At 57.9% G+C, this 242,694-nt stretch overlaps 13 protein-coding genes across 45 annotated transcripts; 6 read left to right on the forward strand and 7 right to left on the reverse strand.

The window, feature by feature from the left end:
• Positions 1 to 4,790: 4,790 nt before the first annotated feature.
• PGP (phosphoglycolate phosphatase) lies at positions 4,791 to 5,845 on the forward strand (the record flags this gene model as incomplete). The annotated part of the gene is made up of 2 exons (XM_080704644.1): positions 4,791 to 5,430; positions 5,520 to 5,845. 2 exons carry the CDS (start codon positions 4,791 to 4,793, stop codon positions 5,843 to 5,845), a joined length of 966 nt encoding a protein of 321 aa, XP_080560770.1.
• Positions 5,846 to 9,582: 3,737 nt separating this feature from the next.
• On the forward strand, positions 9,583 to 10,968 carry BRICD5 (BRICHOS domain containing 5; the record flags this gene model as incomplete). The annotated part of the gene is made up of 6 exons (XM_080704000.1): positions 9,583 to 9,633; positions 9,758 to 9,877; positions 10,087 to 10,242; positions 10,312 to 10,413; positions 10,619 to 10,772; positions 10,874 to 10,968. 6 exons carry the CDS (start codon positions 9,583 to 9,585, stop codon positions 10,966 to 10,968), a joined length of 678 nt encoding a protein of 225 aa, XP_080560126.1.
• A 360-nt stretch (positions 10,969 to 11,328) lies between these two features.
• MLST8 (MTOR associated protein, LST8 homolog) lies at positions 11,329 to 14,248 on the reverse strand (the record flags this gene model as incomplete). Of its 3 annotated transcripts, none has more annotated exons than XM_080702429.1 (8): positions 11,329 to 11,447; positions 11,531 to 11,694; positions 11,797 to 11,921; positions 12,846 to 12,998; positions 13,080 to 13,155; positions 13,702 to 13,864; positions 13,949 to 13,997; positions 14,120 to 14,248. In XM_080702429.1, the coding sequence occupies 8 exons, from the start codon at positions 14,246 to 14,248 to the stop codon at positions 11,329 to 11,331; spliced, it is 978 nt and encodes a 325-aa protein (XP_080558555.1). The 3 variants fall into 3 exon arrangements, with proteins under 3 accessions (XP_080558555.1, XP_080558554.1, XP_080558553.1); XM_080702428.1 differs by having other exon boundaries at positions 13,949 to 14,000; XM_080702427.1 differs by having other exon boundaries at positions 13,702 to 13,909; positions 13,949 to 14,000.
• A 12,920-nt stretch (positions 14,249 to 27,168) lies between these two features.
• On the forward strand, positions 27,169 to 40,799 carry CASKIN1 (CASK interacting protein 1; the record flags this gene model as incomplete). Of its 2 annotated transcripts, XM_080704100.1 has the most annotated exons (20): positions 27,169 to 27,262; positions 31,695 to 31,746; positions 31,825 to 31,922; positions 32,066 to 32,211; positions 32,298 to 32,393; positions 32,503 to 32,633; positions 33,120 to 33,228; positions 33,306 to 33,414; positions 33,496 to 33,590; positions 33,769 to 33,886; positions 34,605 to 34,706; positions 34,787 to 34,875; positions 34,958 to 35,042; positions 35,122 to 35,213; positions 35,999 to 36,109; positions 36,191 to 36,292; positions 37,548 to 37,686; positions 37,764 to 39,764; positions 40,217 to 40,622; positions 40,700 to 40,799. In XM_080704100.1, 20 exons carry the CDS (start codon positions 27,169 to 27,171, stop codon positions 40,797 to 40,799), a joined length of 4,275 nt encoding a protein of 1,424 aa, XP_080560226.1. The 2 variants fall into 2 exon arrangements, with proteins under 2 accessions (XP_080560226.1, XP_080560227.1); XM_080704101.1 differs by lacking the exons at positions 35,999 to 36,109; positions 36,191 to 36,292.
• A 32-nt stretch (positions 40,800 to 40,831) lies between these two features.
• TRAF7 (TNF receptor associated factor 7) lies at positions 40,832 to 52,113 on the reverse strand (the record flags this gene model as incomplete). Its single annotated transcript, XM_080704001.1, is given in 22 exon segments — positions 40,832 to 40,901; positions 40,954 to 41,099; positions 42,805 to 42,924; positions 43,004 to 43,135; positions 43,230 to 43,349; positions 43,490 to 43,612; positions 43,683 to 43,799; positions 43,880 to 43,919; positions 44,901 to 44,983; positions 45,104 to 45,231; positions 45,311 to 45,359; positions 45,511 to 45,584; positions 45,659 to 45,876; positions 46,407 to 46,541; positions 46,634 to 46,817; positions 47,311 to 47,344; positions 47,512 to 47,604; positions 48,016 to 48,132; positions 50,170 to 50,261; positions 51,704 to 51,761; positions 52,034 to 52,035; positions 52,038 to 52,113. Coding segments are annotated over 22 exon segments (2,211 nt in total).
• Positions 52,114 to 64,576: 12,463 nt separating this feature from the next.
• Positions 64,577 to 70,602, reverse strand: RAB26 (RAB26, member RAS oncogene family; the record flags this gene model as incomplete). The annotated part of the gene is made up of 9 exons (XM_080704002.1): positions 64,577 to 64,682; positions 64,780 to 64,856; positions 64,953 to 65,009; positions 65,098 to 65,163; positions 65,443 to 65,495; positions 65,605 to 65,671; positions 65,746 to 65,787; positions 69,325 to 69,435; positions 70,408 to 70,602. The coding sequence occupies 9 exons, from the start codon at positions 70,600 to 70,602 to the stop codon at positions 64,577 to 64,579; spliced, it is 774 nt and encodes a 257-aa protein (XP_080560128.1).
• Positions 70,603 to 83,867: 13,265 nt separating this feature from the next.
• On the forward strand, positions 83,868 to 130,822 carry PKD1 (polycystin 1, transient receptor potential channel interacting; the record flags this gene model as incomplete). Its single annotated transcript, XM_080702430.1, has 45 exons — positions 83,868 to 84,082; positions 101,609 to 101,680; positions 102,001 to 102,072; positions 102,195 to 102,364; positions 102,547 to 103,218; positions 103,310 to 103,493; positions 104,386 to 104,606; positions 104,796 to 104,911; positions 106,117 to 106,243; positions 106,559 to 106,791; positions 107,235 to 107,990; positions 110,023 to 110,154; positions 110,308 to 110,483; positions 110,792 to 110,925; positions 111,369 to 114,991; positions 115,188 to 115,337; positions 117,044 to 117,187; positions 117,266 to 117,545; positions 117,621 to 117,834; positions 117,900 to 118,059; positions 118,437 to 118,589; positions 119,143 to 119,287; positions 119,356 to 119,976; positions 120,142 to 120,298; positions 120,506 to 120,758; positions 120,874 to 121,069; positions 123,759 to 123,936; positions 124,004 to 124,140; positions 124,217 to 124,427; positions 124,512 to 124,638; positions 125,861 to 125,977; positions 126,057 to 126,106; positions 126,338 to 126,513; positions 126,590 to 126,683; positions 127,010 to 127,358; positions 127,424 to 127,618; positions 127,909 to 128,048; positions 128,361 to 128,473; positions 128,713 to 128,806; positions 128,923 to 129,048; positions 129,154 to 129,328; positions 129,399 to 129,689; positions 129,768 to 129,902; positions 129,973 to 130,278; positions 130,373 to 130,822. 45 exons carry the CDS (start codon positions 83,868 to 83,870, stop codon positions 130,820 to 130,822), a joined length of 12,840 nt encoding a protein of 4,279 aa, XP_080558556.1.
• An 897-nt stretch (positions 130,823 to 131,719) lies between these two features.
• Positions 131,720 to 173,978, reverse strand: TSC2 (TSC complex subunit 2; the record flags this gene model as incomplete). 23 transcript variants are annotated; one of them, XM_080704349.1, is made up of 41 exons in its annotated part: positions 131,720 to 131,890; positions 131,975 to 132,073; positions 132,145 to 132,236; positions 132,304 to 132,382; positions 133,249 to 133,388; positions 133,514 to 133,700; positions 134,710 to 134,796; positions 134,973 to 135,048; positions 135,147 to 135,634; positions 135,935 to 136,065; positions 137,008 to 137,076; positions 137,612 to 137,815; positions 138,528 to 138,740; positions 139,166 to 139,278; positions 139,365 to 139,517; positions 139,718 to 139,879; positions 141,165 to 141,293; positions 142,449 to 142,543; positions 142,765 to 142,867; positions 142,982 to 143,075; positions 143,794 to 143,983; positions 145,526 to 145,660; positions 146,080 to 146,202; positions 147,114 to 147,264; positions 147,441 to 147,547; positions 148,046 to 148,168; positions 155,127 to 155,243; positions 155,697 to 155,852; positions 158,384 to 158,465; positions 158,800 to 158,903; positions 159,293 to 159,430; positions 159,946 to 160,089; positions 161,118 to 161,244; positions 163,233 to 163,306; positions 163,559 to 163,684; positions 163,948 to 163,996; positions 164,931 to 165,048; positions 165,702 to 165,846; positions 166,447 to 166,557; positions 169,135 to 169,221; positions 173,841 to 173,978. In XM_080704349.1, 41 exons carry the CDS (start codon positions 173,976 to 173,978, stop codon positions 131,720 to 131,722), a joined length of 5,430 nt encoding a protein of 1,809 aa, XP_080560475.1. The 23 variants fall into 23 exon arrangements, with proteins under 23 accessions (XP_080560475.1, XP_080560468.1, XP_080560473.1 ...); XM_080704342.1 differs by having other exon boundaries at positions 134,710 to 134,817; XM_080704347.1 differs by having other exon boundaries at positions 139,718 to 139,882.
• Positions 173,979 to 174,661: 683 nt separating this feature from the next.
• On the forward strand, positions 174,662 to 182,551 carry NTHL1 (nth like DNA glycosylase 1; the record flags this gene model as incomplete). Its single annotated transcript, XM_080704645.1, is given in 7 exon segments — positions 174,662 to 174,671; positions 174,674 to 174,796; positions 176,604 to 176,842; positions 177,799 to 177,969; positions 178,767 to 178,926; positions 182,251 to 182,356; positions 182,428 to 182,551. Coding segments are annotated over 7 exon segments (933 nt in total).
• Positions 182,552 to 184,219: 1,668 nt separating this feature from the next.
• Positions 184,220 to 193,613, reverse strand: NHERF2 (NHERF family PDZ scaffold protein 2; the record flags this gene model as incomplete). 6 transcript variants are annotated; one of them, XM_080702144.1, is made up of 7 exons in its annotated part: positions 184,220 to 184,345; positions 184,545 to 184,607; positions 185,113 to 185,156; positions 185,226 to 185,379; positions 185,670 to 185,849; positions 190,542 to 190,742; positions 193,401 to 193,613. In XM_080702144.1, 7 exons carry the CDS (start codon positions 193,611 to 193,613, stop codon positions 184,220 to 184,222), a joined length of 981 nt encoding a protein of 326 aa, XP_080558270.1. The 6 variants fall into 6 exon arrangements, with proteins under 6 accessions (XP_080558270.1, XP_080558269.1, XP_080558271.1 ...); XM_080702143.1 differs by having other exon boundaries at positions 184,220 to 184,378; XM_080702145.1 differs by lacking the exon at positions 184,545 to 184,607 and having other exon boundaries at positions 184,220 to 184,378.
• Positions 193,614 to 207,245: 13,632 nt separating this feature from the next.
• ZNF598 (zinc finger protein 598, E3 ubiquitin ligase) lies at positions 207,246 to 220,992 on the forward strand (the record flags this gene model as incomplete). 3 transcript variants are annotated; one of them, XM_080703367.1, is made up of 12 exons in its annotated part: positions 207,246 to 207,595; positions 216,412 to 216,524; positions 217,173 to 217,302; positions 217,421 to 217,632; positions 217,711 to 217,928; positions 218,390 to 218,507; positions 218,751 to 218,899; positions 219,040 to 219,136; positions 219,219 to 219,964; positions 220,151 to 220,304; positions 220,404 to 220,554; positions 220,639 to 220,992. In XM_080703367.1, the coding sequence occupies 12 exons, from the start codon at positions 207,371 to 207,373 to the stop codon at positions 220,990 to 220,992; spliced, it is 2,667 nt and encodes an 888-aa protein (XP_080559493.1). The 3 variants fall into 3 exon arrangements, with proteins under 3 accessions (XP_080559493.1, XP_080559491.1, XP_080559492.1); XM_080703365.1 differs by having other exon boundaries at positions 207,371 to 207,595; positions 219,040 to 219,124; XM_080703366.1 differs by having other exon boundaries at positions 207,371 to 207,595; positions 219,040 to 219,118.
• Positions 220,993 to 224,119: 3,127 nt separating this feature from the next.
• Positions 224,120 to 226,549, reverse strand: SYNGR3 (synaptogyrin 3; the record flags this gene model as incomplete). Its single annotated transcript, XM_080703271.1, has 4 exons — positions 224,120 to 224,329; positions 224,416 to 224,558; positions 224,762 to 224,999; positions 226,451 to 226,549. The coding sequence occupies 4 exons, from the start codon at positions 226,547 to 226,549 to the stop codon at positions 224,120 to 224,122; spliced, it is 690 nt and encodes a 229-aa protein (XP_080559397.1).
• A 6,145-nt stretch (positions 226,550 to 232,694) lies between these two features.
• GFER (growth factor, augmenter of liver regeneration) lies at positions 232,695 to 234,683 on the reverse strand (the record flags this gene model as incomplete). Its single annotated transcript, XM_080703450.1, has 3 exons — positions 232,695 to 232,857; positions 233,910 to 234,106; positions 234,435 to 234,683. The coding sequence occupies 3 exons, from the start codon at positions 234,681 to 234,683 to the stop codon at positions 232,695 to 232,697; spliced, it is 609 nt and encodes a 202-aa protein (XP_080559576.1).
• Between the last annotated feature and the right edge of the window lie 8,011 nt (positions 234,684 to 242,694).

Genomic DNA, 242,694 nt, shown 5'->3' on the forward strand with positions numbered 1-242,694 from the left:
TTTACTTTGAAACAGGGACTTGCTAGATTGCTGAAAGTCTTACTGTATTTCTGGGGCTGTCCTTGAACTTCTGGTCCTCAGCTACCCAAGTACTGAGATTACAGGTGTGTACCACCACACCCAGCTTCTTTCAACTTTTTGAAGATAATACTTAATTAGCTCTTTGAAACTAAGAATTTTGTTGGATTAACTCATTTAAGATACAATCACCCCCAGTTTGAAGATGAAAAAACTGAGGCCCAGAACTGGCAAGATACTTGCCCAGGAAGTAGACCCAAGGCTCCATCCAGGCTGGGACCCTCCAGGCTTGCTCCCTCAGCTAGGAACCTGGGGGGAATCAGACCCAATCCCTTCTAATAAAAGAAAGATGGAGCACAGACCCCGTGCCCAGCATGGCCCTCAGCAGGGACTAGGCAGCTCCATCTGGGAAGGGCACTGGGCAGAGGCCGTCTCTGTGCTGGGGCTGTCGGCACAAGAGTAGGGGACGGCAGAGTGGCCAGAAGCAGGGGCCAGAGCCCGGTGCCCTCACATGGCTTCCTGCCCCACCCTGCTCAGACTTAGACAGAAACTCCAGAATCCTTCATTGGTTGCGTGTGTGTGTGTGTGTGTGTGTGTGTGTGTGTGTGTTACTGGGATTGAACTCAGGGGCATTCTACCTCTGAGCCACACCTCCAGGCCTTTTTTATTTTTTGTTTCCAAATAAGATCTTGCTAGATTGCTGAGTCTCACCAAGTTGCTGAGGCTGGCCTCAAACCCACAACATTCCTGTTTAAACTTCCCAAGTACCTGGCTGGATGTAATGTGGTTGTGTGTGTGTGTGTGTGTGTGTGTGTGTGTGTGTGTGTTGCTAAAGATTGAGCCCAGGCATCTGGACGTGGTGGTGCACGCTTGTAATCCCAGCATTTGGGAGGTTGAGACCTGAGGATCGCAGTTCGCCGACAACCTCAGCTACTTAGTGAGGCCCTCTGCAACTCAGTGAGACCCGGTTTCAAAATAAAGAATAAAAAATAGGGCAGGGGGTGTAGCTTGGAGGTCGAATGCCCCTGGGTTCCATCTCCAGACCCACAAATTAAAAAAAGATTGAGCCCAGGGGCATTCTATCTCCAAGTTACACCCCCAGCCCTAATTTTATTCTTTATTTTGAAACAGGGCCTCACTAAATTGCAGAGGCACCTCGCTAAGTAGCTGAGGCTGGCCACAAACCTGCAATCCTCCTGTCAGAACCCCCCAAATACTGGATTACTAGTGTGTGCTGCCAGGCCCAGCCTGGCTTTATTTTCATTTATTTATTTTTCTTTGTGACGGTACTGGGAATGGAAACCAGGGGCATTCTAGCTCCGAGCTACATCCCCAGCCCTATTTTTTAATTCTTTTTATTTGTGTGTGTGGTACTGGAGGTGAAATCCAGGGGCTTTTCTACCTCTGGGCTACACTCCCAGACCTATTTTATACTTTATTTGGAAGCAGGGTCTCTCTAAGTTGCTGAGAGCCTCACGAAGTAGCTGAGGCTGGCTTTGAACCTGTGCGATCCTCCTGTCTCAGCCTCCCAAGCGCGGGGATTACAAGCGTGCGCCACCACGCCCACTTCCAGCTTCTTATTCTTTATTTTGAAATAGGGTCTCACTAAGTAGTGGAGGGCACCAGTGCTTCCCACTCTGGCCAGTGTGCCAAGTCCACTGGCCATTGCTGAATGGTAAAAGCAGTCTTTGTGACCCTTTGTCAAATGGAAGTCTTCACAGGGACAGCTTGGCCATCAAAATCTGATGTGAAGACCAAGAGATCAAGGTGCCCTCTGGGCAGTGGGTGCTCCAGGCAGGGGCTTTGCAGGCTCTACCGCTGGGCTGCATGGCCCTGCTCTCCAGGATGCCCAAGCCTGTACAGGCCAACACAATGTGCTGTTGTGTAAACAAATGGCACCGCCTCAGTTCCCGGGTGCGGCGGCTAGCTTTGTGTGATGGCGTGGAGTGGGGGTGAGGGCCTATCCAGAGCTGGGGCCAGGAGAGGAACAAGGGTTGGCGCTCTGGGAGTGGGAGGTCTGGATAGCACAGGGTCAGCCGTAGGGAGCTGGGAACCACTTTTGCTGAGAGCTCTGGTAACAGTGATGCTGGTCAACATACACCTACCTGCAATCCAGCGTTTCCTAAGTGTGTGCCCCAGAAACGCGTACAAACCTCTGCATCTGCATGCACAGGAACGAGAATGTTCCTAGGGATGTTGTTGACAGTAGTCCCAACTAGAAACCCGCAGTCCTAGACAATGGGGAGGGGATATATATTCACAATGGCCCACAGAGCAATTAAAAAAATTTTTTTTGCAGGTCTGGGGATGGAACCCAGAGGCATTTGACCTCCGAGCTACACCCCCTGCCCTATTTTTTATTCTTTATTTTGAAATCGGGTCTCACTGAGTTGCGGAGGGCCTCACTAAGTAGCTGAGGCTGTCTGCGAACCGCGATCCTCAGCCTCCCCAATGCTGGGATTACAAGCGTGCGCCACCACGCCCTCTGCAACTCAGTGAAACCCTATTTCAAAATTAAAAATGAAGAATAGGGTAAGGATGTAGATTGGAAGTAGAATGCCACTGGGTTCCATCCCTAATACTGTAAAAAAAAAAAAAAATAGGCCTGGGCATAGTGGTGCACGCTTGTAATCCCCGCGCTTGGGAGGCTGAGACAGGAGGATCGCACAGGTTTAAGCCAGCCTCAGCTACTTAGTGAGGCTTTCAGCAACATAGTGAGACCCTGTTTCCAAATAAAATATTAAAAAAAAGGTCTGGGAGTATAGCCCAGAGGTAGAAAGCCTCTGGGTTCCACCTCCAGTACCACCCAAAAAAAAAAAAAAATAGGGCTGGGGGTGTAGCTCAGAGGTAGAATGCCTGTGTTTCTAATCCCCAGCATCCCCTCAGTAATAAAATAATCTCCTATAAGCAAACTAGGCTAAGGCTCTATGTAACCAAGTCAGAAGCTTGGTTGGAGCCAGGGTGGTGGCATATCCCAGTACTTGGGAGACTGAGGCAGGATGATCACATGTTCAAGGACAATCTTAGCAAATAGAGACTCTCCCTCCCCCCTTCTTTCCTATTTTATGGTACTGGAGATTGAGCCCAGGAGCATTCTACCCTCCAGCTAAACCCTATCCCTATTTTATTTTGAAACAGGGTTGTGCTAGTCTGATGAAGGTCTCCCTATTTGCTGAGGCTGTCCTCGAACCTGCGATTCTCCTGTCTCAGCCTCCCAAATACTAAGATTACAGGCATAAGCCACCACGCTGGGTTCAAGAGTCCCTGTTTCAAAATAAAAGTGAGATAAGAGCCAGGTGTGGTGCAGCATGATTGTGGTTCCAGCCCTTGGGAGGCTGGAATGCCCCTGGTGTCCATCGCCAGACCCTGGAAAGAGAGAGGGGGGGGCGGGAGGGAGGAGAGAGAGAGAGAGAGAGAGAGAGAGAGAGAGAGAAGAGAAGAGAAGAGAAGAGAAGAGAAGAGAAGAGAAGACAAAACCAGGAGTAGTGGCGCATATCTTGTAATCCTAGCATTCGGGAGGCTGAGACCGGAGGATTGCGGTTAGTGGATAGCCTCAGCTACTTAAATGAGGCTTTTTGCAACTCAGTAAGACTCTGTTTCAAATAAAGAATGAGAAATAGGGCTGGGGGTGTAGCTCGGAGCTAGAATGCCCCTGAGTTCCATCCCCAGTACCGCAAACATATAAATAAATAAATAAATAAATAAATAAATAAATAAATAATAGGGATGGGGATATAGCTCGGAGATAAAATGTCCCTGCATGCAATCCCCGGTACCAAAACCAAAACAAGCAAAAAAAGAAGAGTGACTGGGGAGGAGTGTCCGCTATTGAGTGGATCGCGACATGAAAGGACTTTTGGGGTATTGGAAATATATTTGATCTGGGTTGCGTTTACACGAGCATATTTGTGTGTCAAAATTCCATCAAGCTGCACACTTAGGATTCACATCCTTTATCTTATCCCTTAGTAAAAGGCAGTAGCTAATAACCGAGGACGATGGTGATAAGTGCGCCAGTCGCTGGGCGCTGGCTGCGTGGTAGTTTCCTCTCGGAGACTCCACTTCCACCCCTGGGAACCACCGGTTCCCGAGACCGCGGCGGCCCGGGGAGCGCGTCTGTGCAAAGGCCTGGAGGTGCGAACGCAAGGGTTTCTGGGAAAGAGGCCCGGCTGACTCCCGGGCTGGAAAGCACCCTGCTCACGCGCTGACACGGTGTCCGGAGCGTGCCGAGGGCTCGGGAGGCGCGGACGTGACTCCCGCCCGCGAGAACTGTGGGCCCCTCCCGCAGCGCTCCTACTGACAGCCCCGCCAGCGAGACCGCGAGCGGAGCCAGCCAATCAGCAGCCGGGCAGACTAGGGATCACTTAACCGAGGGCCTCCGTCACCTAGGCTGACCACCCGCCTCCAATGGGCGAGCTGCCCCGCGGCCGCCAATGAGCAGAGGCCTTACGAGGTGCGCCGCTCTCGCCCCGCGGCGTCTCCTCCCCGAGCGCTCTCCTCCAAAAGCCGGTTGGCGCCCTGCCAACCAATCGCTGGTGCGCCTCGGGCTCAGCAGCCAATAGTCGCTCTCTTCCTCGGCAGGATCACGGCGGTTGGCGCCGAGCTCCCGCAGCCCGCGCGAGGTGGGGCCCGATTGGCGCAGGTAGTGGCCAATGGGCGGTGCGCCACCGGCGCGGGGCCAATAGGCGCTCCGGAGGCGGGGCGGGCGCCGCGGCGGGCGGCTGCGAGGAGCGGTCGGTGGCGGCGGCGGCGGCCGGTGGCGGCGGGCGGCCATGGCGGAGGCGGAGGCCGGGGGCGACGAGGCCCGCTGCGTGCGGCTGAGCGCCGAGCGGGCCCAGGCGCTGCTGGCCGACGTGGACACGCTGTTATTTGACTGCGACGGCGTGCTGTGGCGCGGCGAGACGGCCGTACCCGGTGCGCCCGAGGCCCTGCGGGCACTGCGGGCCCGGGGCAAGCGCCTGGGCTTCATCACCAACAACAGCAGCAAGACTCGCGCGGCCTACGCCGAGAAGCTGCGGCGCCTGGGCTTCGGCGGCCCGGCGGGGCCCGGCGCGGGCCTCGAGGTCTTCGGCACGGCCTACTGCACCGCGCTCTACCTGCGCCAGCGGCTGACCGGCCCGCCGGCCCCGAAGGCCTATGTGCTGGGTAGCCCGGCCCTGGCCGCCGAGCTGGAGGCCGTGGGCGTCGCCAGCGTGGGCGTGGGGCCCGAGCCGCTCAAGGGCGACAGCCCCAGCGACTGGCTGGCCGCGCCGCTCGAGCCCGACGTGCGCGCGGTGGTGGTGGGCTTCGACCCCCACTTCAGCTACATGAAGCTCACCAAGGCCGTGCGCTACCTGCAGCAGCCCGGCTGCCTGCTCGTGGGCACCAACTTGGACAACAGGCTCCCGCTGGAGAACGGCCGCTTCATCGCGGGTCGGTGCGCCCCAGGGTGGGAGGCCGGAGGGCGGCCGCGGCCCCCCAGCCCCCTGACCCCGCGTCCCCTTCCCTCCCTCTGCCCCCAGGTACCGGCTGTCTGGTACGAGCAGTGGAGGTGGCCGCGCAGCGCCAGGCCGACATCATTGGGAAGCCCAGCCGGTTTATCTTCGACTGCGTGTCCCAGGAGTACGGCATCAACCCGGAGCGCACCGTCATGGTCGGGGACCGCCTGGACACAGACATCCTCCTGGGGGCTACCTGTGGCCTGAAGACCATCCTGACTCTCACTGGAGTCTCCACGCTAGGGGATGTGAAGAGTAATCAGGAAAGTGACTGCATGTCCAAGAAGAAAATGGTCCCCGACTTCTATGTTGACAGCATAGCCGACCTCTTGCCCGCTCTTCAAGGTTAAAGACTTAGTGTCTTTAATCTCCAGAATAAAAAAATTTGAAAATCAGTTAACCAAATTAATAGGTGGGGCTTAGGCATCCACTCAGCTTGGCCGCAGAGTGTAATTGGAGTTCAGCAAGGGTAGTAGTTGGTAGCTTTGTAAGTGAATGTTTTTTTGGGGGGAGTGATGATGTTTACAGATGCTTATATTTTAAGATGCACTTTTAAGCTTGGAGGGCATTGTGGGGTGGGTCCTGGGCCTTGGACGTATTGGCAAGGGCAGGCATAGCATCCGCCCAGGACTCAGGTATCTAACCTCAGTTCCTGCTGAGGAGACTGAGGCGGGTCTGGTGGTGTATCATATATTGGACTGAAAAATTTATTCAGGGATCAAGCCCCCTTGAAGGGCAGAGTGCAGGGGGGCTGATTGTGGTGAGGCATGTGTACAGACCTGTTAAGGTCCCCGAGCCCTGTGGACAGGCTGCGGCCAAGCTGCAGCTGCGTCCCAGCCCTCACCTGCAGGGCAGGAGTGGAGGAGGGGCTGTTCTTAAGTAGTGTCCACTGTCCTTGGGTGTGTGGTGCTGCCCTTGCCACCCTCCACCCACCCCCGCTTCCTTAAAAAACACTTTGATGTCACAATTGTCTGTTCCGTTTCAGACCCAGGGCTATGGCTCCTCGGGCACAGGCTGCCCGGTTCTGTAAACTCAGCCCAGCTAAACCTCAACTGTCTCAAGTGTGCATTAAACCTAGATTACTGTTGGTTGAGTGGCCAAGCCGGCATGGATGCCGATTGCTGAACTCTGGGCTGATGTGCAGGGAACTCAGAGCAGTGTTGGTACCAAAAACTATTTTTTTAAATCTGTGAACAATTTTGTCAAGTGGTGGAATTGAATCTTAAATGTAGAATAATAGCTGTGCTCTGTCTCGTAGGGAAAACCCCACTGAAGAGGTCTCCATGCCCCACAACCAGCAGTGCTGAAGGCAGGTGCTGGCCAAGGACTGCCTATTGCCTAGGTGCCCTCCTGGGGGGAGAGAAAAGAGGTGTCCCCAGAGCATGAATTCCTTTTACAGCGAATCCAGTTTCTTCCTGTTTCCCATACCCTGGGTCTGGGTGGTGGCTAGGTGTCAGTGGCCCACAAGTCCCCCTATTATGGCCCTGGATTCCTTTGTGGGTGGCCCGGGGGAGGCCCGCTGGCCAGCCGGAGGCTCTTGGCAGGGACTCTGGCCTTCTCCGCCTGTTCCCTGGGCCTGCTGACCTTGAGCGGGCCTGCTGAGCAGACTCAGCAGCACTGCAGGGCAGAGCCTGGGGAGCTGTTCCTTTTGGCTGACTCTTCCCAGCGCCTGTCCTGTGCCCAGTGGCTTCTCCTCCAGCTCTACGGTCACAGCATCCCTTCACCTGTTCATCGAGTTCTCAAAGCAGTAAAAGGTAGCTCCGGGCTGGCGAGCTTAGGACTGGGCCACAAAGCAACAGGAGAGCGGACACGCCTGTGAGCTTGGTGGTGCCGACGCTGGCCCTGTGAGGTCGGCTCAAGGTGGGTCTGGATCCTGAGCAGGCCTGTCAGGGCATTGTCACCCACACCAGGAGCACGCGGCAGGTGCCGCAGACGCCAACGCCTCCCTCTTCTGCTGGCCCGGAGCCTGTGTGCACCGCCTCTCTGGCCCCTCGCTCTGTGTGAACTCAAATGCACATTAAACTCTGCAACTTGCACTGGCTGAGCCTGCCTTCCTCTCACCTTTGCAGCAGCCCCAGCCTACCTGTGTGTGCATGAGGGTTAGGCTTCCGGTTCTAGAGCTGCAACACTGACCACTGTAGCTCCACCCCATTTCCGTCTAGTACAGAGGAACAGGTTCTGATAATCTGAAAACGCAGGACACAACCTTTGGAGTACTCTGGAGGCTGAGACAGGAGTGCAGGTTCAAAGACAGCCTCAGCAAGCCAGGTGTGGTGGCGCATGCTTGCAATCCCAGCATTTGGGAAGCTGGGACGAGTGGTTCGCGGACAGCCTCAGCTACTTAGGCCCTTTGCAACTCAGTGAGACCGTTTCAAAATAATAAAACAGGACAGGGGGTGTAGCTCGAAGGTCAAATGCCCCTTCCCCTGGATTCCATGCTCAGACCCACATACACATACAAGACAGCCTCAGCAACTTAGGCTCTCAGCAATTTAGTGAGACTGTTTCCAAATAAAAAATAAAATAGGAAGCCAAGTGTGGCAGTACACGCTTGTAATCCCAACATTTGGGAGGCTGAGACAGGAGGATCATGGTTTGTGGACAGCCTCAGCTACTTGGGCCCTCTTCAATTCAGTGAGACCCTGTTTCAGAATAAAGAATTTAGCTGGGCGTGGTGGTGCACGCTTGTAATCCCCGCGCTTGGGGGGCTGAGACAGGAGGATCGCACAGGTTCAAAGCCAGCCTCAGCTACTTAGGCTCTCAGGAACTTAGTGAGACCCTGTTTCCAAGCAAAATATAAAAATAGGTCTGGGAGTGTAGCCTAGAGGTAGGAAGTCCCAGGGTTCCACTCACTCCCAGTACCACAAAAAAAAAAAAAAAAAAAAGTGTAAAAATAGGGCTGGGAGTGTAGCTCACAGGTAGAATGCCCCTGGGTTCCATCCCCAGGGCTGGAAAAAAAAAAAAAAATAGGTCTGGGGGTGTGGCTTGGAGATAGAAGGCCTCTGGGTTTCATTCCCAGTACCAAAAAAGGAAAAATGCACAAGCCAGGCGTGGTGGCGCACGCTTGTAATCCCAGCATTCAAGAGGCTGAGACGAGGATCACAGTTTGCGGCCAACCTCAACTACTTAGGCCCTTTGCAATCAGACCCTGTTTCAACATAAAGAATAAGAAATACGAGCCAGGTGTAGTGGTGCACGCTTGTAATCCCAGCATTTGGGAGCCTGAGACAGGAGGATCGCGGTTCGCAGACAGCCTCAGCTACTACTTAGGCCCTTTGCAACTCAGACCCTGTTTCAAAAACAAGAATAAAAAATAGGGCTGGAAGTGTAGTTTGGAGGTAGAATGCCCCTGGGTTCCATCCGCAGTACTGCAAAATAAAAGTCGGGACACAGAACCAGAACAGTCTGGGACCACTGGGGGGAAGATGAACACAGCTGAGCGGCTATGTCTCACATAGCTGGAGTGAGACCCAGGCTGGGGCAGTAAGCAGGACTGAACTAGAAGCCAGCCACCCTTGGGGGCACAGAGACTGACCTGACCGTTCTTGGCATGCAGGAGGCCTCTGCAGGCTGTCAATCTATGGTCCAGCCTGGAACCTCCTCATCCTGGGCAGGTACCCCATCTGGTGTTGGAAGGAGCTGGCCAGTTGCACTGAACAGGCAACATGCCTGTTCATTGAACACGCATTTATTGATGGCTCCCTGTCCCAGGTACTGTGCCCAGTTTGGGAGTCCAGATACTGAGAGACCAGAAACATTCAATCTGCCCCAGCCAAACACCATCACCTTGGCCTGGCCTGGGCTGTCCCTCAAGCAGTCTGCTGCCTGGATTCTCCCAGACTCCCCGTGCCTACCACACACCTCGCTCTGCCGCACAGGCAGGTGTCTAGGGCCAGCCTCGGAGACGACACCCCAGAGGGGAGGGGCTGTGCTGGCGCTGACCAAGACATCAGATAGGGGCTGGGGGAGACATGGGGCCAGGAGGGAGGGGCATGGTGTTTGGCTCAGCAGAAGCGTCCTGAGGTTTCCCTGGCCGACTCCTCCGAGGGTCTGGAGACAATCGGGGCATTGTGAGCAGGGGATGAGCATGGCGCGAGGGAGCAGCCGCACAGCGGAGTGCAGGTCCAGGCCGGCCGAGGTGAGTGCCTCTGCCACTCCTGGGCAAGGACCCCGGAAGCCCTGGGCGGGAACAGGAGTGCCCGTCCCCAGCCTGCTCCATGGTCTCCAACCCAGTGGCCCCACCAATCACAATGTACCCCCAGGTGAAGACCGAGGCCTGCCTGGGGGGCTGGAGAGCCGCTGGCCTGCTGCTGCTGCTGGCACTAGCTGTTGCGGGGGCTGTGGCTGGAGGGCTTCTTGGCTTTGCCCACGGCCCTTCCAAGGTGAGCTCCTCCTCAGCCCAGGGGCACGAACAGGAAGGAGGTAGGGAGGCTAGGCCTCCGGTAGAGCCAGGGCCCGAAGCTGGTCATACACTGGCCTTGCCGCTGGTTAGAAGGACCTGCTCAGGTGATGTGCAGTTGCTACAGCCTAGGGCTGGAGGCCCGTGGGGCTGCCCAGCCCGCCCAGCCTAACAGTGGCCTCCCCTTCTCAGCCATTGCTGCAGCTGCTCCGACTCACCCTCCCGAGCCCCTGGGTGCCTCAGTCCAACCAAACCACCCTAGTGGATGTGGCCCGGAACATGGCAACCATCACAGTGACCCCGCCTCACAGCAACCGCAGCTGGGCAGTGCTGTTCGACGGGCAGAGCGTGAGTGGCACGGGAGGGGTCAGGCCACAGGTGCCGGGGTGGCCATGACTCACCCACCAACCTCCCCAGGGCTGCATCTGTTACCGGCCCGCGGAGCACCGGGCCTGCTTCCTCCGCCTAATGGAGGCCCAAGATCGGGAGACCCTGCAGCTGCTGGTGAACACCTCCAGGGTGAGCCGTGCGACTTGGCCCCCAGGCCAGGGGCCGGACAAAGGGTCCTGTGTGCAGCCCGGCCAGGCCAGCCAGGGCTCTGGTTTCAGGGGAACAGAAGGGTCTATCTTCTCTTAGCTGAAGCCGCTGACAAGAGCAGGGGGCGGGGCTCCACACAGGAGCGGGGTGTGGGCCCCACATGGCGCTCACCAGAGCCTCTCCACAGGCCCCTGGGCCCCTCAGCCCCCGCCGGGATGCCCACCATGCCCAGGAGCTGTTGGCCGTGCTTGGGAGCCACGCTGTGGACCCGGCCCAGGTGGGGGCTTCGGTGCGGCACCTTTGTGGGAAGACCCCCATCTACTGGGCCCGTCAAGCAGAGGGTGAGTCGGGGCTGGCATGTGCAGAAGACTATGGCTTCCATGGGACAATCTAAGGAGTGGGGTGGGAGTCCTGTGGGAACTCAAAAGTCTCATCCCCGCAGGGCCCCAGAGGCAGCGGCTCATCTATCTCTGCATTGACATCTGCTTCCCAAGCAACATCTGCGTGTCCGTTTGCTTTTATTATCTCCCAGACTAGATCCACTGCCTGGCCCAGCCTGGCCCTTGTCCCCACAGGCCAGCCCTGTCCCCATTGGCCAGCAAGCTGGCAGGGTCCCCAGTACCCTGGAGGGGGGCTGCCGGCGAGAACTAATAAACTCTTTCACCTGGCCACGGTAGTGTTGTCTGGGTCGTCAGGACCTGAACAGCGGCAGGGAGGGAGGGAAACGAGGAACGTCGTAGGAGGTGGGCACCAGCTCTGGCTCCAGGCCCCGTGGGTCCAGCTTCTCTGGAGAGTGCGCGGGCTCTCCCAGGCCAGGCGTGTCCAGCTTCGCTCAGCGGCCTCCTCAGAAGCAACAGCCCACCTGCTCACTGGCTGCCCGTGATCCCGGGGGCATGGCTAGCCCAGCACACTGTCATTAAAGGCTAGGCAGACAACAGCCTTTTGGTGGCCGCCATACTCTCTCTTGATCTCCCCAGTCTCCACACACCACAGCCGGGCCAGGTTGTCGGAGGAAGCTGTGGGAGGGGCGGAGGCGTCAGGGCTGGGAGGCGGAGGCGGAGGCGGAGGCGGAGGCGGGCGGCCGCGGCGCAGGGCTCACCTGTGACGATGTACTGGGAGTCCCCCGAGAAGGCGCAGCCCCACATCCAGCCGCGGGACGACTCCCCGGGGTTGCTGCTCTTGATGCTGAGCTCCGTCATCAGGGAGAAGTTGGATGTCCTCCAGATCTTGCACGTCTGGTCAGCTGAGCAGGTGGCGAGGAGCCTGGGGGGATGCCGGGTGGGGGCGTCACCCACAGCACCTCCCGGCCTGTGCTCCCTTCCCGACCTGTCTGGCTCCCAGCCCCAGGCCCATCCCCACACGCACGTGGAGTCGGGGCTGAAGCGGCACTGCAGGGCGTAGCGAGTGTGGGCCGGGATCTTAGTCTTAGGGATGAGCTGGGTCACCTCGTCACCAATGCCTCCCGTCAGATTCCAGACATAGCAGTTGCCCTAAAGGGTAGAAAAACAGTCACTTGAAACCTGAGCCTCAGCCATGGGGGCATGGGGGCGCACGCTTGTCATCCCCGCGCTTGGGAGGCGGAGACAGGAGGATCGCACAGCTCCGAAGCCAGCCTCAGCTACTGAGTGAGGCTCTCAGCAACTTAGTGAGACCCTGTTTCCAAATAAAATATAAAGTAGGTCTGGGAGTATAGCCCGGAGGTAGGAAGCCTCTGGGTTCCACCCCCAGTACCACAAAAAAAAAAAAAAAAAAAAAGAAAAAAGAAACCTGAGCCTCAGACAAGGATGCCCTGGGGACCGCACCTGGACCCAAGGTCCCGCAGCACAGGGCCCTGGGCCGGGCTGTGCAGGTAGCATCCTGAGTCTTCCTGCAGGTGGTCCCGGGAGGCTGCACCCAGCCAGCCAAGGACGCACACACACCTTTCTGGAGGGGCCTCTGGGTAGTAGAGAAGGGCAGGAGAGGGGAGGAGGGCACAGAGATAGAGGGTGCGGCAGGACAGGGTGAGGAGGAGGGCAGACTGTGGAGCGGGGACAAGGAGCACGGGGATTTAAGTGCAGTTAGAGGAGAAAATGGAGCAGGAGAGGAGGGCAGGGCCCACACCACGAGCACAAGAACAGTACAGTCAGGGGACGCAGGAGGTCAGGAGGAGGAAGGGAAACCACAGACACCGTGAGCATCGGGGAGACAGGCGGGAGCCGAGCCAGGAGGTGACGGGAGCGAGAGGGAAGTGGCCAGCCTGGAGCGGTTCCGGGGGCTGAGGTGCCGCCCTGTGGGGCCAGGCAGGAAGGCGGACTCAGGAACGGTGCCCAGGTTTCTGGCTTTGGGGGCTGGGAGGGTAGAGGCCTGAGGAACACGTGGGAACCCGGCATCTGCAAGGGATAAGGGGCTGGGTGGCGAACTGCCCCGTCACTCACAGCGCTATTGACTGCCGCCATGTAGCTCGCGTCAGGGTCGATGTGTGCAGACGCGATGGAAAACTCGGGTTCGGGGATCAGCTGCTCATTGTGGTCCGTTTTCAGGTCCCAAATGTGGATGGCACCGCTCTGGTCACCCACGATGAGCTCTGCCTGGGGTGCAAGGGAGGTGAGGTGCGGCAGGACTCCTGCCCTCCAAGGCCCTGGATGCCTAGCCCCAGGAGTACCCCTCACCTGGTTGGGGTGCAGGCACACGCAGTTAATGGGCGCGTTCACCTGGAAGATCCGCTGACACTGCAAGTTCCGGGACCTGTGGGGATGAGGTCACGCCATCTCTAGTGGATGTTGGTGGTCCTCCATCACATTCTCTCCCCTGGCCAATTTTTTCATGTCCCCCAGCTGATGGGAGCTGCCCAAGAAAGTACTTAGGAGGTTTGGCCCTGCCTTTCAAGAAGTATCCTAAAACCAGTGACTGAAAGGCTGGCCCCTTGCTTCGAGGTGGGGCTAACTTTTTTTTTTTTTTCGGTACTGGGGAATGGAACCCAGGAGCATTCTACCTCCGAGCTGCAACCCCAACCCTATTTTTTATTTTGAAACTGGGTCTCACTGAGTTGCAAAGGACCTAAGTAGCTGAGGCTGTCCGCAAACCGCGACCCTCCATCTCAGTCTCCCAAATGCTGGATTACAAGCGTGCGCCACCACGCCAGGCTGCTAGCTAGCTCTCTGATGCAATGTCTTCCATCCTGCTTTTCTCCTTCCCTCAATAAATCACCCACACAAAGCCCTCTGGTTTAGCCTCTGCTTGGAAAGAACCTACCCAAAAAGAGCGCCCAGACAGCGGACCCCTCCTGCGCACCTGAGGTCCCAGATGCGGGCTGTGCAGTCCTCTCCACCTGTGTACATCCAGCGGCCATCCTCATGGAAGCCCACAGACGCGACGTTCTTATTGACTCCGTCGTAGCTGATGATGGGATTGGGGTTATTGGAGTTGAGATCGTACATGCGGATGTGCTGATAACCTAAGGACACAGGCTGAATTGAAGCCCAGCTATGCCCAGGTCCACCTGCCAGTGGTCAGGGATCAGAGATGGAGTCTCAGGTACCTGCAGCAGCAATCATGCTGCGGTCTGGGGTGATCTCCAGCGCATTCACCTGCTGGGTGTGTTAAGGGGGATGACAGAAGGCAGCTCCCGGGCAGGGCCCTCCAGGCCTCCACCACGCCCACCTGGCATCCTGCCCAGCACCACCCTGCCCACCTCCCAGGTGAAGGATACGGAGTCCTGGTGCTGTACGGTGCGTGTGCAGATCCCACTGTGGGCTTGCCAGAACCTCACGGTGTGGTCATAGCCCGCGGTGGCCAAGATGACTGGGTCACTGCCCACTGTGCCTGGGGAGGTGTTCATGGTGCAGGCCTGGACAGTGAGACCTGCACAGGGCCCCCGGAACTGACCGACAAGGGGCAAAGGTCAAAGCATCTGGAGAGGAAAGAGGTGTGAAGTATTTCGGGGATACCCTCTGCCCACTAAGTAGAGAACAGGTGCTCAAAGACAGGTATTATTCCCATTTTGGAGGTGGTGAAACTCGGGCTCAGGGATGCGTGAGGCCGACGGTGACGCCACGCCGCCTGCGGCCGGCAGGGGGCAATCACTCAAGACGCCGTCTGTCGCAGAGGCGGGCCGCGCACGCGCACATTCGGGCAGGCCGGGGCCGGCCGAACGCTGCGTTTGCGCATGCGTGGCGGCGGCAGCTGGCTCTGATGGGAGGGGGTGCTGTCCGGCTGGACCCCCAGGCTCCCCAGGGCTCTGCAGACTGCCCCGGCTTTCTCCCGCTGGCCAGCTTTCCCCGGCCGCGCCCTGCTAGCCACCCAGTAGTCGACTCCCGACTTTTATCCCGCGGCCTCCGTACCTTACACGCCCTCCGCACTCTGCCGAGGTCCAGGACGACGGGGGGAGACGGAGCGCGTCGATAGAGGCCGGGCGGAGCGCCGAGATATCGATGAGTCTTCAGGGCGAGACCAAGGGCGCGGCGTGTGGGGGGGACGAGACCAAAGTTCTGGCGCGGGGGACTCCACGAGAGGCTTGGTGCAGCGCGGAGGTGTGTGATGGCCCCAGCCCCTTCTCCTAGGCACCCCGCCCCTCCGGCGCGGCTGTACGTTTTCCAAGTTTGAGCACTGTGCACGATCGCGCCATCCCCGACCCCTCCTCTGCCACCTGGGATTGCTGGGCAAATTACTGGACTTGAGTTTTATTTATTTATTTATTTATTTGTACTGGGGATGGAATACAGGGCAGTTTACATTTGAGCTACTCAGCCCGATTTTTTATTTTTTAAATTTATTTACCCGGGCATGGTGGCGCACGTTTATAATCCTAGCATTTGGGAGGGAGGCTGAGACGGGAGGATTGCGGTTCGAAGACAGCCTCAGCTACTACTTAGTGAGGCCCTTTGCAACTCAGTGAGACCCTGTTTCAAAATAATAAATAAAAAATAGGGCTGGGGGTGTAGCTCATAGGTAGAATGCCCCTGGGTTCCGTTCCCAATACCGAAAATAAGTAAGTAAATAAATAAATAAATAAATAAATAAATAGATTTATATTTTTTGTGGCAGTACGTATTGAACCCAGGGGCATTCTACCTCCGAGCTATGCACTCAACCCTATTTCTTTCTTTCTTTTTTTTTTTTTTTTTTTTTGCGGGTCTGGGGGTAGAACCCAGGGGTATTTGACCTCCGAGCTACACCCCATGCCCTATTTTTTATTCTTTATTTTGAAACCGGGTCTCACTGAGTTGCAGAGGGCCTCACTAAGTAGCTGAGACTGTCGGCGAACCACGATCCTCCAGGTCTCAGCCTCTGGAATGCTGGGATTACAAGCGTGCGCCACCATGCCCGGCTTCTTATTCTTATTTATTTTTATTTATTTATTTACTTATTTTATTTTGCGGCACCAGGGGATAGTCTTGAAACAGAGTCTCACTGAGTTCCAAAGGGCCTCACCAAGTAGCTGAGGCTGTCCACAAACCATGATATTCCTGTTTTAGCCTCTCAAATGCTGGGATCACAAGTCTGACCACCACACCCAGCTTTCGCCCTTTTTGTTTTCATGAAACAGGGTCTAGCTTAGTTGATGAGGGAGCAGATAGTGTGTGTGTGTGTGTGTGTGTGTGTGTGTGTGTCACTGGGGGTGGAACCCAGAGGCTTTCTACCTCCCGGCTATACTCCCAGACCTATTTTATACTTTATTTGGAAACAGGGTCTCACTAAGTTGCTGAGAGCTTCACTGAGTAGCTGAGGCTGGCTTCGAACCTGCGTGATCCTCCTGTCTCAGCCTCCCAAGCGCTGGGATTACGAGCATGCACCTGGCTTACAAATAACTTTTTTTTTTTTTGGTGGTAATGGGGTTCCTGGAAACCCTTCGGGCTACACTCCCAGACCTATTTTGTATTTTTATTTAAAAACAGGGTCTCTTAAGCCAGCACAGCTGGCTTCGAACCTGTGCGATCCTCCTGTCTCCGCCTCCCAAGCGCGGGGATTACAAGCGTGCGCCACCACGCCCGGCCACAAATGACTTTTTAATTATAAGTATATCCCAAAACTTGGGTGAGATATACTAAAATATTACTTATTTTCTCGCAATTGAAATGCAGCTAAGTATTCTGTAATTTTATTTGCTTTATCTGGCAAAGCTAGTTGAGGACTTTCAGGCCAGCCCCAGCCTGAGCTGCTCAGGGCCCCTTTAAAGCTGCAGACCGCCCTGCTTCCTGTTCACCCTTCAGACTTCCAGCAGGTGGCCTCAGCCCTGACAGGCTCTCCCTGTTACAGACATCACCCGAACTCTTCTGCCACAGGCATGGAGATAGTGGATCCAGCCTCTTGATCAATGCCAAGACCCTGGCCCTCTACCCAGGCCCTGGGTCCAAGAATCTCCTTTTTTTTTTTTTTTTTTCAATACTGGGGATGGAACCCAGAGGCATTTTGCCTCTGAGCGATACCCCTGCCCTATATTTTATGTATTTATTTACTTAATTACTTTTTTTTTTTTTTCAGGTCTGGGGATGGAACCCCGGGGTATTTGACCTCTAGGCTACACCCCCTACACTATTTTTTATTCTTTATTTTTAAACAGGGTCTCACTAAGTTGCAGAGGGCCTCACTAAGTAGCTGAGGCTGTTCGCGAATCGTGATCCTCCAGTCTCAGCCTCCTGAATGCTGGGATGACAAGTGTTAGCTACCACACCTGGCTCAGAACCTCTACTCCCTACCCCTTAGCCTATTAACAGTCGTCAAACTCCTTACAGCTCTCTTTCTCTCTCCTTCAAAGAGATGTCCTCAGCAAGACCTGGTAGCACATGCTTGTTATCCCAGAGCTGGGCTGAGACCAGAGGATCACAAGTTCAAGGCCAGCCTCAGCAGTTTAGCAAGGCCCTGTTTCAAAATAAAAAGTAGGGCTGGAGATATAGCACCCTTGGGTTCAATCCCCATCAGCGCATGTGCACACACAGCCACACACACACACACACACACACACACACACACACACACACACACAAGAGCTGTTCTCCCCACCTTGCTACCAGCTCCACGTTCTGGCCTCTTCCTCACTCCTGGACCTCACCCCGGCTCCGCAGTGAGGATTACTGAAGGTCAGGGTAGGCTCACTGTGCCAAGTCCAGTAGATACTTTTGTGTCTAACTCTTGACAAGTCTGCACCTTTTTGACCAACAGTCTAAAAACCTCCCATCTCTTTGCTCCTGCCAGGCACAAGATCTCTCTCTCTGCCTTCCCACAGAGAACGGTGTTCTCAGAGGTCCCTCTGCGCCCCACACAGTCCCTGGGGCTCTCAGCCACAAGCCCCTAGCTCCCAGTGCCATCCCTTCTGTGGGGCTTCCCATCCTGTCTGGCTCCGACAGCCTCCAGATCGTCAACCCCACAGCACATCTCGCTCGCTCTCAAGCGTCCTAGGCCCCACAGAGGACACCACACCACCTTCCGTAGCCACAGCAGCTCCCAGCTGGCCCTGGCCCCTCTGTGAACAGTGCTGGCCCCTCTGTGGCCGGGTTGCATCGCCCTCCCTCTACTTCTTCAGCCCCCCCCCCCAACACTGCAGACGAAACCAGGGCTAGACAGGCCCTCTACCACTGAGCTGCACCCCAGCCCTATTTTTATTCTTTGTGTGTGTGTGTGTGTGGTGCTAGGGATTGAATCCAGGGGCATTCTACCTCTGAGGTACACCACCTGCCTTATTATTATTATTATTATTATTTTTTTTTGGTGAGTCTGGGGATGGAACCCAGGGGCATTCTACCTCTGAGCTACACCCCCCTGCCCAATTTTTTATTCTTTATTTTGAAACAGGGTCTCACTGAGTTGCAGAGGTCACTTAGTAGCTGAGACTGTCTGCAAACCGCAATCCTCCGGTCTCAGCCTCCCGAATGCTGGGGTGACAAGCGTGAGCCACCACGCCCGCCTTATTCTTTACTTTGAAGCAGGGTCTCGCTGAGTTGCAGAGGGCCTCGCTAAGTAGCTGAGGCTGTTTGTGAATCAGGATCCTCTTGTCTCAGCCTCCCAAATGCTGGGATTACAAACATGTGCCACCACTCCCTGCCCCAGCCCTATTTTTATTCTTTATTTTGAAACAAGGTCTCACTAAGTTGCATTACTAAATAGCTGAGGCTGGCCGAGAACCTGCGATCCTCCTGCCTTAGCCTCCCAAGTACTGGGATTACAAGCGTACACCAGCTTTTTTTTTTTTTAACTGAGAATTAAATCCAGAGGCATTCTACCTCCGAGCTATACTCCTAGCCCCTATTTTTATTTATTTTTTATTTATTTATTTTGGTACTGAGGATTAGAGTAATTCTACCTCTAAGTTATACCCCTAGCCCAATTTTATTTCTTAGTTGGAAATGGTCTCACTAAGTTGCGGAGGTCCTGGATAAATTGCTGAGGCTGGCTTCAAATCTCTGATCCTCCTGTCAGCCTCCTCAGCCGGGATTATAAGTATGTGCCAAACAGGCATGGTGGATCACGGTTCACAGACACCTCAGCTATTTGGTGAGGCCCTTTGCAACTCAGTGAGACCCTGTTTCAAAATAAGGAATAAGCCGGGTGTAGTGGCGCACGCTTGTAATCCCAGCATTCGGGAGGCTGAGACTGGAGGATCGTGGTTCACGGACAGCCTCAGCTACTTAGGCCCTCTGCAACTCAGTGAGACCCAGTTTCAAAATAAAGAATAAAATATAGGGCAGGGGCTGTAGCTCAGAGGTTGAATGCCCCTGGGTTCCATCCCCAGGCCCGCAAAAAAAAATAAGTAAATAAATAAATAAATAAAATAAAAAATCAGAGCTTGGCGTGGTGGTGCACACTTGTAATCCCAGCATTCGGGAGGCTGAGACAGGAGGATTGGGGTTCACAGACAGCCCCACTACCTAGTGAGGCCCTTTGCAACTCAGTGAGACCCTATTTCAAAATGAAAAATAAAAAATAATGCTGGAGGTGTACATTAGAGGTAGAATGCTCTGGGTTCCATCTTCAGTACAGCAAAACAACAACAACAAAACAAAACAAAAAACTCCCACTTAGCCATTTATCACAAAGTCATACACAGAACATGCCCTTAAAGTCAAAGGTGGGCATGGGCATGGTGGTGCACGTGTGTAAGGAGGCTGAGGCAGGTGGATCACAGATTCGAGGACAGACTCAGCAATTTAGCCAGAGCTTGTCTCAAAATTTAAAAAATTAGCCAAGCATGGTGGCGCAGGCCTGTAATTCCAGTACTTCAGAAGCTGAGACAGGAGGATCACAGGTTCAAAGCCAACCTCTGCAATTTAATGAGGCTCTCAATAATTTAGCGAGACCCTGTTTCCAAATGAGAACTAAAAAGGGTTGGAGGTCTAGCTCAGAGGTAGAATACCCCTGGTCCAATCCGTATCACCACGGAAAAATAAAAAATAAAAGGGAACCAGATGTAGGGGCGCATGCCTATAATCCCACTACTTGGAAGGCTGAGACAGGAGGATGACAGGTTCCAAGTCATCCTCAGCAACTTAGTGAGACAATAATAAATGCAATGGGTCTGAAGGTGTAACTTGGAGGTAGAATGCTGTTGGGTTCAACCAGTATATAAAAAAGGGCTGTGGTGTAGCTTGAGGTAAATTGCCTCTGGGGTTCAATTCCCTGTATCAAAAGAGAGAGAGAATTGTGCAACCACTACTATCCAGCTCTAAAACTTAGTCATCATTCCCAAAGACCTGCGTTACTAAGCAGCCACCCCTTCCCACCCAGGCCCTGGCAGCTGCTAATCTACTAACTGTCTCTGGATTTCTCCACTCTAGACCTTTCTTATCAATGGAGTCATACAGTTTGTGGCCTTTTGTGTCTGTTTCTTTGGAACCTTGGTTTCAAGGTTTCATTCATCTTGTAATCTGTGCCTCGTTCCTTTCCGTGGCTGAATTATACAGATGGGCTGGATTTTATTTACCCACGGACATGTGGGTTATGCCCTCCCCTTTGGCTATTATTATTATTATTAATTATTACAGGCCTGGGGATGGAACCCCAGGGGCATTCCACCTCCGAGCTACATCCCCAGCCCTATTTTTTATTCTTTATTTTGAAACAGGGTCTCACTGAGTTGCAAAGAGCCTCACTAAGTAGCTGAGGCTGGCCCCGAACCGTGATCCTCCTGTCTCAGTCTCCCGAATGCTGAGATTACAAGCGTGCGCCACCAGGCCCGGTTGTTGTTGTTGTTGTTGTTTGGTCTAGAGGCATTCTACCTCCAAGCTGTATCCACAGCTCAATTTCACTTCTTATTTGGAAACGGGTCTCACTTAGGTTGCTGAGAGCCTCAGTAAGTTGCCAAGGATGGCTTTGAACCTGCGATTCCCCTACTCAGCCTCCCAAGTCCTGGGGTTACAAGTGTGCACCACATCTGGCTGTGAGGAGTAGTGCTGCTGTGAATGTCCACATACGAGTGCCTGTTTGCATACGTTTCATTTCTCTTGGGTATTTCCCAAGAGTGGAATTGCTGGGTCACATGTTAACTTTATGGTCACCTTTTTTGGGGGTTTATTGGGGATTGAACCCAGAAGAATTCTACCTCCAAGCTACACCCCCAGCCCAATCTTATTTCTTTATTTGGAAACAGGGTCTCATTAGGTTTCTGAGAGCCCCTCTGCATTGCCGAGGCTGTCTTTGAACCTGTGATCTTCCTGGCTCATCCTCCCAAGTATGGGATTACAAGTATGAGCCACCATCCCAGCTATGGTCAACTTTTTCTTTTTCTTTTTTTTTTTTTTTTTTTTGGTACTGTGGTTGGATGCCAGGGTCTTTCTACCTCTGGTCTATACTCCCAGACAGACCTTTTTACACTTTATTTGGAAACAGGGTCTCACTAAGTAGCTGAGGCTGGCTTAGAACCTGCGCGATCCTCCTGTCTCCGCCTCCCAAGCGCGGGGATTACAAGCGTGCGCCACCACGCCCGGCATGGTCAACTTTTTGAGAAACCGCCAGACTGCCATGAGCCTTGACTGAGGAAGATTCACTTCCACTTAGAGACAAGAAACTAAGGACCAGCAGGTGTGGTGTCCACCTGTCAGCCCCTTTCTTGGGAGGCTGAAACAGGAGGATCGCAGGTTTGGGGAGAGTCTTAACAAGTAGTGAGACTCCTGTCAACCCTGGGAAACCCTGTTTCAAAGTAAAAATAAAATAGGGCTGGGGGTGTAGCTTGGAGATAGAATGCTCTTGGGTTCAATCCCCAGTCCAAAAAAAAAAACAAAACCTGAAAGCTCAGCAGGGTACAGTGCTGAATACCTATAATTCTAGTGATTCAGGATGCTGAGGCAGGAGGATGGCAAGTTTGAGGCCAGCTTTGTCAATTTAATAAGACCCCGTCTCGAAATAAAGAATAAAAAGGGCGGCCAGACATGGTGACTGCACACCTGAAATCCCAGTACTTGGAAAGCTGAGAGGAGGGTCATAGGTTCACAGATAGGCTCAGCAACTTAGCAAGGCCTCTGCAACTGTGTGTGTGTGTGTGTGTGTGTGTGTGTGTGTGTGTGTCTGTGTGTGTGTGTGTGTGTGTGTGTGTGTGTTTCACTGGTGATTGAGCCCAGATTTTATTTTTATTTGAAACAGGGTCTCACTAGGTTGATGAGAGTCTCACTACTTGCTGAGGCTGTCCTCAAACCAGTGATCCTCCTGTCTCAGCCTCCTAAATACTGAGATTACAAGCATGTGCCACCACACCCAGCTCCCTCTGCAACTTAGTGAGATACTGCTTCAAAAATTAAAAATAAATAAACAAATAAATAGGGATAGGGGTGCAGCTCAGAGCTAGAATGTTCCATCCACAAAAATAAATAAATAAAAAATGTGCCACAAAAATAAATAAATATTTTTATTTATAAAATTTTATTTATAAAAATAATAAATATTTTTATTTATTTTAAATAAAGAATGTGCCACAAAAATAAATAAATAAAAAAGGTTGGGGATGTAGCTCAGTGGTAGGGTGCCCTTGGGTTCCATCTCCAGTACCACAGGGGTGGGGGACCTGATGCTGTGGGCTGTAAAATTGCTGTCAAAGCCAAAGCGGCATGGCTGGATGGCGGTGGAGCCTAAGCCTCCTCCAGCCCCAGGTCAGCCCCAAGTCTCTCCCTTGATCTTGCCCTTTCTGGCCAACGAGATGTCTCCCTGGGTGGCCTGTGAGCCTCACAAGTCCTGCTCAGCTTCCTCTCAGAGGAGACAGGAGCTCCCGGAAGGCAGTTCCACACAGTGTGGACAGGCCCAGAGGCAGCAGCCAGGGCAGGAAAAGTCCTTTGAAGCTCAGCGCTGGAAGCATGTCAGGAGGGTGGCAGCCTAGACGCCCCCCAGCAGGACGGAGAGGCACGCCCGGGGCCCTGAGCTATGACAAGGGCGAAGCAGGGGGCTGAGGTCAGGGAGAGTCCGGGGTAGCTGACCAACTGGATGGCCTCCCAGCTTCGGGGCAGCCCAGCATCTCTGCTGGCCAGGAGGGGGCCACGCGAGCACATGGCTGCCCAGCCTTTGTGGTCTCCAGCCACGGTGCTGCAGGATTGGTGGAACCGGGGCAGCTGCTCCTGCAGCCCTGGGGAGGCACAGTCACATCTGCCTTGGACACAGGAGCTGGGGAGGGGCACCAGGGTGCACCTGAGCTGGCACACGGCCAGGGATAGAGGCAGGGGCTGTGAGTGGCCGGCGGCGGCCGCGCATCCGGGAAGAAGGCCAGCCTGGCTGCAGTGGCGGCGGCCGCAGCTCCACTCCAGGAGCCTCTGCAGTTCTGCTGGCTCAGCGGCCCCTCCTCCTTCCTCCCAGGACCGTCCTCTGAGGCCTAACTTCTGGAGGGCTGCCTGAGCCCCAGGCCTCCTCACCTCAACCTCAGCCAGAGCGCTGCCGGCTGTGCCACGAATCTCAGTCGGGGAACCCTGGAAGGTGCGCACCTCCGCTCCTGCATGGACCTTCCGGTCAGCCCGGGCTGTGGGCAGGGCTGGTGGCCCATCTTACAGAGGAAGCCACTGAGCACCAGCACCTGATCCAAGGTCACTGGTCCACAGTATCTGATCTGGGGCCTCTGGACCCCTCTTCTTGCCTCAGTCCACTTGTGGGGCAAGGAATCTCTGGGGCCAGGCACAGAAGCCCACCTGGGACCCAGGTTCCCCTTCTAGCCACACTGAGTACATACTGGGACCTGGAACCCTTCCCCAGGGCGCCAAGCCCGCTGCTAGAATCCATGCAGGCCCTCCTCCGGTCTGCCGCCTGAAGGTGGGCCACACCGCAGGCTGCCTGGTCTGAGGAGCGACTCAGGAGAGCCTGTTTTGGGGTGTGGATGATCCTGGACCTGGGCAGAGAACAGGAGTGGGGCTGCTGCAGGCCGGCCGCTTATCCGAAAGGAATCCAAGGATTCTAAATTTAAACTTGGCCTTTCAGGTCATGATGAAGGTGTATTTGTCAAGGTAGGAGGATGGAACATATTTTATTTAACAGGTTATTAGTGTGCGTTAAAACAAACATTCAGACATTCGGTGAGTGGGCTTGTGTTTGTATTTTTGCTCCAGGCCCCACAAATGTCAGATACGGGTTTATTACCTTAACAAGCCCAAAATACAACAAGAAGAATAAAAAAGATGATAGCTGGCTTCTAATTCTTACTTTTGTAGTGCTTCCTGTGTGCAAGACACTGTACACACAGATGGCCAAACACAGTTGCTACCCAGGCAGCACAGACGGAGATGCAGGAGGGCACGGCGGCCATTGGGAACGCTTCCTGAGCCCTGCGTGGAGGGCATGAGATCAGCCCTGCGGTAGCTTACCCAAGCAGGAGTGTCAGTCTTCCCTGCTGCTTCATTTGTCCAGGAGCTTGAACTCAAGGCTGCTCTACTTCTGAGCTATACGCTCAACCCTATTTTATTTTTGTTTCGAAACAGGGTCTTCCTATCTCAGTTTCCCAAGTACTGGGATTCCCAGCTATGCTTGCCCGTTTTACAGAGGGGAAAACAGTCTCCAAAAGACTAGGAGACCGCCAGAGGGCGTGGTGGTGCACACCTGTAATCCCAGTACTTGGGAGGCTGAGACAGGAGGATCACAGTTTTGAGGACAGCCTCAGCAAGTAGTGAGACTCCCATCAACCTAGCTCGATCGGTTGGTAGAATGCCCCTGGGTTCAGTTCCCAGTACACACACACACACACACACACACACACACACACACACACACACACACTAGCTCAGTATCACAAAACCAATTTAGAGGAAGAACTGGGCTAAGCCCAGGAACCAACATAGGTTTGGAGTCTAGATCCATGGCCAGAGGCCTCAGACCTCAAGTGAGATGCTTGTTTACTTTGTACCTCAGTTTTGGATCCAGCATTGGGGAGGCTGAAACAGGAGGATAGTGGTTCGCAGACAGCCTCAGCTACTTAGTGAGGCCCTTCGCAACTCAGACCCTGTTTTTTTGTTTGTTTGTTTGGTTGGTGTTTTTTGGTGGTACTGGGGTTCCTGGAAGCCCCTCTCCCTCCGGGCTACACTCCCAGACCTATTTTATGTTTTTATTTGGAAACAGGGTCTCTTAAGCCAGCGAGACTGGCTTCGAACCTGCGCGATCCTCCTGTCTCCACCACCCAAGCGCGGGGATTACAAGCGTGCACCACCACGCCCAACCTCAGACCCTGTTAAAAAAAAAAAAAAAGAATGCCGGGCGTGGTGGCGCACGCTTGTAATCCCCGCGCTTGGGAGGCAGAGACAGGAGGATCACGCAGGTTCTAAGCCAGCCTCAGCTACTTAGTGAGGCTCTCAGCAACTTAGTGAGACCCTGTTTCCAAATAAAATATAAAATGGGTCTGGGAGTATAGCCTGGAGGTAGAAAGCCTCTGGGTTCCACCCCCAGTACCACCTAAAAAAAAAAAAAAAGAATAAAAAATAGGGCATTGAATCTAGGGACATTCTACTTCTGGACTATCCTCCCCCTCCCCAAGCCCTCTTTTGTTTTTTATTTGGAAACGGGACCTCACAAAGTTGCTGAGGCTGGCCGCAAACTTGAGATCCTCCTGTCTTAGCCTCCCAGTTACTGGGATTACAGGTGTGTACCACGCCTGGCTCAGTTTGTTTGTTTGTTTGTTTTTAGATACTGGGGATGGAATCCAGGGGCATTCTACCAACAAGTTATACCCCCAGCCCTATTTTTTATTCTATATTTTGAAACAGAGTCTCACTGAGTTGCAGAGGACCTCAGTAAGTAGCTGAGGCTGGCCACAAGCCATGATCCTCCTTTCTCAGACTCCCGAATGCTGGGATTACAAGCGTGCGCCACCATACGTGGCTTGGTTTTTTTAAATCTATAAAATGAGGACCAGAAGCCTGGCATGGTGGTGCACACCTCTAACCCCAGTACTTGGAAGGCTGAGATAGGAGGATTGCAGGTTTGCAGCCACCCTCAGCTACTTAGCGAGGCCCTGTTCCAAATTAAAAAAAAAAAAAAAGCCGGTCGTAGTGGTGCGCGCTTATAATCCCAGCATTTGGGAGGATGAGACTGGAGGATCACTGACGGCCTCATCTACTTAGGCCCTCTGGAACTTAGTGAGACCCTGTTTCAAAATAAAGTATAAAAAATAGGGCAGGGGGTGTAGCTCGGAGGTCGAATGCCCCTGGGTTCCATCCCCAGACCCACAAAAAATAAAATAAAATAAAAAATAGGACTGAGGGTGTAGCTCAGAGATACAACGCTCCTGGGTTCAAGTTCCAATTCTCAATACACTCTTCCTCCCCACAGGAGAGGTCGAATCCCCAGTTCTAGGGTTCAATCCCCAGTACTCTCCCCACAAGAAGCTGGTGACAGGCAGTCCAACCTCATCTAGAGAGTGGCCAGCACAGCACCTAATCTGGCATGAACCTTCGAACTGGTCCCTGAGGAGGCGCCTGCGTTTAGGGACCTCTCGGAGCCAGCATATGCTGGAAGACAGGGGCTTGCTCCCTAAACCTGGTGAGAGGCCCTACAAAGGAACCATGATCCTGGAGCTCCCGGGGACGCTGCTTCCTTCCCCACCCTCTGGCTACCCTCCCGGACCTGCTGGATGGTGGAGGAGCACGGGGAGCTGGACATCGGGCCATGCACCCTACCTGTGGCCCTCACTAAATTCTCCCAGCGGCCTTGTTGGCTTGGATGCTAGCCTCCTCCCCCTGCAGACCCCAAGGCCTGCAGGTGGCGAGGCCCAGGGCCGGCGTTAGGAGTCCACGCCCAGCGCCCCTGGGACGGGCCGGCCTGCCCGCTGCCGAACCTGTGGCTGGAGGCTAGGCTGGCTCCGGAGGCCAGCAGCTGGGGGCCGGGCGGGGCTGCGGAGGGGGCTGGGCCCCGGGGTGGCGCCCCTGCTGCCTGGTGGCGAGGAGCCGAGGCAGCCGGGGAGGACTCGCTGGGGGAGGGGTGCGGGTTCCCCGACACCGAATTCATTATTGGGAGATTCCTTTTCACAAGCCCTCGACACCTCCCACGGGAACCCCGGGCCAGGAGCGCCTGACAGCCTGGGGCGCCGGCGCCCGCCGTCCTCGCCGCGGTCCGCCCCGCCGTCCTCGCCGCGGTCCGCCCCGCCGTCCTCGCCGCGGTCCGCAGCCGGCGGCGGCGCGGCGCGCACGTGGGGAGGGGGCGCGGGCGGCGCGGGGCGGAGCCTGGAGCGCGCGGCCGGCGCGGCTGGCGGAGGTCAGCGGCCGCGGCGGACCCCGGCGTCCGAGGGCCAGGCGCCCGCGCCCGCGCCCGGGAGAGCCCGCAGCCGGCGGCGGCGGAGGATGCGGGCGCGCGGCCGCTGAGCGACCCGGCCGCGCCATGGGGAAGGAGCAGGAGCTGGTGCAGGCGGTGAAGGCGGAGGACGTGGGCGCCGCGCAGAGGCTGCTGCAGAGGCCGCGGCCCGGGAAGGCCAGTGAGTGCGGCGCCGGCGGGCACCTGCGCCCGCGCCCGCCGGCCTCTCCCGCCCCGGCGGCGGGCGGCGGCCTGGGGAGGGCAGGGCGAGGCGCGGCCCCCGCCCGCGGAGGAGGGAGGGGGCTGCCAGCCCGCGCTCCGTGTTTATTACACGCCTGTCGGGGAAGGGGGTGCAGGAGCGCGCTGGGGGTGTGGCTGCCCAGGCATGGCCGATGGGGGGCCATTTGTTGACCCAGCGAGGCCCAAGGTCGCCTGGCCCAGCACAGTCTGGGCTCCAGGCAGGGGCAGCCGGGGGCACCAGAGCTGCGGCAGCTCCAGCAGATCCTGGTCCTCCCTGGCCTCCCTGCTAGGAAGGGCTGTCCTGGGGGGCAGGGGGCCCCCCGCAGCCATCCCTAGCTTTCCTTGTGGGGGCCCCGGGGAAGGGCAGGGATCTTGGAGCCCGGATCCCAGCGCTCATCCCGGCTCCGCTCCGAGCCTCCCTGGGGGCCGCCGAGATGGATGGATGGGATGGATGGGCGTGTGGACCAGACGCGTGTGCGGCTGCGCACGTATGACCGTGTCAGTGTGTCAGGGCACCTGTGCCGGGCGAGCCGGGCTCTGCAGGGCAGCACGTGGGATCTGGGTACCCTCGCTCCCACTCTACGCCCGAGACTGTGTGCAAGCCAGGGGACCCCTCCCCTCCCTCCAGGGGATACTGAGATCTGCAACTGCCCGAGGAGGGCTAGGTTCTGGAGGGAGAACCCAGCTTCCAGGTTCTGGCCAGCTCCCGTCCACTTCGTGCAGGCAGCGAAGGGCACTGGTGCCTGGCAGGCACACAGGCTGACCCCACTTCCCCCTCCCAGCTGGGCTGAGAAAGGGAGGGCTTCTAGGGAAGGGGGAGACAGAAGGCAGGTCTAGACTTCCCTCTAGTGGCCGTGTGTCCTTGGGCACCGACTGGCTCTGGGCCTCAGTCTGCTCATCTGCAGGGTGGGACATTTGTGGTCCCCGCCTCAGCTGTGTGGGGAGAGCAGGAGTGTGCGCACGAAGCAGGCTCTTAGTAAATGCAGCCATGAAGTGCAGGCCTCAGGCTCAGGGGTGTCTCCTCCCTCCTCCTCTGCCATCCTGGGGAGGTAAGGACGTTTTCACTTCTACCCGGTCTCTACCTCTGCCTAGTCTGGTCTCTGGGGCAGGAGAGACACCTGACCTGTCCCCCATATCTGTACTCTCTGACTCACAGGGGCGGGCATAATAAATCAGACGGAGAAATCCCTCCATGAATTAGCACAGTCGTCATGGCAACGCTGGCCTGCTTTGGAGTAAGATGTATTTTGATTCAGCAAAGTACAGCTGGAGTTTGGGCCACTAGGTGGGGGGCATCCAGCAGTGTCCTGGAGTGCCCCCCCAGCCCAGAGGGGTTCCCACAACCCTTGTACCCGTGATCCCCTCCCTCCACCCCCAGCTGCTGTCACCCTAGGCACTGCAGCCCCTCGCTTGGCCTAGAAGGAAGCCTCTGTGCACACACAGGCGCCACACTTAGCAGCTGCCCTTGAGGGGAGAGGAGACTGCCCTGGAGGGAAAGAGCCTGGCCAGGGCACCCTCCCGCTGCAGCGAGGGGCCTCCCCTTCCCTGCGGCCCAGGAGGAGTTCCCTGCCCACTCTGGTCCGGCGCCTGCCTCCCTCTCACCGTGGCCCACTGAGCGTTGCCTTCCAGCCTGGCCTTTGGATCTGACCTCCAAGGTGGAGGTGGTCTCAGGACAGCAGTTAGCGGGCTGGGCTCACAAGAAATAGGGCGTGTTGGGGGGCAAGGTTTGTGGGCCATCAGCAATGTAGAATCTGTAGGACTTTGTGACCTTGTGCAAAGGGAAGGGGACTTCCGGGACCCTCTGCTTGGCTCCTCTCACCCCTTCCCCACCTCTCTGCCCCCACCAGCCTCTGCTCCTGCACATTCGGAGAACCTGGGGGCGGGGTGGGCGGACAGCCTTCCTGTCCCTGGGCCTGCTTCCGTTCTGGGGTCTTCCTGGGCACCCAGGGTCCCCTGCAGGCCCTGTGGGGCTTCTCGAGACGCAGCTGCTCTCTAGCTCTTTTTTCTCTAGAGAAGACCTTGGACAGATGACCTTAGAAACGTGACCCTCCTGGTGGCACACCTGTAATCTCAGTACTTGGGAGGCTGAGATAGGAGGATCGCAGGTTTGAGGCCAACCTCAGCAACTTAGTGAGACCCTGTTAAAAAATAAGGATAGGGGTGTAGCTCGGAGGTAGAATGCCCCTGGGTTCTATCCTCAGTACTGCTAAAAAGAAAAAAGAGAGAGAGAAAGGTGGTCCTCCTCATGTAGAGGTGGCCCCCTCCCTGACAGAGACTTCTCCCCACTGGTGTCTGGCCCTTGACCTCCAGGCCCCTCTGAAGCATCAGCCCCTGCAGGTGAGGCCAGGTGAGCAGGTGGGCTAGGCTGTGAGTTCCGGTCCAAGCACCTTGCTCCATCGTGGCCTGGAGTCCCAGGTGGGAGGGAGGAGAGGCGGGCTTAGGAAGGGCTGGCTACACTGCAGCCCTGAAAACAGGGCGGCGGCGGGCATCGGCCCTGGCTCAGGTGGGCACTAGTAAGCCCACCCGCACTGTGAATGGGCCCTGTGTCCAAAAGTTAAGTTTCAGGCGTGGGGCCCTTCTGAGCATTGACACCGTCACATGCCCACGCCGGCTCTGGAGATGGATGGTGCCAGACAAGGATGTGGCACCACGGAGGGTGCCGCCCTGGGCAACGTCGACAAAGCCCTTGTCCTCAGGGAGCGCAGAGTTCAGTGACAGAGAGGGACGGAGCAGGTGTCAATCCGTAGCTGTGATGCGGTGGGAACTGGGGCTCAGCACACTGGGAGGGGCAGGCTGCTGCTTCGGACAGGAGACTTTGCCCAGTAGCGGACGCCTGGACAGAGGCCTGAAGGCTGCGAGAGGGAGTCACGTGGCTGCCTGGGGACAGAGTGCTCCTCGGGGACTCACTCTGTGTGCAAAGGCCCTGTGGCAGGGGCAGCCTGTGTGTTGGAGGAACACTGAGGAGGCTGGGGAGGTCAGAGGAAAGGCGGGGCCACATCCTGCGGAGTCAGACTGGTTCTAGCCTCCACCCCAGGGAGCCTGGCTCTGGAGGGTCCCCAGGGCTCTGACTGTGGGTACAGAGGACAGACTAAGTAGCCCAGTGAGGGAGTGGGGAGTCGGGCTGGGGGTCCCTTGAGAGGCTCGGGCCAGGGCAATGCCAGGCTTGGTGAGAAGCTCGGTAGGACCCTGAGTGTGCTTTGAGTGAGCCTGAAGGCAGTACTGCAGGACTCAGCACAAGTACTGGAAGAAGGCCCCGGGGCTGACTGTGGGGCGTTGGCAGCGGTGACTGAGATGGTACTGGCAGTGTCTGAGCAGAGGGAGGGGCTGGGCCGGACTCCCTCCCTCACAGCTAGGTTTGTGATGCCTGGTGTCTGGAGGTATCCCAGGCCGCCTTCCCAGCCCACAGAGGGGAAAGGGCTGCGGCCACAGGATGGCCGGTGGCTGAGCACAGATTTAAATCCAGGTCCCCCTGGCTTTATGGGTTTCAAGGGTCACTGGGACCCACGCTCTGTGCCTGCAGCCGGCCCTCTGTGACTTGACTCCCTTGGCTCAGCTGCCCCCGGCCCAGCCCCCGCCCCCCGCCCCGGGCCTGGACAAAGGGGCTTCTGTCCTGCCAGCCCCTCCTCGTGGAGTGACTGACCCACAAAAGGGTTATGTAACCATGGCCCAGACCGGCAGGGGCTTGGCCGAAATCCGTGTGGACTTGGGCCCACTGGGAAGACCTCGGTGGGCTCCTGTGGCGGGCAGCTGGGGAGGCTGGGACGGGAGAGGTCACAGGAGGAGATCCAGGCCCTGAAGGGAGAAGGTGGGCCCCTGAGCCCCCAGGTGGTCTGAGCCTGGCACCTGAACACAACCCCTGCAGACCAGCTGCATGGGGTCACTGAGAGGCCTCCCTGCCTCTGCCCTGCAGGGGGCAGGGGGTCAGCCACAAGGCCACCCAGGTCTGGCAGTGGGGGGCTATCCCACGGGGATGCAGCTCTTTCCCCCAGACACCCCATTTCCAGTATTCCAGCCTCTCTGGCCACCCCCGGCCCCATCTGGGTCCTTCTGAGAGACAGATGGGGCTGGCTCTCTCCCTCCCACCCACGGCAGGTGCCGAACTCGTGTCCCGAGGGAGGGGGCGTGTGTGTACAAGTGGGTGCGCGACCCTATCTCCCGTTCTCAGGTGGGGACCGCCCAGGGTCCTTGGCGTCGTGAATTCCCCTCCCCAGCTCAGTTTAATGGGAAACCAAGACCCAAAGAACTGGCCCCTAAGTGCGGGTTGGAGCTGAAAGCGTGTTCGTAGACTGAGAGCCTGGCCCGGGGCCCGCCAGGGAGCTGCCACAGCCTCCCCTGCACTGAGGCTCCCCTCACGCGTCTCCCTCCTCCCCCAGAGCTCCTGGGCTCCACCAAGAAGATCAATGTCAACTTCCAGGACCCAGATGGGTGAGTCTCAGCCGAGGGTGGGTGGCCCGGGGAAGGCCTGGCAGCCGGGCCTCTCCGACTTGTCCTTTGCCCACCCAGCTTCTCTGCCCTGCATCACGCGGCCCTGAACGGCAACACAGAGTTGATCAGCCTGCTGCTGGAGGCTCAGGCTGCTGTGGACATCAAGGATAACAAAGGCAAGATGGGCCGGGCCTGGAGCCAGGGCAGGGGTCCTCAGGGGCAGGGCCTTGCAGCCTGGGTGGTCCCTCACTGGGATCTCAGGACAGGATGCTGTGGGTTCAGAGGTCAGGGATGGCTCCCAACGGCCTGCCTCCCCTAGGCATGCGGCCTTTGCACTATGCAGCCTGGCAGGGCCGGAAGGAGCCCATGAAGTTGGTGCTGAAGGCGGGCTCCGCGGTGAACGTCCCGTCCGACGAAGGCCACATTCCCCTGCACCTGGCGGCACAGCATGGTCACTACGACGTGGTGAGGCTGCGCGGCATGGACGGGGCAGTGGGGCTGGCGTGCCCAGGGCTGGCGTGCCCAGGGCTGATGGCGCTTGGGGCCCGCAGTCCGAGATGTTGCTGCAACACCAGTCCAACCCGTGCATGGTGGACAACTCCGGGAAGACACCCCTGGACCTGGCTTGTGAGTTCGGCCGTGTTGGGGTAAGTCTCCCCAGCAACTCCACCTGTCTGTCCTCCTCACCTGGGGGGTGGGGGTCAGGGGCAGCCCCGAGCCAGGGCCCCCCTACCCTACCCCAACCCCTCCTTCAAGGTGGTCCAGCTACTCCTGAGCAGCAACATGTGTACGGCCTTGCTGGAGCCCCGGCCAGGGGACACCACGGACCCCAATGGCACCAGCCCGCTGCACCTGGCAGCCAAGAACGGCCACATCGATATCATCAGGTACAACAGCCATGGGGGTGTGACGGGGGACAGCCGTAGGCCTCCTGGGGCCCCGTGCCTCCAGGGGCTCGGGGTCCTGCTCCTGCTGGGGACAGGACAGGAGATCCAGAGGGCCGCAGGGATGTGACCAGGTGTCTGGGTGTGTGCGGCCTCCATCCCCAGTAAAGGGATGGAGGTTCCCACATCTCAGCAGCCGGGCTCTGACCTGGCCTGGCCACTTCCCGGGGCCTGTGAAGGCTGTTCTCTCAGTCTGCTTCCTCCACGAAGTGAGGCTCACAGCAGTGCCTGCATCAGGACTGCATAGCCGGCAGCTATGAAGAATTAGCAAGAGACAGCCTTTGATGAGTGTTCAAAGCTATCGCGTAGTTGAACACGGCAGAGTGGGCTTGGCTCATGACCTGAGTGGGCAGTGGGGCACGGAGGCCTGGCCTGAGGCTGCTGAGGGGGAGGGCCGCTGCTGCAGGGCCCACCCTCTCTTCACAACAGACTCCTCCTCCAAGCCGGCATCGACATTAACCGACAGACCAAGTCTGGCACTGCCCTGCACGAGGCCGCGCTCTGCGGGAAGACAGAAGTCGTCCGGCTGCTGTTGGATGTGAGTCTGAGGCCTGCGGGGAACTGGAACCGGGTGAGGTGTGGGGTCCCTGACAGGGCCTTCCTTTCTGCATGCAGAGTGGGATCAATGCCCAGGTGAGGAACACCTATAGCCAGACGGCGCTGGACATTGTGCACCAGTTCACCACGTCCCAGGCCAGCAAGGAGATTAAGCAGCTGCTGCGAGGTGGGCCTGGGCGGGGCCACGGGCGAGGGCAGGGCGTGGGGGCAGTTCACAGGACTCGGGGTCCACCTCCTGTGTCCCCAGAGGCTTCGGCAGCCCTGCAGGTCCGGGCAACCAAAGATTACTGCAACAATTACGACCTGACCAGCCTCAACGTGAAGGCCGGGGACATTATCACAGTAAGGGGGTGCGGTCGCTGTGCAGGGACGGGCAAGACCTGGGGACGCTCACCCAGAGCAGCACCCGCTGGGTGGGTGCTGGGAACGCTCACCCAGAGCAGCATCCGCTGGGTGGTGCTGGCGGCAGCCCTCCCTGAAGGGGCATCTTCCCACGTGTGCTCCCCTCTCATTCGGCCAGGTCCTGGAGCAGCATCCAGACGGCCGGTGGAAGGGCTGTATCCATGACAACCGGACGGGCAACGACCGGGTGGGCTACTTCCCATCCTCCCTGGGTGAGGCCATCATCAAGCGAGCAGGCAAGTCCCCTCACCGCCCTGTGGGGGGCGCGGGGCCTGAGCCTCAGGCCCCAAAGCAGCTGCTCTGGTGTGGGCAGGGCAGGGGCCCAGCCGTGTGCCCCGTGGGTTGTCTGTGCACCGGCGCCTCGACACGCGCTCCTACAGACATTGTATACCTGCCATGTTCCATTTGGGAGCTGGCCAGTCTAGTGCACATGGGGACTCAGGTTTTGTCCCTGTGTCCAGGGGCTGGCCCTGTGGGAGGGAGTGTGTGGACAGTGAAGTAAGCGCAGAGAGGTCAGGGGTCACAGGAGGCCCGGCAGGGGGAGGCTGGCCCTGGCCGGAGCAGTTCAGGTGCTGGGAACCACGTGTGCGGAAGTTGGCAGAGGGGCTGGTAGGACCAGGTTAGGAAGCCCTGTAGCCTGGATTTGTGGGGCTGAGGGGCCAGTTTACCTTTTACAGAGGACCTGGAGACTGACAGGTGAGGCAAGAGAGCAGGGGCTAGTTAGGTCTGGCCGGCCACCTGTGGCTGTCTTAGTTCCTGGGTGGCTTCTTACCTGCCCCCTTAGTGCAAAGGTGGTCACATCCTCCAACAGCGCTCAGCCCCTTTGCTCGCAGGAGGCAGCCGCGTGCGTGCCTCTGCTCTGCCCCCAGGTATTTGCGTGCCTGTGCTCCCCTCCCCCATGCCAGGCCCCACCCGGCAGGCCCAGGGCTCAGGGCAGCTGTGCTTGGCCTGCAGGGTCCCGAGCAGGCAGTGAGCCAAGCCCACCCCAGGGAGGTGGCTTGTCAGGGTCCTCTGCACCCCCAGAGGAGATCTGGGTGCTAAGGAAGCCTTTTGCAGGTAGGCGGGGGCCTTGGGAGGGCTGGGAGGGTGGCGCTTTTGGCAGGCCCCCGCCAGCCTCACACCCCTTGTACTGCTAGGTGGAGACCGCAGCGGCAGCCTGAGTGGTGTGGCTGGTGGCCGGAGTGGTGGGGGCCATGCCCTGCACGCAGGCTCCGAAGGGGTCAAGGTCAGTGGGGGGGGTAGCCAGGGCTGGAGCTGGGGCGCCCAGGTCTGGAGCAGCACTGGGGAACTGCCTTTCTTGGTTCTAGCTCCTGGCAACGGTGCTTTCCCAGAAGTCAGTGTCGGAGCCCAGCCCGGGGGACAGCCCCAGCAAGCCTGCAGAGGGCTCTGCGGGTAAGAGCCAGGACCTAGGTGCGCTGGCCCGGCGGAGGTGCCCCAGCAGCCCTCGCCAGCCACTCCCTTTTGTCAGCAGGCGCAGCCCGGTCCCAGCCTCCCGCAGCGCATGCCGGGCAGGTCTATGGGGAGCAACTGCCCAAGAAGCTCGAGTCGGCCTCAGAGGGCAAGGTACAGGGCCCGGGCCAGGTCCCAGGACCGGGCTCAGGGCTGGGGGCCGGCAGTCTGACGGGCACCCGGGCAGCCGCTGGGCTTGGACAGGCCAGACCCTGCCCTTCTTTTTGTCAGTCTGTGTGTGTGTGTCGTGTGCGCACACTCGGGTGTACAGGTGTTGTCCATCGTGTAAGCTGTGAGCTAGTGTGTGCACACTTGTGGATGTACATGCAGTGATGTGTGTAACTGTGACTGTGAGCCGGGCACACATGAGTGCAGTGGTGCAGATGGAAGGGGATGGGTGTGCGACGCAGGCGTGTTCATGTGTGCGGTGGGTAGTGCATGGTGCACTTGTGTGCTGGGGGTGTGAGCTGTTGGCTGAGTCCTGCCAGAGGAGGCGAGGCACCCCTGCCTGTGAGATGGGCAGGAGCCCTGTGCAGTCCAACCCGAAACCCCTTCCCCAGAGTCCCTTCCCACGGCACCACGCCACCTGCCTCCCCAAGATGGCGTGGGCGTCCCTGGTGCAGGAGTGGGGGTAAGGTCAGGAGGCTGTGACGTGGACAGCAGCTGGACCCTCCTGGTGGAGCCCGCAGAAGAAGGCCAGAGGGCTGAGCACACTCGGTGTCCAGGATGGCAGATGATGGAGCGCCGGGGCCAGGCTCGCTGGGGCCTAGCTGCAGATGAACCACGGATGGCAGATCAGCGCTCCGCGGCCCGCCGGCTGAGCAGAGAAGGAGGCGCTGTGGTGGCTGGGGCGCAGGCCCGGCAGCGGGCGGCTGCAGCCGGTGCCTTGTGTCTTCCAGAGTGCCGAGGCGGTCAGCCAGTGGCTCGCCACGTTCCAGCTGCAGCTCTACGCCCCCAACTTCACCAGCGCCGGCTACGACCTGCCCACCATCAGCCGCATGACTCCTGAGGTGAGCCGCAGGCCGGTGCCAGCTGCACCCCTTTTCAAAGACGGGTCTGCCTTCCTGCTAAGGGGCCTCCTCTCTACCTAGGACCTCACAGCCATCGGTGTCACCAAGCCAGGCCACCGGAAGAAGATCACGGCAGAGATCAGCGGCCTGAGCATCCCTGACTGGCTGCCTGAACACAAACCCGTAAGGCTCCCCACAGCCTGGTGGCCGAGCCAGGACCAGCAGACAGACGGCCTGCCTCGCTGGCCGCAGCCCTCACTGCCCTCCGGGGCTCTAGGAAGTGCAGTGTGGAGGCCCGCAGCGGGGAGCTGCCTGGACAGCCTGTATGTCCAGCATGGGCTCTGGGGCCAGCCTCTCATAGGTGACACCATCAGGACGAGGGGAGCACCCCTGCACAGAGGCAGCACCTCAGGGTGCTGCTTGCCGTGCACTCTGCACATAGCAGAGGGGCCCGGGCAGCCTCGCACCCTGAGGACATGCGCAGGATACACTCCAGACAGCCCGACGACTGCACACACACATGCACGCGCGCGCGCACGCACACACACACACGTCCCAGCACATGGGCTGGCTGGGCCACGCACTGCCAACCTGGTTTCTGGTGCTCTCTGCACAGATCATGGCCTGTGTTGTTACTAATAGGGAGGCGCCCGCGCTGGGTGCAGCCTCTGGGCCTGAAGGAGGTGGGTCCAGAGCCACCCGACCTGATGCTGCCTCTCAGCACCCACCCATCTCTGGAGAGGTGCCAGTGGCCACCCAAAGCCCTGCCAGAACCTGGATGTGATGATCAGGCTCAGCTCAGGGGTCCCCCAGGAGCGTGCCTGGACCCCGTGGGCCTCGCCTCCCTCTGTCACCGGCGTGGCTGAGGGTGCTGAGTGTTGGTGCCTGAGTGGTGTCTGGCTGGGAGCTTAGGGGAGAGTCAGGCTGTCCTTGGTGAAGACCACGGTGGATGTGCACGGGCGCGTGGTGTGGCTGGAAGGCATGTGTGCAACCGTGCAGCTGACGTGGGTGGAAGACAGCGAGTGCGTGAGCACAATCTGGAGGGGGTGTCGATGCCTGTGTGCAGCTGGGAGCGCGGGGTGCACTGTACACGGATCTGACGTGGCACTGTGTGTCTGTCCATGACACGTGGGCGTGTCTCCTCAGGGCACTGCCCGCAGCCGCCTGGCCCAGCGGGGAAGCATTTTCTTCCTGAGGGTGTGTCTCCTGTGTGTGTGTTCGCGTGTGCTGGCTCTGTGTGCGTGCCAGTGCCTTGAGGCTGCGCTCAGGAGCTGGCCTGGTACTCCTGTGCCTACAGTGTCTCCAGCACTGACACCTCCGTTTGTCCTGTCTGTCTGTGCCCCGCTGGCCCAGTGCTCCCTCCTCCAGCAGCTCCAAGTTGGCGGGCAGGGTGTGGGCAGCTGGCTTGGGCTGCCCCTCTGTGTCCCCTGCTCCGCAGGCTAACCTGGCCGTGTGGTTGTCCATGATCGGCCTGGCACAGTACTACAAGGTGCTGGTGGACAATGGCTACGAGAACATCGACTTCATCACCGACATCACTTGGGAGGACCTGCAGGAGATCGGCATCACCAAGCTGGGTGAGGTCCTGCCACGCCCCGCCCTGCCTGGCGCCCTCCGCCCCAGGCCCGCCTGACCTGCCCCGTGCCCCACTCAGGACACCAAAAGAAGCTGATGCTGGCTGTGAGGAAGCTGGCAGAGCTGCAGAAGGCAGAATACGCCAAGTACGAGGGGGGCCCCCTGCGCCGGAAGGCCCCCCAATCGCTTGAGATGATGGCCATCGAGTCACCGCCCCCACCTGAGCCCGCCCCAGCTGACTGCCAGTCCCCGAAGATGACCACCTTTCAGGACAGTGAGCTCAGTGGTGAGCTGCAGGCTGCTCTGACCGGCCCAGCGGAGGGCGGCGCAGCCACGGCCGAGAAGCCCTCCAACCACCTGCCGCCCGCCCCGAGGGCTGTCACGCGCCAGGAGCCTAGCCTTGGCGGGCGGGCTCGGCACATGAGTAGCTCTCAGGAGCTGCTAGGCGACGGGCCGCCTGGCCCTGGCAGTCCCTTGTCACGAAGCCAGGAGTACCTGCTAGATGAGGGACCAGCCCCTGGCACCCCACCCAAGGAGGCCCGGCCTGGCCGCCACGGCCACAGCGTCAAGAGGGCCAGCGTGCCCCCAGTGCCCGGCAAGCCGCGGCAGGTCCTCCCGCCAGGCTCCAGCCACTTCACACCCCCTCAGACGCCCACCAAAGCCCGGCCAGGCTCCCCCCAGGCTCTTGGGGGGCCTCACAGCCCAGCCACAGCCAAGGTGAAGCCCACCCCACAGCTGCTGCCGCCCACAGAGCGGCCCATGTCGCCCCGCTCCCTGCCTCAGTCACCCACACACCGAGGCTTTGCCTATGTGCTGCCCCAGCCTGTGGAGGGTGAGGCTGGGCCACCTCCTCCGGGGCCTGTGCCCCCACCCGTGCCCACCGTGCCCACGCTGTGCCTGCCTCCGGAGGCTGACATGGAGCCGGGGCGGCCCAAGAAGCGCGCCCACAGCCTGAATCGCTATGCGGCATCTGACAGCGAGCCTGAGCGGGACGAACTGCTGGTGCCCGCTGCTGCAGGACCCTATGCCACGGTCCAGCGGCGCGTGGGCCGCAGCCACTCGGTGCGGGCACCTGCTGGCACCGACAAGAATGTCAACCGCAGCCAGTCCTTTGCCGTGCGGCCCCGCAAAAAGGGGCCCCCGCCACCTCCACCGAAGCGCTCCAGCTCAGCCATGGCCAGTGCCAGCATGGCTGACGACCAGGCTCCAGACGCAGAGACTGAGGATGGCCAGCTGGGGGTCCGGGCACAGCGCCGGCGGGCTAGCGACCTGGCTGGCAGTGTGGACACTGGCAGCGCCGGCAGCGTGAAGAGCATAGCGGCCATGCTCGAGCTGTCTTCCATCGGGGGTGGGGGCCGGGCTGCCCGGAGGCCTCCTGAGGGCCACCCCATGCCTCGTCCCGCCAGCCCGGAGCCAGGCCGAGTGGCCACAGTGCTGGCCTCAGTGAAGCACAAAGAGGCCATTGGGCCCGACGGCGAGGTGGTGAACCGGCGCCGCACGCTCAGCGGGCCTGTCACTGGACTGCTGGCCACTGCCCGAAGGGGGTCTGGGGAGCCAGCAGATCAAGGCCACTTGGTGGAGGGTAGCGTGGCCCGGCAGCGGCCTCGAGGTCCAGCCAAGGGTGAGGCTAATGCTGAAGGCCCACCCCTGGCCAGGGTGGAGGCCAGCGCCACGCTCAAGAGGCGCATTCGAGCCAAGCAGAGCCAGCAGGAGAATATCAAGTTCATCCTGACCGAGTCTGACACGGTCAAGCGCCGGCCCAAGGCCAAGGAGCGCGAGGCTGGGCCTGAGCCACCCCCGCAGCTGTCTGTGTACCAGAACGGCACGGCCACCGTGCGACGCCGGCCCACCTTGGAGCAGGCTGGGCCCCCGGAGCTGCCCCCGCCGCCCCCACCTGCTGAGCCCCCGCCCACTGACTTGGTGCATCTGCCCCCACTGCCCCTGCCTGATGGGGATGCCCGGAAGCCGGCAAAGCCGCCCGTCTCTCCCAAGCCTGTCCTGGCTCAGCCGGGGCCCAAGATCCAGGGCTCACCCACGCCCACCTCCAAGAAGGTGCCGCTGCCTGGACCTGGCAGCCCAGGTAGGTGCAGGCAGCCAGGCAGGGCAGGATGAGAAAGGGTGGCGGGACCCCTCCCCTGTCCCCCAGCCCACAGTCTCAGGGCTTTTTCTTTCAGAGTTGAAGCCCTTGGTGGGGTGGGAGTGTCCACACACCCTCTCTCATCCCCCACGGGACTCCGTGCCAGCCCAGGGATGGGAGCGAGGTGGACACGGTCCTCCTCTTGCTCAGCCAGGGAGGCACTGAGGTCCATGAGCAGCACACCTGTGCAGGTAGGACCCTGATCCTGCCCGCTCTAGAGCGGCTCTTGCAGGAGGCCGGGAGGCTTCCAGGCAGAACAGGTGCCAAGGCCCTAAGGCAGTCAAGCAACCGGAGGGCCAGTGTGGCTGCAGAAGGCCACACCAGGAGGGAGTTCGGAAGTAAAATGCAAACAGGTTGCACTTGGCGGCGCGATGCCAGCGTGATCCTCCCCGCAGAGGTGAAGCGCGCCCACGGCACGCCGCCGCCCGTGTCTCCCAAGCCGCCGCCGCCGCCCACCGCGCCCAAGCCCCCCAAGGCCGCGGCAGGACTGCCGTCGGGCAGCGCCAGCCCGTCGCCCGCGCCCTCCCCCGCCCGCCAGCCGCCCGCCGCCCTGGCCAAGCCCGCCAGCACGCCGCCCCCCGCCAGCGCCAGCCCCGCCGCGCCCCCGTCCCCCGGCGCGCCCGCGCTGCACGTGCCCGCCAAGCCCCCGCGGGCCGCGGCCGCCGCGCCCCCCGCCGCCCCCGACGGCGCCTCTCCGGGGGACAGCGCGCGGCAGAAGCTGGAGGAGACCAGCGCGTGCCTGGCCGCCGCGCTGCAGGCGGTGGAGGAGAAGATCCGGCGGGAGGACGGCCAGGGCCCGCGGTAGGCGGGGCGGGGCCTCGGGGGCGGGGCGGGTGGGGCTCCGGGAGGCCACGCCCCTCACGCGCCCTCGCCCTCAGCCCCTCTGCGGCCGCGGAGAAGAGCACCGGTAGCATCCTGGACGACATCGGCAGCATGTTCGACGACCTGGCCGACCAACTGGACGCCATGCTGGAGTGAAGCGGCCGCCCGCGTCGGGCCCGCGGCGCCCTTTACCTCAGGGCGGGCACCTCGGGGCGCGGGGCGGGCCCGGCGGGGTGGGCGGGCCGTGCTGCCCAGCCCCTGCACAAGCACAACTCCCGCTCTGGTCCAGGCCGGCGCCGGCCTGGGGCACCGCCTGGCCGGGGGCTCCAAGGGCTGTGGGCAGGCCGCTGCCCCGTGGGTGCCCGACCCCGTCTGCTGCTCCCCGTGCAATAACTGCTGGGCCCCCGCCGCCTGCGCGGCTCTGTCCTTACGGGTGGAGGGCAGCGCTCCGCAGCCCTGCGAGAGGAGGGGCGGCTGCCTGGCCCCCTCCCCAATTTGTGGCAGAGCACAGGCCTATGCCCAGCACAGAACTGCCCATTGGGGAACCTCTGCCGCCGCTCAGGGCAGCACAAGGGACGGGGCTGAGGTTGGCTTGCCCCACCGCACACCCAGAATATAAGCTATCAAGAGTATTAATTTATTGGGAATGAGCTGAGGCAGATTTCCCCAGAGAAACAAAAAGGTATAATAACTTTAACAAATATATATTTAAAGAAGAAATATTATTGAGTCTATAGAAAACCATTTACCAACTGAAAGGACAGTGGAGACAAAACTGCGAGGGCCGGCCACCTGGCCTCTCCCCTCCCCGCAGGAGAGCCCGCCCCGCCACAGCACTGGGCGCCAGGGCGGGCGGGCGGGCTCTGCCCAGGGCCTCTTCTCAGCTCTTCTGCCCAGGAACCTCTGTGTCTGAAGAGCTTGGAGGATGCACCTCGCTGGCTGACGGTGTGTGTCCTCCTCCGTCCCACCGAGGCCGGGCATGGCCGTGTCCCAGCGTGATAGCGTGAGGGCATGCCAGCCAAGTGATGGTAGTGTGGGTGCAGGGGCGTGCATGCCAGGTGGATGTGTACGAGGGTGTGCCCACCCCTCCCTCCCCAGGGCCCCACGCTGGCCCTGCATAGGCGGCCAGCCCACCCCACTCGCGTTCCCATGGACGCTTCTGCTCATGGTCCAAGGCTGTGTTGTGTGGTCATTCTCGCCCTCTCTCTCCCCCTTTTCCTCCCTCCAAAAAGTACTGACTGGTCTCCTCTATAGTGTTTGCTGATCACAAGTGTTGGGCACAACTTTGAACCTTTCTTTAAAAAAATAATTAAAAAATGCCGAAAGCCAGCGACTGTGGTGTAGGCTGGGGAGGTGGTGCCTGGGCGGGCCCTTCCGGATCTCACTCCTGGAGCTTCCCCTGGCCTCGGCGAGGCCCAGAGCTGGGACTCATCAGGTTGGGGAGGGGTCTGGGCAGGGAGCTGCCGCTGGCAGCCAATAAACAGCAGAAAATGGAGCTACCTGGCTCAGTCTTGGCTGCATGGGTTGGGCAAAGCAGGGTGTGGGGACTGGAGGCTGGGAACACGGGTGCTGAACCTCCTACAGAGAAGGAAGGCCCCCCAGCCCCTGCCAGAGTACACCAACATCTTCAGGGCCACATGCAGCCCTAGGACCTGTCCCCACGCACGGCCACAGTCTGTGCAACTTTTATTTCAACCAGGAAGTAATCAAATAAGTCTATATACAGTCTAAAAACAGTAGAAAAAGTGAGTAAAAAGGCCCACAGTCCATCTGGAGTGCGGACGGAGTAGGGGCCGGGTGAGCGTCGTACCTGGCACCCAGAGAGGAGTGGGTGTTGCCCGGGCGCAACAGGATAGGACTGAGTAGAGGAGGGCGGGGCGGGGAGGGCACTGCCTGGCCCCGAGCCCTACCTCCCACGTGGCAGGTAGACACCCAGAGGCAACCCGTGGGTCTGGCCTGGCTCACACAAGCCCAGAGAGAGCCACGGTATGGCCTGGATTCTGTTAGCATGTCCAGACCTGTAAAGGAAGGCTTGTTTCAGGTGGCCCTCTGGGCAAGGATGCCTGGGCATCAGTGCCCTAACCTGGGGCCCCCAGCTCCTTCCCCCTACGCCCCTCCATCCCGGGCAGCCCCTTTGAGTGGTGTGAGCCCTGGCACTGACCTTCACAGTGCTATCCACAGCCCCTGAGAAGAGCCGGCCCCGGGATACAGCCAGGGCGGTCACGCTGCCCTGGTGGCGCAGTAGGGTCTGCGTGCAGATCATGTTATCCATACTCCAGACCTGGGGGCACACAGGATGTGAGGGCCGCCGAGCCCAGCCCGCCTCCCTCTGGGCCTCCTGCTGCCGGACCAGCACATACCCTGAGGGACCGGTCATAGGATGCACTGAAGACTTTGGTCTGATCTGGTGTTGAGATGACTGCCAGGGCGTACACAGTGCCCACGTGGCCTGTTAGGGTCCGCACCTGCTCCTTGGACTCGATGTCCCACACCTGGGAGGGATAAGGCGTGCTGGGTCAGAGACCCAGGACAAGGGAGGGGAGGGCGGATCCAGCAGCAGGCCCGACCCAGGCGCGCGGCCCTTACGTGGATGAGGTTCTCGTAGGTGCCACACACGATATGGTGATTCGTCACAGCGATGGAATACACGCTGCCACCAGATGTCTGCAGGACATGGACGCAGTCGAGGGTTCGGATGTCCCAGATCTACGGGCAAGGGTGTCCACTCGGTCCCCAGCCAGAGGCCTCACCCCCAAGGCTTCTTGGGCTCACTAACCAGAGGGGGAGGGCCGAGGGGAGCCCAGGGGCCAGCCTGGCAAATGTGGCAGAGGGGGTGCCTGGCACACCTTGATTGTCTGGTAGGAGCCACTGTACAAGTAGCTCTGGGCCGCCACCAGGGCCCGCACCCAATGGTTGAGGCCCGTCAGCTCCTTCTTCAGCTTCAGCTCAGTGCCCACGATGTCCCAGACCTGCGGGGATGGCCGTGAGCTTGGTGGCCGTGTCCTGCCCTGGTGCCCACGCTCAGACACCCGCCTATACCTTGATGGCCTTCAGGGAGCCACTGAAGAGCAGGTTATGGGAGGACACCAGCGTGCACACGGGGTTGTCGTGGGCCCGGATGGTGTTCACCTTCTGCAGGTTCTGGATGTCCCACACCTGGGTGGGTGGGGCAAGTCTCAAGCCCGGCCCTGCCACCCAGAGCCCTCCACCCACCAGCCTCCCAAGGCCTCACTCACAATGATGGTGCAATCCGCGGAGCCGCTGTACAGTCTGCACCTGGGGAGGCAGGGCCGGCAGGTGGGGTGGGGAGCAGGTCTTTTCTGTCGCTGCCCTGGCTGGGTGACGTGGCCTGGGGCTGGCGCGGATGCAATTTCCCCAAGCGCCAGCCTCAGCTCGGGTGAGGACCTTGGAGGTAGCAGCCTCCTTGGGTCCCACTAGGTTGATGCGAGCCTCACTACTTGCTCAGGCTGGCTTCTAGCTCGTGATCCTCCTGTCTCAGCCTCCAAGTCTGGGATGACCGATTACAGGTGTGTACCACTAAGTCTGGCTCACCTCCTTTATTTATTTATGTGTGTGTGTGTGGTTGATACTGGGGATTGAACCCAGAGGCATTCTACCTTTGAACTACACCCCCAGCCTGATTTTATTTCTTATTTGGAAACAGGGTCTTGCTAGGTTGATGAAAGTCTCACTTCCTGCTGAGTCTGTCCTCAAACCTGTGATCTTCCTGTCTCAGCCTACCTCTGGGAAACAGGGTCTCATTAAGTTGCTGAGAGCCTCACTAAGTAGCTGAGGTGAGGCTGGCTTTGAACCTGCGATCCTCCTGTCTCAGACTCCCAAGTACTGGGATTCCAAGCATGCGCCACTATGCCCGGCTCTCTCACCTCTTGATATACGCTCGCACTTTCTCGTGCTTATATTCAGCCTTCCAATGTGGGACAGGAGGGCAGGTCTAGGGAGAGGCCAAGCCGCGGTGGCTGCACAGGACCTGTGCCCAGGGCTTCACATCACTGGTGATAGCTGAGCTCCTGCCTCTGCTCTCTGAGGAGCGCACCTCGAGCATTTGGCCACCTAGAGCGTGCCGGGCCAGGGCAAGGTTCGGCTGGAGGCCAGCTGTGCCAGGCTTTGTCAACACACAACTCCAGAGCCCGGACAACCTCGTGAGGGCCACACACCACTCACAGGTGGAGTAGACGCACAGCACACAGGCTGGCACTTGTGGCCCCATCCCCATGGGCACACACATGCCACACTTACCCCTGGATGCAGAGAGCCAGCACAATGCCATCATGGCCCTCTAGCGTCTTCTGGCACTTGTAGGTGGTACAGGTGTCCCATACCTGCAGAGACCAGGGTCAGAGTGAGTCCCAGCAGGTCAGCCCAGTGCCAAGGGGCAGGACAGCAGGGTGAGGAGGCCAGCCATCCTGGGAAGAAGGTCCTGCCCAGGCAGCCCCACCTACCTTAATGGTCTTGTCAGAGGAGCCACTGAAGAGCAGGTCACCCATGGAGTAGACGCAGAGACACCAGACGGGGCCCTGGTGGCCCACGAAGGTGCCTTTGCACTTGAAGATCTGCTGAGGGTCATAGGCTGCAGACAGGAGAAGCTGGTGAGGGACCCAGTGGGCCCCTGGGGATGGCGGGTGGGAGCAGCAGCGGGTCGTACTCACATCCTAGGATGCCCATGTTCAGCCGTGCGTTGATGTGGGACAGCTCATCCTACAAGGCCGAGAGCAGAGCACAGTGGGCGGGCGGGCCGGGGCCGGGCTGTCAGCAGCTCTCACTTGAACAAAGGCCAGTGGGGAGGCCGGCTTGGAAGGGCCCCGACTGAGGGCCAGCCCCGTGCCCGCCCCCCGTGGCCGCCGCTCACATTCAGCATGGAAGCGTCCCTCCGGAACTCCATGAGGTCCTCGCTGAGCTTGCTCTGGTTCTCATCCAGGACGTCTGAGTGGCAGAAGACAGCGTGTCAGAGGTCAGAGGCAGCGGCCGCACCCAGCAACCCCGGGGCTGGCCCTCACCAAACTTGAGCTCAAGGCTCTTCTCCAGCTGGTCAATCTTCTCCGAGAGCTTGCCCAGCATGGAGCGCAGAAAGGCGATCTCCTGGTCCTTCTGGGCCAGCGCCACATGCATCTCATGGAAGCGGTCGTCTGTCTGCTGCAGAAACTCCTTCAGGCCCTCGAAGCGGCACGTCTCCAGGTGCGTCTCGTATGTGTCCTGGTTCCCGATGAACGTGCACCTGGGGGGAGGCCAACTGCCTACCTGACTGCCTGGCAAGAGCCTTCCTTAGCCTTCCCACCCCATGAGTCCCTGGAGCATCCTCCGCCGCCGTGCCTAACACCCGAAGAGCTGCCCGCCCCCCGCTATGCAGCCCGTGCCACGAGTAGCCAGCTGGCCATCTCACAAATGAGACCCAGCCATCTGCCTGTCAGCAGCCTCCCTGGCTCCAGTCTCCTCCCTCTCCCGCCTCCTACGCTACCTTTATTTTGCGGGTCTGGGAATGGAACCCAGGGGCATTCAACCTCTGAGCAATACTCCCTGCCCTATTTTTTGTTATTCTTTATTTTGGAATAGGGTCTCACTGAGTTGCGGAGGGCCTAAGTACCCGAGGCTGTCCCCGAACCGTGATCCTCTGGTCTCAGCCTCCCGAATGCTTGGATTACAAAAGTGCACCACCATGCCTGGCTTTTTTTTCTTTTTGGTAGTACTGAGGATTGAACTTGGGGGCATTCTACCTCCGAGATACACCCCACCCGCCCGCCCACTCACCCGTACTTGGAGTGGGGGCACTTGATGTGTTCACATTCCTTGAGGTGGGCCTCCAGGCTCATCTTGAGGAGCGGGGGGCAGTTGGGGTTGTTGGGGCAGCGCACGGGCCTGTAGTCACAGCTGCTCTCGTGGTCCCTGGGCGAGGATGCGGAGTGCTGAACTGGCGGAGAACCAAGAGGCCAAGGCGCTCAGCACCCCGCGGGGGCCGGGGCCACAGGGGTCCTTACTTCCGGGCGCTGAGCTTGATGGTGAAGGGGCACCCCCGGGGGTCCACCTCGAAGGCGCTGGGCTTCCCCGTGCCCACCGCGCGGCAGCCGTGCCTGCAGTGGACGAAGAGCTCCCCGATCTGCTCGGCCACTGCGATGTTGTTCACCACCACCGTCAGCTTGGCGCTGTCCACCGGACACTTTTCTGGGGGAAAGGGCATGCTGACCCCACTGCCCAGTGTCCCTTCCTGGCAGCACTGCCGGGTGCAAGGCTGAGTCCCGGAGAGGTGTGGGATGCGGTGGCAGGAGACGAGGCTCCTGCCCACTCGCCTGTTCACCCCACCCAGGTGCCCAGCCCGAAGGACAAGCAGGCGGTGACGGGCCTCCCAGTTGACCCGACAGGACCCTGGGCAGGGCTGGGGCAGACAGCCTGGACCTGACCAGGCGCTAAATGGGCAGGAGCAGATGCAGGCTGCAATAGCAGTCTCCAGCGACATGCAGGTGCTGGCCCTGGAGGCCCAGCCCCAGCCCCAGCCCACCCCCGGGAGGGCTCAGAGTCCAGAGGCACCAGGAGTTCTAGGTCTCAGTACCCTGCTGTGGAGGCCCGAGCCTGCGCCCCAGCGCGCCTGAACGCCATGAGCAGGACAAGGGGGAAGTCATCATTCCCAGCCGGGCCTGCAGGGGAGGGAGGGACCTACCTGACTTCAAGGCACATCTTCTACAGAACGTATGCTGTGGGGACAAAGGGCAGACTTGTGGATGGCTGTGGCCTTCTTCACTCCAAGTCAAGGCCAGCAGCCACCCAGGGCCCAGCTTTCCCCGCCAGGCCCACTGCAGAGGGCACCTGCTGGGCAGCCCGGCTGAGCCTGTGGCCAAGGAGGGCCCACGGGGCAGCTCACCCCACATGTGGTGATCACTGGGTCCTTGAACACGCCACAGCAGAGCTGGCAGCACAACTTCACCGAGGGCTGCTCGGCAAACACCAGCGGCTCCTGACCGAGCGGGCAAAGGGCCAAAGTGGACAAGATGGGCCAGGTGCTGGTGTGGAGTGGGAAGCCTCCTCACACTGCAACCCAGGCCCACCCACTCTCCGGGGCTGAGGGGGCTTGAGGGGGCCGAGGAGGAAAAGCCGGGGTGTGCAGCAGTGCAGATGGTCTATGCAGTCTAAGATGACCCCCACCTGCACCTCCATGACCCCCTTCCCACCACACATCCCTGCGCAGCCTTGAGAGGACAGGGAGACCATGCCTGGGGGACCTGGCCTGGCCCTCAGAGGAACCAGGGGTCCTGACCAGGCCTGACCCTCTCACTGTGAGCCAGGCGGCGTGGCCCAGCGGAGGTTCCCACAACACCACGGCACGGTGACAACCCGAGACCCCATGTGCCGATCCTCCCGCACCTACCGGCTCCTCCTCCTCCTCAGGCAGCGAAAACGTGGAGCGCAGGGACATGCTGGACTCGGAGTGCAGGGAGCGGACAGAGATGGCCGAGTCGGAGCGGCGGGGAGTGTTGATGGGGGGCTGCGGGAGAGAGGTGGCCCATCAGGGGGCTCCACGCAGGGTCGTGCCCGTGGAGGCTGGAGGGGAGCGGCACCCCGGGGCCCCAGCAAGCGCGTGGGTGCCTGTGCAGCCTCTGGCCCCCGCCCGGGCCGGCCCTGGTGCTGGACCGCCCGCTCGGCACTGCCAGCTTTCTTTGTGTAAATGGAGAGACTTCCTGCTATTCAATTCTGCGAGGACACACTCGGGCTGCTTCCTGCTTCCCGTGAGGGAATGTAGGCCGCAGAGGGGGCGCCTGCACCCGCCAGCCCCGGGCAGCCGAGGGCCCCAACCACTGACGAGGGGACGGAAGACTGGCCTGGAGAGGCTGCCGGGCTCCCGGCACCACTGGGCTTGGGGGCCTGCCCAGCTTCCCTGGCCAAGAGGCGCCAGTTGGGGGGCCTGCAAAGAAGGCAGCGACGGCCTCCACCAAGCCCTGGCAGAGCCTCCCCAGAGCGAGAGGTGGGGGCCACAGGTGATGCATCCGCTGAGCTATCGGCAGTGACAGCTTTGGGGTCCTGAGGAGAGGTAGGCAGGCACTGTCCCTCCCTCCTCTCTGGGCCTGGAAACCTCCAGAAGTTCCCAAGAGCCATTACTTCTCATGGCTCTCCTTCAGGCCGACAGAACCCGCAGCCCATTCCTTGGGCCCCTCCGACCCGAGAAGCAGTGCGTGTGCACGCTGCAGGCCAGGCCCTGGCCGCTGCCTCCGCGGAGCCCGCTCCCTGCCAGCCAGGCGTGGGAGCCCTGTACAGAGGCACAGCCAGTCTCGGGGCCAGCGTCCCCAGGCGGGCAGCAGAGACCACAAAGTCTCCCCAGACAGTGCCCAGCTCCCCCTGTTGGGGTCCCCAGTGGCTCGTCTCCGTGGGGCCGCCACACGGGGAAAAGAGGAGGAAGTTGGAGGAAGTGAGTCAAACACCCCTGTGGTGCGCACAGGAGCCAGACAAGAGTGGGTGCTGGGCCGGCTGGCCACGGCCCCATGGGGTACCATGGGGTAGCGGCCACCACACCGTGGGCCAGGCCCCGGCCCACAGCAAACAGACGAGATGCCTGCGCACTTCTGAAGCCACCCTGGTCTATAGATGCTCTGTACTCTCCGAAGTGGAGGCACGTTCTCGAGGCCAGGCAGGCGGCGCGCGAGGGCAGGCCAGCTCTATCTGACCCCTCGGGGCCTGCGCTGCGCTGCACACACGGCAGGTGCAAGCGCCTGCTCAGCTAACTAAGCTTTCCTTTCTGCTTTTCTTTTTTTAATGGCACTATGGATGGAACCCGGGGGTATTTTGCCTCTGAGCTACACCCTCAACCCTATTTTATTTCTATTTTGAAACAGAGGTCTAAGTTGCTGAGGCTGGCCTCAAACCTGTGATCCCTCCTGTCTCAGTCTTCCAAGTACTGAGATTACAGGTGTGTGTCACCATGCCCGGCTTTAATTTTCTTTCTTACCAATAAAAAGCAAAAAAAGGCCTGGCTGCTCAGTATGAGGAGAGGGTTGCTTCTTGGCACCCAAGGACCCTGGCTTTTCCGGCAGTTCCAGATCCCAACAATGAGTACCAGTGACCAGACTGGCAGGGGAGGGCCACCATGACCCTCGCTTCCTCCCTCCTAGCCAGTAGCACACCCCCAGCCCCAGCTCAGCCCCGCAGCCCCTGCTGCTGAGCTGACGCCATAGCTTGGCTACCCCTCAACCTCCTGCCTCTGCCCAAGACCCCACTCACAGTACTGAGCAGCAGAGCAAGCTCTCAAACACGGACTGGACTTGTCTGAACCTTCTGCAGTTCCCACCTTGCTTGAGATGGAGCCAAATGTGCCCCATCCCGGCCTTCCGGCACCACAACCTCTAGCCCAGCTCCCCAGACTGTCTCCTCCGAGCACCACCATCCAGCCATGGGGCCCTCCAGTCTAGGGACTTGCCACACGTGCTTAGCGCCCCCTCTGCCTGGCACACGAACGTGTGCTTTGTCCTCCCGGACTCGCACTGGGCTAGGCAGGGGGGTAGGCCAGGGTGCCAGGGAGGAAGGGACCTACCACGCCGTCGTCCTCGTCGCGTGGGGAGTAGGCCAGGGTGCTGGAGGAGGAAGGTGTCCTGCGGTGCTGCTTGTACGTGCTGGTCCCATCGGCTGTCAAGAAAAGGGGCAGGCTGGACGCCATGAGCAGGGTGGCCACAGGGGGCCTGTCTGGAGGGGCCGTGCAGGACGCGGGCCCTTCCCCAGGGCCGGAGGGTGCAGGGCGGGTGGGGTAGCTGGTGGCCTCCAAAGGTGAGGCCAGTTACGTTAGATCAGCCCAGGCCTGGCCAGCTGCAGCCTCGCCCACCGGGTGAGGGGTCTTCTTTCAGAGCCTGCAAGGCCCATCACTCCAGTGTGACCTGGCCCACTCTGTGCCCAGTTGGGATGCACGGCCAATGCCAAATGGTTACATGTAAGCTCATTTGGCAGGAGCTGGGGACATCTGGTCTGACCTTCACGGTAACACTGTCAGGTGAATCTCTGATAGGTAGCCTTGGTTCAGAGGAACCTGAGTCAGTGAGGCTAAGGGCCCTCAGCTGGCACATGGTAAGGCCAAGGCTACGTCCTGGTGTGTGCCCCCGCGCCAGCACCGCCAGACCAGGGACACCCTGGCCTATTTAGCTCTCCTCAGCGAAGGTGCCGAGGGACACCCTGCTCCTGTGCACACATCGCTCCACTCGGCCACGGCCAGGACCGTCCTGAGGACAGTCACGTGACCAGGCAGGAGCTGGAAAGCGCCGCTGGGGTTCTACAGGTGGCAGCGCTGGGGACAGCAGGCCCACAGCAGCTAGGGGCCGGAGTGGCTGCCACTGGCCTCGGGCCCAGCGGGACCTGGCGGTCCAGAGCGGGGATGCCAGTGCCTGCACCTCAGCTTTCCCATTTGTTACAAGTGCGGTGCTCGCTGCCTGCCCACTCCCTCCAAGAGCAAGCATGCAGACGCCACCTCCTGTGCTGCCCTGGAGCTTTCCGTGTGGCCTGTAAGGGAGATGAGGGCTTCAAGAGCCCTCCTGAGTCGGAGGACTGCGGTGATCCCTCTCTTTTCCTCAGTGTCACCCAGCAGCAAGAGCAGCTGACACGAGCAGGCATACCTGGCGGCCACATACCCTGGGCCAGGATACCCAGAGGGAACCATGGGAAGGCAATTAAAAAACCAATTAGCTGGCACACTCCTGAAGGGCAGAGCGGCAGAAAGGCAAGCGCACTCCTGCCCCAGAGGCCGGCTCTGGAAAGAGGGTGCTCACCCCACACCTTCAGGAAGGACACTGTCCACCCGCTGCCCCGTGACTTCCTGGACGACAGGGCTAGGGCTGGGGCTGAGAGTGACAGGCCCTACTGGACAAAGAACCTTACCACCTGCAGGCCAGGGGCCTAGCCATGGGTCAGTGACAGGGATGGGTGTGCCCAGCAGTGCCAGGGAAGTCAGAAGAGCCCTCCTGGGGAGGGGCGGGCAGCGCCCGGCCACGGAGAGGAGGGCAGAAGCAGAGGCTGAGGTGCTCCTCCCTGCCAGGGTGTGGCCTGGGGCGGGCAGAGGCCGGCCTCACTGTTCACTAGCTCACCTTTCGTAATGGTGGTGACAGCTGAAAAGGCGGGTCCAAAGGTCGTTTCCATTCTTGTCTAAGAGAAAAGGAGGAGCCTTGGCCTTGTCCAGGGAGAGAACGTGGACACGCACCGGTGGACGCCACAGACACGCTCACCTGCTGATAGGCGACGTGAGTACGTGTGCAGGAACACGCCAACGCACGGGCACGGGCACCTCCGTCTCGCGGGCTCCCTGCGTGGGAGGGGCTGTTCTGGAAGCTCCGCAGTCAGTGCCAAGTGGCCGGAGCACCCCAGGGCCCTGGCGCGTGCTCAAAGAGGGCAGACCCCCGCACTTGGCACCCCCTTACTCTGCACCAACGTCTGGGGAGGGGAGAGTGGCGGGCTCCCCAGAGAAGCGGTTGTAGCGGGCGCTCTCGCCCAAGCTCATGCTCTAGAGAGGCATCCCAGGTCCCGAGGCAGCACCCTCTGTGGACAGAACACAGATGCGCAGCTGAGCAGCGGGCCTGCCTGGCTGGTCCAACACTGGGCACGCGCGGCTTCCCCCGACCTGGAACACCAGCTCAGCGGGGCCGCAGCAGACAATGGCCCTCTTGGCCCTCCTGCCCAGGTGAGCATGGGGCCAAGTATAGGCAGGTGAGCCCTCAGTTTCAGCTGCTCGAGGCCCAGACCTCCTGAACAGCTCACCCAGCTCTGTGGCACAGGCGGAGACCCCCACGTGTCTCTCTGCTCCCCGGGTCCTGAGCTGCTTCCGGGCCTGACACTTGGCAGGCTGAGGGTCCCTGAGCCAAGGCTGCGCCTTGGGTGTTGGTGCGGGCCTGCTGGCCAGGTCCAGGGTGTGGCACATGAGGACCTGGTCACTCGGGGACCAAGCACTACCAGACCAGACACAAGATGCATGTGTACCACCAAGACCTGGCCGGACCAGCCTGGAGGACCGTGAGGGGGGCGCTGGCCACTCCGCGGGAGAACCCACTGGGGGAACAGGCCCAACTTTCCTACACACAGTCACGTGAAGGTCCCAGGGAAGAGGGGCTCTGGCTTTCTACCACGCACAGGTCACCCACTCCCAACTGTGCTGCGCAGGGGCGCAGGAAGCATACAAGAGGACCAGGCCCTGCCCTCTCCCAAAGAGGGGCTCTGGGATGGGCCCGAGGGCAGCGCACCTCTCCATCGGCCAGGCCTGGGCCGGGTCCTGGGGACAGAGCTGTCCACTGCTGAGACAATGTCTACCTTGTGGCAGCCTAGCCACATGCCTCCTCCCAAGTGGCCTGCCACTGTCTGGACCCAGCAGTGTGGAAGCTGGGCACCCATTAGGCTGGGGCTGAGATAACACGTCTCCTACCAAGAGCCATGGAGCTCTGACCGTGGCAAGAGCACAAAGCCCCAGCCCACCGCCCCGCGCCCCAAACTCCCACCATGGTGGGCACTTGTGCGCTCCCCCTCGGGAGGCCACCGCAGCACCCGCGGACACACTGCATGCATCTTTGCAACGTGCTTTCTTCTTGGGGGTCACGGCAGCGGAGGGCCCATCCCAGCAGCCAGGGGTGGCAGCTTGTGTGAAGGCCCGCCAGGAGAGGAGCGCACTCCAGAGCAGCCTGGCAGGTCACTGACCAGTCCCAATCCCAGGCCAACAAGGAGGGAGAGACCGTTTTTGCCCCACCCCTGTGAGCTTGGCATGGTAGCCCGGAGGCTCTGGCCCTTCTCCCTTGATCCTCTGGCGCCCTCTGCCCAGCACCGCCACTCACAACCACAGCCACTCACAACCACAGCCACCAGGTGTGCCAGGTCCTCACAGTGCGTGGCCTGGCCCCAGTCCACAGAGGGGGCTGGCTCTCGGCCTTTCTGAGTCCTTATCCTTTCTCCCCCAAGCCGCCCAGGCCCAAGCTGCCTTCCAAGTGCCACCTGAAATGCCACCCACGTGCCATGGAGCCCATGAGCCTTCAGGACTGGGGCCTCAACCCACCATCTCGCAGCTCGGGGACAGCTCTTGGCTCCTGCAGTCCCCACTGCCAGTCATCTGGCCCCCTTACTCTGAGCACCCTCAGGTCTATAGGTGGGGGTTCCAAGAGCTAGACCAGGGCCCTCTCCTACTGCCCCAGTCACCTGCAACCCCCTTCCTGCCTAGGTACACCCATGGCTCATGGAACCCGCCCCCTTGATGCATCAGACCTGACAGCCAGCAGAGCCCACTCCACCCAGGACCCCCAAGGTCCAACCAAGACTCCAGTCCTGGGCTCCGAGTGCCTCCCACTGGGCTTTCTGGGAAGGCAGGTGCTCCTGCAGCTGGACCCAAAGCAGGTATGCCTGGGTAGAAGAGCAGAAGTCCAGCCTAGAAGCCCACTCTGACCTGCATGTGCCCCCCCACTGGTCCCCTAGCTAAGCAGGAAGGCCCAGGACAGCTGGCCGGGGTCCAGCCTGCCATGCAGCTTGGGGTGAGGGCATGCTGCCTGGGGAGGCACAGACATCCTGAACCCGGGCTCCAGGACTCACCCCATCAGCATGAGAGTCACCCCTCGGACTGAGGCTGGCTCACAGGGAGACGTGGGGAGACACTGACCTGGATCTCACAAACCCATCTGCTCCCTCACTGCCAGCCTGCAGGGCCACAAAGCCAGCTGTGAGCTCCAGCAAGTGGTGGCCGGGCTAGAGGCACCCCCAGGACCGCAGACCCGCGGCTGGCCAGCTGCCCACCGTTGCTCCAGCGGAGCGCAGCCTGGCCTCTCCTTTGCTCTGAGGTGGGGTAAACAGAAAGGCATGCAGGGCGACAGGCAAGTCGGCTGGAAAGTCCCCACAGCCAATAGCAGCCAAGCCCACAGCAAGGCCACATCAGTGGGCCTACAAGCAGAGAACAGAGCTGAGCAGAGGGAGGGAGCTGGACCGCTGGGCCTCCCTTTCCCAGTTCACATGGGTTCAGCCTCATGGGGGATAAGGGGTGGGTGGGACCCTGGGCGGGAGCCCAGCACCCCCATCTGCCTGCCCCGCCTGTAACTTAACAATCCCTCGTCAGCATCTTGGAATTGAGCAAGATGTTAGGCCTCTCCTCGGTCCAGTCCTCAGGGGCCGAGCTCTGCAGTAACTGTCTTCCCAGGCGTCCTGGACAGAGGCCCAGAGCAGGAGCGCACCCTGCAGGCCAAGCCCTGGGAAGCAGGAGGCTCGGGCTCAGCACCCAACTGGCTGGCAGGACAGAGAGGCTGGGCCCAGCTGGCCAGAGGGGGAGGACCGCCTCCTCCCACCCCATGGTCTGCGGGGGTCCTCAGGTGGGCAGGAAGTGGTTAACCAGAGTAAGCAGCCTCTGGGGTTCTCTGTGCCCTCGCCACCACTCCTGCCCTCCACTTGAAGCACCAGAGAGAGGGGAAGCAGCCTCTCCCAGGGTCTTCCCCGTCAGTCCCCTGCCCCTCCTCCTCATGTCCAAGGACCACCTGCATGTCTACAGGGCTGGGGGGGGGCTATTTTTTAAAGAGAAAAGGTCCTGAAAGAACAGGTTGTCCATCTTGGCTACCACCAGTTGGTGACCAGAGGGAGCCTGGGGATCTGCGGGGCAAGGCAGGCAGGCACAGCAGATTCTCCCACCAGACCGCTGCCCCGCCTCACCTGAGGTTCAGACCCAGGCATCTTTGTCTACCCACATCCACACCCAAGGGCATCCTCGGGCCCTGGGGGCTGCTCGTGTCCAGGAGGAAGGGGGTGTCTTCCTCCCTGCCCACATGGATTGGCTCAGCCCCGCTCCTGGATACCCTGATTGGTCGTCTCTGAACAGCCTGATCAGGTGTGTGGGGCTCACTCCAGTCTGCTGGCCAGAGGTGGCCGAAGGCCCAGCTGGGCTTAGAGCCCCGCGGCATGAGACTTGCTTGGGCATCACGTGGCAGGGATGCAGGACACAGGTCCCTCCCTGTTTTTTTTTTTTTTTTTTTTTTTGGTGGTACTGGGGTTCCTGGAAGCCCTTCTACCTCCGGGCTACACTCCCAGACCTATTTTTACATTTTTATTTGGAAACAGGGTCTCCTAAGCCAGCGCGCTCGGCTGGCTTCGAACCTGAGCGATCCTCCTGTCTCTGCCTCCCAAGTGCAGGGATTACAAGCGTGCGCCACCACGCCCAGCCCTCCCTGTTTCTTTGGAGCATACCCCGGGGGCAGGGGCAGGCGTGTCCCTGCCCACTGGGCTGCTGGCTGCCCAGATGTGGAGAGGACAGCTCCAGTGGGCCCTGCTGGAGTGGAGGACTAGAGGGACTGCAGATACAGCTCCCTGCTAGGGCCACCCCAGACTCAACGCAGTCTGGGGCAGGGTAGGTGTGGGGGCCCCTCCTCGTTCTGCGCTGAGCCCTGGAGGGGCAGGCATATCCTGGGAGCCATGTTGGCCTGTAGGCCCTGAGAAGAGCCTAGGGTGATTCAGGAGGCCTCAGCCCCACCCGAGCTGTGGGTGGCCAACTAGCTAGATTGCAGCTGAAGCACCACACAAGGCTCCTGGCGTCAGAGCAAATCCAGGGGACCCACAGATATGCAGCCGCTGCCTCAGCCCCCCTGGCCCAAGCCCAGGCGCAGCTGCCAAGTCCTACAGAGACGGGCTTGGTTGCCACGGCAAAGCCACACGCGCTTCCCCTGCCTGTTCCCGATGTCCCTTAGCACATCTTTTCCATCCAGATAGCAGGGTATGATGCCCAGAGAGCCTGGAGTCCCGGGCCTGCACGTGCCTGGCCACAAGGATCCACTCAGAACCTCTGCAGACCCAGGCCCACTTCGGTCTCCCTCCCCTCCCAGCACCTGTCCGGCCTCGGCCCTTCTCCCGCCACTGCTCGCTCTATACACACACAGTCCCCACCCTGTGGAGGCCACTCGTCCAGCCTCCCCTTCCAAGGACTCTGCCTCCTTCCTACCCCCCACCAGGTCGCCTGGCCACTCATGCCCAGGCCAAGCCGCTCAGTATCCTTGGCTTCCTCTGCAGGAGGAAGGGTTCCCCTGCACCCCAGAAGCCTGGCTCTAATCCCATTACACAATCAACTTGACCCTAGCACCCTTTCTCAGAACTTTTATGTGGTGCTGGGATGACCATTCTGCCTCTGAGGTACACCTTCAGCCCACTTCTTTATTTTTGTGGTACTGGGAATGGAGCCCAGGAGCATTCTACCTTCTAGTTACACCCCATCCCTATTTTTTATTCTTTATTTTGAAACAGGGTCTCACTAAGTTGCAAAGGGCCTCAGTAAGTAGCTGAGGCTGTGAATTGTGATCCTCCTGTCTCAGCCTCCCAAATGCTGGGATTACAAGTGTGCACCACCACGCCCGGCTTTTTGTTTTGAAACAGGGTTTCATTTAAGTTGTGGAGGCCTCACTAAGCTACCGAGGCTGGATGAACACCTACAATCATCTTGTTTCAGCCTCCCAAGCACTAGGATTCTAGGATTCACAGTGCCCAGCTCTTTCCCAGATAGCTTGACCGTCTCTGGTATGGGGCCTGGCTGGAGGAAGTCCAGAGGGCTTCCCAGAGGAAGGAGTCCAGGTCCAGAACGGGAGGGGCATTCTGGGGCATGGAAAGAGAAGGCATTTGTTGTTCTTCACCAGTGCTCGGCTACAGGGGTAGAAGTGGGAAGCAGACACCTGGCTGCCTCAAACAAATCAAGCCACCTTCAAACCCATGAGAACAGGTCCTTTGCCCGTCCCTACACCCAGGAGCCAACACTGCCCCAGATCCAGCCCACACTTCTAGCCCCTTGGCCATTTCTTGCCACTCCCGCCTGGCTTCTGACTCTTTGGCTCCCTTGAAAAAGCTGCCAGGCAGTGCAAAAGCCCCGGTCCTGTGCCACGCCACGCCATTCTAGTGCACACTACACATCGCCTCTTCCTCCTGGCACTCAGAGCGCCCCCACGCCTCTCAGTCCTGCTTTTCTTTTTTTCTTTTTTTTTTTGCAGAACTGGGGGTGGAACCCAGGGGCATCCTACCTCCAAGTTGCACGCCCAGCCCTATTTTTTATTCTTTATTTTGAAACAGGGTCTCACCGAGTTGCAAAGGGCCTCACTAAGTAGCTGAGGCTGTCAGTGAACCGCAATCCTCCTGTCTCAGCCTCTCAAATGCTGGGATTTCAAGCATGTGCCACCATGCCCGGCTACCACGCCCAGCTTTCAGACCTGTGTTTCCACAAGGTTGCTCCCTTGCTCCGTCCACCTGAGTGCTGCTGGGATTGGCTCACCCTGCTCCTTGACCTCCAGACTAGCAAGCCTGGGGCTCCCAAGCACCCACTCCCTGTCATAAACAGCAGCCCCTACTGGCTGTTTCTTCCTCATCTGCTCAGCTGGCCGCAAGCTTCTCCAGGGCAGCCACATCTCTCTGCCCTGGGACTGGCATGGTAGGAATACAGGGACACCTGTCCAAGGGTTGGAAGACGGCTGGGTCCTTCCTGACTGAGTCCCCTAGAGGGCTGAGAAGGTGCTAAATGCCTACCTGTTGGTAAGGCCAAGCCTGTGGGAACTCTGGTTCAGAGCAAAGTATGCCCAGCTAATCACTCTTGGGTTGGGTACATGCTGGCACTTCACCCACACCCTCATAGGCCCTGAAAGTGTCTATTACAGACATGATGTGTGGCAGAACGGTCAGGCCATGGGCCCCATACTCAGACAGTTTTGGGTTCAAATACCAGCTCTACTGCCGGGCGTGGTGGCGCACGCTTGTAATCCCCGCGCTTGGGAGGCAGAAACAGGAGGATCGCGCAGGTTCAAAGCCAGCCCCGCGCGCTGGCTTAGGAGACCCTGTTTCCAAATAAAAATGTAAAAATAGGTCTGGGAGTGTAGCCCGGAGGTAGAAGGGCTTCCAGGAACCCCAGTACCACCCAAAAAAAAAAAATACCAGCTCTACGACTTAACAGAGGTGTGACTGGGTCAGTGGCTTACTTGGCCTTAGGGGCCTCAGATTTCTTGCCATAAAACAGAGCAGAGATCTGCTCATATATGAAAGGAGTCATCTAGAGGTAACAACATGATTAAGAGTGATTGTAGCCCAGCGTGGGGCGCACGCTTGTAATCCCAGCATTCGGGAGGCTGAGACAGGAGGATCAGGGTTCGTGGCCAGCCTCAGCTACTTAGTGAGGCCCTCTGCAACTCACTGAGACCCTGTTTCAAAATAAAAAATAAGCCGGGCGTGGTGGCGCACATTTGTACTCCCTGCACTTAGGAGGCGGAGACAGGAGGATCGCACAGGTTCGAAGCCAGCCGCGCTGGCTTAAGAGACCCTGTTTCGGAGGATCGCGCAGGTTCGAAGTCAGCCGCACTGGCTTAAGAGACCCTGTTTCCAAAAATAAAAAATAGGTCTGGGAGTGTAGCCCGGAGGTAGAAGGACTTCCAGGAACCCCAGTACCACCAAAAAAAAAAAAAAAAAAAGAGACCCTGTTTCAAAATAAAAATATAAAATAGGTGTCTGGGAGTGTAGCCCAGAGGTAGAAGGGTTTCCAGGTTTCCAGGAACTCCAGTACCACCAAAAAACAAACAAACAAAAAAAGAATAAAAAATAGGGCAGGGGGTGTAGCTTGGAAGCCAAATGTCCCTAGGTTCCAGCCCCAGATCTGAAAAAAAAAAAAAAAGAATAAAAAATAGGGTTGGGGTATAGCTCGAAGGTAGAATGCCCCTGGGTTCCATCCCCAGTACCACCAAAAAAGAAAAAGAAAAAAAAGAAAAGAAAAGAAAGAGTAACTGTTCTGGAGCCTGGCATGGTAGCTTCCAAGTACTAGTAATCCTAGTACTGATGATATAGGAAGATCACAAGTTTGAGGACAGCCTCAGCAACCTAGCAAGACACTGCTTCAAAATAAAAAAATAAAAGAGGGCCAGGGGTATAGCTCAGAGGGAGAATACCCTGGGTTCCATCTCCAGTACCAAAAAAAAGGTGATTTCTCTGGGTCTTGTGTCTGAGGCTGACCCAAGGTCCTTTCTCTCTGCTTCCTCCACAGTGGCCAGCAAACCTAAGAACCCCACTGCATCCCTGAGCCAGCCCCCACAGGGCTTAGCCACAAAGCGGCTGAACCCGTCTGGGCTGCCCTACCTTCTGGCCAACAAAGGCCCTGCAGCTGCCTCTTCTCATTTCCCACTCTGGGCACTTCTTCGTCCAAGAAGCAGGTCAAGGTTCACACTCACTGGGTGCTGGCGAGTGGGCCCGTCCAATGGCTGTGGGCCTGACGCTGGAGAAGCAAGGAGCCCGCTAATCTCTGCTCAATCTGCCAAAGGCTCTTCTCTGAAGACCCTGACATCAGCCACAGGGAGTTGCTCCCAGTAAGCCCTTGCATGGAGGCGCCCCTCCTGGCTGCTCCTTGCTGGCCCGTGCCTCCTCAACCAGGCTTCACATGGCCTTCCATCTCCTCACAGGGAGTTTCTGGCTTCCCAAGGTCTCAGAAAATAGAGGCCAAGCCTCAGGACCCAGAGACTAGGCGTCCGCAAAGAAATGTGAGTATCCAAGTGTCTAAGTAGGAATTGTGTGTGTGTGCGCGCGTGTGCGGTTCTGGGGATGGAACCAGGGACATTCTACCTCCAAGCTACACCCCAGACCTAATTCATTTTTTCTTTTCTTTCTTTTTTTTCTCTATTTTTGCACTGGAGATTGAACTCTGAGGCATTCATTCTACCTCCAAGCTATGCTCCAGCCCGATTTTATTTCTTATTGGGAAACAGAGGCTCACTAGATTGCTGAGAGCCTCGCTAAATCGCCGAGGCTGGCTTTGAACCTGCGATTCTCCTGTCTCAATCTCCCAAGTACCGAGATTACAAGTGTATACCACCACTCCTGGCTATTCTTTTTTTTATTTTTATTTTTTGTGTACTGGGGATAGAACCCAGGGGCATCCTACCTCCAAGCCACATCTGCAGCCCTATTTTCTTTATTCTTTACTTTGAAACAGGGTATCACTGAGTTGCAAAGGGTCTCACTGAGTAGTAGCTGAAGCTGTCCTCGAACCACAATCCTCCAGTCTCAGCCTCCCAAATGCTGGGATTACAAGTGTGCGCCACTACACCCAGCTTATTCTTTTATTTTGAAACATGGCCTCACTAAATTGCAGAGGGCCTCACTAAATTGCTGAGGCTGGCTACGAACCTGCAACCTGAGATCCTCCTGTCTCAACTTCCCAAATGCTGGGATTACAAAGTGTACAATGTAATTACCATTGTGCCCAGCTTCAAGTGGGGATTCATGACAGAGAGGCTGTACCTGCCACACAGACAAGAGAGAGATGCAAAGGGAAGGAACGAGGAAGGAGGAGGTCTCAGGCCTGTGGAAGGCCAGAGACGCGCAGCCACAGGAGAGCAGTCTACATGTTCAGAGATGGGCATGCAGGCAGGTGGGCCGAATAGAGCTCCTAGGCCAGCAAGGTGGCAAAGAGGATGGAACCCAGCACCCAAACCCAGCCTCGGCTGAGCAGCGTGGCCGGGCTCAAGACAGCTAGGCTGGCACAACCGGGTCCCAAGAAAAACTAGGAGATGATGGCTCAACCTTTTTACCCTCTCCCGTGTCTCAAACTCAATATCCACCTTCACACCAACCAGGAGGTTCCCTGACAGCCCTGATCTGTTTCCTGGGCTTCAAGTCCCTCCTAGACTACCTGCCAGCAAAATAAAATCCCCACACCACACCCTGTGGACCTGTGGTGCCTCCTCCACCTCACTCCTCACCTTCCTCATTCCAGCCTTCGTTCCTCGGCTTGTGCCTGGAATGCTCCTATAGCAATGTCCCAGGACTACCTGCTCCTCTCCAGTTCTTTGGCTCACTGTATGACCCCGATCGAGCCATTCAGGACACGCACGCACGCAGGCACACAATCATTTTTTTCAGCGCCCTGTTTGTTTTATGATACTTTGCGCGACTCATGATTTTGTGCTTCCCTGCTCTCTCCTCCAGTTCCTGAGTTGTGCGGGGTGGGTGGTCCTCCAGGGGACACTTGCCGTTCTGTCGTCACCGCGGGGGTGGGAGGGGCTGTCACCGGCTCCCAGGGTGGAAGCCAGGGATGCTGCTCAACGTCCTACAGTGCGCAGGGCGGCCCCTCAGCTAAGAACGATCCTGCCCGAACTGTCAACAGTGTGCAGGTTGGGGAAGCCCGCACCCGAAGACCTTGTGACACTGGGATCCTGTTCTCTGCAGCCTTCCCTGCGCCTAGAACAGTGTCTGGCACCCCGGCGGCACTCAGTAAGTGCAGGAAGAAGAAGTGAAGAAAGAATTAGGGAGAGAAGGAATAAAGCGACTGGCTGACAAGCTTCGAGGCCGGCGGACACGCGGACCAGGAGACCCCGGCCCATCTCGGCCCCGCCCCCCAGCCCGGGCCCTCGCCTGCCCCCTGGCGCAACCCCGAGGCGCGAGCACTGGCCCCGGCCTGCGGCGCGGACACTCACCCGCCCGCGGCTGCCCGGGAGCGGCAGAGCCGCCCGCCCGCCTCATCGTGCCCCCGCGGCCGCTGGCCGGGAAAGGGACCGGACGCTCGAGCCGGAAGCGACCGGACACGGTGCCCGCCGGAACTTGTAGTTCGCCGCCCCGCCGGGAGGCTCCTTCACTCGCGGCGCTTCAAATATTACGACTTCCGGGGGCCCGGGAGCCGCGGGGTCGGATTGGCCGCTTCCGAATCGCTCTAAGTTGCAGATCGGAGTCTGATTGGCTCCCTGCGCCCGTCGCTCACAGTTAGACTCAATGGTCTCCGCAAAAGGGAGGAACTTCCCCGGCGCGGTGGTGCAGACCTGCAGTTCCGCATTGGGGAAGCTGAGACGGAGGGATCGTTTGGGCCCAGGACTCCAAGAGCACTTTGAGCCACACAGCAAGACAAACAAGGAAACAACAAACAAGCGAAGGGGAGGAGCTTCCGGTGTCTGCCCGAGAGACCGCCTCCTGAAGAAATGCCGTGGCGGGATTGGTGGAAACAAAAGAATGGCGAACTGAGCGTATCAATGGCGAGGGGAGGCGGGAACTTCCGCCAGGATTGCCCAATCACAGATATGGGGCCGCTTCTATAAAAGCTTGGTCCTCGCTCGTACTCTTTCTTTCGGGATTGGATTCGAGGTTCCGGCTTCTTTTTTCCTTTACTCGGCTTCCCACGTGCAGGAATAAACTTGGCGCCGGGTGGGACTTTGGGCGGCACTCGAGCCCCTCAGGCTTGCCTAGCCCCTGGTCCTTTATCAGCCTGGGCTCCATTCTGGTCCTCAGCGTTTCTCCCCAATTCTCCAGTTTCTTGCAGGTAAGAAAGAGCTAGGCACAGTTTCCTGGATGTAGTTCCAAGCCTGTGATGAATTGCTTCACTTTCTGACACCTCGTATGAAAACTGCATGTGCAGTCTGATTATTTTGCAAGACTGAGGCTTGGGTACTTCCCCTTGACGGGAAAAAGTTTTGCCCAGAATGAGGGAGGGGGCTCCTGTCTACATTTCGGATGCTGTTTAACTTTCAGGATGGGCTGGAGTCGGATACAGACACAGGACCGCAGTTCAGAGCATAGTGGGCAAGAGGAGACCGATGGTAAGACAAGCACCCATGTCTGTATATGAACTTTTGCAATAAAGCAAAGGTAGCAACTCTTATTCTCAAGTGTCATTATTTCCGTATGCCTTTGGCACTCTAGTGGCATGAAATGAGTGTTGATTATTTGCCATCTCTTGGAACTGTTCATTTTTGCCCAGGGTACAACTGAACACGGCATTGTGCCCACCCCCTTTGTATATTAGAAAGAAAAGCTGATCCTGTAATCCTAGTGCTTCAGAGCCTAAATCACGAGGACCGCAGGTTCAAAAGCCTGTTTTAGCTGGAGGGTTATTATTGCTTTTTTAATTTTTTTTTTTTTTTTAGGATCTCACTAAGTAGCTGAGGCTGGCTGCAAACTGATAACTCTGATCTCAGCTTCCTGAATGCTGGGATTACAAGTGTGCGCCACAACACCCAGTTAACTTGCTTAAAAAGGGCTGGGGGATGTAGCCTAGAGGTTGCACACCCCTGGGTTCAGTCTGTACTAGCAAAATTAAAGCAAACATGGCTTGTTAGGGTGGTTAATCTACCACGTGCTGACATTTGGGCCTTGTTGGGTCCTCTAAACTCTACAATCTTCTAAACATTGGAGACAATTCCAGAAAACATTTTTATTCGCCAGGACCAGAAAAACACGTTGCAATCAAGACTGGTTTAATGACTCAAGTACAAGATGAAGAGAGCTTGGCAACTGTACGCCTCAGTTGTGGACAGGTTGGACCTAGCCACAGCAGCCAAGCTGGTTCCCTGGTCAGCAGGCAGGAACTTCTGGTCCTCATTTCTGAGATTCTTCATGGGCTGTTCTGTATCACAAAGCCAGTCTTCGTGTCCTCCAGGGTCACAGGAACAGGTGGCTCTTGTCTTTGTGGCACATAAATGCACGGTGGTTAGCGGTGAAGCCGCTGTCCTGGGTAAGGGTTTGCCGGAGTGATGTATGCGGATGGAAGCATGGCTTTTCTGGGGTGTTAGGCACCATACACGTGGTTCTGGTGGGCCCAGCTCAGCTGGTGCTGGGTGTGCTCAGGAGAGGGCAGCAGAGTACTGCCGCAGGATCTGCAGGCCTGCTAGGCGCCCCCTCCTGGGCAAAGGCCTTTTATGTATGTGGAACTGTTTAGGAACTCCAGGGCCTTCTAACCCTGGGCTATACCCTCAGGCCTGTTTTGCCCGGATTGGCCACGAACCTGCAATCCTCCTGGCTCAGCCTCCCAAATACTGGGATTACAAAGATGGGCCGCTACGCCAGGCTCAAGATCTTCCCTTTTCCACCATTGTCTTAAAGCCTGCCTCTTAGGGTTGAAGTTTGGCTCAGGAGTCCTGGAAATTGACACCCTGGGGATGGCAGCTATGAGGTCAGAGGGCCTAAAAATCCAGTTTTAGAGTGTTGGGCTGTTTCTTCCAGAGTGGTGTTGAGTTGAGCCAGGTTCAGGATCTGCAGCAGGAGGTCCCTTGACCACCCTCTCTCTTAATGTAGTCATGCAGCCGGAAGCGGGGCTCGCTGGGAGCCTTCACGGAACGCTGCTTCAACTCTCTGCAGAAGGGTGGTGAGGGAATAAGGCGGCCTTTTAGGCCCAGCAAAGCCATTCGGGCCCCGCCATTCAGTGGCCTTGTTCACTACTAGGACTTACTTTGCTATGGCTGTGAAGGCCAGGTCTACGTTGAGGCCTGTCTTGGCACTGGTCTCCATGTAGGGCAGCCCATAGTCCTGCAAATGGCTGCTGCCAGCTGGCTGGTGGCCTGGGGAGCAGCCAGGCTCCACAGCCTCGTCCCCCTCCTTGCCACCCACCCTGCCCTGACTTACCTTGGCCAGCTTCTCCCCGTCCTCCCTCTTCACCACACGCTCGTGAGCAGAATCCACCTGGCCCAGGCATGGGGGTTTTTAGTGGCCAAGGCCCGCCCACCCCTCCCCACCGGTGGAAGGTCCAGGCTGTAGGGCACAAGCGCACCTTGTTCCCCAGCAGCATGAGCACCGCGTTGTGCTGGGCGTACTCCTGGATCTCAGCCAGCCAGGCCTGTGGGGAGAGCTGGGACCAGGCTGGAGGCCCGTGCTCCCTCGGGACCTGGGCCCTTCTCGGCCACACCTTGTGTGATGCCCACCTCCCGAGAGTGCTCCCGTGTGCTGGGCAGAGGTGCCCACCATAATGGTGCCTTATCCAAGGCATCCACTTCAGCTCATACTCCACCTGGACTACCTTAAGCCCACAGTGGCTTGTCACGACCTGGCCCCGGCCCCTGAAGCCACCTAGGGCGTCATGGCCTTTTCCCCCTACACCAGGAAGGAGGTCACTAACCTGTATGTTGTCGAAGGAGGCCTTGTTGGTTACATCATAGAGCAGCAGCAGGGCTGGGGACAGGGCGATGAGGACAGTAAGGCCCCGTGGCTCCCTGTTCCCTTCTCTCCTCTCGCCCTTGCCCACTCTCCCTCTGACACCCCACGGCCAGCCCCGACTCACCATGAGCATCCCGGTAGTAGGCGTGGGTGACACTGCGGAACCTCTCCTGGCCAGCTGTGTCCCAGATCTGTAGCAGCGGTCATTGGTCAAGCTGCCCTGTCCCCCTGGCTTCCCCTGCACCAAGCTCCCCCTGTACCTCACCTGCAGCTTCACTTTCATGCCGTCCACATCCAAGACTTTGTTCTGAAACAGAAACATCCGGCCCCAGTGAAGACCCAGGGCCACCGTGCAAGCGGACTGGGGACTCTGAGGGACCTGCCAAGTCCACTCTGAGGAAGATCAAGGTCCTTGTCCAGCCGTTGCCGGTCACTGGAGCCTTGTCTGCACCCACATCACCTCCCCTCCACCTGAAGGTCAGGCTTCCCCTTAAGCCCAGCTATTCCCAGAGTTGGTCAGGTGCTTCCCAGCTCCTCCCTCAGACCTCCACTGCGCAGGCGCCCAAGGTCCCTGCTGTGCAGAGGGTCCTGATGACCAGCTTGCAGGTTGCTCTCTCCCAACAGCAGTTGTGTCCAGTTCTGGGCCAGGCATTGTTTCCTGTTCAGCAGCTCCAGAGGAGTCCCCATTGCGCCTCCCTCCCCCAGGAGTGCAAACCCCGTGCTCTAGAAGCACTGCTCTGGCTGAGTCATTCTTACTGCTTTATGTGAAATTAAGAGCTGGGCTCTGCGGTGCACACTGTGATCCTGGCATTCAGGAGGCACAGACCGGAGGATTGTGGTTCACGGACAGCCTCAGCTACTTGGGCCCTTCACAACTTAGTGAAATCCTGTTTCAAAAACTAAAAATGACTAAAAAATAGGGCTGGGGCATAGCTTGGGGGTACAATCCCCCTAGGTTCCAGCCCCAGTACCTTAAAAAATTATGATGTGGCCCTAATCCTGTTACTAACACTGCCTCATTTTCTGAATTTGCTAATGGAGATGGCCAGGTTGCATATCCCATGGCATCCTGTGTGTGTGTGATGCTGGGGGTTGAACTCGGCATTCTACCCCCAGTGGATACCCATTAGCCTTGTTTCTATTTTTACTGTGTCTCACTAAGTTGCTGATGGCATTACTAAGCTGCTGAGACTGGCTGTGAACCTGGGATGCTCCTGCTTCAGCCCCCTAAGTACTGGGGTTACAGTTGTGTGCCACCACTCCTAGCTTCCGGTCCGTAAAGGTAGGGCTGTAGTTCGCAGGTAGAATGTCTCTGGGTTCAGCTTCCAGTATGAAAAACAAAAACATGGGCAGTCCTGATTTACCAAGGCTGGCCTTAAACTCATGATTTTTCAGCCTCAACCTCCCAAGTCACTGAGATTACAGGTGTATGTACACCTGGCTAGGAGAAAGGCTTAAAAAAGCTAAATTAGCCCTTTCTGTAGGCTGAACATAGTTCTCCGTGCGCACAGCAGCCCTTTGAGTCATGGAAGCAAGCCAAGTGTGATGGCAAACATCTAATCCGATACTCAGGGTGAGGCGGGAGGAGCATAGGTTCAAGCCACATGGTGGCACACGCCTGTAATCTCAGCAAGGATCACAGCTCAGCCTCAGCAAGACTCGTTAACCCAAGGAGATCTTGATCCAAAATAAAAATTAGAGCCGGACGTGGTGGCGCACGCTCATAATCCCAGCATTTGGGAGGCTAAGACAGGATGATTGTGGTTCACGGACAGCCTCAGCTACTTAGTGGGGCCCTTTGCAACTCAGTGAAACCCTGTTTCAAAATAAAGAATAAAAATAGGGCTGGCGGTGTAGCTTGGAGGTAGAATGCCTCTGGGTTCCATCCCCAGTACTGCAAAAAATAAAAAAAAGCAAATCTCAGATGTTTCATTTGTCCACAAATATTTCATATAAGGCTCTTAAGAATATCCTTTTAAGAAGTGGTGGCACACACTTGTAATCCCAGCATTTGGGAGGCTGCGACAGGAGGATTGTGGTTTGTGGACAGCCTCAGCTACTTAGTGAGGCCCTTTGCAACTCAGCGAGACCCTGTTTCAAAATAAAGGTGCACCAGCGCTTGGGAGGCTGAGACAGAAGTTCACACAGGTTCGAAGCCAGCCTCAGCTACTTAGGCTCTCAGCAACTTAGACCCTGTTTCCAAATAAAGTATAAAAATAGGTCTGGGTGTATAGCCCAGAGGTAGAAAAGCCCCTGGGTTCCACCCCTATTACCACACACAAAAATAAAGAAAGAAAGAAAGAAAGAAAGAAAGAAAGAAAGAAAGAAAGAAAGAAAGAAAGGGGCCGGGAGCCAGGTATAGTGGCACACACCTGTTATCCTAGCATTTGGGAGGCTGAGACTAGAGGATCATGGCTCACAGACAGTCTCAGCTACTAGTGAGGCCCTCTGCAACTCAGACCATGTTTCAAAATAAAGAATAAAAAATAGGACTGGGGGGTGTAGCTCAGAGGTAGAATGCCACTGGGTTCCATCCCCAGTATCACAAGGGGGTGGGGGCTGGAGGTATATCTTAGAAGTAGAATGCCCCTGGGTTCAGTCCCCAGGAGCAAATAAAAGGCTGGGGATGTGGTTTGGTGGTGATCTCTAGTACCACCACCCCTCTAAAAAATAAATAAAGCCTCTTGCCTCTGGGACTCTGGCTCCCCAAGGGTTGGACTCGTGCCTATCTGGCCCAGTGCTATAACCACAGCACAGAACTGTGCCTGGTAAGGGGTAGTTGCCAATGCGTCTGTGGCTGGCAGTGCTCCCCAGATGGGCCCTCCCAGTTAAGGTCTAGATGGGAGGTTGGCAAGAGGCCCCTCCTCAGGCTGGAGGAGGATTAGCCACCACCTGAGTCCTTGGCACCTGGAATGAGCACCACCTCCCAAGCTCCTGCTGTCAGGGTGCTTCTGGGTCTCCAGGGAGCTAGGTCTAGCCATCTGCTGCACTGGGCAGGAACCTGGCCTCCTCTGGCACCCTGAACAGGGCACAAACCAACAACCTCAACCTCCACTGCTCCAGAGCCAAGAGTCATGGGGGAGGGGCCAGGCCAAGGACCACCTGTCCACAGGCCTGTCTGCCCCCTTCTGGTGCACCAGCCCTTGGTCTCAGGACTGGAGGGAACCTGGACCCCATTCCGGTATAGAATGGCTCCCCAGGGTGGAAGGAGCCCCCGTTTCCAGTCCCTGGAGTGGGCCTCCCTCCCAGTCTCCTGCTAACTGGGTCTAATTAAAGGGTGAGAAAAATGCAAATTTAGGATTTGCCAAGAACACACCAGCACCTCAGGCACGTGCGATTCGATTCGTGCTGGTGAGCAGAGGTGGGGCCCTGCCGCTGGAGCTGCTTGGGGAGCTGGGAAGCCTCCAGACCCAAAGGGAGGGACCTTTCCCCTAAGGGAGCCCAGAAATACCTCGGCTGCACCAGTCACCTAGCCCATGGCGCCTGGGTGAGTGCCCGCTACCTCCCACAGTTGTGAGCCTCCTCTGTGCCAGAGGGCAGCAATGCTGGCCTTCCGAGGGACATGGGCCTCAAGTTCCTTCTGAGTGCCACCACCCTGGGGCACAGGATACAGACCCAGGGTAGTGTGGCACGGGAGAACTCTGCCGTCAGATGACCTCTGGTGTTAAGGCAGCCAGTTGCTGGCTATGCTTCCAGCCCCAACCGCCCTCACTGGGAGCACCAGCTCCCGAGCCTGTGGATGCCTTGGGCTGAGGGTGCTGGGAGGCCTCAGTGAGCTGATCCAGGGGCCCCAAGGGGGTGGCTGAGCCCAGCTGGTGCTCAGGACATCAGTCTCCACTCTCACCCGGAAGTCGATGCCCACAGTGGAGATGAAGGTGCCCGCCAGGAAAGCCCCGTCCTTGAAGCGCACGAGCAAGCAGGTCTTCCCTACACCTGAGTCGCCCACCAGCATGACCTAGGGTAGGCAGGAAGGTCAGAGGTGTCAGGCCTGGGCCAAAGGGCTCTGGGGTGCTGGCCCACCCAGAGCTGCAGGTCCAGCATGGCCGGGGAGATGCTGCAGTTATGGTCCCCACTGGCCTGGAACCCGTCTGCCTCTGATGGTAGTCTCAGTCCTTTCTCCCTCAGAACCAGTGGGGGAGAGGGCAGCTGCCCCCATTCAGGACCTACCTGTCCCCTCCCCCAGGGCCCTGGACACCCTGCTTGATGTGGGAGGGCAGCACTTGGGGCCTGATGGGAAGCAGAGCCAGCATGGTGGCAGCGAGATCTCCGTAGAGATCTGAAGCACCAAGCCCCTGCCTTCACCCCAGCAAAGACAAATCCAGCGTCAAGGCCCAGGATTTGCCAAACCAGGGTCCCACCCGGACCTGAAGAGGGGACTGCTCCCTGCCTGTGGCCAGGGAGGGGCAGTCAGGCCCTCCCTCCCCTCCCCAGCCTCCAGCCAAGTGCTCCAAACCCAAAGGTGGCCCTGCCTACCCCAACAAATTCACGCCACTTCTGCCTTGTTTGGGGGGAGGCCTCAGTCTCCCCACCCAACTGGAATACCCCTTTCTACCCCCAAAAAAAGAAAAACCCCTTGGCCCCTGGGGTGAGGGAAGGCAACATATGGGAAATGAAACTGGAGCCCGTGTTGGGGAGAGGGTCAGAGAGGGGGGCCTGCCCCGCTCTGATGTCCCGGGACCCCTTGTGCCGCCCTCCCCCTGGAGGGAAGGCAGGCCCTGCCAGCTGTGGAGTACCCCAAACCCTGGGCTCACAGACGTGTGTGAGAGCTCGCGATGCACCTTAAGGCCGTGCCAGCTTCGAGGCGGCTCCAGCGGCTTCGCCTGGAGGGTCCGCGGGACCCTGCGCCTCCATCCCGGGCCCCCTCCCCGCTTGGCTCGCACCCGATGCCACCTGCTGCACTCCCCTGCGGGGGAGGTGCCCGGCTCACCTTGAAGGCGACGTCGTAGAAGTCGCCGCCGCCACCGAGCGAAGACCGGCCGGGCTGCGGGGGCCCGCTGGGCGGCGCCTCGGGGCTCGGGCGCGCAGTCCCGGGGCGCGCTGCTCGGGGCCCGTTGGCCGCGGGCAGCGCAGAGGCAGTGGGCACGCTGCCCCCCTTGCTCTTGGGGGTCTTTTTCCTGGACATGGCAGGTCCGCGCTCAGTGTGCTCCTGCTGCGACCGCCGCTGCCCGGGCAGTCCGGCTCCCCGCGCCCACCGAGCCAGACCCGGACCCGAACCCGTCCCGCGGCGACAGTGGCGGCGGCACCATCCCGGGTGCCCGGCGGCCGCCCCGCCCCCGCCGCCCCACAGGCCGAGCAGCCACTCAGGCCCGGCCTCCCGCTGCCGCCGCCAATGGCCGTGTGGAGGCGGGGCCATGCAAATGTGCCGGGGCGGGGTCAGGAAACCAGACACTGCTCGGGGTGGGCACTGACCTAGGGGGCCGCTGCTCGAGAGCCCCTGCGGGTGGTGGGGAGACAACTCAGTCCCAGAGACCCAACCCCACTCAGAGGCCACCTGGGTACTTGAGCCCTGATGTGGGACAGTGGGCCAGGGTGAGGAGACACCAAGATCCCGTGTTCCCCGGGAGCACTGTGCACCACCCCATCCCTTACTGCCTCAGCACAGCGACCCCTCCCTGGACCCTCTCCGGACCTGGGACGAGGCAGGTGTCCAGAGCCAAGGGCCCTGGGGTCAGAAGGCCTGGTGGGTTGGCACCCTCATTCTGTCCCTTCTCAGCCAGAGATGCCTGCCACCTGGCCCACTGCCCTCCCTGCTGTGTCCCCTCCAGGGCAGGCGGCCCAGGAAGCTCCAGCCCTCGGCCTTGACAAACAAACAGAGCTGCTTTGGAGCACCAGGTCTGGCCGACAGCTGGTTATCAGAAGCAGGACATAGCGGGCACAGATGAGCTGGCACAGGGCTCTGCCTGCTGGCCTGAATCCTGGGGGCTATGTGGGGGGGGTCACAGCCAGCAGGCTCTCTGGGGGCTCTGCCCTGGGGTCTAGGAGGTGGAAAGCCCCCCCCCAGGTGTGGCTGGCCCCTTGGCCTTCCCATCCCAGGTTCTGGCCCCAGCAAGGCCAGCGTGGATTCTCCAAACCCCAAGCTGGACGCTGGCTTACGTCTCCAGGGTCTGACACCCTATTCCTGGCTGTGTTGACAGTAGCTCTGCCTCAGGACCCAGCCCATGATCCTCCGGGTCTGGAGAATGGGACTTAGGCAGGCAGAGCTGGGGGCAGTGAGTACAGAGCAGTGGGTACCTCTGGGACAGGGTGCTCCTCTGGGAGCTGGGGGGATGGTCTGGCTGTCCCCCAAGATACGACAGCTGTCACTGGGATCCCAGGTCCCTCCCAGGTAGCAGTGCTCAGAGCACAAGTACTTAGCTGCCTCTGGGCCTCAGAGAAGACTGGGAAGACCCAGATGGAGGGACACTGTCCAGCAGTGGTTCCTCGAGAGGGCCTGGCCAGGGCCTGTGTGGCTGAGGCTGAAAAGCGGCCATGTACTGAGGGCTGCTTGACATATGCTATCCTTAAAACTGTCCACTGAGGTGGCTGCTATGGTCCCCAATGTATGGACAGGGAAACGGAGGCCCAAAAGGAAGGGGCAGTGCCAGGATTCACCCTTGAGAACGCTGGCTCCAGAGTACAAACTGCCCCATGGCCGGGGTGGCCCAGATTAACCCCTCATGGACCTGTCAGAGCCAGGGGCAAACCCAGAGGAGCCCCCCCAAAGCCTCGACAGGCCTCCTTTCCTGTTTCCCTCCTCTGGCCCCTGCCTCTTCCAGGCCAGTCCCCAGCCATGTGAAAAGCATGTCGGGACACGGGAGCCGCATGGATTTTGGATGCTCTGGAGCTGAGACCGCAAGTAGGGCATCCTGGGGGTGGGGTAGTGCTGGTGGGGCGGGCAACCAGGAAGAGGGAAGGAGGCTGGCAAGCCAGAGAAAGCGGGAGGCTGGCAGAGGAGGGAGCTTCCAGCAGCAGAGGAAGCAGGCTTGCCTTTAAAATTGGGAGAGTTTATGTAAAAATCCAGGTCTCCAATTTCTCTTGAAAAAAAGAGACAGCCTCAGCAAAGTAGCAAGATCCTGCTTCAAATATAAAGAGAGATAAAGAGAGAGAGAGAGAGAGAGAGAGAGAGAGAGAGAGAGAGAGAGATGGATATATACTGGGGATGAAAACCAGGGACATTCTACCTCCAAGCTACATCTCCAGCCCTATTTTTTATTCTTTATTTGGAAACAGGGTCTCACTGAGTTGCAAAGGGCCTCACTAAGTAGCTGAGGCTGTCTGCAAACTGTGATCCTCCAGTCTCAGCCTCCCGAATGCTGGAATTAAAAGTGTGCACCACCACACCTGGCTCTGGCTTCAAAATGTAAAATAAATTTCTTTTAAAAGGCTTGGGGGAGCCAGGTGTGGTGGTACACAGTTGTAATCCCCGTACTTTGGGGCTGAGATAGGAGAATCACAAGTCTGCAGCCAGCCTCAGCTACTTAGTGAAACCCTGTTTCAAAATAAAGAATTAAGTAGGGCTTGGAGTGTATGTAGATTCAATCACCAGTACCCCCAAAAAAGGGAAAAAAGCTGGGGGTTTAGCTTAGAGATTGAGCCCTCTGGGATTCAATTCCTAGTACCACAAATAGAAAGGAAAGGAAAGAAGGAAGAGCCGGGCGTGGTGGCCCACATTTGTAATCCCCGCGCTTGGGAGGCTGAGACAGGAGGATCGCGCAGGTTCGAAGCCAGCCTCAGCTACTTAGTGAGGCTCTCAGCAACTTAGTGAGACCCTGTTTCCAAATAAAATAGAAAATAGGTTGCCGGGCGTGGTGGCGCACGCTTGTAATCCCCGCGCTTGGGAGGCAGAGATAGGAGGATCGCGCAGGTTCGAAGCCAGCCGCGCGCGCTGGCTTAGGAGACCCTGTTTCCAAATGAAAATGTAAAAATAGGTCTGGGAGTGTAGCCCGGAGATAGAAGGGCTTCCAGGAACCCCAGTACCACCAAAAAAAAAAAAAAATATATATATATATATATATAATAGGTCTGGGAGTATAGCCTGGAGGTAGAAAGCCCCTGGGTTCCACCCCCCAGTACCACAAAAAAAAAAAGGCGAGGAGAATAAGAGAGAGAGAGAGAGAGAAAAAGAGAGAGAGAGAGAGAGAGAGAGAGAGAGAGAGAGAGAGAGAGAGAAGCCGCTTTGGGTGCCTGCCTCAGTGTCCCACGCTCTTGCCTCCCAGGAGTCCTCCAGTCTTCCATTACCGTCTCTCGGTCCCTCTGCTGGCCACCTGTTTCCTTCTCTGGATCTAAGCTCTCTGGGCACAGGAAGCCTCCTGTCTTGGTCACTGCCGTGTCCCTGGCAGCTGGCTCTGGGATTCAATAAGCAGTTATCAAATTAGCAAAAGAAATCTGTGTTAGAGGCCCGGGCCTCACTTCAGGAGGATGTGGCGTTGCTGACGAGGCTCAGAGGCAGTGGGTGCCTCAGTGCAATCAGCGTGCGATGAGAGCAACTGCCATGGCCGTGGGGCAGGAGTGAGGCTTTGTGGGGCTCAGGGGGTTTGCACTGGGCTTTGGAGGTGGAACAGGAGTCCACGAGGAGAGGCAGCAGAGAACCTTGCCAGGTAGAGGGAGTGAATATGCCCCAGCTGGTGCCAGTCGGTGGGTGTAGTGGAGGTAATCCAACTGGTAAGGTGGGAGAGGGCAGGTTGTGAGGGAAGCATGAATATCATGCCCAGGAGCTTAAAAACTGCTCCACCGAGCCAGGCACGGTGGTGCACACCTATATAATCCCAGTGCTTGGGGAGGCTGAGACGGGAGGGAGAACTGCAGGTTCCAGGACAGCCTCCGCAAGTAGTGACACCCTCAGCAACCTAGAGAGACCCTGTGTCAAAAAGTAAAAAAAGGCCGGGCGTGGTGGGCACGCTTGTCATCCCCGCGCTTGGGAGGCGGAGGCAGGAGGATCGCGCAGGTTCGAAACCAGCCTCGCTGGCTTAAGAGACCCTGTTTCCAAATAAAAATATAAAATAGGTCTGGGAGTGTAGCCCGGAGGTAGAAGGGCTTCCAGGAACCCAGTACCATAAATAAATAAATAAATAAATAAATAAATAAATAAATAAATAAATAAATATAGGGCTGAGGGTGTAGCTCAGAAGTAGATCCTCCTGGGCTCAATCCCCAGTAACACAGAGAGAGAGAGAGAGAGAGAGAGAGAGAGAGAGAGAGAGAAAGAAAAGAAGAGAGGAGAGGAGAGGAGAGGAGAGGAGAGGAGAGAAGAGAGAAGAGAGAGGAGAAATGAAAAATTGCTCAAAGAGGAGTAGGGAGCCATGCATGGTTTCCGAGCAGAGCATCAGCAAGTAAGAGAACACCATACTACAGGGATGTTCAGGAGTAGTGGGGTGGCTGCTGGAGGGCAGGGGATGGTCTGAAGGGGCTGGCAGCGGCCAGGGGAGAGGTACCAGGGCTAGAGAGGACTCCAGGAGACGGGTCTGCAGGCCCCAGAGGTGGACACAGGGGCTGGTGGGATAGATTAAAGATGACACAATCTTCAGTATCTTCCCAGTGAGGGACAGGATCTATGTCCCCTGCCCTTGAATCTGAGTAAAAGCTGTGATTGCTTTGACCAATGTATATGGCAGAAATGACTCTGGGCCCATGGCTTCTCATCTGGAACAGTCATTCTTGGAACCTGGACGCCATGTTGAGAGAAAGCCCAAGCAGCGCAATGGGAAAAGGCAGCAGAAAGGAGTGAACCTGCCCACCGTGTGAGTGGAGAAGCAGCTTGGTGGTGGATACCCAGCCCCAGTGGAGGCCCCACAGAGCAGCAATCAGCCTCCCTAACCTGCAGATTCAGAGATGTTTTGGGGAGGCTGGGCATGGTGGCACACACCGGTAATCTCAGTACTTGGGCGGCCAAGACAGGAGGATTGCAGGTTTGAGGCCAGCCTCAGTCACTCAGTGAGACAAGACCCTGTTTCGAGATTAAAAGGACTGGGGGTAGCCGGGCGTGGTGGCACATGCTGTAATCCCTGTGCTTGGGAGGCTGAGACAGGAGGATTGCATGGGTTCAGAGCCAGCCTCAGCTACTTAGTGAAGCTTTCAGCAACTTAGTGAGACCCTGTTTCCAAATAAAATAATAAAAAAAAAAAGGTCTGGGAGTATATCCTGGAGGTAGAAAGCCTCTGGGTTCTACCCCTGTACCACCACAAAAAAAAAAAAAAAAAAAGGACTGGGGGTAGAGGTCTGAAGTAGAACGTCCCTGGGTTCAATCTCTACCACAAAAAGAGGGGGGGTGCGGAGTGTGTGTCCCCCAAGGCATGCCACATCCCCAACCCAGGCACCGCGGAGCTGGCTGTGCTGTGCAGAGGAGTCTGTGTACATCCATGTCCCTGAGGGCACTGAGCCACCCAGGTCAGCTCCCCTCGATGGCCAGGCCGTTGCTCCTCTCACATGGAGGCTGCCAGCTCCTGTGCCAGGCCCTCAGACTTGTCCTTTGGGGTGCCTGAGCCTGTCGTCCTGGGGCGACGTGTGCCGTGAGTCCCCAGCCGTGGAGCTCTCCTGGGGCTCGTACTCTGGGCCACCTCTCTGTGCTCTGGGTGGTTTTCTGAGCCTTCAGGTTGGCTCTGTGTGCCCCAGAGCTCGGCCCTCACAGCCCCTCCGGAGAAGTCAGTCCTGGGGCACCAGCTGTCTGCTCTGGGGCAGGGAGCCCAGCTTGCTGTGTGACCTTGGCCATGGGCCTTCCCCTCTCTGGGCCTGCTCCCTGCTCTGTGAAGTGTGGGGGCAGGAAGAGCTGATCTCTGAGGGCCCTTCCAGCTCAAAAACCTTCTGTTCCGTTGAAAGCCGTGTGAACGTTGCCATGGAGACGTCACAGGCACTGCGGCAGCGCTGAATGCGACTGCCACCCGAGAGAGGGAGGACTGATTCACCCCAGAAAGCGGGTGACGTCAGAGGTGGGCCGGCCAGGTATGCAGGGACCAGAGAGTCCCACTCCTGGGAGGACACCCCCCAACTACAGCATACCACTCACCTTGATGGCCTGATGCCCTCAGGTGGATAGAAATGGGTGGGTGTCCGCCTTACAGGGAGGGGGCCCCCACGTGGGGCCAAGGCAGAGAGCTGCTCCCCGTGGTGTCATGCAGGTGCCATGCAGACCGGGAGCACCCCCAAAGTTGCCTGCCTCCTGCAGGCTGAGGCGCCTGTCCACACTCCCTCGGGGCCAGGGGCAGGTCCTCAGCAGGGTGGTTCCCAGCCCCTGAAGGGACCTCTTTTCCTCTGCAGAAGGCCAGGCAGGGGCACAGGGCTCCAGGCCCTCGGGCAGCCTCTGGAGGTCAAGCTCGGCCTCCTGTACTGGGCCTTCTTTTCTAGTCATCAGAATAATGTAGATGGAGCCGGGCATGGTGGGCACGCTTGTCATCCCAGCATCCGGGAGCCTGAGACCGGAGGATCGCAGTTCACAGCCAGCCTCAGCTACTTAGTGCAACTTTGTGAGACTGACTCTGTTTCAAAATAAAGAATAAAAAATAGGGCAGGGGGTGTAGCTCAGAGGTCAAATGCCCCTGGGTTCCATCCCCAGACCTGCAAAAAAAAAAAAATAATAATAATAATAATGTAGGTGGGCCAGCAACTTTTTTGTGTGTGGTAATAGAGATTGAACCCGGGGATTTCTATCTCCAAGCTATACCCCCCAGCCCTATTTTATTTTATTTTTGTGTGGTACTGGGGGTATAACCCAGGGGCTTTCTACCTCTGGGCTATACTCCTAGACCTATTTTATACTTTATTTGGAAACAGGGTCTCACTAAGTTGCTGAGAGCCTCACTAAGTAGCTTCAAACCTGTGTGATCCTCCTGCCTCAGCCTCCCAAGCATTGGGATTACAAGCATGTGCCACCATGCCCGGCCCCTATTTTATTCTTTATTTTTTATTTATTTATTTATTTATTTTTGGTGATACTGGGGTTCCTGGAAGCCCTTCTACCTCCGGGCTACACTCCCAGACCTATTTTTACATTTTTTATATTTGGAAACAGGGTCTCCTAAGCCAGCGCACGCAGCTGGCTTCGAACCTGCGCGATCCTCCTGTCTCTGCCTCCCAAGCGCAGGGATTACAAGTGTGCGCCACCACGCCCGGCTATTCTTTATTTTTAAACAGGGTCTCAGTAAGTTGTGGAAGGCCTCACAAAGTAGCTGAGGCTGGCAGTGAACTCATGATCCTCCTGTCTCAATCTTCCAATACTGAGCTTATAAGCATGTGCCACCATGCCCATGCCCAGCTTAGCCTCAGCAACTTTGTGAGGCCCTCTGCAACTTACTGAGACCCTGTTTCAAATAGGGCTGGGTATAGCTCAGAAGTAGAATGTCAGAGCTGGACACGGTGGTGCACACTTGTAATCCCAGCATTTGGGAGGCTGAGACAGGAGGATCTTGGTTCGCAGACAGCGTCAGCTACTTAGTGAGGGTCTCAGCAGCTTAGTGAGACCCTGTTTCAAAAAAAAAAAAAATAGGTCTGGGAGTGTAGCCTGGAGGTAGAAAGCCCTGGGTTCCATTCCCAGGATCACAACAACAACAAAAAATGCTAATAAATACTTTGCATATTCATACAGAACATTTGCAAAAATACAAACAGATATAGCCTTTTGTTTTCACAGAAACTTTTTTTTGTGGTACTATAGATTTAATTCAGGGGCATTCTACCTCTGAGCTACACCCCCAGTCCAATGTGTGTGTGTGTGTGTGTATATATATATATATATATATATATATATATATATTTATTTATTTATTTATGTATATATATGGGGGGGTACTGGGGATGAAACCCAGGGGCTTTTCTACCTCCAGGCTATACTCCCAGACCTAATTTATATTTTATTTGGAAACAGGGCCTCACTAAGTTGCTGAGAGCCTAAGTAGCTGAGGCTGGCTTCGAACCTGTGCGATCCTCCTGTCTCAGCCTCCCAAGCACGGGAATTACACATGTCCACCACCACACCCGGGATATATATATTGGTTATATATATTGGTACTGGGGGATAGAACCTAGGGCATTTTACCGCCGAGCTACACCCCCAGCCCTTTTTTTTTTTTTTTTTTTTTTTTGGTGGTACTGGGGTTCCTGGAAGCCCTTCTACATCCGGGCTACACTCCCAGACCTATTTTATACTTTTTTATATTTGGAAACAGGGTCTCTTAAGCTAGCGCGGCTGGCTTCGAACCTGCGCGATCCTCCTGTCTCCGCCTCCCAAGCGCGGGGATTACAAGCGTGCGCCACCACGCCCGGCGACCCTATTTGTTTTTTATTCTTTATTTGGAAACAGGCTCTCACTGAGTTGCAGAGGGCCTCACTAAGTAGCTGAGGCTGTCCGCGAACCACGATCCTCCTCTCAGTCTCCCAAGTGCTGGGATTACAAGTATGTGCCACCATGCCCAACTTTTATTTCCACATTTGCCTTTCTATTAAGTTATTTAGATGTCAGGATATCCAGCCATGTCCGGGATCCCCTGTGGACAACTCGGGCCCACCACTCCGGAGGAAGTCCCTGTAGGCTTGGCCTGGGGAAGCCTGGGTGGCAAGTGAATGAACCTAGCAGATCCTCCAGGGGGCGGTGTTGCCCAAGGCCACGTTACTCCACAAGCGTTTCCTCTAACCTTGCCCAGTGTCTGTTCAACGGAAATACAGTGAACAAGCCCTGTTTCTGAGAACACAGTGGTCTTTTTTATATTCTACATACATTGTACCTGTCATTGGACTTATTGTTGCTGCTTTTGCAGTACTGGGTATTGAACCCAGGGGCATTCTACCTCTGAGCTACACCCCAAGTCTGATTTTTTTTTTTTTTTTTGGTACTGGGGATGGAACCCAGGGACATTCTACCTCTGAGCTACACCCCCAGCCCTATTTTTATTCTTTATTTTGAAACAGGGTTTCACTGTGTTGCAGAGGGCCTCACTAAGTAGCTGAGGCTGTCCTCGAACCTGTGAGCCTCCTCTCTTAACCTCCCACATACTGGGATTCCAGGTGCGCCTCACCACGCCGGCTTTATTTTTCTCCTTAAAGCAAATGCCTACTGTTTCAGAAATCCTTCCCAAACAGTCGCTGTTTGCTCAGCAGCCACCTTCAACCACGTAGAGGCCAGGAGGCTGCTTTGCTCATTTCCCACCCCTGCTTCCTGGTGGGTGCTCCTGCCCTCGTCCCGAGTCCTGCAGTCTTTTGTCCTCTGACTGCAATTAAAAGCTGGGGTTTAGAATATAATCCCAACCCTGCCACTCACCTGCTGTGAGGCCCGCAAACTTTTAGACTCCTCTGTGCCTCTGTGCCTTGTTTCCTCATTTACTAAGGGGATAGATAGCAAGAGCCCCGCCTTCTAGAACGGCTGCAGTTCCCTGCAGTAGAGCTGTGGCAGGCGGGAAGCTGGGTTTCCTCCCACCTGTCTCTCAAGTTCTCAGCACCAAGCTCTGCTCCTGCCTGGTGCCCGCCTCCTCTGGTTGGCATGCTTCCTTTGGCTGCAAACCTGCCCTGTGTGAGTCTTTCCCTTATTAAGGAAGAAACTCTGGAGCCGCCGCGATGGTGCGTACCTGGAATCCCAGCACTTGGGAGGCTGAGACAGAAGGTTTGCAGGTTTGCAGGTTTGCAAGCAGCCTGAGCAACTTAGCAAGATCCTGTTTCAAAATAAAAAATAAAAAGAGCTGGGGGAGCCAGGTGTGGGGGCGCACGCTTGTAATCCCAGCCCTTGGGAGGCTGAGACCGGAGGATTGCGGTTCGTGGACAGCCTCAGCTGTCTCAGTGAGGCCCTTTGCAACTCAGTGAGACCCTGTTTCAAAATCAAGAATAAGAAATAGGGCTGAGGGTGCCACTTGGAGGTAGAATGCCCCTGGGTTCTATCCTCAGTACCTCAAAAAAATTAAAAATAATAAAATAATGAAATTGGGCTGGGGTGTAGCTTGGAGGTAGACTGTCCCTGAGTTCAATGCCCAGTATTGAAAAAAAAAAAAAAAAAAAAAAGAGCTGGGCAGTGGCCTAAGCCTATAATCCTGGTATTTGGGATGCTGAGACAGGAGGATAACAGGTTCAAGCCCAGGCTCAGCAATTTAGACAGACTCTTAAAAAAAAAAAAAAATGGGGGTTGGGAGTGTAGCTTGGAGGTAGAATGCCCCTGGATTCAATTTTCAGCACCAAAACAATAAAAGTAGCCAGGCGTGGTGGCGCACGCTTGTAATCCCCGCACTTGGGAGTCTGAGACAGGAGGATCACACAAGTTCGAACCCAGCCTCAGCTACTTAGTGAGGCTCTGAGCAACTTAGTGAGACGCTGTTTCCAAGTAAAATATAAAAAAAAGGTCTGGGAGTATAGCCTGGAGGTAGAAAGCCTCTGGGTTCCACCCCTAGTACCACCAAAAAATAATAATAAAAAAAAACAATAAAAGTAAAATAGGTCTGGGACTGGGAGTGCAGTTAAAGGTAGAATGCCCCAGTAGTGCGCGTTTGCGCGCGCGCGCACACACGTTCCCCCAAAGGGCTGTGTGAGGTGAACCTCCATGTCCTTGTGCCTGGGGAGGCTTCCCAGGGGAAGAGGAACCTCATCCAGTCTGGAAGTCCTCCCACATGGGAGTGGGATGGAAAAGCAGGCCAGGTGCAGGGGACAAAATGGAGGAAAGCCAGAAGGTGAGAGGCTATAGAAAGTTCTGGAAGCCCCAAAGGAGGTGCATGTGGGTCATGGAGTGGGGCAGACAGGGACTCATGCCACTCACTCTCTGGCGCCTGTTTTCTTCCTGAAGTTCAGGCTCCTGCTGACTTTTTTTCCCCGTACTGGGGATGGAATCTAGGGGCATTCTACCTCCGAGCTATACCTCCAGCTGCTATTTTTTTATTTTTTATTTTTTTGGTGGTTCTGGGGTTCTTGGAAGCCCTTCTCCCTCCGGGCTACACTCCCAGACCTATTTTATATTTTTATTTGGAAACAGGGTTTCTTAAGCCAGCGCGGCTGGCTCTGAACCAGAGCGATCCTCCTGTCTCCGCCTCCCAAGCGGGGATGACAAGCGTGCCCACCACGCCCGGCTCCCTGCTGACTTCTAGTTCTTCAACGTCCAAACACAGTGCCTCAGTTTCCTTGTTTATATTCCCCAAGGCAACTCTGGCCCGGGGTTCCCTGCTTCTAGAGTTGCCCACCTGCCCCAGGTGTGCACACCCTCCTCCCCAGATCCATGACAAGATACGTACCTATCTTTTTTGGGATGTGTGTGTGTGTGTGTGTGTGCGCGTGTGTGTGTGCGCGCGTGCGTGCGTGCGCGCTAGGATTAAATCCAGGGTCATTCCGCCTCTGAGTTAAACCCTAACCTTATTTTTATTTTTTTGCGGCTATGGAGACGTAACCCAGGGGCATTCTACCTCCGAGCTACACCCCCCAGCCCTAGTTTTATTCTTTATTTTGAAACAGGCTCTCACTGAGTTGCAAATAGGGCCTCACTAAGTAGCTGAGGCTGTCCCGAAACTGCGATCCTCCTGTCTCAGCCTCCCAAATCTGGGGATTACAAGCGTGCGCCACCACGCCTGGCTCCCCAGCCCTATGTTTTATTCTTTATTTTGAAACAGGATCTCGCTAAGTTACGGAGGGCCTCACTAAGTAGTTTATGCTGGCCGCAAACCTGCGATCCTTCCGTTTCAGCCTCCTGAGTACTGATTAAAAACGTGAGCACCCCCGGCTCCTTATTTTTTTTATTTTTTGCAGTCCTGGGGATGAAACCCAGGGGCATTTTACCTCTGAACTACATCCCCAGCACTAGTTTTGTTTTCTTTCTTTCTTTCTCTTTCTTTCTTTCTTTCTTTCTTTTTGTTGGTACTGGGGTCCCTGGAAACCCTTCTACCTCCGGGCTACACTCCCAGACCTACTTTTATACTTTTTTAAGTTTGGAAACAGGGTCTCTTAAACCAGAGAGGCTGGCTTCGAACCTGCGTGATCCTCCTGTCTCCGCCTCCCAAGTGTGGGGATTACGGGGATTACAAGCATGTGCCACCACGCCCGGCTCTTTTTATATTTTGAAACAGGGTCAAACTGAGTTGCGAAGGGCCTCGCTAAGTAGCTGAGGCTGTCTGTGATCGTGGTTTCTCCCTCCAGAATGCTGGGATTGCAAGTGTGCGCCACCATGCCCGGCCTCCCCAGATCCTTGTTTGTTTATTATTTATTTATTTATTTATTTTGGTGGGACCCAGAGGCTTTCTACCTCTGGGCTGTACTCCTAGACCTATTTTTTTTTTAAATATTTTATTTGGAAACAGGGTCTCACTAAGTTGCTGAGAGCCTCACTAAGTAGCTGAGGCTGGCTTCCAACCTGTGTGATCCTCCTGTCTCAGCCTCCCAAGTGCAGGGATTACAAGCGTGCGCCACCATGCTCGGCTCCTTATTTTACACACACATATATATGTATATATATGTATGTGTATATATATATGTGTATATGTATGTATATATATAGTGGTAGTGGAGATGGAACCCAGGGCATTCTACCTCTATGGTATACCCTCAGCCTTATTTTATTTTTTATTTTATTTTATTTTATTTTTTGCGGGTCTGGGGGTGGAACCCAGGGGCATTCGACCTCCGAGCTACACCCCCTGCCCTATTTTTTACTCTTTATTTTGAAACCGGGTCTCACTGGGTTGCAGAACGCCTCACTAAGTAGCTGAGGCTGTCCGCGAACCGCGATCCTCCGGTCTCAGCCTCCCGGATGCTGGGATGACGAGCGTGCGCCACCACGCCCGGCTTTAGTTTTTTATTTTAAAACAAGGTCTCGCAAAATTGCTAGGGATCTCCTAAACTTCTGAGTCTGGCCTCGAATCTGAAATCTTCCTGTCTTGGCCTCCAAGTACTGGGATTACAGGCGTGCGCCACGACGCCGGGCTCGCAGTATCTTTTGAGCCCTTTCTGTGCGCCCGGCGCTCGGGGACGCGGAGCTCACAGGCGCAGCGGCCTGGGGCGCTCAAAACCCACCGGCCGCAGGGCTCAGGCCCGCTCTTTTCCGGGCTGCGCCGGCTGGGGGCGGGGCGGGGCCGCGGAGAGGCGGGGCGTCGGGGCCCGCCCACGGGCGGGGGCCGGGGGCGGGGCCTCGAGCTTCCCCGCGGGGCGGGCGGGTGGGGCCTCACGACGCCACGCCCACTCCGGGCGGGGCGGAGCCAGCTCCCTCTGCCCCGCCCCCGGCCGACGCGGCGGCCCGGGGGAGGAGCTCGCGCGCGCCCCGCCCCGCGCCGCCGGAGAGGAGGAGCCGGCGCCGGGCCGCAGTGCAGCCGGAGCGCGCTCTCGGGCGGCCGAGCGCCCGGACCCGGCCCGCCGCGCCCGCCGAGCCGCCCCGCGCCTCGCCATGCCGGGCGCCCGCCTCGCCTGAGCCGCGGCCGCTGGCGCGCGGGGGGCCTCGGCCGCCGGGGCCATGCGCGCGCTGCGCTGACGATGCCGCCCGGCGCGCCCGCCCGCCTGGCGCTGGCCCTGGGCCTGGGCCTGTGGCTCGGGGCGCTGGCGGGGGCCCCCGGGCGCGGCTGCGGGCCGTGCGCGCCCCCCTGCTCCTGCGGCCCGGCCCCGGGTGCCGCCTGCCGCGTCGACTGCTCGGGCCGCGGGCTGCGGACGCTCGGGCCCGCGCTGCGCATCCCCGCGGACGCCACTGCGCTGTGAGTAGCCGGGGCCGGCGGGCGGTTGCCAGGGCTCCGGGCGGCCGGGACCGCGCCTCGGGCGCGAGTGGAGGGCCGCGGGGCGTGGGCGCGGCCGGGGTCGGCGCTCCCGGGGCGAGGCTTGGCGGGGATGCCGGCCCGACTAAATCAGGAAAACCCGGGGCCCCGCCGGCCCGTCCCGGGGAAGGCCGAAATCCCCGCTTCGTGGAAACCGGCGTCCGTCCGACGCCAGCTGAGGGCCAGAGTGGGAGGTCACGCTAATGAGAGGCTAATTAGAGGCCAGCTGGGAAGCGGCCCGGGGCTGGGGCTTCTCCCGAGGCGGGGTTTGCTGGGAGGAGGGCGTGGGGAGCGAGGGTCTGGACTGGGGATTTGATAGATGCTTAAGGAAGGGCCAGGGGGTGGATCCCGAGGAAGAGTGGTTGCAAAGGTGTGAGCAGCGGCCTGGAGGATGCTGGACTTGGCCTCCTGAGGCAACTTCGGGGAAGTGCGAGGGATAGGGGCAGGGTGGGAGGTGAGCTTACCGGCGGCTGGGGTCTAAAAGGCCCTTAGGTGTTCTGTTCCTGATTCACCTAAGAGCGCGCGCGCGTGTGTGTGTGTGTGTGTGTGTGTGTGTGTGTGGTGCCTGGAGGGGTTAAACCGCTGAAGAGACTTTGTCGGGATGACATCCTGGAAGCAACCTTAGTAGGCAGCTTTTACTGAGAGGCTTTCCCGAGCCAGGCCTCTGTCAAGCTCTTGTTGTGGACTGACTTCCCTCCAGGATAGGTACAGTCGAGAGCCTCATTTCAGAGATGGGAATTCAGGCTTGGAGATACGATGTGACTTGTCCAGGGTCTCAGCCTGGACATGGCAGAGCAGGGTTTGAACTTGTGAGGTGCTCAAGACCCAGGTTTGGACTGAGAAAGGCACAGAGGGCTGGGGTTGCAAACATTTGTCCCCAGGGCTGGGAGAGGCTCAGGAGCTGCTAGTCCCAGCGCCTAGGATTTCTCGGGCATTTGTTGGCACCTCTGCCATGGAATCTCCTGCTGGAATCCCTTGAGAACTTAGTATACCCCCAGGCCTGTTAAACCTGGGGGTGGACCATGACGTGTGGTTTTGTAAGGCTGGAGTGACTCCAGCATGGGTCCACCTTTAATAGGGGAGCCTCCCGTCCTGGGGCTTTGCTTGGTGGTCTTGGGGTGGGAAGAGCAAGTTTTCTAGCACTGGCTAGGAGTGGATCTTGGGGCTGCGCTGGGCCTGTCATGCTCCTTGACTGCTGGAGTGTCTGTGGCGTAGCTCCTGCCCGACGGCGGTGCCCACAGAATTGCGTCAGATCCACCCCGCCCTGTTTCTGGATGCTGTGATGAGGGTACCTTTGTCTCTGCCGCTGGCTGCTCTGGCTGTTCCCACTTGCCAGTCCCTGGTGTTTCTGTGCTGGTCACCTAGGAGCTGTCCAGAAAATAAAGGCCTAGGGGCTTGCAGTACCACAGGCTCAACACAGCAGCGGAGCTTGGACTCTGCCATGGCGTACCCCTCTAGTCTCTGGTCCTGGGCTCTGGTGGATGAAGTTTTCTGGAAGCTGGTGGCCTGAGCTGGAAGGACCTAGGGTGCTGGCCCCTTTGATTGTATAATGGGACATCAGGGTGACCGCACATGGGCAGATGGGTGAGGAATGGAGGTGACTCCATCATTCTTCCCACCCCCAAAGCGGCCTCTGTGTGTGGAAATGCATAGGAGAGAAGGGCCTTCCAGGAGGTGTGGAGGCCCCCTGTGGCCCCAGACCCCTGTCTGCAGACTCCCCAGGGAGATGGGTAGTCTTCCCCAAGGGAGAGAGCCAAGTTGGAGGAGGCCAGGGCCACAGACACAGTGGGCGTTCAGATGCCTCCCTGGGAGGCGCAGGCCCCCTTTTTTTGTGGCTCCTAACCTAACCTGTGGTGAGCCAGGGAAGCTGCGTCCAGGTGAAAGGATGGTTTCGGAAACCATGGCCTTCCAGCCTTCCTTGGGTTAAAGTGATGCTCCTGGGAGGTGGCGGCTCACAAACGATGACGTTTCTGGCAAATGCTGCCGCTGTGCTATTTTTGAAGCTTTGTTCTGGAGAAGTTAAAGCCTCATATGGAGAAAAGTAGGCAGAACAGGGTGACGAGTCCAGTGCCCTCCCCTCCCTTCTCATCCTTTCCCCCTCTTTTGAGCCAAATTCCAGCATCCTGGTCTTTATCTGTGAGCATTTGGGAGTGCATCGTAACACCCCAAACACACCCAGAACGACGGAGGCTTCTTCCCTCCCACGACATGTGTAGTGTGTGTAAGGTTTGCTTGTTTCGTTTTCGGCTAGTTTGATCAGGGTCTGGCTAAGGTCTGCGCAGTGCAGTTGGTTGACATCTTTCCAATCTGTTGATGGTTAAGCCCCTGCATCTCCTTTTCCCTCTCGTGGCCCTGGGTTCTTGGTTGTCTCTGAGCTGTCACCCCGCATGCCGTTGGCGTCTCTGCTGCGTCTTCTGTAAGCTGGCAGTGGGTCTGAGCCCCTTTGTGCTGCGGGGCACACCTCAAGTGCTCTGGAGCCTCTGTGGCCAGGGGCTACAAGGCAGACCTCTGCAGCTGAAGCCAGCGTGCTTGACAGCGCCCTGGATGGGAGCTGCCGTGCTCTCATGTGCGGTCGCTCTGGGGAGGCTGCTGCTTGGGTGATATGCGCTGCTAGTTTTGGCCAGGGGCTCACCTGGGCCTGGAGTGGTCTTGTGAGTGTTTCGGGAAGAAAACCAGTACATACCAGGGACTCAGTAGGTGCTTGCTTGGCTGATTTTAAGTACTGGGGCTGTAGGGTCCCATCTGGGCCCCTAAGTGACATGAGAGTGGGGACAGGGTAGAAGAAGTTCAGGCCCCAGGGATAGGTATGGGCCTGGCATGAGTCAAATGTGTTAGGCTATACTTGCCATGTGCACAGCTGTCTTAGGGGGCAGCAGAGGCCCCAGAGAGCCAGGATCAGGGATTGTCAGGGAGGCCCCACTAGGTTGAGGCCTGCCTGGTTACTGTGCACCACCCTATGTTGGGGTAGAGAGACCACCTGTAGGTGCTGGCCTGGCCCCTATGGGGCTCAGCTATTGCAAAGAGTCCACGTTAAACTGTTAGGTACATGGATCCTACAAGGCATTAGTAGCCCTCGGAGCGGGAAGGGGGAGGAAGCTGGAAGGACCCCAGCTGCAGGACATGGAAGCCAAGCCTCAGACTCGCGCAGGAGCTACCCAAGGGCTGGAGCGCACTCCTGAGACAAGGGAACAGCCTCGTGGAGTTCCCCAGGCACGAGGCCATGGTGCAGCAGGAGGGAGGGCCTCTGTGGGGAGAGTAGGTGGGGTGGCCTTAAAGGGTCCAGGAGAAAAGCAGCATAGTTGCTTTCTAGTTTCTAGAAAGATCCCTGGCTGAGCCTGGCATGGTAGTGCACACTTGTAATCCTAGAACTTAGAAAGCTGAGACAGGAAGATCTCAGGTTTGCAGCCAGCCTCAGCTACTTAGTGAGGCCCTCCATAACTTAGACCCCGTTTCAAAATAAAGAATAAAAAATAGGCTGGGTGTGGTGGTGCACGTTTGTAATCCCAGCATTTGGGAGGCTGAGATAGGAGGATCATAATTCGCAGACAGCCTCAGCTACTTATGCCCTTTGCAACTCAGTGAGACCCTGTTTCAAAATAAAGAATAAAGGCCGGGTGTGGTGGTGCACACTTGAAATCCCAGCATTCGGGAGGCTGAGACTGGAGGATCATGGTTTGTGGACAGCCTCAGCTACTTAGGCCCTTCGTAATTCAGTAAGACCCTGTTTCAAAAAATAAAAAAACTAAACAATAGGGCTGAGGATGTAGCTCAGAGGTAGAATGGCCCTGGGTTCCAGCTCCAGTACCACAAAATAAATAAATAAATAAAAATAAAAAATAGGGCTGGGGGTGTAGCTTGGAGGAAGAATGCCCTTGGTTCCAAAAAATCCCGAGTGCTGCTGGCTGGTCTCGAGCCCCTGAACTACGGCTGCCACATGGTACCACACTTGGGAATTCAGAACGCGAATGTGAGGGTAACTCGTGTCCTAATTAGACATGGGATGTAAATTTGTCAAAAATGTGGACAAGTACCAACATGGTTGCTAACTGAGGAAGGAGGAGGTTGGTGAGGTGGCACCTCCTCAGGAGCCTGCCGTGCCCTCTGCCCCTGGGGCGGAGGAACCTTGGAGCACTGGCAGCCCCAGAGACTCTCAGGAGCTGGTGTGCAAGAGTGCCTGAGCACAGAGTATGGGGATGAGAAACAGCGTCAGGTCATCTCCCCCATACGGGACTTGTATTGAGAAAAATGGAAGCCAGGCGTGGTGGCGCACACTTGTAATCCAGCATTCGGGAGGCTGAGACTGGAGGATCACAGTTCGCGGACAGCCTCAGCTACTTAGTGAGGCCCTGTTTCAAAATAAAGACTAAAAAATAGGGCAGGGGTGTAACTCAGAGGTCAAATGCCCCTGGATTCCATCCCCAGGCCTGCAAAAAAGAAAAAAAGAAAAGCAAATATGGAGAACTCTTATAGGCCACGACAAAAGACAAAGACCTCTTTAAGAAACCGGCAAAGAAGCAAGGGCAAGGTAGCATATGCTTGTAATTTTAGTACTTGGGAGGCTGAAAAAGGAGGATCACAGGTTTGAGGCTAGCCTCAACAACTTATTAAAACTATGTTTCAAAATAAGGGGCCAAGCCAGGCATGGTGGCCCACACTTGTAATCCCTGCACTTGGGAGGCTGAGACAGGAGGATCGCACAGGTTCGAGGCCAGCCTCAGCTACTTAGTGAGGCTCTCAGCAACCTAGTGAGACCCTGTTTCCAAATAAAATATAAAAATAGGTCTGGGAGTATAGCCCGGAGGTAGAAAGCCTCTGGGTTCCACCCCCAGCACCACACACACACACACACACACACACACACACACACACACACGGGGCTGGGCATGGTGGCGCACACTTGTAATCCCAGCTTGGCGGGGTGAGATAGGAGGATCGCATGGGTTAGAAGCCAGCCTCAGCTACTGAGTGAGGCTCTCAGCAACTTAGTGAGACCTTGTTTCCAAGTAAAATATTAAAAAAAAATTAGGTCTGGGAGTATAGCCTGGAGGTAGAAAAGCCCCTGGGTTCCACCCCCAGTACCATAAAAATAAATAAGTAAATCAATAAAATAAGGGTGGAAGTGTGCTCAGGTAGAACACACCTAGGTTAACACACACACACACACACACACACACACACACACACACACACACCAAAAACGGGCAAAGGAGCTGGGCATGATGGTGCACGCCTGTAATCCCAGTACTTGGGAAACTGAACAGGAGGATTGTGCAGGTTCGAGGCCAGCCTCAGCTACTTAGTGAAACTCTGAGCAACCTAGTGAGACCCTGTTTCAAAACAAAAGGCTGGGTGTAGCTTGAGGTAGAATGCCCCTGGATTCAATCCTCAGTACCAGAATAAAATAAAATAGGAAGCTGGTTATGGTAGTGCATGGCTTTAATCCCAGTACTTGGGAGTTTGAGACACGAGTATCACAGGTTTGCAGCCAGCCTCAGTAACTTAGCAAGGCCCTCCATAACTTAGGGAGTCCTTTCAAAATAAAATAGGGCTGGAGGTGTAGCTCAGAGCTCTGGGTTCAGTCCCCTGTACCAGCTGATCTTGTGCCGCCTGCTGTAATCCTAGTACTTGGGAGGCTGAAATGGGAGGTCGCAAGTTCTTGGCCAGCCTCAGTAACTTAGTGAGACCTTGTTCCAGAATAAAAATAGAGCTGAGGGTGTATCTCAAGAGGTAGAATGCCCCCAGGTTCAATCCCTGTGTGTGTGTGTGTGTGTGTGTGTGTGTGTGTGTGTGTGACACAAATATCCCCAGTATCCCCACACACATAAAATAGGAGCCATATGTAGTGGCATATGCCTGTAATCCTAATACTTGGGAGGTTGAAGCAGGAGGATTGTGGGTTCGCAGACAACTTCACTCAGCACGTAGTGAGACTCATCAATCTAGCAAGACTCTGTTTCAAAATATAAAAATAAAATAGGGCCGGGGGTATAGCTCAGAGGTAGCATGGCCCTAAGTTCAATCCTCAGTACAAAAATAAATAAGCAAGTAAGACATAAAACTGGCCGATAACTGCATGAAAAGATGCTCGGCGTTGCTGTCGTCAGGGAAATGCAGGTCAGAACCGCAGCGATCACCACTTGGTGCCACTAGCATGGCTGTCGTCACCAAGGCAGGGCCTGCTGCGCTGGGGAGTGGAAGTGGCGCAGCCTGTACAGAACGGTCTGGCAGCTGCGTGGTCAAACAGGTACCAGCCCTGTGCAGCCTGTAACTCAGGAGGCTGAGACAGGAGGATCTGAGATTTGAGGCAACTTAGCAAGAACACCCTGGCTTCAATCCCAAGTACCATACACACACACACAAAAAAAAAAAAAGACAGGAAGATCCTAAAGGTCCATCGGCAGACAATGGAAAGACCAGGGCAGACCACCCGAATGAAGGATGTTCTTCACCTTGGAGGGACGGGGCGTTCGTGTGTTCATGTGTACCTTCTGTGTGTTTGGTACTAGAGATTGAAGCCAGGGGTGTCTTTGTTTGTTTGTTTGTTTGTTTGTAGTACTGGGGATGGCCCCAGGGGCATTCTACATCCGAGCTACACCCCCAGCCCTATTTTTTATTCTTTTCTTTATTTATTTAAATTTTTTTTTTTTTTTTTTTTTTTTTTTTTTTTGCAGGTCTGGGGCTGGAACCCAGAGGCATTTGACCTCCGAGCTACACCCCCAGCCCTATTTTTTATTCTTTATTTTGAAACAGGGTCTCACTGAGTTGCTTAGAGCCTCACTAAGTAGCTGAGGCTGGCTTTGAACCTGTGGGATCCTCCTGTGTCAGCCTCCCAAGTGCAGGGATTACAAGCCTGCGCCATCATGCCCGGCTCCGGCTATTCTTTTATTTTAAACAGGGTCTCACTGAGTTGCAAAGGGTCTTACTAAATAGCAAAGGCTGTCTGCAACCATGATCCTCCATTCTCAGCCTCCCAAATGCTGGGATTACAAGTGTGCACCACTATGTATGCCTGGCTGAAGCCAGGGGTGTTCTATCTCTGAGCTAGCTACCCTCCCGGCCCTATTTTTAATTTGAAATGAGATCTTACTGAGTTACTGCATGCTGGCTTTTTTTTTTTTTTTTTTTTGGTGGTACTGGGGTTCCTGGAAACCCTTCTACCTCTGGGCTACACTCCCAGACCTATTTTTTATACTTTTTAATTTGGAAATAGGGTCTCTTAAGCCAGTATGCCTGGCTTCGAACCTGCGCGATCCTCCTGTCTCTGCCTCCCAAGCGCGGGGATTACAAGTGTGTGCCACCACACCCAGCTTTATTCTTTGTTTTTTTTTTATTTTTAGTTTTTTAATATTTTTAAAAGGGTCTCACTAAGTTGCTGAAGGTCTTTGCTGGCCTTGATCCTCTTGTCTCAGCCTCCCAAGTGCTAGGATTACAGGCATGCACCACCACGCCAAGCCTATTTTTTATTTTGAAACAGTCTCACTAAGTAATGGAGGGCCTAAGTAGCTGAAGTGGCCACGAAGCTGGGATCCTCCTGTCTCAACCTCCCAAGTACTGGGATTGCAAGTGTGCATCACACCTGGCCCTGGCCCTTATTTTTAATTCATTTATTTAATTAATTAATTTATTTATTTGGTGGTACTGGGGGTGGAACCCAGAGGCTTTCTACCTCCGGGCTATACTCCCAGACCTTTTTTACATTTTTTATTTGGAAACAGGGGTCTCACTAAGTTGCTGAGAGCCTCACTAAGTAGCTGAGGCTGGCTTCGAACCCGTGCAATCCTCCCAAGCGTGGGGATTACAAGCATGCGCCACCACGCCTGGCTTCATTTATTTTATTTTATTTTTTCAGTGCTGTGGATTGAACCCAGAGGTGCTCTACTACTGAGCCCATGCCCAGCCCTTTTACTTACTTATTTTGCGGTACTGGGGGTGGAACCCTGGGGCATTCTACCTCCAAACTACACCCTCAGCCCCTGCTCTATTTTTTATTCTTTACTTTGAAACAGGGTCTCACTGAGTTGCAGAGGGCCTCACTAAGTAGCTGAGGCTGTCTGCGAACCAGGTCCTCCCATCTCAGCCTTCTGAATGCTGGGATGACAAGTGTGCGCCCATGCCGGGCTCCTTTTACTTACTGTTTTGAGGCAGGGTCTCACTGGTTGCCTGCTGGCCCTGAAGCAGCGCTCCCTTGGCCTCAGGTTCCTGCACAGCTGGCGTTAGGTGTGCGCCGTGCGCCAGGCCCGGTCAGCTCTCGGTCCTGTTTCTTCCAGGCGCCCCCTTGCAGTGCTGTGAGGTCGGAACCACTCTTGGCCCCATTTTACAGACCAGGAAGCGGAGGCTCCGGAGGTCGGGTCACGCCCTTGGCTGGTGCCGCTGGTGGCCTGGGGCAGATGTGCACTCCAGCAGTCCTGGTGTGTAGATTCCTGAAGGCAGACCTTTCTGGGACTGGCGCATTGGCAGTGGGCTCTGAGGTGCCTCTCGAGCCTCCCAGCAGCTCTGCCGTGTCTCCGTCTCTCCTGGTGTGGGCCTTCTGGCTGGCTTCCTCTTGGCTTCGGGAGGAAGACCCGGTAGCCTGGTTGAGACATGGGTCCACATCCTACCTCTTCAACTTCCTGTGTGACTGTGGCCTAGTCACACAGCCTCTCTGAGCCTCAGTTTCCTTGCCTGTAAAATGGGTACCTTGAGTAGATGCACCTTATGGAGCTGTGGGGCCTGAGGAGGCGTGTGGTGCATCAGCAGGGCCCCCACTGGCAGCCACAGCGTACCTGTTGCCAGGGAGCCATTCTACCCCTCCTCTCCATGGTCTCTGGGGGTCTGTTCCCTCGTCTGCAAGTGCCAGCCACCAGAGGACATGCCTGGGAGCCCCTCTGACGCAGGGCAGGCAGAGCGCCACGCCTGCGCGCTGCCCCAACGCTGATCAAGATGCCTGCACGTGCGTCAGCGCTTGGCTCAAGGAGCCCACGTCCAGAGGCCCGCCTGTGGTTTGTGGTTTTACCTGGAGTGCCTTTAACGCAGAGGCTGTGGGGATTCGTGGGGCCTTGTAGCGTTTTGTGCTCTTTTGAGGTGGGTCTTGCTATGGTCCAGGCTCTTGGGCTCAAGGGATCCTCTCACCCAGCTTCCTGAGCAGCTAGGGCTGTACTCACATGGAGCCTGCCTCCTACCCCTATGCCGGGGTGCCCTCTGTTTTGTTTATTTATTTATACTGGGATTTGAACTCAGGGTCGTTCTACCTCTGAGCTATAACCCTATTTTTTTATATTTGGAAACGGGGCCTGGCCAAGTAGCTGGGGCTGGCCTGGAACCTGCGATCCTCCTGTCTCAGCCTCCCAGGTGTTGGGATTCGGAGCCTGTGCTGCCACGCCCTGCTCCTGTCTGGTTTTTGATGCGCTCTGGTGTGTACATGTGACAGTGGATTCACGGGCCGTGGTCTGCTGACCCCTGGTGGTGTACCTGGCTGTCACCTCCGCACACCGTGTGTGCTGTGTCTGGTGGACGTTGCTGGGCCCTCGGGGACTAGGTTGTGTCAAGCACATGTGAGGCTCCGTGTCCCCCTTGTAAGTTCCCTGCAAACCTTCCCCGAGGCAGCTGCACACAGGCTTCCCGTGGAGCCTTCTGCGCCTGGGGTGAGCGGGAGGGAGTCTTGGCCACCCATACCAAATGTGGGCCTGCCTCCTGGGCTGCCCCTGAGCCGATGACTGGTTCTGCCTTGCTCCCCCACCCTGGGGTGTCTCTAGCGAGTGGGCAGGAAGCACAGAGACCCTGGCTCCTGAGGGAGACCCTGGCTGGGGTTGGGTTTCACTTGAGGAAGCCATTTTGGATGGAGACACATTTTCCTTTCCGGAACACGGTGGTGGCCAAGGCCAGCAGCAGGAGCCCAGACGGCCGGCCCGCCCAGCACTCCGGAATGAAAACATCCCGCTTCTCGGCTGCTGTCTGGGGTGGCGGCGTCTGGGCTGTGCTCGTGGCCTGGCCTGCCGCGCTGCCTGTACGGCTCCAGCTGGCCGGGCGTGGGCGCAGCTGCGGGCAGGCCAGGCGGTGGGGCGCTGTGGGGTGTGCGCGCGTCCCTGCAGCTGGAAAATGCGGCTCATGTCCTTTCTCGGAACACCTCGTTCTTTCTGGCTTGGCAGCTGCCTTTGCCAAGGGGCCCCTGGTGCCCAGGCGCCAGTGCGGGGGGTGAGGATATAGGAGGGGCTGAGGTGGGCCGGGCCTGTTCTCCCCGATGCCCCTGTGGGTCCAGCTCTGGCAGAGCCCGACTGTGGTAGCCCCTGTGCTCTGAAGGTGGGTGGGATCCCATGAGGCCAGCTTGGGAAGGGATTTGTCCTCAGGCAGGGGCAGAAACCAGCTCTTCTTCTGGTGGCAGCATAGAAGCCCAGCACTCAGGGCAGGGGCTATAGCTGGGGACAGGCCCGGCCCTGGGCGTGGAGCTCCACACTGCCTCACAGGCCTGGACCGATGCCCCGCCCACTGCAGGGCCCCCACAGTCCCTGGGAACCTACGGCTGGCTGCCCATGGACACCTTGGGGACATGGGAGAGGAGGCAGGAACCTGTGCTCTCACCTGGGAATGGGGCTGGCCATGATGGGCCGGGAGCACCTGGGCACAGTCCTGGTGCTGTGTACCACAGACGGGGTGGGCAGGCCCGCTTACCCGCGCTGGCCTTGTCAATGCCTGGGTGGGGGTGGCTCTTGGAACAACTGTCTTTGGGGCTGGGCTTTGTTTTCCCCTCATAGTGAGGGGAGGACCCCGATATCCCTACTCCCTCTCCCTGTCCTGTATACCCCATCCCTGCCCCTGCCCATGTGTCGTAGGAGGATTCGAGGCGGGCCATCCCCCACCCAGCCTCTCATCTTGATAGCATTTCAATCGTGGGAGGACTCGGTTCTTGTGACAGAGGGCCCAATAAGGACATCCAGACTTCACAGAACACCCTTAACATGTGTGGCCCTCCTCCTGGTCCCCAGACCCCGGGCCTTGAGACCCTTCGTCTCGGCCGTCTGCAAGGCAGCACAGGGCCCTGGGCCCTGGGCTGGGGCCAGAGGAGGTGAGCCCTGGGTGTGGGCGGGGGTCTGTCCACTCTCCCCCTTCTCCTTGGAAAAGCAGGGTGGGTGTAGCCGAGAGCCTGCTGCCCTGCCCGCCTGCTGCCAGCAGGCTCTAAGTTTTCCTTCAGCTCTCCTCAACATGCATGCATTACTTTAAACATCATTTCCGGCCCTGGAAGCCAGCCTCACTTGCCATAAATAGACGGGAACAGAAGCAAAGGAGTGGAAGAGAAGGCCGTGGGCTCCTGACCGAGGCTCAGAGCCGACACGCTTGCCCTCCGCAGGCCGGGGCCTCTCCTCCCTGGCCTGGCCCCGGTGGGGGCCTCTGGGCTGAGGGAGCCTGTCTCCTCCAGGGAGAGGAAGGGGCTGGCTGGCTGGCCAGCCTGGTCTGCTGGAGGAGGCGGCGCTGGCCGGAGGAGCGGGTTACATAAGGTCCACAGGCAGCCTCGGAGCCGTCCCCCGAGTCCTGTTTCCTGCGTGGCGGCCAGTGCTGGGCGGGGGTGCTGGGCCTGGCACTCGCCCGCCCGCTGACCACATGTGTCTGGAATGTGCAGATGTTTCTTTGGGGGCTCTGGCTGCCCCACTCCCTGCCTGGCATCTGGACTGGCAAGTGGGTACCCAGACTACTCCTGTCCTGGCAGAGAAGGGGACTGAGGCCACTTGGCTGTAGGTCGGAGCCTCTGCTTTTACAGCCTGGTGAGCACTCGAGGCACCTGCCAAGCCCTCCTGGGCCTCCACCTGGGCCTCCCTGGCCACCCATCTCTCCAGGAAGCCCAGTCCTGAGACCACCTGGCCTCCCTGCCTGGCTCCTTCCCCATCCCTGTGCGGCCTGTGTGGGGCGGGGGGGCGGGGAGCCCCAGACGCCTCCCCTTCTTCCTGTTTGGTACTGGGGTTGAAGCCAGGGCATTCTACCTCTGAGCTACACTACAGCCCCACTTTAGTTTTCATTTTGAAACTAAGTTGCTGAGGCTGGCCTCAAACCTGTGATCCTCCTGTCTCAACCACCCAAGCACTGGGATTACAGGCATGCACTACCACACCTGGCTCCACATTCCTCCCTTTAACAGGAGGGTTGGGAGCCACACAGGGCCATCCCATGGCGTGTGTGAGCCCCACTGGTTGAGTGCGCTCCATGGGGGTAGTATGGTGTCCTGGCCCTACTTGGGGTGTCCCCTGCAGGATGGGGCTGCGGAAATCGGGGAAGAGAAGGGCCCAAGTGTGGGGGCACAGTGGGTGTCCTTCCCCTCTTCAACACACTTGCCCATTGTGGAGCAGGAAAGGGAGCATCAGAGGGCATAGGCCAGGAGAGCCCCCACCGTCACAGATGGGGGTGAATGTCTCCCTGCCTGGTGGGTGTGCTTCCCAGCCCAGCCCTCCACCAGCTCCTCTGACACCTTCCAGCTTGGCTGGATCACTGGCTCTCTCTGGCGAAAGGAGGATCTCAGGCTCACAGCCAGCTTCAGGTACTTAGGCCTTTAACAATTTTAGTGAGACCCTGTTTAAAAAAAAAAAATGAAGACCTGGAGCTGGGTGTGGTGGTGCGATCCTGTAATCCCAGTACTTGAGAGGCCGAGATAGGAGTATTATGGTTTGCCAGTCTCTGCTACTTAGTGAGGCCCTCTGCAGCTTAGTGAGATCCTGTTTCAAAATAATACGTTGGGCGTGGTGGCGCACACTTGTAATCCCAGCATTTGAGAGGCAAGACAGGAGGATTGCTGTTCGCGGACAGCCTCACCTACTTAGTGTGGCCCTCCGCAACTCAGTGAGACCCTGTTTCAAAATAAAGAATGAAAAATAGGGCAGGGGGTGTAGCTTGGAGGTCAAATGCCTCTGGGTTCCATCCCCAACACCCCCCAACACACACAAAAAAAGGGCTGGGGATATGGTTGAGAGGTAGAATGCCCCTGGGTTCAATCCTCAGTAATGCAAAAACATAAAAAATAAAATTAATAAAGAATGAAAAATAGAGCCGGGCGTGGTGGCACATGCTTGTAATCTCAGCATTCGGGAGGCTGAGACCAGACGATTGCGGTTCGTGGACACCCTTAGCTATTTAGTGAGGCCCTCCGCAACTTAGTGAGACCCTGTTTCAAAATAAAGAATAAAAATAGAGCTGGGGGTGTAGCTCGGGGGTCAAATGCCCTGGGTTCCAGACCTGCAAAAAAAAAAAAAAAAAAGAAAAGAAAAGAAAAAGAAAAGAAAAAGAAAAATAGGGCTAGGGGTATAGCTTGGAGGTAGAATGCTCTGGGTTCCATCCCTAGTTTTAAAAGAAAGAGGAAGGAAGGAAGGAAGGAAATGAGGAGGGCTGGGGGTGTAGCTCATAGAATGCTCCTGGGTACCATTCCCAGCACACACACACACACACACACACACACACACACACACACACACACATTAGGGCTGGGGGTGTAGCTCATAGAATGCTCCTGGGTACCATTCCCAGCACACACACACACACACACACACACACACACACACATTAGGGCTGGGGGTGTAGCTCATAGAATGCTCCTGGGTACCATTCCCAGCACACACACACACACACACACACACACACACACACACACACACACACATTAGGGCTGGGGGTGTAGCTCATAGAATGCTCCTGGGTACCATTCCCAACACACACACACACACACACACACACACACACACACACACACACACATTAGGGCTGGGGGTGTAGCTCATAGAATGCTCCTGGGTACCATTCCCAGCACGCGCGCGCGCACACACACACACACACACACACACACACACACACACACACATTAGGGCTGGGGGTGTAGCTCAGAGGTAGAATGTCCCTGGGTTTAATCCCCAGTGCCCAAGAAGTAGGATGTGGGAGCACATTTGTTCTCCCCGTCCTCCTTTGTTGGGGGGCTTCCTGGTGCTTCCTCCCGCCGGCGCCAGGCGTGTGGGGCCCGCATGTGCTTCTCTTGGTCCCTGGCTGGCACTGCTTGGCCACAGCCTGTTTGTAGAGCACAGGCTCCCTCTGCTGCCATCGCTGTGATGCCCTGCCTTGGCAGGTACAGTTCTCACCTCTCCTCCTTGGACAGAAGGGCACGATGAGGCCAGAAGGGGCCAGGGTGGTGTCCAGGAGGGTGCTGGGATGGAGCCCGAACTGGGCAGCGCTGGGACAGGGAAGGCAGGCCCCTTCAGCCTCTGGCCTTGCTGGGAAGAGCTGGGCTGGTGAGAGGCACCAGGTGCTGCCCCGTGAGCTAAGCGCTGACATGTAGGAGGGTGGAGACCATGGGGGTGCCGTGTAGACCTAGTGGGGCCCAGAGGTGTCTGCCCAGTCAGGGCGGTTCAGGGCCGCCCCGGAGCCTATGGGACTGAGGGTCGAGAGGATGTAGAGAGGAGGCCCAAGGCTGGGCAGCAGAGGGCTGTGGCCCCACCTCTGCCAGCAGGCTTTCTAGGTACTAGAGGAGGCCCGGAGAGGAGGGCTGTAGAGGTACTGATGCTTGGGCCACATTGCACGTGTGCTAACCGTGTGTCGTCCAGCCTGTGTCAACGTGTCACCTGAGTGGAGACTTAAATTTTTTTTTTTTTTTTGGCGGGTTTGGGGATAGAACCCAGGGGCATTTGACCTCTGAGCCACACCCTCTGCCCTATTTTTTATTATTTATTTTGAAACAGGGTCTTACTAAGTTGCAGAGAGCCTCACTAAGTAGCTGAGGCTGTCCGCGAACCACGATTCTCCGGTCTCAGCCTCCTGAATACTGGGATTACAAGCGTGTGCCACCACATCCAGCTCTGGAGATTTAATTTTTATTTATTTATTTATTTTTTTGTGGTGGTACTGGGGGTGGAACCCAGAGGCTTCCTACTTTTGGGCTATACTCCCAGACCCATTTTATATTTTATTTGGAAACAGGGTCTCACTAAGTTGCTGAGGCTGGCTTCGATCCTCCTGTCTCAGCCTCCCAAGCGTGGGGATTACAAGCGTGCGCTACCACGCCCGGCAGGAAACTTAATTTTTAACATGCTTACAGCTTTGATAGATTAAAGTAAAGTGGTGTTAACTGGGCATGGTGGCACACACTTGTAAGTCCAGCATTCGGGAGGCTGAGACAGGAGAATCGTGGTTCGCAAACAGCCTCAGCTACTTAGTGAGGCCCTCTGCAAATTAGGTGACATGCTGTTTAGAATAAATAAAAAATAGGGCTGGGGGTGTAGCTCAGAGGTAGAATGCCCTTGGGTTCCACTCCTAATCTCACAAAAAAAGAAAAAAGTGGTGTTGTATGACTGTGTTCATTGACAGTTCTCTGTTACTAATAGTGAATGCTTTTTCCACGTCTGACCATTTCCTTTTTTTTTTTTTTGTACTGAGGAGTGAACTCAGGGGTGTTCTATCTATAAGCTATGCCCAGCCCTTCTTAGTTTTTTTGTTTTGTTTTGTTTTTGTGGTAGCAGGGATTGAACCTAGGGGCATTCTTCCGCCTTTAGCCCTGTTTTATTGTTTATTTTGAAGCGGTCTCCTTAGTTGCTGAGGCTGGCCACAAACCTGGGCTCCTTTCTTAGCTCCAAGTGCTGTGATGATAGGCACCTGCCACCACGCCTGGATATTTAACTTTGAAACAGGGTCTCACCAAGTTTCTGAGGGTCTTGCTAAGTTGCCGAGGCTGACCTTGAACTTGCTATCCTCCTGTCTCAGCCTCCATAGTACTGGGATATATAGAAATATTCCATGATTCCCAGCTCCATGTGCACTTTCAGTAATTGAGGTGTTTTTTTTTTTTTTTTTTTTTTTCCCTATCTCTCCTCCTTTTTGATACTGGGGATTGAGCTCAGGCATTCTACCTTTGAGCTTCACCTCCAGCCCTAGTTTTTATTCTTCATTTTGAAACCGAGTCTCATTAGCTGAGGCTGGCCGCAAACCCAGATCCTCCTGTCTCAGCCTCCCAAGTACTGGGATTAAAGTGTGTGCCACCATGCCCGGCTGGATGTGTTGATCTTTGATGCTCTTTCTCGTGCTTGGAACCCGTGACGATTCCGTGTTCTCGGTCGGTGTGTGCTGGGTCTGGCCTCGCCCTCGCGGCTCTGCCCAGCGCTTGTGCCGAGGCCGCTTGTGGCCTGCTTCTTCCTTCAGGCGCCTTGCAGGCTGGAGGCTTTCTCTGGCTCCTTCTTCTCTGCCGGTCAGTCTGTCTACCCCAACACCCAGTCATGGTGGGAAACAGCAGAAATTCCTGGTTCCTGTTTATGGACAACTCTTATGATGTCTACAGATGACTCTTCATGTTATCTTAAGTCTTGGTTTTTTTTTTTTGTTTGTTTGTTTTTGGTGGTATTAGGAATTGATTGAACCCAGGGGCATCTATGTCTGGGCTACACCCCAGCCCTTTCTTTTTTTTTTTCCCCCTTCCTTTCTTCCTTTCTTTTTTGCGGGTCTGGGGATGGAACCCAGGGGCATTCTACCTCCAAGCTACGCCCCCTGCCCTATTTTTTATTCTTTATTTTGAAACAGAAAGCCTCACTAAGTAGCTGAGGCTCTCGTGAACTGCGATCCTCTGGTCTCAGCCTCCCAAATGCTGGGATTACAAGCGTGCGTCACCACACCCAGCTTATTCTTTATTTTGTTATTATTATTATTTTTTTTGGTGGTACTGGGGGTGGAACCCAGAGGCTTTCTACCTCCGGGCTATACTCCCAGACCCATTTTATATTTTATTTGGAAACAGGGTCTCACTAAGTTGCTGAGAGCCTCACCAAGTAGCTGGGGCTGACTTCGAACCTGTGTGATCCTCCTGTCTCAGCCTCCCAAGCGCGGGGATGACAAGTGTGCGCCACCACACCCGGCTTTTATTCTTTATTTTGAATCGGTCTCACTAAGTTGCAGAGGGCCTCACTAAGTAGCTGAGGCTGGCCACGAATCTGCGACCCTCCTCTCAGCCTCCCAAGTACTGGGATCACGGTGTGCGCCACCTCCTGTTACCTTTTTGATGCAGTAGAGTCTTTACTTGGTTATGTTGGACTTGGCCATCCTAGAGGGGCTTTACTAGCACTGTGATGTGGGGCATTCACCAGCCCCCCTATTTATCTCATCTTTGCCCTCACCCTGTCTTGGGATGGTTTGAGGTCTCTCCTCACCAGCAGGTGGCAGCAGCTGGACCCCCTTTGGAGGGTGGGTGAAGTTAGCCCTTGGGGCCAACCTGGGGGCTGGGCGGGGGCTGGGCCACCGGGGAGGGTAGAAGGGCTGTCTGTGCAGGTCCCCAGGGCCAGCGAGTGTGCGCGGTCCTCACATGGCTGAGTGCAGAGCCGCTTTCCTGCCTGGCTCTGCCTAGTTAAGTGTTCCTTCAGCTCTCCCATCAGAAAGACCCCTCCTGGCCTGGGGATGGCAACCTGGGGTGGGGAGGCTGTAGCTGGGTTCTAGGAAGCTCCCAGGTGTGGGACCAGGGGCCCTGCCTGACCCACCTGCTCTGCTTCTCAGAGACGTCTCCCACAACCTGCTCCAGGCGCTGCACGGCGGGCTCCTGGCGAGCCTCTCAGCGCTGGTGGAGCTGTGAGTGCCCCCACCCCCGCGCTGGCAGTCCCTTAGGGTGGGCTGGTGGGGCTGTGAGTGCCCCCACCCCCGTGCTGGCAGTCCCTTAGGGTGGGCTGGTGGGGCTGTGAGTGCCCCCACCCCCGTGCTGGCAGTCCCTTAGGGTGGGCTGGTGGGCTGCTGTGAGTGCCCCCACCCCTGCGCTGGCAGTCCCTTAGGGTGGGCTGGTGGGGCTGTGAGTCCCCCACCCCCGTGCTGGCAGTCCCTTAGGGTGGGCTGGTGGGCTGCTGTCACCACCCAGTTATGGGCTCCCGTCACACCCTTTAACTCCTTCCTCCTAGGGACATAAGCAACAACAGGATCTCTACATTAGAAGAAGGGACATTGGATAATTTATTTAATTTAAGCGAAATGTAAGTTGCTTCGTGTTTGTGTCAGTGTTCCCCACCCTCGTGTGCCCTAAGCAGGCTCTAGGGCGGTGGCATTCTGCCAGGGTGGCGCCTCCTGTCCCCCCACACCTCCCTCTCCCCTGTAGAAACCTGAGTGGGAACCCATTTGAGTGTGACTGTGGTCTGGCGTGGCTGCGGCGCTGGGTGGAGCAGCAGCGGGTTCACGTGGTGCAGCCGGAGGCCGCCACGTGCGCTGGGCCCAGCCCCCTGACTGGCCAGCCCCTCCTCCAAGTCCCCTTGCTGGACAGTGGCTGTGGTGAGTGTAGAGGCTTCTGTCCCTCCAGGTGGCACCCAGGGCATGAGGAGCTCCCAGCCCATGGCAGACAGGGCCCTGGGGAAGGGTGCATGGGGGTACAGTGGCCAGTGGGGGTCAGAAAGGCCTCTGGGGGGAGGTGGGACCGTGGAGGGCCCATGGGACCCAGTGTCTGCCTGTTGCAGGTGAGGATTATGTCGCCTGCCTTCCTGACAACAGCTCAGGCACCCTGGCGATGGCGGCCTTCTCTGTTGTCCACGAGGGCCCACTGGCCCCGGAGGCCTGCGGTGCTCTCTGCTTCTCAGCCGGCCAGCACCTCGCCGCACTCTTGGAACCTGGCCAGTGCCTGTGTGGGGCGGCCCAGCCCCCCAATGCCTCCACAGCCTGCCTGTCCTTGTGCTCCAGCCCCCCGCCATCCCCTACCACCACCTGCAGGGCCCCCACCCTCCTCCAGTACACTTTCCCTTCCTCCCCCGGGGCAGCCCTGGAGGGACCGCGTGGACCCCTGGCCTCTGGCCGGCCTGCCACCTTCCACATCACCGCCCCCTTGCCCGTCAGCTCCACATGCTGGGACTTTGGCGATGGCTCCCCCAGGGTGGACGTGGCTGGGCCTGCCACCACCCATCGCTATGTGCTGCCTGGGCACTACCATGTGACAGCCGTGCTGGCCTTGGGGTCTGGCTCAGCAGTGCTGAGCACAGAGGTGCAGGTGGAGGGGGCACCTGCCGCCCTGGAGCTCGTGTGCCCGCCCTCCGTGCGCAGCGGCGAGAGCCTTGAGTTTGGCGTCCGGAACCGTGGAGGCTCAGCCCTTCAGGCCACCTACAGCATCCTGGCCCTGGGAGAGGAGCCGGCCCGAGGTGGGCGCTTCCGCAGTCAGGGCTGGTCACTCTCCTGCCTCCCCTGATCTTGGGCACCCATTGATGCCTTGTTCCCCGTTCATTTCCCCAGTGGTGCACCCGCTCTGCCCTACGGGTACGGAGATCTTCCCTGGCAATGGGCACTGCTACCGCCTTGTGGCAGAGAAGGCACCCTGGCTGCAGGCGCAGGAGCAGTGCCGGGCATGGGCCGGGGCTGCCCTGGCCATGGTGGACAGCCCTGCCGTCCAGCACTTCCTAGTCTCCCAGGTGACCAGGTACCTGCCCTTGGCCTCAGGCCCTACCATGGTGGAGGTGGGGCCCTTGGGATACTGGGGTGGGCAGAACCTAAGGAGACTCAGGAGGACCAGAGGGCCATATCTTGTCCGTCCCTCCAATGGACGTGGATGTGGCTTCTGTGCAACTTGGGGGCGCTCTCCAGTGGGGCACGGGCCCCGGACCCCAGGGAGTCCTGCCGCTGTAAGGAAGGACCCTGGATCTCCTCCTCTGGGGTGGCTCTGGCTATATCTCCTGCCTTTCAGGCCCTGTGCCTACTCCTCTCCTGGAAAAGCACAGGCCACCAAGTGCAGCCCCAACACGAGCATGTTGGGCTCCCGAACCCTCCCCAGGTGCACAGGGACGCCTGCTCCTGGTGGCCCTTTCTGTAGCCCAGGTCTGCCGTGGCTGGGGGTCCACGTGCTGGCAGGGACGGGGCTTCTGCTGTGTCGCGCTGGTCAAGGCCCTCTCCAGGTCATCTGATTGATAGATGCGGTAGCAGTGATTGGCCTGAGCTGTAGCATGGCACTCTTTTGCTGTCTGCCCCGCCATACGTGCATTTACACACTGCTCCAGGGGGCTTCCTGCCTTGGCACCCTGCCGGATGGTGTCCCGTTTGGGGTCGATGTGAGGCTTGGTGCTTACACGTTGCTCCTGGACCCTCCCCTGGGGCAAGGTGTTGCCGGCCATTGCCCTGGTCTGCTCATTGGCCCTTGGGTGCGAGCCACTGGGTGGATGCGTTGTGAGCCAGGGTTGGTGGGCTTTCCATGCCCGGTCATGTCTCTGCATCTCAGTGCTCCCTTTGAGAAGCACCTGCCAGGGCGCTCTGAGGGCATGCCCCAGAGGGAGGACCGAGGAGCCTCCTGAGGGCCCACCCTTCCTGCCTCCTGCCAGGAGCCTCGATGTGTGGATTGGCTTCTCAGCTGTGGAAGGGGCGGAGGCAGGCCCTGCGGCCCAGGGGGAAGCCTTCAACCTAGAGAGCTGCCAGAACTGGCTGCCTGGGGAGCCGCACCCGGCCACAGCGGAGCATTGCGTGCGGCTGGGGCCCGCCGGACAGTGTAACACGGACCTATGCTCAGCACCACACAGCTACGTCTGCGAGCTGCGGCCTGGAGGTGCGCCGGCTCCTCACGGTCGCTCCTTAGACCCCCGTGGTGGCTAGCTGTTTGCTGAGCAAAAGATGGAGGGAGTCAGGGGGGCGGCTGCCGGTTGGCTCAGTCCCAGGTCTGGCCCCACCCTTTATGTCCCCCCACTGTCCTCTTGGCCTGGTGCTGGCACCTCATGGCACACCCGCCATCTCCCAGGCCCTGTGTCGGATGCTGAGACCTTCCTCGCGGGAGTGCCCAGCGGGGGCCTGCAGGGACCTCTGAGTCCTCTGGCACAGCAGGAGGGCCTCCTGGAGCCTCGGCAGCCTGTGGAGGTAGGCTGCTCACTAACTTCTAGAATCCTTCCTCCCCTCCTGGAGCCTTGCCTGCTCTGTGCTGTGCTTCTCATTAAAAACAAGTTGAGCCGGGCGTGGTGGTACGCGTGTCATACAGGAGGGTCACAGGTTCGCAGCCTCAGCTACCTAGTGAGGCCCTCCACAACTTAGTGAGACCCTGTTTCAAATTAAAGAATTAAAAATAGGGCAGGGTGTAGCTCAGAGGTTGAATGCCCCTGGGTTCCATCCAGACCTGCCAAAAAAAAAAAGTTGAGTTGGACGTGGTGGCACATATTTGTAATCCTAGTACTTAGGAGGCTGAGACAGGAGGATTGCAGGTTTCAGGTCAGCCTCACCAACTTAGTAAGACCCTGTTTCAAAATAAAGAATAAAATAGGGCTGGGGTTGGGAGGCTGGGATAGGAGGATCACACAGGTTCGAAGCCAGCCTCAGCTACTGAGTGAGGCTCTTGGCAACTTAGTGAAACCTGTTTCCCAATAAAGTATAAAAAATAGGTCTGAGAGTAAACCCAGAGGTAGAAAAGCCCCTGGGTTCCATCCCCAGTACCTCAAAATAAAATTAAAAAAAAAAAGAATAAAAAATAGGGCTGTGGGTGCAGCTCAGAGGTAGAATGCCCCTGGGTTCAATTCCTAGTACTGCAAAATAAAATGAAGTAAGCCTGGGGTGTACCCCAGAGGTAAAAGGCCCCTGGATTCCATTCCTAGTACCCCTCCACACACAGAGACACAGAGAAGTTGGTTTGGAGGCCTTGTTTGTGCCCAGCATAGTTAGTTTGGAAAATTCACGGAGTGCAGAGATGAAAAGCACGTGATGGATGAAGTGTTTTTGTTTTATAACATTTACTCACCCATTCGCTAACTCAGTGTGGTACTGTGGATTGAACCAGGCTGTAATTCTACCACTGAGCTATATCTCTAACTCGCTGAGTTGCCTGGGCTGGCCTCGAACCTGCCATCCTCCTGTCTCAGTCTCCTCAGTAGCTGGATTACAGGTGTGCACCACCATGCCTGGCTGAGTAAATGATTTTTAAAACCACGACAGGGATCCTGTTGCTCTGGGGGTGGTTTTGATCTGCTTTTTGGCTGCTAAGTGTCATGACATGAGGCCCGGGAGGCCCTGGGGAAGCCTGGCTCAGGGCCTCCTCCCTGGGCGGGGCCTGGAGCTGAGGTGCCCCTGCCCGCCAGGTCATGGTGCTCCCCGGCCTGAACCTGAGCCGCGAAGTCTTCCTCACCACAGTGGAACTTGAGACCCAGGAGCTCGGGGGGCCCGCCCAGCTGCGGCTGCAGGTGCACCGGCCCTCAGGAGGGGCAGGTGGGCCTGCGATGGCGGTGGGGTGGGCGTGGGTGGGCTCTCTGAGCTCTCCTGTTTGCTGGTCCCCAGCCTTAAGGTGGATAGAGAGCGGGGTCTAGAAAACACAGTGCACGTTTTGTGTCCCAAAGACAGATTGGGTGGGGTCTGCCTAGGTCAGGGGCCCCGGGTCAGTCAGCTGGCTTAGTGGGGGAGCTGGTGGTGGGACTGGGGGCGCAGCCTGGCCAGGCCTGCTGTTGTGGCAAGTGAGTGGGGCACCCCTTAGTGTGGCCTGTTAGTGAATCAGGGCTCCCTCATGTGCTCCTCATCTTCTTGCAGGGGCCCCAGAAAACAGCAGTGAGCTTGCCAGCAGGACTGAGCTGGCCCCCAAGTATATGCCAGAGGGACACTGGTGCCCTGGAGCCAACGTTTGTACGCCACTGGCCACCTCCTGCCACCCTCGCACCTGTGCTAATGGGTCCACGTTAGGGCCCAGGCTTCCCGGGTCCGCCTACATGCTGTGGAGGGAGTTCTTCTTCTCCGTGCCTGCGGGCCCCCCCAGACAGTACTCGGTGTGTGGCCCTTGTCTGAGTCTGTCCGTTCTGACCAGCTACCTGGGCCGCCTTCACCTCCGCTGCCCAAGCTTCTGGTCTCTCATCAAACAATGCAGGGCCCTCTGCACAGCCCAGCGGCCCTGTGCCAGCCCTTTCCACCTCCAGGCCAAGTACCCTGCTTGCCTCCCTTTGTGAGAAGTGCCCCTGGGCCTCTACCATTGCTGGGCCTTCTGAGGCGGCTCCTGCCCTCCCCTGGAATGGCTGGCTGCTTGCTGTCTCAAGTTCTTAGAGGGGCCTGGACGGGGGCACCCACTCCTGCTGCGTCCTTCCCCTACACGTCCCTGCCACGAGCGCCGGAGTGGGCCACCTGGAAGCATGGTCATGGGGGCCGAGTGGCTCTTCCCAGCGGGCCCGTGGGCTCTGCCTGTGGGGACATAACAGCTTGCCTCCTTCTCCCGTAGATCGCCTTCAGAGACCAGGACGTCCCTGTGCTCCCTGGTGACCTCATTGGCCTGCAGCATGACGCAGGTCCCGGTGCCCTACTGCGCTGTCCCCTGGCGCCCAGCCTCCCAGGCCCGGAGGCCCTGTACCTTTCCAGCAATGTCTCCGGCTGGTTGGCCCACATGCCTGTCCAGCTGGAGGGGGCTCGGGCCGGCCCAGCCTGCGCCCTGCAGCTGTTCACAGCCACAGAACCATTCACTCCCCTGCTGGGCCTGAGGTCCAACCCTGGGCTGCACCGTCCTGGGCACTATGAGGTCCAGGCCGTCGTGGGCAACAATGTGTCCAGGCACAACTTGTCCTGCGTCTTCGACGTGGTCTCCCCAGTGGCTGGGCTGCGGGTCATCTACCCTGCTTCCCATGATGGCCACCTCTACGTGCCAACCAATGGCTCAGTCTTGCTGCTGCAGGTGGACTCTGGTACCAACGCCACGGCCACAGCTCGCTGGCCTGGGGGCAACATCAGCACCCCTTTTGAGGACACCTGCCCCATCCTAGCGGACGCCCTTGAGCCTGGCTGCCCCCAAGAGACCAACCACACCCTGTTTTCTGTGCTGGCACTCCCTGGGCTCAGTGAGGGGGAGCACGTGGTGGAGGTCATGGTGCAGAACAGGGTCAGCTGTGCCAACCTCAGCCTGAGAGTGACGGCCGAGGAGCCCATCCGTGGCCTCCGAGCCGTGCCCAGCCCTGAGGCCCGTGTGCTGCAGGGTGTCCTTGTGGTGAGTGTAATCTGTACCCCTCAGACAAGGGTGCGCCTGAGGAGGGGATCTCCTGTGAGGAGGTGGGCTAGGCTTCCTGGGACCACAGGGGTTCAGTACATTGTCTCCAGCTGCTCCTGTCAGGGAACCCTCAGGCTGCTTAGCAGTGTGTGTGTGTGTGTGGGGGGGGGGGCTGGGCCACTCCTGTCAGGGAACCCTCAGGCTGCTTAGCAGAGAGAGAGAGCGTGTGTGTGTGTGTGTGGGGGGGGGCTTGAGGCCTGTCTGTATCCAGAGCCTGGTGAATGCCACACAGCCACCATGCTGCTGAGCTCCATCCCAACCTACACAGCAGTATCTGCATTACTGAGAGGCTGCAGCTGGGGCAACTGCTCTGTGAGCCTTTACATTCAGCCCCTCTTCTGAGCCCAGGCGTCCAGGTGTGCTTCTGGCCCTCTGAGGTGCTCCCCCCACAGAGTGTGCCTGGTGAGGTTGGTTCTGAAGCCCCCTGGGAAATTGTCAGCTGGCCAGCCCCAGTGCCCCATGGTCAGCACTGTCCTCGCCTGGGCGTGCCCTCGCCAGGAATCACTAGAAGGGCCAGCTCTGACAGTTCTCTCATGACTTGGGTAGCAGGTCCGTAAGTGTCCCTGGCTTCCCCTGAACACACCTGCCTGCCAGCCCAGGGTCAGTATTCAAGAACTCTCCTCAAAGCAGGACGTGGAGGCCTACGCTTGTAACCCCAGTGTGAGGGGACTGCAGACTCAAGGACAGCTTCAGCTACTAGCGAGACTCATCAACTTAGTGAGACACTAAATAATTAAAAAGAAGCAGGCGTGGTGGCACATGCTTGTCATCCCAGCATTCGGGAGGCTGAGGCAGGAGGATTGCAGTGTGAGGACAGCCTCAGCTACTTACTGAGGCTCTTTGCAACTCAGTGAGACCCTGTTTCAAAATAAAGAATAAAAAATAGGGCTGGGGTGTAGCTCAGAGGTAGAATGCCCCTGGCTTCCATCCGCAGTGCCGTAAAAAAAAAAAAAAAAAAAAAGAAGACCTCGAGAACCATTAAAATGTATAGATGTAGCCAGGTGCCTGTAGTCCCAGTACTTGGGAGGCGAGACAGGAAGATTGCAGGTTTGAGGCCAGCCTCAGCAATTTATCAAGGCCCTCATCAACTTAGCAAACCCTATTAAAGAACAAAAAGGAGCCGTGCATGGTGGTGCACACTTGTAATTCCAGCATTTGGGAGGCTGAGATGGGGTTTGTGGTTCGAGGACAGCCTCAGCTACTACTTAGTGAGTCCCTTTGCAACTCAGACCCTGTTTCAAAATAAAGTTTAAAAAAATAGGGCTGGGGGTTAGCTCAGAGGTAGAATGTCCCTGGGTTCCAACCCCAGTACTGCAAAAAACAAAAACAACACTGGCTGGGCTTACAGCTCCAAGGCAGAATGTCAGCTGGACATGGGGGCACACACTCATAATCCAGTACTTAGGAGGCTGAAACAAGAGCATTTCAGGTTCACTGCAGCCTTAGCAACTTAGGCCCTCCTCAACTTAGTTAGACCCTATTTCAAAATAAAGCATAAAAAACAGGGCTGGGGGTGTAGCTTGGAGGTAGAATGCCCCTGGCTTCCACCCCCAGCACCTAAAAGCAAAATAAGCAAACCAAGTGGCATCCCAGATGGCGCTTACCTGCCACCTACAGGTTCAGGGAGGAGCCTGAGATGGGAGCTGGTGCCACTCAGCGGTTGGTTGCTGCTGCTGGTGAGGGCTCGCTTTGTGGATGGGAAAGCTGGCGCAGCAAAGTTAGGGTGTGGTCAGGGCTCTGCAGCTGCGGTGGAGAGCTGGCCTTGATCTGGGTCCTCAGTGCCCAAGGCCCAGCGTGGGCCGACACCACTTGGCCTCCTGAACCATGGCAGCCTGTGCATGTCCTGCAGGTGTGACTCGTCCAGTGGACCCGCTCGGCCCCCCGCCCTGCAGAAAGGCCTGCCTAGGCATGCGAGTGGGGCTGAGGGCAGACGGCCGGTCACAGATCCGCCAAAGCCATGTTCTTCCCACAGCGGTACAGCCCTGCGGTGGAGGCGGGCTCCGACGTGGTCTTCCGGTGGACCATTGATGACAAGCAGTCTCTGACCTTCCACAACGTTGCCTTCAACGTCATCTATCAGAGCGCCGCCATCTTCAAGCTTTCAGTAGGTGTGGGGGTGGGGAGGGGTCACAGGCTACCCGGGCTCTTCACCTTCTGTTGCCCCGCCACAGCTGGATGAGTGCAGGGAGGCCTCTGCGGCAGGGCTCGGGCCTTGGTGCTGCTGCGGGCCTATGCCTACTGACACCTGTCTCCACAGCTGACGGCCTCCAACCATGTGAGCAACGTCACGGTGAATTACAACGTCACCGTGGAGCCGATGAACAGGATGCGGGGCCTGCGTGTGTCTGCAGTGCCAACCGTACTGACCCCCAACGCCACACTGGCACTGAAGGCCAGCGTGCTGGTGGACTCAGCTGTGGAGGTGGACTTCCTGTGAGTGCCTCTGGGGCTGGGGGAGCCTGCTGGCGGTTTCTTTTCCCAGCCCTGGCCTTGGCTGAACTCTGGTCTAGAGTGCCTTCTCCGAGTCTGTTTCTTCCTTTGTCTGGGAGTGCTGGTGCATAGGGTCCGGTGAAGGTTGTGGGAAAGGGTGGGAGATGGTGTTTCCGAGCTGGGTGATACAGTGATGAAGATGCCAGGAAGGTGTGGCTGCGGAGGGGAGAGGCCACAGGGGCCATGGCGCCCACTGGGCGAGCTGCCCCCCCCCCCCCCGTCTCGCTCACTGTCTCCCCCTGCCCTGACAGGTGGACCTTTGGGGACGGGGAGCAAGTGCTTGTCCAGTTCAAGCCTCCGTATGATGAGTCCTTCCAGGTCCCGGACCCCACGGTGGCCCAGGTGCTGGTGGAGCACAATGCCTCACACGCGTACACTGTCCCAGGTAGGAGCGTGGCCGCTCTCCCTGGGGACAGCACCCCTCGGCAGTCCCTAGCAGCTGCACCCTGACCCCGCCTGGGTTGATGGCTTGGGGCCTTACTGGGTGGGTGGGATTGTAGATCGGCTCCCCGAGGCTCCAATTTGAATTTGCCAGAAGCGGGCCCTCTTGCTCCCCTTTTTCAGCCTTTCTGGGGAGTAAGAGGCATTACTATGCCTAGATTGGCAGTTCGGGGCGCAGTGTGGGTGCGCGTCCCTCTCCACAGCCTCCTGCTCACCTGTGGGCAGCCGTGCTCGGTCGTCACCTCACTCTGCCCTCCTTGCTGCCGTCAGAGCCCTGTCCCATTCGGCCTCTCCCGGGTTTACGCCGCAAGGAGGCTGACCCCGTGTGGCGCCAGGGCCTGGGTGGGGATTCTGCCAACGGCAGTTCCACTCAGGCTGTCCCCACAGGAGAGTACAACCTGACGGTCCTGGTGTCCAGCGCCTTCGAGAACCTGACACAGCAGGTGCCCGTGAGTGTGCGTGTTGCACTGCCCGCCGTGGCCATCGGCGTGAGCAGCAGCGTCCCGGTGGCTGGCCAGCCCGTCGGCTTCTACCCACACCCGCTGCCCTCACCCGGCGGTGTCCTGTACACGTGGGACTTCGGGGATGGTTCCCCCGTCCTGACGCAGAGGCAGCCCGTGGTCAGCCACACCTATGCTGCAGCGGGTACCTACCGTGTTTGCCTGGAGGTCAACAACTCGGTGAGCAGCATGGGGGCACGTGCTCTTGTCCGCGTCTTCCAGGAGCTGCGCGGCCTGAGCGTGCACCTGAGCCCAGCCGTAGAGCAAGGAGCCCCTGTGGTGGTCAGTGCAACTGTGGAGACGGGTGACAACATCACGTGGACGTTTGACATGGGCGATGGCACGGTGCTCAGTGGCCCCCAGGCCACAGTGCAACATGTGTACCTGCAGGCACAGAATTGCACAGTGACCGTGGGTGCAGCCAGCCCCGGGGGCCGCCTCACCCAGAGCCTGCGCGTGCGGGTCTTCGTCCTGGAGGTCCTGCGCGTTGAGCCCTCCGCCTGCATCCCTACGCAGCCCGAGGCCCAGCTGAGGGCCCATGTCACCGGGGACCCCGCCCACTACCTCTTTGACTGGACCTTTGGGGACGGCTCCTCCAACACGACTGTCCAGGGGCGACCAACAGTGAAGCACAACTTTACACGGAGCGGCACCTTCCCCTTGACGCTGGTCCTCTCGAGCCGCGTGAACAAGGCGCACTACTTCACCAGCGTCTGTGTGGAACCCGAGGTGGGCAATGTCACCCTGCAGCCTGAGAGGCAATTTGTGCAGCTGGGGGAGGAAGCCGTGCTGGTGGCCCGCGCCTGGCCCCCATTCCCCTACCGCTACACGTGGGACTTTGGCATTGGAGACACTGCCCAGACCCGCCCTGGGGGTCCCGAGGTCACTTTCACCTACCGAGATCCAGGCTCTTACTTGGTGACGGTCACTGCATCTAACAACGTCTCTGCTGCCAATGACTCGGCTCTCGTGGAGGTGCAGGAGCCTGTAGCGGTCACTGGCATCAGGGTCAACGGCTCCCATGTATTGGAGCTGCGGCAGCCCTACCTGTTCTCCACCATGGGCCGCGGGCGCCCTGCCTCCTACCTGTGGGAGCTGGGCGATGGCGCACAGCTCGAAGGTCCTGAGGTCACCCACGTCTACAACAGCACGGGTGACTTCACCATCAGGGTGGCCGGCTGGAATGAGGTGAGCCACAGCGAGGCCCAGCTCAACGTCACGGTGAAGCGGCGCGTGCAGGGCCTCAGCGTCAACGCCAGCCGCACTGTGGTGCCCCTGAATGGCAGTGTGAGCTTCAGCACCTCCCTGGAGGCGGGCAGCGATGTGCGCTACTCCTGGGTGCTCTGCGACCGCTGCACACCCATCCCCGGCGGCCCCACCATCTCTTACACCTTCCGCTCGGTGGGCACCTTCAACATCATCGTCACAGCGGAGAACGAGGTGGGCGCTGCCCAGGACAGCATCTTTATCTATGTTCTTCAGTTCATCGAGGGGCTGCAGGTGGCAGGTGGCGGCGGCAGCTGCTGCTTCCCCACCAACCACACGCTTCAGCTGCAGGCCGTGGTCAAGGATGGCACCAACATCTCCTACAGCTGGACAGCCCAGCGCGATGGTGGCCCCGCCCTCACCGGCAGCGGCAAGAGCTTCTCGCTCACTGTGCTCGAGGCCAGCACCTACCACATCCAGCTGCGGGCCACCAACATGCTGGGCAGCGCTCTGGCTGAACGCACCGTGGACTTCATGGAGCCCGTAGGCGGGCTGGCCGGGGCCGCCTCTCCCAACCCAGCTGCCGTCAACACGAACGTTACTCTCAGTGTGGAGCTGGCGGCTGGCAGCAGTGTCACCTACACTTGGTCTCTGGAGGAAGGGCTGAGCTGGGAGACCTCAGAGCCGTCTACCACCCAGGCCTTTTCCACACCTGGCTGGCACCTGGTCAGGGTCACAGCTGGGAACCAGCTGGGCGTGGCCAACGCCACCATTGAAGTGGCCGTGCAGGTGCCTGTGAGTGGCCTCAGCATCAGGGTTGCTGAGCCGGACAGCAGCTTCGTGGCAGTCAGCTCCACTGTGCCCTTCTGGGGGCAGCTGGCCGCGGGCACCAATGTGAGCTGGTGCTGGACTGTGCCCGGTGGCAGCAAGTATGGCCAGCATGTGGCCGTGAGTTTCCCAGACGCCGGTGCCTTCTCTGTCCAGCTCAATGCCTCCAACGCCGTCAGCTGGGCCATGGCCACGCACAGCCTCGTGGTGGAGGAGCCCATCGTGGGCCTGGTGCTGTGGGCTAGCAGCAAAGTGGTGGCCCCGGGCCAGCTGGTCCAATTTCAGGTCCTGTTGGCGGCCGGCTCGGCCGTCACCTTCAGCCTGCAGGTTGACGGGGCCAGCCCCGAGGTGCTCCCCAGGTCCCTTTTCTCACACAGCTTCTCCCGGATCGGCGACCACGTGGTGAGTGTGCAGGCCGAGAACCATGTGAGCCGGGCCCAGGCGCAGGTGCGCGTCCTGGTCCTCGAGGTCATTAGCGGGCTGCAGGTACCCAACTGCTGCGAGCCAGGCATGGCTACGGGCACCGAGAAGAACTTCACAGCCCGGGTGCAGCGGGGGTCACGAGTTGCCTATGCCTGGTACTTCTCCCTGCAGAAGGTCCAGGGTGACTCACTGGTCATTCTGTCGGGCCGTGATGTCACCTACACCCCCGTGGCCGCCGGGTTGCTGGAGATCCATGTGCGGGCCTTCAACGAGCTGGGAGGCGTGAACCTCACGCTGGTGGTGGAGGTCCAGGACGTCATTCAGTATGTGGCCCTGCGAAGCAGCCGCTGCTTCACCAACCGCTCAGCCCGCTTTGAGGCTGCCACGAGCCCCAGCCCCCGGCGGGTAGCGTACCACTGGGACTTCGGGGATGGGACCCCGGTGCAGGGCACAGAGGAGCCCTGGGCCAGCCACACCTACCTGCAGCCCGGGGACTACCACGTGGAGGTGAATGCCTCCAACCTGGTGAGCTTCTTTGTGGCGCGGGCCACGGTGACAGTCCAGGTGTTGGCCTGTAAGGAGCCCGCGGTGGACGTGGCCCTGCCCCTGCAGGTCCTGATGCGGCGCTCCCAGCGCAACTACCTGGAGGCCCACGTCGACCTACGTGAGTGCGTCTCCTACCAGACTGAGTACCGCTGGGAGGTGTACCGCACGGCCAGCTGCCAGCGACTGGGCCGTGGCGTGCAGGTGACACTGCCTGGCGTGGACGTGAGCCGGCCACAGCTGGTGGTGCCGCGGCTGGCCCTCCCCGTGGGCCACTACTGCTTTGTGTTTGCGGTGTCGTTTGGGGACACGCCGCTGGCACAGAGCATCCAGGCCAACGTGACGGTAGCCGCCGAGCGCCTGGTGCCCATCATTGAAGGTGGCTCATACCGTGTGTGGTCAGACACGCAGGACCTAGTGCTGGACGGGAGCAAGTCCTATGACCCCAACCTGGAGGAGGATGACCAGACACCACTGAGCTTCCACTGGGCCTGTGTGGCCTCAACGCAGGTCAGCCACGTGGCAGGGCATCCTGCCCGTACCCAGACTCATGGTGTGTTCCTGGAACAGCACTGCACGTGGGCCTTGGGTGGACCTCACTTCCAGCACGGGGAGGGGGCGTCCTGAACTGTCCCCTAGGCCAGGCCCTGATCTGGGCTGGCCAGGGGCCTTATACCATTCTGTCTTCCCTGTTTATGGGGTATAGAGTGAGGCCGGTGGGTGTGCGCTGAACTTTGGGCCCCGTGGGAGCAGCGTGGTCACCATCCCCCGGGAGCGCCTGGAGGCTGGCTTGGAGTACACCTTCAACCTTACTGTGTGGAAGGCTGGCCGGAAGGAGGAATCTGCCAGCCAGACGGTGGGTGGTGCCTCCGCCCGGCAGGGACCTCGGCCCTGCTGGCACCTGCCCCACCCCCTTCTTTCAAAGGCCTGGAACAAAATACCAGCTAAAACATTGCTTCCAGTTCCACAGAAGATCTTAAAGGGCCCATTGAGGAGGGTTAGTGATTTGTAAAAGCTGAACTTTATTTATTTTTTGCGGTACTGGAGATGGAACCCAGAGGCATTGTACCTCTGAGAAACACCTCCAGCCCTATTTTTTATTCTTTATTTTGAAACAGGATCTCACTGAGTTATGGAGGGCCTCACTAAGTAGCTGAGGCTGGCTGCAAACCACGATCCTTGTCTCAGCCTCCCAAATGCTGGGATTACAAGTGTGTGCCGCCACGCCTGGCTATATTTATTTTTTTATATATTTTTTGTGCTACTGGGGACATTCTATCTCCTAAAGAAATTCTACCTCCCAAGCTACAGTCCCAGTCCTATTTATTTAATTTTTAAATCTTTTTTGTTATTTTGTGGTGTGGGGGATAGAAGCCAGTGACATTCTACCTCTAAGCTATACTCCCAATCCAATTTTTTATTTCTTAATCTTCAAAACAGGGTCTCACTAACTTATAGAGGGCCTCACAAGTTTCTGAGGTTGGCTGCGAACCCGCGATCCTCCTAGATCAGGCTCTCAAGTACTGGGATTACAAGTGTGTGCCACCACACCCAGCTCCTCAGCCGTTTTTGTTGTTGTTTGTTTGTTTTTTTTTTTTTGTGTGTGTGTGTGTGGCACTAGGGATGGAACTCAGGGGTATTCTATCTCTGAGCTACACCCCCAGTCCTATTTTTTATTCTTTATTTTGAATCAGGATCTCACTGATTTGTAAAGAGCCTCACTAAGTAGCTGAGGCTGTCCATGAACCATGATCTTCCCGTCTCAGCCACCTGAATGCTGGGATTACAAGTGTGCACCAACTTGCCCGACTCTATTTTTTAATTAAAAATGTGTGTGTGTGTGTGTGTGTGTGTGTGTGTGTGTGTGTGGTACTGGGGATCGAATCCAGAGGCATTCTACCTCTGAGCTACAGTCCCAGCCCTATTTTTTATTCTATTTTGAAACAGGGTATCAGTAGGTTGATGATAGCCTCACTACTTGTTGAGGCTGTCCTTGAACCTGTGATCCTCCTGTCTTAGCCTCCCAAGTACTGGGATCACAGATGTGTGCCACGATATCTAACTCAAAACATGAACTTTCAAGGTCTACTGTGTGAAAGGCAAATAGAAACCAAGTCCCCCTTACCACAGAGGCGATCACTGTCCCTACATTGTGTCCTGTTTCTGAATGTACTGGCTGATCCTTGCCCTAAGATTCTCCTGCTCTGGTCAGGAAGGAGGAGCATTGTGCAGGGCTGGCCACTCCTGCGGGGTGGGGCGCACCTAGGGGAGGCCTGCCCAGAAACGTCACCTGGAGAGTAAGGACACCTGGCAGGTCTGCCCAGCTGGCCCACCCAACCCAGGCTTACCGGGCACGGAAATCTCTGGGACAGGGCTGCAGAGGGCAGGCTGGTCGGTTCATTCACGCGCCTGGGAGGAGCCTGTGGCTCAGCGGTGCCCCAGCTTCACATGACTAACCCCCAGACAGAGGTGGGAGTGTGTGAGCAGAGCACTCCACCCGCTCCTGGACACTCTCCCAGCTGCAGCTGCGGTGATGGCGAGGTAACTCCACCTTCCCCCCAGGTGCTGGTCCGGAGCGGCCGGGTGCCCCTCGTGTCCCTGGAGTGTGTGTCGTGCAAGGCACAGGCAGTGTATGAAGTGAGCCGCAGTTCCTACGTGTATCTGGAAGGCCGCTGTCTCAACTGCAGCCGCGGCTCCAAGCAAGGGGTGAGCATTGCAGGCGTGGACCTTGAGCAGGCCGTGGGTGGCTGGCGCAGGCCTCACCGCACCCTCTGTGGCCCGCAGCGCTGGGCAGCTCGCACCTTCAGCAACAAGACGCTGGTGCTGGACGAGACCACGACGTCCACTGGCAGCTCGGGCATGCGGCTGGTGGTGCGGCGGGGCGTGCTGCGCGACGGCGAGGGCTACGTCTTCACGCTCACTGTGCTGGGCCACTCGGGCAAGGAGGAGGGCTGTGCCTCCATCCGCCTCTCGCCCAACCGCCCGCCACTTGGCGGCTCCTGTCACCTCTTCCCGCTGGGTGCCGTCCACGCCCTCACCACCAAGGTGCACTTCGAATGCACGGGTGAGTGCAGCCCCCGGGCGGGGCGGGGCGGGGCGGGGTAGGCCTGGCCGCGCTGACCCTGCCGGTGCCCTGCAGGCTGGCGTGATGCAGAGGACGCGGGCGCGCCGCTGGTGTATGCCCTGCTGCTGCGGCGCTGTCGCCAGGGCCACTGCGAGGAGTTCTGCGTGTACAAGGGCAGTCTCGCCACCTATGCGGCTGTGCTGCCCCCGGGCTTTGGGCCGCGCTTCGAGGTGGACCTGGCTGTGGTGGTGCAGGACCAGCTGGGTGCCGCCGTGGTGGCCCTCAACAGGTGAGCTGGGCTGGGAGCCGGGCGGCGCGGTGGCAGTCTGCTCACAGCCCTCCTCTGCCCCTCAGGTCCCTGGCCATCATCCTGCCGGAGTCCAATGGCAGTGCCCCGGGCCTCACACTCTGGCTGCACTGCCTGACGGCCAGCGTGCTGCCGGGCTTGCTGAGGCAGGCCGACCCCCAGCACGTCATTGAGTACTCTTTGGCTCTCATCACCGTGCTTAATGAGGTCAGTGGGTAGGCAGGGGGGGAACCCTAGCGCTCAATCCACAGGGCACTGAGGCCAGACCCCGATGGCCTCTCGAAGGTCATGTACTTGGGCCCCGACAGACACAACCTTTAATGGCCTTGAAGTGAGACTCCTGCTACCAGCAGCCACATGTTGGGCCCAGGGTCCACCTCCCCGTGGTGGCTCCCATGCCCCAGACCGCAGGGCGTCCTGAGCACGCTGCGTCTTGCCCTGGAGGGTGTAGTTCTCGGTTGAGGCCCTGCCTGTGCCTCGCCACAGCACCGCAGCTTGTGACTATTCTGGGCATTCTCCCCGTCACTGGCGGGACCGCCCTTCCTGCCCTGCTGACGGCTCTTCTCGGCTTACTGTCCACCCAGCACGAGCAGGCCCTGGACGTGGTGGCAGAGCCTGACCACGAGCAGCAGCTGCGAGCCGAGATGCGCAAGAACATCACGGAGACACTCGTCTCTCTTCGGGTTGACACTGTGGATGACGTCCAGCAGGTCACGGCCGCACTGGCCCAGTGCATGGTAGGCCCGCGGGCGTGGCCCCCATCGTGCCGCCTCAGCAGCCCTCCTGGTTCTTGGCAGCTCAGCCTGGTGGCCTGAGTCAGAAGGCGCAGCCTGGGCCCGGCAGGGGCTGGCACAAGGTCCTGTCACATGCCTCTCCTCGGGCACACCTGATGTGCACACTCCACCCTGAGCTGCCTGTTGCCTGAGGCCTAGCCCAGCCTGTCCCGTGGAGGTATCACGCCCAGCGTGGGGTGTCGCTGGAGAGCCTGGAGGGCAGCGCCTCCTTAGCTTCCTGGGTCCAGGCGGCACTGTCACCTTGTGGCTTCTGTGGCCTTGGCATCCGCTTTGTTTTCAGTTGTGTGGAAAGCACACCTGGGTGGTTGGTAGTACCACATTCTGTGGGTTCCGGGGGAGCACAGAGGTCTGGTGGGTTGGGATAAGCCAGGTGGCGCTGCGTCTGGACAGCCGCTCCAGCAGCACTGGGGTGGAGGCAGCCGTGAGGGGCGGAGCCGGTGCAGCTGTGGGTGGAGGGAGAAGAGCAGGGCCCGGAGATGCTGCGGACTCCACACAGGTGTCCAGCAGGGAGCTCATGTGCCGCTCCTGCCTGAAGAAGACGTTGCACAAGCTAGAGGGCATGATGCGTATCCTGCAGGCCGAGACCACCGAGGGCACCGTGACACCCACCGCCATCGCGGACAGCATCCTCAACATCACAGGTGTGGCACGTGCCCCCGGCCCCGCCCCCGCGCCTCCCGGGTCCCAACCTCCCGTGCTGTCCCCGCAGGTGACCTCATCCACCTCGCCAGCTTGGACGTGCAGGGCCCTCCGGCCTCCGAGCTGGGGGCTGCGCAGCCCTCGCTTATGGTGGCGTCCAAGGCCTACAACCTTTCGTCCGCCCTCATGTGCATCCTCATGCGTTCTCGGGTGCTCAACGAGGAGCCTCTGACCCTGGCCGGCGACGAGATTGTGGCCCAGGGCAAGCGCTCGGACCCGCTAAGCCTGCTGTGTCAGGGCAACGCCTCGGGCCCCGACTGCCACTTCTCCATCCCCGAGGCCTTCAGTGGGGCCCTGTCCAACCTCAGTGACGTGGTGCAGCTCATCTTCCTCATGGACTCCAATCCCTTCCCCTTCGGCTACATTGGCAACTACACCGTCTCCACCAAGGTGGCCTCCATGGCCTTCCAGACACAGGCGGGCGCCCAGATCCCCATCGAGCGGCTGGCCACGGAGCGCGCCATCACCGTGAAGGTGCCCAGCAGCTCAGACCAGGCGGCCCAGGGACCCCGCGCCCCGGCAGGCTCCGCCATCATCCCACCCCGGGCCTCAGTCGGCACCGTGGTTACCCCAGAGAGCTGCAGTCCCGCGGCGGGGCTGCACCTGCAGGTCACCTACGCGGTGCTGAGCGGTGGGTGTCATAGCTAGCACGGGCCGAGCCCTCTCCCAGCCTTGTCCCACCCATGCTGTGGCTACTGGTCACTTCCGCCCCTGCCTGCTGCACGGGGCCCTGGGGCACCCTCGAGTGGGCAAGCTTCCCGGGTGGACGTCTGAGGCTATGCGTATCACCCCCCAGAGCGTTACCTGACTGAGGAGCCGGAGCCGTACCTGGCTGTGTACCTGCACTCAGAGCCCTGGCCCAACGAGTACAACTGCTCGGCCAGCAGGAGGGTCAGCACGGAGGTGCTGCGGGCTGACGACCACAGGCCCTATACCTTCTTCATCGCCCCGGGGTGAGTGCATCCTGCCAGGGCCGTGGAGACCATGGGGCCTGGGAGTGGGCTAGGGCAGGGTGCACATGCTTTGGTCTGTACCGGCCCGGGGCCCGTGGGTTCTGTGGAAGCCAGTGGTAGCAGGAAGGCTGGGTGCTGGCCAGGCGTGGCGGCCGGGACCCCGGGACCCAGTGAGATCTGGCTATGCTACCGCCCTGTCCCCAGCAGGACCAGAAGCCTGAGCGGCAGTTACTACCTGAACTTGACCAGCCACTTCCACTGGTCGGCGCTGGAAGTGTCCGTGGGGCTGTACACATCCTTGTGCCAGTACTTTAACCAGGAGGAGATGGTGTGGAGGACCGAGGGGCTCGCGCCCCTGGAGGAGACCTCGCCCAGCCAGGCCGTCTGCCTCACCCGCCACCTCACCGCTTTCGGCGCCAGCCTCCTCGTGCCCCCCAGCCAGGTCCACTTCATTTTTCCAGTGAGTGGTGCCTGCCGGCAGGTCTCTCAGCCAAGCGGGAAGGACCAGGTGGGCTTGGTCTCTGTCCCTGAGGGGATGCACGAGGGGTTTCCCGGGCTGATGACTATGTTCCCAGGAGCCGGCCGTGGGTGTGAACTACATCGTCTTGCTGACGTGCGCTGTGTGCCTGGTGACCTACGCAGTCATGGCCGTGATCCTGCGCAAACTGGACCAGCTGGATGTCAGCCGGGCACGCACCATCCCTTTCTGTGGGAAGGGAGGGCGCTTCAAGTACGAGATCCTGGTCAAGACCGGCTGGGGCCGAGGTGCAGGTGAGGGGAGGGCGGGGCCGCGTGGCTACCCTGGTCTGACTCCCACCAGTGTCCCGGGCTCTGACTGCCCCACCCTGTGGTGACTGTGGTGGTAGGTGTGCTAAAACAGCACTCAAGTTTCCAAGCGCTGTGTAAGGGGTTAGCTCGCGAATCCTGTAACCACAGCGCGTGGCGTGAAGCGGGAGCTCCGGGGCCAGTCAGCACCGCTGGTCCTCGCTGCGCAGGGCCCTGGGGCCTTGAGTGTGCAGGCGAGCGCTGCCTGCAAGGGTGGGCCTTGAGTGTGTGCAGGTGAATGCCGCCTGCAAGGGTGGGCCTGGTAGTCAGTGGAGGAATTGAGTTTATTTCGGGATTACACATGCTTATAATCCCAGTACTTGAGAGGCTGAGACAGGATTCGTGGCCAGCCTCAACCTCTCTGCCCTCTGCAACTTAGAGACTCTGTTTCAAAATAAAGAATAACAAATAGGGCTGAGAACGTAGCTTGAAGGTAGAAGGTGCCTAGGTTCCATCCCCAGTAGCGCAAAAAAAAACCCCAAAAAACTCTTTCTGTCTTAAACATATAGAGAAGTACATCATTAAGTTAAAATGTTAGAAAACAGGAGCCGGGCGTGGTGTCGCACGCTTGTAATCCCAGCATTCGGGAGGCTGAGACCGGAGGATCGCGGTTCACGGACAGCCTCAGCTACTTAGTGAGGCTCTGCAACTCAGTGAGACCTGGTTTCAAAATAAAGAATAAAGGCCGGGCGTGGTGGCGCACGCTTGTAATCCCCGCGCTTGGGAGGCGGAGACGAGGATCGCGCAGGTTCGAAGCCAGCCGCGCTGGCGTAAGAGACCCTGTTTCAAAAATATAAAATAGGTCTGGGAGTGTAGCCCAGAGGTAGAAGGGCTTCCAGGAACCCCAGTACCACCAAAAAAAAAATAAAGAATAAAATATAGGGCAGGAGGTGTAGCTCGGAGATCAAATGCCTCTGGGTTCCACCCCCAGTACCACATACACACCAAAAAAATGTGTGATCACAGCAGACCCACAAAAACAAACAAAGACAAAAAACCAGAACAGAGCTCGGTCTTATCTCCTGTGGAGCGCGCCTGTGGCATTTGGACGGCGTGCGCATCCTCCTGCGACAGGGTGGCACGGAGCACGCGGCTCCGCATAGTGGCAAGTGTTGTGTTCCAAGTTCACGTCAGCGTCCGGTGTTACCCTTCTGTGTCCACTGACGTGAGACCCCTGAGCACTCTGGGGTAGGGGCTCTCCAGCCTCCCCTCCCTTGTTGCCACAGTTTCTGCTGTTTTATTTATTTATTTATGGTACTGGGAATGGGACCCAGGGGCATTCTACCTCTGAGCTACACCCTCAGCCGTAGTTTTTATTCTATATTTTGAAACAGGGTCTCACTGAGTTGCAAAGGGCCTTACTAAGTAGCTGAGGCTGTCCTCGAACCGTGATCCTGATGTCTCAGCCTCCTGAATGCTGGGATTACAAGCATGCGCCACCACGCCTTTTTGATGGTACTGGGGTTCCTGGAAACCCTTCTACCTCCGGGCTACACTCCCAAACCCATTTTATATTTTTTAATTGGAAACAGCGTCTCTTAAGCCAGCAAGGCTGGCTTCAAACCAGCGCGATCCTCCTGTCTCTGCCTTTCAAGCGCGGGGATTACAAGCATGTGTCACCACGCCTGGTCCTTTAGTTTTTATTTTGAAACAGGATTTTGCTAGGTTGCTGAGGCTGTCCTTGAACCTGCGATCCTCCTGTCCCAGCCTCCCAAGTGCTGGAATCACAGGTGTGTGCCACCGTGCCTGCCGTGATCACACATTTTTTTGGTGTATATGTAGTACTGGGGGTGCAACCCAGGGGCTTTTCTACCTCCGGGCTATACTCCCAGACCTATTTTATACTTTATTTGGAAACAGTGTCCCTAAGTTGCTGAGAGCCTCACTCAGTAGCTGAGGCTGGCTTTGAACCTGTGCGATCCTCCTGTCTCAGCCTCCCAAGTGCTGGGATTACAAGCGTGCGCCACCATGCCCAGCTTTAGTTTTTTTCTTGAAACAGAATCTTGCTAGGTTGCTGAGGCTGTCCTTGAACCTGCGATCCTCCCAGGTTCAAGGCTGTCCCAGCCTCCCAAGTGCTGGGATCACAGGTGTGTGACACCGTGCCTGGCATGATCACACATTTTCACAAGTCACATAGGCTTATCACCAGAGGGGGAGGAAGCTCCATTGCTGGTGGTCAGTGTGCAACCAAGTTGTGATGCTGCCTGGTTCTTGACTCTGGTGACTTTCACACAGTGACCAGGGGCTGAAGAGCAGCAGCCAGGCCTGCAGTTTCTGACAGTATGACTGAAATTCATGTCTATCAAGATGGTACAAACCAAGCCGGGCGCGGTGGGCACGCTTGAAATCTCAGTACTTAGGAGGCAGAGACTGGAGGGTTGCGGTTCGCAGACAGCCTCAGCTACTTATTGAGGCCCTCCGCAACTCAGTGAGACCCTGTTTCAAAATAAAGAATAAAAAATTGGACAGGAGGTGTAGCTCAGAGGTCATATGCCCCTGGGTTCCATCCCTAGACCTACCAAAAAAAAAAAAAAAAAGGTGCTTGCTGAATGTATGAAAGTTGGCAGAACGGCTTCCCCGGGGGTCCCACATATGGTGGGCAGGGAGCCCTGAGTTTACCAGTCCTGTCCTGCAGGTACCACAGCCCACGTGGGCATCATGCTGTACGGGGCAGATAGCCGGAGTGGCCACCGGCACCTGGACGGGGACAGAGCCTTCCACCGCAACAGCCTGGACGTCTTCCAGATCGCCACGCCGCAGAGCCTGGGCCCTGTGTGGAAGCTCCGGGTGTGGCACGACAACAAAGGTTGGCAGTGCCGCCCCGCCGGGCCCCCGCCCCGCGCCCCAAGGCCCTAAGCTCCTTTCCTCCGCAGGGCTCAGCCCCGCCTGGTTCCTGCAGCACATCATCGTCAGGGACCTGCAGAACGCCCGCAGCACCTTCTTCCTGGTCAACGACTGGCTATCTGTGGAGACAGAGGCCAACGGGGGCCTGGTGGAGAAGGAAGTGCTGGCCGCAAGTAAGGCTCCACCTCAGGCGGCCAGGGGGTTCGGGGCCGTGGGAGGCCCCCTGCAGCCTCTCTGCCCTTCTCGCAGGTGACGCAGCCCTGTGGCAGTTCCGGCGCCTCCTGGTGGCCGAGCTGCAGCGTGGCTTCTTTGACAAGCACATCTGGCTGTCCATGTGGGACCGGCCACCTCGCAGCCGCTTCACCCGCGTGCAGAGGGCCACCTGCTGTGTCCTCCTCCTCTGCCTCTTCTTGGGTGCCAATGCCGTGTGGTACGGGGTCGTGGGAGACGCCACCTACAGGTGGGTGCCTGGGGGTCAGGATGGCCCTCCCTGCCCCATCCCTCCTGCCTGCAGCCTGAGCGGGCCTGGTCTCGCCCTCCACAGCTCTGGGCCCGTGTCCCACCTGCTCCCGCCCAGTGTTGACACAGTTGCCATCGGCCTGGTGTCCAGTGTCGTTGTCTACCCCGTCTATTTGGCCATCCTGTTCCTCTTCCGGATGTCCCGGAGCAAGGTCGGTGGGGCCAGTGCCTTGGAGCTCTGGGTTGGAGCTCTGGGTGGAGTGTGGTCTTTGCTGCTGGGCTGCCTGGGAGGGTGGTCAGAGGGAAAAAAACCAATGATCCAAAAGCCGATTTTCTGGAAAGGTCAACAAAATTGACAGACTTTTAGCTGGATTGACTGAGGGGAAAAAAGACTCAAATTGCCAAAATTGTGAAGGGGGACGGCACCATCGCAGACCATCCAGAGACCTTGAGACTCAGGAGGGAGTGTCGAGAACACTTAGGAGGGAGCGCGCCCGCTGGGGACTCAGAAGAAGCAGGCGGGCATGGGGCACGCACTAGTGACCCCAGGCCTTGGGAGGCTGAGAAGGCACTGCAGGTCTGAGGCCCACCTCAGCAACATAGACCATTTGCAACTTAGACCCTGTTTCCAAATAAAAACTAAAGCCAGGCGTGGTGGCGGGTGCACGCTTGTAATCCCAGTACTTGGGAGGCTGAGATGGGAGGATCACAGGTTCAGACTTGTGATCACAACTTAGTGAGATCTTGTTTCCAAATAAGAATAAAATGGGGCTGGGGTTTAGCTCAGGTAGAATGGCCCTGTGTTCATCCCCAGCACCACACATGCACACAAAAGATTTCCTGCCTCCCAGTGTCTCTCATACGGGATCGTCATCTCACAGATTGTGTGTCTGTGGTGCTGGGGATGAACACAGGGGCACTCTACCTCTGAGCTGCACCACCAGACCTATTTTTATTCCTTATTTTGAAATAGAATCTCACTGAGTTGCGAAGGACCTCACTAAGTAGTACCTGAGGCTGCTCGCAAACCGCGATCCTCCCATCTCAGCCTCCCAAATGCTAGGATAACAAGTGTGTGCCACCATGCCCAGTATCTTTTTATTTCTTGTTTTAAAGGATCTTGGTCTTGCTAGGTTTCTGAGGGGCTCCCTAAGTTGCTGAGGCTGTCCTTGAACCTTTAATCTTCCTGTTGCAGCCTCCCAGGTACTAGAATGACAGGTACGTACCAGTACGCTCAGTGACCATCCATTTTTCAAAGGCTCTAGAGTGTCAATGTAGCTGGGGTCTGGTCTACCATGATAGACGGTGGCCATAACTCTAGAACATTCTTGCACAGCACTGCCGTAGCTCAGCATGTCTGCTCAGGACGCAGCTTTATGCCGTCCTGAGCAGGGGCCAGAGTTGCCTCCCGCCAACACCAGCCCTCTCCTGCAGGTGGCAGGGGGCCTGAGCCCCAGCCCCACGGGGCAGCAGGTTCTGGATGCTGACAGCTGCCTGGACTCTTGCGTGCTGGACAGCTCCTTCCTCACCCTCTCGGGCCTCCGCGCCGAGGTGAGGCCTCCGCTGGGGGTTGGGGGTTCTGCCGCCTCTGGCAGGCTGGACTCTGAGGCTTGTTTTACACGTGTAACAGGCCTTCGCTGGGCAAGTAAGAGGTGACTTATTTCTGGATGATTCTAAAAGGTGAGGCCACCTGGAGGAAGCCATGCTTGGCGTCTGTCAGCTGTGTCGCGCCGCCCGGGGGCATGGGGCCGCCTGTGTCCGTGTCTGGTGCCACAGGCTCTGACGTCGGCACTGTCCCAGGGCAGACTTGCTCTAGAGCTGTGTGCCCCGTGTGTGACGTGACTAGATGTGGCTCAGATAGAGGCAAAGATGTGTTCCCCTGGGGCACTTGCTGACCTGTGTCACCCGCAGCCTGGCGTGCTGGCCACCCAGCGAAGGTACACTCAGTTGGCCAGACCTGCTCAGTGACCCTTCCATCGTGGGCAGCACCCTACAGCGGCTGGCACAGGGCCGAGTGCTGGGCTTGGAGGAGGACGGCCTCTCCCTGGCCAGCCCCTCCTCGCCTTCCAAATACTTCTCAGCATCAGGTGAGCTGGGCGTGGGAGGGAGGCCAGTGCCCGGCCCTGAGTGGCCGGGCTCCCCAACCTGTCCTGTTTCCTCCAGATGAAGACCTGATCCGGCAGGTCCTGGCTGAAGGGGCCAGCAGTGTAGCTGCCACCCAGGACACCCACGCAGAGACGGACCTGCTCACCAGCTTGTGAGTGCCCAGCTCCTGGGGGGCAGGCAGCAGGAGCCCAGGCCAAGGAGGCCTGCCCACCTGGGTGGGCACGGGCTCACGGGCTCTGCCTCTCCCCCAGGGCCCCGCTGTGCACATTTCTTGACTGTTCTGAGCCTCCAGGAGGGCGGAGACTCGCTAATCGGGCCCTGGGTGATGGGGTGTATGCAAGGAGCCATGGTGTCCTGAGCTCCCAGCACTGCCCTGGTCAGGCAGGAGAGGCTTAGGGAACTGCCCTGAGGAGTGGGCCTGGTGCTGCTGCCTTCTCCTGGGAGGGCTTGCAGAGTTCAGCCCCGCCTGTGCCTCAGGTCCAGCGCTCCTGGGGAGAAGACGGAGAGACCAGCGCTGCAGAGGCTGAGGGAGGAGCCACCCCCGCTGGCAAGGCTCTCCAGGACAGGTGTGCTTGTGGGGGTGGCCCCCCTGGCTGCCCACTGGGCCACAGTCTCACTGTTGTCTCTGTCCCCAGGCCTGCAGAAGCGCCTGCTGCCTCCCTGGGCTGCCGCGCTGGCCCACGCGCTCAGCCTGCTGCTGGTGGCCGTGGCCGTGGGGGTCTCCGGGTGGATCGGGGCCAGCTTCCCCCCCAGCGTGAGTGTCCTGTGGCTTCTCTCAAGCAGCTCCAGCTTCCTGGCCTCTTTCCTGGGCTGGGAACCGCTTAAGGTGAGTGGGCTGGTGGGAGGCGGGCTGCCATCCGCACACGTGCTCCTGACGCCGCCCCTCCCCAGGTCCTGCTGGAAGCCCTGTACTTCTCTTTGGTGGCCAAACGGCTGCACCCCGACGAAGACGACACCCTGGTGGAGAGCCCGGCCGTGACTCCCGTGAGCGAGCGAGTGCCCCGTGTGCGGCCTCCCCACGGCTTTGCGCTCTTCCTGGCTAAGGAAGAAGCCCGCAAGGTCAAGAGGCTGCACGGCATGCTGAGGGTGAGCCGGCTCTGTTTCCCAGCTCCCCCAGCGCACAGGGCGGCCCCACAGGCCCTTCCCCAGCACAAGGGCCTTGGGTGACCACTCGGTGCTGCAGCCTCCGCTCTCTGCCTGCCGCGGCCCCCACCTGCACTGCGGCGCCTCTCCATCCTGCTCCACTCAGCCCTGTGAGCAGGGCATCCGCGCTCTTCCTTAATGCCACATGTCCTGGCTGGGGCAGTTTGCTGCCCACGGTTCTGAAGCCAAGGCTGGCCAGGATCAGCTGAGCCCGGGACTGTCCGATCCTACAGAGCCTCCTGGTGTACATGCTTTTCCTGCTGGTGACGCTGCTGGCCAACTATGGGGACGCCGCCTCCCAGGGCCAGGCCTACCGCCTGCAGAGGGCCATCAGGCGAGAGCCGGAGAGCCAGGCCTTCCTGGCCATCACCCGGTAGGGACACCCCAGGCACATGTGCCTGTCTGTCGGGCCAGGCCCACTTCTGTCTGCCCTTGCCCAGCCCTGCCCCTAGGAGGCTTTTGGACGTGTGTAGGTGATTTGTGGTCGTCAGGATTTGAGCAGGTGCTGCTGGTGTCTGTGGGAAGAGACCAGAGGACTGCTGAGCACTCTCAGTGCCCTGGGCAGCAGCGTGGGGGGAGGAGCCCGGCCTGGCAGGTCGTCCCTGCCGCATGCCGTCTCTGAGCCTGTGAGCCCAGTGGGTGGGAGCGCCGCAGGCTGGTGGGCGACTGCCTGTCTGTGCTGCAGGTCTGACGAGTTCTGGCCCTGGATGTCCCACGTGTTGCTACCCTATGTCCACGGGAACCAGTCCAGCCCTGAGCTGGGGCCCCCAAGGCTGCGGCAAGTGCGGCTACAGGATGGTGAGCTGGGGCCCCCCGCGCTTCTCCCTGCTCCTCCCCTAGCAGCGTGGCCCTTAGCCTCTCCCTGCTCCGGTTTCCTTTCTGTAAGCCAGGTAACCATGTTCATTCTGGGGTTGCTGGGAGGACTTGGGGATGGCATAGCCAGCGCGCATTCTGTTCTGATGGTGTGGTGGGCCTCCACGTTCTAGCTCTCTGTCCTGACGCCCCCGGCTTGGGGGTGCACACATGCGCAACCTCAGGCGGCTTTAGTACCAGCGACTATGGCATTGGCTGGCAGAGTGCAGCCCACAATGGCTCTGAGATGTGGACCTACTCTGCGCCTGACCTGCTGGGGTGAGCTGATGAGCCCTGGTCCCTGCAGGGGTGGGAGGGGCTCTTCCCCAGAAGAGGTCCGCCCGCCCGCTTGGCCCCACAAGCCGGCAGGCCGCTCTTACCCAGCCATCCTACAGCACCTGGTACTGGGGCTACTGTGCCGTGTACGACAGCGGGGGCTACGTGCAGGAGCTGGGCCCCAGCCTCGAGGAGAGCCAGGCTCGGCTGGGCTTCCTGCAGCTGCACAAATGGCTGGACAGCAGGTGCGCTCTGGCTGGGCAGTCACGCCCAGCATGCCAGCCTCCCCCGCCCGCCCTGGCCCTCTCCTCCCTCCGTCCCCTGCGCTGACCACCAGCTCTCCCTCGCAGGAGCCGCGCCGTGTTCGTGGAGCTCACTCGCTACAGCCCAGCAGTGGGGCTGCACGCCGCCGTCACGCTGCGCCTCGAGTTCCCGGCGGCCGGCCGCGCCCTGGCTGCCCTCAGCGTCCGCCCGTTCGCCCTGTGGCGCCTCAGCGCGGGCCTGTCCTTGCCGCTGCTCACCTCGGTGCGCCCCGTTCTGCCGGGTTGGGGGGCCGCCAGGGCCGTCCTGCGCTGACTGCCCCCCGCCGTCCTAGGTGTGCCTGCTGCTGTTCGCGTTCTACTTCTCCGCGGCCGAGGTGCGTGCCTGGCACAGGGAGGGCTGCAGTCGCGTGGCGCGGCCCGGGGCCTGGGCGCGCTGGCTGCTGGTGGCGCTGACTGCGGCCGCGGCCCTGGTACGCCTGGCCCAGCTGGGCGCCGCGGACCGCCAGTGGACCCGCTTCGTGCGCGGCCGCCCGCACCGCTTCACCAGCTTCGACCAGGTGGCGCAGCTGAGCGCGGCCGCCCGCGGCCTGGCGGCCTCACTGCTCTTCCTGCTGCTGGTCAAGGTGCGCGGGACCAGGAGGCCGGCGGGCGGGCGGGCACAGGCCCCTCCGCAGCCGCAGACTGACACCCCCTGCCCGCAGGCCGCCCAGCAGCTGCGGTTCGTGCGACAGTGGGCGGTTTTCGGCAAGACGCTGTGCCGCGCCCTGCCGGAGCTCGCAGGAGCCGCCATAGGCCTGGCTGTGCTCGGCGTGGCGTACGCTCAGCTGGCCCTTCTGGTAGGTGACCCTCATGGGGCCTGGGGCCTGTGCCGCTGCACTCGGACCTCACTGGCTGTTCCCCCCACAGCTCGTGTCCTCCTCCGCGCATTCCCTCCAGAGCATGGCACGGACCCTCCTGGTGCTGTGCCCTGGGGCCAGGGTGCCTGCCTCCTGCCCCGCCGACTCCTGGCCCCTGGCCCCCCTGCTGTGTGCTGGGCTCTGGGCGCTCCGGCTGTGGGGCGCCCTGAGGCTGGGGGCAGTCCTCCTGCGCTGGCGGTACCACGCTCTGCGGGGTGAGCTGTACCGGCCGGCCTGGGAGCCGCAGGACTACGAGATGGTCGAGCTCTTCTTGCGCCGGCTACGGCTCTGGATGGGCTTCAGCAAGGTCAAGGAGGTGGGTACGGCCCAGTGGGGGGGAGAGGGACGCACCCTGGGCCCAGCGAGCCCAGGGTGCAGCCGGATTGACCGAGCCCCTGTGCCGCCCCCAGTTCCGTCACAAGGTCCGCTTTGAAGGGATGGAGCCACTGCCTTCCCGTTCATCCAGGGGCTCCAAGTGCTCCCCAGAGGCGCCCCTGCGCAGCGTTGGCTCTGATGCCTCACACCCATCCTCCTCCTCCAGCCAGCAGGACGGGCTGCGCACTGGCCGCCCAGCGCGGGGGCAGCCTGAGCCCTCCCGCCTGCTTGCTGTGTTTGAGGCTCTGCTCACACAGTGTGACAGGCTCAACCAGGCCACAGAGGACGTCTACCAGCTGGAGCAGCGGCTGCAGCAGCTGCACAGTCACAGAGGTCACGGGGGCGGCAGGACCTCGCCTTCCCCTGGCCCTCAGCCAGCCCTGCACAGCCTCCCCGCCGGGGCTGGCCCCGGCCCAGACCTGGCTACAGGAGCCAGCAGGGCATCCCTGCGGGCAAAGAACAAGGTGCACCCTGGCGGCACTTAGCCTGGGGATGGGCCTGTGGCCCTGCTCGGACCCCTTTGAGCCAGCGTGCACACCGCTCAGTATTACCTTCTGCCGCCTGAGGATTCAGGCCAGGCAGAAAGGCTGCACGTAAGTTCCCCAGAGAGCAGGCAGGGGGGTCTGCCTGTCCCACTGGGCTTCAGCACTTTAAAGGCTGTGAGCAGCCAGGACCCAGGGTTCCCGCCCCAGTCCCCATGGGGAGGTGCAGCAGCTTGGACGGAGCGCGCGCTAACTTATTTCCCAAGTCCTCAGGTTCAGCGGGCTGTGCCCGGCCCCACCCCTGGGCAGCTGCCTCCCTCGCCAAGGACCCAGGCTTCCTGGGGGGCGAGGCTGCACCCGCCCTCCACCCCTAAGTTATTTCGTCTCCTGCCCTGCAGCTCTCGCCTCCGGCTGCCAGCCCTTGTGTGTCTACCGTCTGTAATTTATACGGGGTTAAAAGTGTGTATATTTTTGTATGGCGCTTTCACCAGGGCTGAGGGGCCTGGTGGCGGGAGTGGGGGCTGCAGGCTCAGTGCAGGGCCGCGGGCAGGGGAAGGTGGCTCCGACCTGCTGATGTCGGGTCTAGGCCAGAGCAAGACTAGTGAAGTTAGGTTGAACGGACGCTCCTGGGGGCTGGCCCCCAGGGCTGGGCCGGGCAGCCAGCGTGTGACCGCGAACAGCAGAGAGGGACCCCAGCGGCGCCCGGCCCCAAGGGCCTCACAGAGCCTCCACCCGCCTCCAACCTCGCCACAGACAAAGTCAATAAAGAGCTGTCTGACTGCTCCTGCGCCTCTGTCTGAACACCAAGGGCCAGGTGGGGCCACGGTTTATTTCAAACACTGGCCGATGTCACGGGATGGGGAGGAGCCACGACAGCCGGGAAGAGCCAGCACCGCGGGCTCACACGAACTCTGTGAAGTCGTCCACGGAGGAGATGAGGCGCTTCCGCTGGCCTGCCTCGCAGGCGGGTGGGGGCGCAGCCGCAGCCTGTGCCGGGGCCCTGGGGTGCGCCGTGGGGTGCGTCTGCAGCAGAGGCAGGCTGGGGTTTGGGTAGTGGGCTTCTTCGCGGATCTGGGGGTGGAAGGCTTTGGCAGCAAGCCCAGCAGGGGCTGTCCCCGCCCTCAGCACCAGTCCCAGGAGCCCCAGCCTCCCTACCCGGTGGCGGAGCCGCTTGATGTGGCGGAGGCGGGCGATCCACTTGGAGGGGTAGATGTCGGTGGGGTTGGAGCGGCTGTGGTGTACCTGTGAAGCCATCTGGGGCAAGGGCAGGGGGTCAGCCCTCGCAGGGCCCCGCAGCCCACCCGCCCCGGCGTCGCCCCACTCACGTTGGCATGCAGGGCCATCTGGCGAGCCACAAAGGGCAGGTTGCGGTCAGACACGATCTTGGCCACGCTGGTGTCCACGAGTCCCTCCATGTCTGGGGAGACGCAAGGCTCACACCATGCTCAGCCCCGGCCGCCCACCTGTCCCAGTCAGGGCCTCACCTTTCCGGCACTGCAGCGACAGCAGGTTGCACTCGTAGTCCAGGGGCGTGATGATCACGTGGACAAAGTTGAACTGGCCCTGCCCAGGCAGAGAAGGGGTCGCTGGGCATGCGCAAGGGTACTCGGCGGCGTCTAGCTGCCCTCCTTGGTCTGACCTTGCTCCTCCAGCCGGAGCCCCTCAGCTGACCCACCTCTCCACACCCAACCCGGGACTGCTGGGGCTGCCCTGCCAGCCACCCGGGGTCTCCCCAGGGAGTACGCCCCACGTTCCACGTCTCGGTGACCGCCTCTCCCTTGCTCGCCAAGATGGCCTGGCTACAGGCAGCCCTGTCCGCCCGGCTGCCTGTACCCTCTCCACTTCCAGACACCCTGCCCGCCTGCCCACCCCTCTCCTGCGACACGGGCCAACCCAGGGTGCTGTGCTGTGGGCTGCTGAGGGCCGCAGGGGGAGAGGGGCTCAAAGCAGACACAGCCCACGGGAGCACACGCTCTGGGGGCACCTAACTCAGCGACTCCTCACGAGGGCCACAGCTCCATCATAAAGGTGAGCATACTGAGGCTTAGAAAAGTCTAGAGCAGCCAGGCGTGGCGGTACACGCCTGTAATCTCAGTACTTGGGCGGCTGAGACAAGGGAATCACAGGTTCACAGCCAGCCTCAGCCGTACAACAAGACACTCAGCAACTTAGTGAGACCCTGTTTCAAATAAAAAAAAGGCTGGGGGTATAGCTCGGAGGCAGAAAGTCCTGGAAAAAAAGTAAAAAAAAAAAAAAAAAAAAAGGACTCACCTCGCCTCGCTGACGGCCTTTCCCAGTGGACAAGGCGGCCATCTTTGCTGAGGCTCACAGGAGGAACCCACCTTCCCGGAACCAGACACACCAGGGCCACCGAGCCAGATGGCTCAGGAGGCAGGGCCAGGCGCAAAGCTCAGGCAGCCCCCACTCACCTTGATGGTACCTAGCCTGAAGTCCTCGCCGGAGTCATTGTAGATGATGGAAACAAAGTCATTGCCCAGGTGCCGCTTCTTGTCACAGCGGTGCCTGTCCCCGTCCTTGGTGGGCATCAGGGTAGCAATGTGGAAGACAGCTGTGGAGAGGCAAGGAGGCGCTGGAGGCAGGCAGCGAGGGCCCTCTGCCTCCCCCAGCCAGGCCGCGGGGCTCCGGGGCAGAGGAGCTGCGGCCCGGGAGCCGGCGGGCAGCCTGGCCACGTGCCTTGCATGATGTCGTCGTGCCAGCAGTAGGTGAACTGGCCGTCCTCGCCGCACACGTCCAGGCCGCCCAGGTACACCTTGTCAGGCTGGCAGTCCTTGAGCTCGATGAGCCTGCCCAGGCCCGTCAGGAACTCCGTGTACCTGTAGGAGCCGTGCTCATTGGACAGGATGGCCAGCTCGCTGCTGCTCTGTGGGGGGGTGGGGGGGCTGTCAGACAGCTCCTGGCCCGGCACCAGGTGGCACCTGCTTCTGCCTCCTCCCACCCCCACGGGTTTGGTCAGCTGTCTTCAAAATACAGCCATATGGCTAAATAAGTGATGTGTGCACGTATGCCCCTACCATACCGCGCCCTGCTGAGGTGTATGATGACAGGGCACCAATAAAAAGACGCCAGAGAGAGCCTGGTGTGGTGGTGTGCACGCGCGATCCCACACTTGGGAGGCAGAAAGGGAGGATCACAGATTTGAGGACAGCCTTGGCCTTGGCAACTTAACTAGACTTAACCTAGTAAGAACCTGCTTCAAAACAAAAGATAAATAGGTCAAGGTGGGTATAGCTTGGGGGCAGAACACCCTTGATTTCAGTCCCCAGTACCACAGACACCCACACACCCGGAAAATCTAGGGCTATAGCTGTGGTAGAGCGCTTGCCTAGCGTGCATGAGGATCTGGATTCAAGCCCATTTCCATAAGAAAACAAAAAAGATCTGGGCATGGTGGTGCATGGTTGCACTCCCAGCACTCGGGAGGCTGAGACAAGAGGATCACGATCTGCAGACAGCCTCAGCTACTTAGGCCCTTTGCAACTCCGTGAGACCGTTTCAAAATAAAGAATAACAAACAGGGCTGGGGGTACAGCTTGGAGGTGGAATGCCCCTGAGTTCCACCCCCAAAACCACACAGAAAAAACCTGGCACCCAGAGGGGCAGCACTGCGCAGCAGCCCGCTCACACCCAGGGCTCTCTCCCCTAGACCTGTCACCCCGCCCGCCAGGCCGCACATGGCAGCTTCCTGCCAGCCCCACCGAAGGCAGGGCCTCGCGCTCGCACTCCCGGACGCTGGTCCCCTGGCCGAGGCCCGGGCTGGTGCCTGGCATAGGGTTCAGCACGCACCACCAGAGAAGCGCAAGGTAGAGCCCAGGAGGAGAGAGGCCGGGTCCCTGCCACCCAGAAGGCCAGCAGCCCACCCCGTGCCTCACCTGGCCTTCTCCCACATACAGGACAGCAATCTTGTGCGTGTCATACGACGGGATCTGGTCCAGCAGCTGCACTGACCGCTCGAAGGACTGCAGCCACACAGAACCCGACTGAGCCAGGGCAGAGCCGCTGCCAGGCTAGCCAGCCCCAGCGGTGCCCGCCCCACGCAGGCAGACCTCAGCACGCTGCAGCAGCAGCGGAGGCCACGGTGCCCTCTTCAGGCTGGGCTCTGGGCTGTGCCTACGGTAGGAGGAGGCAGGCCTACCTCGTTGGGCAGCAGGATGGGCTTGTTGGACTCATCACCAAAGAAAGGCGAGTGGTAGAGCTGCAGGAACACAAAGCTGCAGGGGAGGCGCAGTGAGCGCGGTGGACGCACACCCGCCCCGCAGCTCCCGCCGCCACAGCGGACGTGAGGCCGGCCGGGAGGGAAGAGGCCCACCTGGGGTTGATGCCTGGCACCTTCTCCGCGTTGGAGGCCGCAGCTCTGCTCTTGAAGGTGTCCCTCTCCACTCTCTTGCCCCTGCGCGAGGGGGCAGAGTCCGAGATGGTGTAGCCGCGGGGCCGGAGCCCGCCGGGTGAGCAGGGGGAACCGGATGGCAGGGGACCCTCGGGCGGGGCTGTCCGGCTCTCCTCGCTGGGGGCTGCCCAAGCAGCGCCTTCCCCGTCCAGAGTCCCTGACTGGGACCGGGCCTTGGCCTCGGGGCTCAGCCGGCCAACATCGGCCTTGTCCCCAGGGTCCCCGAGGATGTCCTGCAGGCTTTGCAGCTCGGGTGAGGAGCTGGACTTGCTCAGGGGCTGTGAGGGATGGAAGGAGAGGTCCACTGCCGGCCGGCCACCTTCAGAGGAGACCGCCCGCTCGATGGGGATGCCCCCTGCAGCCAGCTCCTCGGGGTGGGGCTTCTCCTCCTGGCTGGAGGCTGAAGACGACTGCAAAGGGGCATAGGAGAGGACCACTATCAGCCCAGCCCCAGCCGTGGTCCGTGCTGGGCAGAGCAGCCAAGAGCCACACACAACCAAGGAGCCCCAAACAAGCACCACCCCAAGCAGATGCCAGGCAGCGGAAGGTCCACTTGGAAGGATGTGAGGGAACAGCGGCCGCTCCCTGGATGCGAAAGGACGGCAAAGGCTTGCGGGCCACAGACACATTGGCGTGGAGGGTGAGTCCCTTGCCCCACGCCCTCCTGGTGGCTCAGGGCTGAGCGCCTGAGGGCTGCCCTCGCCACTCACCCTGCTATAAGCACCAGGGCGCCGCGAGCGCCTGTCTGTAGCCAGCACTACTTCAAAGTCCTCGAGCTCGGGGGGCTCCGCTGGCACAGGGGCCTCGCCGGGACTGCCCTCCTCCAGGACCACGGCGGAGTCTGAGAGACACAGACGGGCTGCTGGGGCTGAGCCAGACGCCGGCCCATGCATGGCCTCAGGTCACCAGAAGGGACAGGGCCATGCCTGCCACTGCCACCATGGGCCCACGGGCCCTTGCATGTCTCCTGTAGGCTCCCAGCTCTGCCCACCCAGGTGCCCACTAGAAGCCAGCAAGGCAGGCAGGCAAGGACAGGACAAGGAGCTGCTAGAGATGGGCCTCGGCATGAGGCCCGGCGCCAAGGCCAGCCCCTGGGGCCACGCTTCTCCAGGACTTTGGACCTGAGGAAGAGGCTGACATGGGGGCCATCCTATCTGCAAACAGACTCAGAGGCCACTCTGAGGGTAGAGGCTGACCTTCAAGTACAAGCCAGACCCGCAGCGGGGCACACAAGGGAGAGGGCACCAGCGCTGCGCCCCCAGCAGCATCTCCCGTGAAGCGCCAGGGCAGCGCGTGGGAGAGAAAGCAACCGAGGGTCAAAGCAGCCCGCGACCTCCATGCACACTGCCCTCCTGACCGGCTGCTGCCCACAGGGTGACCTGCAAGGCAGACTGACGCCAGGGGCGGCCGGCCAGGTCTGTGGAGACCTTGGCCAGCGCGATGAAGGCAGACACGGTCCAGTACGCGCGTTCGCAAGGCCAGCCGAGCCGAGTCCCAGGCAGGCTCAACCCCAGCAGCCATCACACACGGGTGTCAGGTGTGGGGCGTGCCCCTCAGGCCTGAAGAGAGCTGGGAGCCACAGCCAGCTCGGCACGCAGGGGTCCCACTGGCAAAGCAAGGCCTCTGCACAGATGTCCTCATGCGAGCCAGGACCCTGCTCCCCCAGGGCGGGAGAGGCTCAGACAGGCCCATGGAGGGATGACCAGATGGGACGAGGAGAACTGCGCCCATGAGCGGAGTGGCGCTCCAGCAAACACGCTTCCTTAAAGGGACGCGCGAATACCTGCCCAGGAAATGCTCCTGTGCAGCTGTCCTTGGCAGCTGGACTGGTACAGGGAGGAGAAAGAGGCCACTGCAAGAGAACCACGCAAGCGGCCACGTCAGCAGCAGAGGCTACACAGGCCGAGCAGAGACAGGCGCAGACCCCGGCCTGGAGAGGAGAGAGGGGAGGGCCAGCGCGGCCGGGCCAGCACAGTGGGCTCCCGGCTCTCCAAGCGGCTCGCACGGACCCTAGGGAGGGCTGCGCTCTCCAGCTCCTCAGCCTCTATGTGCCATCTGCCGCCAAACGGAAGGGCCAGAGCATGTGGCCTGGAAGGACAGCACCCGGCGGGCAGGGTGGGAGGTGGAGCACGCAGCACCCAGCCCGAGCCAAGCAGACATCCGGCTGCCTGCAGGGCCTCTGCAGCCCCAGGCACCAGGCCCCACGGAGGCTGCCGTTCCCTGCAGCATCGCGAGCGGCCAGCCAGTACCTGTCTCTAAGGAATAGGCTCCCCTGCTCCCAAACGTGCGGGCCCAGAGCCCCATGAGGACAACAGTGTGGACACTGAGCGCGGGGCCGTGCCGCCAGACAGGGAGCCCACGACCTGTAACGGCCTCCGCGAGCTCACCTGTGTTGGAGCGTGGGAGAGGGGGTGGCTTGGCCGTCCCTGCAGCCGGCACTGACAGTGACTTATACAGGGCCGTGTCCCGGTGCTCCTTGAAGCGCTCGGCGGCCATCAGGGCATTGGACAGCTCCTGCAGGGGCATGCTGTTGATGTCTGAGGAGAAGGGGCTGAGCGGGTTCTCCAGGCTCATCAGCCAGCTGGTGTTCCCTGGGGAGGGCGGTTGGCACCCGTCAGCCCAGCACTGCCAACCAGCCGCCCCTTGGGCCCCCGGCAGTCTCCACACGCACTGCCTGACAGCAGGTGCCCACAGCAGGGAGCGGCACCTGCTGCCGGGCCCTGGCAGTGATCCTCATTTGGCGGACGGGCAGCCTGCTGTCCAGGTCAGTGCCTGCACTGCCAGGCAGGCCGGGCTTGAGATGGCTCAGGCGGCAGGCTTGGCACAACCCCCCCAGGGCCCTGTGTCCTCTTCTTCCACCTCTTGGTCCCACAGTGCCCAGGGCACCTCCTGAACTTGGGCCCTGATGCCCATATGGCCTAAGTCACACCCTCTAAAGTTCACGTCGCGCTCCAGCACGTGGCTACACGTGGAGACAGCTCTTTAGAGCGGTGGTCAGGGTGAAGAGAGGTCACGCGGGTGGGTCCTCGCAAGAAGACATCAGCGCTCACACGGGCTGGGAAAGGCAGCGCCTGCCAGCTCAGAGGTGGGCCTCGGAGAACCAGCCCGCCCACCACCTGGCCTTGGTCTCCAGCTGCACACTGGAGACACTGTAGCTCAGTCCGGTCACTGGTGTCTCGCGCTGCAGCACGCGCAGCCTGACGCGCCCTCCCCTCAGCGGCAGTTGGCACAGCCGCCCGCTCCAAGCCGAGCCCCCATGCCCCACAACCCTGCTGGCAACGGCCCACGGCACCCTCTCGGTACCTGTGGGCCTGCGGACCAAGATCTCTGCCCAGCCCTGGGTCAGCAGGGGCACGTAGGCTGCCAGGTTCGTCTTCTCCGTTGCTGGAAGCTGGGCGCCCACTGAGGCTTTCTCAGGCTTTGCAGCTGGTGCCGCCTGTGGCCCTGGAGAAGCGGGGCCTCCTGGGACGTGGGAGGCTGGGGCATCCAGGGCACCTACTCGGAGGCCATGGCCCCCTGAGGAGAAGGGGGGCTGTTGACTACCACCTGCCCGGGGCAGAGCTCAGCACCTCCGAGGGCCTGACCCAGGGGGGGCCAGAGTGGTGGTGGCTAGACCCTGGACCCAGCCCTTGACAGAAAAAGGGGCCCCAGGGCTGCCTCAGTTGGACTACCGCTCGCTCAAGCAGAGTAGAGAAAGCTCTGGAGTGGGAGGGCTGAGGGCCAGAGGAGCCCAGGGCCCTGGGGACAAAGGGGGCCTCACTCCACCACCCAGGGCAAATGCTACCCCTCCCTTGTAGCCTGAGACAGGCCTCAGGGACCACAATCTAGATTTTCAGGAACTGACCAGGCCTGAAGTCCACTACCCCACTCAGTGCCACGCGGCCTTCCTGAACACGGATCAGCAAAGGCTGCTGCGGGAGGTGGCCGGGGCCCAGGCTCACCGGACATGGAGCGTACGCGGTCCCGGGCCCCACGGGACACCTGCTGGCCAGCCTGGGACTCCAACTTGGCAGGCGCCTCCTTCGTCTGGCTCACGTGCAGGCCAGGGTCAGAGCTGAGGACAGACGTGCCCACGCACAGGGTAAAGCAGGCCATCCAGCATCTCCAGGCCGGCGGGACACACTAGGGATGGGCAGTCACCTCTGCTCGGGGCCGCCCTGCAGCTCTCCTGAGTCCAGGCCCAGCAATGAGCGGGTCCCAGCACCCACACTTGTTGTCACCGTGACCAGCTTGTTCCCAACCAGCCAGGTCTTGGTCCTGCCGCCCGCCAGGAGGAACTCTCCCACAGGAGACCTGAAAGGCAGAGGCTGAGTTCCAGCTGGCCCCAACAGGGCTCCCAGGCAGGGCATCCCACTCCCAGAGGCCAGAGTGACCCCAGGAGCCAGGGGCCGCTGTGGCCGGCCCCCGGAAGGAGCCTCCATGCCACTTCCGTGTGGACCGAATGCAGACACGAGAGCGGCTGGAAAGCCGCCCACCCTAGAGCAAGCTCGCACCTCTTGGGGACTGCGGTAAAGTTGGAGAACACATATCGGGCCATCATGTCCAGACATGTTTCCGTAAGCTCCAAGTGGAGATTTTTCAAGTTGTCATCAGCCTGGGCCATGGAATTCTCATCTGCAGACCCCAGGCTGGCACTGGTGAAGGACGTCTGTATCCTGCTGGGGGGAGAGGTCATGGCCAGGGTCAGGGTGCCAGGCGGGGTCGGATGCGCCACCTACCACCAGGGGCAAAGCTCAGGACATGCATGGCCAAGGGCCTCACTCCGAAAGACCCCATCAGGACCAGGCACGAAGGCCCAACGAGCCGCAGCTTTGCAAACCATGTGGACATCATCCCAGGAGGAGGCAGACACCTCAGGGGAAAGCCCCAGGCCCTCTGGTCAGAGCAGAGATTTGAGAGACTAGCGAGACAGGTGTCCCCTCTGCCCGAGCACGCAGGAGTTAGTCGTGGTTGTAGCAAAACGGCTTAGTCATGCAGACTCGAGCCCCTGGGGGACAGAGCAAGATTGCATTCTGCACGCAGGGCACCTCCTGTCGAGGTTGGAAGGGCTGGGCCTGGTGTAGAGCTTTCTACCCTCGGTTAGGCCAGGTGAGCCAGGGCCACCACCAAGCTCCACGTTCACCCCGGCGGCAGGGAAAGGGCTTACTCATGTTTAATTCCAACATCAGTTTCACAGCCCCTGAGCCTTTTGCTCATAAGGAATTGGCCAGAAAAGAGCTGGGGAGGGGGCAGGCTGAGTATCTCCGCCATCCCTGACCCTTGGCCAGTCCCCACGACAGAGGTCAGCCTGAGCCCGGAGCCAAACCAGGCTCCACGTGGGAGGCCAAGACCAAACACACGTGGGAGGCCAAGACCAAAAGGGGCTTCCAGTGAGCACACAGGACCTTGCCCCTATGTGGGCTGGGCCACAGCAGCCACCAGCAGACAGCCCACCGCCGGCCCTGTACCTACATGCGGCTGGGAGAGCCGACTGGGGCTGTGCCAGGCTCCCTCCCAGGCTAGGCCGCACCCCAGAGCCCTACACAAAAGCCCCTCACTTCCCTCCAGCTACAACAGAAAGCAGACCTTTTCTAAAAGGAAACCCAAGAAGTTACTCTGCACAACGTGACAAGGCCAAACTTAAGACCTGCACGGCCTGGCTTTCACTGCAGAAGCCCTTGCCCTGGAGGGCCAGCCTGGAGGCTGCACGGCCTGGCTCTCACCTGCAGAAGCCCTGCCCTGGAGGGCCAGCCTGGAGGCTGCCACAGGCCCCACTGGCTCAGGGCAGAATGCAAGCTCTCTGCTCCTGCCACCAGGCCCCCAGGCCCAGGCTCCCCCAGCCCGGCCAGGGAGGGTGCAGGCAGGCGATGAGGTCATGCAAGCAGCCCCATGCACTGCCACCCGGGTGCTCACGGGCCAAGCTCCTGGGTCTGTGCCCCCCGCCCGACACAGCCCCGCTACCTGCGGACCACATGTTCAGACACACTGATGCTTCGGCACCGGAAGGCCTCGGCTGCAGAGCTCTCCTTGAGTTCTTTCACGGGTGGAGAGTTACTCGGGCCTTGTTTGGGGGCTCTGGCTATCCTCAAACTACCGGGCGAGGAAGAAAGCCCCACGCCCCGGAGAGCCCAGCTCCCGGGAAGGAGAGGACAGGCCATTGGAGGGGAGGGAAGGTCCCAGCCACAGGGTCAAGGTGGAGAGGTCCCGCGGGTGAGGTGAGCAAAGGAACCATGCCACAGGCGGGTTAGCGGGAGAGACAGAAAACAAAAATCCATAAAAATACATCATACAAATGCGACTCAGAGAAAGAAAGGTTCCACGCATGATACCAAAACAAAGGACATTAGTGCAAATTAAACGTGTGGGCCCGCACGGCAGGTTCCAGGCTTGCTGACCAGGTGTCCCCAGCCCGTGTGGATCGCCCGCACGGCAGGTCCCAGGCTTGCTGACCAGGTGTCCCCAGCCCCGCAGGCTGGCACCACCTGCTCCAGGGCCCAGGAGGCACTGTGGCCTCCATGGCCAGGCCCTGGGTTCTTAGCTTGAGACCACTGAGGGCCGAGCTGCCCCAGCCCAGGGCTCGAGCAAACAGCAGAGGTCACACTGGAAAGTGCCGTATCCCACCTGGGGAGAGCCAAGAAAGCCTGGGCGGGGAGTGGCAAGGGGCAGCCGCTTGATGAAGCGCACACACAACACAGAGGCCTGGCACAGCCTTTTTCAGGTTTGGCACAAGCAGCCGTGATGGGAAGGAAGAGCGTGTCCCGTGATGAGCGAGCTCTGGAGGAAGGGGGCAGCCTGGCTGGGCTAACCCACGGCACAGAGCTAAGGAGTAGGCGTGGCTCCCTGCCCAACAACCCTGGGCTCCTGAAGAGGGCAGCCTGGCTGGGCTAACCAAAGGCACAGTGCTAAGGAGTAGGCGTAGCTCCCTGCCCGACACAACCCTGGGCTCGTGAAGAGGGCAGCCTGGCTGGGCTAACCAAAGGCACAGTGCTAAGGAGTAGGCGTGGCTCCCTGCACGACACAACCCTGGGCTCCGGCAGTGCATCCAGGCCCAGGCCAGATACTGGAGCCAGGATCCGATCCCCACCCCAGCATTTCACCTGTGAGCCAGCTTGGCAGGCACAGGGCATTAGTGGCCCTCCTGGGCTCTGTCCTGTCCCGCACTTGGCATGGTGGCACACCTCAGTCCCAGGCTACAGCCCAGGGTCCCACCCATCTGACACCAGCACACCCCAAGAAGGCCCCAACCTTTTTGGCCTCTCATTAAGACTGGTGCTCCGTGCTCTGAAGCTGTCCTTCTCGGGGGTGTCGTCAAAAGACAGGAGGACATTGGAGCGCAGGCCCTGGGTGAGGCAGAAACGAGTCGTGAGGGGCTGTGGGAAGCCTGGCGAGGGCAGGCCCAGCACAAGGTGGCAGCACCCACCTCATGCCTGCTCTGAGGAGCCCCTGCGCGGCACGAGCACAGCCCAAGGGACCCCGTTTCCTGCCACCCGCCTGGCCACTGCTCCAGCCACACCCCGGGCAGGCCCTGGCCCTAGATGCAGGCCTCCCTGCCCCCGCTGACCTTAGTGATGTAAGGGACAAAATCCTTCCGGAAGGGCAGGCGACACCTGATGAACCACATGGCTATGACATGATGGGCCAGGCACACGATGTATTGGTTGAACCTGAGCGAGAGGCAGGCAGGTGCTGGCGCCCTCCCACGCCGGGCAGGCGCGGGCCGCAGCCCCTTGGCTTTCTTACCACAGCAGGGCGGGCAGGGTGTGGGCGGCCACACTCACTTGGAGGGGTTGGTGTACGGCAGGGAGATGGCAAACACGCTGGCATACTGCTCTGCAGCGAAGTTTCTATAGAGGTGGGGCAGCCTGGCCAGAGCTACAGGGCAAGGACAGCTGTGAGCGCCCGGGCCGGCCACACAGGCACGCCCGCCATGCCACGCGGGGTCCACGCGTTCATTCCAAGAGCCAGGGCGGCTGCTCTGGACCAAAGGGGACCCGCCAGCCCCGGCCTGGGCTCTCTGCTGCGAGGGCAGCAAACCATGGTTCCCAGGCCAAATCCAGTCTGTAGCCTGCACTGGTATGACCCATAAGATACGGTTTTTGCTTGTAGCAAGGAAAATAAAGAACACATGACAGTCTCTGGTGGCCTGCAAGGTGCCAGCCGTCTTCTCTCTGGATCTCCTCAGCAGGTGCCAACCCAGCTCTGCTCGGGTGTCTTAACATCAGAGGGCCTGCTGCTGGCAAGACACAGCTGGTGGGAATGAAGGGCTGTGCCAGGTGCCCTGAAGTCCTGGAAATCACACCCAAGGCCACGGACAGAGGGGCTATGTTGCCAGAGCAAGTCCTGGCATGTGCCAGGGGCAGAGGGGGCAGCCCAGGCTAGCAAGGGAGGCTCCTTCAGGGGAACGTTCCCGCTGACGCTGGGGAGGAAAGCACACAGGTAGCTGGCAGCGGGTGCCAAGGCCCGGGTGCCCCAGGGAGGCCAGCCTGCAGCAGCACCAGCTGGCAAGCAAGCCCAACCCCATACTCAAGGGCCTTCCCACAGGCTCGCTAGTGCACACTTGGCACGCACACAGGCAGAGCCACACACTCACTGGACAGGAACTCCAGGAGCGGGACGGCCATGCTGGCCGTGGCAGAGATGTGCGTGAGCTTCACCACCAGGACGGGCAGGGCCTTGACCATGATGTCGGGCATCTCCACGCTGCAGATGGCCAGGGCCACCACACACTGGCTGGCACAGCGGTAGATGAGGCCTTGCTCCAGGCAGTAAACCATCTCGCGCTGTAGGAAGCAAGATGCTTCAGGCCCTGCGCCCCTGCCCCCAGGCCAGCCAGCCCACGTGCCAAGCACTCCCCAGGCCTCATTTAGCTGGGCATGGTGGTATATGCCTGTCATCCTACTACTTGGGAGGCTGAGATAGGAGGATCACAGGTTTGAGCCCAGCCTCAGCAACTCAGGTCCTCTACAATTTAGTGACACCCTATTTCGAAATTTAAAAAATAAGCCAGGCGTGGTGGCGCATGCTTGTAATCCCAGCATTTGGGAGGCTGAGACAGAAGGATCGCGGTTTGCTGACAGCCTCAGCTGCTTAGTGAGGCCCTCCGCAACTTAGTGAGACCCTGTTTCAAAAATAAAGAATAAAAAAATAGGGCACAGGGTGTAGCTTGGAGGTCAAAGACCCTGGGTTCTATCCCCAAACCCGCAAAAAAAAAAAAAAAAAAAAAAAAAAAAAAATTTTTAAAAGAATAAAATAGGGTTGTGAGTATAGCTCAGAGGGAGAATGCCCCTGGGTTCAATTCCTAGTATCATGAAAAATAAAAGGTCCTTGAACCCCTAAGGGGCAGAGACAGCTGGCAGCTGAGCCCACCTAGCTCAACTACACAGTGAGCGGCTCTGATCACTCCACCAGCCAATAGGGCCTGGAGACCCAGGCCACCCGGAACCAGGATGTGCTGGATCCACAGCCCCTTAGTTCTGAGACCCAAGTAGGCTGGCACTGTTATCCAGGGTAAGTGCTACCTGATACAACATGGCCGCCAGGCCCACACCCACCATGGGCAGTGTCTTCCATGAAGATGGCAGCCAAGTGACCGCTCTAGCCCCAGTCGGGAGTCAGTTCTGTTTGCTGAAGCAGGCACCCCCCTTGGAAACGCTAAGGGCCCAGGATGGCAGCCACCCTCTGGGGCAGTGCTAGTGGAAGCAGGCAGCCATGCAGGAGAGGCTAGAGCGCACCAGGGCGTGGGCGCCCTATCTTCCAAACTGGGCATGCAGGATGGAGAGCTGTGTTAGCTCCCGACAGTGCCATTGTCAGGAATTTGCGCTCGAGGGAGTTGCCCAAGCCTGGCTACACTTCCTCCTGGCTGCAGGACCTTGAGCAAGTGCCTGACCCTCCAAGACTTAAGTTTTTAAGTTTCCCGCTGAGAGAGGCTAGGGATATAAATGAGACAGAGAAAGTAATGGCGGCAGCACCAGATGGCAGGAAAAGGGCTGTGGCAGGAGGAGTAAATGCCAAGGCCCAGCCACACGCCCCAAGCTGGCCACCTGTGCCAAGGCCACAGCAGGACAGGCACGGAACGCGCTGCAGAGGGAGAGGTGCTGGGAAGGAGGCCAGAGGCCTCTCCAAAGGCTCGTGTAAGCCAGACACCAGACAGTACTTGGAGGTGCCGGGGCTCAGATGCCCGTGGCTTGGTGTGGCCAGCAGGTAGGGCTCTGGCGGCCACCATGGGAAGCTCAGCCGGTCCTGGTGCCCCGGCCCGCAGCCCGTCCCTGGAGATGGCGGTACATGCCTCTCCCAGGCCCAATGCTCCCACCTACCACTCACACCTGTTTGGTTTTATCCAAGTAGTTATGGTAAGAGATCAAGGCTGTCAGCACCGGGACTACAGCCAAGTGCAGGTCAGTCCTGGAGAAGCCTTCCGGCGTGCCTCGGAGCCGCTCCAGGGTCTTGGGGCCTGAAAGCTGGTGACCAAGGAGACACCACAATGAAGCCCCTGCCCAGTGGCCAGAAGGCACCAGGCAGGCCCAGCAGAGAGTGGTGGTCAGAGAGGCCCCACTCTCCTTCCTGGCAGGGGCCTGCTTTTTCAGAAAAGAGGAGAGTGCCTACTTCAGGACATGTGATACAAACACCTGGGGAGTCCCAGCGGGAAGGGGGCGGCGCACACATCAGGGGCCGCCTGGCCTGGGCCCGGATGCCCTAGGCTGGAGCAGGCGGGTCCCTGCTGCACTTCTGGCCCACCTACAGGTCACAGGTGTCAGGTGCTCTGGCCAGGGATGCTTATCTTGTAGAGGAGAGGCTGGACTGTGGCCCCGCCCACCCAGCGCGCCCAGTGAACGGCAGCAGGGCCAGTCAGCACGGGGGGCTGCTGGGTGGGCGTTACCATTGAGCAGAGGGCAGAAGACAGCTGGTCGACGCTGCACGGGGAGGTGAAGATGAGGACCTTGTAGCGCAGGGACTCGGGCAGCTTGCTGAGGACCAGCTTCAGCACCTTCCAGTCGGTCTCCTAGAGAGAGAAGCAGGTCAGGAGGGCAGGGCTTCCTGGTCCCTGCAGACAGAGACGGGTCAGTGCCTGAGGCAATCTGCAGCTGAGTTTTGGCCCTCGGCACACCAGGACTCCCCGGCCTAGGTCTCCACCCCTTAACTGCAGCAGCCGCTGCTGCTCAAAGCCCAGGCGGGACTGAGGCATCTGTCCTCTAGAGGCCAGGCTGAGTGGAGGCCGGGCTGGGAAGCTGCATCCCTTCCCTTGGCCCAGCGGGGGACTTCCACATCCTTGGCTCTGTCTCCCCCCTCCGATGGTGGCCATGACTGCGTGACTGCCTGCCTACTGCTCTGGACTCAAAACGCCCCGTCAGTGCCCACCCTGAGCACCAACTGAACTTCTGAAACAAAGACGCAGCAGCAGAAAAGCTGTTACCAGCACGAGTCAGCAGGCCCAGAACCACCCAAGGCCACACGGGGAGACTCAGGCAGCCTCCGCCACAGAGGCACCGTCTGCCAGCGACGGGGAGTCTCCCAAGGCCCTCAGCGCCGTGCCCCCGACCCCAACCAGCCCGCACCCTGCCTCTGCACAAGGGCCTGGCACGCCCAGCTGCGTGGGACCATACCTACCTGCTTCCAAACTTGGCTGGCTCCGCCACTGGGACCTTCCTACTGTTCAACACTGGCTCTGCCTTGCCGCACAGGCGCCCCCAAACCTGACTGTACCCCTTTGGGCCTGCACAGGCCATCTGTGACTAGAGTATAGTCACAGCTGTCTGGCTACACATTTGAGTCTTGCCGCACAACCTGGAAGCAAGCAAAGCCCCCCAGGTCTCCCACGCGAGCGGGAAGAAGCTCCGAGAATCTGGGGCACTCGGCCAGCACTCACCCCAGCTCAGTCTGGCCTGACCATGCCTGAATGGGGGGCCATCTCACCTGCTTCAGACACTGCAGCAGGACACGGAAGAGCAGGGAGTAGGGCAGGTGGCCAAGCCGCACAGCGGGGCCTGTGGGCACAGGGCCGGGCGGTCCAGTGGGAGGTGACAGTGGGCCACTGGCCTTCTTCTCAGAGCCCCTCTCTGGCTCCCTGCAGAAGCAAGGAGGACTAGCAGGTGAGGTCTCTTCTGACCCTGGCTTGCCACTAGGATCCCTTCTGGGGTGACCCCTGGGGTCCCTGTGGGGCAGAGAGCACCTCGTCCCCCCCGACCCCAGTGAAGCGACAGCCTTACACACAGGCCCCCAGAGAGACACTACTGCACGTACACACAGTCGCAGAGGCAGTAGGGGCTGAACCTCACAACGCCATCCTTGTTGGGCAGCCCAAGGCGGTGCAACGAGTCAGCCCGCAGCAGCAGCAAGAAGTCAAAGGCCTGAGGGGACAGAACCGCACCATCAGGCCAAGCCAAGGACCCACGCACACCTACGCATCCCATAAACACCTGAACTCCAAAGACCACTTCCTACGAGAATGCACAGGACAGACATCCCTACGGCAGCTGGGCTCACCCCACGGCAGTGCCACACAGCTCCAATGTCAGAAAGTGAGCTCTGCTCGGGGTCCTGTCACCTCCTCCCAAACAACAGAGGGCCAGCTCCGTGACCTCTGCCCAGCCCAGCCCAGCCCTCCTGCAGCACCATCGGCTCATCAGGGCCGCATGCCGCCCTGGGTCAGTGTGCTTCTTCTCCGCCCTCATCCCAGGCTTCATTCTGACTCAGAAGCACAGGGACTGCAGGAAAAGGCAGGCCAAGGGATCCCCAGGAGGCTGCACTTGGCGGGAGCCCTGCGGCCTCTGCAGCTGGTGAGACCGCACCTGTCAAGGCTGCAGCAACCCGGCCCGGAACCGAACACCCACGCGGCCCAGCCATACCTGCAGCCGGATGCTGCTGGCGATGGGCAGCGAGTAGCTGTGCTTGTAGTGGAGCTGAATGTGGCTGACGAGCGTCTCATACACGCGCATGGCGTGGCTGGCCGGCAAGGTGTACAGTTTGGTCTGTGGAGGGACAGGCACCCACCAGGGAGGTGACCAGGAGGCATCTGCTGTGCTGCCCTCTCCACTGTACCCAGGGCCATGTGTGTCTCACATGGCCTATCAGGAAAACCTGCCTAATGGAACACTAACCTAACCCCTGTCCACATGCCACCAGAGAATCCCAATGCTATGAGGCCAAGGGAGATGACCAGGAGCAGTAGACTGGGGCAGGGTATTCCCAGGTGCTTGAGCTGATGTCCACTGGGAGCCACCCTGCCAAGGCCCGGGGCCCTCCTGGACAGGTGACAGGTGAGGTCAGGGTCCAAGGGGGAGAGGACAGCCCTCAGTGCTGCCAGCAGCCCTGGGGTAGCAGAGCTAGGACAGAGGTCGCAGGGCCACCAGAACCAGAGGGGCCTTTGTGGTTTCTGAGCCTGGGAGGTGAGCAGTGGGGGCTTAAAAATTCACTTGTTCAGAAAGAAGGAGATGGAGAGGGAGAGGGGGAGGGAGAGAGAGAAAAGCGTGTGTGTATGCACGTACATTTGTGCGTGTGTTGTGTGGTACTGAGGATTGAACTCAGGGGCACATTAGCACTAACTTATGCTTCTATTCCTTTTTATTTTGAAACAGGTCTCTGAGCCTGGGAGGGAAGCAATGGGTGCTTAGAATTCATTACTATTGTTGTGTGTGTTTGTGTATGTATCGTGTGGTCGTAGGGGCACGTTAGCACTGAATTATGCTTCTATCCCTTTTAATTGTGAAACAAGGTCTCAAGCCAGGGGTGGTGATGCTTGGAATCCCAGTACTTGGGAGGCTGACACAAGAGAATCACAGGTTTGCAGCCAGCCTCAGCTACGTAGGCCTTGTTTCAAAATAAAAGAATAAAAAATAGGGCTGGGGTGTAGCTTGGAAATAGAATACCCCTGAGTTCAATTCCCAGTAATGCAAAAATTAAATAAATAAATAAAGTCTTGCTAAGTTAACCATGCACTGGCTTTGAACTTGAGATCCTCCTGTCTCAGACTCCCAAATCCTGGGATTATAGGTATGGATCATCAAGTCTGGTATTAATGTTCTTTAAGGAAAAACAACTCAGAGCCAGGCGTGGTGGCCACGCTTATAATCCCAGTATTTGGGAGGCTGAGACGGGGATCGTAGATCGAGGAAAGCCTCAGTTACTTAGGCCATTTACAACTTAGTGAGACCCTGTTTCAAAATAAAGAATAAAAATTAGGGCTAGGGGTATAGCTCGGAGGTAGAATGACCCTGGGTCCCACCCCTAGCACCACATAAACAAAAAAAAGAAAAAAACAACTCATTAGCCAGGCACGGAGGCATACGCTTGTAATCCCAGTACTTGGGAGGATGAGACAAAGAAGAGCTCAGGTCCAAGGCCAGCCTCAGCTACTTAGTGAGCCCCTCTGCAACTTAGTGAGACCTTATTTCAAAATAAAGAATAAAATATAGGCCCGGGAGCCAGGCGTGTTGCACACTTGTAATCCCAGTATTTAGGAGGCTGAGACAGGAGGACTGCACAGGTTCAAAGCCAGCCTCAGGCCAGGCATGGTGGTGCAAGCTTGTAACCCCAGCGCTTGGGAGGCTAAAACAGGAGGATCGCACAGGTTCAAAGCCAGCCTCAGTTACTTAGCGAGGCTCTCGGCAACTCTTAGTGAGACCCTGTTTCCAAATAGAACATAAAATAGGTCTGGGAGTATAGCCTGGAGGTAGAAAAGCCCCTGGGTTCCACTCCCAGTACCACACACACAAAAAAATAAATAAAAATAAAAATAAAATAGGCCCGGGGTATAGCTCAGAGGTAGAATGCCCCTGAGGTCAATCCCCAGTACTGAAGAAAAAAAAAGAAATAAAGAAATAAAGAAAGAGGAAGGAAGGAAGGAAGGAAGGAAGGAAGGAAAAAGAAAAGAAAAACAACTCATTACCAGGATGTGGTGGTGGTACATGCTTGTCATTACAGTACTTGGGAAGCTGAGATAGGAACACTACAGGTTCTTGACCTCAGCAATTTAATGAGGCCCTCAACAACTTAGTAAAACCCTGTTTCAAAATAAAAATTAAGAATAGTGGGGTACGTGCTTGAAATCCCAGCATTTAGGAGGATCACATTCACAGCCAGCCTCAGCTACTACTTATTGAGGCCCTCTGCAACTCAGTGAGACCCTGTTTAAAAATAAAGAATAAGCCGGGCGTGGTGGCGCACGCTTGTAATCTCAGCATTCGGGAGGCTGAGACCTGGAGGATCGTGGTTCGCAGACAGCCTCAGCTACTTAGTGAGGCCCTCTGCAACTCAGTGAGACCCGGTTTCAAAATAAAGAATAAAAAATAGGGCAGGGGGTGTAGCTCGGAGGTCGAATGCCCCTGGGTTCCATCCCCAGGCCCGCAAAAAAAAAAAAAAAAAAAAAGAAAAAAAAAGAAAAAGAAAAAGAAAGAATAAAAAAAGGACTGGAGATGTAGCTCGGAGGAATGCCCCTGGGTTCAATCCCCAATACTATAAAGAATAATATAAAATAGCTGGGTGTGGTGGCTCACACTTGTAATCCCAGCATTTGTGTTGCTGAGACAGGAGGATCATGGTTCGTGGACAGCCTCAGCTACTTAATAAGGCCCTTTGCAATTCACTGAGACCCTGTTTCAAAAACAAAGAATAAAAAATAAGCCTGGAGTGTAGCTCAGAGGTAGAATGCCCCTAGGTTCCATCCCCAGTACCACACAAAAAAAGGAATAACACCCAGGTGTGGTGGTGCACGCTTGTAATCCCTGTGCTTGGGAGGTGGAGACAGGAGGATTGCGCAGGTTTGAAGCCAGCCTCGCTGGCTTAGGAGACCCTGTTTCCAAATAAAAATATAAAATAGGTCTGGGAGTGTAGCCCGGAGGTAGAAGGATTTCCAGGAACCCCAGTACCACAAAAAAAAAAAAAAAAAAAAGGAATAAAAATAGGACTGGGGGTGTTGCTCTGAGGTAGAATGCTCCTGGATTCCATCCCTAGTACTCCAAATAAATAAATAAATAAATAAATAAATAAATAAATAAATAAATAAAATAATTTAAAAAATAGGGCTGCAGGTATAGCTCAGAGGTAGAATGCCCAGGATTTCAATTCCCAGCACCACAAAGTAAATTAAATAAATAAATAGGAGCCAGGCATGGTAGTCCACTTCTGTAATCTCAGTTCTTGAGAGTCTGAGACAGAAGGATAATAGGTTGGAGACCAGCCTCAGCAACTATGAGATTTTCAGGAACCTAGCGAGACCCTGTTTTAAAACAAAGGAAAAATTTGTAAAGGGCTGAGGGTACAGCTCAGAGGCTGAACACCCTGGGTTCAATATCCAGTACCACCAAAAAATAAAATAAATTTAAAGAGAAACCAGGCATGGTGGCACATATAATCTCGGCACTTGAGAGGCTGAGACAGGAGGACCACAGGTTCAAAGACAGCCTCAGCATCTTAGTGAGGCTGTCTACAACTCAGTGAGACCATGTTTCAAAATTTTAAAAAGTCAAATAGGGCTGGGGGTACAGCTTAGAGGCAGAATGCCCCTGGCTTCAATCCCTAGCACCACACACATAAGACATAGAGTGGCCTGAGCAGGTTTGCCTCAACCAAGAAGCTGCGGCCAGCCCTTCAGCCTCGGGCCTGTATTTCCAAGGGTGGGCACCAGAACATCTTGCCTTCCCACTACAGGACAGGAGGTCCCAGCTCACTGTTGCCACAGCCAGCAGGTCAGGCAGCAGGAGCATGAGACAGGCATGAATGAGACCCCAAGAGGGGCGACCTAGCTGTCATCTAACTACGTTAAAGGTGCAGGCCAGGAAATAGAAGCCCATCACCAAGAGCACACACAAATCTTTAATGCCAGTATCTTAGAACTATAAGTGTTTTTGGTTTTGTTCTTTTGGCACTGGAGATTGAACCCAGGGGCATTCTATCTCCATGATACACCCCCAGCCCTATTTATTTTTATTTTTACTTTTGAAACAGGATGAGAGTCTAACTATTTGCTGAGGCTGTCCTTGAACCTGCGATCCTCCTGTCTCAGACTCCCAAGTACTAGGATTACAAGCACACGCCACCACACCCAGCTTGAACTACAAGTTTTTTTTATTGGTGTTATTGTTTTCTTTTGGTACTGGGGATGGAAGCCAGGGGCATTCTATCTCTGAGCTACACTCCCTGTCCTATTTTTTAGTCTTTATTTTGAAACAGGGTCTCACTGAGTTGCAAAGGGCCTCACTAAGTAGCTGAGGCTGCCTGTGAACTGCGATCCTCCTGTCTCAGCCTCCCAAATGCTGGGATTACAAGCGTGTCCACCACGCCTGGCCTTGAACTACAAGTTCTGAACTAACAGATGCCAATATTATGTCTCGTGCACTACTGACACTGGCAAGTGCACCTGCGTGCCACTGCGAGGCTCTGAGGGTCAGCCATTGAGGCAGTGTGTCCAGAGAAGAGTCTGGCTGTGGCCTGCCCAGGTAATGGTGGCCTGGGGATGTGAGGCCACAGGAGGGGACAAGTGGGGACAGGAGGAGACCTGTGGTGACCAGAGCGCCATGAGGAATGAGCGAGTTCAAGGGCAGCATGGGCCACACAGTGAGGCATCCCCATCTCAGAGTGAGGCACGGAGACAGGCAGGCTGCGGAGGGTGGGACTTTCTTAGGTGGAGAAATCAGAACCTCACACGTGGAACCTACAGCTCTCAGGCGTGGCGGCGCACGCTTGTGATCTCAGTACTTGGGAGGCTGAGAGGAAGATCAAAGGTTCTCGGCCAGCCTCAGCAACTCATGAGGCCCTCTGCAACTTAATGAGATCTTGTTTCAAAATAAAGAATAGGCCGGGCATGGTGATGCACATATGCAATCCCAGCATTTAGGAAGCTGAGACAGGAGGATCAGGGTTCATGGCCAGCTTCCGCTACTTAGTGAGGCCCTCTGCAACTTAGTGAGACCCTGTTTCAAAATAAAGAATAAAAAATAGGACAGGGGGTATAGCTTGGAGGTAGAATGCCCCTGGGTTCCATCCCCCGTGCCACAAGAAAGAAACAACAACAGTACAGCTCTGCCACAGAATGGCCTGGCAGCTCGGGAAACATCAAGGCTGGAACTCAGCAGCCCACACCTAGCTGTGCACCGGAGAAACAGGTGCCTCATGCACAGCTGGACAGCTACGCAGCAGCAGCATTCCTAAGAGCCAAAAGGAGGAAGGACCTAAGTGTCCACAGACACACCGGTGTGGAGCACGTGCGATGGGCCATCTTAGCCATGCGGAGGGATGCAGTGCCAACGGCCGCTGGAGCGGAGGGAAGGACCAGAGAGCCCTGCTCAGATGCAAAAGGCCATGTGCCGTGGGGCTCCACTGGGGAGACAGGCGAATGGGCAGATCCGTGGAGGCAGAAAGCAGACTGGAGCTTGCCACAGGCCGGGGAAGGGAAAACGGGGCGCAACAGCTAATGGACATAGGGCTTCTTCGGGGGTAATGGGGCCATTCTTAAAGTGATAGTAGTGATGCCTGCGCAGCTCTGTGAATATACTGACAGTCCCTAAGTTGTTCACTGTAAATGGGTGGGCTGTTGAGAGGTACATCTCAATAAATCTATCCCCCAAATTAAAGTCACCATGGGGTAGAGGAACAGGTGTGTGCCTTCTTCAGCGGCCGCGAGGCATGGCAGGACCAAGTCAAGCCCCTCCATGAGCACGGGCTTTGGCTCTTTTTTTAATTTTTATTTTTTTATGCTGGAAATTAAACCCAGAGGCATTGTATGTCCATGCTACACCCCAGCCCTTTTTATTCTGAAGCAGAAGCTCACTAGGTGGTTGTCTTGCTAAGGTGCTATAGCTGTACTCAAACCTAGGATCCTCCCATCTCAGTCTCCCAGAGCTAGGATTACACGCTTTTATTTCTTTCTTTCTTTTTTTTTTTTTTTTTTGGTGGTGATACTGGTACTGGGGATGGAATCCAGGGGCATTCGACATCCGAGCTACACACCCTGCCCTATTATTCTTTATTTTGAAACAGGGTCTCAGTAAGTTGTGAGGGACCTCACTAAATTACTGAGGCTGTCCGCAAACCGTGATCTTCTGGTCTCAGCCTCAGCGTCAGCCTCCCAAATACTGGGATTACAAACGTGTGCCACGATGCCTGGTTTATATTTTTTTGTTTTTAAAACAGGAGCTAGCCGGGCGTGGTGGCGCACACTTGTAATCCCCACGCTTGGGAGGCGGAGACAGGAGGATCGCCCAGGTTCGAAGCCAGCCGCGCTGGCTTAGGAGACCCTGTTTCCAAATAAAAATATTAAAATAGGTCTGGGAGTGTAGCCCAGAGGTAGAAGGGCTTCCAGGAACCCCAGTACCACAAATAAATAAATAAATAAATAAATAAATAAATAAATAAATAAATAAATAAATAAATACAGGAGCTGAAGCTGGGTGTGGTGGCTCAGGTTTATAATCCCAGCATTTGAGAGGCTGAGACAGGAGAATCGCAGTCAGTGGACGGCCTCAGCTAATTAGTGAGGGAATCTGTTTCAAAATAAAGAATAAAAAATAAAAAATAGGGCCGGGGTGTAACTCAGAGGTAGAATGCCCCTGGGTTCCATCTCCAGTACCGCAAAAAAAAAAAAAAAAAAAAAGGCCTGGCTAAGTTGCTGGTGCTGTCCTTAAGTCTGCACCACTCCTGGCTCAGGCTGAGGTTACCAGCGCCACCGCCACATCCAAAGAGGGAGGTGGAGCCGACCAGACTCAGGGCAGCTCCACAGACCAGGCAGCACCCGTGCAAACAGTCCTGGCTCGCCCACAGTGCCTGCAGGCCGCCCCCTGCCTGGTCAGGACGGCACCCTGCTGCAGCCACAGCACCCTGCCACCCCGGGAGGGCAAAGCTCTCTCAGGAGGCATCCCTGAGGAGCAGCCTCCAACTAGAGTGGGCGGCGGCCGATCACCACACCCTCTGCAGAGGCACCGGCACAGCACCCACCTGAAGGATGACCAGAAGGCCCAGGACCGCCGTCTTCACGTCCTCCAGGGAGGCCGAGTAGGCGGCCACATCCCTCTCCTCCAGCTCGGGGGGCAGGGCGAGGGAGCGGGCCATCACCTTGACAGAGACCGGCGTGTGAGTCTCGCTCAGGGAAGCGGTTACCATCACACCCAACACTACCGCCAACGCCTCTTCTACTTGTCAGGAGGAAAGATGCACCTTACCTATGCATGTGAACACTCAGAAATCACCACTGACCCAAACTAACAGGAACAGGTGCTGGCTCCGTGAGGACAGAGGACACAGTCCCATCCCCGGCTCTTGGGCTCTGTGAGCTCCTGACACCAGCCCAGCTCCCGATGCACCCCCAACACCCATTTCCCAAGCTCGCAGGTAGCACACCAGCCAAGCAGCAGGCAGTCCAGCACAGCCTCCTGGTACCGCCTGTCTCTGCTGGGAGGGATGCCCTGCCTACAGAGACAGCCGCCAGTCACAAGGCTGAGAGGACGGGGGCCTAGGACTCCATCACAATGAGCGGTGCCGCTGTCAGACGGGCCCAAGCGCGCTCACCTTCTCAATGATGTCCAGCAGATTGTTAAAGTAGTGGCTGTGGCAGCCTTCTGCCAGGTCCACCAGCAGCTGGGTGGCCAGCTTGCGAACTTGGTGGTCTTTGTCCTCAGGGATGTGGGAGAGCTGAGAGATGACCACGGAGTTAATCAGCTCCTCCTGTGCGGGCACAAGGGGAAGGAGGTGAGCCTCTGCACTGGCTGGTGGGGACACCTTGCAGGAACACTGAATCCCTTGAGGCACAGGACAAAAAAGAGCTAAGCTGTGGGTCAAGACTGCACAGTAGTCCCAGCACTTGGGAGGCTGAGACTGGAGGACTGCGGGTTCAAGGACAGTCTCAGCTAGTAGTAAGACTCTCATCAACCTAGTGCGACCCTGTTTTAAAACAAAAATAAAATAGGGCTAGAGTTGTAGCTTAGAGGTAGAATGCTCTAGTTTCAATCCCCAGTACCGCAAAAAAAAAAAAAAAAAAAAAAAAAAAAGACTGCAGAAAGGCTGGGCAGTGACGACCTGGCCCATTGCACCAGACTCAGAGCCCCTGAGGCCCTCTCCTAGGGACCTGAAGCAGTCCCTCAGCTCAGAACACCAACCACCACACAATGGCCTGACAGGCGTGTGGGCCACAGGCTCCCATGCCACGCAGCCAAGCCAGTGTTCCTATTCACTTTTTTTTTTTTTTTTTTTTTTTTTGCAGTACTGGGGATTGAATCCAGATGTATTCTACCTCTGATCTACACTCCCAACCCTATTTTATTATTATTGTAATTTGGGGGGGCAGGTCTGGGGATGAAACCCAGGGGCATTCATTTAACCTCTAAGCTACACCTCCTGTCCTATTTTTTATTCTTTTTTTTTTTTTTTTTTTTGTGGTACTGGGGTTCCTGGAAGCCCTTCTACCTCCGGGCTACACTCCCAGACCTATTTTTTATACTCTTTTATTTGGAAACAGGGTCTCCTAAGCCAGCGCGCGTGGCTGGCTTCGAACCTGCGCGATCCTCCTGTCTCTGCCTCCCAAGCACGGGGATTACAAGCGTGCACCACCACGCCTGGCTTTATTCTTTATTTTGAATCAGTGCCTCACTAAGTTGCGGAGCGCCAAAGTAGCTAAGGCTGTCCACAAACTGCGATCCTCTGGTCTCTGCCTCCCGAATATGCTGGGATTACAAGCATGCGCCACTATGCCCAGCTTATTATAATTTTTTATTTGTGGTACTGAGGATGGAACCGAGGGGCCTTCTACCTCCAGACTACACTCCCAACCTACTTTATATTTTAGTGGAAAAAGGATCTCACTAAATTGCTGAGAGCCTCACTGAGCAGCTGAGACTGGCTGTGAACCTGCGATCCTCCTGTCTCAGCCTCCCAAGTACTGGGATTACAAGTGTGCACCACCATGCCCAGCTCCTATTTTATTATCATGAAACAGAGGCCTACTAAGTTACTATGTGCTGGCCTGCAACCTGCGATCCTTCCGCCTCGGCCTCCCAAGTGAGATTACGGGCGTGGCCATGGCACCCGGCTCCTGCTTGATTTGTCATTCGCATCACAGAGGATCCCTTAGCCCGCGTGGTGGGCGCGCTTGTCATCCAGCATTCAGGAGGCTGAGACCGGAGGATCACGGTTGCAGACTGCCTCGGCTACTTAGTGAGGTCTTTTTGCAACTCAGTGAGACTCTGTTTCAAAATACTGAATAAAAAATAGGTCTGGGGGCTCAGAGGTAGAATGCTCCTGGGTTCCATCCCCAGTACCGCAAAAAAAAAATTTTTTTGCGGTACTGGGAATGGAATCCAGGGGATTCTACCTCCAAGCTACACCCCCTGCCCTACTTTTTAGTCTTTTTGTGTGTGTGTGGTGGTACTGGGGTTCCTGGAAGCCCTTCTACCTCCGGGCTACACTCCCAGACCTATTTTTACATTTTTTTTTTAAATTTGGAAACAGGGTCTCCTAAGCCAGTGCGCGCGGTGGCTGTCCATGAACCGCGATCCTTGGTCTCAGCCTCCTGAATGCTGGGATTACAAGCGTGCCCCACCATGCCTGCAGCAAAAAAAAAAAAAAAAAAAAAAAAAATTTTTTTTAAATAAATAAATAAAGCCGGGTGTGGTGGCACACGCTTGTAATCCCAGCATTCAGGAGGCTGAGACCTGGAGGATCGTGGTTCGCGGACAGCCTCAGCTACTTAGTGAGGCCCTCTGCAACTCAGTGAGACCCTGTTTCAAAACTAAAGAATAAAAAGTAGGGCAGGGGGTGTAGCTTGGAGGTCAAATACCCCTGGGTTCCATCCCCAGACCCGCAAAAAATAAATAAATAAATAAATAAAATAGGGTTGGGGGTGTAGCTCACAGGTAGAAACCATCCTGGATTCCATTCAACACACACACACACACACACACACACACACACACACAGTCCTCAAACTGCGATCCTCCGGTCTCAGCCTCCCAAATGCTGGGGTTATAAGTGTGTGCCACCATGCCCACACACACACACACACACACACACACACACACACACTCTGTCCTCGAACTGCGATCATCCGGTCTCAGCCTCCCAAATGCTGGGGTTATATGCCCGGACACTAGACACTTCTGAACTGAGATCAGAGTTTCCGAGGCTCCTGGGTCCAAGTGAGGACCAGACTGGGCCCTGAAGGCCTGCCCCGCCCAGCCCTCGGAGGCCAGCGCCGCACGCACCTCGTAGAACTGCCTGTTGATCAGCAGCACGAAGGACAGCACGTCCAGCACCTTGATGCGCACAGCACTGCGGGGCTCGTTCCTGCGGAGGAGCAGGCTGCTGGGCTGAGGGCCCCGCACGGGACACGGCCCTGCCCCCGTGTGGCGGCAGCAGGCCCAGCTCTGGACTCTCCGCATGGCCCCAGCTCACAGATATCTGAAGCAAGCCTCCCCTTCCAAGGGGCCGTTTTCCTAGACCACCACACAAAGACCTCACTCTGGGACCCTAGAAAACTAGTCTTTTCCATCTGAGGAAAACCATTCCTTTCAAGAATCAGAAAGGAGGGCTCTGACTTATGGGATTCTCAGGCCCAGAAGCCTGCGAGCAGCAGATGGGTCCGGCCCCAGTGCCAGGTGTGGCTGGGGAGGCCTGCTACCTGAAGAACCTCTCCATCAGCGACTGCAGGTTCTGGATCCAGCCGTCCTTCGCCGGGTGGATGGACTGCGCTCGGTAGGATATCAAGTTTAAGAGGGAGGACTCCTGTCAAAGGAAGACAAAGCCAACGTGTCACGGAGCTGCGCTGCCCTGCAGACTCCATCAACCTGCTGCTGGGATGGCCCAGGAGAACCAAGTTTGCCCAGAAAGGCTGGCTGCCTCGCAGTCCCGGCAGGGAGCACACAGGAGCAAAGCCCGCAGAAAGCCGCACGGATGAGTGAGTACCGCTGCCTGGGAGCAAGTCAGCAGCGGAGCCAGCAGAGCCTCTCCCCGTGGGCGGGAGGGAACGATGCTTAGGCTAGCGCCCAGCTCATGGGACCCCACGCTCCGCCTCCTGGCGCCTGCAGGCCTCCTTGCCTGGGAAAGCAGAGCTCAGCCCTTCAGCTCAGGCAACGCACTCCGCCCGAAGGCCCCATGGGGCAGGCATGTCTTACAGGCCTCTGGTCCGCACAGCTCTCCACCAGTTCAAAATATCTCTCCTGCGAGCCGTGGAACTCATTCTGGTCACACAGTTCCTCCACTGTGGTCAGCAGGTCATGGACAATGGTCCTCAGCTCCGGGGTGTCAAGGCTCTGCAGAACCAAGGCGCCGCCACAGACTAGCTTGCGCTTCCCTCCGGACACAGCCCTGGAGTCCTCACCTCAAGACTAACTACATCTGGACCCCTGCTCCTGCCCAGCCCACCCCAGAATCCGGCAGGTGAGAGCAGCCACTGCTCGGGGTCCCCTGAGCACTGTGGCCAATACCCCCGATGCCACCCACCACAGTCACGCCACGCACATCACTCTGGACACTCCGGGACCAGCTCCAGAAGCTGCTCAGGCCAGAGGTGACCTGCCCTGCCACTGCCAGTCCTGAGCCCCGTTAGCTCACCTACTGCACATTCTATCAGGCCAGCACGACAGAGTATGTCTGGAACAAGCCCTGATTTCACTGGGAGACAGGTGGCACCACTGCTGACCAGCGGTCAGCACGGCCACGGCAGGCTGAGGCCCAAGGCAGGCCCAGACGCACAGGAACCCTCTTCTGGGGCAAGCCCGTCCACCTGGGGTCTCAGTTCTCCTTGACCACGGCTTCGCCCACTCACCTGGAGCTGCTGAAGCAGCCGCTCAATGATGCTCAGCAGAACGTCCCACGTCACAGCCTGGAGCTCCTTCCTGTACTTCTTGATGAGTCTGGTTATGGACAGCACAATCTCATAGGATACCACCTCGTTGGGACAGGTCATGGCCTGGAACACGGGGCCCGGGGAGCACGAGTGTCAGCCGCCTCTCGCCCATGCACAAGAAGTGCCCCGCCACGTCGCCTCAGAGCTAGAGTAAGGCGCCTGGGTAGGCAGTGCTCACCACCACGGGCACAGGAGAACTGCAGAAGGGTGTCTTGCTACTCTACTTTAGCATAATTGGGACCTAGACAGGGCCTAAAAGCCCCACCTCATTAGGGCCTGACTCAGACCAGTAACTTTTTCTGGGCCCTGGAGGACTGCACAGCAGAAGCTGAGAGCTACCACCTAAGCTCCAGTGTGGGCAATGGGCAAAGACCACATCTATGCCCACACTGCTGATGAGGAGGGCAGGACAGAAGGCTGCGAATCAGGAGACTCCGTCACCCAAGGAGATGCAACTTTTTCTTTTTTGTTTTTTCAGTACTGGGGACTGAAGAGGCATTCTACCACTGAGCTACACGCCAAGCCCTTCTCTTTATTTTGAGACAGGGTCTCATTAAGTTATCCATGCGGGCCTCAAACTTGCACTCCTACTGCCTCGGGCTCCTGGGTAGAGTAACTGGGATTACAGGCATGCACCACCATGCCTGGCTAAGACACAGCTTGTCTGAGCTGTGCCATACTGTGAAATGAGGACTGTGTTATCACTTCACTGGGGAGCCATGAGAACCAAACACACAGGAAGTGCTCTGAACGCTACAGGGCACCATGGAAACAGAAGCTACGTCATCAGCATCACCCAGAGACCACAAGATCACCACCTTGACCAAACAGAATATCACCGGCAAGAGGAGTGCTATCCCAGGGGCAACACTGAGCAGCTCCAGTGTCAATTGGCAAGAGATGAAATTCATGAGATAAAATGTTTGCTTGAGAATAAAACCTTCAAAAAGCCCTAAATCTCATCTCCAGTTGAAAAGCAACTGACTGGCAATACCACCCACCACCCACAGGACCCCTGGCGGGCGGGCGGGTGGGCGGTCAGGCTGAGTGCCCTCACTCAGGCCAACTCTGCAGCACAGAAGCTTCATTACCTCGTAGAAAGATGGCAACACAGACGTTGGGGAGTTCTTGAGAGAGTAGAGGCGGTGGGCCCCCCAGAGGGCCATGCCCACGAAGAACACAGCTCCTCTCAGCAGCGGGGCGTCTTCCATGTAGGCTCTGAAAGCATGCCAGACGTTAAGTGAGCAGTGCTGCCTGCCTGGCATGGGTCCCCTGGGGTCCGAGGAGGGCCTGCTCTGGCAATGCCCCCAGCAACCCCTGAGCTTATGGGGCAGAAGCGCAGCTGGCAAGGGCAGGGACAATGGGCAGGGACCGTGGTGGCCAGCAGCAACTGCGACTTCTCCACGACCATTCGAGCCAGTCACCATGGGCCGCACTGTGTGTGGGTCTCGCTAGTGCGGGGACACCAGGCCCAGGGAGCCAAGGCCCTCAGCCTCGTGTGCTCATGGCGTACTGGGAGGCAGAGGTCAAGGTTGCCATCTGAAATCACAGCTAAGAGCCCAGCGCAGTGGCACAGCTTGTAATCCCAGTACTTGGAGGCCGAGACAGGAGGGTCGCGGTTTGCAGACAGCCACAGCTACTTAGTGAAGCCCCTTGCAACTCAGTGAGACCCTGTTTCAAAAATTGACTAGCCAGGCGTGGTGGCACATGCTTGTAATCCCTGCGCTTGGGAGGCGGAGACAGGAGGATTGTGCAGGTTCAAAGCCAGCCTCACTGGCTTAAGAGACCCTGTTTCCAAATAAAAATATAAAAGTAGGTCTGGGAGTGTAGCCTGGAGGTAGAAGGGTTTCCAGGAACCCCAGTACCACCAAAAAAAAAAAAAAAATTAAAAGACTAAAAAATGGATCGGGGGTGGAGCTCAGTGGTAGAATGCCCTGGGTTCCATCCCCAGTACTGCAAAATAATAATAATAATAATAATAATAATAATAATAATAATAAAGAATAAGCTGGGCATGGTGGTACAGGCTTGTAAATTCTAGCATTTGGGAAGCTAAAACAGGAGGATCATGGTTCGTGGCCAACCTCAGCTACTTAGTGAGGTCCTCCACAACTTAGTGAGACCCTGTATCAAAATAAAGAATAATGCCGGGTGTGGTGACGCACATTTGTAATCCCCGCGCTTGGTAGGCTGAGACAGGAGGATCACACAGGTTCGAAGCCAGCCTCAGCTACTTAGTGAGGCTCTCAGCAACTCAGTGAGACCCTGTTTCCAAATAAAATATAAAATAGGTCTGGGAGTATAGCCCGGAGGTAGAAAGCCTCTGGGTTCCACCCCCAGTACCACCAAAAAAAATAAAAAAAATAAAGAATAAAAAATAGGGCTGGGGGCGTAGCTTGAAGGTAGAATGTCCCTGAGTTCCATCCCTAGTACTGCAAAATAAAACAAAACAAAATAAAGAATAAAAATTAGGGCTGGGAGAGTAACTCAGAGGTAGAATGCCCCTGGGTTCAATCCCCAGTGCTGTAGAAAAAAAGAAAGAAAGAAAGAAAGAAAGAAAGAAAGAAAGAAAGAGAAAAGAAGAAAGAAAATGGGGCTGGTGTGTAGCTCAGAGGTAGAATGCTCCTGGATTCAATCCCCAGTACAGCAAAAAAAAAAAAAAAAAAAAGACTACGGGTATAGCTCAGAGGTCAAATGTCCCCAGTACAGCAAAAAAGTAAAAAATTAAATTAAAAATTAATTAAATCACACAGCTAAGAAGAAAGCCATGTGCTCACAAGAGGGAAAGCGCCAGAGCAGACTGAACCAAGGCCTCACGGAGCCACCAGGGTGACTGAGCAGAGGTGGAAGACCCCTCCAGCAGGAGCAGGAGGAAACGGTGTGTGCAAGGCCCCGGGGAGAGGGGTGAGGCAGGGCCAGACCACAGGACTTGTCCCTTGTCCTGGAGCACAGAGCCGGAGCCGCTGTGGTGAGAGTCAGAGCTGTTAGGAAAGCTCTCCCAAGCTGGATGTGGGGGCACATGCCTATAATCCCAGTCTCTGAGAGGCTGAGACAGGAGGATCACAGGTTTGAGATCAGCTTCCTCAGCCAATTAACAAGACTTTCAAGTGAGCCTGGCAAGCGCCAGCTCAGACTGCCCCCCTGCAGGTGGCACCGGGCTGAGCCGCCAGCTCGCCACACCCTCGCTGCCCAGGCCTGCCACTCACCGGTCCTCCATGATGCGGCACATGTTGTAGATGGCACTGTGGCCCAGGTGGGTGCCCAGGAGGTTGCGCATCAGCTGGGGGAAGAGACGGACATAAGAGGGACGGGCAGATCCAAGCCCCAGCCCCAATAGAAAGGCAAAGCTCTCACAACACCCCCACAGCCCAGCCTCAGTGCAGCCGCCAGGAGAACACCACCAGACTGCCCTAACGGCACTGTCAGGCCAAGACCAGACGCCATGCACTGCAGACAAAATCGCCACGCCCGATCGTGTGCTGGGCCAGGGACCTCATCCAGGGAGGCCTTGCACACAGCAGTCTGAGCCTACCTTCCAGCAGGGCTCGCAAAGCTCCTTGACGTTGACGGTGCGGCACAGGGTGACGATGAACAGCGGGAGGCTCTCAGCCGGCAGGCAGTTGTAGCAGACGACTGCGTCCAGCACCTGCAGGGAGACCTGCAAGAGGGGGCGACTCAGGCAGGGCCCAGCCCACGCCTCCTCCCACTGCCCCCGGGGAGCAAGTGGGCATCTGGGAGGCGCTGCTGCCCTGCCCTACCCTGTACTGTGCCTTCACAGCAGAGCCTGCCACTGTCCTGGCTGCCAGGGCAGACTCCTGCTCTGAGAGGGGCCAGAGAGCAGCAGGAGGGCCTGACTCAGAGCCCAGCCTCCCAGAAACAAGAGAGCAGCGAATCGCCATGCGAGGGAAGGGAGCCACTGACCTCTATGTCCACAGAGGACGCGGTCCGGATGCACAGCAGACAGATCATGCTGCGGGAGAAGCGCCAGTCAGTTCAGAGGTTTCCCAGGAGGCCGAGTAACTGCGCTTCAACTTGTGGCCCCTCTGGGACCAAGTTCTGTCCCCGGCTCAGCCTCCCTTGGAGTGCCCGCTCCAAGTCCACATGCCCGGTGCTGGGGTTTGCGTGAATGAGAAGCCCTACCCTGGGGACACCACAGGCTACTTTGAAAAACCAACATGAGGCGGGCGTGGCGGCGCACACTTGTAATCCCAGCATTTGGGAGGCTGAGACCGGAGGATCACGGTTCACAGAAGCCTCAGCTACCTCGTGAAGCCCTCCACAACTCAGTGAGACCCTGTTTCAAAATAAAGAATAAGCTGGGCGTGGTGCCACACACTTGTAATCCCCGCGCTTGGGAGGCGGAGACAGGAGGATCGCGCAGGCTCAAAGCCAGCCGCGCTGGCTTAAGAGACCCTGTTTCCAAATAAAAATATAAAAAATAGGTCTGTGTGTGAGTGTAGCCTGGAGGTAGAAGGGTTTCCAGGAACCCCAGTACCATCAAAAAAAAAAAAAAGGACAAAAAATTGGGCAGGGGGTGTAGCTCGGAGGTCAAATGCCCCTGGGTTCCATCACCAGAACCACACAACAACAACAACAACAACAACAACAACAACAACAACAACAACAACAACAGGCAGTAACTGAAGCACCGGGCGATGCTCTAAGTGAAGGTGGCCATGCCCACTTCCACGTCTCCATTTACTGGGCAGCTTCATCTGCTTTCTTTGCCCTGCAGAGCTGAACTCATGAGCCATGGCAGTAGGGATGCTGTCAGAGTAATACTAAGTCCTCTTCTTTTTAGTGGAGCTGAGGATGGAACCCAAGCCGCGTGCATGCTAGACCAGAGTCCTAGCCGACCACTGACTACGCGCCAGCCAGAATTTAGGCCCTTGACCTTTCCTTACTGAACCATCGATGCGATGTACTCATCCAGGTAGCAGCTGTTGAATTTGACCAAGTTCACAAGCACCAGAAGGAACTCCGACGACAGGCCAACATCCATCCACTGCAGGACAAACTCCGCTGGGGGGAGAGCAGTGTGTGAGGGTTCTAGGACGCACCTCCTCCTCGCTTCCTTCCCAGCAAAGGGGAATGCCCATTACTGCTGGGCAGCCTCCCAGCCCGAGTTCTGGGGTTGTAAGAATGCGAGGCAGCAGGGCCGGGCATGTGGCACATGCTTGTGATCTCAGCACTTGTGAGGCCGAGACAGGAGAATCACATGTTCAAGGCCAACCTCAGCAACTTAGCGAGATCCTCTTTCAAAATAAAAATAGGGAGGCGGAGACAGGAGGATCGCACGGGTTCAAAGCCAGCCTCAGCTACTGAGTGAGGCTCTCAGCAACTTAGTGAGACCCTGCTTCCAAATAAAGTATAAAATAGGTCTGGGAGTATAGCCTGGAGGTAGGAAGCCCCTGGGTTCTAACCCGAGTACCACAAATAAATAAATAGTGTTGGAGGTGTGTCTTAGGGGTAGAACACCCCTGAGTTCAATTCCTAAGACAGAAAAAAAAGAAGAAGCAGTAGAAATGTTTTTTTGGGGGGAGTGGACAGTATGGAGGTTCAAACCCAGGGCCTGGCACATGCTAGGCAAGCACTCTACCAGAGATATAGCCCCCAACCCTCAGGTTAAATTTAGTCCAAGACCAGAAAAATTGTAACCCAGCCATGGCACCTACCTAGTTCTTCTTCCAAGTAGGCAATATGCCTCCCGTTGTCTGTAAGAGCCTTGAAAACTTCTAGCCTTTCATGGAGGTCTTCATTGGAGGGGTAGTCCCTGATAACCTTAAAGAAGAGGGCTCTGAGGACCCCCAAGCGGTCACCCTAGAGACAGAATCACAGGGTCAGCAGAGGCCTCTTAGGGTCTCCACACAGCTGCCAAGAAACACAGGGGCACCAAGACCACAGGGACACCTCACAAGCGTTTGGGCAGGGGACCCACAGTGCCAGCCAGGAGCTGACTGGCGTGTGAGGATCGCCTACCGTGCCAGGTCTGGGCACTGCAGACACAGACAGCAGAGACAACAGTTCCTGCCCTGGCCCAGCCTGTAGCCCAGGGCAAACACATGTGATGACAAACGCCAAGGTGTGACAGCCCCAGGAGAGGTACAGCGAGAGGGACAGGCCTCTCAAAGCAGCTGAGCACGAAGGGAAAGGGCGGCCACTAGAGGCTTCCCGGAGGGGCCTTCCCAGCTGGATCAGCGACAGGGGGCTCGGGGCACAGCAGGGGATGGCCCTGGCTGGGGAAGCGGCAAGGGCTGTGCAGAGCGCTTTGCCCGATGATCTGTGTGAGCAGAATGACCATGTTTACAGATATGAGGGGTGACACGGGAGTGCCCATGCACACGGTCCAGCTCCAGACCAGAGCCCAAAGGGCAGGTGGCCCAATGTCATCCCGCAACCCCCTCCGGCTCCGCCCCTCACCTGCCCCTGCACGATGGCCTTCAGCAGGGCCAGCACCGCATGTCGGGCCTCTGGTGGACGCTCCGGCTGCAGCAGGTCCGCGACAGCCTTCCAGAGTGCTTCCACCGCGTGCTGCAACCCGCAGAGAGGAAAGAAACAGCAATGAGGTGTGGCCTCCATGCACCCTGGCCCTTCCACAGGGCAGGACATCAGTCTGCTGGCTCGGAACCAGTTCCTTATGCTGCTTGGACACCCCACGGCCTGGACAGGCCTCAGAGCACTCCCCCGCAGGTCCCTTGCACCAGGAACTGCTAGCGCGAGGCAGCGGGAGGCCAGGCAAGCGCCCGGCTTTGAGCACAGTGGGCAGTCCCCTGGGGAGCTGCTTGTACCCTGGGGAAGCCACAGGAGCCTCAGAGCCAGCATAGCATGGGCCCTGGCCTGGCACCCTGCCCCAGGCCATCCTCTATGCAAAACCACCAGCCGTGCTGCCCACCAGCTGCCCAGGAAGAACTCGGTGCACCTCTGCCATCCACCCTTCCCGCCTCTCAAGTCATTTCTGCTCCCCAAGTCCCTGTTCAGCCTCCTCCTCTGAGCACCTGGGCCAGCCCCCCACCCCACCCCACCCCCACCTCGGCCCCACCTCCACCCCCAGAGAGCTCGCTCTGGGACTCCTCAGCAGGTTGTCTGCTGAACAGCCAAAGGGACTCAGGAGACACTGGGACCCTCACTCATCTCCTGTGTTCCACTTGAATTTTTTTTTAAACTGGAGGTTGAACCTAGAGGCATTCTACCCATCTACACTTCTAGCCCTAACGTGTGTGTGTGTGTGTGTGTGTGTGTGTGTGTGTGTGTGTGTGTGTGTTTGGTGTTTGGGGGGGGCAGCAGTGGGGATTGAAATCTGGGGCATTCTACCTCTGAGCTACACCCCAGCCCTATTTTATTTATTTTTGGTGGTACTGGGGGTGGAACCCAGGGGCTTTCTACCTCCGGGCTATACTCCCAGACCTATTTTATACTTTATTGGAAACAGGTTCTTACTAAGTTGCCGAGAGCCTCACTAAGTAGCTGAGGCTGGCTTTGTTTTTTTGTTTTTTTGTTTTTGGTGATACTGGGGGTGGAACTCAGAAGCTTTCTACCTCCAGGCTGATACTCACAAACGTATTATATATACACTTTTTTTTTTGGTGGTGGTGGTACTGGGGGTGGACCCCAAAGGCTTTCTACCTCTGGGCTATACTCCTAAACCTATTTTATTTTATTTATTTTTTGTGTGTGGGTCTGGGGATGGAACCCAGGGTGACCGCCAAGCTACATCCCCTGCCCTAATTTTTATTCTTTATTTTGAAACCAGGTCTCAGTCTCACTGAGTTGCAGAGGGCCTCACTAAGTAGCTGAGGCTGTCCATGAACCACAATCCTCTGGGTCTCAGCCTCAGGAATGCTAGGGTTCCAAGCATGTGCCACCATGCCCAGCCTATTTTATAATTTATTTGGAAACAGGGTCTCACTAAGTTGCTGAGAGCCTCACTAAGTTGCTGAGAGCCTCACTAAGTAGCTGAAGCTGAATTTGAACCTGTGTGATCCTGCTGAGAGCCTCACTAAGTAACTGAAGCTGAATGTGAACCTGTGTGATCCTCCTGTCTCAGCCTCCCAAGCACAGGGATTACAAGCATGTGCCACCACGCCCGGCTTTTTTATTCTTTATTTTGAAACAGGGCCTCACGAAATTGCAGAGGGCCTCACAAGTTACTGAGGCTGTCCGCAAACCGCGATCCTCCTGCATTAGCCTCCCATGTACTGAGATTACAAGCGTGCGCGCCCACGCCCAGCACATACATACATTTGTAAAACAGGCTCTCTAGGTTGCTGAGGCTGTCCTTACACCGCCATCTCCCTGAGAGTTTGGCGTTTGCCACACACCCAGCCCTTGCTCCATTTGAAGTGATCCTCCTGATGCCTGTGGGCCATCCCAGCCCCTAAACCTATTTATCTGTTCCTTGGGTGTCCCTCCCTCGGAGATACGCAGCTCCCATGTCTCAGATGAACTGCTGAGGAGGCACTGGCACTTCCCATGGTGCATCAGAGTCCCCTCCTGAGTCTCACACACTGGATTAGGTGCTACAGCGGCCCTGACCCCAGAACCCCTGCCACCGTCTGTGGACGGCAGGGGAACCTGCAAATGTCCGCCCAGAAAGCACCTGGCAGTGTCTGTCCTGGGCGGCGCGCAGCTGCCGTCATCCAGTCCCCTCACCCAAGCAGGCCCAAGCCTTGGTGCCCTGACAAGCCCTCTGCGAAGCCACACCCTTCCCTGGCATTCCTTCAATCTCCACTCTCCCGAGTGTGTACATGAGAGGACAAGTTGGCACACATTTTCATAACCCTTCCTGAGATCTGTTGGGAAAGCCTGTTCCCCACCATGATGGGTCTCACAGGATTGTATTCAGGGCATTTCCAGAAACTTCTCCATCACTAAGCTGAAAGTTAAATTGCCGTAAAATGGTGAAAATACCATCTTCACCAAGCTACCTGTCAACCGCACTCCTAGAAAAAGCAAACCAAGCTGGCGTGGTGGCGCATGCTTGTAATCCAAGCATTCGGGAGGATAGCAGTTCGCAGGCAGCCTCAGATACTTAGCAGGAAAAAAAAGCAAACCAAGGTTTCTAGATGGCTGACATGCATTTCTCCAGCAGCACAAGTGAGATAAACCTACCTCTTCAAATTTCTTAGTTTTTGCAACTTCACAGATCTGCCCTATGACCCGGATGCGATTGTTGAGGCCACATTCCACACTGAGTTCCTGGAGGGGCAAGAAGGAAAAGGAGCCAGCACTCAGACGCCAGGTCCCTGCACAGCAACCACACACCACCCTGTGAGGAGCGCCACACTTCCTGACCTGTACTCTGCAGCAGAGCTATGGAACCAGGATTTGCTGAAAAGCTTCCTACTTCACCTTGGTGGACTAAGAATGGGCAACTTTTTCTTAACTGCACAGTTTTTTTTTTTTTCTTTTGCAGAACTGGGGATCAAACCCAGGGGCATTCTACTTCTGAGCTACACCTCCAGCCCCCCTTTTATTTATTTATTTTTGGTGGTACTGGGGATGGAACCCTTCCACCTCTGGGCTACATTCCCAGACCCTATTATTTATATATTATATATAAATATATTATATATATATATTTTTTTTTTTTTAAAACAGGGTCTTAAGCTAGCGAGGCTGGCTTCGAACCTGCATGATCTTCCTGTCTCTGACTCCCAAGCGCGGGGATTACAAGCGTGCACCACCACATCCGGCCCCCTTTTATTTTTTTAATTCTTTATTTTGAAACAGGATCTCACTAAGTTGCAGAGGGCATCACTAAGTAGCTAAGGGTGGCTGCAAACCTGCAATCCTCCTCCTGTCTCAGCTTCCCAAGTACTAGGATTACAAGCATGTACCACCATGCCAGGCAACAGCAGTTTTTATTAGTATAAAGTTCACACAATGTAAAATACATCATATTGTTTATTTCTTTATTTACCTATTTATATATTGATGCTGGGGATTGAACCCAGAGGCATCCTATACCTCCAAGCTGCGCCCCAGCCCTTTTATTATTGTGTGTGTGTGTGGTACTAGAAATTGAACACAGAGGTATTCTACCTCCAAGATGATACACCCCCACCCCTATTTTATTCTTTCTTGTGTGTGTGTGTGTGTGTGTGTGTGTGTGTGTGTGTGTGTGTGTGTGGTACTGGGGATGGAACCCAGGGGCCTTCTACCTCCAGACTACACTCTCAGACCTATTTTATATTTTTTATTTGGAAACAGGGTCTCTTAGGCCAGCAGAGACTGGCTGCGAACCTGCGTGATCCTCCTGTCTCAGCCTCCCAAGCGCTGGGATTACAAGCGTGTGCCACCACACCCAGCTTATACTTTATTTTGAAACAGGGTCTCACTAAGTTGCAGAGGGCCTCACTAAGTAACTGAGGCTGGCATGAACCTGCGATCTTCCTGTTTCACCCTCCCAAATACTGGAATTATAAGCGTGAACCACCATATCCAACTTTATTCTTTACTTTGAAATGGGATCTTGCTAAATTGCTCAGACTGGCCTTGAACCTGAACCCTCCTGTCTCAGCCTCACAAGTACTGGGATTATACACATATGCCACTATGCCTGGCATATTCTAGCAATTTTTTTTTTATTGTACTGGGGATTGAACCCAGGGGCACTCTACCTCTGAGCTGTACCCCTGGACCTTTTTATTAGTTTCATTTTGAAACAGGGTCTCACTAGATTGCTGGGGGCCTTGCTAAGTTGCTGAGGGTGTCCTCAAACCTGAGATCCTCCTGTCTCAACCTCCCAAGTACTGGGATTACAGGTGTGTGCCACCATGCCTGGCTCTTCAGCCCTTTTTTGTGTGTGGAGGGTACTGGGGATTGAACTCTGGGGCATTCTACCTCTAAGCTACACCCCAACCTCTTTTATTATTTTGTTTTGAAACAGGGTCTCGCGAGGCTGCTCAGCGTCTCACTAAGTCGCTGAGGCTGTCCTCAAAACTGCAAACCTGATGGGCGTGGTGGTGCACACTTGTAATTCCAGCATTTGGGAGGCTGAGACAGAAGGATCTTGGTTCATGGACAGCCTCGGCTACATAGTAAGGCCCTTTGCAACTCAGTGAGACCCTGTTTCCAAATAAAGAATCACAATTAGGGCTGGGAGTGCAGCTCGGAGGTAGAATGCCCCTGGGTTCCATCCCCAGTACTGCAAAAACAAAACAAAACAAAACAAAAAAACATGTATGCACCACCACACCCAGCCTCCCTGGCCCTTTTATTTTTTGTTTGAAACACAGTCTTGCTAGGTTGTTGAGACTGGTCCTGAACCTCCAAGCCTCCTGTCTTGGATTCCCAAACACTGGCATTACAGGCGTGTGCCACCATGGCTAGCTTCATTTTAAACTGTGCAGTTCAGGCTTCAGTACATGCACAATGATTACAATTGTCCCCACTATTTCCAAAACATTTTCATCACCCCAAAAGGAAACCACATAGCAATTCATTCCTCCCCTCAGCCTTGGCGACGACCAATGTGTTTTCTCTTTCTATGGACTTGCCTGTTCCCACACGAGTCTGTGTTCTATGGGAAGCTCTGTGACTAGCTTCTTCCATTTCGCGTGCTCTGTGTCCACGTATGTTGTAGCATGTCAATTATCCACTCTATTGATGAGTCACCCAGTCTCATGGATGTGCCACATCTCATTTACACCCTTCAACAGTTAATGAGCATTTTGGTTGTTTCTGAGTAGAAAACTTTTTTTTTTTTTTTTGCAGTACTGGGAATGAAAGCCAGGGGCATTTCAACTCCGAGCTACACTCCCAGCCCTAATTTTTATTCTTTATTTGGAAACAGGGTCTCACTGAGTTGCAAAGATCCTCACTAAGTACTAGCTGAGGCTGGGCGCTAACCGTAATCCTTCTGTCTCTGACTCCCAAATGCTGGGATTACAAGCATGTGCTACCATGCCTGGCTTTCTGAGAGAGAACTTTATAAATGCAAAGTCTCTGTATTTACTTATGGGATAAAACTGGTGTCAGGCATATACTAGGGGAATTCGAACACACATAAAAATAAGGAGATGCTGGGTGTGGTGGTGCATGCCTGTAATCTCAGTCCTTGGGAGGCTGAGACAGGAAGATAAGATTCAAGGAGAGCCCTAGCAAAATAATGACACTTTCAAGCCAGGTATAGTGGCACGTTTGTAATCCCAGCATTTGGGAGACTGAGACAGGAGGATCTGTGGTTCACGGACAGCCTCAGCTACTTAGTAAGGCCCTCCACAACTTAGTGAGACCCTGTTTCAAAAAGAAATGAAAAATAAAAAATAGGACTGGGGGTGTGGCTCAAAGGTAGAATGCCCCGGGTTTCGTCCCCAGTATGGCAAAATATAATGAGACTTTCAGCAACCTAGTGAGACCCTGTTTCAAAATAGAAAATAAAATAGGGCTCAGGATGTAACTCAGGAGTAGAATGTCTCTAGGTTCTATCCCCAGTACCAAAAAAAAAGGGCTGGGGATGTAGCCTAAAGGTAGAATGCCCCTGGGTTCAATCCCTAGTACCACCAAAAGAATAAACAAATAATAAATAAATAAAAACAGGGATGGGGGAGTAGCTCAGTGGTAGAATGATTGTTTCAGGGAGTGGTGACACACACAGCACACTTGTAATTCCAGCATTTGGGAGGCTGATACAGGAGAATCCCGGTTCAAGGACAGCCTCAGCTACTCCTCTGTGAGGCCCTTTGCAACTCAGTGTTACTCTGTTTCAAAATAAAGAATAACGGCCAGGCATGGCAAGTTTATAATCCCAGTGCTTGGGAGGCTGAGACAGACTGCACAAGTTCAAAGCCAGCCTCAGCTACTTAGTGAGCCCCTGTTTCCAAATAAAGTATTAAAAAGGTCTGGAAGTATAGCCTGGAGGCAGAAAAGCCACTGGGTTCCATCCCCAGTACACACACACACACACACACACACACACACACACACACACGAATAAAAAATAGGACCGGGGGTGTGGTTCAGAGGTAGAACGCCATTGGGTTCCATCCCCAGGACCACAAAAAAAGGGAGGGGTTGGGTATGTAGCTTGGGGCTAGAATCGCCCCCCCACCCCGGGTTCAATCACCATAAATAAACAAACAAACAAACAAACAAAAAATGATCTACTCCTAGGAACTCACAAATTGTCAGTTAATATCTGACCATACCCCTCATCGCCTGTGAGAAAGTCATGCAAACCACATTTAATAAAATGAAGGGTTTTTTGCATCGATACCTGGTTTGGTTTGGTTTTAATATGCTTTTTAAGTTGCTGAAGTTGGCCTCGAACCTATAATCTTGTCTCAGCCTCCTAAATACTGGGATTACAGCCATGTGTCACTGTGCCAGGCTCAATCATCTGAATTTTCTTTTGTGTGTGTGTGTGTGTGGTACTGGGGATTGGACCCAAAGGCATTCTACTTCTAAGCTTCTCACCCCCCAGCCCTGTTTTTTATTTTATTTTATTTTATTTATTTTTGCGGTACGGGGGGTGGAACCTAGGGGCATTCTACCTCAGAGCTACATCCCCAGCTCTCTTTTTATTCCTTATATTGAAACAGGGTCTCACTGAGTTGCAAAGGGCCTAAGTACCTGAGAGTATCCACGAACCTCAATCCTCTCTCAGCTTCCCAAATGCTGGGATTACAAGCAAGCGCCACCACACCCAGCTTCAATATCTGAATTTTGACACAAATGTGCTAAAGCAAGTCACCAAGACAGGAAGGAGCCTTGCGCTTGAAGTCACCCCATCTCCCACAGGCCCTGTGACAGATAAAACCCGGCCTTCTTTGCGCTTCCCAGCAGACTAGAGAAGACACGGGCAGCTCACTCACTCTCAGGATTTCCGCCGTGATGATAAACTCCGTGTGCTTGCCTTCTGCAGACCTGGGATTTGGCCTTGACGTTCCCAGTCCCAACAGAATCTTGAACTTCTCCTTCAGGCCTGAATCTTTGCTTGCTGGCTTGGCCATGGTGGGCAGGGGAGCCCGAGGGGACTCCTCTGTGCAGAAGAAAGCGGCATTGGAGACACCAGAGCAACAGCTCCGCCTACCTGCCCGTCTGCTGACCTCCAGCCGCCCAGACCCTAGGTCTATGGTGGACATCACATCTCCCCCCACGGTCCCTCAGGACAACCCCAAACGGCCTGCGACTTGCGGGCCTGGTCTAGCGAGTCCTGCTCAAACACCACCACCCGCCTGGATGCACGGGGTGGGGGCGGCCGCCGCGGGGTCCAGGGAACCCCGACGTTAGCCATCTCTCTTCTCTCCATGTTGAGGCGGGACTGTCGCGGGGACGCCAGCGACAGAGACCTCGCACCCGCCGTGACTTAAAATCAAGGAGTGCTTGGAGCACCAGGGCCAGGCTGCAGTAGGCGCTGCCGAGACCCTGGCGCTGCGCGGCCCGCCTCCCCGTCACGGACCGGCCACACCGCGGGCCGAGCCGGCCGGGCAATCGGGGTGCCAGAAACCACTCACCCCGTGCACGGCCCCCGCGCTCCGGGCGGCCAGCCGCGGAGAAGGGCGCACACCCCCGGGCCGGAGCCGCCGCCGGAAGCACGGCCTGGACTTCCGGGGGCGGGGCCGCGCGGGGCTTGCCGGGAGTCGTAGTTCTGGGTGCCGGCCGCGCTCGTGATCTGGCCGCGGGTGCCGCCGGGATGTGTAGTCCGCTGGGCTCGGCATGAGCGCCGCAGTGAGAATGCTGACCCGCCGCCGGAGTCGCGCTGCCGGGGCCGGGCCGCGCGAGGGTGGGGAGGAGCCCGCGCCACCCCGGAGCCGAGAGGCGGCTGCAGGTAGCGCCGCGCCGGCCGCGCGCTGGGAGGAGAGGCGAGCGGAGGAGGCCGGCGGCGGGCTGGGGCCGCGCTGAGCCGCCACACCTGCCCCCCGGGGCCACGGACCTGCAGGCGCGCATCACTTCCCCGGCCGCGTGCGGCCCGAGGCCCACCTGGCTCTGGCCCTCAGGCTGGGGGTCCTCAGAGCTGCGCTCCGGGCGCGCACACCCACCCACCCCCTCCTCCCGAACGACAGGGCCCCGGGCACCCCTCGCTGCAGGCTGGCTGTGCGGCGGGCGCACCGCCCTGCCCTCGGAGCGCTTCCCGCAGCCAGGCCGCGTGCCAGAAATACACCCAGCCAGAAGTCTCCCCGCCGGGCGGTGGCTCTGAGCGAAAACAGGAAAGGGCATGGCGTTCATTGTTTGCCCTGTGGCCACCAAGGACCTACCCTGTGCCCAACAGGGTTAGGATCTGAAGGAGTGAGGCTGACAGGACCCCCGCGCTTGGCCCCAGCAGGATTCCCTTGGGCGCCCGGGGCAGTCCGGGCAGGAGGCCCACTGGGAGGAAGGCAGGGCTGGAGGCTCTCCTGCTGTAGGGCCGGGGAAGAATGCTGCCTGCCAGGTAGCGGGAGCCTCGTGGCCCAGGGAGTTTGGAGTTTATTGTGGCTACCAAGGGAGATCAAGGAGGAGTTCTAAGAGGGAATCGACAGTCCAATTTAGGTGTTAGAAGCCCGGCATAGTGCGCATGACTGTAATCCCAGTACTTGGGAAACTGAGAGAGGAGGATCACATGTTCAAGGATAGCCTCAGCAAGTAGTGAGATTGTTTCAAAACAGAAAATAAAAAGTTCTGGATATGTACCTCGGCGGTAGACTGTCCATGGGTTCAATCCCTGTACCAAAGGAAAAAAAGAAAAAAATTCTTGGAGCAGCTTAGAGGATATCAGGACTGTTGTGGCAGAGGCTATCTCCAAGGTCCTTGTGTGCAAATGTGTACTTTGTTGTTTTTGCTGTGCTGGGGATTGAACCCAGGCATTCTACCTCTAGCCTAGTTTTTATTCTTTTTTTTTTTTTTTTTTTTCAGTACTGGAGATGGAACCCAAGGATATTCTACCTCCAGGCTATAACCACTGCCCTACTTTTTATTTTACTTTTGAAACAGGGTCTCACTAAATTATGGAGTACCTCACTAAGTACCTGAGGCTGGCTGCAAACCTGCAATCCTCTTGTCTCAGCCTCCCAAGTACTGGGATTATAAGCATGCACCACCATGCCCAGTTTAATATATATATATATATATATATTTTTTTTTTTCCCCCTTTTGGCAGTACTAGGGATGTCACCCAGGAGCATTCTACCTCTGAGCTACACCCCAGGCCCTATTTTTTTTTTTTTTTTTTTTTACTCTTTATTTTGAAACAGGGTCTCACTGTGTTTCAAAGGACCTCACTAAGTAGAAGCTGAGGCTGTCCTTGAACCACGATCCTCCTGTTTCAGCCTCCCAAATTCTGGGATTACAAGTGTGTGCCACCATGTGTAGCTTATTCTATATTTTGAAACAGGATCTCACTAAGTTTCGGAGAGCCTTTCTAAGTTGCTGAGGCTGGTTGTGAACATGTGATCCTCCTGTCTCAGCTTCCCAAGTACTGGAATTACAAGCATGGGCTACTGCGCCTGAATGCAGTGTGCCCTCTGTCAGTCTGGCCGTGCTCTGCCTGCAGAGGGCAGAGCACTCCCTCTGGGGTAGATGGTGGACAATCCTTAGGTGAATGAGGGAGGGAGGACTGAGTCGACAAGCAGGCAGCAGCCGTAACCTACCCTTTTTTGCAGAAGGAAGAAAAAGCCACAGACCCGAGAAGCGTCCACGAAAGCCACAGAGGCTGCATGTGGCCTATGAGGCCTTGGATGGCGAGAAAGGTGAGGGGGCCACAGCCCTCAAAGTGCCAGCCTGGGAGCCCCAGGACTGGCAGCAGCAGCTAGCCAACATCCGCGCCATGAGGAGCAGGAAGGATGCGCCTGTGGACCGGCTGGGAGCTGAGCACTGCTATGACCCCAGAGCCCCTCCAAAGGTAGGCAGGCCATTTTCCCAGGTGACTTCCCATCCCTCCAAACAAGAAGACATGTGCTTCCCCTCCTACCTCTGCAAGGGACAGCCTGAGAGCTGGCAGCTCTTGGTTGGCAACCCCCCCAACCCAGAGCACTGGGCAGCACACCTCCTTCCCTGCGGCCACTCAGCAGGCCGGCTTGTGGCTTAGGCCATGTGCTCTGCTTTCTGCTGGGTACAATGCTGACCCATGGGGGTGTCCAGGATGGCAGGGAGGGAGTTCCTTATGCTTCGCTGAGCCCCATGCTGCTACCTAATGGTTTGTGTACTGAAGACTCTGATCCCATTTCCCTGTGTATAAAGTAAATAATGTTACCATCAACAAAGCAGTAATGATAATAATAGTAGCTGATGGCCGGGAGTGATGGCGTACACTTGTAATCTCAGCATTTGGGAGGCTGAGACCAGAGGATCACGGTTTGCAGACAGCCTCAGCTTCTACTTAGTAGCTGATGGCTGTTTAGTAATTGACTGGGTACCTGTTTGATGACAAGAACTTTGAAAATCATTTGAGCCTCACACCAGTCCTTTGAAGCAGATGGTTGCTATCTTTGTTGTAGATGGCAAGACAGGCCCACACACCCTGTTGGCCCAAGTAATAAGGAAGTCCAGTGCAGTGGGGGGGCGGGGGCCCAGGTGTGGTGGCACACACTTGTAATCCTAGTACTTGAGAGGTTGAAATAGGAGGATCACAGGTTTGAGGACAGCCTCAGCAAGTAGTGTGACTCTCACCAACCTAGAGAGACCCTGTTTCAAAATAAAAATTTTTTAAAATAGGGCTGGGGTATAGCTGAGAGGTAGAATGCCCCTGGGTTCCATTCAGTACCACAAAATAAAGTGAAGGGGGTAGAGGGCATAATGGAGCCTGGCAGGGGAGCTCCCAGGCCCTGCTGCCACCCCGGCCTGTCGCTGTGCAAGCAGGTGCGGAGGTACCAGGTGCTGCTGTCACTGATGCTGTCCAGCCAGACCAAAGACCAGGTGACAGCCGGCGCCATGCAGCGGCTGCGGGCCCGGGGCCTGACGGTCGAGAGCATCCTGAAGACGGACGACGGCACGCTGGGCAAGCTCATCTATCCCGTGGGCTTCTGGAGGGTGAGTCCAGCCTGTGCATGGGGCCTGAGTAGGTCCTGGGCCGGCATCTCTGGCCACAGGAGGTCCTCGTGCCACTGACCAGCCAGGGTGGATGGCTGGACCGCGGGGCCAGCGCCCTGTCCCTAGAGCTCCCTGGCTTTTCCTGTCTGCCCCCCCTTCCTTCCTTCACCTCCCGCCCAGCTCCCGCCCCGCCCTTCCTCCCCTTCCCCTTTGTTTACTCCAAGTCTCCCTGGAGTGAGTCACCCCCCTCTCCAGAGTCCCAGAGAGGCTGCTCCGCCACCCCACAGAGGCCTGGGTGGTGGGTGGGCAGATCTGTTAAAGTGCCTCTGTGGGTGGGGCCGCTTCCTTTGGCACTGTCGTGGGCTGCAATCTGTCAGACAGGTTTTAAATAGCCTTCTCCACTCAGGCGCAGGATGGGAACCACCCAGCTGGCCCGGCAGCTGATGGGGAGCCCCGGGCGCTAGCCCTCCTTCCTGAAGGCCCAGGTGTTACCAAGCCCAACTCCTGGGGACGGCTGGCCTGTTCAGCCTGGCCTGGCCTCTAGGGGAACGCTGGGGCAGGGGTCTCAAACTGGACCCCACCGCTTTGTCGGTGGCCTACGTGGGTGGGAGGCAGGGGTCAGGCCTGCCTTGGGCCTGGCAAGGGTTTCCCTTGGGCCTACCTGCTGCCCCTGCTCCATCCTACCTCCTGGGAGTGGGGAGCAGGTGCCTCTACATGAATCCTGGACAGATAGATGATGGGCAGCTCCGGGCACCTGGGGTCTCCCCAGACTGACCCCACCCTGCACCATCTTTCAGAACAAAGTAAAGTTCATCAAACAGACCAGCGTCATTCTGCAGCAGCGCTATGGCGGGGACATCCCAGCCTCCGTGGCAGAGCTGGTGGCGCTGCCAGGCGTCGGACCCAAGATGGCACACTTGGCCATGGCTGTGGCCTGGGGCACCGTCTCAGGCATAGGTGAGTGGCATGTGGCACAAGCACAAAGGGGCAAGGGGCCAGCTTTTGGCCTGTGAGCTGCTGCTGGGTCCCCACGTCTCAGTGATCTGTGGCCCCAGCTCCAAGCTTCTCATCCAACACTCAGCCCAGAAGGTCAGAAAGGTGCTCCAAATGCTGAGCTGGCTCCCACTGGAGGCGGCTCCACAAGGCCCAGGCGAGCACAGGTCTGTGCCGCTGTTGCAGCCCTGTGAGGGGAGCCCATGGTGGGAGGGGGCTGGGCCGAGGGCGCCTGGGAAGACTTCCTGAGGTCGTGTTTCAGCAGAGGGCCCCGGGAAGGGCAGGGCTGACCGGTTCCAGGCAGGAGGGTCAGCGCTGCAAAGCTGTGGGCAAGAGAGAGGCCAGAACCAGGAAGCTGTGGAAAAAGAGCCATGGAACAGGGGTCTGGGGAAGGTGGGGCGGGGAGGAGGAAGGGCTGTCTGAGGATAGGGTGCCTTCCTGGAATCCTTTCCTAGGCGTTGCCTCTGGCATCAGAGGCTCTTGTCCTAGGTAAAGATGCTCTCCCTGGGGTGGGACAGTGCTACTTCCTTCTTAGAGCTTTGCCCAGAGGAGTTGAGACTCTGGTAGCCACAGAGAAGCTGGGCCCAGCCAGCCCAGAACCAGGGTTTGCCCCCGTCCCAGACTCCTCTGGGCGTCCTGCAGGTGCCCGTGGGGGGTCTCCTCGGCAGGCCCCTGGGCTGTCAGTGCCTTCCATCACTCGCTGGTGAGCAGGAGCGCAGCCAGGGGCCCAGGGCGTGGTTGGGACCTACTGGCCAGCCCCCTGGCGAAGCTGGAGAGCAGCCACCCTGAAAAAGCTAGGTCAGGAAGTGGGCTGAAGCTTCCCCACCTCCACTGCAGTGCCCGCCAGCCTCTCAGCAGACACTCGAGCTTATCTGGGTGCTGTCCTCGGCTGCCCGTGTCCCAGGAGTGCTGGGCGCAGTCAGGCAGCTCCGTGGGGGAAGGGCCCACCATGGTGGAAACAGAAACGGAGCCTGTGCTTTGCCTGCAGCAGGCAGAGTAGATATGAGTGTTGGAATGCCACCCTCAGTGGTTGGCTGTGGGCCCAGCCAGCTGCAGGGAGACCCCAGGGGTGCTCCTAGGGGAGAGAAGAAGCCCTCTAAATTAAAAAATAAAGCTGGGCATGGTGGCACATGCCTGTAAATCCTAGTACTTGGGAGGCTGAGACAGGAAGAGCACATATTTGTGGCCAGCTTCAGCTACTTGAGTGAGGCGCTCCGCAACTTAGTGAGACCCTGTTTCAAAATAAAGAATAAAAAATAGGGCTGAGGGTATAGCTCAGCAGTAGAATATCTCTGGGTTTGATTCCCTAGTACCACGAAAAAAAAAGCATATTAAAAAAATAAACACAAACTAGCCGGGCATGGTGGCGCACACTTGTAATCCCAAGATTTGGGAGGCTGAGACTGGAGGATCGCAGTTCGCGGACAGCCTCAGCTTCTTAGTGAGGCCCTCTGCAAATCAGTGAGACCTTGTTCCAAAATAAAGACAAAAAATAGGGCTGGGGGTGTAGCTTGAAAGTAGCAACTTAGGGAGACCCTGTTTCTAAATAAAATATAAAAAGAGGTCTGGGAACATAGCCTGGAGGTAGAAAGCCCCTGGGTTTCACCCCCAGTACCACACAAAAGGGGGGGGCAGGGATACGAAAGAGCACTTACTGGGCATGTGTAAAACCTTGGGTTTATTCTCCACAAAATAATTTTCTTTTTCCAGCACTGGGGATTGACTCCAGGGGGCATTCTACCTCTGAGCTACACCCCAGCCCTATTTTTTATTTTGAAACAGGGTCTCACAAAGTTATGGAGGGTCTCACTAAGTAGCTGAGGCTGGCTGCGAACCTGTGATCCTCTTGTCTCAGCCTCCCAAGTACGGGGATTACTGGTGCATGCCTAGCTTCTCCCTAATTAGTTTTAAAAATAAAAAACCAGGGTCATGGGGGACAGAAGCCAATTCTAACTATGCCCCTCCCAGCTGGGCAGCTTCAGAGCAGGTGCTCAGCCTTTCTGAGCTTTGGCTCAAAGCCGGTGAAGCAGTCGCCCTCCCTAAGTATACAAATATGCAGGAAGTCCTTCTGGCCCACACAGAGGCTCACACATAACGTGGCTCTGCACTGGATCCCAAGGTCACCAAGCTGGGCATGGTAGGCATGCTTGTAATACCAGCATTCGGGAGGCTGAGACAGAGGAGGATCGTCATTCGTAGACAGCCTCAGCTACCTAGTGAGGCCCTTTGCAACTCAGTGAGACCTGGTTTCAAAAATAAAGAATAAAAAATAGGGCAGGGGGTGTAGCTCGGAGGTCAAATGCCCCTAGATTGCATCCTCAGACCCGCAAAAATTAATTAATTAATTAATTTAAAAAATAGGGCAGAGGGTGTAGCTCGGAGGTCAAATGCCCCTGGGTTCCAACCCCGGTACTGCAACAACAAAAAAAAGAACATGGTCACCTTTGTGGAAGAGGGAGAAATGGAGGCGGACTGCTCCAGGATGTGAGTCCTCGCCAGCACCCCGGGTTCCCCAGGCAGCTGGGGATGAGGTGGTGGCGGTGAGATGGGGTTGGCTTTCTGTTTGGCAAGCCCTGGGACTGCAGCTGGCAGGAGGCCACGGTGTGTGGCTGGCTGATGCAAACGGGCCGAGCCCAGGTGGACCACAGCAGCCACCGCCCCCTGCTCTGACAGCTGGGGTGACAGGGGTTGGCTCTGCAGCGGGGACTCAGGCCAGCCAGCTGTGCCAGTTTGCTGCCACACAGCCAGTTCCTGGACAGGGAAGGGCCCGGGCCACAGGAGGCAGAGTGGATGGAGTTGGCAAAGCCTCCTTCCTGGGAGGCCTGGGCTGAGAGCACAGACTTTGGGGTGGAGTGGGGTGTTTGTGCGTGCTAAGAGTACCTCTGCCACTAAGCTGCATGCCCAGAGAATGCACGCTTTGACACGAGAACCTGCCCCACCTTGCTTCTGCCCTGTAAAGACCAAGTTGAGCTGAGGCTGGCACATCTCACACAGGATCCCACCCAAGTTAGCTGTTTCTGTTGTTGGGGGAATCAGAGACACCACCACCCACCTGCCCAGTTGGCACCAGGTTCAGTGGGAATGGGTCAGCTCAGAGCAGAAAACCCCCACCTGGCTCTCTCTGTGTTGGGAGAAATGCAAGACAGAGGGCAGCAGCCAGGACTGGGCGGTCCTCACCCAGCACCAGGGCCTGCCGCCGCTCATCCCAGAGGCCTGGGACCCAGCCACAAAGGTCCCCTGAGTCTGGGCTGGCAGGCTGCCTGTTCACCCGGCCCCATCTCCACACAGCCGTGGACACACACGTGCACAGAATCGCCAACCGGCTGAGGTGGACCAAGAAGCCAACCAAGTCCCCGGAGGATACCCGCGCCGCCCTGGAGGAGTGGCTGCCCAGGTGTGGCCGGGTGAGGGGCGGGGGGCACCTCCCTGCCTTAATCCATGCTCACCCTGCCCCCCTTCCCACAGGGAGCTATGGAGCGAGATCAATGGGTTGTTGGTGGGCTTTGGGCAGCAGACCTGTCTGCCTGTCCACCCCCGCTGCCAGGCCTGCCTCAACCAAGCCTTGTGCCCCGCTGCCCGGGGCCTCTGACCCGTGGTGCCACTCCCTGATGCTGCTTTGGCCACTGTCTGTGAGGTGCCTTTGCTGGGGTGGGGGGGTAATAAAGTTTGGGGGTATTTGTACTTGGTGTCTGGCTGACTTCTCTCCAGGATGCATGGGAGCCGCCCAGGAAGCACGTGTGTGCACACGTGTATACGTGTGCGCTGTGCTCACGTGTGTCTGAAGCAGGGTTGCCTGGGACGCGGGGGTGGGGATGTGACAGTCCAGGCTGTGAACTTAGGGAGGGAGGAGAGAGCAGGGTGCACAAGCCCAGGAGAGGAAATGGTGAGTGTCAGCTGCCAGGAAGGCCGCTGTGGCCCTGCACCCCCCACTCACCCACAGGCTGTAGGCCTCCCCAAGAACCAGGCTTGGGCACGCCAGAGCCCAAGGTTTGACCAGTGTGTGCTTGCTAGAGGTGGTGGGGGCTGCAGCAGGCAGAGAGCCCGGGTGGTGTCAGAGGCCAAGTGGCCTCCCTGGGGGGTGTAGGGGATGCTGGGCCTCCCCAGGTAGAAGTGAGTCTGGAGTACGCCACAGGTGGGTGTCCCAAGCAGGAGCAGAAGCCTAAAGCAGGAAGCTTCCATCAAGCCCTCGAGCGAGCCTCATCCCACCCCTTGAGCAAAGACCCAGAAAAGACAGGCACAGGGCTTAGGCAAGGCCCATTTATTCCAAGGGCGCGCATGCGCTATGGCTTACGACGCAGAGAGCAGTGCCAGTGGTCTCGGGGGCACCAAGGGAAGGGCAGAGTGGATAGGATGTCTGGGTGGGTGCCACAGGCACAAGGCAGGGGCCTGTCCCAGAAGCTCAGGGTCCTTCCTGGGGGCAGCTCTTGCATGCCCGTAGCTCCCCAGGCCAGGAGCCATGGTACAGAAGAGGCCTGCCCAGAGATGCCCTCCGGGGCCATGGGGCCTCCATCCTCAGGCCCCTCAGAGAACTCAGGTTCTGCACCCCAGACCCGCGGTGGGGCAGGTGCACCACAGGGGTAGTGGGTGGGGGACCTGGCCTAGTGACCCCCCCCCCAAGTCCAGGGAGGATAGGAATGGAGCACAGGCGGCAGGTCCTAGAAGTACATCCAGCCCCCAAGCCTTTCCCCAAAACCCACATGAGCTTAGCCTGGGGCCCCGGCTCCCTTTCCCCCAAGTCCCTGGGCTCCCACGCAGAATGGCAAGGAGGCTGAGGGGGTGGGGAGGAAATGGTTTGCAGAGAAAGGTTTGTTTTATTGCAATTATTTAGAGAGCGTCCCAAGGGGGGCGGGGGAGGGGGCTCTGGTATTAAGTGGAAACATGTGTGGAGCTGGAGATCTTTTTGGAAAAAAAGGAAAAACGCAAATTCCTTTCAGTCAGCAGGCCCAGGGCAGGACAGCAAAGGCCTCTGCCATGCCGTACTCCATACCTCTGTCTGTCTGTCTGTCTGTCTGTCTGTCTGTCTGACCGCTCTCTCCCCCCTCACTTGCTGCGGCAGGCCCCCAGGACCTGGCGGGTGGGAGGCTGCAGGGGGCTCCCTGGGGCACAGGTTGGTTTCTGGGTGGCAGTGAGGCCACCCTCCAGTCCACTGAGGCTTGGGGAACTCTGGGTGGGGCCTGAGGTCCGTGCGGGAGGAGGCCCGTGCGGGAGGAGGCCCGTGCGGGAGGAGGCCCGGGGCCCTGCACAGGCAGGAAGGGGCTCAGAAGTTGCTGAAGATCTCCCGTTTCCGGTTCCAGTCCATCTGCGGTGCACGCTTGTTGACCCGTGTGGCTCGAGCCTTCTCTTTGGCTTCGGCTGCCGTGGGGCTCAGGTGAAGGCCGCTCTCCTGGAAGGGGTCTCGCTTCCAGGTTCCACCGTCCTGGGAGCAGGCAGGGTCCCAGAGTGAGCCCTAGACCCACGTTCCAGCGGGCAGCCTTCCCAGGGAGGGCACCCCCAGGCTGCCTGGAGGCGGGCAGCAGCCTAGGAGGGCAACACCCACCCCAGGGCCTCGGCACCCCAGGGTGTGATCAGAGCAGCAGGGTTACCTCAGTGTCCTTGTCTGAGCCTGGCAGGTCACTTCTGGATGAGCACACGGAGCCACCATTGAGCTGGGGACGCAAGGGCAAGTGGAGGTATGAGGGACCCCGCCCGGCGTGCATTCTAGCCTGCTCCCACAGCCGCACTGATCCCTCCTTCGGAGCCCCCACCACTGTCCGCATCAGCCGGGCAGGATGCCGAGCACCCAGCAGTAAACAGGCAGTAAACGGGCAGCTCCAGCTGGACCGATGTGGGGGGAACCAGCTACGTGAGCATCCCCTGGAGCGAAGCCAGAGCCAGCTCCCAGAGAGGGGACGAAAGCAGGACTCAGTGACGAGGTGGGGCAGGGGTGGGAGAGCGAAGGCAGTGGTCCTGGGACCCCAGGTGCCCCCCTGCCTGAAAGCTCTGTGTGACTGGGCGCAGCACTGACCCAGGGCAGGGTCCACATTGGGCATTAGAGCTGGGGTGCTGGAGCCAGGCTTGATCTCACAACTGAGAAATCCCCCAGGGAAGGAGGCCTCTAGCAAGCCTGGGACCCAGAGGTACACCTGTGGTCATCTGGACCCACCCTCTCACCTGGGCAGGGCTGGTCCCGTTGGTGACCGGTGATGGCAGTGGACCTGTGGGGACAGCATGTCAGAGGCTGCCGGGTCCCACACTGACCCCACAACCCTGAAGCAGAGGCCCACCTTCCACGTGCTCCTCGGTGGGCGTGACCCGCAGCCGCTTGAAGTGCTCGTCCGTCTCAGGGTCCACCACCAGCAGCCTCGCCTCATCCTCCCGCGCCTTGATGCTGGCCACCACCTCCGCGTGGCGCAGCCCCTCCACATTCTGCCCATTCACCTGCCACCGCCAGCTCGGGGTCAGCACAGCCTTAGGGGCCCAGCCAGCCCCATACCACCAAGCCAGGGTGCATCAAATATTCATCACCCCACCACCAGCGGAGGCGGCCAGAGGGATGCCGGCTCAGGTTCCCCACGCTCCCCTGCTCCTGCAGGACCCGGGGTCCAGGAAAAGACAGGAACACGGGGAAATGCCCAGACACGGGCACAGCACAGACACACGAGGACCAGGGCGCAGACACGGCACACACACGGGCGCCAGCACCCCTGAGGCCTCAATGGGCAGGGTACCTCAATGAGCCGGTCCTGGGCACGGAGGCCTGAATGCGCAGCAGGTGAGCCAGGGTCCACGGAGCGGATGTACTGACCAGGCCGGGTTTTGTCACTGTGCAGGTTAAACCCGTAGCCCTGGGGTCCCCTTCGCAGATGGCAGAGCCGAGGCCGTAGCTCTCTTGGGGGCCCATTGACATCCTGCAGGCACACAGTACATGGGATCAGGCTCGGGCCCCAGCCTCCCGGCCCCAGTGGCCACTCATCGGGACCCCACTGACTGCCCAGCCCACAGGCCCCAGGTCTCAGTGAAAATCACTCCTCACGGAGACCCCAGGGACTGCCTGGGACCGAGCCCAGGACTTGGGCAAAGGTTCTGTTCCCAAATGTGAAGTCTTGGGGTTGTAAAAGGAGGCCATGGGGTGGGCTGCCCCAGTCACAGCGCCCAACTGTGCACCCCCCTCTCTACCCCCCCCAGGTCTGGGCGGCTTTGTTTTCTCTCACAGGCCTCCAGGAGGCCGCTGCTGGGTGGAGGCTGTGTTTACTTCCACATTCCAGCACAAGCCGAGTCACCCCCACCCACAGGCCCAGAAAGAAGGGGCTGGGGCTGAGGCAGCTGCAGGGCCTCCCTGCCTGCACAGGAAAGGACGGGCACAAGGTACCCACAGGGAGCCCCCACACGCCCCTGACTCACTTTACCTCTGGCATCCTGCAGTCGGGGGCTGCGCAGGCAGGGCCAGGCCTGAGGACCCCCACCTGGACCCCGCCAGAGGCCAGGAGGTGACCACAGAGCCGAATGGCCAGCGGCTACTGGTGCCCAATTACACCTGGTGGTGGCCGGGGTGAGCAGGCGGTAGCAGCTCAGGTTTCTGAGGGTGTGTGCGGGTGACTGCCGGGGGTGCTCACCAGGCCCCCCTCACCTTCTACCTTCCTGCACGTGGCCTTGCTAACGGGTTCTGGTGGCACACTCGAGGGTCCCTCAGACCTCATTCAGGGTCTCTAGGCCTCGGGCACCTGTCCCGCATCAGCCCAGACCCCACTGCTACCACCATCCCAGCTGCCCAGCTGTGGAGCCCATTCGTAGCCCCAGAAGTGACTGGGAATGCCTCTGCCCACGGGCAACAGCCCACTGGTGGGGGCCGGCCCATCACGGTGCAGGGCTGCTCCCTTGCCCCAGACTCGGGGCTTCCCGCTCAGTCTAGAACACCCCCTGCCTGCCCAGCCTGCACGCTGCTTGGGATCTGATCCCTGACCCCTGGTCTGGAGTCTGTCTCCCTGACCCTCTGGGCCTTCACTGTAGGGCCACCACCTGCCCCATTACACCAGGAAGTCTAGCTGCCTGGCCCCCCCAAGGGGCTCACTGGGCGACCTGGGCCAAATTCGAGGGTGTGAAACCCCTAGGCTCTCCAGTACTCCACCACCTAGGGGCCCACCTCATCCTCTCGGACATAGCTATAGGTATAGGTCACCACACCTATGCTTTTGACACATCCCCAGAGAGGTGCCTCCTGGGACTCACTGTTGGTGCAGCCAGGGGGCAGCTGCTTTGCAAGAACAGAAGGGAAAGTGCAAGGAGGAGGAGGTGGGAAGCACAGCATGGGGTGGGGCCAGGACGCAGGGCCACACCACAGGGTCAGAGCCCAAACGCCCCGTGGACACAGTGGACACACGGCCACTCACACATGCAAACAAGGGCGCCCCGAGCTGTTGACAAAGCCTCTTCCCACGGCCTCCGAATGGCCTGCAGGGTGGGGTCTCTTGAGGCCCCCAAACAGGAAGCGGGATTTGGCAGGGTATCCAGGGCCATGTGGCCACATCCATGTTCTTGGGGCCATCCTGGCCATTCCCCTGCCCCAATCCAGGCCAGCTCCCTCTTACCACACAGGCCAAGAGGTTCTGCTAACCCCACCCCAATCCCTTCTCATTTTGAGCCAGGGCCCAAGGGCCACCAAACTTGGCAGGAGACCCTTAAGCGGAGGGACCGTGACAGAGCCAGCTGGCGGCCCGTGGGGCGGAGGGGCCTGGCGGGAGCGAGCATGGGGGGCCAGCCAGCGGTGGGAGGGACACATTGCTCACATTCCTCCTCCAGGGCCTCCTGCCAGGCCCTCTGGCTCCCACGGCTCCCGGCCTGATGGCCACAGCACTGGGCAAGCCCTGGCCCCCCTGCCAAGCTATGACCAAAGAGGCTGGCCTGGGGTGCCCTGGGAGCCTGGCTGTGCCCCCCAGATGGTGACTCACCAGTCCTGGCAGAGAAAGGCCCCCATTGTTCCTCAGGGACCAGCCTGCTTGCACAAGATCCCCAAGTGCCCTTTTCCTCCCTGGGGCACTGAGTCGAGGCTAGGGTCCTCACAGCCCACCCTGCCCCCACCCCCTCTGACCTGCACGAGCCTCCAGGGTGGGCTCTGTGGAGGGGCGCCCGGGGCTGGGGTGGGAGCCGTGGCATCCCCAGAGCGGGCCATGAGAGGCAGGGCAGAAGCAGCCGGTGGCGGGCGTCTGGCCTGGAGTGTCCCAAGTTCTCTGCCAGCCCAGACTGACACCCCACTTATCTACCTCCCACTGTGGCCCAGGTTCCCCGGAGATGGGTGGGACCTGGGGGCTGAGTCACTTTGGGGAGCAGGGTGGTGACTGAGCCCCCTCCCATACAGAGGCTCCAGCGCGGCGTCCCCCACCCGGCTGGGTTTCCGTCCTAAGAAAGGAAGGAAGGAAGCCGCTGGGAGGCCCTGCCCTGCTCCAGGACCCAGGGCTAAAGAGACAGAGACAGGGGAGGGGACCCCAGAGACAGGGGAGGGGACCCCAGCCACTCGTGCCCGTGGGGGGAGTTGGGAGCACAGCGGAGCCGGGGACACTGTGTGACACCTCCTGCACGACTCCATCGCCCTCACTCAATCTCAGCCCCCAAAGCCTTCCAAATGGGGGGCGGGGCACAGCTGGGGAGAGCAGGAGGCCTGGGTCCATCGTGCCGCCCAGGCCCTGGCACTACTCGCTGCCCTGTCTGTCTAGGGGCTGTCCCTGTCGTCACTGCAGCTGCAGCCGCCCCTGCTCCATGTGGGCCAGGGCCGAGTCACTACTGACTGGACCTTTGCGGCCCCCCAAGGGAGGGGCAGCCCACCAGTGTCCTCTGCTGCCCCACCTCCTCTGTCCTCCCAGGTGCGCCCCTCACGACCCACAGCCCATCAGAGGGCACCCTGCAGGGCAAGCAGACCCCCAGGGCTCCCTGCACCTGGTCCCTGCAAGGGTCCAAAAGCCTGGCTTGGTGAGACCACACGGGGCTCGCTTTCCCTTCCAGAGCGTGACCCTGTCCCTCCAGCTCCCTGACCTCCTGAAGCCACTTCCCCAGGCTAGCCTCGTCCACTGACGGGCCTACCAATTGGTCGCACCCCCCTTTGTTCCTCTAAAAATATGCCCAGAGGAAAGCCCCCTCCTAGGGCTTCCGCAGCCCCCAGGGCCTGAAATAGAGGAGAGCAGGGAAGGCCCCACCCAAGGACAAGGTGCCACAGTCCCTCTCTGATAAGGCCTGAGGGCGTATTTTCCACAGGAAGGTAGACTGGGCCGTTTGTGTCCAATTCAATGGACAGCCGCCTTGGGTGGAGGGAGCTTCCTCCTGGGGGAGGAGTGGGGTGCCTGGGAAAGAGGGAGGCTCCAATCCTCAGTGGGAGAGGAGGGTCCGGGACCAGCCTGCCTCCCACAGCACCCGCAGGCCGGCAGGGTGGCTTCTGCAAGACTGTAACCTTCAGCAGCTCCAAGGCCGAGTCTGGACTCCAGAGCTCCGTACCTGTCCTCCAGTCCCGGAAACCCAAAAGCACCCCTGGGCCCCATGCCCAGGCTGGGCTTCCTGCTGGCAGTGCCATCTGCCCACCCCAAGACAGGCCCCACGCTGCTCCGCCCTCAGCACGGTCCGCTGAGGGGGAGACACCTGGAAAAGAGCATCGGCAAACTGTACAGTCCCCGCGTGTCCAGGCCTGACGGTCTCAAAGTGGGATTTGTTTTTATTTTTTTAATTTTATTTATTTATTTATTTATTTATTTATTTATTTAGCGGGCCTGGGGATGGAACCCAGGGGCATTTGACCTCCTAGCTACACCCCCTGCCCTATCTTTTATTCTTTATTTTGAAACCAGGTCTCACTGAGTTGCAGAGGGCCTCACTAAGTAGCTGAGGCTGTCTGCGAACCTCGATCCTCCGGTCTCAGCCTCCCGAATGCTGGGATTACAAGCGTGCGTCACCATGCCCGGCTAAGGGATTTGTTTTTAAAACTTTAAAAAGGCAGGAGGTATGAGAGAAAAAATATTATCAGCACATCCCAGAGGCAGAGCAAACAGCTTTGGGCCCTTCCCCTGGCCTCCAGGTGGCCTCCTCGAGGTCCAGGTCCAGGTCTGGGTTGCTACACCACAAAAGGGGACCCTGTTCTCTGGGTCTCCTGGCCTGGAAAGGGGCCAAGGACAGGGGAAGGTGCTACCCAGCAAGGGCACAGGAAGAACAGGAAATACGCCCCAGTGCCTTCTTTTATCTGGGCAGGGGAACCCATCCTGAGAGGCCTCACCAGGACCCAGAGCAGCGGCCGCAGCCCTAACCCTATTCCCAGGCCACCCCAGCCCCGTGCACACGGCGTCCCAGCTCAGTCTCCTCAGCTCCCCGAATCACAGCCCTGAGGCAGAGGAGGCTGCCTGGCCCGGACCTTAACACAAACTCCCGAGGGGCCGGGACGGCAGGGCGCTGAGGGTGGAAGGGGTAGCCCAGCGGCCAGCAGGGCAGTCACCAGGGGCATGGAGCTGAGAAGGGGCCCCGAGAGGCAGAAAAGCAGAGGCTCGTGGAGATGACCAGAAGCAGACGGCCGTCCAGAGGCCATGACACTGGCGAGGGCAGGGCAGCCCTGTGGGCAGGGCCCAACGTACCTTCTGGCCAGCGTCCGAGCTGAGGCTGCCAGTGCGTGCGCAGTCGGGCTTCGGTTCCCAGGGCTCGTGGGCCGGCGGAAGGCCGCGGTGGGCCATCTCCTCAGTGCACGTGAGCCGCCGGCGGCGGAGCACCTCATCCGTCTCCTTGTCCACCACCAGCAGGCGCGTCTGCCCTTCCACAGCCTTGATCCTCTGCACCACCTGGGAGGGGCGGGCGGGGCAGCGGGTCAGTGGCCTGCACCCTGGGCAGCACATGGAGGGTGGCACCACTCCGGGCCGGCCCGGGCTCACAGGCAGCAGGCAGGAGGCCGGCCTGCCAGGGGTGGGCGGCTGGACTCCACCCTGCGGGCTCCACCCCCCACCCCCAGGTTCCAGCAGCTCCCTCCTTCTGTCCTGACTCCTGACACTGGGGCCTGAGCTGCAAGGGCTCTGGGGCCCCAGCTGGGCCTGGGAGTGTCACTTGCAGGAAGGGCCACCTGCAGGTGCAGCCAGTGAGGAGAGTCTGTCTAGAAATGACAAAGACGGTACCTGGCTGAGCTACTGCAGTGGGTTTAGTCTGTTCCTAGGTATATGTGTATATGTGCCTCTCTCTCTTGTGTATACATCTGTTTTGGGGGTTGTTTGTTTGTTTGTGGTGCTGGGGATCTACCCAGGACATTCCACCCCTGAGCTACACTCAGAGTCTCACTAAGTTACCATGTGCTGGCCTGGAACATGCATTCTCCTGTCATAGGCTCCCAGGTGCTGTTGCAGGTGTGAACTTCTATGCCCAGCTTTGAATACAGTTGCTTCAAAGTCTGCCTGTCTGGATGTAGGGGAAGGAGGCATCTCCCTTGGCCACTGTGAGTGTGCCTAGGCTCCTTTCTCTCTTTTGGTGTGGTATGGGAGTGTGTGTGTGAGTGTGTGTGTGTGTGTGTGTGTGTGTGTGTGTGTTACTGGGGATTGAACCCGGGGGGCATTCTACCTCCAACCTATACCCCCAGCCCTATTTTATTTTATTTTGAAACAGGGTCTTACTAGGTTGATGAGAGTCTCACTACTTGCTGAGGCTGTCCTTGAACCTTTGATTTTGTTTTTGTTTTGTTTTGTTATGGTACTGGGGATGGAACTCTGGGGCATTCTACCTCTGAGCTATACCCCCAGCCCCATCATATATATATATATATTTTTTTTTTTTTTTGCAGGTCTGGGATGAAATCCAGAGGCATTTGACCTCCGAGCTACACCCCCTGCCCAATTTTTTATTCTTTATTTTGAAACAGGGTCTCACTGAGTTGCAAAGGGCCTAAGTAGCTGAGGCTGTCCGCGAACCGCAATCCTCTGGTCTCAGCCTCCCAAATGCTGGGATTACAAGCGTGCGCCACCACGCCCAGCTTGCAGTATGGGAGTCTAAACCCTTTCTCTAGGTCCCACTTCACCTCCAGACAATGACTACGGACCACTCCTGCTGGACCTGCGGAGAGGCAAAGACCTGGTTTTCTGGCTCAGGCACCCACACACACCCTGGTAAGCAGAGTTTAGCCCCAGCAGGTGGAAGGGATGGGGCAGATGCACCTGTGAGATAGGTGTGGCTTTACCCCTGAGTGTCTAGGTGGGTGCCGTGAAGTGTAGCCACAGAGCATGCAGAAGAGGTGCCCTGGTCCAGGGGTAGGCAGGGCAGCAGCCCTACACCCTCGCCGCATCCTGGGGGTAAATGATGCTTACCAGGTGTCAGCAGGAAGGTCTGACCCAGGCCCATCTCTGCCTGGCCCCTCAGTGTCCCTTCTCTCTCCCCATGACCCAGAGAGAGGAGGAGAAGCCCCAAAACCTGCTGTTTCCTGGCAGGGGACATGGATGCATAGCCCAAAGTCTTTGAGCGCCTGTCTCCTTGTCTGTAAAACGGGGGCTGTAGCTGCGCCTCTCGGGGCAGTGAGGAGGGTCTGATGTGGTTCCTTATGTGAAGTTTTAGACGTGAGCACCCCAGAGGCCTGGGATAAGCAGGTGCACAAGGGGCCAGGGTAGTGTGAGTGCTAGACAAGGCGGGCACCAGTTCTGCGGCCGGCTGGCCCTGATGTCCACCCTTCTTAGGCAAACAGCCACATCCAGCTGATGCCCTGGGTGGAATCGGGACCGCAGAGGAGCGGCTAGATGAGGCCCCTGAGGGAGAGGAGCCGGCTTGGGGCTCAGCCAGGAGCCCATCTGCTGTCTCTGGGCCCCAAGATTGGCCACGCAGGTCATGGACTTGCCAGCGCCATGAGGAGCACTGAGGACCCAGAACCGCAGGGTGGAGGAAGGCTGGCCGCCAGCTGGTCTGAGGTGGGAGGTAAGATGCCCTAGCCCACATGACAGCCTGCCTCCAGGCCCCCCCCTCCCCTGGCTGGAGGCAGGGGCTGCCGCTGACCCCTGCTGGGCAGAGCAGCACCCCAGGAGCTGGAGGCGCCTCAGGAGCCAAGGAATGTGCTGCCCCAAGGCCCGGTCCACAGGGCCAGACACATCTGGCCAGGGTGCTTGCGCAGTGATGCTCGGCGGTGGGCGCTGCTGAGCACACACAGCCAGGTGTGCAGACACTGTGCAGACACGGTGCACACCCATGGTGCACACCCACCCCCGGCGCTCAGTCCAGCACACAGGTGTGTCACCAGCACACACTGGCAGGCAGGCGCCACAGACATGACCCCAGGGGGCCCGCACACTCGCCGGGGCGGCTGTGCGCACACACACCGAGAGGCCCCGCGCCCGGCGTGCCCGCGCCCGAGCCCCCAGCCAGGCGCCCAGGCCAGGCCAGGCCGAGGCGGGCGGCGGCAGAGTGCGGGCCGGGGCACCGGGGCCTCCCCGCCGCGCCGCCACGTCCCCTCCCGGGCCGGGCGGCCGCCGACCCACCTGGTGGTGCGTCTCGCCCTCCACGTTGACGCCGTTGACCTCGACCAGGCGGTCCCCGGCGCGCAGCGCGGCCGCCTCGGCGGGGGAGCCGGGCTCCACGCGCCGGACGAACTGCCCGCGCCGGCCCTTCTCGCCGTGCAGGTGGAAGCCGTAGCCCTGCTCGCCGCGCACCAGGCGGCACAGGCGCGGCCGCGGCGGCTCGGGCGCGGCCATGGCCGGCGGCGCTCTGCCCGCACTGGGGCCCGCGGCCCGCCGCTGCGCCTCCGCCCCCGCCGCCCCCGCCCGCCCCCGCGGCCCGGCCCACGAGGCGGGGCTCCGGGCCACACCCCCGCGCCCCCCGCCCGCCGCTCCCGAGGGGCCCCCAGGCCCGGGGAGCCCCCGCAGGGACCCCGGGTGAGAACCCGAGCCACGGCCCTGCATCCTCGGGAGTCCTCTCGCCTCCCGCGCCGTGTCCCTTCCAGGAGGCTGCCCTGCCCAGGGCCAGCCCAGGTTGGCCGGGCTGCTGCTGAGGCGCCCCTCCCCGGCCCTGGGCTCTCTGCACTGCGGGTCAGTTAAGCATCCCATCGGCCCATATCCCGCCCCTTGGCCTTCAGAAACAGGAATTTGCGGGGAGACAGGAGGGTCTGGGCTCCCTCCTCCCCTGGCGGGGCTGTCCTGAGGATGACCCCTCTGAGCGTGTGGTTGTAGTCAGCTGCTGCATTAAGCAAGCCCTGCAGGTCTCTCCCGGGCCCCAGCCCTCCACTTCCCCTGCTCTCTACCTTCCCCAAAATGATGCCCTCTCCCTCTCCCAACAGGACAGTAATAATCCGTGGAGAATCTCTCATGCCCTCCTACACCTGAGTGCGGTCTACCTAAACCACCACGGCGGCCCAGGCCATTTCACAGACCAGAAAACCGAGGTCTGGAAAGGAGAGACGGGCACAATGGTATGGAGCTCCATCCCGGGGAGCTTCTCCTCACACACAAGAAAAGGCTGAGTCCCGGCCCACCCGCAGCCCATCCCCCCGCCCCCCTCACATACCTGGTTCCCTGGGGTCAGGTACAGCCAGCCCAGACAGTTCCCCATGTGGGCAGGAGAAGCAGGCTCAGCTGGCCTGGCCGTTCTCCTCCCTCCAGTGGAGGTGGCCCGGCTCCCCAGCCCCCACCCGCACAGGGCCCGCCTCTGGGCAGCTTCTAGCCCGTGGCCCCTTGGGTGCCCACACCCTGAAGCTGCCCCTAAAAGCCACTTAGGCTGAGGCAGTTCCTGGCCAGTGCTGCTATAGGCTCCGGCCCGGCTGACCACCTCCATCTGTCTGTCTGTCTGTCTATCTGTCCAGGGGTCTGGCCTGTGACTGGCTCCTCCCCTGTACCCATCCAGGCTCTCAGAGGCTGTAAAGATGGAGGCAGACAGTGTTTCCACTACATACTCCACACACCATGCCTGCTGGGGCTTGGGAGTCACCCCACAGCTACCAGGGCCACCCCAGACCTGTCTGGTCATGGCTTAGTGGACTTAGCTTTTGGGGAGTACTGGGGATGGAACCCAGGTGTACTCTACGACTGAGCTACATCCCCACTTCTATTTATTTATTTATTTATTTATTTATTTATTTATTTACTTTGTGGTAAGTGGGATGGAACCCAGGGCCATTCTACCTCTGAGCTACACCCCCAGTCCTATTTTCATTTATTTGGAAAAAGGGTCTTACTAAGTAGTAGCTGAGGCTGTCCTTGAACTACAATCCTCCTGTCGTAGCCTCCCAAATGCTGGGATTACAAGCATGCACCAACACACCAAGCCTTTTATTCTTTATTCTTTATTTTGAAACAGGGTCTCACTAAGTTGCAGAGGGCCTCACTAGGTAGCTGAGGCTATCTTCGAACCTTAATCTTCCTGTCTCAGCCTCCCAAATGCTAGGATTACAAGCGTGCACCACCATGCCTGGATCTTTTATTTTTATTTATTTATTTTATTATTATTATTATTATTATTTTTGCGGGTCTGGGGATGGAACCCAGAGGCATTTGACCTCCGAGCTACACCTCCTGCCCATTTTGTTTTTATTCTTTATTTTGAAACAGGGTCTCACTGAGTGGCAGAGGGCCTCACTAAGTAGCTGAGGCTGTCCGCGAACCCCGATCCTCCTGTCTCAGCCTCCCAAATGCTGGGATCACAAGCATATGCCACCATGCCCAGCTTATTTTTAATTAATTAATTTATTTATTTATTTATTTATTTATGGACTGGGAATTGAACCCAGGGACATTCTACCTCTGAGCTATAGCCCCAATCCTATTTTTATTTTGTTTTGTTCTGAAACAGAGTCTCACTAGGTTGCTGAAGCTAGTCTCAAACCTGAGATCCTCCTGTCTCAGCCGCCCAAGTACTGGGATTATAGACATGAGCCACTATGCCAGGCTTATTTTTAGTTTTGAGATAGGGTCTGGGTACTGCCCAGGCTGGACCTGAACTGGTGATCCTCCTGCCTCAGCCTCCTAAGGGGCTGGGATTACAGGCATGCACTGCTGTGCAGTTTGGGACTGTAGCTTTGGGCCGCACTGGAGTGAAAGGAGGAGACAGGATGGGCGATCTCCGTGTCGGGGATGGGGAAGGTAGGGGCCTGGGTGTCCCGAGTCACCCGGACCAGCAGTGGGTCCTCACCGGCCTTCTGCAGCCAGGATCAGCTGCATTCTCCAGCCTGCGGCTGAGGAAGGGATGGGGCCGAAGCACTGCTGGGAGGAAGGGTAACCAGGTCAGGCTTGGGGCCAGGAGCCCAGGATGTATCACAGGACACAGCAATCCCAGAGTGAAAAAAGGAGTCTTCCAATTCAAAAAGGGAAGGGAGCTGAGAAGTACCAGGAAGTAACAGTAACAAGGCCACATCTTAGAGTAGCAAAAAATACAATGACAAAGGAAGTGATGCTGGGGTAGGTGACAGCAACACAGTAAAGAAAGGCGATCACTTGGGGCAGGGGTAGCAGGAATAAGTGAGAGGTGCCAGAGTGGGAGCGTGAGCGGGTGCCAGGGCCTGGAGCAGAAGTACGGAGGAGCGACCTGTGGGAGGCCTCCCAGGCCTCTTTCTATTTTATTCTTTTATTTTGAAACAGAGCTTCACTAAGTTGCAGAGAGCCTCATCAAGTAGCTCATGAAGTAGCTGAGGCTGTCTGTGAACTGTGATCCTCCTGTCTCAGCCTCCCAAATGCTGGGATTAAAAGCGTGGGCACCGCACCCAGCCTGGCTTACATTTTAAACAGGGTCTTGCTAAGTTGCTGAGGGTCCTCCTAAACTGCTGAGGCTGGCCTCGAACCTGTGATCCTCCTTGTCTCAGCCTCTCAAGTTGTAGGATTACAGATGTGTGCTACCACACCTAGTTAGGGTGGACTTCATTTTGCTAGCTCATCGAGTTGTGGGGTGACCTGGCCCCCAGACTAGCAGCAGGCAGGAAGGAAATCAAGGCAGGTGAGCAGAAGGGGAGCTTTCCCACCCCACCCCACTTGCTTCCCAGGCAGCATTAGGGTTCTCAGCTCTCCCCTCCCCTGGACTATGGGAGGGCCCTCTGGGGGCAAGGTGCTTTCCTCTGAGCCTACACCCCTCCCTCAAGCTACCCCCTCCCAGCTGGAGGTGGAGGCTGGACCTGGGCGGGGATCCTGGGCAAGGGGCGGGCAGAGGCCTGGGACCCTGTCTGGGTGGGGGTAGAGCCATTAGTCTGACGCCTGATAACAGCCAGTTTCTCCCTAATGGCCACTAATGGCCTGGAGAACATGGCCGAGCCTGGCTCAGGGCCTCCTCCCTCGCACTACACCATGCTTCTGTTTGGAGCCTGAAAGCCGAGCAGCAGGACTGGCATGACTGAAGGAGAAAGTCCCCGAGGTGAGACGGGGGAAGAGGAAGGCAGGAAACCCTCCACTGGAGGATGGGGCGCTCTGCCCTGGCTCCTGGCTGATTGCCCCTGGGTGGCTGTGTGCAGCAACAGCAACCGCACAGCACCACCTGGTGGACGTGGGTGGGATCACGCTGCCCGGCCCCTTCTTCCTGGGGCCAGCTGTCTTTCTTGGGTCCACTCCTACAGGGTGACTGGGGTGAGGCAGGGGCCCTGGGACTGGTGGCTGCAGGAACATAAGGCTGAGTGATAGGCAGCGAGGCCTGGCCTCTGTCCCTTCACCTTAGACCTAGCGCTCACTTCTCTGCGCAAGGGTTCTTCCAGGCAAGCTCACCTGGTGTCCCAGCACTCTGACCAGCGTTTGTGGACCACTTGGCACCATGAGCTCACAAGCTCCGGCACACACTGGGACACCCAGGGAAATAGGGATCTATGTATTTTGGCCCGAATCAAAGGGAGGCCCAGGACTGGGGCAGCCCCAAAGAAGATTGTAACCCAGCCTGGAGCCCTCCAGCCTCCCTTCAGGGCAGGAGTCTGGAATCCTCACGAGGTTCCTGCGGGCTGGAACAGGAGGTAGTGAAGGAGGGAGACCTGAGACTGGGTAGAGCCAGCCCTGTGGCCCGGCTGGAGAGCATGAATATTGTCCCACAGGCAGAGGGACCCTTGGGGTGTTGTATATTTAGGGGTGACAAGGCCAGGACTGTTTTTTTTTTTTTTTGGTGTGTGTGTGTGTGTGTGTGTGTGTGTGTGTGTGTGTGTGTGTGTGTTACTAGGGATGCGACCCAGGGGCATTCTACCGCTAAGCTACACCTCCAACTCTATTTTTTTTATTCTTTATTTTGAAACAAGGTCTCCTTAAGTTGTGGAGGGCCTCACTAAATAACTGAGGCTGGCCGCAAACCTGCGATTCTCTTCTCTGCCTCCCAAGTACTGGGATTACAAGTGTGTACCATTACGCCTGGCTTCAGGAAGGTGGACTTTGGTGAGGACTAGGGGCAGGAGCAGGGGAGTGGGCATGAGGGAGGAGGAGAGTGGGTCTGTCATCTCAGTATCTGCACCGAGGGGAAGTGCTGGGGGACCCAGCTCAGGGGTCTGTAAGAATGGGGGAGTGGAATGACTAGGAGCCGCACAATCGGGAGTGGTGGTGCATGCCACAGTCACAACACCTTGGGAGGCTGAAGCAGGAGGATCAGAAGTGTGAGACTGGCCTGAGCACATAGACCCGGCCTCATAGTGAAAAATAAAAAAGGGCTGGGGACCCAGCTCATTGGACAGGTGGCCTCTGGGTCCAGTCCCCTACAACACACACACATTTGGAGGGTGCACCTGGGAGGTGGAAAGGACTGCCAGAGTGAGGTTTCAGACCTGCGCCTGGACAGACCCTGCGATGTGGCCAAAGGGCCCCAAGGAGAGCCCGGCCAGGCAGTGTGGTCCAGGGGTGGAGAGGAAGCGGGAGCCTTAGCCCGGAGCCTTAGCCCAGGACGGCAGGTGCAGGGGGAGCGAGGCCCTTGAGGCCTGGGGCTCAGGCTTCCTCCCTAGACGATGGCGCCTACTAACTTCCAGGAAGGCGTTGGCTGAGGAAAGGCTTCAAGGAGATCCAGGCTTAAAGTGAATTTTGGGAAACGCTAAAGTCTGGGTGTGTGCTTGCAGGTGAGTTCTCCCCAGCCTGGCCAGGGGCAGACTGCGTGGTAGGGGGCGGGCTCCATCTCAGCCTGGTCTCCCCCCTCCGCAGGTCACAGGATGGGAGGGCATGGGGTCCGCCTCGCCCCCCTCCACGGGGACCCGGTCTGATGACGCCCTCCCCTGAACAGGAGGAGACCCAGAGCCCGCAGCATCTCTGCCTGGCAACCCCTCACCCCGAGGAGCTAGAGCGCTGCCCTGGTCAGGGAGGGGACTCTTGACATTTGCCAGGCGTGGGCGCAGCTACGTGCGACCTGCAGCTAACTCCAAGGACACAGCGCGCAGGAAGAGGGTCACACGGCGGGCGGGGAGTCACGCGCTTTTATTGATCAGCCCGCACCGCGGCCGGAGCCGAGCGCCGGGGCAGGCGCGGGGGCGCCGCGGGCAGGGGTCCTGGTCCAGAGGCCGGCCCACGAAGGAACTTTGCTGGAGCCTCCATAGCCGGGCGGGAGGTCTCTCTCCACAAGCTCTAAAAGAGAAGGGCAGGTCTCGGGCAAGGGTGCCGGCGCCCCGAGCAGAGCCCCTCCCGGAGCGCCGCACCGGCCCGCCGCCGCACTTACCTGGCCGGCCCCGCGGAGGTCTGGGCGCGGCGGCCCCGCCGGGGCGAGCGTGTCCCCGGCCCCGGCCGCGCGGCGCCACACGTGGGGCGGGCGGCGCGGGCCCAGGAGCAGGCCGGCGGCGCGGCCCACGGCGCGGAAGCGGGCGCTCCCCGCGTGCCCGTACCAGGCGCCGGCCGGCGGCAGCGCCAGCAGCAGCAGCAGCAGCAGCCAGGCCAGACGCCGGCCCGCGGGAGCCCCCCGCCCGGGGCCCCGCGCGCCCCCGCCCCGCGCCAGCGCGCCCGAGTCCACGCCGCCGGGGGGCCACGGGGGGACCACCGACGGACCACGGGCGGACCACCGGAGGACCACGGGCGGACCACCGGGGGACCACGGGCCGACCACCGACGGACCCCCGACGGACCACCGACGGACCGCCGGCGCTCTGCGGGCTCTGCCGCGGGCTCCGACTGTCAGGCTGGCGGCTCCGCCCGCGCGCCCCCGCCGGCCCTCCTGGGACCCCCGAAGGCGGAGGAGGGGTCGGAGCCTCGCGCTGCGAGCACCTCGCGTGGGCCTCGGGCTAGGGCCCTCGAGGCTCCACTGGGCGCCCCACTTACCCGCCAGTTCCCTTCCGCCCGCGCCCCGCAGTGGAACTTCTGGGAAGGGAGTCCTGCACCAAAGGTCTTGGGGCACCAGGATGGAGGCCAGGCGCAAAGGGATACCTCCGTGGCACGTGGCGCACTAGCCGAGCTAAGGAGGAGGACAGCTGAGTCTGAGTGGGGTCACACGGGGCCGGGGGCTCTGCGCGCCATTCAAGGCCCCTTTGTAGGGCGTCATCTGCGAGGATGTCCTTGTCCCACCCAACATGGCTCTCAAGTCTCCCCAACCCATTTCCCAGCTGTGGCAGGATGGATACTTGGGAAACCCAGACTGGTCACATCAAGCCACTCCTGAGGTCCTTAGTGGTCCCCAAGGATCAAAAGGTGGCCGGTCCTGGTACCTCAGCCAGGGCAGGCCAGGGTGGGGCCCTGCCCACCTCCACTGTCTCCTTTCCTGTCCTGGATGCCCTCCCGCCGCCAAGATCACTTTCTCCAGCCAATCTCAGTGTGTGTGTGTGTGTGTGTGTGTGTGTGTGTGTGTGTGTGTGTGTGAGGGGGGGGGGCAGGCAGACACTGGGGACTGAACTCAGGGGCATTCTACCTCTGAGCTACACCCCAGCCCTTTTTACCTTGAAACAGGGTCTCACTAAGTTTCTGAGGCTAGCCTTGAACCTATGAACCTTCTGTCTCAGCCTCCCATATCCTGGGACTTGCCACCATGCCCAGCTTGTCCAGCTCATGGGCTCCATTTTACCAGTGGGGAAACCCACACAAGGAAGGACTGACTTGCCCCAGGCCATCTTAGGTAAACTGTGGGAGGAGTGAGGTACAGCTTAGACCCTGGCAGAGGGTCTCAGGGGCTGAGGAGCCCCTGTCGCCAGGGGCACAGGACAGGAGGGTCAGAGGAGGCACCTGCTCCTGAGGCTACAGTGGAGGTGGGGGGCAGAGCAGCCCTCCCTCATGAGAACCTGGCCTTGGAGCCTGTCCCAGGGTTGATGGTGGTAGGCATAAGGGTTAAGTGCCACAACCTAGGCTGGCTCAGTTTCCTCTTCAGGGTCTCGGCACCTGTACCTTGCCCCCAGTAGAGATACACTAAATTCTTCTGGCTGGGATCTAGGGCTGCTGTCAAGGAGACCGCTTCCATGGGGATGGGCTGGTAAGGGGTGCAAAGGAGTGGGCTGCTCCCTGGAGGACCCCTGGGAGCCACCTCCGCCACCAGGCTGAGCTCCCACAGGGCCCCTCGGCCTCCAAAGCCAAGCAGCCTGGAGTGTGCAGTGGGCGGGCGGCGCAAGCTGCAGGCCATAGTCAGGCCTCTAGGGTTCCCTGGTGTGGGCGCCCTACTTCAGCTCAGGGACCCCGGGGAACTGCAGTCCTGCTGGGGAGGGCCAAGGGCGCCCCCTGGCGGCATACTGGGAACTCAACCCAATTATAGAAACGTTTTTGGTTTGGTTTGGTACTGGGGCTTGAACCCAGTGCATTCTGCCTCTAAGCTATAGCCTAGCCTTATTTATTTACTTATGCGGTACTGGGGATGGAACCTGGGGCATTCTACCTCTGAGCTATACCGCCAGACCTATTTTTTATTCTATATTTTATTATTTTATTTTACTTTTGTGATACTGGGGATGGAACCCAGTGGCCTTCTACCTCTGGGCTACACTCCCAAACCTATTTGTTATATTTTATTTGGAAACAGGGTTTCACTAAGTTGCTGAGAACCTCACTAAGTAGATGAGGCTGGCTTTGTTTTATTTATTTATTTTTTGTAGTACTGGGGATGGAACCCAGGGGCATTCTACCTCCAAGTGACACCCCCAGCCCTATTTTTTATTCTTTTTTTTGGGGGGGTGGTACTGGGTTGGGTGGTACTGGGGGTGGAACTCAGAAGCTTTCTACCTCCGGGCTATACTCCCAGACCTTTTTTATATTTTATTTGGAAACCGGGTCTCACTAAGTTGCTGAAAGCCTCACTAAGTAGCTGAGGCTGGCTTCTAACCTGTGCGATCCTCCTGTCTCAGCCTCCCTAGAGCAGGGATTACAAGCTTGCGTCACCACGCCCAGCTCTTATTCTTTATTTTGAAACAAGGTCTCACTGAGTTGCAAAAAGCCTCACTAAGTAGCTGAGGTTGTCTTCAAACCGCAATCCTCTTGTCTCTGCCTCCCAAATGATGGGATTACAAGCGTGCCCCACCTTGCCCGCCTACGATGAGGCTGGCTTTGAACCTGCACTCAGCATTCAGGAGGCTGAGACCAGAGGATCGTGGTTCCCAGACAGCCTCAGCTACTTAGTGAGGGGCTTTGCAACTCAGTGAGACTCTGTTTCAAAATAAAGAATAAAAAGCAGGGCATGGTGGCACATGCTTGTAATCCCTGAGCTTGGGAGGCAGAGACAGGAGGATCATGCTGGTTCAAAGCCAGCCTTGCTGGTTTAAGAGACCCTGTTGCATATATATTTATAAAATATATTATATAAAATAGGTCTGGGAGTGTAGCCCAGAGGTAGAAGGGTTTCCAGGAACACCAGTACCACCAAAAAAAAAAAAAAAAAAAAAAAAAGAATAAAAAATAGGGCTGGGGGTGTCTCTCAGAAGTAGAATGCCCCTGGGTTCCATCCCCAGTACCTTAAATAAATAAATAAATAAATAAATAAATAAATAAATATAAACAGTACCGGGGATGTAGCTCAGAGGTAGAATGTCCCGGGTTCTATCCCCAGTACCACAAGAAAGAAAGAAAGAAAGAAAGAAAGAAAGAAAGAAAGAAAGAAAGAAAGAAAGAAAGAAAGAAAGAAAGAAAGAGAAAGAAAGCTGGCTGCCAGGCGTGGTGGCGCACGCTTGTAATCCCTGCGCTTGGGAGGCGGAGGCAGGAGGATTGTGCAGGTTCGAAGCCAGCCGCGCTGGCTTAAAAGACCCTGTTTCCAAGCCAGGCATGGTGGCGCACGCTTGTAATCCCAGCATTTGGGAGGCTGAGACTGGAGGATATGGTTTGTGGACAGCCTCAGCTACTTAGTGAGGCTCTGAAACTTAGTGAGACCCGGTTTCAAAATAAAGAATAAAAAATAGGGCAGGGGGTGTGGCTCGGAGGTCAAATGCCCCTGGGTTCCATTCCTAGACCTGCAAAAAAAAAAAAAAAGAGACCCTGTTTCCAAATAAAATATAAAATAGGTCTAGGAGTGTAGCCCGGAGACAGAAGGCCCCTCGATTCCATCCCCAGTACCACCAAAAAAAAAAAAAAAAAGAAAGAAAGAAAGAAAAGAAAAGAAAGAAAAGAAAGAAAGAAGGAAGATTGAAGTAGAACATGAATAAATCTCAAAAATGCAGTGTTGTAGCCGGCATGGTGGTACATTGGCCTCAGCAACTGTGCAAGGCCCTGTTTCAAAACAAAAATAAAAAGCTTGTAGTATAGATTGGAGGTATAAAAACCTTTTGGCTTAATGCCCAGTACCACAAAAAATAAATTAAATAAAATATAAAGAACCCTCTGGGGTGGCTGGGACTGCCTAGGCCTAGTCCTGGCTCTGTGATGAGGACGAGGATGCCATGCATGGGCAAATCAATCTCTCTCTCTCTCTCTCTCTCTCTCTCTCTCTCTCTCTCTCTCCCTCTCCTCCTCCTCCTCCTCTTCTTCTTCTTCTTCTTCTTCTTCTTCTTCTTCTTCTTCTTCTTCTTCTCTCTCTCTCTCTCTCTCTCTCTCTCTCTCTCTCTCTGTCTCTCTCTCTATTTTGGTTCTGGAGAAGATTCTACTTCTGAGCATTCTACTCCCAGCACTTATTATTTTTTGTTTTGAAACAGGGTCTCACTGGTTACTAAGAGTCTCACTACTTGCTAAGGTTGCCCTCAAACCTGCAATCCTCCTGTCTCAGCTTCCCAAGTACTAGGATTACAGGCATATGCCACCATGCCAGGCTCAAGACTCCATTTAAAAAATAAAAGCTAGGGGGTCCGGGCATGGTGGCACAGGCTTGTACTCTCAGCATTCAGGAACAGCCTCAGCTACTTAGTGAAGCACTTTACAACTCAGTGAGAACCTGTTTCAAAAATAAAAGGACTAAAAAAATAGGGCAGGGGGTGTAGCTCGGAGGTACAATGCCTCTGGGTTCCATCCCCAGAACTGAAAAAAATAATAATAGCCGGGCGTGTTGGCACACGCTTGTAATCCCAGTGCTTGGGAGGCTGAGACATGAGGACTGCACAGGTTCGAAGCCAGCCTCAGCCACTTAGTGAGGCTCTCAGCAACTTAGTGAGACCCTGTTTCCAAATAAAATATAAAATAGATCTGGGAGATGCTGGGTGTGGTGGTACACGCTTGTAATCCCAGCAAGCATGGGAGACTGAGACTAGAGGATCTCGGTTCACAGACAGCCTTAGATACTTAGTGAGGCCCTCCGCAGCTCAATGAGACCCCGTTTCAAAATAAAGAATAAAAAATTGGGCAGGGCGTGTAGCTTGGAGGTCAAAGGCCTCTGGGTTCCATCCCCAGACCTGCAAAAAAATAAATAAATTAAATAAAATAGGGTTGGTGGTATAGCTAAGAGGTAGAATGGCCCTGTGCTCAATCCCCAGTCACACACACACACACACACACACTCTCTCTCTCTCTCTCTCTCTCTCTCTCTCTCTCTCTCTGGGTTCAATCGCCAGTACTGGAAAAAGAAAATGGTGGCCCCACTGGCTGTAGGGTGAGTGGGCAGCAGGCAGCTTTCCATCCCCCTGTGAGGTGGAGCTGGCCATTTCTCCCAAGCAAAAGCCTCCAGTCTTCTGCTGAGGGTAGGTGGTGGGGTGGTGCAGGGCCAGGCAGGGCAGAGGGCCCGGGCCCGGGCCCGGCTCGTGCAGGCCCTCCACATAGCCTGTGGGCACCTGGCAGCTCCTCTGGCCTGGCTGGCAGGACGCTCTGCACCAGCAACCCCGCTTCGGCTTCCTGTCATTCCAAGCTTTGCCTCTCTCTAGTTGCTGCCTTTCCGAACTCCGTGTCTGTGGACTAATGGCTTTTTAATTTCGCTCTCCTTGTAGTGGGGTTTTGTGAAGGTCCGATGGACGCACAGCCAGTCCATCTGGTTTAAGCGGTATGGTGATCTGTGTGGCCGATGAGGAAGTTACTGGCTTCAGCAAGCCAGCTGAAGTCACCAGCAAGTCAATGGCAGGGTTGGGGTCCAAGCCGCCCGTCCCTCATCTATATGCTGCTTCTTTTCTCTCTTTTCTGTTCTTCTGATACGGGGCATTGAACCTGGGCATTCCACCTCCCAGGGTTGTGTGCGTGATTTTTTTTTTTTTTTTTTTTTTGGTGTTACTGGGTGTAGAACCCAGGGGCTTTCTACCTCTGGGCTATACTTCCAGGCCTATTTACATTTTTATTTGGAAACAGGGTCTCATTAAGTTGCTGTGAGCCTCACTAAGTAGCTGAGGCTGGCTTTGAACCTGTGAGATCCTCCTGTCTCAGCCTCCCTAGCATGGGGATTACAAGCATGAGCCACCGTGCCGGGTTGTGTGCGTGTTTTATTGGGATTGAACTCAGGGTATTCTACCTTTAAGCTATACCCCCGGCCCTTTTATTTTTACTTTGTTGTTGTTTTGTTTTTGTGATGCTGAGGATTGAACCCAGGGACAATCTACATTTGAGTTACATCCCTAGTCCTATTTATTTATTTATTTATTTATTTATTTATATTTTCTTGCGGTACTGAGGATGAAACCCAGAAGCATTCTACCGCTGAGCTACACCCCCAGTCCTATTTTTTAGCATTTATTTTGATACTGGGTTTCACTGAGTTGCAAAGGGCCTCAGTTAGTAGTTGAGGCTGTCCGCGAACAATGATCGTCCATCCTCAGCCTCCCAAATGCTGAGATTACAAGTGTGCGCCACCACACCTGGGTCTATTTATTTATTTACTTATTTGGTACTGAACCCAGAGACTTTCTACTTCTAAGCTACACCATCTGAGTTTTATTTATTTGGAAACAGGGTCTCGCTAAATTGCCAAGCCTTCCTTTGAACCTGTGACACGCTTGTCTCATCCTCCCAAGTACAGGGATGTCAAGTGTGCGCCACCACGCCTGGCTCCATCTATACGTACATATATATACGTGTACATATATGTATATACACACATATATGCATATATATGATATATATGCATGTGTGTGTGTGTGTGTGTGTGTGTACACCTCTGAGCTACACCCCAGTCCTATTTTATTTGCTGGCTGTGAACCTGCAATCCTCCTATCTGTCTTTCAAGTGCTGGGATTACAAGTTTGCCATACGACACCACGCCTGGCATATCATGTGTCTCATCTTTTCTTTTCTTTTTTGGTACTGGGGATTGAACCCAGGGACATTCTACCTCTGAGCTATACCCCAGCCCTAATTATTTTGAAACAGGGACTCACTACATTAATGAGAGTCTCACTACTTGCAGAGTATGTCCTCGAACCTGTGATCCTCCTATCTCAACCTCCCGAGCTGGGATTACAGGTGTGAGTCACCAGGCCTGGCAGCTCATGTTTCTTTTCCGATATGGACTTTCCCCTGGTTAGAAGAAGGTGTTAGCCCCATGTGGTGGCACATGCTTGTAATCCCAGCATTTGGGAGGCTGAGACCAGAGGATCGCAGGTTCGCGGCCAGCCTCAGCTACTTAGTGAGGACTTCGTAACTTAGTGAAACCCTGTTTCAAAATGAAGAATACAAAAAATATATAGGGCTGGGGGTGTATCTTGGGTTCTATCCCCAGTGCTGGAAAAAAAAAAAAAAAAAAAAAGGAGACGCTGTTCTGAGGGGCCAACTTGGTGCATTGCAAATAAACCGAGGGTCTTGGGCTGGAGAAAGGTAGTGGTTTCCTAACAAAGTTTCTAGTTCTTTTTAGTTGGTGATTATGTGCTGCTAGAGATCTAACCTAGGTTTTGGAAATACTAGGTAAACGCTCTACTCTAGCAAATAAAAATATAGAACCAAAGCCAGGTGGTGCACTCTGGCAATCCCAGTACTTGGGAGGCTGAGACGGAAGGATCCGGGTTCGCGGCGATACCTACACCCAAACACTACCTGCGATTTAACTGGAGCACGCCGGGTCCGTGTGGACCGACGCCCGACCGCGGCGCGAGCTCCGGGAAGCGGGGCGGGCCCCTCGCGGGCTGGCGCGCAGGCGCGGCCCGCGGTGGGCGGCGCCTGGCCGGAGCGGAAGCGGCGGCGCGCACTTCCGCCGGGCGGGGCGGTTGCCGGGCGGGGCGGTGACGTCGCCCGGAAGGGGCGGGCCGCCGGAGCCAGGCCGCGCCGCGCCGGCCGGGAGGGGCCGGAGCCGGGCCATGGCGGCGGCGGCGGCGGGCGCCGAGGGGCGGCGCGCGGCCCTGGAGGCGGCGGCCGCGGCGGCGCCGGAGCGGGGTGGCGGGAGCTGCGTGCTGTGCTGCGGGGACCTGGAGGCCACGGCGCTGGGCCGCTGCGATCACCCGGTGTGCTACCGCTGCTCCACCAAGATGCGGGTGCTGTGCGAGCAGCGCTACTGCGCCGTGTGCCGCGAGGAGCTGCGCCAGGTGCGCCGCGGGCCGCGCGGCGGGGCGGGCGCGGGGCGCAGCCGAGGGCTTCGCCTTCCCTCGGCCGGGCCGTGGCCTCCGCGCTGCTCCCCCGGGAGGCTGGGGTCGCCCGAGCGCGCCTGACGCCCGGCCGACTAGCGCGTCTGGGGCGGCGAGGCGGAGGCGGCCGAGGAGGCGCGATCCCCGCGGGGACGGAGCCTGGGCACTGTCCCCCGCCCCGGCCGCAGGAAGGGGCCGAATCTGGCCAGAGTGCCCCGACCTGCCCGGCTGGGAGTTTGTTTCTTGGGAGGGGTGTCTCCACTGAGGTGGAGGAGACAGCTGGGGAACCTCCAGAGGCCTTCCGTCCTGGAAGCACAGGGGTGACCTGGGCATTCCCACCCTAGGTGGGCTTCTGGTCCCCACTGGTGACCCGCAGCCAACTCGTAAGTCGGGCGTTTTCATCTGTAGCGTGGAAGTAACACTCCGAGCTGACTCTTGGCTGGTGGGGACAAGTGTTGGGAAGTTTCCCTCCTTCTTGACAGCTCCAGCTTTGGGGGCTTCTTTCCAGAGCGGAGGAGGGATGATGTTCCGGCTCGGCCCAGACAAGGAAGCCCTGGAGGGGTCAGAGGGCACATAGAGCTTTCCCCCCACAATCCCAGCAGTGCCAGCTGCTGGTTGGAAGCATCCACCGGGACCTCTGTTTCCCGTGGAGATCTGTTTGCTTCCAGCATTGTGAAATTCTCCCGGTTCATGGAAAGCTTCAAGTGGTGGCATCTGCCAGGGAATCGGAGTTTCCTCTACTTAAAAGCATCAGAGACAGCAGTGTGAAGGAATAGGTTCTTTCTTTTCTTCTTTAAAAAAATAGGCATTTACACCGGGTGTGGTGGCACGTGCCTATTTAATCTCGGCTACTTGGGAGGCTGAGGCAGGAGGATGGATCACAAGTTCCAGGCTAGCCTTGGCAACCTGGAGAGACTCTGTCTCAAAAAAAGGGGAGGGTGCTGGGGATGTAGCTCAGTGGTAGAGTACCCCTGGGTTCAACTCCCAGTACCACAGAAAAAGTGGACATTTGCCATTCGTGGTGACACGTGCCTATGATTCCAACTACTCTGGTAGTTGAAGTAGTTGGATCAAGAGTTTGAGGCCAGCCGGGGCTGCTTACTAAGAAGGGCTGATGACGCAGTTCACGTGCCTAGTTCATGTGCTCAGGGCCCCTGGTATTGGCCCAGTACCACAAAAGAAAAAGGAGTCACTTGTATGAAAGGAGCCAGAGGTACTGGAATCCTGTGAGCCTGGCTTAGGCACCTGCTCTGAGCCCTGTAGGAAAAAAGGCACTTGGAGATGCTGTTGTTTCATGTGGTAGAAGGAGGTGGGCACAGGTTGGGAGAGATCTGGGGTGCTGGAAGAGCCAGAGAAACCACCAGCGTGGCTCTCTCAGCCCCAGCCAGGTTTGCAGCACACCTGTAGCTTCCTTCCAGGAAGGATGGCTATGTGGAGGTCTTTCCATCTGAGGTCCTAGCTTGCTTGGGTCCTAATCAGGATGTGAGTAAACACCCACGGGTGGCTCCTGTAGCCAACATCTGTCTCCTCATTCCTTAGGAACCCACACCCTCCAAGAGCTCTGTGGCAGGGGCTGGCATGAGCTGTCAGCAGGCCTTGGCTGGGTGTGGTTTGGCAAGGGCCCTCCTCAGCGAGCCTGCACTTCTGCTCAATGCTCAACACTGCCCACACGGCAGGGCAGCAGGGAAGGGCCTGTGGAGTTGGACTCGGCTTGGTCCTCTCCTCCTGCTGTCCTGCCCCTCCCACTGGTGAACTTGCAGCTTCGCATAGCCCCTTCCCCTTGCTGAGTGCTGCGCCCTGCTCACATATGCCCTGTTTCATCCTGCTCGGGAATCACGGGTGGCCCTCACCTCTGAGCTCTGCTGTTTATTTATTGCAGTACTGGGGATTGAACCCAGGGGCATTCTACCTCCGAGCTACACCCGCAGCCCTATTTTTTATTTTATTTTATTTATTTATTTATTTATTTTTGTGGGTCTGAGGATGGAACCCAGGGGCATTCGATCTCTGAGGTACACCCCCTGCTCTATTTTTTATTCTTTTTTTTTTTTTTTGAAGATTTAAAGAAGTTTATTAGAAAGATAGAAATACAGAAAATAGAAATACAGCCCCATGCCAAAATGGCATGAGGGGGTGACTCGAAATGAATATACCCTTTTATTCTTTATTTTGAAACAGGGTCTCACTGAGTTGCAGAGAGCCTCACTAAGTAGCTAAGGCTGTCCGTGAACCGCGATCCTCAGGTCTCAACCTCCTGAATGCTGGGATTACAATCATGCGCCACCACGCCTGGCTTATTTATTTTTGAAACAGGGTCTCACTAAGTTGAATAGGGCCTCACTAAGTAGCAGAGGCTGGCCTTGAACCGTGATCCTCCTGTCTCAGCCTCCCAAATACTGGAATTACAAGCATGTGCCACCACACCTGGCTTATTCTTTATTTTTTGAAACGGGGTCTCACCAAGTTATGGAGGCTGGCCGCGAAACTGTGATGCTCCTGTCTCAGCCTCCCAACTCCTGGGATTACAAGTGTGCGCCACCACACCTGGCTTGCTTCTCCTTTATGAAACTAAGTCTATGAACATTGTGAGGAAGGTGTGCCTAGACGCTGTGTGGAGCGGCAGGCTTCCTTTGCTGGGTTAATTCTGTGCCCTTGACCTTCCCTGTGTGAGCCGGGGTGGGGGCGGGGAGCAGACACGGCACAGCCTTGCAGCTGCTGGTCAGGCCAAGAGCCAGGTCAACCTGGACTGCGGCAGGTGCCCAGGCGGAAGCCGAGCTGTGCTCCATGGATGGCAGCAGTGGGAGCACTTGCCGGGGCAGGGCTGATCAAGCCCTCACCTCACCTGGGCTCCTGCCCGCCCTTGGGTACCTCTTCAGGTTGAGCCATTTCTTGCAGTTTGTTTCCTGGGCTCCACCTTGTCCTGGCCCTGGTCTGGGCACAGGAGTCCTGGTGACACTGTAGGCCACCCAGTGCAGCCACACCCCCGGCTCACAGGCAGGAAGTGGGAGGGGAGTGCTGAAGGCCAACCAGGGCTGCCCAGGCGCAGGTCAGCGGGCGGCCTGATGACTCAGGTCCTGTTTTGTGTTAACCTCGCCCCTAGTCACCCTGTAGTCCTTTTTTTTTTTTTTTTTTTGCATGTGCGGGTCTGGGGATGGAACACAGGGGCATTCGACCTACCTCCGAGTTACACCTCCTGCCCTATTTTTTCTTCCTTCCTTCTTTCTTTCTTTCTTTCTTTCTTTCTTTCTTTCTTCCATTCATTCTGCAGTACCGGGGATGGAACTCAGGGGCATAGTACCTCAGAGCTACATCCCCAGCCCTTTTTTTTTTTTCGGTTCTGGGGATGGAACCCAGGGGCATTTTACCTCCGAGCTACAGCCCCTGCCCTGTTTTTTTTATTCTTTATTTTGAAACCAGGTCTCACTGAGTTGCAGAGGGCCTCACTAAGTAGCTGAGGCTGTCCACGAATCGTGATCCTCTGGTCTCAGCCTCCCGAATGCTGGGATTACAAGTCTGCGCCACCATGCCCAGCTGGTTTTTTTTTTTTTTTAAAACAGGGTTTCACTGAGTTATGAAGGACCTCACTAAGTAGCTAAGGCTGTCCGCGAACTGCAGTCCTCCATTTTTAGCCTCCCAAATGCTGGCATTACAAGTATGTGCCACCACGCCCGGCCTACTCTTTATTTTGAAACAGGGTCTCACTAAGTAGCTGAGGCTGTCAGCGAACCTCGATCCTCTTGTCTCAGCCTCCTGAATGCTGGGATTACAAGAATGTGCCACCACGCCCGGCTTCTGGTTTCTCTCTTAAGGTTACCCCTGTTCCTGTCCCCATCTGGGCTCCTGCTCTCCCAAGGTACCCCCTCCCTTGCCCCTGGGTCTCCTGGGCGTGGCCCCCCCACTGTTCTCTTCTGCTTGGGACCACCTGTCCTTTCCTTCGCTTGTCAGAGTGCCCACTGCATGCCAGGATTGGGGAGCAGCAAGGTCCCAGACATGCGTACACTGGCTCCTCTGGGCGCCATGGGAGGCTCCTGTTCCCGAGGCGGCCTGTCTCCCCCTCTGCCTTTCAGTCTCCTTGGAGACTGATGTGGCCACTCCTGTGGCGCACCCAGGCGTACCCTTTCCCACTCTGTCATTTGCTGCCTGGCCCAAGCTCTGACCTCCACGCGTGAGCCTCTCCCATAGGTGATCTAGAGCCCCTGCGTCCTTGCAGACCCAGGCTGGCCATCTCCCATGAGCTCCCATGTTCCTCTGTCCTCAGGGAAGGAGGCCTGGCCCCTGGGCCCTCGTCCTTGTCCAGACCAGGCTGGCCCCGTGTGCTCTGCTAGGGACAGGGCCTTGGCCACCCTGGGTAGCACTGTTGAGCCTTTGCCTGCTTATGGGTCTGGAGGGCCAGACCTGATCTCCTTCCTGTCTGGAGAGAGGCAGGCCTCTGTCTCCTGCAGCCTCAGCCCAGTAGCAGTGTAGCTGACAATTCCCTGCAGCCGCGTGGTTCTCCTGCAGGCTCAGCACCTTTTCCTAAGCTACCCCTGCAGTCCTAGGCCCCTTCCTGTCCCTGGGCTGGCTCAGACGCACTTAGCCAGGTCACCCCCCTAGACTGCTAAAGAGGGATGAACACCTCTGAGCCCTGCTGCCCCTCGCGCTGTGGGGTACCTGTCCCACTGCTGTGTAGAGGACCCTCCACACCTGGCGCAGTGGCCCCTGGCACCCGTTCCTGTGCTGTGGCCTCGGTATGGTGGCACAGGGTGGAACAGGCCTGGCTTCCCCGCACATGCACCTCGGTCCCTTGTCCCTACTTCAGGACCTGAATACAGGGCACTGTTGCCCCTGTCCTGCCTGTTGCGGGCTGCTTTGTGCTCTCCTTGGCTTCTCTGTCTACAGCTGCTCCTGGCCTCAAGCCGTCCACAGAGATGTCTTTTGTGTGGTATTGGGGATGAGACCCAGAGGCGCTCTACCTCCGAACTACACTCCCAGTCATATTTTATGTTTTATTTAGAAACAGAATCTCACTAAGTAGCTGAGGCTGGCTTCAAACCTGCAGGCCTCCTGTCTCAGTCTCCCAAGTCCTGGGGTTACAGGCATGCGCCCGGCGACCTGGGTGTCTTGCAGGCGTGAGCAAGACAGCATGCTTAGGGCCTGGGTGCCACGGGATGCAGGATGCAAGGACAGATGGTTGCTCCCTCAGTGTGACCTGGTGCTGGCACCCAGTAGGGGTGCCCAGGGACCTCGTGCCCACAGCCCAGGACAGACGGGTCTCTGTGGGCCTGAGGCGCCACCAAGGTTAGAATGGAGTGCACAGTGGGGAGAGCGCCAGCGCGGGGGCGTCCCTGGCACGGCTCCCCCTGGGGAAGGAAGTCAGTCCTCCAGCGGCTGTCGGGCTCGGATGCTTTTGGCAGCCTCAGGGAGTTTCCTCGGGCTGCTCTTCTGGCTGCCTTGCAGGAGACGCTGGGCTGCTAGATCTGCCACCTGGGCTGCCTTGAGAAGCAGGTGGAGCCCAGCAGGCTTGACCGGGCTCCAGTGCCGCATCCCAGCAGTGTCCTGAGTGGCGGCTTGTGCCTTCGAGGGTCTGATGCTGACAGTGGTTCCTCCTTATCTGTAGGAGATGAGGCCAGGACCCGGCCCAGGGACCTCGCCTTCTCAGGGCCCAGGGGGGAGCTGCCTGCCAGGGAGGGAGGAAGCTGGGGAGACTGCCGTGACCCTGAAGCTTCTGTGATTTGGGCCTTTGGGGTAGAGCTGCAATTCCTTTTTTTTTTTTTTTTTTTTTTTTGTGTGGTACTAGGGGTGGAACCCAGGGGCTTTTCTACCTCTGGGGTATGCTCCCAGAACTATTTTATATTTTATTTGAAAACAGGGTCTCACTAAGTTGCTGAGAGCCTCACTAAGTAGCTGAGGCTGGCTTTTACCTGTGCCAGCCTTCTGTCTCAGCCTCCCAAGCGCTGGCATTACAAGCTTAGGCCACTATGCCCAGCTTAGTCTTTTTATTTTTTGAAACAGGGTCTCACTGAATTGCAAAGGGCCTAAGTAGCTGAGGCTGTCCACGAACCGTGATCCTCCAGTTTCCCACTCCTAAATGCTGAGATTTCGTGTGCCCCCACGCCCCCACCTTGCAACTCCCATTTAAAGATGGTCACAGCTGGGCATGGTGGCACACGCTTGTAATCCCAGCATTTGGGAGGCTGAGACAGGAGGACTGTGGTTCGAAGACAGCCTCAGCTACTTAGTGAGGCCCTTTGCAACTCAGTGAGACCCTGTTTAAAAAGAAATAATAGCTGGGCGTGGTGGCACATGCTTGTCATCCCCACGCTTGGGAGGCTGAGACAGGAGGATCGCACAGGTTTGAAGCCAGCCTCAACTGCTTAGTGGGGTTCTCGGCAACGTAGTGAGACTCTGTTTCCAAATAAAATATAAAATATGTCTGGGAGTATAGCCCGGAGGTAGAAAGCCCCTGGGCTCCACCCCCAGCACCACCAAAAATAAATAAACAAATTAATTTAAAATGGGGCAAGGGGTTTAGGTCAGAGGTCAAATGCCCCTGGGTTCTATTCCCAGACCTGCAAAAAAATAAATAAACAAAATAAAATAGGCCTGGGGTGTAGCCCAGAGGTAGAATGCCCCGATTCATTCCCAAGCACTAGAGGAAAAGATGATCATGGGAGCACAGCTGCAGATAGGTGCCGCCTGAGCCCCGAGTGTGGAGCCCCTTCACCAGACAAGAGGCCCGGGGAGAAAAGCTGCCGGGCTGCTGCTCGTCCAGGGCCTGGTCCTCCGGGCTGGTGGAAGTGGACTGCCGTGGAGCTGCTTGCCCAGACCCTCCCTGGAGGCCAGGTTCAGTTACCCCCCGCGGGCCGCTTGTGGTCCCGAGAAAGCTTTGGGCTTATCTTCCCTAGCCCCTCCTGAGCTGCCCTCAGTTTGTGCCCATTCCGGTCCCAGTCATCCTCTGCTAGGCCTAAACATAGCAGGGATGACCTTGATGTGACCTTCCCAAGACACACATGCCCCTGGGTGTGCTGCTGGTAAGGCCTCAGTGCTCTCTGGCCTGAGCGGAGGTGCTTGCTCGGTGGCTGGAGGAGGCAGCCAGTGTGGGCTTGGTCCAGGGAGGGCCTCCATGGAGAGAAGAGGGAACCCTGGAGGGAGGAGGGGTGGCCTGAGCCTGCGGGCCCTGGTCACACTGGGGCACCAGGACAGGGTATGGTCATCTGACCAAAGGCCGGTGTGAAGCAGAGGCATAAGCCTGTAATCCCAGTACTTAGGCTGAGACAGGAGGGTCACAAGTTCGAGGGCAGCCTCAGCAAGTAATGGGACTCATTCGATAAATAAGACCCTGTTTCAAAATGAAAGCAAAATAAGGCTGAGTAGCTCAGAGGCAGAATGCCCCTGGGTTCCATCCCTAGTGCCACACACACAAGTCCAGTGTGTAAGGCCTGTGGCACATGCTGACAAGCTTGTCCAGCCCTTGACAAGGGACCAGAGATGGTCCCTTGGCGGCCTGACTTCAGCAGGTGCCGGCGACTCCTGGCACATGCTGTAGAGGTTTCCCGGCAGCACCTGCAGAGCGTGTGCCGCCGCCCATAGAAACAGGGCTTTGTGGCTGTGGCAGGGCTGGTGGCGCAAGATACCAGTCCTAGTTGGGTGCAGTAGCACACGTCTATAATCCCAGTACTTGGGAGGCTGAGACTGGAGGATCGCGGTTCACAGACAGCGTCAGCTACTTAGGCCCTCCGCAACTCATTGAGACCCTGTTTCAAAATAAGGAATAAAATACAGGGCTGGGGGTGTAGCTCAGAGGTAGAATGCCCCTGGGTTCCATCCCTAGTACCACAAAATAAATAAATAAAAATAAAAAGGGCTGAGGGGTCTGCCAAGTGTGGTGGCACATTCTTGTAATCACAATACTTGGGAGGCTGAGACAGGAGGAATGCAGGTTCAAGACTAGCCTCAACAACTTAGTGAGACCCTGTTTCAAAAAGTAAAACCGGACGTGGTGGGGCACACTTGTAATCCCAGCAGTTGGGAGGCTGAGACAGGATTACGGTTTGCGGACAGCCTCAGCTACTTAATGAGTTCCTCTGCAACCTAGACCCTGTTTCAAAATACAGAATAAAAAATAGGGCAGGGGGTGTAACTCGGAGGTCGAATGCCCTTGGGTTCCATACCAAGACCCGCAAAAAATAAAATAAATAATAAAAAATGGGCTTGGGAATAACTCGGTAGAATGCCCCTGGGTTCTATCAACAGTACTAAATAATAAATAAATAAAAACAAAATCTGGCTAGGGGTTTAGTTTGGAGGTAAGACTCCACTGAATTCAATCTCCAGTACCACAAAAGAAGATAAGCAGGGCTGGCAGTGCAGCTCTGAGGTAGTGCCCTCATCCAATCTGTACCCCACATGCGCAGAGATGCCAGTCCTGTGGGAGCCACCCTTGGTGCAGAGACACGGAGGGGTGCTGGGCGGAGGGTGGCAGGACTTGACGCGACCTCACCTGATGCGCCCTGGGCCGACACCATTATTTCCCCAGCTGCTGCCCTTCGCTGCTGTCCTGCGCCCCGCCCCGCCCTCAGTCCCTTTGAGCATCTCTACAGTGGTGGCCCCCGACGCCCTCTGGTGGAGATTCTGGGCATCACCTCTGCCCTGCACCCCTGGGTACTGAAGACAGGACTAAGCCAGCCAGGAAGCAGTGGCTGCAGTGTCAGGCCCTGAGGGTCTGCCCTCTTCCGCCTCTGCTGCATCCCTGGGAATCCAGTCCAGACCCCACTCACCGTGCTCGCTCTCGGCTCCAGGTGGTCTTTGGGAAGAAGCTTCCTGCCTTTGCCACGATCCCCATCCACCAGCTACAGCACGAGAAGAAATACGAGATCTACTTTGCAGATGGAAAGGTGTTTGCATTGTACAGGTGAGGGTCCTTCCTGAGAGGCCTTTGCGTGGGGACAGGTGTGTGTCTGATGCCAGGCCAGGCCCTCCTTGAGCCAGCAGTATGGTTTGGGGCAGGCTGCTTCCTTTCCAGGCCTCTGCTTTTGCCAGGTGTGGTGGCACACACCTATAATTCCAGCATTTGGGAGGCTGAGACAGGAGGATTGCAGGTTCGCAGCCAGCCTCAGCAACTTAGTGAGACTTTCAAAATACAGAATAGAGCCGGTTGTGGTGGCGCACGCTTGTAATCCCAGCATTTGCGAGGCTGAGACAGGGAGATATGGGTTTGTGGACGCCTCAGCTACTTATTGAGGCCCTTTGCAACTCAATGAGACCCTGTTTCAAAATAAAGAATAAAAAATGGCCCTGGGGGTGTAGCTCGGAGGTAGAATGCCCCTGGATGCCATCCCCAGTTCTGCAAAAAAAAAGAAAAAAGAAAAAAGAAATCCTCTGGGCCCTTTGAGGGGCACGAGAACACAAGCAGGTAGTAAAGGTGCAGTTGTCGGCCGCTCGCTGGCCTGGGCCGGCTGCGGACCCCAGTCCCTGTGTGACGTGGGAGAGACTCGGGTGGGGGCTGACACGGCCCTGAGGTGACGGGCGTGCCGCGGCGGGCGGCTCCGGTGTCCCCCAGGCAGCTGCTGCAGCACGAGTGCCCGCGGTGCCCCCAGCTGCCGCCCTTCGGCCTCTTCGGGGACCTGGAGCAGCACATGCGGAGGCAACATGAGCTCTTCTGCTGCAAGCTGTGCCTCAAGCACCTCAAGGTGCGCCTGCCGGGCTGGGCCAGGGCGGGCGGTGGGCAGAGCCGGGCCTTCCACCCGCCCCCCTCGCCGCGCCCTGAGCCTGGGAGCCCCAGCCGTGCCCAGCCCCCGCTCTCCGCAGATCTTCACCTACGAGCGCAAGTGGTACTCGCGCAGGGACCTGGCCCGGCACCGCATGCAGGGGGACCCTGATGACACGTCGCACCGCGGGCACCCGCTCTGCAAGTTCTGTGACGAGCGCTACCTGGACAACGACGAGCTGCTCAAGCACCTGCGCCGGGACCACTACTTCTGCCACTTCTGCGACTCCGACGGGGCCCAGGACTACTACAGGTGGGCGTGGAGGCCTTCGCGGCCGGCCGGGGCGGGCAGGCTGCCTGGGTCTCACCGCACCCTCGCCCTGCCCCACAGTGACTACGCGTACTTACGCGAGCACTTTCGGGAGAAGCACTTCCTGTGCGAGGAGGGCCGCTGCAGCACCGAGCAGTTCACCCATGCCTTCCGCACGGAGATCGACCTCAAGGCCCACAAGACGGCCTGTCACAGCCGCAGCCGGGCGGAGGCGCGCCAGAACCGCCAGATCGACCTGCAGTTTAGCTTTGCCCCACGGCACTCGCGCCGGAACGAGGGTGAGCCAGGCACCTCCGGGCTCTGGCCTAGACTGGGGCCCCGGGGCAGCCCGCAGGGTCCACCAAGCCCCCACTCCCCATGGCTTGGCTGGGGACAAGGGAGGTAGCTGCCGGGCCTTGGTAGCCTGGCGCCCCACCTGACATGCCCTGAGTACCCGGGTGCTGTCGATAAGCCTGAGCGCTTTGCCCCTGCTGGCCTCTGGTGGTGCCTGACACCTGCGCCCGGTCCCTGGGGCCCTTCCCTGCACAGGGAGGTGTTACTGAGCGCTCGCTCTGTGGCTCCTGTCCTGAGGTGTGGGGCAGTGTCCGCCGTGACTTCACACCACTGTGGGGTTGAGGCTGGAGTGGCATCGGCATGGTGTCCGGGCCTGTCCCTGGGCTCATTGCTGAGGGGCTGGGGTCTGTCAGTCCTGCTGGCCTGCCAGGGCCCAGGATGGTGACGGGCTGTGTTTTGACCACAGGGGTCGTCAGTGGTGAGGACTATGAGGAGGTGGACAGGTACAACCGCCAGGGCCGTGCAGGCCGGGCCGGTGGGCGCGGAGCCCAGCAGAGCCGCCGAGGAAGCTGGAGGTACAAGAGGTGGGAGGACTTGCGAACCGCCAACATGCTCCTGTACCACCACAGGTGGGGCCGGCCCAGGGTCAGGGCGCGCCGGCCAGAGGCCCTGAGTGTGGCCGCAGGGTCTGTTCAGCGTCCTGCGGGAACAGCTGCTTTTTTTCCCTTAGTGTTAGCCAGAGACACCCAGCCCGGGCAGGGGGGAAGTGAAAGGGCCCTGGGCGGCATGCAGGACTCGCCCAGCTGAGGCCTCCCTCCCCATCCTAGGGAAGAAGAGGACCGAGAAGTGGCGGCCGCCATCCGGGCCTCAGTGGCTGCGCAGCCACCGGAGGAGACACGCAGGAGCGCGGACCGGGAGGAGGGTGGAAGGGCCACGAGGGAAGAGGCGGCCGCCCGGGTGCCCGGTGAAGGCCCAGGTGAGCCAGCCCGCCGTGGCTCCCAGCCAGCATGGCGCCAGGGCTGTCGGGCCTTCCCAGGGAAACACGGGCCCCTCATGTTCCCTAGGCCCCTTGAGGTCATCCCTGCACTCAACCTGAGGTCCTCTCCTATCTTGTAGGCCCCAAGGAAACCTCGACAAATGGTCCTGTAAGCCAAGAAGCCTTCTCAGCCACAGGCCCAGGGGCCACCCCTCCCAGGTGTGTGTGGGAGGTGGGGTATGGGTGCCTCGCCTGCTGGCCGGGCAGTGTGGGGCCAGCAGCCTGGCAGGCCGCTGACGCTCTGCCCTCCTGGACCTAGCGCGCGCCCGCCACCCACCCCGAAGCTCGCGGAGGAGGACTTCCCCAGTCTCTGCGCTTCGACTTCCTCCTATGCGGTGACAGCCCCGGGCACCATGGGCCTGGCACCGGCGTACCCCGGCCCCACCAAGGGCAGAAACGCCTTCCAGGAGGAGGACTTCCCTGCCCTGGTGTCCTCCGCCTCCAAGCCCAGCACTGCCCCGCAAAGCCTCGTCTCTGCCTGGAACAACACTTGCAGCAAGAAAGGGGTCCTGCCCGCCCCGGGCACCCAGGCTGCTGCTGGCAGCCAACCTCCTAAGAAGTCTGGGAAGGGGAGCCGGGGGGGCCGGAAGGGAGCCCCAACCCCTGCGGAGGAGGAGGGTGGCAGCCTCAGTGCGCAGCCGCTGCGGAGTGTGCCCACTGCGGTGGTTGTGTCCTCGCCGGCACCAGCTTCTACCCAGACTTCCACCAAGGGCGCCAAGAAGAAGAAAGCGGGCTCTGAGAAGCCCAGTGCCTTGGCCCCACCACTGCCCCCTGACCGCACCCCCAAGCCCGGGGCTGAGCAGGCCCCCGAAGCCCCTGCGAGCAGAACCGAAGGGCCCGCTGTCATCGTGAATGGACACGCAGAGGGGCCAGCCCCTGCGCGGAGCACCCCCAAGGAGCCCCCCGGACTCACACGGCCCCTGGGACCCCTCCCCTGCCCCACACCCCAGGAAGACTTCCCAGCGCTTGGAGGCCCCTGCCCGCCCAGGATGCCTCCTCCCCCAGGTACGAGTGCCCCGACAGGAGCAAAGCCCCAGTGCGGGCGGTGTGTCTGCGCCCAGACCCACGCGCCCTAGAGCGCCACTTAGCCTCCGTCCTAAAATGCGCCTGCGGCAGGCACCCTCGGGGCGGGCAGCCTGAGGGAAGCATGGCCAGTGAGGGCCACTTTCCGGGGTCTCGTGCCACCCGCAGGTTTCAACACCGTGGTGCTCCTGAAGGGCACGCCACCCCCGCCCCCACCGGGCCTGGTGCCTCCGGTCAGCAAGCCGCCCCCTGGCTTCTCCAGCCTCCTGCCCAGCCCCCACCCAGCCTGTGTCCCCAGCCCTGCTCCCACCACCACCAAGGCGTAAGTGGGGTGGGCTGCCCGGCCTCCTGCCACCGGGGGCTTACGGAAGGGTGCATCCCCTGCTGCCCAGAAGCTGAAGCCACCTCCTCTCGACCCCAGACCCAGGCTGACACCCACACCCCGGGCGTACTTGGTCCCGGAAAACTTCCGGGAGAGGAACCTGCAGCTCATCCAGTCCATCAAGGACTTTCTGCAGAGTGATGAGGCCCGCTTCAGCAAGTTCAAGAGCCACTCGGGGGAATTCAGACAGGTGAGGGGTGAGGGCTGTGGGAGGCCAGCGGTCTTTGCCCGGGCCCCCTCGCGGAGTGACAAGCTCTGGCTCTCTGGGTGGCAGGGGGTGATCTCTGCGGCCCAGTACTATAAGAGCTGCTGGGACCTGCTCGGGGACAACTTCCAGAAGATCTTTAGTGAGCTGCTGGTGCTGCTGCCTGACACAGCCAAGCAGCAGGAGCTGCTGTCTGCGCACACAGACTTCCGTAGCCGCGAGAAGCCTCCTGGCACCAAGTCCAAAAAGAACAAGAAGAACGCGTGGCAGGCCAGCACCCACAAGGCGGGCCTGGACTGCTGTGTGTGCCCCACCTGCCAGCAGGTGCTCGCACACGGAGACGTCAGCGGCCACCAGGCACTGCACGCCGCCCGGGACGATGGCTTCCCCTCCCTTCAAGCCATTGCCAGGATCATCACGTAGCTCCCGCAGCCCCGCGTCTCCTCTCCCTCCTCTTCCTGCCGGCTGCCAGGCAGCCAGGCGAGGCCCTGAGAGACCAGTGCCCGGGCCTCTGGGTTGGCCAGGCCTGGCAGTTCAGGGAAGGGCTGCCCTGTGCCATCAGCACACTCACGCAGAAGTCTGTCCCCTGCTCAGCAGCGGGTCATCTGGGTTTGTCTTCTCGTGATTTTGGAAGGTGCCAGGGGAGGGAAGGGCTGGGAAGCCAGGACCTGGGCCTGTGGTCACAGCCAGAGGTCACGGTGGTGGTGCAAACTGGCCCCACAGTTGGGCGGCAGCCCCAGGCCAGGAGCTGCAGCCCCGGTGCTGGAGTCAGATGTCCAGTGTGCTGTGTAAGCAGTTGGCTGTTTCTTAATTCAAGAGTGTTTGGGATTAAAAGCAGACACAAAATTGTGCCACTTGAAGTTGAATCTTTTTAAAAAACAAACAATCTGAGGTCTCAAACTGCCTCTGACTTTTTATAAGACAGTTTATCTTTAAATAAATTTATTTTCCAGTACTGCACATAGCTGGTGTTCAGAGCTTCTCTGCCTTCTGAGGATGCCCAGAGTTGGGGGACTCAGACTCATCAGATGCTGTAGCTCAGGGGCCAGCCAGTGCGCACCAGGGTCAGCATTGAGGAAGGGCCACTGGGGGGGGGGGGGGGCTGGGCAGCTGGTGCTGGCTTGAAGGAAGGCTGCCAACCCTGGCCCTGTTTTAAGGATCCAGCCCTGCTAATGTTTTTTGTTTTTGTTTTTTTTTTTCCAAGCTACACCCCTAGCCCTATTTTTTATTCTTTATTTGAAACAGGGTCTGTGTTACTCAGTAGCAAAAAGCCTCACTACATAGGTGAGGCTGGCTATGAACCTTCAATCCTCCTGTCTCAGCCTCCCAAACGCTGGGATTACAAGCATGCGCCATCACGCCCAGCAACAGCAATTTCTTTTTTTTTTTTTTTTTTTTTTTTTTTTGGTGGTACTTGGGTGGAACCCAGAGGCTTTCTACCTCTGGGCTATACTCCCAGGCCTATTTCATATTTTGTTTTGAAACAGGGTCTCACTAAGTTGCTGAGAGCCTCACTAAGTAGCTGAGGCTGGCTTCAAACCCATGCGATCTTCCTGTCTCAGCCTCCCAAGCGCGGGGATTACAAGCGTGCGCCACCACCCCTGGCAACAACAGCAATTTTTTATAATTTTTTTTAAGTACTGGTGATTGAACCCCGGCCTTCCCTATTTTTTATTCTTTATTTTGAAATAGGGTCTCACTGTAGCCAGGTGTGGTGGCACAAGCTTGAAATCCCAGCATTTGGGAGGCTGAGACAGGAAAATTACAGTTCGCAGCCAGCCTCACCTACGTAGTGAGGCCCTTTGCAACTCAGTTGAGACCCTGTTTCAAAAGAATTTAAAAAATAGGGCTAGGGATGTAGCTCGAAAGTAGAATGCCCCTGGGTTCCATCCCCAGTACCACAAAAAAAAAAAGGGGGGGGGTCTCACTAAGTTGCATAGCGCCTCACTAAAGAATTTAAAAACAAATGAATCTTGCCAGGCGTGGTGGTGCACCCTTGTAATCCCCACACTTGGGAGGCGGAGACAGGAGGATCACACAGATTCCAAGCCAGCTGCGCTGGCTTAGGAGACCGTTTCCAAATAAAAATATAAAAATGGGTGTGGGGGTGTAGCCCGGAGGTAGAAGGGTTCCATCCCCAGTACCACCAAAAAAAAAAAAAAGAACCTTGCATATTCTCCTGTTATTGTAAAACCAGGCGAGTGAGGGGAGAGTCCCCCAACATTCCACAGCCTGTCCAGAATAGCACTGTCCACCTAGGGGCATGCTCCTGGGGCTCCCAGAACCTGGGGGTCAGCCTGGCTTCCACCTCCCTGCCTGCTCCTGAGTTCTGGGCTCTGGAGCCCCTGACACTCAGCCCTGGCACCAGGAAGGGTAGGGGAGGAGCGTAATGACTCTAGGAGTGTCCAGATCATGGTCAGTGCATTTACAATCTTTATTGTAAAGAAGTTGCAGTCAGAACATTGGACACTGAAAATACACAACCATGGATTGTTCTTTCAGAAGAGAGGAAAGGTCCATATGTACAAAAATTGTAAACATGTTCACTTAAATATTCACATATAATTGGTCTATACTAGAATGTACAGGGTTGTCAACTGCAACTCCAGAGGGGTGGCTGTCTCTAAGAATGAAATATGGCAACGCGTTTGGTTTTGACTTAATGAGAAAAGCCAGCTTCAAGCGATGCATGAGTGGTCTGCTGCGCACAGGGACTCCCCCATGTAGGGCTAGGTGGGCCTTAATGGTTCGGGGTGAGGAGGGAGGGACTGGTCCAGGAAGGCAAGGTAAAGCAGTTTGCAAGAATGGCTGTCTCCGGGCACAGTGGGCAGACGTAACCTCTAGGCCTCCTGGTGAGGGGGTTGTCTGGCCTGGCACCCAGGCGCTGACCAGGTCGGCTGAAGGGCTGGTGCCCAGGCCCATGGCTGTCTGGTGCCTTCCTGGCCAGAACCACCTGCCCCTGGCAGGGGAGGGCCGCAGAGAGGTGCAGCTTGTGAGACACTATGAGATAAACCTGCAGACTTGGCCAAGATCACAACACTGACAGAGCTGGGCTGCTCCAGCGAGCCCAAGAGGAAATGACCGGGGGGGGGGGTGTTCTAACAGAACAAACCCCCACACAGGGGCAAGGAAGGTCACTACCCACAGGGACATGGAAGGGAACAGGGGCCACAAGCCCTGGCCTCGGGCGGGGTCAGTCCTCCTGCCCCTGGCTTTGGGCCACCTCTGCACGGAGCTGGGATGGGCTGCTGGACCTCTGACCTCGGAGTAGACAGGTGAGCCCTGCTTGGCTGGCCCATGGTCTGCCTCTCCCATGCCAGTTCACTCCAGGCAGTGCTGTGCGGGTCTCAGGACCTCAGGCCTAGGGGAACTTGATGGGAACTGTCTGGGCACCCCAGGGGGGCTAGCCCCTCTTGACCTCTGAGGCCCACAGTGGCCACACCCTCTGTCCCTGGCGCTGGGCTTGTAAGGACTGGAGAGATGTCCCAGGAGGCCTTGGGGCCTGCGTTGGTGGGGTAGCCTTCGAACCCTAGTCTACGCCTGCCAGACACTAGTAGGCAGGCACCTGGTACCCTTTGGGACTGGTGTCCAAGGTTTCGGTGAAGGGCGGGCTCTGATAGGTCTCGGTGTCCTCCACGCCGCTGCCCACTGGGTAGCCGGGATAGGCCTGGCTGGCCCCAGCGCCCAGCTGTTCGGTGGCAAAGAGCGACATGTCGGTGCCCAGGCGGAACCGCTGCAGGGCCTTCACGGTGAGCGCCACCTGGGCGAGGAGCGGTGGTGAGCGGCGGCCCGGCCAGGGCCAGCCCCGGAGACCCCCACCCCCGCCGCCCAGGGCCTGGCACTCACCCAGCTGAAGATGGAGAAGAAGCTGAAGGTGATGGCCGCCCGCGCCGCGTCCCCCGCCTGCGCCGTGCCGGGCCCGGGCGCTGTGCGCTGCCACTGGTTGGTGAGGAAGCAGAAGCCCACAAACCACAGAAAGGACCACAGCCCTGCGGGCGGCGGCCGGCTGTCAGGCCGCCCGCGCGCCCGAGAACTGCACCGCCCACCCGTGGCCCCGCCCCCGGAGCCCCGCGGCGCCCCGCGCCCGGCCCCGCCCCGGGAGGCCCCTCGCCACGCCCCGTGGCCGGCCCCGCCCCGGGAGGCCGAGCGTCGCTCCCGCCGGCCCCGCCCCCTCGCCGCCGGCCCCGCCCACCTGAGAAAGCGAGGTCCAGCAGCACGGCGCGGCGGCGATCGCGGACGCTGCTGATCTGCTGGAAGCGCACGTCGAGCAGCAGGAAAGCGGCACAGGCGAGGAAGGCGCCGAGGCCCAGCGCGACGCCGAAGCGGCAGGCACCCGCGTTCCCGTTGAAGACGCAGCGCAGCTCGGGACCGCTGTCGGCGTTCACGTAGCCCTCGTTGACGATGGGCCCGAACACGGCGACGGAGAACACCTGTGGGAGGCAGGTGGCGCTCACGGCCCGCCCGCAGCGGCGCCCTCCCCTGGCCGAGGCCTCAGCCTCCGGGCCGGTCCCAGCGTCTCCGCGCGGCCACAGCGTCCATCCCCCACCCTTCGAGTATTTAGTAACGCCGGACAACAGGAAACACTTGGTGGGCATCCGTGTCCGGGCGCTAGGCGGAGACGGCCACTCCACACGCTCTCGCCGCCGAGGTCTCTGAACACGCTGGCACGACCTTTCTCGCCCCCTTCTATGGCTGGGGAAATTGGGCTTCAACGGGGGGAGCGGCTCGTCTACGAGGGTCGCAGGCTGGCAGGAGCCGGGCTGCGGCTCACGCGCTCCTCTGCTGTTCCACCCCGGCCCACGCGCGACTGCGGACAGGACCTGTCACCCGGCCGGACCTGTCAGGGCTGCGTGGGCAGGGCGGCGGGCAGCCGCCCCAGGCAGTGGGGACGCCGACCCCTCCTGTGGCCGTGCGCCCGCCTCCTGGCGGGCTGCGGCTGCGGAGCGCGGGCTCCAGTGTCCACCCGCTTCTGCAGTGGCGGGCTAGGGACCAGTGGCCGTGATGGGTCCTGAACCTCACCCAGGAGCATCTGGCTTAAAAGGCGACGGCACTGACCTCCGGGTCTCGCCGGCCTCAGCGCCTCCTGCCCACCAGTCCCCAGGGGCAGGTAGGAGGTGGCTGCAGTCATTTCGGTCCCTGTGTTTCAGAGAAATCACTCTCCACTGCGTCCCTCTCCTTTCCAACCCCAGCGCGAGACATGGTCGAGGGGAAGCCAGGAGGAAGTCTGGTTCTGGGACCCGAACGGGCATCTGGCTCCCGGTCTGATTAGTCACGCCGCCGGGAAGACCAGCGCCCCCAGCCCCACCCGGGCGCCGCCCTCCTCAGAGGCGGGCTGGAGGCTGGACAGATCCGAGCCCGCGCCCGCCACCTCTCTCCTGCCCGGAGGCGCGCGGGCGCGGGATGCCCGGGGTGGACTGCCCGGCTGCCCCCTCGCCTCCTCCAGGAAGCCCTCCCAGCGCAGAGCCCCTCTCGGCTGCCCCACCGGAGACCCCCACCTCACAGAGGGTCTGGGGGCCGGGGGAGGCCCAGCCGCCTTCAAGGGGCCCCGATGGGTGTGAGTGGCGGGGTGGGGGGAGGCTCGCTAGCCCCTCGTGAAGACGGGCTGGGCGCCCGAGCCCGCGGCCAGTCGCGGCCCACCCCCTGCCCACTTGCAGGTGGTGACAAGAGGGCAGACCCGGGACGGCTGGGCCCGGGGGTCGAGAACTAGGAGCAGGGGGCGGCGGGCGGTGACCTCTCAAGGTCCCGCGGCCGCCCAGCCCCTCCCCCGCCGCAGGTGGGCGCGCCCGGCCCGGTGACGTCACCGACCTGGGCCGGGGGCCGAGGCCGAGGCGGGGGGCGAGGCGAGGGTGGGCGCGCGGCGGGCGGGGCGGGGGCGACTCACCCAGGACGCGACCCGCAGGAGGGTCTGCGGCCGCCGCGCGAAGCTCACGGGGTCTAGGGCGGCGCCCGCGCGCCCCGCGCCGAACGAGGCGCCCTCCATGGCCGCCCCTGGCGCCCTCGGTCCGTCGGTCCGGCCGGCCCAGCCCCAGGCCGGCCGCAGCGGTGCGGAGGGAGGCTGCCGATGCTGCGGATGCAGCCGCCGCCGCCGCCGCCGCCGCCGCCTCCCGGGAGCGCGCGCGGGCGGGGGCGCGCGGGGCGGGGCTGGGCCGGCGCCCCGCCCACCTCGCGTGCGGGCGCGGCCCGCGAGCATCCTCCGCGGCGGCCGGCGAGCATCCTCCGCGGCGGCCCGCGAGCATCCTCCAGCATCCTCCGGGACCCGCTGCCAGGTCCCGGGTGGGGCCGGCAAGGGCAGGCGGGGCGGCCTTTGCAGTGGCGAGGAGGGAAGGACGGACCAGGACTTGACCCTCCTCTGAGCAGGACGCTTCCGAGAGAGCGGACGCCCAGCGTCTCACCCCGGCCTAGTGGGAGGGGACTGGCTTCCTGGCCCTGGTCCCAGAGGACCAGGTAGGTAAATGAGGCCTTTCAAGGGGTGCATGGTGGTACACACCTGTAATCCCAGGATTTAGGAGGCTGAGACAGGAGGATCGCAGGTTCAAGGACAGCCTCAACAAGTAGTGAGACTCTCATCAACCTAGCAAGACCCTGTTTCAAAAGAAAAAGAAAAAGCCGGGCATGGTGGCTCACACTTGTAATCCCAGCATTTGGGAGGCTGAGATAGGAGGATCACGGTTCGAGGACAGCCTCAGCTATTAAGTGAGGCAACTCAGTGAGACCTTGTTTCAAAATAAAGAATAAACACTGGGCATGGCGCCGGGCGTGGTGGCGCACGCTTGTAATCCCAGAATTTGGGAGGCTCAGACAAGAGGATGATGGTTTGTGGACAGCCTCAGCTGCTTCGTGAGGCCCTTTGCAAACAGTGAGACCCTGTTTCAAAAAATAAAGAATAAAAAATAGGGCTGAGGGTGTAGCTCGGAGGTAGAATGCCCGTAGGGTAGGGTCAATCCCCAATACCACCCCCCACACACACCCCCCCCCACACACACACACACTGGGGACCTTTCCCATGCCCCCTGCTCTCTAGCTTCTCCAGAAGCTTCACCCCCTCCCAGGGGTCAGATGAGAAGGGGCAGCCACCTCAGCCCGCAAGGAGGAGGCAGCCTGGAAAAACCTGGGAGATCCCACTCTCTTGCCTTGGAGCTCTGGGACCTGGACAAACGCCCCGGCGAGGCTCTTCTTCACGCCCGACCCTCCCCTGTTGAGGCCGCTACAACCTTCTGGAGAAGCAAGGGTGCCATGTGTAAGAAAAATGAGAGTAACTTTATTATTATTATTATTATTATTATTATTTTTATTTATTTATTTATTTATTTTTGTACTGGGGATGGAACCCAGAGACATTCTATACACCTCCAGCTCTATTTTTTTTGTGTGTGTGTGTGGGTCTGGGGATGGGACCCTGAGGCATTCAACCCCCTCCAGCTCTATTTTTTATTCTTTATTTTGAAACCGGATCTCACTAAGTTGCAAAGGGCCTAAGTAGCTGAGGCTGTTCACAAACCACGATCCTCCAGTCTCAGCCTCCCGAATGCTGGGATTACAAGCCTGCACCACTATGCCCAGCTCCCGAGTTACTTTTGAATTCGTATTTATCTAATACTCCCCTCCACTAACAAGTCAAGAGCTGTCATGGTTTTTTTTGTTTGTTTGTTTTGGTTTTTTTTGGTGGTACTGGGGTTCCTAGAAGCCCTTCTACCTCCAGGCTACACTATTTTTTACATTTTTATTTGGAAACAGGGTCTCCTAAGCCAGCACGCGTGGCTGGCTTCGAACCTGCGCGATCCTCCTGTCTCTGCCTCCCAAGCGCAGGGATTACAAGCGTGTGCCACCACGGCCAGTGAGCTGTCGTGGTTTGATCTGGACCAGAAGCTCCCCTGTTAGAAGTGTGGTTCCCAGGAGGAGGCTGAGGGCCATAGCCATGATGGTGTCACAGGGCTCTGGCCTCAGGGTGGGAGATGCACCCAGGGCTGAAGGGGCCCTGAGGACTGAGTGCCTGGAGGGTTTCTTTTCCTCTGGCCCTCCCCTCTCTCCTTCCTGGCTGTGAGGAGCTCAGGGCTGCTGTCCTCCACCAGGCAGGGCCTGCCATGGTACTCTGGCTCGACTCAGGCCCCAGCAACGGAGGTGGCTAACGGGGACGGACCGCTGAAACCAGGAGCCAAAGCAAACTTCTCTAAGTTTTTCTTGTCAGGCATTCTGGTCACATCAACATCCAGCTAACACAGGGTCCTGGGAAAGGTTGACTATATCGCTGGTCTTTGGGCAAAGCCTGCATTGATTGAACATGTACTTTTCCAAGTGCTCGCTGAGGCCTGTGCAGGTAGGAGTGTTATGAATCCACTCTTCAGAAGAAAGTGTGGGCCATCAGTGGCGCCTGGCCCAGCGCCCCCGGAAACCCACTGGTTCTGGTCTGAAACTCTCCCTTGGAGCAAGTGGGGTATGGTGGCACACGCTTGTAATCACAGTCAGTACTTGGGAGGCTGAGACAGGAGGCTCACAGCCAGCCTCAGCTACTTATTGAGGCCTGCTGCATCTTAGTGAGAACCTATTTAAAAATAAAAAATAGACCAGTTTGTAATCCAGCATTTGGGAGGCTGAGACAGGAGAATCATGGTTCAAAGACAGCATCAGCTACTACTCAGTGAGGCTCTTTGCAACTCAGTGAGACTCCGTTTCAAAATAAAGATTAAAGCCAGGCGAGGTGGCGCAAGCTTATAATCCCAGCATTCAGGAGGCTGAGACTGGAGGATCACGGTTAGCTACTTAGTGAGGCCCTCTGAGGCCCTGTTTCAAAATAAAGGAATAAAAAATAAGGTTGGGGTGTAGCTTGGAGGTCAAATGCCCCTGGGTTCCATCCCCAGACCCACAAAAAAATTTAAAAAAATAAAAAATAGGGCTGGGGCTGGGTGTGATGCCCACGCTTGTAATCCCAGCATTCAGGAGGCTGAGATAGGAGGATCGCGGTTTGCATACAGCCTCAGCTACTTGGTGAGGCCCTTTGCAACTCAGTGAGACCTGTTTCAAAATAAAGAATAATAAAAAAAAAGTTAGGACTGGGGGTGTATCTCAGAGGCAGAAAGCCCCTGGGTTCCATCCCCAGTAAAGGAAAAGATAAATAAATAAATTTTTAAAATAGGGCTGGGGCCGGGCGTGGTGGCGCACGCTTGTGATCCCCGCGCTTGGGAGGCAGAGACAGGAGGATCGCGCAGGTTCAAAGCTAGCCGCGCGCGCTGGCTTAGGAGACCCTGTTTCCAAATAAAAATGTAAAAATAGGTCTGGGAGTGTAGCCCGAAGATAGAAGGGCTTCCAGGAACCCCAGTACCACCAAAAAAAAAAAAAAAATAGGGCTGGGGGTATAGCTCAGAGGTAGAATGCCCCAGAGTTCCATCCCTAATACTGCAAAAACAAACAAACAGACAAACAAAGTAAATAAAAATAAGAATAGCAGGGCGTGGTGCCGCATGCATGTAATCCCAGCATTCAGGAGGCAGAAACTGAAGGATTGCGGTTTGTGGACAGCCTCAGCTACTTAGTGAGACCCTTACAATTCAGTGAGACTCTGTTTCAAAATAAAGAATAAAAATAGGCCGGGCGTGGTGGCGCACGCTTGTAATCCCCGCGCTTGGGAGGCAGAAACAGGAGGATCGCGCAGGTTCGAAGCTAGCCCCGCGCGCTGGCTTAGGAGACCCTGTTTCCAAATAAAAATGCAAAAATAGGTCTGGGAGTGTAGCCCGGAGGTAGAAGGGCTTCCAGGAACCCCAGTACCACCAAAAAAAAAAAAAAAAAAAAAAAAAGAATAAAAATAGGAGGCCGGGTGTGGTGGTGCACACTTGTAGTCCCAGTACCTGGAAGGCTGAGACAGGAGGATCGCACAGGTTCGAAGCCAACTTCAGTTCTTAGTGAGACCCTATTTCCAAATAAAGTATAAAATAGGTCTGAAAGAGCCAGGCGTGGTGGCACATGCTTGTAATCCCAGCGCTTGGGAGGCTGAGACAGGAGGATCGCACAGTTACTAAGTGAGGCTCTCATCAATTAGTGAGACCCTGTTTCCAAATAAAGTATAAAAATAGGTCTGGGAGTATAGCCCGCAGGTAGAAACGCCTCTGGGTTCCACCCTCAGTACCACACACACACACACACACACACACACACACACACACACAGGTCTGAAAGGATAACCTAGAGGTAGAAAAGCCCCTGGGTTCCACCCCCAGTACTACAAAAAAAAAAAAAAAAAAAAAGATGGGTATGGTGGCACACGCTTGTAATCCCAGCTTTCAGGAGGCTAAGACTGGAGGATCGCAATTTGCGGATAGCCTCTGCAACTTAGTGAGACCCTGTTTCAAAATAAAGAATAAAAATTAGGGCAGGGGGTGGAGCTCGGAGGTCAAATGCCCCTGGGCTCCATCCCCAAACCTGCAAAAAAAAAAAAAAAAAAAAAAAGGTAGAATGCTCCTCAGTTCCATCTCTAGTACCACAAAAAAATAAAAAAGGTTGAGGGTGGAGTTATTCCTGGGTTTAATCCCCAATACCAACAAAAAAGGTGGCCAGTGACCTCCACCTGCCAATCCCAGGGCGAGTCATTGTGCTGGCCGGCCCTCCCTCCAGGTACACTTGCAGAGGTCACCCTTCCTCTGGGGGCCCTTTTTGTTGAGCTGCCAGTCCAGCGCTCTCCCGAGCTTCCTCCTCCGCCCTCAGGATTTCTTGGGCCTGTGCCCTGAGGCTCTTCCTCTGGCAGGCCCCTCACTCAGGAGCTGACAGCTCACTCTGGCTGGGGCCCTGTCGTGGCCTGGATACCCTGGTACCGTCCCGGGCAAAGTGGAGATTTTTACTGGGGGCACAGCTCCAGGAAAGCCAGTTAGGGAAAGATGGGAGGCGTGGAAGGACACAGAGGCAGGCCGTGTCCTCAGTTGACCCCAGCTTCAGCAGGGACCTGCGGGTTCCCAACATATGCTCAGTGGCCTCCAGGAAGAAGCCCAGGCCTGGGGAGGGATGAGCTGTCTCCTGGCCCCTCTGGGCAGCACCACCCATGGACCCCTCCGGTGGATTTGCATGAGGCCATGCCAAAGTTGGCCCTACAGGGACAAAGCCTCCTGGCTTCAGGATCCCTGGGCTCACACTACCGCACGCACGGCTGCTGTGGCTGGGAACCAAGGCCTCGGGACAGGTGGAACCGAGCAGAGCCAGAAGCCCCAACGCCAGGGAAGGCACCAGGCTGGCCGTATCCCCAGCCCTCCGTCACTGGGAGTTGATGAGCACAGCAACTCCCAGCTGCCTGGCCGAGCCTCTCAGTCCCCAGGCTGCTCAGCTTTCTGCCCTGGGAATTCGCTGGCTCCTCTGCTTTCGGGGGAGCGAATTCCTAACCCGCCTCCCTGCCTCATCCCAGCTCAGCAGCCAGGAGTGGAGGCTCACAGCATGTGAGCCCATTGGGTTCCCCCAGGGATTCTGGTCTCAGGAGTGAATCCTCGTCTTCCCTGGGTCCTCCAACACTCCCCTAACCTGACCACCTCCTTTGCTGCTCTGGCCTCCCTGCCAGCCCTGGAACAACCCTGGCCCGCCGTGTCAGGACTCCATGCTAAGGAGGGCCCAGCACAGCGCGGAGAGGCAGAGCAGCCTGTCCAGTGGTAAGCCCCGGCACAAAGCACACTGAGCCAGGTCCTCGTCCACTTCTCCAGCATTTTATTTTGGTCTCACACTGAGGCGGCGGCCCCCAGGATTCCCCGTGGTCAGGCCTGGGACCGACACAGGAAGCCAGATGCCAGGAAGGCAGTGGGCAGCATGGTGTGTGGACCCTCCGAGAAAAACCCTGTGCTTCGCCAGGGGACGAGCAGAGCAGTGAGCTCGGCCCCAGGCCGCATTCCTCAAGTGGCAACAGCACTGAGGGTCCCCAGCACACGTCTTCTTGTGGAGTCCAGGGGCGGGCTGGGGGGGACAAGGGGTCCTGAACGGCAAGGACGCCGTGGGCGGCTCCAGCCTCCCTCACCTGCAGCCCCACGGGGCCCCTCCACTTCTCCAACCTGAGGGGGAGGGCCCCATACAGTGTCCTGGGCACCCCCCAACTCAGACATGACAGGTCCGCTCGATGCACTTTAATCAGCGCCCAGCCCCGGCCGCCCCGGCCGCCCCGTCCTCTAGTCACAGGAGCCGTCCTTCCAACCATCGCGCCAGCGCTCATCCACCTGCGAGCAGTCGAAGTCGGGCTTGCCGAGCTTGCGGTTCACCTCGTTGTGCAGGCGGCAGAGCCACTGCGAGAAGGCGGTGCGGGTGCGGGTGTCCGGCTGGTTCCTGCCTATCCTGGGGGGCGAAGGGAGGAGTGAGTAGGCGGCCCCTCCGTCCCTGCCATTCCTGAGGGAGGGGAGCGGGCACTGCTGTGAGCTACACCAAGGGACAGGGACGCTGCTGCTGGAGTTCATGCTGAGGTTTCTGGGTGTGGTGGATCCCCAGGGCCGCTCACACACCCACTGGAGCCTGGCAAACCCTGCCGGAGCCCAGGGCAAACATTAAAGCGCAGACCCGGCAACTTTACGACCTTGTAACAATCAGGAAGCACCACCCAGTGTCTCTGGCCCCAGGCAGAGCAGAGGCGTGGGGCAAAGTACAACCACATAACCGTATCTTGGCACCAGAGGCCTTGTGGCCCCATTCAGCAAGAGACCATTCTACCTGCCCTGGCTTCAACAGTAAAAGCAGTTCCACCTCACACACCCAGTCCAGAAATGCCCTCAGGGGGACAGACTCAGCTCCTGGATGCCTCAAAAAAGAAAAGGTAGCTCTTGGGAGCAAAAGCAGTGGGTTCCCAAGGTCTTAAAACCAGAAATCCCACTGGGCATGGTGGCAGACCCTTGTAACCCCAGCATTCGGGAGACTGGGACAGGAGGATCCCGGTTCTTGGAGAGCTTCAGCTACTTATGTCCTTTGCAACTCAGTGAGACCCTGTTTCAAAATAAAGAATAAAAAATAGGGCTGGGGGTGTGGCTCAGAGGTAGAATTCCCCTGGGTTCCATCCCCAGTACCGCAAAAAACAAAAAACAAAATCTAGAAATCCAGCCCTGGAAGTTGGGCACAGTGGAGTCGGAGCTAGCCTCCCAGAGCCTCCGTGAGTGCCCTCCGTGAGTGCAGAGCTAGGGATACGTGGCTGAGGGAGCTCTTCCTGGGAACCTGGCGCTGCAGCAGCAGCAGCAGGTCCAGGCACCTTGGCCTCTGAGGCAGAGAGAGAAGGCACACAGGACCCATTGCCTCCCTGCTGGCGGTCTAAGGTCCTAGGCAACCTCTGCCCTTTCTGAATCAGCGGGGGAGCCTGGGCTCCAGCAGTAGGGCGCAGTTGCCTGCAGGCAGCCACGACGTACCTGTTCCTTATGTCTTCAGCACACTCCTCACACGGATAAAACTTGGAAAATAAGTGTATGAATTGGGCCATGTCTTGCTGCTGTTCTGGGGTGGGCAGGTCCGGGTAGTAGGCAGCCAGTGTGTGGAGGAATGCCCAGCTGTGGCGGCCCAGTTCCTCACGATCCTGTGGACAATCCTCCCTAAACTTGCTGTCCCGCTGCAGAAGTAGGCCGACCAAGGGTCAGTTCAATCCCCCCAACCAGAAGCCCACAAAGCTCCCCCTTCGATGTAGCTCAGCGGTTGACGGAGCGCTCGCGTGGCAGGCGCGAGGCTCCGGGTTCGATCACCAGCAAAGCAAAATAGAAATCTCCCTCCTGGTCAGCCCCCGGCGGCGGCCCGCGGCTGCTGACCACGTCCCGCAGCCGCTCTGGCCCGCGTTCCGCTGAAAGCTCAAAGTTCGGGTGGAGCGGGGATTGGGGAGGGGAGTTGGGGCACCGCCAACCCAGGGGCCCGGGAGCCGCGCGGGCGGGCGGGCGGCTCCGCACCTTCTGCTGCGTCCGCACCCAGCTCTTGAAGTCCACGCAGGCCCGGCAGGGCCGCCTGCGCGCCGCGTCCTCGGTGGCCTGCGACTCCGCGGCCGGCGCCGGGGCCGAGGCGGCCGCGTCTCTGCGCCCCGCGCCGCGGCCCCGCGCGTCGGTCGCCAGGTCGTCCGTCACCTCGGAGCGCGCGCCGCCCGGCAGGAAGGAGAAGAGGCTGCCGCCGCCCGAGCGCGCCTGGCCGCCGGGCGCCGCCATCTTGCCCGCGCAGAGCCTGCCGGGCCAGGCCGGCCTCCAGCTCGGCCTCCAGCTCGGCCTCCAGGCCAGCGCGCGCGCCGCCGCCAGCACGCGGGCGCAGGAGCCGGGGGCGGGGCCGGCGGCCGGGGCGGGGCCGGGGCCGGGGGCGGGGCCGGGGGCGGGGCCTGGGGCCGGGGCGGGGCCTGGGCCGGGGGCGGGGCCGGCGGCCGGGGCGGGGCTGGCGGCCCGGGGCCTGGCTCCTCGGCGCGGGCCCGGCGCGCGCCGCTCGTGGCGCCGTTCGCGCTTCCTCCAGTAGAACAGCAGCGTGGTGTGGAAGCCGCGCCGCGGCCTCGTGGGGCCCTCGGACTGAGCCCCGGGCGAGGCCTGCGATGCGGCCCGCGTCGCCCCCATCGCTCCGCTCGGCCCGGCCCGCGAGCCGCGGCCAGGCGCAGTGCCCTCCGCCGAGTGCGCGCCCACCTGCCGCGGGCTCCGGGCGACACCGGCTGCGCGTGACCGCACAGAGCCCGGACGCCGGCCGGCGCCATGGCAACGGGCGCCCTGGCAACGCGGGGCGCGGCGGGGCGCGGCTCCGGCAGGCGGGGTGAGCTCCGCCGCCCCGCCCCTCCTAGAGCCTGGATAAGTGTTTTTTAAATTTTTACAGCCCTGGGGATTGAACTGAGGGTCTGCCGCATGCTAGGGCTAAACTACACCCCGCCCCCTTTTTTTGGTACTGGGGATTGAACCCACCATAGTCTGCCTTTTAGCTACAACTTCAGCCCTTGTTATTATTATTTGCCATACTAGAGAGATGGAAGCCAGGGGCATTCTGACTCCAGGCTACACCCCTAGCCAAATTTTATTTTTATTTATTTTTTTGGTGGTACTGGGGGTGGAACCCAGGGGCTTTCTACCTCTGGGCTATACTCCCAGGCCTATTTTCTATTTTATTTGGAAACAGGGTCTCACTAAGTTGCTGAGAGCCTCAGTAAGTAGCTGAGGCTGGCTTCGAACCTGCGTGATCCTCCTGTCTCAGCCTCCCAAGCGCGGAGATTACAAGTGTGTGCCACCACGCCCAGTTTTATTTATTTATTTATTTATTTGTGGGTCTGGAGATGGAATCCAGGGGCATTTGACTTCCAAGCTACACCCCTACCCTATTTTTTTATTCTTTATTTTGAAGTTGAAAAGGGCCTCACTAAGTAGCTGAGGCTGTCCTTGAACCGTGATCTTCCGGTCTCAGCCTCCTGAATGTTGGGATTATAAGCATGTGCCACCACACCCCGCTTTATATTTATTTATTTATTTATTTAGGGTGGTACTGGGGTTCCTGGAAACCCTTCTACTTCTGGGCTACATTCCTTGACATTTTTATACTTTTTTATTTGGAAACAGGGTCTCTTAAGCCAGCACAGCTGGCTTAGAACCTGCGTGATCCTCCTGTCTCCAACTCCCAAGCACGGGGATTACAACCGTGCGCCACCATGCCCGGATTTATTTTTGTTTAAAAACAGGGTCTTAGCCGGCATGGTGGCGCACGCTTGTAATCCCCGCGCTTGGGAGGCTGAGACAGGAGGATCACACAGGTTCGATGTCAGCCTCAGCTACTTAGTGAGGCTCTCAGCAACTTAGTGAGACCCTGTTTCCAAATAAAATATAAAATAGGTCTGGGAGGATAGCCCGGAGGTAGAAAGCCTCTGGGTTCCACCCCAGTACCACCAAAAAAAATAAAAACAGGGTCTTAGCCGGGCATGGTGGCGCACGCTTATAATCCCTGCGCTTGGGAGACTAAGACTGGAGGATTGCACGGGTTCGAAGCCAGCCTCAGCTACTTAGGCCCTCAACAACTTTGTGAGATTCTGTTTCCAAATAAAAAATAAAATACCCCGGGCATGGTGGTGCACACTTGTGATCCCAGCATTCGGGAGGCTGAGACCGGAGGATCACAGTTCACGGACAGCCTTAGCTACTTAGTGAGGCCCTCTGCAACTCAGTGAGACCTGGTTTCAAAATAAAGAATAAAAATATAGGGCAGGGGCCGGGTGTGGTGGCGCACGCTTGTCATCCCCGCGCTTGGGAGGCAGGAGACAGGAGGATCGCGCAGGTTCGAAGCCAGCCGCACGTGCTGGCTTAGGAGACCCTGTTTCCAAATAAAAATGTAAAAATAGGTCTGGGAGTGTAGCCCGGAGATAGATGGGCTTCCAGGAACCCCAGTACCACCACCAAAAAAAAAAAAAAAAATATATATATATATATATATATATATATATATATATATATATATATATATATGGCAGGGGCTGTAGCTCAGAGGTTGAATGCTCCAGGGTTCCATCCCAACCCGCAAAAAAAAAATATATATATATATATATATACATATATATATACACACACACACACACACACACACACACACACACACAAATAAAATAGTCCTGGTGATGTAGGTTGGAGGTAGAATCCCCTGGAGATCCTGTTTCAATAAAAGGGTAGGTTGGGGCGGGGGCTGAGGTGTAACTCCTAGGCAGATTGCCCTGGGTCCAATCTACAGCACCAAAACAAAACAAAAAATCATCTGGAGAGTGGGTCTCTTGGGGGCCAGGGGCCCATTGCTGTACAGAGATGGGAAGGCCACTGTAACTGTCCAGTGAGAGAAGGTAGGGGCCACGGAGGAAAGTGGGGCAGATCCATGGTTGGCGAGGGTATGCATGCACAGGGGGCCTCAGAATTCCTCCAGGTCTCTGGCTGTGAGTACCTGGCCCTTCCCCAGCTTCTGTCCAGTGATTGGACAGAAGCCAGTCGCTAAAGGCAGAAGGTGCTGAGGCTGAAGAGGCAAACAAATCCAGGAATTCACAAAGTGCAATTTATTAGTGATTTGCAGCTAGAAGCTTTTTTTTTTTTTTTTTTTTTTTTTTTTTTTTTTTTTTTGCGGGTTTGGGGATGGAACCCAGGGGCATTTGACCTCCGAGCTACACCCCCTGCCCTACTTTTTATTCTTTGTTTTGAAACCGGGTCTCACTGAGTTGCAGGGGGCCTCACTAAGTAGCTGAGGCTGTCCTCGAACCGCGATCCTCCAGGTCTCAGCCTCCCGAATGCTGGGATTACAAGTGTGCGCCACCACGCCCGGCTTAGAAACTTCTTTTTAAGTAGCAAGACAAAAATCCCTGCACCCTGAAACAGAAAAAGGAAGATTATTTATTTTTGTGGCACTGGGGGTAGAACCCAGGGGCTTTCTATCTCCGGACTATACTCCCAGACCTATTTATACTTTATTTGGAAACAGGGTCTCACTAACTAGCTGAGCAATCCTCCTGTGCAATCCTCTTGTCTCAGCCTCCCAAGTGCTGGGATTACAAGTGTGCGCCACCACGCCCGGCCTGTAAAGGAAGATTATATGGTAACCTATACAAAGGCCACCCAAGTCTAATCAAAAGTACATGGGCTAGCCGGGCGTGGTGGCGCACGCTTATAATCCCAGCATTCAGGAGGCTGAGACCTGGAGGATCGTGGTTCGCGGACAGCCTCAGCTACTTAGTGAGGCCCTCTGCAACTCAGTGAGACCCGGTTTCAAAATAAAGAATAAAAAATAGGGCAGGGGGTATAGCTCGGAGGTCAAATGCCCCTGGGTTCCATCCCCAAACCCGCAAAAAAAAAAAAAAAAAAAAGTACATGGGCTTCTCAAAAACTATGTCAAGGGTCAGTTAAAAGACAGTGTGAGGCCGGGCGCGGTGGCGCACGCTTGTAATCCCCATGCTTGGGAGGCTGAGACAGGAGGATCGCAAGGGTTCGAAGCCAGTCTCAGCTACTTAGTGAGGCTTTCAGCAACTTAGTGAGACCCTGTTTCCAAATAAAATGTAAAAAAAGATCTGGGAGAATAGCCTGGAGGTGGAAGGCCTCTGGCTTCCACCTCCAGTACCACCAAAAAAAAATAAAAATAAAAAAATAAAAGTGTGACTAGCCGGGCATGGTGGAGCACACTTATAATCCCAGCATTCGGGAGGCTGAGACAGGAGGATCATGGTTCATGGACAGCCTCGGCTACTTAGTGAGGCCCTCTGCAACTCAGTGAGACCTGGTTTCAAAATAAAGAATAAAAAATAGAGCAGGGGGTATAGCTCGGAGGTCAAATGCCCCTGGGTTCCATCTCCAGACCCGCAAAAAAAAAAAAAAAAAAAAAAAAAAAAAAAAGACAGTGTGACTGCATTTGTGCTTTCCCTAAGGAAAAAAAAACATTGTGAGAGCTGGGTGTGATGGTACACACTTGTAATACCAGCATTTGGGAGGCTGAGACAGGAGGATTGTGGTTCATGGACAGTCTCAGCTACTTAGTGAGGCCCTTCGCAACTCAGTAAGACCCTGTCTTAATAAAAAATAGGGCTAGAGGCAGGGCATGGTGGTGCATACTTGTAATCCCCGCGTTTGGGAGGCTGAGACAGGTGGATCGCACAGGTTCGAAGCCAGCCTCAGCTACTAAGTGAGGCTCTCAGCAACTTAGTGAGACCCTGTCTCCAAATAAAGTCTAAAATAGTTCTGGGATGATAACCCGGAGGTAGAAATGCCTCTGGGTTCCATCCCCAGTAGTGCAAAAAAAAGTGTGAAGTCCTCGTGGTGGTACACACCTGTAATCCTAGTACTTGAGAGGCTGAGACAGGAGGATCACAGGTTCAAGCCAGCCTCAGCAACTTTGTTAGACTCTGTTTAATAAAATGGGATGGGTGAGGGGTATAGCTCGGAGGTAGAATAACCCTGGGTTCAATCACCATCACCACACACACAAAAAAAGTCTTAAAAGCTACACCCCCTGCCCTATTTTCTTAATTCTTTAGTTTGAAACAGAGCCTCACTAAGTAGCTGAGGCTGTCTGTGAACCATGATCCTTTGGTCTCCGCCTCCTGATTGCTGGGATTACAAGTGTGTGCCACCACACACAGCTCCCAGCCCTATTTCTTCTTATTATTTTTGTGGTAGTGGGGGTGGACCCAGACCTATTTTATATTTTATTTGGAAACAGGGTCTAACTATGTTGCCGAAATCCTCACTAAGTAGCTGAGGCTGGCTTTGAACCTGCGCGATCCTCCTGTCTCAACCTCCCAAGCGCAGAGATTACAAGCGTGCGCCACCATGCGCAGTTAATCCTTCCTTCCTTCCTTCCTTTCTTTTTTGCGGGTCTGTGGATGGAACCCAGGGGCAGTTGACCTCCGAGCTACACCCCCTGCCCTATTTTTTATTCTTTATTTTGAAACTGGGTCTCACTGAGTTGCAGAGGGCCTCACTAAGTAGCTGAGGCTGTCCGCCAACCGTGATCCTCCGGTCTCAGCCTCCCGAATGCTGGGATTACAAGCGTGAGCCACCATGCCCGGCTTTATTCTTTATTTTTGAAACAGGGTCTCACTGAGTTGCAGAGGGCCTCACTAAGTAGCTGAGGCTGACCGAGAAACCATGATCCTCCTGTCTCAGATATCAATTATATAACAGACCACACCAAAGATCAGGACAGGTGACCCCAGCAACAACCTGGAAGTTCACCCTGATAATGACCTTATCACCGTCTCTTTATCTATGACAAAACGCCTACACCACCTGGGCTGATGCCATTCTCACACAGCTCACCTTGTTTAGCCCTCAGCAGACGCTGTAAGAGTTGGGATGCTGGGCGTGGTACCTACACCTGCAATCCCAGTACTTGGGAGGCTGAGACAGGAGGATGTCAGGTTCAAGGAAAGCCTCAGCAACTTAGCCTGTTTCTTTTTCTTTCTTTTTAGTCTGTGTCATAGGGGGGATTGAGCCTGGGGCAGTCTACCTCCCAGCTATACCCCCAGCCTTTTTTTTTTTTTTTTTTTAAACAGGGTCATTCTAGGTTGATGAATCTCACTACTTACTGAGGCGGGCTTGGAACCTGTGATTTTTCTGTCTCAGCCTTCCAAGTACTAGGATTGCAGGCATGTGCCACCATGCTCAGGCTCAACTCCCAGCACACACACACACACACACACACACACACACACACACACACACAAAGCTGGGCGTGTTGACACACACTTGTAATCCCAGCACTTGGGAGGCTGAGACAAGAGAATTACAGGTTTGAAACCAGCCTCAGCAATTTAGTGAAACCGTGTTTCCAATTAAAGATACAGGGCTGGGGATGGAGCCCAGTGGTAGAAGGCACCTAGGCGCCATCCCCAGTACCACACACACAGGAAAAAAGGGAGCCCTCAACACGCAGCACTTTGGAGATGGCCCGCATTCTCCCCAGAAAATGTATTTCCTGCTTTCCAAAATAAATCTGTCTCTGACTGTGCTGAAATTTTCTCCCCTATGTACACTAAGGACCCACTGGCTCCGTGTTCTCGTCCTCTCCCACTGGGAGCCCCGGCCCTGCACAGATACTCTCTTCTCCAGCACAGTGTCAGCTAAAGGCGCTCTGCCAATCAGTCAGGTGCCCACTGCCTGAGCCAAGACAGGGAGGGCTCCAGAGAGCCACCAGTGGGATGGATACCCTGCAGAGCTGGTGGCCCCAGCACCAGAAGGAACCCCAGTGCACCTGGGTTGGTTGGGCTCTGGGTATCTCCAGTACCAGGAAGCAACCCAGAGAAGTGGGTGCCTGGGCAAGGCCCCTGCCCAGGATTACTGGCTTCCTCCACTCGAGCTGACAGGGCCACAGACCTGATAGATTAAAAAGGTACCACATACTCCAGGCATGGTGGGATGCTTGTAATCCCAGCATTTGGGAGGCAGAAACTGGAGGATCACGGTTCAGACAGCCTCAGCTACTTATTGAGGCTCTTTGCAACTCAATGAGACCATTTCAAAAATAAAAAAAGACACCAGCCGGGCGTGGTGGTCAAAAATAAAAAAAAGTACACCAGCCAGGAATGGTGGCGCATGTTTGTAATCACAGTGATTGGGAGGCTGAGACGGGAGGATCGCACAGGTTCGAAGCCAGCCTCAGCTACTTACTGAGGCTCTCAGCAACTTAGTGAGACCCTGTTTCCAAATAAGGTATAAAATAGATCTGGGAGTATAGCCTGGAGATAGAAAAGCCCCTGGGTTCCACCCCCAGTACCAAAATAATAATAATAATAATAATAATAAATAAAATAAAAATTAAGGCGGGGAGTGTAGTTTGGGGGTACAATGCCCCTGGGTTCCATCCCAGGTACCGCCAAAAAAAAAAAAAAAAAAAGTACCTCACAAGCTGAATGTGATGGTGTATGCTTGTAAACCCAGTACTTGGAAGGCTGTGATAGGAGGATCACAAGTTCAAGGACAGCCTCAGCAAGTAATGAGACTCTCAACCTAGTGAGACTGTTTGAAACTAAAAATAAAACAGGGCTGGGGGTGTACCTGGGATACATTATTAACAGTCCTAGTAACCACCTCCCTGACCTACAAGTACCAGTGACTAAAAGATGAATGCTTTTTCTCCTGCCCCAGGTCTCCCCTGTGCAAAAGAGCCCCTCCTAGAGGGGAGGCTCCCTCCTTCTTTGGCTGGCCTGTATTCACCCTTGAACGTATATATCCTCCACTTAAATAAACCTTTGTCAGCCTGGCGTGGTGGTGCACGCTTGGAATCCCAGCATTTGGGAGGCTGAGACAGGAGGATCACGGTTCACAGCCAGTCTCAGCTACTTAGGCCCTTTGCAACTCAGTGAGACCCTGTTTCAAAATAAAGAATAAAAGCGGGGCGTGGTGGCACACGCTCGTAATCCCCGCGCTTGGGAGGCAGAGACAGGAGGATCGCGCAGGTTCGAAGCCAGCCGCGCGCACTGGCTTAGGAGACCCTGTTTCCAAATAAAAATGTAAAAATAGGTCTGGGAGTGTAGCCTGGAGGTAGAAGGGCTTCCGGGAACCCCAGTACCACCAAAAAAAATAATAAAATAAAAAATAGGGATGAGGGTGTAGCTCAGAGGTAGAAAGCCACTGGGTTAAATCCCCAGTACCAAAACCAAAACAAAACCGTTTGATTCTGGGGAGAAGAAAAAAAAAAAAAAAAAAAAAAAACCCTTGGACCCTTGCGGGGAGCTTTGAGATC

The sequence above is a fragment of the Muscardinus avellanarius genome (assembly GCF_963383645.1).
Source record: "Muscardinus avellanarius genome assembly, chromosome: 10".
Classification (NCBI taxonomy): domain Eukaryota; kingdom Metazoa; phylum Chordata; class Mammalia; order Rodentia; family Gliridae; genus Muscardinus; species Muscardinus avellanarius.